Below are 288,358 nucleotides of genomic sequence, written 5' to 3'. Positions count from 1 at the left end.
CATCACCTTTAACTGATCATTCCCATGGTGGGTATCTGCTGCTTAATTTGCAAATGTCTAGTGCTGAGCAATGGAAGTTGCTGAAGACATTTAAGTTATTAAACATTGGCAGAACATTAGGCATTAAGACTCTGTGTAGTACAAAATGGCTTGTTTTTTCATTGAGATTTTAAATTTCAACTGGTACTTTTAAACATCTGTGTATTAGTCCAACTTCACTCATAATTCTATTGCATACTTTGTAAGAAGCATCCATACAATAGAATTACTTTATTACTAGCCTTAATTGTTGGCAGAGACAATATAATTCTGTTATGATGCTTCACAGAAACACTGCAAATATAACACATACATAAATTACTTCTTACTGAGGTAAAAGTCCCTTCCATGTTAAGCACATCTGTGCTGTGAGAATACAGAATGTCACATATTTTCCTGGGAGCAAATAGCAAAACTGCATAGTCTACTGAAAGACCTACTGGCAATTAGTCTGCTGAAGGGTCAAAATTTGAAAGGTAATACTAATTCTCTTATCGATCTTAGAAAATTTCAGTGCTCAGAACCAAAGAAAAGAGCATTCAGTTAGACTTACTTCCCAGTCTACAACTATTTGTTCTTCCATTTAATTTGAGCTAGGAATAGAGAAAAAATGCTTTATCACTGTGTCACCTGCATAAGCTGTTATATTTGTTGATCCCTCCCTCAGGAAGACAAAAAAGAGAACACTATTCTCATCACCTCCATCAGCCATAGAAGAACTCAGCTGTGTAGGCCAAAATTAGACATATCAAAGCACCTTTGATCACTTCATTGTCTGTCAAGTTCTCTCCAAAGCAAGCACTGTCTTCCATAATGGATTGTATTACTTTGAAATGTCATATTTAATGTGTGTTCATTCCTTCAGATCCCTGATACAGTCTAAGGTGCTGACTGAGCAGCACCACACAGAGAGCCTTGCAGGTGGGTCTATTAATTTCAGCGTGTTCCTGCTCCTCAATAGCATGTGGTTTAATTGCAGAATTGGTGAAGCAAGGGCATCGCAAGAATTTATCTCCATTTTTCTGTGTGTGCACAACCACAAAGTCATCCTGCAGTGTGGCTTTGAATGAGTTATGGGACCATAAAAAAGTACTTCAATTCACAAAGCTATCAACTCTTTGTCATGAAACAAAAACACCTGCCAGAAGAGTTTTATTCTTACTTGATAATCACAGCACAACTAGGCATGGGACAAAGCCATCATTTAAAGGGATATTATTATGCAGCAGACATGCTCTGAGGAACCATAGTCTAAATTTAGTTACTAATTAGAAAAACACATTTTACAGATGTCATTAATTAGCCAACAATCTGAGAACTGTCTCTTTCAAAAAGGAAATGTAATGTTCATTAGTAAAGTACCCACCACAGGATTTGACTTTTCTTGCCCAATAGATCCAGCAATGGGTCATTACTCATGTAGGTAACTCTTGTTTTCCACTGATAAAATTAATTCTAAGCTAATTTAGCTAATACTAAAATTATGCCCTTGAGAAGAAACTGAAGAAATACACAACAAGCTATCATTCTTATGTCACTTTCCAGAGTTTTATGAAATTCCTCTTCTGTCTTTCAGTCTGTTTGGACACAATCAGATCATACTTTTGTCTAATAACCTGTGATTCAGAAACTTCATTTTTCATACAGAAGAGCTAAAATACTGAGGAATTCCTGTAGTTCTGGGAGTCAGGTCCCTGAAAAATCATCTGTAGCATCAGTAAAATACCAAAGCTGACATTTAGAAATGATCAAGTAAGTTGAAATAAAACTGCAATATGAGGAACAGGATGAAAGTTGCCAGTGGTGGGAACATGGCTTTCTCTGTCACATGAAAAATCTTGAACTCTCAAAGAAAAGAATGTCTCAAATATTTCAACCAAGAGAAAAAACTGTTGTTAAATGTTACAGCGTTGATTTATGTGAGCTGTGGTTCAATGGCCATATGCACTCGATTTTTTTCTTCTTTGCACTGGGTCATATTTCTCCTAGTGTCTCATTTTGGGAAGGAAAATGGCTCAAGAAACTTGTAAGGAATTCTTTGTCCACAGACACTTTTCAGGAAATGTAAAGTGTACCTAGGTAGCCTGGAAATGGAAAACTATAAGGACATGGGGCATCTGTTCTGCAGTATAACTGAGGCACGCTGCTTATATATACCCTGAAGCACTAGGTACTTGGCCAACTCTTCATTCCAAGATTTCATTCTTAGGGTCTCACTTCTCCAAAGGAAAAATATACTATGTGTGGGAAAGTCTTACCCTTCAGGAAATTAAAGATATTAGTCTCATTTTGAGTTTTGACAGAATGATTTTAGTTAGCCCTGGAAAACCTGAACCCTACCCATCAACAAAATCCGTGTCTCCTTCACTGGTTTTTGTTTGTTTCTGTTTTGCTTGGTTGTTCTTTTGGTTTTGTTTTTGGGTTGGGTTTTGGTTTTTCTTTCCAACATTAGACAAATTTCAAGTAATTTCCAAGTATATTATTGAAAATATTTTAGAAGGAAGTCTCTGAAACAAAGACATGGCAAACACTAAACAAAGCTTTAGGATCTCTTTTGAGAGTCATAGCAATGAGAAATATTTGTAGAGCAAGTCAAGCATGTTTCTTAGTGAAATGAAAATCCAAGGATTTACCTTCTATTGATTCTCAAAAATCTCAGAGACTTTGAATGGCATTGGTTTCCTAAGACACAGACTGAGCTGGTTGTAGAAATTTCTCTTGTAGTTTATGGAGACTGAAAGGTACTTCAAGAAGGAGAGATATCCTACCTTCTGTCTTCCAGCTTCCTGGGTTAAAACCCCAGGTTTAGGAGTAATTCGGGGCCTTTCACTACAGAGGAAATTGAGAAACAGTGAACATTTTTTCTCAGTGTTTTTTTAGGAAACCCTTCTGGATTTCCTTCACTCAAAAAATAATTCAATGCTAATGTTTTGCTCATAGAAAATGATGCATTTCTCCGTTGTCTGATAATCACTGTTCTCTCCTGGGACATTCTGTACAAATGATTTCTGAACAAGTTATCAGTCACAGCCATGTCTGTGTATTCAAATTTTCTTTCATGGGTATTGAACCTACATTTTAACCTCATCTATATAAACACAGCTCTAATTTAAGTAAACAGTGAAATATGTACATGCATTTTTTATTTTAGGAGATACCTATAAGAAGAATTTTTTCCTGTCTGGCCTAATTTTGGTTTTTAAAGTTAAAATTAAGCTGGTGCAATTCTACCTATTTGTTAGTCTTGGGATCCTTTAAAATGAGTTTGCTGAAGGGACTTAAACTTGAGGCATGTAGCTGCACCACTGTGGCTCACCCAGATCCTTCAGCACTGTTTCTGTACCCTAATTTAGAAAAACATCTCAGCAAGTATCATGTGTATGGAAAATACATTTTTTTTTTCAGTATTTTCTTACATAGACAGTCACCTCTGTGAATATTCTGGCTTCTAAAGCCATTTACAAGTACACACTGTGAAAGAAAATCCAAACTCAATTAAAGAGGATTAGCTCTCTCTGTCCCGTGAGGTGGCCTTTCTGCTTGCATCTCTCCTGCAGCTTTCAGTTTCTGAGATTCATGGCTGTTACCCTGGGAGCCAGAGTCATATATATATGTTGTGTTCAAGACACTCAGTGAGAGAACAGAGAATGGATTGCCTGTTAACACAAGCACAGCTCTGTGTGGCAAGTGGCATATAGTAGTTTGTATACAAATTCAGGCTATTGTGCACCAGACAAAATAAGACTTCAAATCAAATGAAAATGAAAAATTTTGTTGCTTTTACCATTTCCTTTTACCTAAAAGTATTTATGCAGCTGCAATACTTTATGATTAGACAAGAAGATAAGAAGAAATAATTTGCACACTTTTGCAGTATACAATTTAATGATGTTTCAAGTCCTTGTATTACTTCAACAGGCATGGGAGGCACTGAAGAATTTCTGGACAGTCATTCATTTCTAAGTAATATCTCCTACCCTCCCACCTTATTTTTCTTTCTTCTTTTTTTTTTTCCCCACATGGATTGTAAGTTTTTTAGATTAAAATATTGTACATAGTTTTACTCTCAGAAATCTTTGCCAGCAGATAATACTAGCTTTCTGGTTGGAACACAGGAAAAAATGCAATGAAAATGCTTCCAATCCCAGGAGAAAAAAAATCTTTCTTGTAATTCTTTTTTATCAGAATAAGCACTTATTTATCAAAATGAGATGGAAGTATTCATTATTCAGAATAAGATGTCTAAAATGCTGTGTACAGTTAAATAAAATCATAAGAGTACCAGAAGCAGTCTAGCTTTTTGCTACTGGATTATATCAGACAAGCTGTCCTAGTTCAGAGTTAGCTTGCTGGTTCAGATTGCTAATATCACTGTGGCACCAGCCCACATCTTACGTCTCGTGTTTGGGGGCAACAGCCTAATGCTCTCTGTTGTGGCAACAGGGAGAATAATCACCAGAAGAGGATCCCAAATAGGTTAGCAGTTCTTGAGGAGGATTGGTGGAAAATGTTTCATCTTCTTCCTAATGGAGCTATGGAGAAGCTCCACTTTTTCCTTTTCCCTCATATCTCCCCCTGTATGTGTCCTTCCAGCTTTGCTATACTTTTTCTGTTAGAGTGGCTGTCACTCTCTTCTGACCCTGTACTAAGTTCTTTCAACTTGAAAATGGTCAGAAAAGCCTTTGGGTGGTGCTTGGTAGTTTTTCCCCTCAAATTAGTTTTTTACTATATCAGTGTGCTGAGCTCACTCAGCATGCAGTCAGAGGAGCACTAGGGCAAATGTAAGGAAAGGAGCAGGTTAAGCAGTCATGGTCAGGGCAAAAAGGAAGAAAGGAGAGGTGTTGTGAACAGCGGGAGAAATGTGACACACTATATGTGATGATTAGCAAATTTTGAAGTTTATTGAAAGTTTACTCATATTTATATTAGTGTTAATGAAGTTTATACATATTGTAAAAGTTGAGTTCATTATTAGTTAAAGCACATTTAGATTAATTACACTTGTTTTTATTCCTTAGCAATTATTTTGTTTCTATGTTTGTATTTTTCTAACTTTTTTACTTAAGATAACTACATTTTCTAGCAAGTGATTTTCTTTCTTGTCTTTTTGTTTCAAAGAAAGTTACTGTGACTTTCGTCAGTAATTGAGCACTGGTTGCTCAATTTTTAACTTGTTTCTCTTATCTTTATTTATTAGTATCACATCAAAATATCTTTTCTCAGCTTACTAATTATCTAAAAAGCTCTCTACAGAGAGGAGAGATGAATGAACTGGACTCCTTTAGGGTCAAGTAACCATCAGGTCAACTCAACTCAGCTGTATTATCAGCCTAACTTCATTATTTATTAATGGAGTTAAAGCTACCTTATCAGCAGTACTATTTCCATCCAAATTGCAAACTATGTTTAGTTATTTAAGTGGAGTGATTTTCATGTTCAAGATCCACTACTTATCATCCAGGAGGTTACTTTTACTTCCTATTGATATCTCCTATCAATATGCTGATGGTGGGACCAGGCATTTTAGTGAGGCATGCTGGATGCTGCAACACTTTATGAGAAAAACCATCCCAAAAGAACTCTCAGGCTGTACAGTTAGGATGTTGCACCTGAACTCTTCCTCTATTTTGTATCCTATTTCTCCTAACAGAGAATCTTTCATGTGCCTTTTGAAGCCATGTTAAAAAGCCAGGCTGGTTTGAGATAGTAGAGAGGAGCTGGTCATTCTTGGGATCCTTCCAATATAAACTGAACAACTGAGTGGGTGTGATGGATTGCAGTGTAACACAGCAAAACTCTCTGCTCTAAAGGGAGCCAGTTCTGACAGGCCTGTCTAGAGGAGTATTCAGAAAGAATAGGCAGAAGACAAGCAACTTTAAGAGATGGGGTTCCTAGGAGGAAAGCTAAACTGAACAAGATCCATCTGCTCCAGAAGGAATCCTTGTTCCACTGTGAGAGGAGGAAATGGGTTGAACAATTAGGCAGAGATGCAGCTCTAAATTTAGTTCCAGAGATTATATAGGCGTGTCTTCTGCTGCTTGTATTCCCAGAGATTTCCCTGAAGCGGTATCAGTCTGAGCAGTGGTTATTATGTTATTCATGGCTTTATGTTCTGTATAAACTATTTAAGAGATATGGGGAAGAAATCTTTTGTACATGGCCTCTAAGGTTCTGGCAAGTTACAACTGACTGTTTCTCCTTTGTTTAAGCCTGTTCGTTAGAGGATGAAGAACAAGAGGAGAAACCTTTTCATTAAGTCATGTATATTTTTTAAAAAACTTTCACCAAAGTTTCAAAAAATACACTCAAGGCAGATGCTTACTGTGTCCTTTGGTCTATAGGGGGGCAGGAAACACCATGATTTGTTTTTCAAGAAACAAAGATGTGTATCAGTCCAAATGCCATCCTGACTGTAATGGGAAAAAGCTCTGATAATGGCTGGACAACATGAAAGGAAACTGCGGAAGGAGCACAGAAGCAGCAGATGCTTGGAGAATACAGAGTGGCAATGCTGGCGGTGCATTAAAAAATCTGAAGGAATAGAGGAGAGAATGAGTTTTAACTTGAACTTAATGGAGACTATTGAAAAATGGAGAACCAGATCAATAGTCACAACTGACTTGATCTAGCACACGCAGCAGTTCTATTGTAAGCAGGGCTTTGAACTCAGTGGCTTCCAGATGTCCCTTTTAATCAACATTTCTGAAAGCTTTTGAATTCTTGCAGTGCCAGGTGAGGACCTGCTGCCATTGTCTGATTTTTCTGCATTCAAAATTACTACTACATTGCACACATTTTCAAAGACATCTCCTGATGGCTTTAGTGCAGGGATCCTTCTCCTCACCTGGAAGGGCAGCCCACAGAGGAATAGGTGGGATGAGGCACATGAAGGTGGGAAGGGAAGTGAGACAGGGGCAGGCTGCAGGGAAAAGAGTGTTGGTCAGTTTTATAATGGGATATGGAATTGCCCATTTCTTGGTAAACGGGTAGAGAACGCTGGTAATTATTATGGTGTGGGGACCATATGGTGTGCTGCAGGTGTGCCTGCCAGGTCAGTTGTAAAAGAAAAGGTTTCCAGACCAGGTACCTGTACTGATAGGGGTTACTGTAAGCTGGCAATATGCTACAAGGCCTTAGAGAGGCTGAAGCTTGGGCAGCTGGGGAAAACTCAGCTCTAGCCTTTATGTTTTCCAGATGAAGGATGGTGCACATCCCACAGGTCACTTAAAGACAGTAGGTATCTGTTAAGCCACAGGGGCATAGTCTTCCTGAATTCCATAGCTGTGTTTTTCTACTGAGAGTAGCCATAGCTGTGTTTTTCTGTTTTTCTGCTGGCCCAGGACAGGAGTCATGGAGCTCACTCAAATCCTATCCAATCTCCTGCTGTTGGGGAGCTGCTCAGCAGGGCTCAGTGTCCCTCCTTAAGGCACAGAGCTTTCACCTCCTGCTCCTGAGAGCCACTGAGAAGCACCCTGGGTCCCCTTTTTTGTTCTCAGGAGCAGGAAAATTTGACAGAAGTGAAAAAACATCTGGCAGAAAGAAATGAGCAAAAAGTGAAGCCTGCCCAGGGCTGGTTTTCATCGTGCATGCAGCTGTGAACAATTACCATCACACCCACATGCCAGAGCACACACATAATCATGCCTTGTAGGCACAGCCCACAGCAGCCACAGGGTGCTTTCAGCTTCTGTGGCAAAAAAACATCCCAGTTACTATCAAATCCACTAGGCCTGCCATGATGGGCACTCACTGATAACCCAAATCAATCATATATGCATGATTTTGGTATCGCAGCATTTCAGGCAGTAAAGAAGGCAAAGGATAATGAATAGAAAAATGCAAATACAGTATCTCCTGTAGAAATCTATGTTTTCTGCACAGGTTTTATACTACCCCTCAGCCTAGGACCTGGGGGCCATATCAAAATTAGGAGCTGCAGTGACCTAACTGCTTACCTTTGTCTGTAATTAATTCAGATGAGCTTCCCAGAGCAGCCTCCCTTGCTATATAAGCTATGAATATAAATAGACATGATAGTTGAAGGCTTCATTTCAAGAGCTGTGGAAGAATTTCCTAACTCCCTAGTTTTATTCATCTGAATCACATCCCAATACAATTTTGGAGCAAGAACTGGGAATATGCTGTCTCTCCAAACCTGCTTTCTGTGCAAATGAAACCAGGGTCCAAAGAGGTGCAAGGAGCAGCATGACCCTGGGGTACAACACAATATATTCACTAGGTAGCCTCTACATAGCCTGATAAGTAGGTCATTAGTTACAGACACTTAATTTAGGCATTATAACTTATTTTCAAATTGACTGAAAGGGCCATCATGGTCTGACAAGAAGCTCTCTAAGGTGCTCATTGCTTTTGTCACAGTTACTTTCAGAAGCCACCAAAATAAGCATTTAACATTGGTGTACTGAAAATAGCCCTGTAATGTCCCAAATACAGGTCTCATCTTCCAAAATTTTGAATGTAGGTCTCACATTTTTAAAGAGAAGCGGTTTTGCACATTTTTAGGCAAACTTTTGGTGGCTTAGGTAGGCTCTAGAATGCTTTTTAGGAGATGGTAGACCTAGATTTAATTTTTGTTTGAGCAGATTCAAATCCACAACTTCTGTCCTAGCACCAGTATGATTTATTTTACCAGGTTTCTGACTTAGCTTCATTCCAGCATTCTCTAAATGTCTCCTTGGGACTGCGTAATTGTGACAAGAAATATTTGTGAATCACTAAGCCAGGTTAAGAGAGAAAGGGTGCAAGAATCACCCTGTAGTTTGGGTGCTTGGATGAAAAGGAGGGTTTCTGCTTTATGTTCTTACTGCTGTCCCTTGGCTTTATTCTAGAAACTTTCTGATACAAAATAAATTTGCATATCTGAGCCAGGGCTTTTGTGGACCTTATTACAGAAAAGAAAGCTGCCAAAGGAAGAGATGGGATAACTTGAGGAGCCCCTAGACCTCTGACTCACAAATAGATGAAAACAGACCAGACCAATCATAGAGAACATGTTCAAAAACTGTGTTGCACTGGAAAACTGTACACACATCTACTTCTGTCTCAGGAACAGTAAAGAGAGTCTTTAACTAAGTTTGTATTCCTGACTTATTGGCATGATGTCCCTCAGAACTAATCAAGAAATCAATGTGCTGTGATGAGGTGAAATTCTGATAAAAAGCACAAGGTTAGAGATTTTGTAGTGTTGAGGCACCATTTAGGAGACGGTTAGGATAAAGAGAGTGAGATGTTCCGGGATTGGCCTTTGGCAAAGTTATTTGGATGCCAGACTAAATATTTATGGTCTACAATAACACTGCTTCACCTAGATCTTGCCTAGGCAACAACTATGTTTCCCAATTTTAGATTGGTGTCTTCCAACAGGAAAACTGGGCCAGCTTGGAACAATAATCACCAGCAGGGTTAGTTGTGCAGGCAGCTAAGAGTTTAGAAAATCACCCAGCTGATGGATTTGAAGGTTGCCAAACCAGAGAACCTTCCCACCTCTGTGTATGAGCTCCCCCCAGCAGAACTGGGGCACGATGGCCACCCTGTGTGGGGCAGTACCATGAACATCATCCAGCATTTCAGTACCCCTGGCAGACAAGAGACGCCTGTGCTGTGCTTTCACCTGGGTTTGAACAAGGTGCCTGGAATGCCAGGATCTGAAAGCAGCTTGCTGGAGTTCCAACGAAAAAGATGGAAGTAAAGGACCTCAGAGGCATTGAATGATTAGCTTGTGTTGGCACTGCCAACCATGGCAGCAGACTGGGTTTCCAATGTTAGTGCCAATGTTTAATGACAATATTGCAGCCTTTAATCTGAAGTAAATGGAGTTGATGTCATTGAACAAGATGAAGGAAAAATAAAAGCACAGGGCTTGACAGCTCCCATTCTAGCCAGCATTGGCATAAAATTCTCCTCCATCCTGTCCAGTGCTCCAGCTCTTTCAAAACAATCTATGAAGTGGTCATGCTGCATTCAGTACATTAGCAGTGACTGAAAATGTGATCACTGGAAGTGATACACAGCTCAACAGGCTGCACAGTTGTTCTATGATTTTTTAAAAGGCCACATATTTTCTGATTTAGTGTTCCCTTTATAAAAAAACTGACTTATTCCTTTTCACACTGAGAAGTTACTCCGACTTACTGAATTCTTTGGAGGAAATATTTCCATCTAAATCTGTCTACAGTCGTCAGATAAATTCTGAATATACACAAGGGAAGATTTTGTTCTTTGATCAACTTAAAATTTGACTGTGTTGACAGCAAGTTATGTCTGATCTCATTTAAATCAGTGCATAACTCAGTTTGCTTCAACTAGAGCTGCTCTGGATTCACACCAGTGTATGTCTAATGAGAGTTTGACCTTGCTTTTCAGTCTTTTACAGATAGTTGTTCAAATAATCTTTCTGCAGGCTACTCAAATTTGTTTCTTCCATGCTGAATGACCACTCACTTCCAGGCAAATCAACTCAGCCCCTCCCAAGCATGAAAGGTCAAAATTTTGTCCAATTTCACCTCACCCACTGCCCAGAATTATAGCTGAGATATTTTCTCTTTTTCTGGGTCCTCCAGTCTCAAGTTGAAGCAGGAATATTTGTTTGAGGACCTCTCATATCCTTGTTTTCTTCCAATTAGTGAATAAAAACACCTTCTGACTTCAGAGCTCCTCATCTACTCCTCAGAAGTTCCAGAATTATGTCTGGGAAATTTTATATATGTAGTCTAATATACGGGAAATTAAGTATGGCCATTGACATATGAATAAATTTGCACTTATAAAACACAACCAGAGAAGGTACTGAAATGCCATCTCATATCTCCTTTCCAACAAGAAGGAGAAAAAGAATCTCACATTTTTACTGCTAAATGGGCAGATATTTAGGTAAACAAAATTACACTTTCTACCTAAACATTTTAGGTAGAAAGTGTAATTTTGAGACATTGCAGTGAAACAAGGCAACAACTGTTTTTGTAGCTGCTTGTACACATACAGGATTAGGGGAAAAAGACCAAGAACAAACCAAACACAAATCCAGTAAAAAATTTCCTAACCTGATATGCTTGGCTTTTATACATGTAATTCTGTCTTTCTGACTGGACAGGGGACCCCCTTATTTTTTTCTGTTCTTGAAAGGTTTTAGTTTTCTGTTGGCAATACTTACCCAAGGTTTGGGCCCATCAGGATAAAACTATGTTGTGTTGGAATGTACGACCACAGCTGTTCTCGCACTGCTTCACAATGATGTCAAATTAGATAATGTTCTGGATTTCAAGTATCTTTGAGAGTGAAGTTATGTTTATCTCTGCATTGGTGCTTTGACCTGTCATATCACCCTGAAATTGCCTGGGGACCAATCTTCTCCAGCTAAAGCTGTCAGTTCCTTTCACTGAGCATCCTACTGCTTGGTCCTTCCTAACCTGTCTGTGGATCTGTCTCACATGGATCAGTCTGGAGTGGATACAAGGAATACACCACTGAATCCCTAATTATGCTGCTGCTTTCCTCAAGAGAAGACGGAATTTCTCTAATTATCCTGTTTTAGCTACTGGTTCTGAAATAAACAGGAGACAGAGTAGAAGAACTCATGGCATCAAAAACAATAGCTAAAACAGGGTAATTAAAGAAATTCCAAAGAACCAGTAGTCTAACTCTTTTGGTGCCAGCCAGCCCACATCCTTGCCAGTCTGTTGCCACTGCAGTTGAGCTCCCTGTGCTCTAGGGAGATTTTGGGGGTTTCGAGACTGCAGCAGTAATTTTGTGGATCACTCTTCTTCCATGTGCCATCAGTTAACTACCTCCACAGTTGTCACTGCCTGGATGCAGAGGGAAAGAACAGACAAACAAAAGTCTGCTTTTGAGACACCAGGTTGCCTGCCCCACCATGGTGATATGTGTCTGGGTGCTCTGACTGCCTCTGTACCAAGTCTCCTGCTGAGCAGAAGATGAGGGCTGCTAAATGCCATTAATAGACCATCCCTAAATGATTTTTCTAAAGTTGAATGCTTTTTCTAAAGTTGTGGCCAGAGCTAATAAAGGCTTCCCAGAAGTGAGCATTCTTACCCCTCAGCTCAGAGGCTGCAGGTTGGTTTGGGCACCTGAAGAGAAAGACAAGAAGAAGGGGAGTAGGGCAGGGGAGGGTGCAGACAAGTTGGAATTCCTGCTCCTGCAGCCAGGAAGCTGGGAGGATGGGGTGGTGACCACCACTCCATTGCTTCACCTGAGAGTAGTAGCCAGCAGCCACACCTTCCCGTAGTGACTCTGAAGAAAGAGCAGCAGCTATTCCAGTTCTCCCATTCTCCATCAATCACAAAGCCAGCAGCCATCACAAGTGTTTTACCTCCCTTCAGCAGGATGCTGCTTTGGGCAGGTGCCTGCTTTGTCTGTTCCCAAAGGAGCTCTGGCTTGGATATGAGGATAAATTTGGCCATGTTTTACTGCTGATGTATTTTTGATGTACTGGTGACCTGTAAAAATCCCTGCCCAACACTAGATGAGTAAATTCTTGTGACAGGCAAAAAAAAGTTGGTCTTTCACGGTAGTTTTATATATCTAGTGCTGGAATTCATTGGAGATTCATGAAGTAATGAGCCCCTATGTATAGTCCTTCCTCTGTACCAAGCCACAGAAGAATGCAGAAGCAAATGGAGCCTCATTGCATAATCTGCCTGCTGAAAATAGGAAATAGGTAAAAAAAAAATTCTTTCACACTTTACAATGAAATTTTCTTGTTCTTTATGGACCAGCTCAAGCAATTCTGTTTCAAACACCACACCCCAATCTCTGCTATAAATCAGGTGAACTCCCTCAAGTCAGTGAGCCTGTGAAAGAAACACCCCCTCAAATCACAAGCTTCTGTTGCAGGGAGTGTGCACCAGACAGCACTCTATTTTCACCTCCCAGGAGCATCCAGGTCAAGTGTTTTGAGTAGAGGAGGTAATAATGCTGCCTAGTTTTAAGCCCCCAGTTTAGGGGCTTATATGGAAGAGTTGCTCTCTCTCAACAGGCAAAGGAGAGAGAGACAGCTTCTTCCAGCCAGAAATCCAGAGTATTTGTCTTATTCTTCTGAAAGAGCTCCTTCACTGCCTATATGGAAAACTTAGGTTGATCTCTAAAACAGGTCAAATGAGTCCTAAAATGTTCTGTCTTTCTACCCAGAGAGCTGTGGGGAGATTAGTCCAATCAAGGCTTCTAAAATAAACTCCTGAATTTGGTGGCTGTAGTTTGGCAGTATGCCTAACACATCTTTACCTGGATATCCCTGTTCCAAGGACATTTTGTATTCTACTGACTACATATAGTAATAGGGGGCCAGCTATAAAGAAAGCTCGGGGAAATCTTGGCAGTGATAGGGTTAATTGGTCACTGTTACACCCTACCAATCACCCTTAATAAAATTCTAGAAATTCTTTTAAGGTCATTCCTGCAAAGGGCACCAAACAGGAAGCCCTTTTTCCCATCCCTCACTGCAAGTAGTGTCATAGGTATGTATAGTTTTGTAGTGTTCCTGTAATGCTAAAGAATCCACTCATTGCCTCTTCACAGCAATCCCTGTCTCAAGGAAAAGGCAGGATATTAATGCTTAATGCAGATGATGAAAAGCTATATAAACTGTTAATTTGCTTACAAGTAGGGGACATTACATTTTGTAAATATTTTTGTCTGTTGGTAACTGTAGTGGTTCTCTGGCTCTTCATTCTCTATATGGGCACAAATGGAGATGAACGAATGGAGATGATCAGTGAATCAAATGATAAAACCCAGAGAAGGTCAAAGCAGTAGCATTTATTGCCATCATCTCTCAGAGAATATATGAGGCATTAAAATTCTGATACTGTACCATATTCCAGTCACAAAGATTTTAACGAGCACAAGTAATGGCATCAAATGAATCTCACCTAATGACATGAGCAATAACGAGAACAAGGAAAGGTGCACACCACAGCCCTTGAGTGTGACCCTAAATAGGTGGTTTACAGTCCATCTCAGAAAGTGGGGGCTGTGGCAGCATATTAAGGAATGCACAACACAGCCAAGCTGTTTAGTCATTACTTATTGCACAACAGCTGCTGTTGATTGCTACTTCTAGATGTCTGAGGCTTTGCCATCCCAGGCTACACCTTTTTTTCCCCACAACAGTCATGAAATTTCTGTTGGCAGATAATGAAAGCTGCCACAAATAATACAAGGGAAGCTAAGTGTAAATCTCTACTGTGAATCCACAATTACTTCAGGAGAACAGAGTAAACAATGCAGCTGACAAGGCTCATATCTATCAGCTCTTCTTTAATATCATTATTTTGCATAATATGTGGTTGCAACTCAGAAACATGCTTGATCCAGGCATATCATCTGTTTGCAGGCATCAAATCAAAGGTGGCATAAATGCTTTTAATTTTATAGAATCTGGAGGATGAAGAGCAGAGTAATTCTATGCAGTGTTGACTGGCAGAAGTTTGGAATTCCTCTTTGCAGGCTCCTTTCCCCAGGACTTCTAGAAAATGTGACAGAGATTAGTAAAGCAAAGACTGAGCTGCAGATTTAATTGCCTGGCTCTGGCACAGACAGCAATAATTGCAAAAGACAGTTAAGAATGTATTAAAGATTCCATCTCCCCACTAAAGATGAATCAAGTTGCATTTTCATCATCAGCAATAATCAAATTGTAGTTTAGTTTACTACAAGCCTGCCCTGACTTGGCTGGGACATTATTTGCCTTCCTGAACAAATAACTTCTTCCAGAAACTACCTGAATAAAACCAAGGGTTTGCAAATCCTAATTTGCTCCTCTTAAAAATCAGGCCAAACTGTCACTTACAGCCCTAGATTATTGTGGTTTAGATTACATTGCACTAAAATTTAGCCCTAGCTGGAAAGCTTTCAGACAGTGTTATTTGCTCTTCTGTCTGCCACACTGGCACCAGGGCCAGCTGGAGACAGAAAAAGACAGTAAGCTGCAGTTTGTACCTACTTGAGGTGCCTTTTTTGTACCTACTTGAGGTGCCTTTTTTGTGTTGTTCTACAGGTTCTACAGTGGCCACCACACAGGGCTTCATTTGGGGATTGTGGCCTATTCAGTGCTTACACTGTGACAGTGTTGTTGCATTTTATTTAGTGTGATCATCCCATATGATCTGCCTAGGCCACCCCTGCTAAACAGGAAATACTCTGACCAAAGCTGGCATGTCAGAACCTTTTTTTGTCTACAGGTTTTCCCAACACATCACTGCATATTATTGGAGCTGTGCAATGATTTTCTATGATATTTAGTATTAGTCTCTCTGCCTATAGATTTGCATAATTTATTATAATTTTCTCTCCACCCTGAGTAATTCTCAGTTTTATGTTTTTTACTCAAAATGTGTCTGTTGTATTAAATTATATATTGCTCCAAGGTGAATCTCCACTTATTTCTAATCATTACTGACTTTTTAAAGTGAAAATGTGGCAGGCAAGCTCATTTATTTCACTTTCTGAGGTCAGTCTCTTATTTTCTCAGTTGTGTCATTAAGACATTCTGCCACATAGAAGCTCTTGAGTTATGATTCTGCCTTCAGTAGTGGTATCTGCTCCATATCCTTGCCTTGTACCTGTAAGAAATTTAAGGCCATGTGTCATGAAGATTCAGCCAGTGAGGAACAAACCTGTGAGCTTTGGGGTTTAATGCATGAGCTCTTATTACTTGCAAAGCTCAGGTAGGTTGGTCAAAACTGAGCCAAATTCATCTTTCTTTGGCCCAAGAAATACCAGACATGTCTGTGAATCAAGGAGAAAAGGTGTCATGAAATCCTTTGAAAAATCAGTGAGGAACCTCCTGGGTTATTGTCAATAAATAACTTTGAAAGTGCAATATGTAACAGCAGCCATTAGAAGTCAGGATTTACCTGCACTTGTGGAATCCGATGGGCAGCACATTTTCTGGAAGGGGAATGTTGGACTATCTCTGTACTAGAGATCAACATTGATTATCTCATGTTCACCAGTTAAAAGCTAGCCCTGAAGGGCCAAATGTTACCTTCAGTACCGATTCTCTTTCAACCAATGGTGACAGTGGTGTCATTCCTATCCTGCTCCCTAGAAGCTGTTGAAATGCTGTCCAGTGATGCCACAGGCACCTTCTGCTGCCAGTCATTGCCAACTTATTATTTCCAAGACGGATGTGATGCTGCAGATGGTGAAGTGAAGGAGCCTTGTCCACCAACACAGATGACTGTTTGCATGCTCACTTTTTGAAGAAAAGTGATCACAGACACTATGGTATGCCATTGTATCCAGCACAAGCAGTATGTTTACTTGTCCTATGGACTTCAGTGCCACCTCTGGCACAGCCAAATCCTCAGAAAAGCTGTGACTGGAAATACACAGAATTGTCTGCTGACATTGCCTGTATATTGTTTGCACGGTGCATGGCAGGACCATGATCACCATTTTGGTAGCAGGATAATGGTGAGTCCTGGCAAAATAAAAGCTGTGTGCATTTGCAGGACCTTTGTGCATGGCTGCACTTGTGCTTAGTTGTTTCCTAACCACAGCCTGTTCTGATGCCAGTGGGAGTGTGTTGCCTAAACCACTGGCTCTCAAACAGCTCAAACAATTTCCATCTTCTTTTTCCCAGACCACCCGTGAAGCCAGAGGGGGTTCATAAGTTTAAAACATTTTTGTGGAACATCAGTTTCACAGACCGACTGATAACCCCTCAGCAGATACCACAGATCGGGAGCCTCTTGCCAAAGCTTTCCCAAGAATGTGCTTTGTAGTGATGTGCCAATATAGGAGGAAGAGAGAAAGGAGATTGGGATACTGCTCAGCTCACACCTCTGATGTAATGATGATACACACACTATACTTCTTTTACTTCACCACCAGAGACTCCCAGGCATCAGCAGGACTGTGCCTGCAAGTGGGCCTTCGCTGACCCTTTGAAGCAATTTGGACAGGGCTCTCTGTTACACACAAAGATTGATTCTATTTTAAAAAATGCTAAAGCTGTGTGGTTATGCAGCCTCTACCAGGGTACAGATAATGATGAGAATAATAGCAACCTTTCAAAGGTGAGGAATTGCCACAGATGAGGTTGGGAGTTTAATGGGTAGATGTAGCTAATTTAATAGTACTCAGGCACTGGGCATTAAAAGCCCAGTTCCCGTGGGTTGCTTTATACTAGACTGCAGGTGTAAAGGGAGCAGAAAGCCACTGAATCATCTTTCTGGAGCAGCAAATTCACCTGATATAGGAGACAGAGGTTGTCATGCGACAAGGTTGTATAATCTCATGAGCAAGGCTGAAGAAATTAGAAAGATGCCAGCTATGTCAGTGTATCCCAAAGATCCTTCTTCCAATTTATGACAGCCCTGAAGATGTTTGAGTGTAGGCCAAGGTTCTCCTATTACTAGCCAGCCAGGGAATTTGAAGGTCAAACCCATTGTAGTGCTTCCATTTGTCATTCCATTTTTTTATGCCTTTAATTTGACTATAGCAAAAGGTTTCGACTCAGGTGTATTTTGCTCTTCTAGCCCAGGGAGTACAGATACATTAAGATTGGACAATATCTGATCAAACTTCTGAGGCAATAAGAACTGCATGTAAAATTCTGAGATTGCACACAACTCTGCCTTGTGCTTTCCTGTGGCTATATTACATACATTTATTGAAATTCAATTTGTAGTTAGGGAACAAGAGGACTTTTTAAAGGCAGTTTATTGCTGCAGGTAATAGAAAAGACATAAATCTGCTAATGCTAAAGTTTCTGGACAGTGATACTCTAAGCAGTTGTTACTGGGGGAGTTTTACCAACCTTGGGAAATCTCAGACAAATACCATAAAACATTTTTTTTCACACATCCTCTGAGTCATTGTGAAAAAAGAAAGAAGTGGTTGAATTGCTATTCTTTTTTCATTTAATTTTTGTCTTTCTCAAGTCTTGGGAAAGTCAAAGAGCGTATATCAGCATACTTTAATTCAAATAACAGAGGTTGGAGAGACATTTTCTAGAACTTTTAGTGGAAAGTTCCTTAGCAGATATTTTCCTGCATGTAGCCCAAAGTGGTAAAAGATAGAATTTCTCTTCTGTAAGAGCTGTCTCTGAACACAGGATATCAGGGCTGTCATTGTATGCTGCAGTACTTTCTAGTCAGCAGACAAAATACTGCTTCCAAAGTAGCCAGCAGTGCTTGTCCTTTATCCATGGGGAGATAGTAAAGGTTTAGTGCTGGTAAATGGGGATGAGACCTCCCACTTCTTTTGTCTCAGTGCATGAGAAGATGCTCCCTGACATGCACTAGTGTGGCCGCATTTCTCTTCACAGAGAAAAGCAAGGCCAGCTTCCCAAGGATATTTTCTGGGAATCACAGCGAGGAACCTCAGAGAAAGAAAAAACAATTCTTATCTCATTGGCTGCTCCTGTATTGTGCAAAAGTAGAAGGCAGTATGGAGATTGTTTACCCAAAGTGATGGTGTTTTGTTTCCTTGACCTATCAGGGCCAAGTGCGTGTGCAGACTGTCGGTCAGCAGACAGTCACAAGATTCTGTTCAGTTGAGTTGAGTGCTTGTGCAGTTTCAGTTCAGATGTAGTGTAATATAGTATAGAATAATATAGTATAATAAAGTAATTAATTAGCCTTCTGATAACATGGAGTCCTCCTTGTCATTTCTCCCTGCCATGGGGGTCACTCTGGATCCTAGACACTAGGCATGGCAGTGCCTTGCTGGTACAGCTGCACTGCTGTCCAAGGCTGAAGAAAGAAGAGTCCTCAGCCTTTCATGGCACTTGGAGTGAGGAGCAGGCATGGATTTCTATAAACAACTACAGCATGACTCCATCCTCAGGGAGAAACGAGTGGCAGCTTTGTGCTCACCGCACTTGTATCAATGGGGAGCCAACCACCCTCAGCTGCCATTTCAGCCCCACTGCACTCACTGATCATGGAGAAGGCGACTTGTGGGGGACACACCAGAGCCCATGGTTTGTGAAATATGCAGTAAGTCCCTCCAGCTGTGCTACTCATATTCTCACCATGGCCCTTTTCCTTACTCCTCCTCTCATCTTCTGTTATGTTCTTTGCCTGCTTGCTGCATCCCGTCCCTAGTTAACTTATCAGTTCTTTAAGATGAGGATAATCTTTCCTAAATATTGTACTTACTCAGCATGACAGAAGCTTGAGAACCTCTGGGCTTTCCTGTAATGAATGTAATATATAATAATAACAAGATGTCATTGAAAAATGAGTCTGGCACTGTGCAGAATAATTGAGAGTAATGTTAGTTTTTAACAGGAACACTTTTTCTGCTCAATGATATATACATTTTGTCAGAAACAAGAATTATCAAAATTTTCAGATTTGCAATTTCCCCCTTCATTTATGACACTACTTCTTTTCTCCTTCATTTTATTATCTGTTAGATTCTTTCCTGCTTTTGACTCTAATATGCAAAAGGAGTAAAACTCAAATTCCAAGATAGAGTTGAGGGTTTAGGCTGCATTAAAAAAAAAAAGAAAAATACTGAAATTCCTCATTTCTGAACATTTATTTTTATATCATTTTTCAACAAAAGTACTATAAGTGAAATATTTGCACCAGTTATAAGAAAATTTATGGTGACTAAATATATCTCTCTTTCCCCTTTCTAGTAGCCATCCATTTTCTCCCTCTCTCTCTTTTCTATTTGCCTGCATCTTTTCACCTCTCTTGCTTTGACCTGTGCATGCAAACACTCACTGGCACAGATACTTTGACGGGTGCTTTGTCTCTGCACAGCAGAGAGGCTAAAGCTGAGCCTGGGTTTTACATCTCTGTGTATTCTCCAATCTCCTGTCTAGCCTTTGAGAGACTCACAGCTACACAAAGCCAATGGGAATATAAACATTCTTTTTCATTTCTTTGGTATGTTCTCCAATAACAACAACAACAACAAATCTTTTCTCTTTTTCTGTTTTTCCAGCAGTAGCGAAGAAGCCATTGTCTTCACGTTTAAACTGGAAAGTTCCAGAGGGAGAGAAAGACAGGGAAAATCCCTACTTACAAAAATAATACTATAAATTATTTTAATTATTACAGTTTGTGATACTGAGCCAATACCTAAGAGGCCCTCCTGAGAGCTAGGGGCCCCTTTGTGTTCTGGGATGATACACACAAGGACTCTGCTCCAAAGAGCTTCTTATTTTCTTTTAAGGAATTTCTGGCGCTGATTGGATGCTGATGAAAAGTGCTGGCTTGGCAGCAATAGAGAGGAAAATCTCTTGTTCATCTGCAGATGGTGCAAGCTTCCCCTTTCCTCTGTCCTGCTGGCCATCAATAGGGCCCTTCGAGCCAGTCATAGTTTTCCTGGTTGCTGGGTGAAGCCCAGCGCAGAGGTTCTGGTGGATTGTGGTACAAAGTTTTCTGCTCTTGGGGGGAGTTAAGGTCACTTGAGCTCATATCCCAGCCTGAGCTCAAAGCAGATACACAGAACACAAACCTGTGTGGATGTGTGGATACATCCCTGTGTGTACGCACAAGGTGTCTTTCCTGACCCCACTGTTCTGTGGCTGTTTTCCCATTGACTCATCCTCTTCATCCTCAGACTTCACCCTCTTCATACTTGCCATATGTGTGTACAAGCTTGCTACCTTTCCAAAATGTTTTTAAAGGATTTGAGATGCTGTGTATCCTCTGCAGTATGTTGGTTTAGTTTGTGTAACTCCAGTGAGGCCAGTGCACCGAGACTGATTGAGAATGAGCTCTTGATTTCCTTATTAAGGGGATACAGCTTTGAGTCCTGAGATACCAGAAGCCACCTTCCTGCAGGTGCAGAGGATGCAACAGGAGGGTGGCAGGAAAAATCACTGAGGAATGGGAGAGGAGACTTCTTCTCTATGGCCTTTAGACACCTTGGCAGGAAGGTGCATTTCCTCCTTCCTTTTCACACACCCATCTCAGGATTCACTCTGGAAGCAGGCTTAAAGAAGCTGGCTCTGACACAGTGTGGGAGATAGAGTGACAATAGCTCTGTCTTGCAGAGGGACTGTACCTTAACCTCAGCATCTTACCCTTAAAGCTAGGATAAAACTTTCATTTACAAGAAACAAAGAATTATCTAGCAGAATTGAGCATAAAATTGTATGAGTAACTTTTTTTTCAATAGCCATTCTTACTCTAAATCTTTCAGTACCCAAGATTTCTGTTTGCATTCCCCTGCTTTGAGTAACCCAAACTATTTAGCTTCTGGTTATATTAAGTGGTTTTTAAATGGAAAATAGGAGCTCAAATTTAGCAGCCATTCATTAAATTCCAAGAAATGCAGTGTGGTTTTTAATATATGCTGTACTTTTTATAACTGGCGCACTTTTAGGAATTCAAAGTGTTAAATAAATTAGACGGTCCAGTGAATCTTTTCCAGCCCAGTGTGTTGCTGGGATTTGGACCTGGTCCACTGCATTTCTTTGAAGCTCTTACTGTTCTATATTTTGTTTTCTAATAGCCTAGTTAAGACAAAGAACATTTCCTTCAGAGCTTCTAGTCAGCTCTGCATTTCACTTGGCTTCTATTTGATTTTTGGACTGTTTCTAATTGATTTCCATTAATAAGGTAAAAACTCTGGTTGGCTTTTTTTCATCCCCTGGTGCAAAAAGAAACAAGTAATATGAAACATAAAGTTTATTTGGATTCTATCCAAACAGTTAACTCCTTTCAGTTTATCCCCAGTAGAAGTTCCTTTGGGGATGCACTATCATTTCATCAGTAGTTTCTCCTCTGCTTCTGTATTTCTTCAATTAAAATTCATTTCACAGAGTAAAATTTGTTGCCTATTTCTGTTAGAGATCCACACTCAAGGGGTATAACACTCCAGGGTTATACTATGATCAGAAATTTTGCTGTATTTGGCATTCTGAGCACATTTTCTCCTTCCTGTAAATCACGCATATTTGTATTTATTTGTAACTTAGTCCATGCTAATTTCCAGCTATTTACATAGCCACAGAATCTTAATTTTGTTCTTGTTACCATATCATCCTTTTTTCTTGACTGACTAGAGGGAGAAAATTACAAAGCAGACATGATCAAAACTGCAAAACTCAATTACAGCAAATGATGAAATATGATGTAATAAAGAAATGATTAAAAATATCGTGTCCTGTTACTTACTGTATATATTTTTAGGTTGCTGTGACTTTTCATGTTTAAAAGGCTATTTTAATAAATATTTCTGACCTAGCACCTTGATTCAGCACCTGCAGTAGAGAGATTTGCTCTAGTATTAATCCTGTTTTCCTCAAGGCCCACTGGACAAGAACCAGGCTTATAAGGAGAAATATATTTAGATAGAATCAATTTTCCCTTCCATGCATGAAATTCCATCTCTGGCTCTGGTAGTATTAGGTTCTACCCATCCCCTGGATTATTCCCACCTTAACCTCTGAATTATGTGAGGCAGGCCGAGCGAACAGAAGAAAATGGTATTTCCATCAGCAAACAAAATATTTTCTCATCTGAGTGTGGGTATTTGGATGCATTCTCACTGCAGGGGTGTACCATATAATTTTTGTTTTGCCGACTGCCCAGGCCAAATCCCCTGCAGTGCTAATGCAGGCGGACTCCATGCCAGAGCTGTGTGGAGTGGCAGAACTCACCAGGCAGGCAGGGACAGCAGGGCTCCACTGCCCATCACTGGGAGGTGAACATGGCCCTGATTGCAGACATATGGACAAATCCTTCCCCACAGCACAGTGCAGTGTCAGTGCCCAGTCTCAGGGTTCTCCTTGAGAAGCCCCAGGTCAGAGGCAGTGACCACCTCTGCTTCAGGCGAACACCTTCACTCCCTTTTCCGACCTTGCCTGTGCTTGTGGAGAAAAATCATTTGGCAGCAGCACAGCACTGTCAGAAGCTCACTTGTGAGTGCCCTCTGTGCCTTTCCTGGGAACAGCAGGAGCTGGGACAGGAACAGATTTCACCCTCACTGGCACAGCATGTCCAACCTGGCAGCTTGCTCTGCCCTGACCTACTTCGACAACAATGGGCACTCAAACTCACCAAGGCTGGGTGCTGCAATACTCTGCTAGCCTAGCAGAAAAGTTGGCTTACTGGTGCAGGCACATGTTAAATTGAGAAAAAATATGAGAATCAGGCAACATCTTTCCTGGTTATGTCCTTGAGGACGCTCCTGGGTGACACAGCTGTCACTTGCACTGATACCCAGCAATTGGTGGAGGATGCCAGGAGCCGTGCCAGCCCTGGTGTGGCTGTAACACGCTTTCCCTCAACATGACTTGGGGCAAAGGCTTTCCCTCTCTCCAGCTTCACCTGCTGCTTGCCTCCTGATCACCAAAAACCCTCCTGCACAGCCCTTGTGCTCCCTGCTGAAGTCCCTCATTGGGAAAATACTAATACTGTGTGTCAGTGGAGGTCCTCACTTCTTCTCTGGTTTATTTTCTAGAGGGTTTGATTTTCTTTTTTACCACTACTGGTAATTTTATGTTTATAGTGTTTTTATGGCCTTCGTGATGTATCATTTCACTGTGACCTCACAGCAAGCCCATGTGTGCTTTTCCCCCACGTGATTAATTATTTTAATAGAGGCAAGAGAAAGAAAATGGGGAGTTTGTGGATAGTGGTTTTCCTTGCTTGGTGTAGGGAAGCATTTCATTGTGGCTCATTAAGATTCGCTGTAGCATAACTCAGTAATAATGTGGAAAAAGAAGTCATGTGCTTGTGGGTTGTGTGAACTGAAATTACAAGCCATGTCCAAACCTCTGAGTCACCTCTGCTGTTTCCCAACACAGTGGAGTCCAGGCAGGAAGCATTGAATGAGCAAATACAGTGCTTAAAACCATCTATCCCAGACCTCTTGCTGGGTGCTTCTTGAAAAACTATCCATAAGCAATTTTAAAAGGATAGATTTAATGAGTGGGCAGAGAAAGGCACATATTACCCTCCCCAACTAGCACTAATTGACACTGGATGCCTGCCTCATATAGCATGGCTAGGGAGTAAATAGTAATAGTAGTGGTAAATAATGCTATCAGTGTGGAAACTGATCTGGTCATTAGCTGTAAAACATAATGCCACAGAATCCACACTCCAGGGGTCCCATCATTTGTATTCACTGTACTTCCTAAAGAAAACTGAAATCTTATAGAACAAAAAACTGGCATTACTCTGGAAAGGAAATGAAGATTTACTTTAAAATAAATTTTAAAACCCCAAACAAAACAGACATCAGATTTGAGATTTGATGCACAATGTTTTTAGGGAATTTATTACTGTCCCTTTTATTTCTGACCTGCAAAGTTTGTATACTTGATATATGGCCAAACTACAGAGCTTTCCTCCAGTTTGGACCCCAGCAACCACTTTTCTGGCCATTTGCACTCTGTCAGTAGCAAGTCTGGTGTCCTCCATGCCTGGACTCATGGTCACAAAACCATCCCACTTTTACTCTCATATGGAGCAGATCTGAGAGTCTATTGTCAGATCTTCAGACTATTTGTTGTTGTGAGCAAATGTATTCTTTCAGTTCTTCTAGTGGACAAGTGTAAGCACCTAAAAAATCTGTGTGGGGTATGGAAGGAAATTTCTTTGCATGCTGCAGTGCACTGGAAGAGTTTACAAACTTCAGGGTTGCAGTTGGAAACAACAGCAAGATTGTGAGTCAGCTGAGTAACAAAGAATGGATGGAAAAAGAATACTCTGGGATAGTGACCTGCAAAGCCAATGCTTTTCGTTTATTCAGAGACCTATGAAGTATCAGGCACAGATCAGGATTAGAGTAAAATGGCAGAGAGGGATGGATGTGGGTGCCTTAGTCTGTGACAGCAAGGAAGCTCCAATGTGCTATCAGAAAACCTGGCTGAAGGGTGGTCCCCTGACACCAAAGAGAGACTGGCTCCTATTTTCAGCTCAGGTTTTATACTACACTGAAGTCCTCCAGAACAGATCTAATTTTAGATCAGTGGAGGCAAGGCTGAATGCACAAAAACATCCTCCTACTAAACAATATCTCTGTTGAGCATTGTCATCTTGGGTATGAAATTCAGCTGCTATATCCATACCAGATCTGTTAAATATCTAGAAATTATTCATCTGTGATAACTAATGAGGAAAATAAGATAATTAATTTCAGTGTTTCTTGCAACAGGGAAGCTGTCTGGCAAAATATGCCAGACAAAACACCCTTACGAAACCATGTCATTAACTTAGATGTTTAGATCATTCACATTCCTAACCATTAATAAAAAGGAGAAATTAAATGACAATCTTTAATTGTCTGTATAATTCTTCTTAATGAGTACATTCTGGAGTACCATAATGGTGGTGTAGGTTTATGAAACAGAGATTTGTCTTCCCTTAATAAGAAAGAAGGAAGCAATAGTGCAGTACTGGTTAATTATTGGATACCCTTTCACTGTGAAGTAAAGGTCTATGCACATGCAAGCTTGGAGAAGTAAAAATATGTAACACTTAAAAGTACGTATGTTTTCAGAAAGCTGAGAAGGTTAGGGGAAAAGGCCAGGAACTGATGGGATAATAAATGAGATTAAAATAATTGAGATAACTGTGGTAACAGTAGATCCATTAAAGAATGTATCATACAAGAGTCACTAAGGTAATGGGATGGTTCACCTGCTTAAAAATAAACATGCAGAAGTGTTTGCTGGCTCAGGACAGAATGCTTAGGTGAGGCAGAGCCAAATCCATGGTCAGTGGAGATGGGAGAACCTCAGTCAGTGCCATCCTTCAACTCTGTATCTAAACAGAGATGAGAATAAGTGTGCTTGGAAGCTGAAAGTTAAAACGTTGTGAGATATCAATGTGAGTTTTTCCTCCAGTTTGTACAGCTGTAGGCCAGCACCTTGCCAAAGCTCTTCAACAGCTGCCTAATTCAGGCATGAGAGAGTTGTATCCAATTCAGGTTTGACTGTCAGCATCTGCATGTTCTCACCTGTGCATGTCTCCACAAAGAACCCAGCCTGTGTTTTCATGCTGCCTCTCGGCTGAGAAGGATTTCTCCCCATGTATCTGCACACTTGCACTTACTGCTCCTTCAGACCCTGCACTGCAGCATCTCAGAGACAGGCTGGGCAGCTGCTGAGGCCATTGCTCATTGCATCCATCTCTAGGGTTGCAATGCATTCATCTCTAGGTTGCATGCATCTCTAGGGACACTGCTTAAGTGTCCTCACCCCTTTGTCTCTTATGGTAAAGTTGGACAGAAGCTCTTCAGGATTAGAGCTCCTTGAGGCTCAGATGCACAAAAAGCAAGCTCTTTGTTAATCTTGAGTCTAGGTGAATCAGTGTGAGATGAATCAGTGAACAATCACGGTTAGTTTGCTCCAAGGTTTGATTGAGGTGATGTTTTAAATTTAAGCATACTTCTTACCTACATATCTTGGACATATGACCTGGGGCACTGGCTCAGTGGTGTGCCCACACCAGCTTTTGCTTAGTTCATGATGGCAAACCCAATGGATTAATTGTGAAGGGCCTTCAGGACAGCCATAATGCTCAAGGGATCAAGGGTGGCATGTCTCCAGTGGGATCTGTGCTGCCCAGTGCATGTCAGTGTCCTTAAAAGTGCTGATAGCTGCATGGTGACACAGTCACATCCTCCTCATCATCGCTGATTTACTGCTCCTTAGGGAGAGTGAGGGCAGTCTCCCTACGGAGTCGTAAATCAGTGGGCAGACATGTGGGCCAGATGTGACCATGCAGGAGGTGGGGAATAAGGGGGAGGCATTCTTGAGAAGACCATCCTGAAGGTCAGCACGCTGTTTAAAGATGGTACTGCAGCTTTGTGATGACACTAAAGCTCACAGCTGGTTTCAGGCTGTGGCACTGAGCCTGGCAGAAGAGATTTTTTTAAACTCAGTCTCTTCCAAGCAATGCAGTGACTGCTCTTGCTTGAGGCATTGCTTGTCAAGCTACCCTTGAACAGATCAAAGCTACTGTTGATAGGTATAATTTGTGTAATTCAAAAATCTGCATCATTTGTAGAAAAAAGTTTTGGGATGCTATTAGGAAAGGAAAAAAAAAAAAAGGCTTTCTTTGTTGTATTGAGCTGCTGGCTCATAATTGCTTCCAGAAGGGCATGATGTTCTTCTGCTTGATTTGGTGAAGCAGCAATATATTTTGTTGAGGTCTGAGCTGACTCCCTGCAGCTTTGGGCCATTACTGAATTAGAGCCAATAAAGAGCATGCCCTCTTTTCTTTGCCTGCAAGTCAAAGCCTAGTGGGGCTCAGTAGGACATTTAAGTAATCCCGGATTAAATTAGATTTCTCTGAGCAGAACGTCCAAAATGTGGTGGATGACACAAACCCACTCTCTGAGCAGTCAAATCCTACTTCCTAGCAAAATCATAGGCAGGCAAGAATGTATTGTCATAGAGACTTGAGGAGCAAAAGGCTGTGTTCTCAATTTTCACTTGTAAATACTTCACCCACACTAGTAACTAGAGGAATGGCTACCAGGAGGCAAGGAGTGCAATCTAACCAGCATGTGCAAAGGCAACCCAAACAAGCCCTGCTTCCTCACCAGCCTCCTTGTGTGCCCTGTACCACAGCAGAACCCAGCCTGCTTGCTGAAGCTTGCTAATGCTCAAAGGAAGAAGTTGATATTGTTTATATTCTACATTCTTCCATTGCTCAATATCCAAATATTTCACAATGTAGATCCAGTTTCAAAAGTTCATTTAAGAGAGAATTCTTGTTCCAAGCCCAGTTTCCTGTTGCAGCCTGAATCCCAGAGCAGGTCATGTGCAGCAGTTGGCTCATGACTTTCTGGAGATGCTGCACCACTGATTTTATAAACAATGTATAGTGGGAAATGGATGAATATGTTTCTTATTTGAATAAATTAAACCTGGCAAATGTAATTCACTCCAACAAGAATGCCTGTTGCTCATGGTTTCCAGAGCATGCTGTGCAGCTTTCCCAGGAGCAACCCAGGGACAAATCTGTCTCTACACAAACAAAACTCCCTTGCACGTCTGTTGGAGCAGCTCCAAGCAGAGAGAAGTGTTTGATCCTGGAGTCTGATTCCCCACAGGCCAGAGAGCGAACTCTGACCTGAATAATGGAAAGCAGCCTTGGCTCCCGGCAGCCAGGCTGCACGCAAGGAGGCTCTGGTGTGGCAGAGATATAAAACTCCAGCACTGACAGGAGCTGCTGCCTGGCTTGTCTGGTATGCGAGAGGGGGGCGAGTGATGCCACACTCACAACAGTTGAGGGGAAGTTTGAGCCCCAGCTCTGTGTGGGAAAACCAAATGTATTCCTGCCAGGGACACTCCCTGGCAGCAGCAGGAGGCACCTAAGGAGCCCCAGTCAGAGCATGGGTTTACTTGTGTTCATACATCCCTGAGCAGCTTTGCTGGACGGGAGCTTCTGCTCAGGGCTGCGCTCAAATGTGGCTCCTGCCAGCAGGGACAGTCTCAAGGGTTCAGAGGGGTAAATCCTCTTGTTGGCCCAAGTGACAAATCAGTTCAAAGGGCTGTATTGAAACCCCTTTTGGGGATGTGAGCACACCAGTCCAAAAGAACTACCTGACACTACCATTTCTCCAGGACCTGATGGAGGCTGTGGAGGTACCCAAGTGCAGCATGAGCCCTTTGATGGTCACATTGTGGAAGAGCATGGTCATTCTTGGCTTTTTCAAAGCTCTTTTGTGTGCTTAAAGTGGAGCAGAGTGTAACTTTTTTGGTTCTTGTCATTATCAGGCTAAAATTAAAATGTATTTATTACTCTGTACTGTAGGCTTCATGCTCCAGTTCTGCTCCTGCCCAGGCTCCCCTTTGCCTACTCTGCTTTTCTTTTTTTTTTTCCCCAGGAGATGAGCAACTTGTTCCCTATCAATGTACCTCATTGCCTGCAGGTCTGAACATTTCCTTAAAGAGCCTCTTAATTCCAACCCCCCTGGCATGGGTGGGGACACCTTCCACTGGACCAGGTTGCTCACAGCCCCATCCAACCTGGCCTGGAACACTTCCAGGAACAGGGTATCTACAACGGCCATGGGCAACCTGTGCCAGTGCCTTGCTGCTCTTACACTAAAGATTTTTTTTCCTAATATCTAATCAATACCTACTCTGTTTGAAGCTATTCCCCCTTCTCCTGTTCTACATGTTCTTGTAAAACACCCTTCTCCAGCCTTGTTGTAGACCTGCTTCAGGTACTGGAAGGTCATAATTAGGTCACACCAAAGCCACCCCTTTCCAAGGCTGAACAAACACAATTCTCTCAGCCTTTTCTCATAGGAAAGGTGTTCCACTCCTCTAACCAACCTGATTGCCCTCCTTTGGGCTTGCTGCAACAGGTATATGTCCTACCTGTGCTGGGGACCCCAGAGCTGGATGCAGAACTCCTGATGTAGACAACGGGGAGATGTACACTTCTTACCAGACTTTTTGTTATGGCCTTTGGAGATTTTCAGTGTGGGAGGGAGCTTGTGATGTTTCCAAGTCTGAATTTTACATAAATTTTTATGAGTGGCTTGTATTAAAATTATTTGTCTGAAACTTGTGTATGAGTGTGCTCTTGGTGCTTGGGCATGGGTTAACCCTGCCCAGCTCTTCTGGGGAGCTTGGATGAATGTGTCATTCCAGTGACCCTGTGAGAGTTTCTCCTGAAACAAATGAGTCTAAAGGAGGTCAAAATGAGGGTGACATCCTACAGCAGCCTTGTGTTCATCAAAGTCCCTTCTGTTGGCAATAGTGCCAGTGCCGCCTCTCCCCCCTGACTTTTCCAGAACTGTTTGTACAATCATGACCTTTCCATTTTCTCTGTGACTTTGTGAGCAGCTTTTTGTGGGCAGAAACCTGGAGCCAGTACTGGGCAGAGTAGCAGGCTGTTTCTTTTGATGGCCCAGTGCTCTAAAAGCAGCTGGATTTTTCATGGGATAGCACCGCAGTCTCAGTAGCTCCTACAGCTTTTTTCCTAATTTTCTATTTTTAAACAACTGATACAGCCTTTTGTGTGTGCACCACCTCTGTGGGGCTGTGTGTGTGGAGGAGAGGCATCCTAGCTGTGTGTTTTGTGCACGCACATACACATTCACTCATACCCTGACCTTAATTATGCCTCAGGTCACAGCTGTTCACCCCCATGAGCCCAGCTTATCTCTTACTCCCATGAACGTGAATCCAAAGCAATTCCACTCATTTACTCTGACTTCAAATAAGCTGCAGAACATTGAACTGGGCAAAACCAGACCAATTGGGTGTTTATTTTTTGAAGATTGAAGTAGAAGAAGTTTTTAATCTTTTAACAACCCAGCTTTTGGCCTTTGAACGCCACAGGCTTTGCAAATGTGCCACCTCCTTTGGGAAATCTAGCTTGCAATAATTTTGCACCATTTCACAATATTATTTGTTCAGGCATTGAATGATATAGACTTAAGGAATGAAAAAAATAGAAGAATACCCCAGTTAGCATGGCCTGTTACCTTTCCAGCCTGGAGAAAGCTTTTGTTTACAGACAATGGTGGCTTGCAGCCAATGTTAACATGGCCTTTTGACTTGCAGGCCTATGGAAATCTTCCTCTGTCTTTCCCAGGAGGTGTCACTATGAGCTATCACTACACTGCCATACAGTTCACAGGCATACAAGGCCTGGCTTATGGATGGAATTGACTGCCAGCGACCTGGCATATAAGTTTTCTTCAGCTTTCTTTCTGAAAGAGGGCATGACCGACAGTCGAGAAGTCCTAAATATTTATGTTGCATCTTGGCTTACATGGATTTTGCAGTTCAGATGGGTTTCTCATATCCACAAGTCTCTCGATGCAGGAGAAGATCTCTGATTATATAAGAGAAAAGGAGAGGACTGCTCAGTATATGAGACAGCATACAAAGTCCCCACAAGCAGTGATGCAAGTGCAGTCCCATACTCCAGCTGCTTTACTGGAATCTCTGGTTCTCTTGCTCATTCCTCCTAGTAACCTGATATTAGACTTCACCTCTCGGCTTCCCCGCTGCCTTCATTTCTCTTAAAACCTGGAGCACTACAAGCTGTTTCTCGCTACCTGCCAGTGAAGAGCAAAACAGGCCCATGACAGTCGCTGAGATCCCAAAAAGCCCAAGTGGTTGCTATCAATAGCACCTTTGTGTCTGCATCTGCAGCACTTAAGAGGAGCAGCACTCAACAAAAGGCACCTTCCTCCAGAGAGAGATCCACGTATCCTTTCCAGTGCTATCCTTTCCAGAACAAGGGACCTTCTATCCTGCACACAAAAGAACAAGGATTTGCCTCTTGACTTCGTTTTTCTTCCTGTAAGCCTACTGCGGGAAAGTTCTGTTTTATTTGAATGCAGCATTGTTTATTTATAATTTTGTACTAGTTGTGTGACAGATTCAGCATGTGTCACCCAGCAGGGGAAGAGTAGTAGGCTGGAGAGTTAACAAATGCACTGCAGTGAAGCCAGATGGCCTGTTTTCATAAGGAGCCTCTGAAAGATGCTCTGCTGCATAGATTTCTTTTTTTTTCCTTCCTTTGGTGCCCAAAATTCACTAGAGCAGTGTTACTGCATATTAACTCACCCACCAGAGCTTCGCAGGTCTGAGCTCCACCTTGTTTCTCATCTAACACCTCCCATGGGCAGAAAAGCACACAACCTGATGTACTGAACCAGCCCATCCCCTCTCTCCAGAAGCAAAGTCAATAAACGAAAGGCTCCTGAGCACCCTCTCAGTTTCAGTGTACCAGGGGCACTGAGGTGTGGATCAGGTGCTCCTGTCCACCAGTGGCCCAGGGCTGCTTTCAGCCTGGCTGGGGCACAATCAGCCCCCTCCCTCTGCAGTCAGAGGTTGCAGAGTCTAGCCCCAGCAGCCTGGAGGGTCCTGCCTGATTCCCCCTGGGAGCTCCCACGCCTGTCAAAACATTCGTGCACATCAAGGGGACTCACTTAGTGCTTAGCTCCTGGGAAGCGGCTGACTTGAAAGCAATCTCAGAGCATGTTCTAGTGAAGAAGATATTTGCTGGAAGAGTATGTAGTTGTGCTTACATTTTCCCCAAAGGACCCTGCCCCCGAGGAGACAGAATTTTCCCTTTCTTTTTCAGGATATCATTAAAGAATGTTTCATCTTCTTCCTTATTTTCTCCTTTGTTTCTCCCTCCAGTTCCCTGTTGGGATGTTTTCCAGTTTCACAGAGCTTGCAAGCACTTTCCTCTGGAAGCCATTAATACCAATTTCAAGCCTTAGTCTTGACTTGAAAGAGATGAGACAGAGTCACTTTTCAGGCTCATGAAAAATGGGGCAAGACATGAGCTGATTAGGTATTTGCAGCATCAGTACACCAGAAAGTCTGATAATACAAAAAAAGAAGATGGGCAAGCTAACTGCTGTTATACATGATATCACAGCATTTGTTACAATCAGCAAAGAAAATCTTGACATTTGAGCAGGAATTACTTTAAAGATGGCACCTTTTTTCCTCTACTCAGCTTTGAATTGCCTGTCTGAATACAAAGGGTTAAGTAAAGGGAGGCTATAAGTGCCTTTCTAAAGAATTAAACTTTTAAAGAGCTAAGGACAAGTGATTTATTATGGAGATAAGGCAGCATTAATCACATGGGTTTGTGGAAGATTTTGTTCTCTTTTTCCCATCTTTGCTCCAGGGGAGAAGCTACCCACCCACCCAGAAGCTATCCTCCCACCCAGCTATCCTCAGTCAGCCTAGAAGGTGTTATTCCTCCCAAGGCTGGAGGAAAAGCTAAAGCTGAAATTACCATGGGAAGGGAGAGTTTTGAGGTGGGTATAGAGGGGCTGCCCTCTATAGGATAGATGTTGGAGAGGCTGTAATATAGGACAGCGAAAGGGCTGCAGGAATGGCTTCAGCATGATGCAGAGACACCAGAGTTAACCTTAAAGGACTCAGTGGACAATACAAGAGGCAGCCTAGAAATGGAAATAGCTATCTGTACCAAAGATTGCCAGTGTGGTGTCAGCCCAGGGCCTTGTAGGGCATCACACTCGGCAGAGCACAGACACTGCACACTCTGTGAGCCACTTCCACTTGTCAGAGGTGAGCTTAGAGAGGCCCAGAGCCCCACATGTGTGAGCAAACTCTGCTACTGATTTAGATCTCACTTCAAATGCTTTGAGGAAAAAACAAGTAATGTGTTGTTTTGAAGACATGGGCTTCTGCATTTCTACAATTTGCTGTCACACATTCTTGAAGGAGAGGTCTTTGAAGACAAGGACTATGTAAATTAGTGATTAATTTTATCCTTTTATGAGTTTAGCAATGGAAGAAACAAACAAACCAACACACATACACACATATATATATTTATATATATTTATATGTATATGTATAAATATATATATCCTTAAGTCTGAAATGCTGAAATGCTGGGCTGAACCAGTTTGAGGAGATGTCTTTGAAAACTGAAACTTCTTATTTGGAATTGGCTTTGGTTTATTTTCAGCTTTTCAAAATAATGAATAAAGAAAAGACTACGTTGAAAAGGAATTTGTCTGTCATGCACAAAACAAGTGAGAAGGTCACAGCAGCTGTCAGTAGTGATGAAGGACAAAAGGCCAGAACTGATCCTTATCATTAAAGTCTTGTGGCATAGTTACACACTGTCCACACTGTTTAGGGCGAGCTCTTTCCATAGCAGATTCCTCTTGGAGAGAGACCAGTAGAGAACCATAAGAAACTCAGGGAGCAAAATAACTATTTAGCATTGTGGATGATCAGGGCTCAGGCTCTTTCTCAGGACTTGTTTCATTTGGCAGTTTAGATGGTTACCCGCTTTAATTTGAAGCTTTATATTTGCTATACTTACCTGGCCTATATTTAAATTATTTTGCTAATTATTTGATTGGATATATCCTAGTTGTTCAGAAAATCCCCTGATCATTATTGTGGGGTGAACCATTCATTCACACATTCTCAGTCTATCCTGTTGAAGCTGCTCCTTTTTTGCATTGTAGAGTTATATACTTATTTGATTGAAAAAGAAAAAAGGGAGGAAACTACACTGTGAACCAATGCATGTGAAGATCTGTCAGTATGGTTACAAAATCACCAGGATGGAAGCTGTCTGGTCCTTTCTTCACCTGGGGGTGATACCATCCATCAGCACTTGTTTCCTGGCAGTTTATCTAGCTGATAGTAAAGTACTCTTTACTGACACCAGCAATGGTGATTCTGCAAGCTATTCCTCTGCTTCAGTCTTCTCTTCTTTAGATTTAACAGTCTGTTTCACCTCAGCAGTCTTTGCTTGTAGCTCTTCTTTTCATTCAGCCTTGAACTTTCCCACTGTTCTCCCCCTGACAGTCCTCTTTCAGATCCCCACCTTCACAGTGTGTGGCACCCAGCGCTGGGCACTGCACAGCTTGACAGGGATAATTCTGGCAGTATCCTGGAGACTGCATTCCTGTTTCCCCATCTTTGTGTGGTGTTTTCCTCCTCTGTGTGACACTGGGGCCTGTGTTCAAAGCTTTCCATAAACTTTTAGAGATAGCACCCATCTCAGAACTTCAAACAGCAAATACTTCAGCTTTGAAAAGCTACTGTGTTTAGGTGGGCTTTGAAGCAGATGCCTCCCTTAAAGTGCACATGTTTATGCTGATCTGAATCATGTAATTGTCAAAAGTTTTGGAAATGTCTTGAGGACATTTGCCAAACTAGGGACCACTTAGGAGGAAATAAAAGGACACAGTCACTACGTTTTTCAACAATCTTACCTCTATTTCTGTCTCTGGTTGGGAGGTAGGGATGCAAGAAAATGTGTGGAAATGACAGAAATAAACCCAAAGAACATTTGGGGTTTTATCACAGGTATGTGAGTTTGGGAACACACTCAAAGGTGTCAGAGCTAGATGATTAATTTCTAGTTTGTCTTAAAGTAGGCAGTGCTAAATTACAATGAAAAGAGAAAACAAAAGATTATTAATAGTTTTTACATTGCTTTCTACAAATATTTATATTTATGTGTCTGCGCAGGCACATACATGCACACATGTTAATGGAAGGGATCTGTGATATTCTGCCATGTGCATTAGTCCATGTAACAGCAACAGCAGGTATTTGGTTTAGTGAAGAGATTTACAGAAACGTTTTCATCTTCAGTGTAGGCAATCACTCAAAAAGTAAATATGTGGCAGGTGTACTCATACTGTAGATCACAAGGGTGTTGTAAGAGTTGCTGTAGCATAGCAGGATGGTGTTTCAGGCATGAAATAATCTTATTCTAATTAATCCGTGTGCTTCCAAGCATAAATGAATAGAAGAGCTCTGAAAAACTGTTTCTGAGATCCAAGGTTTTTCCTGGGAAATACCAAATAAATATTGTTTAGATTGATTACCAGGTTTACAGTTAAATGATTTCTATGGGTCATGCCACAACATTGTAGTCATAAAATTACCTGCAGAAAGATAGGAAGACAGGAGTCTTTGGACAGTAATTTATTTATTTTATCTATTGCTACCTACTTCTGGAGAAAAAGAAAGTGGTTATGATCACTTTTGTTCTGTATTATCTATGTTATTCCATTGGTCCCTTGGGACATGGAAGCTTAACAGTGGCAGCCTTAACTACTGTTTGGTTCCTCCTTGTTTCTCATGTTTTTTAACTCCTGCAAATGAATTGTGAAACAAATAGTCAAGTGGTTTCCTTCCTTCCATTGCCTAATTGTTCAAAGGAGAGAGTCTGCTCAGGATTTGACTGTGTCTAGCTCTAGATTGCAGTGCAAATAGGATCATAAGAAGAAACAAAAGTTTCACTGCTAAGTTAAGAAATGTTTTATCAAAGTAGGCATGTGGGCTGTTCCAGCTTAAACATAGCTTTAGCTGATGTTAAAATGTCCATCAGAGAAGATAGTTTTGCTCTGTCTTGAAAAACTCCTGGAAATGAAAGGTTGAGAAAGACCAGGACAACCATTTCCCTGGTGTGATTGGAGTCACCAGTTTTGCTGCTCCCAAAGACAGCCTGATATCTATCATTAAGCCTGGTTCCCCTGTTTCTGCATGAACATGTTAAGCTGGACTCTTCATCTCTTTGGTTTGGTTTTTTTTGGTTTTTTTTTTTGTTTTTTTTTTTAATCTGCTTTCTTAAAATAATTAGAAAAGAGGCACTCGGAGAGGAGATGACTGCTTCCCTCTTTTGTCTTGTATAATCACTTCTGGGTCAAGTCTAAGGAGAATGTCTAATTAATATTGGACCTTGCTGGTCTTTGGTAAAATTTCACATGCCTGAGGCACACACAGCTGCCCTTTACACCTCTGCAGGACACCAGAGATGTGTAGCTAACAAATAGTCTTGATTATAACTTGGCTAAGACGAACACCAAATCACTTCTTACTGCAGGGGGGACAATCACCAATGTGGGAATTTCCAACCTGGAAATTCTTTAGTCTTGATATGCCTATCTTTGCTTTATTTCTAACTTCCTATCCCTTGGGCCTTGGAAGTATATTATATGTAGCAAAACTTGGATTCCAAGCCTAAATGGCATTGGATACCATAGGGATATTTTGTACCAGCATAGAGCTGTTCCATTTCATTTACTCCCTGCAGGTAGCACAGAATTATCAGGCAGAACCAGCCTCCATCTCAAACAGGAGTCGGGACAGGATTCAATGTCTGCACAGGGTGTTTCAGCAGATGGTGCAAGAAATCTTCACAGCAGAAAACTGGAGAATAATGGATCAGACAGTTTGGTCTCAACCTTCTGTAGCTGGTTTTTGTGCTTACACAGAGATTTCAACTGGTGAAGCTGCAGGTCAACCTGAATGCAACAGTGTTATTTAAAGAGGAAACTCAGACATTAAGGGACAGCTTCCTGCTGTCCCATCTTTTTCCTGTTCTTACATTTAAGCTAATCTGTTTCCACCTACCACAAAATCCCGATAAAATACTGAGCTACTACATAATACTTTGTTTACTAGAATTTGGTGAGAATCCTTGTTTTCAGAATCTCATTTTTGAGAAATGTGTTTTTGGATTATATTTTTTCTAAACTGGAACTTTGTGTGTATTGTTTGAAATTGAGCAGAAATAGGCAGAAATTCTTCAAAAAATAGTCCCTCTTCAGAAACAGCCTTTCCTTTCTGATGTTCATTTTATCATCTCCACCTGAAGCAGTTCCACTTCCTGTAAACAAATAAATAAATAATATTTCCTGAATTAGAAAGCAGCTGTCTCCAGAACCTGGAAGTTGGGGTGCATATATGGGTTGAGGGAAATGTCCCTATAGCAGTGAATATTTAGTTGGTTATACAACGTGAAATAAGTCCAAAACACATCAGGAGTCCCTCTGCAGGCCAGAGAAAAAACAAAACAGGAAAGTATTAATGAGGCACAAAATCTGGTTTTTATATTCCTTGCAATATGGCTGTTCAATAATGGCTTTTGAAGCTCATAGATGCTCATAGTAACAGTGTCTTTGTGCACTTGGAATCTCAAAAGATTTTATTTTAGATGCAATGGCTGCTTTAGAAGTGTGAGTTATGCACATGCAAACAGAATGTACTTCACAGTGCATCCTTTTTTGGATGTTTTCTATTTCCATCTCCTTAGACTGTGAGTTTAAATAAAAGGCAAACATGACTACCTAAGCAGTTTGAAATAATGCAACTTGCTTCAGAACTGTCCATTCTATCACAGTCTTCATATTTATTATCTCTGTTTGAATGCAATCATTGAGATTGCAAGACTGCAGCTTCTGCCAAAAAATTGCAAGACTTCACAGCCCATTGCTGTCTTCAGAGCTGGAGGACGAAGTTAGAGGTGAATCTTGCCTTGCAAAAGTATAGGTGCAAATTCACTGGTACTCAGTGGCAGAGGTTTTACTCTTGATAGAAAGAAAGGGCACATTGTGCTTCCAAAGAAAGGTGTTCCCTCTTAGACTTCCTGCCTACAAAAAGGCTTTCTGCTCAAAATTACATGTTTGGGGGTCTTATGGAGTGCTGTGGCAATCTGGAGTCACAGTATGTTTGGCTGCCAGGTTCAATTTAGGCACATGGTGTTACTACAAGGTTTTTCAAACTATAATGCAGCATGAGGCTGGATTTCTTTCCACTTTTACCTGATTATCCTTAGCAGAGGCTATACAGTGAGCTGTCCTGCACATCTGAGAAACCAGTCCAGAAACCAGAAGGAGCTCTGTCTTGTAGTAGGCTCCATAAACCAAATCACTAACATCTTCAGTTGGCATCCAGAAAAGTTTTCATCCATAAAGCCTGGCAAATGGTACAGTCCTGGTTGCTGTATAACCAAGACACCTAGAACATAAACCCCATAATTCTGAGTGCCTAGATAAGCAATTTCTTGCATTATCAAGAAGAAACAGGTTTCCTCAGGAAGCAAATTCAGAAAAGACTGGCATTCCACACCATCATCCAAAGAATTGTAGTCCAGCCTTCTAGGCTTTGTAGTTAGGTACTTAAAGTTAGGCAGAATGGAAATATTTTCCTCATTGGAAATTAGGCATCACTGTCTGTAAGTAACTGAAGTTCTTCCATAACATATAAATACATAAGCACTGCACAGGCAAACTTAGGCTTGAAAAGTGTCTTCAAGTTAGTGGGATGCCCAGCTCTCTGAAAATGCCTATTTCTCTATATGACATGGAGAAAACACTCAGGTGACTACACAGCTCAGATGCACAACTTTTCCATTGCTAAACTGAAATTAGCTGAATCTCCCTAAAACACAGCTCTGTGACACACTCCAAATTATGTTGGCTGCCAGTTGAATATTCAGGGTAAGATCATGCATGATTCAAATAATCCAAGTGGGATTTTCCATATGGGAATTTCTACCTCCTCACAAATCACTACTGAAGCTTGTGTACCCTTGTATGTTCATCAAGGATATTGTCATGTCTTGGACTTGAAATGATGCAAACATTAGTAGGAGAGGAATACCTTGTCTTTGGAAGAGAAATTACACAATTTTAGGGTCAATGCTTCTTATTGTTTTTTTCAATTATCTGGACAGTGCAGTTGAATGTACATGAAGTTTGCTGAGGAAGAGCTCTGGATTTCCTCGATGACAGAGATCTGGAAACACTGGAGAGAGCTGGACAAACACCAACTGTATGAAACAGAACAAGAGCAAGTGCTGGATTCTCCACCTGGTATAGAGTCATCAAGGTTATATATACAAATGAGGGAGCAAGAGGCTGGACATGAGCCCTACAGAGAGAGATCTGTGGGTTAGGGCTGGTGGGGTGTGTTTAGGTGGTAGGAGAGGGAAGGAAAACAAAAAAAGGGGATCAGGCAAAGGCACAGGCCTCTTGGGTTTTCTTGCAAAGGTGGAATTCATCATACTTCCATAAACAAGGTGCAAGCCGTATCTCCAAAGGACTGTCCCCTGGCGAGCAGAGATTTCAAAATCAAGCAGGGTTATGGAGGGCAAGCAACATGAATCTCTGAAACTAAGGGAACACACAATGAATGCAATCCTTCAGTCCTTCTGGACTGCCTAGTAACCACATGGAAGACAATTTTACCTCTGTATAGAAGCCTTAAGCTATGACTTCATATTTATCCCTGTGCTCCTTCTAACCCGAAAGTTTTCCACATCAATATGCTTAAACAAACCTTTCACTCCACACTCAAGAGCTGTGATAGGGCATGAGTTCCCCTTACCCATGTAATGAGGAATTGCTTGGAGAGTAATCTCTAAGTATCACTAAATTCCTGATAAGCTGCCATACTTACCCCAAGGACAAGAAACTGTCCAGAGATTTGCATATCAAATGTCTACTGATGGTTTTTACAACAGGACTTGGAGCTGGGCAGTTGCAGCATACATTATGAAGCTTACAGCTGTGTTCAGTGATAAGATAAGAGGTTCTTTTGTAGAGACCACTGCAAAAGCTTTGTCAGTGACTGAAATGACACTTCTATCCCATCATGAAAGATGCCTTTTCCAGTAGATGTGTAGCTGGCATGACGTTATCATTTGAATTGTTTTTTGGGTTTTTTTCATGAATATGAGAGGGAAGAATCTTGTGATTTATGAAGTGGTCAGTCCTTTTTTATTATTATTTGTAACATTAAAAGAAAATTGACTGCAGCAGAAGGATTTTATAACCATCTATAAACTTGGTTATCAGCACACAAATATTATTCAAGAAATACATAAAACAAATCACTCCAAGGCTGGAAATGGAATATTTATCATTATGCTGCCACAGGGGAGATGCTCTGGTTATGGCTAAGTAGAAATTCAGCCTATTTTTTATAATTATTTTGATGCTTGCAGTTTTCTGAATCAGAATTTTCCCATGCTTTCTCTGAACTGGAAGATTTTTAATTAGAGTGTTAATCTGTTAAAAGTCTGTGACCTGTTTCTCATTTGCTTAATAAAAAAGAGAAGGAATGAGAAGTCACCCATATTTGTAAATTCATCTATTAGGGAATGATTTTGTGGATTTTGTATACCAATTCATCTATTAGGGAATGATTTTGGGGGCTTTGTGTACCATATACATTTGTTCTCCCCTAGCTTTGATTAGGCATCTAGCTTAAGTCCATTATGTAGCTCTATCACAAATAACTGAGAGAAAACCTAAGACGACAACTCCTTTCACCCATGCTGACATCCACTACTCTTTCACTTCTGAAATCTCAGTGTCAAGACTAGATGAGCTGGTGAATCAATACGTAGTTTCAATTAAATTACTTCACCCAGAATTTGAAGAATGGCTTTGGTTTCAGTTTATAGGGAAAAGGTCCAGGACCTCTGTCTGTGTAGCCTACTGAGGAGAAGGCAGACAGTGACACAATCACAGTTATATGGGTTCTTAGGGCATGTAGCCTTTGGTTATGTTTGCTTCAGTCTGTCAGGCAATCATCTAATGGCTGGAGGGTGGAGCTGAAGTACAGGTTTCAGTTGTGAGTAATTAAGGAATGGAATGACGTACCAAGGGTGGTCATCAGTGCTTTACTGCTGGCATTTTAAAATTGACTCCTAGCTGGTTACTTTTTTTTTTCCTTCTTCTTTTTCTTTAAACCAAACAAGAAACAAGAATTAACTACAGGAAGCCCTTTGGTCTGTTTTTTATACCTTTTGTTCTAGGTTATATCAACCCACCATACCACCCACTTTTGAATTAACAGTCATGTTTATCTCACTCAGCTTTAGCAATTTAGCCTTTGCAGAGTCAGGCAATCTATGGTCAATGGAGTGAAGTAGGTACTTCCATATGTTGTTTTCCAAGACCATGCTCCCTTCATATTATTTGATCATTATTTGATCCATATAATCAAAGAGACAAAACTTGCCTGTGATACTGCAAGGCAAATCATGACAAACTCAATCAAATGCTATTAGTCTAATTTAGAGGAAATTTCTGCTGAAACCCACATGAGAAATGACTAGGGATGCTCAATGTGCAAAGTGTAGTAGATTCCTGATAGACAAATCATAGGTTAGGATTTTTCTTATCCATGTTAATTCATATTCATTGTAGTAAAAAGAACACCTGAAGCCTTTTGTCAGGAATAAGAACAGAGGTGGTAAAAACTGTGTAAGTCTTATTTTCTTTTAAATGTGTTGAAGGTATTATTCACCTACAGATTATTAAATGCACTTTACCTGAGTAAAAATTTAATAGTGCAGGGTATGGAGGTAACTACTGTATAATATGAATGACAAAGTAACAGCGTGCCTCATTATTGCACTCCCACATTCAGTGACAAGATAATTTACCAGTTGTGCTCTTCCTCTGTGGTCCTCACACTGTAATTAATCTATGCATTTGAATACAGAAGAGACCTCTTGCCCTTTAATTTTGAAATCTCAGACTTCTGTTCAGGTAAGTTATACCTCACTGGGCTAGCTACTGAATTTTCACTAATAGTATACAGGAAGAAAAAAATCCATCTTAGCAGCCCATCCAGCAGCATGGCTCTGCAGGGCAAAGATTTGACCTTCTTTACTCTGACAGTGGGGAGAACTATTCTCAAAGAGATGATGTGGATATTACTGAGCCCTAGAGTTCACACTTCAGCTAATGGCTGGTTTTCAGAAAGCCATCTGCAGGAAATTTCAAAACTTCTCCCATTACCTGTGTGAGTACTGCCTTATGTATGCAGTTCAACACAGTGTAACAGTGTGATTTCATGTTTTATCTTTATCTGTTCTCACATGGTCTAAGTCCCACGGCCTTTGCTTCAGCAAAACTCCCAAAAATGGCTGTATAAATTTTGTTAGGACAAGGACAATGATGTTGGCAAGCAATGGCACTGCACAGCAGACACAGATAGTTCTTCAAAAAAATTTGGATTTCCTTTTCCATCACTTCTGACACTTTCTCCCCCTTTTAATTAGGTCAAAAAGCTGAAAGAGAAGAAAGAACTCTGAAAACAGTTCTGAAAACTCTCCAAAGGATTTTTTTTTTTTTTTTGATACATGGAAACAAAAGGTTCTGCTGTTTCCAAATTGAAAGGTCTTATTTAAAATTAAGGTGACATTGAAGTGCATCTACCCAAGGAGCCATGACATGGCATATTACAATTGCAATTGTAATGCCTGACATGCTCGTTCTGCCCTTGGATGAGGCTACTTGGCAGATGATGAGAGCTCTATGTACTCAGATGACACACAGAGCACAGTCAAAAAGAAGATTTACACTGTGTTTTAACCTCAAACTGCTCACATCAAAACATTTCAGGGGATGACAGTGCTTTATTTTGAGCATAATGAATTTTTACCAAATCAAATGTATCTGGGATGTATTTTTCAGAATAAAAATAGAGGCAGAAGGGTGTTGCAAGGAAAGTCAGATTTCCTCAGGAAATTACTTATTTTGCTGAAATAACATTATCTCTCAAAAAAGTGGAAAATTCACAATATTCAGGATGACATAGAATTTTTTCATGCTCCCTTTCCACAAAGAAATGAGATACTAATTCACTCCCAAGAGAACCGGAGGGATTTGTTGTTTGCTTTGTTTTTAAAGGAGGATGTATATTCAGTCCCATTGGAATTAAAAGAACATCTTCAGACCTGAATAAAAATGCTTTCCAAAAGATGTCAAGAGGAAAGTTTTTGCAGAGCCAGCCTCTTCAAGAGCTTGTTACAGCCAGTGATCTCAAGCAAGAGCTTTAATAAGAGCTGAATTTACACACAAACATTTCGAAAGCAAATAAATAAATAAGTGGGGAGAAAGAGAGCTTCACAGCATTCAGTGTAATATTTTGGCATAATACTATGAGCACTGCAGTAGAGAAAACCATGCATCTGTTTTATGGTTGGTTTATATTCTTCTCTTGTGTGTGCATTTTATGCACATAAAAATTAACAACCTTTGACTACCCATTTGTATTTATAACATCTGCAGTACCAATGGGTGCAGTTCTAGTTTTTCTGTCCCAGGCTTGCTAAGCATCCTAATTTGGAAAGAAAATGCCAGATAACTCTCCAGGGGAACATTCACTATGTCAATGTCTCTTGATTCCTAGACATCCTAATCCTAATGTCACCAGTGGGAAGTCTGCAATGGAGGAAATCCCAATGGCAGTGAAGCAGGGTAAAGATAAAAATGCCAGTCTTTGCTTTTTCTGTTTGAACCAGTTGAGGTATAACTAAATGCAGTCTGATGTTGGAGTGGCCTTTCTGCTTTGGGGTCAAGAACATATTTTGACAATGTAAATGAAAAATATCGCTGAACAAGATGAGTTCAGGAAATTATATTCACACTACAACAGCCCCCACAGTGGTCACAATCAGAGCTGTCTGGATTCCCCCTGTTGTTTGTGAGTACCTGGCCAACAAGGACTCTCCAGTGTATTCTCTGAGGACACTGGAGCTCACCACTGCCTTAGAGAAAGAAAACAAAAACCAAACAAAATAATAAACAAACAAATATACAAGAAACAAAAAAAACCCAAAACAAAACAAAACAAAAAAAAAAAAAAAACCAAAAAAAAAAACCCCCCAAAAAAAAACAACAATGAAAAACAACAACAACAACAACAAAAAATCCAACCAAACCAAACCAAAAAACCCCAACCAAACCAAAAACCACAAAACACATCAGAACCCCAGGGCCTCCAAAGAGCCACTGGCACAAACCCCTGAATTCAGCTAGTGGGACTGTTACTGTGATAATTTTAAGAGAGGTTTAAAAAAATTTATAATATTCTCCTCTGCTACAAATTGCTGCAGTGAATATGTTCCAGCTGGTGTGCAGCTGGTTCAATTCAACTATTTCCATTTGCAGATAAATTCTCTAGCTGTGAGGAAGTTGCCAGTTGTTTTGCTGATAAATTCAAGATTTCTTTTGAGCCTGCTGTGCTGTGGGGGAGCAGGGGACTATCTCCAGAGGGAAAATGAAATTTCTGATGAGCTGCATGCAGTAATACACTGAAACTGCATCTTTCTGGGGTTGCCCCCAGGTACTTTTAAAGTCAGCCCTTCCTCAATGAGAACAGACAGGAATGAGTTAGTGAATTATGATGAAAAGCAGTTTTCAGCAAAGTATTGATGTGGAAAAGGCCATGTCACAAACTTCGGGTGAACCTTGAGTCAGTTAAAGTGGGAAATGCCCTTCTCAGTCTGTGGGTACATCTCAAAAGTGTGTTGTACAATAGGACCATTTGATAAGAGTGTCTTTGAGACTGCTGTTGAGACTGGCTGTGTCCAAAGCTCGTGTTTGTACCCAGACACTGGGGAGCACAGTCTGGAACTGTCTGTGGAGCACAGAAGGTCTCAGAGCACTCCATAGGAAAAGCCAGCCCAGGGGCAGATCTTATGAATGAGGAGGAAATAGCCAAGGCCTCCATGGTACAGAGAAATATGCATTTGGACAGAATTTCCTCCATTTTAGTCCTTCTTGTCAGCTGTGAAAACCCTGCAGGTCTGCTTAGTTGCTATTGAAATTTTCCTACACGATACCAATGGCGCCTTTGCAGAATTCACATTAGAGAAACAAGAGCTCTATTTTGGCCTGAAAATGCATTCTGCCAAGCAGGGGTTTCTGGTTGTTTGTTTCAGCAAGATGAATAGCACCCAGCTTAAAAAAAGACATGAGCTTCCTATATTTATGTTGTTCATGTTCCCTGTGCTATGGGATGAGTTTACCTTGGCTAACACATACACACAGGAAATGAAATAAAAAATAGCATGGAGAGGAATATCTCCAAAGTGGGCAGAGCAACAGAGGTTGTTCTTAGCAATCAATGCTGGATGTGTGAACAGTGGAAAGGAACCAGGGCTTGGTGCTGCCATCTTACTTCTTGTCTTGGTCTGACGTGCAGTTAGTAAGTTACAGAAAGAAAAATGTTAAAGTAGAAAAGTAAATTAGAGGCTTTTCTCTCAGGAAGAATGGAAATGGCCTTTTCTGCACAGGTTAAATCTCCCCTATCATTAAAAAGCAAAGAGAAATGGCTTCCAAAGAGACAGAGCTGACAGGCCATGTAAATGGCCAGTAGCTGAAGTCAGAGCCCACATAGCCTTTCCAAGTCTGCTGTGACTAAAATCTGCAGTCTCCAAGCCATTTGTTCTCCTCCACAGCTCCTCATACCAAATTGATCTCATTTTTTTGACTTTCCATATTGCCATGCTAATGTTAAGCTGGAGCAGGTCCTCCTACCCATATGACCCAGGTGATTGCAGGAGTGGAGGAGAGCTGCAGGGCTGGGAAAGAGCAGCAAAGGGCTGGGGAGAGCAAAATATTGCTTTTTTGGGAAATTTGTCTATGGAGGGTGCTGCTCAAATAACCTGAAAAAAATTCCACACTCATTTTTCTGTTGAAGTAACTGAGGTCAGACTGTACCTGGTATGTGCCCACAGAATTCTGGGACTCCCCCCAAAAAAAAACTACACCAAATCTATGGAAGTTCAGCACAGAGTTACACAGGATAACAGCTTTGCTTTTGCCCTTACTGCATTTCTGAAATTGGCTGTTACAGAAGTGCAAGTGTGCATTAACCAGCAAACAAGTTTGGTTGCATGCATGCAGCTTTTTCACTCTTTTTTTCCATCTGTTGTCTCCAAGATATTTTCTCTAGATTCCAAGATGCTGTATTCTGGTCAGAATACATCATAACCCATCCAGACAGCCAAAGTCTGCTTCCAGCCCCAAATTTGAAATGACTGCCCTCTTTCTTTCTAGTCCTTTGGTATCAACTTCAGCTTCCTGACAGCAAATTTGGAAAGACTGAAAGTTGGTCTCCTTCTATCTGACATGTTACAATCATCTGCCCCCATGCTGAGCTGTGTTTTGGGGCTGTAGTCAGCAAAACATGTAAGTGCCTGCAGGGCAATATAGCACTGCTAAAACCTTTCTCTTGACTTTTAGGTGTTTTGGAAATTACTTGCCACTTATATAAAACAGAATATGAAAACCTGATAGCTCTGTTTTGCTCTTTCAGATCCCAATATTTGGACTTTATTTGATTGAACAAATGCTTCAGTAGTCTAAGATGAATACTGAAAGCAATGAATAAAACTTCCTGAAAGCAGAACCCAGCATGTTACTGAAAATAATTACCATTAAACAATCTTCAGAAATTCTATTTTGCAAAATAAGAACTTCTCCTAGGTTTTCCTATACAAACATTCACACTTTTGAAAATTCATGCTGTCAGATTTTCTCACTCCAGTGCAAAAAATTTTCCCAGGCTGCAGTTGGCAATTCCAGCAGTTTTCTCCATCCAGTGAAGCCAGGAAGTGTGAAAGCTGGGGAATTGTTTTTCCTTAAAGTATGTTTTTGATCATTCACATATGTGGTGTTCAAGATTTGGGCAGAAGTCTGCTTTGCTTAGCTGAATATCAGAACTGGGCCTCCTGCCACTATCACATCCTCACAAAGAGGTTTGGCTCAAGTTTTAGCCCAGCTAAAATGGAGGAAAACAAACCTACTTTTTGTGTCTTGTGAATCAATACCTGACCCTCTGTCTTGCCTATACTACCTTAGGGTGAAACTTGTTTGAAGCATAAAGAAAAAGCAATTTAAAAACTTTAACTCTTTCACAGTAATACAATGTGGCAAATTCTTCTTTATTTGGCTGCAGGCAGGAAGTCCAGTGAATGTCTTGAAAAGCAAGATTTTGCCAGTTTTACCACATGCTTCTCACATTTTTGATGACTGTACCATTCATGTGTCAGAAATAACCACAAGGAATGTGAGTACTTCAGGCAGTACAAGTTCTCTAATGGCTCTACTGTAGTTTTTGGAACAGAACCATGCTCCTAGCTACTCCTAGATATATGCCAGCTAGCAAAAATCAGTCCACCCCTCTCCCAAACAAGTGTTCTAATTAAATTGCACTGCAGCAAGTTCAGATGAAGTCTCTGAGAAGGGGCAACTCTCATGCTTTAAATACCAGATGGTAAACTCAGAGGATGAAGCCTCAGTGGAACTTATGCCTGGTGTAGTCTGAGCTCCTGATTTAATACAATTTGTAAGAAACTTTTGCCATGCTGTTTCAAAGCCCTCTGTTCTAGCAGTATGTTGTCACTGCAGGACACAAAATAAAACAACGCAGACACCAGAATCTCCAAGGTAAAAAAGAGGGCAGTTTAGTTTCTGACTCTAACATTTATAGATTTCCAAAAGTGGCAGTGGATTGGAGGGTGACAGTGTCACCTCTCCAATGACACTGGACAAACCAACAGTCCATCAAATTTCTCCTCCTCCATAAAAGAATGCCAAATAATAAGTATTTACAGAAAAGTGCGTGAGAAAGTTTGTTACAAGAATGTAAACATCAGAAGGCTTAGAAGAACTTAAAAAAAACCAGGGCGACAGTAGGTCAGGGAAGGGAGTCTCTTAAAATGCATGTGCAAGTGGGGGCTTATTGTAAAGCTGGATTTGGTGTAAAAAATGGGATTTAAAATATTAGAAGCAAATTGAATCAAATTCCTTTCAATACTAAATTCTAGGGAAGGCCCTTCCATGGAATCCATGTTTATCTGGAGGAACAAAAAATAAGCAAACAGATCCTTTTTAAGTAGAAAAAACTCTTAAAATAGGGGCTGACATGACAGGGTGGGATGTAGGTACCTCAGTGCTTAGGGCTGCTCTTACACTTGCCAGCAGATCCAAAGCTGATCCCCTGCTTCATCCACAGCAGGCCCAAGTAAATTGATTTTTCCTTAACATGATCCAGGGTTTGCCCCTTTATTGCTTGAGTGAAACTTGTCCTTGCTGCAATCGATCCATTCTATTTATTTTCTCTCTTTGAATCCATTTGTCAACATTCTTAGAAGGTTAACCTTCCAAAAATTTTGCAGCCCTTCTCAGCTCATCTATGAAATGTCACAGTCCTGTTTTATAGTCCATGATACAGGTCACCAGTGAAACCTTTGAGAAGATCCTGAGATGTTCATGGCAGAGCCCTGATCATTCTTCCTGACACTGAAGCATTACAAATACTGTCCACAGCTCATCATACATTTTTGCTCTCCACCTGTAGAAGGATTTTCTAGGCAATATGAGCTTGTCTTTTAGAATCTCTGATATTTCTGTCCCATTTTATTTTTTCTGATCTTGTGGCCATGATAAAGCCCTTACCTATACCTTTCTGGCCCATTGTCAGAGAAATGAGGGCAATGCTCTGTTCTCCTGTGCCTCACGGTTGTGCTGCAGGGCTTCATCATCTGAACATGAGATGTTCTGAAAAGAACTTTGGCAGTAAGTGCTCCAAATTGATATGAGTCCTAGTGGAGAGCATTCTTCTATACACGGGGAAAGAACAGGATTCAACTTTCATTTCATATGAAAGCTGAACTGCTTCATTTTATTACTTCAGGCAATACCAGAAAGAAAACAAACAGTAAAGAAATTCTTAAATCAAGGCAATATTAATCCCCTCCCCCCCAGCCACAACTCAGTTCAATTGCTGAGTTTGCAAGAACTCTAAATGCTTTCCTTTGCCTGAAACCACCACTTCTTTATCCATTTTATTGCTCAAAATTTTAAGATACTCCCCGTCAGTCAGCGTGCTTGCTAACACCTTGCACTGGACTCCTCTGCTACCCTCTGACTCTGCTTTTGAGCATAATTTCATGAATGACAAGAGATTGTCTCTCTCTTGCTTCCTATGCAGGCTGCTCTCAGCTGGCTTGTTCAGCTCAGTTCTGGTCTTTATTGCACAGTGCTTTATCTTTACAGCTCTTATCAGACATTTGTACCACTTTCCTCATGTGCTGGCTATTATTGGCAGAGGGTCCATTGTTCAATGTATCAAACATATACTGGAAAATTGCTTCTGGCAATGATTCTAGATATTTTTTTTGGTTCAGCAATCAGGCTGCAGCACACGTGATTTGTGCTGGTTGCTTTGCATGGGCTTGGGACTCAAAGTGCAGAGAGACATCCATGCTTTTAAAGCCAGAATCTGGAATTAATGCTTTGCACTGCAGCCTTAGACTAATATAGCTCAGAATGGGATCGGATATCTGACACACCCCCAAAATGTCTGCTGTGTTGATCACAGTTTTCATACAAATAAGAAAACATTCTTTAAATCCTCAGTGTCTTTTAAATCAAGAATAAAAATCCTGAAATTAGACCTGTTCCTTTAGCACAGCTGTGGCCTGCACCAAAGAAGTTGCTGTCCTGCCTGTTCCTTCCTGCTTCCTTCACCTTATTAGGTTGAAGGGGTCAGGCTGTAACACTACATCACCCTGAGTACCACAGGAAATTTAGTAGAGACTGGACTGTTTCCTCTCAAACACAACTTTTCTCCATGGCACTTAGCCTACCAGAGTGTCGCCCTGCTCTTCTAAAGTTCTTCTAAGCCTTCTGGTGTTTACATTTTTGTAATGGAGTTTCTCACGCACTTTTCATGTAAATAATGATTGTTTTGCATTCCTTTCTAGAGGAAAAAAGAATTGATAGACTGCTGTTTAACCAGTGTAGTTAGAGAAGTAGCAATTTCATCCTCCAATCCATAGTCTCTTTTAGAATTCTATATATATCGAAGTCCAAAATAAACACACCTTTTTTACCTTAAACATTTAAATGTGTGAGTGTTGTTCATTTCGTGTCGTATTACAACACCAGAGCTTTAGATTATGAGGTTGGAGGGAACCTTGTAGGTGATGTAGCTAAAATTTCTGAATAATGCACAGAGTGTGCCTTGCTTCCCCTCCCATGTGAAGTCCACCACAGTCTTACTGAAGCTTGCTTTAGATCAAAACACTCTTGTTGAAGTCAAAGGCAGATGTGCCCCTCTTAGGTTGGCAGTTATTCATCTTTGCTGCTGAAAATGCATGTTTTACTCCTAACTTTCATTTGATTGGAATTAACAGTCTTACATTGTTTTTTATCACATTTTTCTCTGACATGTTAAGAAAAAGAATAAAAACTTGAATATTTTCCCATCCTATTAGAACGTAGGTTGCTTCTTTGTTTTGCATGCAATGAGCAAAAGGATTTCCTTGCATGTCTCATTATAAGGCATCTCTCTATTCCTCAAAAGTTGCTGTCACTATACTCTGCATTGTTTCCAAGATTTCACAACTTTAATGCATGAGCTACTTATACAGATATTTGTTTTTAAGGAGCGTTGTTTGCAGCTCAAGCAACATTTCACATTCACAGTCACCATCATCAGTCACCATCATCCTCATTGACAATATCAACCATTAAGGACCAGATCATAAATTAAAGTAGCTTGGAAACTTCATGGATCTATGCTTTATAGATTGCCTAGAAGCATTAGAAGGGTCAAGGTTGGCCTCCTACAGGTCCCTATCATCTTCTTGTCCCAACAGATCAGGCTCATAGGAAGAAATGAGCCACTGGTACATTTCTTATTACTCTCTGCCCTGTCCTCATGAGGGAAAGAGCTTTGGATCCCTGCTCCACCTGGGAAGGACATTATCTGCCATGCCTAAAGGGTAGAGAGTCATAACCCCCAGTCAGAAAGACCTAAAACCACATAGATCAAGAAATCCCTTAGTTTCTTGAAAATAACACCAGTTTTTCAAATACTGTGCTCTACAAAAGGTGCATTGTATCAGCACAATTTGGCTTCACACATCACAAAAACAGTACATCTAAACAAAAGCCATATATCTTAAACATTCTACTAACTGATGTCTCAAGCTGCTCACTGTTGCTTTTTCCCATCTTTCCCCTTCTCCTTCCATTACTTTACCTACTCTAAAATTCTGGTTACAAAGTCTTTGGAAGAGGTGCTTTTTATATCTTTGCAGAGAAGCTGACACGATAGATCTGTCTGATCTAAACAAGACCTTTGAGTGATAGGCAAGGCTCATGAATAGTGATTATTGCTTCCAACCACTAGAGAACTCAGCACTTTTTCAGAGAAGTTGACCTACTTAAATTGTATATACAGGTAGTGCTTGCAGCCTTGCATTAAATTGCTCCAGCAAACAGTCAGAGAGAGAAATGTGGAGGATACACAGCTATCCTGCAGGTCAAGATGTGCACTCAGAAATGAGAGCCTGCAATTATAGCACAGGTCTTGTACTGAGGCACTTTACTGAGAGCTTGAGATTGTCCTTATGGGAGTTGAGGGATCAAATGCGAATTACTAACACTGTATCTTGTACCTAAGACAATTACTGGTTCAATGGCCTAAAAGAGATTGGAAATTAACTATTCAGAGCAGGTCTACCTTGCCAAACATCATTAATGTAATCCAGATTTAGCATAGACCCACACAGTGCAACAAGGATTTGGCTTTACTTCCATTTTTCTCTGACCCTCTGTCACTCATTCTATGGATTTCAGGCTCTCAGTTCATCTTCAAGGCCCTGAAAGGAGCTCCCAAGATTTTTGGGAAAATTATACACTGGTCCAGGTCTGGGGTTTGAAAATGCTGATAGACAGCAAATCTACTTACAGGTTTTCAGTCTGCTTTCCCCTACTGAATTATAACAGAAGACATGGGGGAAGAAAGTATAAATAACAACAATTAACGAATGAGACATTAAAGAACTTCCTTTCATAACTGAGTAAATTTTCAGAAAGGTAGAGGCAAAAAACAAGCAAGAAAAAGAATAATCAAACACTCTGTGCATACGATACATAAACTCAATGAAAGAAGGAAAAGAGACAGATGTCACACTGAAAAATAAACCACTAGGGTGCTTATTAAAAGTGACAATACTCCTACAGAAAAATATTGCTGCCTTGCTGCAACAGACATTAGACAGTTTTCCATAAGCAAAAATAATTGTCTTGGTATTTAATGTCAACAATTTACCACCTCCTACAGAGATGTCAGCAAATACATACCCAATCCAAAACATTTTACATATGAAAACAAGAAGCCAAGTTAGGAAAATAAGTACTTGGCTTGATTAAATGTAATGGATGAAACACTGTTAGAAAAGAGCTGTTGTTGAAGCAAACTGGGTTAGGGTCTGGGGGTAACTGGGGCTACTGGCAAAAATTACAGTGTCCTACAAGCTCAGCTGCACACCTGAGAGTGTGCTAAGAAAAAAAGCAGACCTACAAGGAATCAGGCCAGGTATTCACAATGATATTTTTGGTTCCCTCACTTCTTTAGTGTCGAATGTTTGATTTTACAGGAGTGGAAATTTTACTGAGTTTTTCCTCATTAGCAAAAAGCTGAGAGATGAAACATGGAGAAATTGTTGCATGTTTCTGGAAATCATACTTCAAAGCTGTAAGTAAGATGCTTCTCTTGTGTATAATAGGGCTCCTGTGTTTCCATAATGTGATAAAATGTCAGACCCATCTTTCTACTTATAATAATTTGGCTGTATTAAATATTTGGAGATATGTCTGAGCATTTTTTGGTCTCATTTTTGTTACAGGAAAAAATGGAAAACCATAATCAACAGCAAGAGATGGAAAATACTAATATCAGCAAGAGTACAAGCTCAGCAGAAGGGGAATTTTCTACCTTGTAAATATGCAGCTAACGTATTAATCACAAGGCTACATGGCCCTTGGCCAGGATCCAAGGATGAAAGATGCATTACTTTTGCCAACAGGGAACTCTTCACCTCCCCCAGCCATGTATGCTACAAAAAGATGATGAGAATGGTTCTAAAGTAGTAAAAGCAACATAGATATAATAGATTTAGCATGTAAATATGAACATACATAGCACATATCAAGCCTTAACAATATAGATTATGGTTTACTTCCAAAAATTGATTAAAGTATTTAATTAGATGCAGAGCATTCTTTCAAAAACCCAAGATTATTAAGTGTTGGGAACATGGTGATCTATTTTGCACACAGGCAAAAAAAGATGTGAAAAATTTCAAATAGCACCATAGCTTGCAGGGGAGTTTGAATTTGCTTTGGCTGCACACAGTTTAAACATGATGCTGGAAGGTCAGGCAGTGCTCTTCTAAATAAATCTATCAGAATAAATGGAATTGCTTTGGATTTGCCCTGGATTCAGTTAAAGCAGGATCTGGTCTATGAAGTTCATTATGGTCATTAATGCAAGCTGAAATGAAACTCCAGGAAGTTCTTTACATTTTCTTCTATTTTATTATGAAATTATGTAAGAATGAAAAAAGATACAGCTAGGTTTCATTAGGGGCTACATATTTTCAGAGAAAGGTTGTTTATCTTTATGTTTTAGAATCTCATGCTCAACTCTAATCAATTGTAATTTAATTGTAATTGCTTTTTAAGTTTCATTAAGCAGTGAAGTAAAAACAACTCTGGTCTAAAAGCTCTCCAGACTTCTCGTGCTCAGGTCGATATCCATTTTCCTACAGAGGCAACAAGGACAGGGGAAGAAAGTCAAACCTGTGCCTCTGCAGTCCTAGAATAACTTGCTGGGAGGGAGGGAGGGAGGGAGGGAGGGAGGGAGGAAGGAAGGAAGGAAGGAAGGAAGGAAGGAAGGAAGGAAGGAAGGAAGGAAGGAAGGAAGGAAGGAAGGAAGGAAGGAAGGAAGGAAGGAAGGAAGGAAGGAAGGAAGGAAGGAAGGAAGGAAGGAAGGAAGGAAGGAAGGAAGGAAGGAAGTTGGCCAGTTGTTTCAGCTGCAAATAATTATTATACATATCTTGTTAAGTGTGCCATATATCCTAGGATCTGTCTACCAGAGCATTATAGTAATTTAGAGTAAAACACACTGATCAGAGCTGGCACTAAAACTCTTTTGAAATGGATCTGGATGGCAGTGTGACATGGCACCATCTGGGTTCTTCTCCTGTTTGGACATAGAGTGGGTGTACGCTTTGGCACTGACAAAATAAGAATGTTATCAGTGCAGTACATGTTGACACTTCCCCGGTGAAGCTGATGCCAAATCTCTCTGAATGAAAACCTGGCCTCCTTGACATCAACAGGAACTTTGCCATGAGCTTCAGCATGGCACACATTTCCCTTCTATCTTGAGGCAGAATAAGATGAAGCCTCATATCTGGAGTAACCTCAGAGGACAGAAGCATTGAGGAATGGACCATGATGCAGATTTTCATGGGGTCCTCTGGCACAGATAAGACTGCAAGGAGCAGTATTCTCCTAAAAATGTACAAATGTAAAGCACTTATTGGAAAGAAGCTTATTGTATAGTCTTACTGCCAAGCAGTTCATTGTGTGTGCACAAGCTTGAAAAGGATTGAAAATAGCCATAACTAGCTGAAATGTAAATGTTTGCATTAAAATCCTTTATAACAGCGGGACTGGTAAGCCTACAAAACAAAAGAAGAAAAGAACAAAATGCCCTCACTCAGCACGACTGCTCTCAGAGTAATCTCAAAAAAAGGCAAAACCAACAAATACTACAGTGTGTTTTACTTCTCCAGTTACATTTTCTATTTACTTTGGCAATAGTCACTTAGCACCACTGAATTTTGACAGAGAAACAGTGATGACTAATGGAGGCAGGTGGTATACATTTGAACTTTACAGACATCAAGCAAAAATCATTCACAGAGAACTGTGGAAAATACGATAAAAATAGAAAATCCAAAAGGTCTGAAGCCCTTATATTAGAAGAAAAACAAAAAAAAACCACCAAAAAAAGAAGATTCATGTGGCTTTCATTCTGGTAATAAAGCTGCAAATGTGGACTCTGAATATGTTGACAGCTAATTAGCTAAACCATGGCAGTGCAAAGTGTGTGCTGCCAAGCAGTGGATGAGAAATCTCTTGCCGTAGCATGGGAGTTGTTAAAAGTATGTGTACCTTGAGAAGGGAACACCAGATTTGTGTTCTTTAGTGACTCCTGTTGTCATCAGGAATGTGCTTTTAGTTTACACACAAAAGCAAGGAGAAAAGGGACTTTAAAATGTCTATAGAGGAGCATCTTCTTGCAACATCAAACCTTAATCAGAGTATTTAGTTGAAATCTTTGCATACCACACGTCATTGTACATATCACTTTTCATGCTGGCAGATGCACAATGCTTTCTGTGTGAGGGTTGCAGCTGCTCAACACCAGCCCAACAAAACTCCTTAAATATGTACAATTCTAATTCAAATAAAATCAGCAAACAGAAGCATAAATTAAAATATGACACCCAAGGAAGGGTGTTCAAAGGACAAACACCTTCTAACAGCAAAGAGTAAACATTAATAGAGACTAATTAGGTACAAGTGAAGGCAGAAGCCCATGTAGAGTCCATGCATCTAGTGGTTAAGAAGGAGCAACTAATTAAAAGGAGGAGCTTGAAGGCAGTCACAATGGTAACTGCCTCAATTTCAACCACTGGAACAGTGAGTGCTTCCTTTCCTGCCTGAGAGCCATGATCAGGTGCTCTGGGAGAAGGAGATGACAAAACAGCAGGAGCTGGAGTAAACCCCCAAATGGTGTCTCAGCACTGGGTAAAATAGGTGTAATACAATGAATAACATAGTGCCAGACCTTCTGTTCCTCCTGCCTCATGATGTAAAGTGAAGGCAGTCGAGGAAAAAAATGAGAAATTAAAATGTGCTCCTTTGCATATCTTAGAAAAGACAGACCAGGGAATTTGCTGAGAGGAGTCCTGAGAGGATCCAGTGTGCTCAGAGAGCAGGAGCAGCCAGAGCAGTCTGAATTAACAGCACCTCAACATTTCTAAGGTGTATTGATGTCATCCTTCAGAACTGAAGCTGATGATGGTTTTTGAGAGACAACTGTAATGAGACTCATGGAAGAAGCCAGTGCTGGTGTGCCTGCTTCAAGCACCTGATGCCATCTGCTGAAGGCACCAAATTGTTTCCATGTCAAAGCCAGGGCCAGAGCCTGACCAGGGGAGGATGATGGTCAGATCCACTGGGATGCCACAAGCACTCAGCACAGCCATAGGATGCCACTGGGCATTATTCATGCTCCACATTGCTCAGGTGATGGGGAGTTCAGGAGAGGATGGCAGGTCATCATTGCTCTTGGACAAGCACATGCCACAGCCTCAATGACCCCCACACAGGGAAATGGAGTTCAGCACACAAAACCCAATGACATGCAGGGCTGTCACAATTTTAGCTGTGTTTTCAAGAAATCCAAGAACATAAAAAGTTAGCCCTAGGCCCATAGGCGAAACTGGACAGAAATATGCACAGTTCCCAAGTCCAAGTAGCCTGGTATGCCCGTGTCCATGCAGGTACACTCTCTTTGCTTTGCTAAGGCTCTCATCCCTGTTTCAGCCCTCCCAATAACAATATCCCTATGAACATGTCAATCACAGGGCTGTGCCTGGGCAAAGACTGGGAGAATGTGGGTTGGCATAAATGAAAACCATGCCAAGGAGCCCACAGGAAAAGGGTACAGGCAAGCACATGTCAGCCCTGGGGACATTGGCCTAGGTTTTTTCATGGGTGCAGAGTTAATCTGATAAACTCAATCAAGCTCTTTTAGAAACATGCACTCCCAAGGAGTACAGATCAGGAATAATTTAATTTCAGCCTAAAGTAAGGAGATAAATTAGAATCAAGCCCTTAAAAAATCCTATTTCTCTTCATTCACATCAAAGAAGATTATCTAAGGTGTAAGCATCTGAGGTGTACTCAGACCCTCACTATTAAGTGACATTATTCCTACTCTGAGGCATCTGATTCTAACTGTATGATTCAAAAGCCTGTAATTGCAGGAGTGGCTGCAATGCTGAGGACTATGGACTGTCTCAGTTTACTTACCAGCAGTTGAAGTTAGGAATGATTATATCCTTCTGCAGCATCCAGCTATAATAAAGATTAGTTAGTGAATGTGCCCAACAATAGTTTTGCTGAGAAAAGAGGTTATTAATCAAGCTGGATACTCCAACCAATTCTCTCTATTGTGTTTCAGCTGTAGGAAAGCACATCAAGCAACAAAAGGCAGGGGAGCTGCAGACATGCCATCAGAAACTCCCAGTAATGTTTACTCTACATGCCATGGCAACCAAGTTATTTTAGCCGTGCCTAGCCCTCCTGTGTGCTCTGTTTCACAGGCTTACTTTGCCACCAGTTTTGGATTGCCAGGTTTCAGGGTCCTGCCTCTAAGGGAAGGCATCCACCCTTTCCAGCCTGACCTCTCCCATCCCATCTTCCTAATGAACCCATCCATCTTTGCCTGGTAACAATTCAAGCATGTCAGTTCTTTGAATGGGAGGAAATATCTTCAAAATATTTAGGAGTTTCAAAGTATTAGGATGTCTTTGCTGAGCTAACAAATACCCAGATGATTTAACAAAAAAAAATCCCAAACCACCCAAAACCCAAAACAAATCACAAAGAAAAGAACCCCCCCTCAAAACAACAATGACAAAAAGCCCGAATCAACAACAAAAAATCTTCCCTCCAAAAAAATCCCAAAAACCACCAACAAACAAAAGAGAGGAAAAGGAAATGCACATATGCAGTGAGTGATGCCTCCAATTTTTTTACATCTTTGAGTAGAAATGAGAATAATTTATATTCTCATTTTAATTCCAATTAAGAATTATTCTAGAATAATTTTTGAAGTGGAAAAAGCAAGGAATCCTCAAAATAAATTTATGGAATATTTCTGTTAGGGGGAGGCAGGAACCCATCCTTGTGTGCCTCTTGCCACATGTCACCCATAAGCATGGGAAAGGTGACAACAGTTGGGAGGAGAGGCAGAGGCATTACATTTTTCAAGTCCTCTGAAAGGTCCAGTTGCTCCAATTTGGGAGGGAGTTCACTCATGACTATTCACAGAATGCTACCACTTGTGCTGTGAGGATTTGCCTGCCATTTCAGAAAAGTGCATCAGTCAGAAAGCAAAGGAGAAACAGGCCTGGTGTAAACTGAATAAATTTTTTTTAATGTCTTCACTGGGGAAAGGCAGAAAAAAGACAGATGGCTGCTTTCAGGTGATACAAGAAGACTTTGCATATAAAGTAATTTGTAAAGGTTTCTTAGCACCACTGGCTAAAGTAGTTAGATAAAAATTATTCAGTGTTTTGTTTTGAGCATGCCACAACTCTCCATGAGATTCAGGTTTTTCAAAAAAAAGGAGTCCTAACTATAGTCACCACAAAATAAATTCATACTTCAGTAGGTTTCTTACACTGCCAATGAAACTTCTGTGCCAAGAATTCCCTTCTGAGGGACTTCTAATACACTGCATTACTAAAAAGAGACATTTTCCTCTGCAGGATGATGTGTTTCAACAAACTGAAAAACATGAATCTAAAATACTTATTTTCATACAAGAGTAACCTGATGGCTCAGAAGAAAAAGTGATTTTTCTGTGTCTTAAAATGCTGTAGGACTCTGTGAAGCTTACTAATATATTTGAAACCATAAAAAAAAAAGACAAAACTCTATTAAATAATGTTCAGGCTAAAAATACCTTTTTATTATCCAGTACTTGTAGAAAGGAGGAACGTAAATGGATAATTTTTTTATCTGCTCATTATTATTGCTGCTGTTGTTTTTATTGCTGTTACTGCTGTATTATTTCAGAGTCTATTTTAAACCCCAGTCAAGGCTGAAGTTTCACTTTAATTTTTATAAGTGATCCATAAAATCTACATAATAGATTACTGTCGCTGCAATACATTAGAGTTTGCATGGAGGGAAAGTCTCTTCACATTGAATGTTTTTTGAAAGGACTGTGGAGGATGTTTAGGAAAAAAGTGTGAGCAAGCCTCCTGCTCCCATGGCACATCTCTGTGGCTGCACAGGCTCCAGCTGGGACAGCTTGTCAGGTAACACTTTCTTCTGAAGTTTTTCAGTCCTTAAAAAGGCTGTGTTTATTGTACAATTGTACTAAGGCAGGGAAATGGGATTTTCTCTGCCCATCTGAACAGACCCCGAGATATTTACAAGGACATGTAGTGATAGGAAAAAGGAGAATGGTTATAAACTGAAAGAGGGTAGCTTTAGACAAGATATTAGGAAGAAATCTTTCACTCTGAAAGTGGTGATACACTGGCAGAGGTTGCTCAGAGAAGTCATTGATTCCCCATCCCTGGAAGTGTTCCAAGGCCAGACTAAATGGGGTTTTGAGCAACCTGGTCTAGTGGAAGGTGGCAGGTGGAAGGTGTCCCTACCCATGGCAGTGGGGTTGGAACTGGATGATGTTTAAGGTCCTTTCCAACCCAAACCATGCCGTGATCCCATATTGGAGCCTGGGACTGCAGTCAGAGCGGGGCCTTCTCAAGGGCTTAACACCCTTTTGCATTGGCTATGGAATTCCTTTTCATCAGTGTATGTCTTTCAATGTGGGCTGCTGCCACACCGAGTCAGCGTGGGCCATTTCTCGTTTGAAGGATTTGTGGTGTGGTAGCAAAATTGCACAGGAGCAGGGAAAAGGGAGAAATGTGCCTGTCCTTGCTGGGCACACAGGGGTCAATACAGAGCTTGGACAGCTATGTGGAGGCAGAAAGCTCTCAGACACTGGGGCATAGGCAGCCACTTCAGTGCATATTATTTACCCAAAAGTGTTACCTTAGAGAACTTAGTCCATGAGTCTGTTTCTCTCTGTGGGAGCCAGATCAGAGCAAAGCAGAACTAAGCAAACCAAACTGCTTGGCTCCTTCCTTGCTGCCAAGCCTTTGATGCCAATGCACTGAATGCTTTGCATTCTCCAATGAGAGGTTACAGAAAACCAAATTACCCTCATTCAGAGATAGGTCAGGGCCATGGCTGTGTTACAGCCCTTCAGTCTCCATGTCAAGAAAAACAAAGAGGGAAAAAGAAAAACTTCATTCCAAAACATCATGGCTCTGATGCCAATATTTCAAGTGGGAGCATACAGCAAGGCCAGTTTTATTTCATGTTCAGCCTTAGGCCACATAAAAACCCTCACCCCTAGGTCTATGAGATGAGCTCAGCTGGTCAGAGCATGGTGCTAATAAGACCAGGGTTGGGGGTTCAATCCCTGTATAAGCCATCTACTTAAGATTTGGACTCAGTGATCCTTGTGGGTCCCTTCCAACTCAGAATATTCTGTGAATCTTTTACATAAAAGCCCAAAATCCCTTTTAATCTTCATGAACACTTCTCTGACACAGGTGACCAACATTTCCTGTTCCTAGGTGGAAAAGCTATAGTATGGAGATTAATCCCTAACCATGCAGACAGAGTGAAGTAAGATTAAAATTGCAGGTATTTTGCCAGCCTACCCATCTCTGAAGTGTAGAATCTCTGGGTTTACCTACTGCCATGAGCCTGAATATTTTCATCTTTGTTTACCTCCTAAGGGTGACAAATACAGACTGTATGATGTGTCTGAATGAGGATTTGTATGCTTTACTTCCAAGCTGATAGAAAGGCCTCCATGGCACTTTCTTCTCTTGCTTGCAACACCCAGATGTCCCTCCTTTTGGTTTGCATCAAAAGCTGCCAGAAACCTTGAGACAGATTGAGAGACCCTTGGTGACTTGGTAAGGCTGGAGATCAGCCTGCTCTGGAGGTGAATCCCACCTGCAGCCACAGAGCCTCCATGGAGACAGGACATGCCCTGCCACAGCCACACAAACCTGGTCTCACCATACTCCAAAGTATGGTGGAGAGTCCCTGGTCCTCATCCAGCACAGACACAGGCATGGCCACTAAAGGAATTGTTACTGCTTTCTTGCCTAACAAGGAATAGAAAAGAAACAAAAACTGAAGTGATAAGAATTGTACATCTGAGGTTTTAAAAACTTGCTCTTGACACAGCTTCAGCAAATTCATGTTGGACACACACGAGTATTCCCTGAAAAACGCAGAAAAAATATTTAGAGCACAGCCCAGTGTTCATCTGGTATATGGAAATGTTTGACAGACAACAGTATCAGATCCTTCTGGTTTTACTGTAAGTCCTTGGCAATGCTGCCATTGTTTGAAATATTGCTTGTGTCCTAATAAAAGAGCCGTAAGTAATGACTGTCCCTACTCCAGCCATTGTTAAAGATGTTTATTTTTCAGTCCCTTGGACACTATCCACAGGACAGACACCAAAAGCTCACTGTTCACAGATACACCTCCAGGCTCTATTCAGGTCCTCAGTTTCTGTGTGTGTCTCCTTCTCATCACCAGGCCTCTTGCATTTTCTTTCCACCCTGGATGTCCAGGCAGTTTCTGACAGCGAAGAAACACCATGTCCAGTCTGATGATGAAACTCTGCTGACCTGGGAGTGTTCACATTAACTGTGACACAGAAAGTACTCATGAAAATGACCATGAATCCATTTCTGGCAATCTGGGTAACACCACAGGCACAGTGTTCACTCTTCATAAAGATGATATGTTGGGTATGACCCTTACAAGACCCAGAGGCAAAGAAAAATGACCAACAATGCTGAAGCAGGGTTACTTAAACATATCAGCTAGGATGGATCAGAGAGACTTATCTCCACTTGGGAACCAGCCACCTGGAACCAGAACTGTATGGACCTGTCTCTTACTCTCCTATTTTTTTTTCTCTCATGTTCACATGGGACAAATAAGTCTATAATGTTGAGCAATAAAGTTTTGCTCTGTTTGAAACCTGGGTAGACCAGAGATGGGATATAGTGACACCTGAATTGCAGTAAATTCTGAGCAAAAACATGTCCAAGAAAGAGTTGACAGTGAGTGAGGGGAAGGGCAAAGAATCCCAGTCCTTGTATTTGCTGGCAGCTGAAAAGGCAGCAGACGTCTTCATAAAACAGCTTTGCCCCTCCTGGGCTGACATGGTGCTGTCAGATTGAAAGGGCACGAATGCCAACTGTGCTGCCTGACATGCTTCAGTGGGGAGAAATGCTGCAGCCTGTGTTTGGCAGCATGATTTGCTGTCAGAGAATTTCGTAGCCTTGGGGTGCAATTACCAAAAGCTCTGGCGCCTGCCGTGTTCAATCTGTGCTTTGGTACCATCGATGGCTGGGTACCCCAGGAGCACCCAGCAAACACAGGAGGATGACAGCATGTGGAAACCATCCCACCCCATGCAGAGCCAGCACTGGGATGTGGACTTGGTGCAGGGAACATGGAGCAGGCCGTGGAAGCAGTGGGCCACGTTTGGCCCAGGTGGCTGCTAAGCCTCACCAGCTGCATGCACAACTGGGACAGAGGGAATGAATAATGAATGTGTGCAACAAGGCCAGCTTGAAGGTAAAAGAGTAATGGGAGGACAGAATGGGGTCTGGCAATCTTCCAAGGGAAGAGGTTTTAATCTGTGGGGTTTGTTTTATTTGAAGGCCTCTGATCCTCAGGCAAGAAACAGATAAAGGGTCTGCAAGGTTTCATATGTGTACTGTGCACAAGGGGCAAGATGTCACCCCATCCATCTGTACTGGTCTTGTCAGGAATAGAGCTAATTTTCTTTTTAGTAGCTGGTGTGGTGCTGAGTTTTGGGTTTTGCATGAAAACAATGTTGGTAGCATGCTGGTATTTTGGTTGCTGCTGAGCAGTGCTCACCCTAAGCCAAGGACATCTCAGTGTCCCATGCTCTGCCATTGGCCAGGTGCACAAGAGGCTGGGAGGGAGCATGGCCAGGACAGGTGATCCAAACTGGCCATAAAGACATTCCATACCTTAGAATGTTGTGCCTAATATACAAACTGGGGGAGCTGTTGGGAAAGGGCTGATTGCTACTCAGGGTCTGACTGGGCATTGGTAGGCAATTTTACTGTACATTACTTGTCTTTTGGAGTTTATTCCTTTCTCTTTCTCTCTCTCCTTCTCATCATCATCATCAACAACCTCAATGTCATTTTTTATACTTTATTTCAATTACTAAACTGTTCTTATCTCAAGCCATGAGTTTTACCTTTTTCCAGTTCTCATCCCCCATCCCACCAGGGTAGGGGCAGAAGAGTGAGCAAGCATCTGGTGGCACTTGGCTAAACCACACAATTCCAGCTGCTGGGCTCACAGATTTGGTTCCTGCTGCCCACCATCAGAGTGAACAAGCTTTGAAGTGAGAATTGTGCTTGCCCTAAACAGGGAAATCACTGAGTTGTAGCTACAACCTGAGGCTTGTCAAAGGATCTCTGCTTTAAGCTGCTCAGATGCAGCTGATCCACTGAGGTCCTATCAGCTAACTTGGCCTTTTTCATGTGCAAGCACTCCCAGGAATACATGAAGAAAATGCTGCAAATGAAACTTTGCTTTCTTTTACATTCTGCAAGGAGGACTCAGGATAAAGCTAATTCCACTCTGTCTCGTGTTCAGGTTCTCAGTTCCATTGTGCACAATTCTAGGGCTGCTTAAAAGCACTCGGTAAATTACATATCAGAATATGTGTCAGATATTTTTTAATCTGAGAGCCTGGGAAATGGATGCAAAACAAAAATAAAAAAAACTCCCAAGCATGTAGTTGAGTTTGCTTACTTATGAAATCTCAGTGGAATATTTTTCTCTGTAGTCTATGAGGAGAAAAAAATATGGGAACTGATGATCTTTTTTTTTTTTAGACTTCTTTTAGTGAAAAAATTCTTCACTGATGAGTGATGTTACTAAATATAAATGCTGATCTCTACAGTGGCCATATTAGCAGATTGCTACATTTTATGAGGCAAATGTGTCTGCACAGAGCTGCAAAGAGCAGAAGATAATGAAAACTTTGGAATCAGATAGAGGTGACCAGCAGGACCATGAGTCAGTATGTGGAGTCAAAGCCAGCACAATCTGGAGGAACCAAAACAAACTCTGCAATAATTTTGGAAGGGGAAGTCTGGCAAGCATAGCTTTACCTGGGCAACATGAAATACAGCAGATGGGAAGATCCTGAGGGGGAGAGAAACTCAAAGGTGGGAAATTAAGCCTCATAGTCCTTGGCAGTCCACCAGGAAGTTGAGAAAACTCAACTGAAACTGTACCACAATGGCAGCAGCTTCCCTCCTGCCCCAAACACACGTTCCAAAAGCGTGCCCTGAGCCAATGAAGCAATGTGTGGAGACACGAGGGACCAGATTCAGTGGACTAGTAGCTGCATGTTTTTCACAGATCTTGCTGGGGGCTGTGGCGTACCGCCAGCCTTCTCCTCTTTGGCACTGGAAAGCTTCTACCCAAGAGGAGACCTGCTCAGACTCAGACTACCCACACAAGTTGCCAGCAGATAGGCAGAATGGTCCTTGCACAGCTGACTGGTTGCTTGCAGGACAAAGCTGTTGGCTGTCCTGGTTTAGGGCAAATTTGGGAGAGAATTTCCAAAGGAGAGCCCCTCCAGAAAGCAAACCCACATGGCCCCTCCCCCCAACCGGTTCGGGAAGAATTCCTCAGAGAGGAATGGAAAGAACCTGTTTATTTAACAGGCACAGCTCCCCCCAGCACACAAAATGAACAATACCGGATGACGCCACTCTTTCACTGCTCTGAAATAGGTGACAAATTCAGAAAGTCTCTCTTGGAGGCGGTTGCTCTGTTCTTAGTCCCTCTGGCGCTGGGGCAGCTGCTGCAGCCACAGGGTGCAAACTCTCGGTGTTCCCAGGTCCCAGTCTGGAGCAGGTTCGAGTAGGTCCAAAAAAAGAAAGGAGAAACAGTCCAGGAAGAAATTTGGACTGTTTAGCTAAACTAGCTAATGAGCAGAAGCAAGACTGAGAGCAAAGCAAAAGCAAAAGCAAAAAAGCAAAAGCAGCACTATGTAATGCCCCGTCTCTGTGTCCTGCCAGCCGTGGGGGAGCGGCTGATAAGAAACCCAAACAAAACTTTCACTGTTCAGAGCCAGTCTTGAAGGCACAGAACATAATATCCAGCATAAACAGAACACATGAATGGGGATACAAGCATCATAACATCACCCTAGGACATTGGTTTGGAGGGGCCATTTTGTCTTACAGCTTCTGGAAGGCGTAAGTGTGAGTGAATGGGTATTTCTACACTTGGTCATTCTCTCAGCTGGCTTCCTCAGTCAGGATAGGCTGAGATCTAAGCTAAAAGCAAAACTTTGTTAAGAATGGGCAGGTAAGAGTTACAGAACTGGGGGAGTCATCACGGTTCAGGGATGAATAAAACATAAATGCATGCAGAACACCACCTGAATGTGTATTGAAAACCAGGGTTCTGGGAAGGGAAGATAGGTAGAACAGTATCCATCCCTGGCAGGCATCCAAAGCATCCAAGATAGTCAGCTTGCTCATTGTGGCTTTGACCAGTGAAAAGGTGGTGAAAGAAAACAGCCACCAGAGTCACCTGCTCCCCTGCATCACCTTGCTTCAGTTTCTTCCCTGTACTGTGAGCTAAGGGCAAGGAACTCAATCAAAGTTACCATGAAAAGAAAATCAAGAAGAGGGTAGAACAAACTGACTGAAGGAAGGAGAGTTATTAACATGCAAATCAATGTAGATAAGTCAGGGGGCAAGGGGAATCTGAGTTTAATTCATTTAACAGCACGGATATGTGCAGACCAGAGCTGACAAGAATTTAAACAAAGATAATGCCCATGTGTTATGTGTGTTCATGTGCTTCGCAATGGCAACAGGGGACAGTGAAAGAATATATATCCCTGTGGGCTGTAACATTTGCTAAAATGACTTTTCTCAACACCTTTGAGTGGCCAATCCTGCACACATAGGCATTCTGCCAGTCCACCCAGAACTCTAGTTCACAGCATCAGAAAAATGCCCAGCAGATTTCTTAGAAGGAAGGTTTATGGTAACTACTTCCAGTTAAGAACACTTAAACTGCATTTATTTGCTAAGTAATGTTGACTTCCTGATTTTTATGTGTAAGAGCTTTTGTTTCAAAGGCAAACCATAAAAGAATATTCCCCAGCCTTTTTTCTCAGCAACCTAAGCAATACAGCACTCTAAATCTGTCATTGGCTGAGGTGGGGATATTTTTTCTGAAACCTGCTGTTAAAATATTGGCAGTACAAGTCTGCTTTAACATTACTGATTCCAAACAAAAGGAGACACAGACATGAGAAGATTAAAAGACTAAAAACAGGAGCATATTTTGATTTCCTGGAGAACACAAGATATGCAAGAGTTCTGTTTGCAGAGGACTGGCAGGATGAGAAATTGCCAAACCAGGAGCAGCTGTCATAGCAACCACATCCAGGAAGAGAAGTGGTGTCAAGCCAGACATCACCTGGAAGGAAATTTCCCTCCTCTGAGGAACATTGTAATAGAAGGAAAACTTTAGAAGCTGTTGGTCAAGGCATGTTCATAAGACCTGGAAGATGCAGGTGAAGACCCCACCAGAAAGCAGCGATGCTTCACGGAAAAGGCAGTTGTTTGATAGAGCCTCGTTCATAGGTCTGTTTCTGCCTTTGGCTTGCACAGGCAGCTCTTGGCAGTATTACATGAGTGCTTCTTTTTCCCTGTCTCTCAAATGGGGAGAGCCACTAGGCACCTTCTCGAAGTCCATTGAGACCTGCCAATGGAAAAATTCTGCATTTGATGACATGAGTGCCAAGAAAGATGCTTGGGCTTCATTAATGACATTTATTCAGTGGGTTCCTCTGCCTCCCTTGTGGGATCCTTTTGCATGGTGCCAGGGTGTACCAATGCTAAGAGCTGCTCAGTGAGGTAGGTTGCCTTGCTGCACATCCTCTGACCCCTGTGTGAAGGCATAGGGCTTTTCTAGAGCCCAGGCAGAGCTGCTTTCAGCATGGACTGCCTGGGCTAGGTGAGACAGAAGGAAAGCCATGGTGAACCAGACCCAGCAGAGTCCCATGCCCTGTAAAGGTGCAGGGCAGGAGCTGGGTGGCTCTGGTGACACATGCAGCAGTGAAAAGGGTGACATCATGTTCTCCAGGTGGGAGACAGCCTCTGGTAGGCACACCTGGCTACCCTGGGACCAAAACCATCCCCAGATCAGCCTGCCTCTCCAGCTCCAGCTGTGCAAGGTCTCACCTTTGTGCACATTTCCCCAACTATGCTAGTAAGGTGTGTGTAGATCCTGATACCCTGGGGCTTCTATCAGTCTCTGCTCACTTTCAGTTTTTCATGCTCTGGAATGCCAAGGCTAGTTTATCTCAGTTCTCAGAGTACACATGCCCAAGGCCATGAGCCACTACTCAGAGGAGACTCAATATTGTTCATTTAGTGATTTTAATTTAGCATAGCTGAATGTATAAGATATATTGATATGATAAATTTGTTGCTTCCCTCTAAGTTCAGCCCTTTTGTGCTGAACTGTAGGATGCTAAGAATAAGTGGGTACTTTGTCAGCAGCAGTAGCACTTCAGAAGACAGTCCAATTTTCTTCTTGCCTCCCTCAGGTTGCTCCTCCATTGCTAAAGCTCCCCTGCATGTCCCTTCATCGTTCAGCTATTTTTAGATGCCCTTCTCCACAGGCAGTTGATCCACAAATCAAAACAAGCTATGGAATTTCCCAGTGTTATGGAGATTTTTGGAGGTTTAGTCCTGAACTGAGATCAGACGACACTCAGGAATTCCTTGATTTTTTTCGTTAGACATGGCTCACAAGACAGAGCCCATGCTGTGCCTATAATCCAAAGCCTCCTTAAGAAACCTCAAGTTCTGTCAGTTCCCAGAAAAGAAACATCCACAGGCTGTAGGAATAATAATGCAATGTGGCCTATCATTCAAAAGCCAGCTCTCATATTCTGTGCAAAAGGCATAGGTTCCTACCAGATTCTAGATTTTATATTGGTAAAGTCAACAGCTACATCCTCGAAGCATTGGAGGAGCATATTTAACATGTTTGTGGCCATTTTCTGTTTAACTTGTACTAATTTTTAACACAGAAGTGTACTAAGAAGCCAAAAGATAACAGGGAACTGACATAGCTGACAATGTGGGAAAGTTGCTTCTATATCCTTCTGCTACTTGAGGTGACATGGTTTCCCTACAAAACAAATGGCTTATCACAGATTCTATTATTCAGGAGACAGTAAACAGTTGCCACAATGCATGCCTCTTAGGCATTAAAAAGGTCTTCAGGACATTTGTCAGCCTTACTTGATTTTTGAAGGGGAGGGCGGGATTTTTTTATACAATTAAGCCTGAGCAACATAGGAGTGTTTCTTTTTGCTAGAGGTAAGTAGGCAGGAAAGAAAATACTGCTAATATGGCAAATGTTTCCACCCTATTGGCAGGATGACATATTTTCATGGTGTCCTGAAGCTCAGCTGGCAGTCAGGGCAGTTAGGGTGGCAGTCAGAGTCCAAGGCTATCACCTTTCCATTCAGCTGTTGTCAGAAATGGTATACAAATTGTGCAGAAAAGTTATCAATCACTTTTTTTATTTGCTCATCTTATACGTTCAGTGGTCTACAGTCACCAGGTGTCAGGTACCCTGGCCTCTCTTTGGGCCCATGATGCAAAGGAGAAAAAGAAGATCTCCAGTTTATCACTGCTCCTGAGATCTCTCCCCAGCCACAGTGTGGTAGCTGCTTAAAGTATCAGCATGAGGGAGCAATACCTGTGCTCCTTAAAACACTGGACAGCTTAAAACCACCTGCCCCAGAAGCTGGGTTGTGAATTGCTGCATAGCTCAAGCAATGTATTTAGGGTCTGTCAGCACCTTCGCTCTGCATTGCCACGAAAGGAAATAAATGTTCAGATTGACTGAAATGGCTCCAAGCAGCTCAGAACATTTTGTAATTGTGCTGAGGCAGCTCTGAATGGTCCTGCTGTCTGAGAGACAATGAAAAAGGAACAGCAGGCTTTGCTCTAAGTACATTTACTTCTTGACTGTTGAAATCATCTGTCTGAACAAGGTTCAGGCAGCAATGTTTCCTAATTATGTAGGCCAGTGAAGTACCCAGCACTGAGTGCTGCATTCACAGGAGTTTTACTCTGGCTCCCAAAGGAAGCTGCATATGAAATAGGTTGCTGAATCTTTTGTAAAAAGCATTTGCCTTTTTAAAAAAAAAGGGTCCTGAAATGTCCAGGTACAGAGTGACAGAATACCACCTAATACAGTGCCTTCCACCAGGAAGATCAATGTATTGTAGGAGTAAAAAATGGAGAGGAAGGAAGAAGGGAGAAGTGCAAGGCTTAATAAGCATTTAATTAGACCTCAATCTTCCTAATATTGGATAAACTGGAAACAAAACCACATCTATTATCTGGAACAGACATTACTGAAAATCCGACTATCAACACTGCTGATGTACATTTGGAATTTCTATACCGTTATTTTCATTCAAGTGTCTAAATTTTCACACCAAAATTGCTTCAAAAAAAGTTTTCAGCTTATATTACTTGCTGACAGATATCATTTTTCTTTTATCTAGTCATCTGTTTTTATCTGTCATCAGCTTTTATCTAGTCATCTGTTAGGTCTCTGATTGCTGGTTTCATAGCTGCAAGTTAAGCATAGCTACAAGCTACAAGCATAGCATACACTGCAAGTCACAGGTCACACAAAATCAGCTCCTGGAAAGGTATGCTTCAGTAATCTTACTCCATTAGCTAAAATATCATTCAGATCCTCCTTGAGAGTCAGGCTGGCCCAGAAATCTGCCCTATAAGTCACATTCCTTGATATTGACAGTATGAGCAGGGGTACCAACAGACTGAGGAGCCATGAAACTGCTCACCAGTACATGACAAACACAGAGTAACTCTTCAGAGAGAGATGAATACCACTGCTACACATAGTCAGCAAATGCAGATTGATTAATATTTCATTGCAGAGCTAAACACTTAATGTTATTCCTCTTTGAAATGTCACTGCGCATCTGGGCATGGCTGCCTTTACTTTCTACGTGCTATTTCTGAAAAGTTAAGTTCTTCCCTCTTACCACAAATGGGTCTGTTCCCCACAGTGTGACTCCTCCTAGTATTGTTGCCCCAGAACTTAAAAAAAAATAGAATAGACATTAGTAATAACAACTATTAGGTCACTGTTGTTCAATGGTCTTCAAGAGAGTGGGGTGTAAGAAATGCTCTGGAAATTAAACACTTAAACTAATGGATTATCCCACAACAAGGTACTCTGAGCAGTTAGTGAGAAACAGCTTGAAACCTTCCAGAAGTGACAGCCATGCCATGCAGCAGCAAGCTGTAGCAGAGGTCTGGGGAGTGTGATGTGGAGAGCAGCAGCAGATAACCCTGCTCACAAAGCATGCCTTTGAGTGGGGGCATTTCCTACAGTGGCTGTCAGGCACAGGGATCTGCTGAAGCCAACAGGAGGGACAGGGGGAAGCAGCTTCCACAAGCTCTGATCTTAGACAGAGAGACAGGTAGGTGTAGTAAGGCACTCTAATGTCTCTTTAATTTCTGTGTGCACCATAATTAGGTATTAATCCCAGAAGTGTAGAAAACAAATGATATGTTGACAGCTACTTGAAAACAAATATCTCACACTGCAATTCTTAATATAGCCACAGAGCTCCAGGCAAGAAGCACTTCATCATTTCAAATATACTATCCTAATTCTAGCTTGGGTTTTAATTGAGATTTCTTTTCCCTACCAAAAGATACCACCACTGAGTGAAAGAAATTCCTTTACTCCTGCTGTACGGTGGAGCTGCTTTACTTTAGGGTAAGACTTGGGCCCTACTGATAAATCAGGATATATTTTTCCTAGGTGCTGGTCAAATAGAAAGCTCACTGACACTGTTGTTGCTATAACATGGAAGACAATAATCCAAATGCTTTAAATGGAGAGTTACTGAGCTACAGTAAGTCACAGTAAGGAGCATCTGCTACCACCCTGTAGTGGGGTAATCAGTAAACCCCCCAGTACAGGGCCATATTTCTACTTTCTATTTGTTATCATTTCCATTTGGCAGTAGAAAGAGTCCCCTTGGACCCACCCAGTCTAGTAATATCAGCAAAGAACTGCAGCCTGACATCAATAGCAGAATTTACCTCATATCTTTTGAAAAGTTCATTATATTTATTAATCCATTTTGCTTTTTCTTGTTCTGGAACAGGCAAGATAAGGATACACAGCTGGCTTCCTTTGCAAAAAAAAGATGCTTTATTATCCAAATACAGCAGTTTGTTTATCTGAATAATAAGTACAAAGCATTATTTTATTAAGAGCTTCTGATATTTGAAAACATAACGCCTAAATAAACACTAATTGCCAATATTACATGTCACATAGATTTTGCTTTTGTAGACTCTTGTTTTAGTTAATTCTCAGATCACAAGAAACATTTAGATAAGTACAAAACCAAGAAGATATAGGGATTTTTTGTTTATAAAATGTGTGTCTGTATGTTTTCCATAGGAAAAAAGATGGATACTTTACCAAAACATAATATAAAGCCAGATAAAGAATAGCTACTGCATTTTTCCTATTGAATCATGCCTGATTTAAGTCAGTGGACTATTTGCCATAGGTTTCTATAATTTTTGGACCAGGGTCATAACGTTTGGCCCACACCTATTGAAATGAATGAAATCCTTAACAGGGAACAAAGTATTCACATTAAGTATTCACATTCACTTTAGCAGGGAAAGCTAAAGCTTTATCCCATGCTGTCATAAGCCCAAAGTTTTGAAAAGTGGTCACAACTGGCAGAGGTTTAGGGAACAAGAGAAAATTCTTGGGCTTAGCAGCAGAGTAATTTGTAGAAAATCACCCACACCTGTGTAGAAATTGGCTGCTCATTACTTGATGAAATGAGGTTCTTTGGTGATGAGCTAGAGCAGAAGTGCTTCACACCATGACTGTTTACAAGCCAAACAAATGCACTTTATTTCTTTATTAAATGTACTTAAATACTGATTCTGCTGGCTGATATGAGGATAACCAAAGCTACCTCTAGCTCCTGGAGAATGAAAAGAGGATGAAGAAATTCATGCATGCGTAGCAGGGCTCCATGCAGTTGGCAAATGCACATGGAGCACACAAAACACCTTGGCTTCAGTTCTGAAGTTGGTACTGGTGCAGAGGTCTCACACAAGGGCTGCTGCAGGAGCTGTGCACAGGGGACTGCCTTTGAGAGGGACAGGCTAGATGGGAGCACTCTTTGTCCTTAATGTGCTCTCTTGGGACCCCACACACTGGCTTCCATGTGTGCCCTGTGAGAAAAATGTCTGTAAAGTTGCCTGAATGGCCACAGACTCAGGGACTCACTCCTTGGGCTGCAGACAGGAGCATTCCATGGTGACAGCAAACTTTCCTCCCATCCCCAAGGCACGAGCAGCTTTCTGACTGTTAACACAGACCTGCCTTTGGCTTTGGCTGAGATGGGGCTTTTCTGTGCCCTAGCATTGCCCCCAAGCCAAACTGATGTATTGCCCCTGGGGAGACAATCAGCCTTGGTGCATGTTTACAGATGATTGTGCATCTGGTGACGGTCAGTATGGGCCACAGCACCCACTGAGGAGCTATTTGAGGGTCATGAGATGTCCCAGTGGGATGGAAGATGCTCAGAGCAGAGTTACCTATAGTTCATTTGCTCTTAGACAGCCAGGAAATCAGGCAGCAATGCTCTGGGCCCTGGTGATGTAGATATATATAAAATGAAGCTGTGCCATATGTTCCTTTCAGAATTCCTATCATTTTCCATTTACCTAATTTAATATGCTTGGCATAACATAGAATATGTACCCAACATACTGACATTCACAGCAGATACTTCTAGCAGACTAAAAGGTCTCAAAATTGTCCACAGAAGGAGTCAGAGCCTGTCTTTACTCAGCTAAAATATCAATTTAAATTTCAATGAACATTCTGTTTCTTGGTGAAGAACACGAAAAAGGCCATCTATTTATATGTTAGCCTAATAACCATCCTTCTGTCACTAAGACAAGTGAGCTTGAAACTGTTTCAAAATTTTCCTTTTTTTTCTCTGATCCATCATTATTTCAAGAATAATAATAAAAACACTTAATACTCAAAAGCATATATTTAAAATCCTGTCTTCTTAAGGGATTACACTTAAATGTCACTTCTAAAAAAAGACATATCTAATTTCACCATTGTCTCTCTGAAAGGTTAAGTATGTAGAGAAAAATTAATGCTTATGTTGATGTACAGATTATCTGTCTTGTCAGTCAGTTTGATATTTTTCACAGACTATTTCAATGAATGACAGATAAATTGCAGTTACAACTGATTTCTGGATTTTCCCTCAAGAAAAAGGAAATAGAGGGGTTAAATTGCCTCAGGAGTTATAATTTCAAAACATTTTTAAGGGCTGGGGATTTTTGTCATAGACATATATTTGTGTTTTGGGGAGAGAGCTAACTCTAAGGCATATAGTAAAAATTTGATGTTAATATTGTTGTCCTGAAAAGCAATTACTTTTTTGATAGGAATAGCTTAATGCTCTCTAAAACTCCAGACAGGCCTTCACATGCCTCATATTTATGCAGACATGACTGACTTAATGCTTGAACGACACAATTTGCATTTTTCTCTCAGGAAATACTGTGTTAGTGCTCAGGACTGGAGTCTGGAGTCTGGCAGTGCACATTAAGATGCATAGGGAAAGTCCCCAGCTCTCTGGGATTTGGGTGGGGGAATGTTCTCCCACAGTCACTCCCAAAGACTAAGCTTATGTAAATAAAGTTGCATCAAGTCCTTCCACCTCCACTTGCCCTACTCCAGCTTCATATATGAAGTGCCTTTCCAGACAGATTATATTTATTCCAAACTAGCCCTTCTGACTCACTGTGATGTATTGACTGGATTTGTGACCAAGGGAAGAGCAGTGGATGTTTGCAAGGATTTTAGCAAGGCTTTTGACACAGGCTCCCATGTTCTTTGCACCAAATTTGGGCTAATATGGTCTGGATGGGGAGGGTAAAGCCTGATTAGATGATGAGGCTCAGAGGGTCGTGTTTCCTGTTTGGACCTGGATGCCTGCAGTGAGTGGGGTATCCGCATGTCTATTCTGGAACCTCTCCTGTCCAATGGCTTTGCCAGTGGAGGAGTGTGTTCTCACCAAGTTTTCACATGACACCAAGCTGGGGGGATCAGGCAATATGTTGAGGTGTAGGGCTGCCAGCCATAGGGCTGAGACAGTCTGCAGGAATGGCACAACAGGAACCTTATGAAATTCAACCAGGAGAAATGCCAAGTCTTGCACAGGTGAAGGAACAGGGCCCTGCAGTGATGTAGGCCAGGACTTATTGAGCCTGGTGAAAGGATGGCTGTGGGGGCACACAATAACCCAAGAGAAGCCACCCACACCCATGGGGAGGTGGCAGGAGATGGAGGTGAGCTCTTCTCAATTATTCTCAGTGGGAGGATGAGAGACAGTCTTCATTAATTGAAAAAAGTGATCAATTATAAGGAAAAGTCATTCCCTCTTGGGACAGTCAGGCAGTGGCACAGGCTGCTCAGAGATGATCTCCATCCTAGGAGGTTTTCAAAATTGGGTGAGATAAACTCCTAGGCAACATATTGTAGCCTTATGACTGACCCTGCCTTGGGTAGGAGGTTGGACCACAGATCTTCTGAGGTTATTTCCTACCTGAATTATCCTGTTGTCCTAAAACAGCTTCTGATAATGAACAGTAGTCTGCAATTATAGGACTTTTTTTCTACATATATATAGCTCCTGTATTAGTTGAGAGTGGCAGAGGAAACTTGAAGTTCCCAGAGTATTTTTTGGAAGTGGACTAAGACCTCTGGGTGGTCTGGAACACAGGAAGTGTATAATCACCCAAAGAATGAAATTTTGCAATAAATTTTGAAATGTGCTTGTTGGGGGGAAACTGCTTAAACAGTTCTAAAATACAGCTTGATAAATTTATGAACAGGATTATGGAATACAATAGCCAGCAATGGCAGGGAAAAAATTCAGTGTCCTAGGACTGTGTGCAAGCTTATCTCTTTTGTTTAGACAAATGCAAGGCCAAGCTCTTCATCTTCAAGAATAAATAAATGGAAAATTAAACATGGTAAATACTGTAAATATTTCATTGACACTCCACACTGAGAAATCGAAAACAATCTTTTGCCAGTTCAGTTATTAGAGTTTGTAGCTGTGAGGCTTGATAACCATGATAATAAATGGTATTTATATTCTAGTGCAAAATGGATATCAGAACCAAAATGCACAAATAGGGACAAACCTAATTAGGCTGTGATTGCTTTATTCATATCACAGCAGCTGAAGGCTATATGATAAACAGCTTCAAAGCAGGTGCAGCATATGTCATGGGCTTGATTATTAAAAATTGACATTTTATTCAAGCCCAAATTTCAAAAAGGAGATTGTATACAAATTCAGTCATGCTATAATGGTATTGCATTGCAACAAAACCCTAATTTTCTTCATGAAGTAATTGTATAGTTCCAGTTTGTCATGACAAATCAAGCCTGAACCCAAGCATAGGAAGAATCTAAAAAAAGTCAAAGTGCTCTTCACAATGCATAATCCAGGATATAACCTTGCAAGAGTCAAATGTGGAATAGTAACACACATATTTATAGCCAGGTCACAGAAACTTTTTATAGCCAAGCACATTTTCAGTGGAAGGAAAGGCATGTTTCCACAGTAACCCACTGTACAAAGGCAGCATTTTTTGATTGAGATACACCTGCCAAAGATCTGACTGCAGTCAGGGGAGCCACAGTCAAAATGGTGTTTATATCTTCTTCAATTTTAATAAAGCAGCAATCCACAACTCTAACAGGTACATTTCATACTTACTGTGAGGACATATGGGGTGCTGCTGACCTGCAGCAGGGTTGGGTATGGTCCTGTGTGCTCATAAGAAGGGATGAGCCTTAAAACCTGGAATCTGGAGGGAAGAGCTCCTGCTTCTGCTGGTGCTGTGGGAAGACCATGTAGGGAGCCAAATCCCCAGAGCATGGTTGGTGTGCTCCTCAGCAGAAGTGCAGTCAGATGAGATGGGGATATTATGGGCTAATCTGGAAGCGTTAAGGTACAATTTTGTTTTCACTGCGCAGCACCATAAAGCAAATAAATAGTGCTTAGCCTATAATAAAACTCAATAAAATTCCATTGAGTGATATTAGGATTGATCACTGTAAGCTGACATTGCTATTTCCACATTCCTCTGAAATTCTGCCCCGTGCAATGTACAAAGCAATGGCATGATGCCAGATTTGTTCAGCTCTAAGTGTTATTAACCACCAGAATTGCAGCTGAAACATAGATGGTAACCTAAATATACTCAACAGAAACATAATACTGGGAAAACGGGATCAGAAAAACAAATTTGAAAGGGAATAACATTATTTTAGTTATGATTAAATAAATTGGTTATGAACTTATAAATTAAGTTCACATTGCTTTAAATAAAGAAAATAAAAGATTGATTTTTTAAGTTTTTTAGGTACAGTGCCAGTGTCCTGTGCAGAGAATGCTGCCTGGTAGGTATTTGATCAGAGCTACTGGTGTTAAGGAAGAAAAGGCTTATTTCAGTTGGCTGAATTGGGATATATAGTTTGTGTGAAATTCTGAGTCTGCAGCAGCCAAGACACAATGGGGAAAGTCTTGCTGAAATCCTTCAGGACACCTGACAGGAGCAGGAAAAAATGTGGAATATGCCAGAATGTCTCCAGTGGCAGTAGATGTCTCTCCTCAGGCAGTGTAACTGAACACTAAATGTGTCTGTGTTTTATGGGGTAAAAGGATACAGCATGGTTATAAAAGTCCTGAGTATTTCTGAGAATTTTTCCGGTGGAGAGTTGGGATAGGAACTGTTTCATCTACTGGCACAACCATACGTTGCAGGTATTGATCAAGGAAAAATTTATTTACAGAGATTTTTTCAAATACAAACATAAAATAGCACATATTATATATATATTTTACAAAAATGAATATTGAAATAATAAACATGGTACAGCACAATACAACATCAATGAGCTAAACATAACAGCAACAGAAATCTATGTCTGGAAGAAGTTTGCTGTTAGTTGTACATAACCAACAGAGCTCTACAGTACCGCGAGTGGAATTTCCAATGGACATGAAAATGTCCATTTACTGCATTTCATAAAAAGTACTATAGTAAGGGTACATATGCCAAGTAATTATTTTGCATTTTGTAATAATGCTGAAAACACAGAGTCTTAATAAAAGTTATATAGGGCTGAATAAGCAGTGGATAAATGTTTGGGGAAGAAAAATGTGTAGAGATTATACAAAATACTGATTAAGTGGCTTATTGGTCCGTTTATTAAGTTTAATGTCTAGATTAAAAAGTGTTGCAACACCAAGTCTTAAACCACCAGAGAGAAGTAAAAAAAAAAAAAAAAAAAAAAAAGGAGAGAAAACAAAAAGGAAAAGAAAGAAGAATCGCACCAAAAAAAAGTTTCCCCCTCTACTTATTTTGTGCCATGGTCAACATCTGTGCGTGCGTGCGTGTGTGCTTTCGGGAGCGCCGCACTGAGGGGCTGCCAGGCGCTACCCCAGCACGTGGGCGCTGCCCCCCCTCACCAGCCTGTCCAGTAATTGGTGCATGCAGAATTTCACCCTTTGCCAAAGCAGAGTTTTACTTGCTTATATTTTTTTGGAGCAGACCCTGAGCAGGCTCAGGTGAGAGAGCCGGTCCCTGCCCAGCCCGGCCGGGTGGCTTCGCACCTCCCTGCCACCCTGGGGCTGCCCGCCGTCCTGCTCCTGAGAGAAAGCACTTGAAAATTCCTTGTCCGTCGCTGTTGTCCAGCAGGCCTGGGCGAGCCTGGCAGGCCCCTGCCCGGGGCTGGCTCAGTAGGGGTATTGCTTCTGCTTCTTGCCCGAGAAGCAGGCGAGCCAGGTGCACACCAGCATGGCGGCCGCCGCGCCCCCGCCCGTGCAGTAGTAGGCCCAGCCGATGTGGCAGGTCCCTGCAAGGCAAACACAGGGACAAGGGTCAGCGTTAGATGGGGGGAAAGTGCCGTCGCCACCACCCTCCCCTTCTGCCTGCCCAGGAAAACACTTTTCTGAGATTTCAGCCCACTTGTGTGCCCATCTCCAACAGGGAATGCAGGACATAATTCAGGCTTTGCCACTGCAGTGCGGGAATTGGAAGCTGGATGTGGCTGAGAACTGCTGGGAGATCCTAACCCAGGGCCAGGGCGACCTGCTCACATCCCCTCACACAGGCATTGACCCTGACCATCCCCAAAGGAGAGCGGCATCAGGGGAAGACCTGTATGGGGGCTGCTGTGGAAATGGAAGCACAAAGCCTAGAAATAAAAAATTGACAAATTTCCCTACCCCTGCTTGAGGTCACAACCCATTACTGAAAAATTCACCCATCTTCTGTCTAATGAGCGTCACAATATGGCTTTCAATCAATTTAACGGCCTCAGCATCTTTATACAGTCAAACTCATCAACAGTAAATGGTGCTGGGGAATCCCATAGTGGACCATAAAGTGATTATTTCCCTTTCAGCACTGTGCCTGCAGTAGGGGAGTAGATCAGGAAAACAGCAGCTGCAGCAGGGAGGAAGCCTCTTTAGACATGTCCAAAAGCAAGGAGATGGCTGTTGCTACTCCTCAGGATTTCACTCCATCTCAGAATCAATTTTCATTTGGGCTGCATCATCTTTGTCCTTTTTGAGTGCTTGGGACTTGTTAGCACTGAGGCTCTTTCTGTGTTGTTGACACCTTGGGTGATATCACCCAGCTTTGAGCAGCGAGTGCTCTCAGTAAGACAAAAGCAGCAATGCAAGACTTCTTTCCCAGCCTTCCCAAAAGCAGCAGAAACCATCCTTCCCTTCAGAGAACAGAAGGTATCAACAGAGTTTCCATCTAGAAATAGGTGTCATGCTGGCATTCTGTCCCAATGGCATCCCTGAGGGCCAGGCTTGAGGTTCAGGCAATTATCAACTCAACTAATCCTGCCTCAGGCACAAGAAACACAAAATATCTGTTCATCTTAACATGTCCAAGGCATTCGCATGCCTCAAGGCAGACAGCACTGCCACTGACTGTTTGCAGGATATTGTCTGGCAGGCTTTGTAAGGAGACATTAGTGGGAGGCAACACTTATGCTCCTGGTCACTTTGAAGATCTCAGGCTGGCACCTCAGCAGGAAGCATAATACTTGTTTAATTTTTTTCTTCATAACCCTCACAAATTTTTATTTTAAAAATGTTCAGTGAAACAAAGATCCTGATGTGATCAAGAGGACTTGAGGACTTGTGGCCTTGGCTTGGGCTCACTATCCTCTCTCCTTAATGTGCTGGAGCAGATAGAGAGATTTACTTGGTTTGTCATCTAGTTGTGCTCTGTAGATAGCACCATTCTTGCCTTCCTTACAGAAGACTGCACAGAGAGTCTGACTTCCTGAAGAAAAGGCCATCAGAAACCCTGGAGAGCTGTCTAGTGCCTGGCAATGTCCCTGATGCTGACATGTGCCCCATCACTCAGCAGTCTGTAGAGAGACCTGTCTCTGGGCCACCTATTGCTTTGTCTGTGTACACACCCTGTCCTTAGCTTCTGCTGGGAATTTCAAAAACTGACTTAAGCCTACACCAGAGGTTTAAACTCACTGGATCACTTTGAAAATTATCATGTTTATACCAGAGTACGGTGTGCTACAGCATTTCTTGTGATGAGATGGACTCCATCTGATAGGTCTTTTTAAATTGTGAAATATTCCAAAAACTACTAGAGAATTTTAAGTGCAGCTTGAAAAAGTAAATTTTTCTCATCATGATGTTTCCAGGTAGAGAAAATGTCAAAATACTACTTTAAAAAGAGCTTGAAGATTAACCTGGTGTCACTGCCCAAAGCTGTAACCTAAGCAGGACAGAATGAAGTAAATTTGACCTTTTTATATGGTGTGATTTCAACTTTTGTACCTCGGCAGTGGGAGAGAGTATGTGTGTACATATTAAGAAGAAAGAACTGTTAAATCTGTGCCAGAGATGTGTTCAACAGATATAACACATACATTCACTCTTGGCTGAAGAGAATAACATTCATTTCTCCAGACCATGATCCATTCCCCAGGGAAAGGACCCAAAGGACCACTGCCCTACTTAATGCTCTGAGGCACAGCAGGCAGGCAGCCTCTTGATCTAACAAATGCAATATGGTTCACAAGTGTGAGTTGGGTCAAGAAGAGCAAATGAAAGAATGGGAGAGCAGGAGAATGGATGAAAGAGCTGGGAGCTTGACCTTACAGCAATAATAACACAGCAATAAACCTGGCCATTATTTCCAGCCCATGTCAAGAGCAATGGGAGGCCTTGGAAAGAACAGCTTGATCTGTACTCGGATGATGCTGAGCAGAACAGAATTTCAAGCTGCTGTGCTGAAAAGGAGCCTGCAGCAGGGCAGGTGTCTGAAGGTATAGGACTTGGCTATACTTTTCATTGCAAGTATAGTTAAGGATAGATACAAGACTAGAGATAATCCATCTCAAAGGTACCCATTGCAATGAATGCCTACATCGCATAGCCACATGTCAAAATAAAACAATGACAGGCATTTTATAACCCTATATTACACAAGGAGGAAAACATTTTGGAGTTGTTTCTGCTTTGGTGTTCTCATTTTACCACATGTACGGCCTATTTTAGTCTACTGCATCCTAAAGAAAGATTGTTGGTTATCAATAATTGGGTTACAGTTTTTGTAAAATGACTTCTGCTTCACATTGATATGAAACACTCATTTTAAAAGTAACAGAAAGCTTTATAAAAAGCAGAGTTGAGAAGCTATTACTGCACTGACACCAGCAGGACTAGTTGTGTTTCAGTGGTAAGCAAATGTTGAAGAGATTTGCAGAAATGAGGCTTAAATTCAACCATCAAATAGAGCAGTTTGCATTCATGGAGCCTGTCATATAAAAGATTAGAAATCCAGTACTGCAGTTTCCCTTTTTTTTTAATGTCAAAGTTCTAAAATGAGAAGCAACACTACCTAAATACTTGATAGAATTAAAGCAGTTGTTGAAAGCATGTCAATTTTCACACACACAGAAAGGCACAAAAGCTCTGTTGTTTCCGTGAAAGATGCATTGGAATACACACACATACACACACAAAAAAAACCCAAAAAAAACCCTATATATATATATACCACACATACACATAGGTAGAGGAGTCCCCATCCATTGAGGGTGTGGAGGTGAGAGCAACAATGTGCACATGTTCTTGCTCCTAAGATGGGCTGATCTGAGTTTGTGCCAAAGTAAATTCCCAGCAGCTGAAGTGCTTTTTTTCATCTAATAGAGATGACAAGCATCACAGCAGCTTGCTTCTCTGCACAGAACTGGTGTTGCTTTAAACAAATCAGTCTACACCTGACAGGTCACTATTGAGGGAGAAGCTGTGGCTTCAGCACTTCAGCACTTTGTTAATACTAGATTTTTTTTTTTTTTTTAAGAGAACATAAATAATTGGAGCTCTTTGTTGTTCAGTGAAGCAGGACTGTCCAAGTTGGCTCAGAGAATTTTGTAGCCAGCCATTAAGAACTTTGTTTTCACCTTTGTTTTACTGGGATTGGCAGCAAGAGAGTGTCAGGATGAGCACTGAAATAACAGAATAATGGAGCTTTCAGCTATAGGCATGGATGGCCATTTTCCAAGCAAATAAAGAAATGAAAGACTGGAAACATTCCACTCTTTCTTAAGAGGACTGAGAAAAATCATGTTTCCTGAGGACAGAGGACAAAAATTACGGAGAGCAAGGACACTATCAAAAGGAGATTTACAGAAAAGAGTCCCATGGAACATAAGACAGTATTTACTAAATCAAAAGAAATCAGTAAATATGGAAAGGTAGTTTTGCAGTGATGAATGGGCTTACTAAAAAGCACTTCCATGTCTTTTCCTGATTTCTAATGTGATCCTTGAGGCCAAGAAATGCATCCCCTTGCTTCCCTCCTCCTCTTGAATATATAGGCAAATAAAGATTAAGACAAATTTGGGAGTAAGTAAAATTTGGCAACAGAAAATATGTAGATACTTGATCTACCATGGAGCTGTGCCAGGATCCAGTTGCCAAAATGTAATTTTACCAGGATTTCTATTCATGATGTCTTATAAATAATTATCACATATAGTTATCAAGGTCTTGGAAATAACATATGGTTTAATCTAAAATAACCAATAATTGCCACTTATGAAAAAATATCCTGAATATGAAAGTATCTTGGATGCAAGCCTGTTAATTGCAAGACTTAGTATCTTAAATATTTGTACCTTTTTTGCTGTTAATTTTAAGACTATCCTGGACTCACAGTCTGGAGTACTTGGCAAACTCTAATCAATTAACCTTAAGTACAGCCTATTTTCCAAGTTGAAGGAGAAAAGGTTTCAGAATTAGCCACACTGTAGAGAACAAATTATATACCTTCAAAAATAAAACCTACAATTTTTACTTCCAAGAAGTTGTGCAGGAATTCTAATTAACAGATTCAAAAGAGAGTACAGTACTACAGAGAATGTGAATTCACATAATCAATCAGGGTGTTGGAAAAGTAGTCAGAAAAAAAAAAAAGAAAAAAGTGTGATGCTAAGGGATATACTGGGATTTGGAAATTTGAAAGACATAAATGAATGTAAAAGATAATCAGCTAATTAATAAGAAGTTAAACCTATTTTGAAACAAAGCCAAGATAAATTAAATAGCTGAAGATCTTTTTCTTGACACAGTAACAATGAAAAACTGTCATGCGAAATCAGATGCAAAAGCAGGAAAAGAAGTTTAAACTTGGAATGCCTCCAGAAAGAATTAAAGTAGTTAAGTGAAACAAAGAAAGAACACTATATAAGGTAAAACTGCAGCTCAGAAAACAGCCTGATACAAAATAATGAATTCAGTGGAGCTGGTTACTTTTTCTGTTGCAGATATGATCTTCTCAACGGATTTAACTTTTAAAAAAATGTATGATTTTTTAATGCGTGTATTTTTTTCAAGCTATTTTGGTAACTTAGAATTGGTCTTTACTAAATGCATAAAATTTCATAAAGTTCTGAAGGGTAAAAAGTGAGGAAAAAAAAAGCCAAATTGAAATTTTTTAGTCTTGCTGTATGTAGACACATATATATGATCAAATACTCCTTTCTTTGGAGGATCACATAATTTTGTTTAATCAAACCTCAAATTTGCTGTAGGTGTGCATTTATCATGGAGCAATGAAGGAGAAACCAATACCCAGTGTCAATTACAAAGCTCAAATTCCCAGGAGCAAATAGCTTATGTGCTGCTAATGAGGAGGTTTCTTAGCCTCCTGCAAGATGTCAGCAGAAAGCTCACCTAGTTCAGAAGTGAAATCAATTTCCTCTCTCTTAGAACACACACAATGCCAAGATTCACACTGGACTAGTACCCCAGACTCCCTTCAGAGACTACGAAGAAGAAAAATCACTTGTGTTGTATTTCCTCTTAAAGTAAACATGTAAAGTACAGCAGATGAACCATGCTCAGGTAGCTCCTATTTTTCTCCCTTTCAACTGGGAAGGGATTCCAAACAACCAGTTCAGTTGCACTTTTTGAATAATAAAGAGTACCAAGTAGTTGCTCCAGGTGGTCTGAGTCCCTCTCTGGATGCTGCTTCCTATGTCCACTGACTGCAGAAGGTTCTTGCATGACCATGTCTAATTCTGCCAACAAAGGTATGAGGCTTATAATAGAATGATAGAATGGACAGGGCTGGAAGGGACCTTAAAGATCATCTACTTCCACCCCTTGGTTGTGGGCAGGTACAACTTTCACTAGACCAGATTGCTTAGATCATCCAACCTGGCCTTGAACACTGCCAGGGATGGGGCATCCACAGCTTCTCTGGGCAACCTATTCCTCACCACCCTCACAGTAAAGAATTTCTTCCTAATATCTAAACCTAGATATTAGGTTTCAGTGTGAAGCGATTCCCCCCTGACCTGCCACTTTGTGCTCTTGTAAATAGTTTCTCCTTATGTTAGACAGAATATATGTGGACCTTGATATAGTCACCAAAAGCTTACAAAGATTTAAGAATGGAAGCTGTTTGGGTAGCACTAAAGAGGAAATGTTTCTTGATGGAATACTTCCTTTACTAGCACATAGTTTACTCAGTCATTTATCTAAGAACTCAGCAGCTGCAGCTCAAGTATGCTTGTAAAGGTTGTGCTCAGCCCCAGTCAAAAAATGAATGTGTGAAATCTCCGTGCTGTTTGCAGAGGATCTGCAAACAAGAAAAATGCCTTTTTCAGATAGATTGCTTATAGAAAAACACCATTGAATGTTTTGCTTTTAATAGGATACTAACAAATTGTCCTCCCTTCTAAATCCTTTTCTTGATATTTTAGCACTCAATGTCAACACTCAACCAGATGCTGAAATGATGCCACCTAAGACAAATTAAATAGTTGACAAAGCCTTTTTTACATCCACACTGCTTTCTGCTTTCTTTTCAAGCTGTTTTAGTAACTTCACTGTTTGCTTGGAAAGTGCTTTAAAGATCATTTAACATTTCCACAGCAAAAGTAATTATCAAGGCAATGGTTTTCTTTAAGATATTTCAAGCCCTCTAAAAGTAGCAAAAGGGAACCTTAATAATAATGATTTTTGAAACAAATATCCATCACAAGAGAAGTTCCTGAGAGCTTTTGAGGCCAATACAGCTGCTTGGTTAGTTCAGGATGGGAGCCAGGCTTTTATGCTTCTCTCTAGATAGTGACTTTGGCCAGGTGTGCCCTTTCACAGCAGTCTATACACAGCAAGCGAAGCTGTGTATTTGGAGCTATCAGCTTTGGTTGCTGCTGCAGCTGACCCCAGGTCAAGGATGTCTCTGACCATGAAGGAAGAGATAGAGCTACTGTATTTTGTCAAAGAAAGAAAAAGTATCTGCCAAGTAGTTCCAAAAAAGTTCAGTTAAAAACAGAGTTTATCTTAAATTTCATGTCTTCACTCTCCCTGGCTAATAAGTACCTAGCATCACTTCATACATCTGGTGGTTGGGAAGTGGCAGCTGGTGGCTCATGATGACATGAATCATCTATGTTTCAATAAGTGAATCTTACTCTAGATAAACATTTTGCTGTTTGGGCTCTTAGGCATTGGTCTTGTAGTGCTGTTTCACCAGATGCCAAATTGAGCCAAGGCTTGATTTTGTGAGTTAAATTGAGCATGCCCTGACCTCTCTGGGACCTCCTGTGCAACTTGGCTGCCTCTGCACTCATCACAACAGAAATCAGCATGTAAAACTGAACAGTTTCCACATGCATATCCAGGGAAATCAATGGACAAAAATGAATTTTCACACTGATTTTTAGACTTTCAAAACCAATACAAATGTGTTCACGTGTACACTCACATTGCCCCTTTAAAACAGGCATGCAAGTTGAGAAGATTTCTTCACACAGCTTAAATATGCACAATGTGGAAGATTTTGCAAATGTCTAGTGCAGTCTTCACTATTGTGCATACTTTAACCTTAATGCAGAGTCCCTCACTTTAATGAATTGCCTGATAAAACACTCCTTTTCCATCTGTTTTCTTATGTATTACATTTAGAAATGAAAATAAAATGGTATTAGTGCCTCTAGCTCAGAAAGATTGAATGTGTCCTATATGATATGCCATAATGACAGTTACTTTTAGGAAATTGCCTGCTAATTCCTTTTGCAGAACCAGGGATTTTGTAGATCTGACTCACTTTTACACCCTTCAGTCAGCAGCTCCATCCTGCTATGCCACGTCACTGCTGCCCTGAATGGGCCCACAGGCAAGTCCAGGGTGTGAATAATGCAACCTAACAGTAACAGTTTGCGTGGTGACAAGAGATCAGGGTGATTTTGATCCATCCTCAGTGAAAGGCAGTCCCTCTGAGCACTGCTCAGTTCCTACTCCAGTCTCCACCTCAGGCACTGTTAGCCTGTTGCCAAATTACAGGACAGACTTTGACTCAGTCAATGAGCAAGCAGCTGTGCTGGCTTAAAACATAAACATTTCTTTTTTTCTTACTTTCATTTATTTGTATTGCCCTATTTCTAGAAGTTAACACCCTAAAACAGTGGTAGAAGATTTCTCATGTTCATAATCTAGTGTTTCAGTGAGAAATCTGCTCCACGTGTGACCTGTGATCCAGATGGGATGCTGCAATAGGGAGCGGGGCTCCAAGACCTTCATAGAGGTCATGCTGACTGCTGCAAAGCTGGGAACTACAAGCAGAGCAACACAGAACAGACCTATCATGGCCTTGGCCTCTCAACAATATTTGCAAGAGGTCATTTGTCAAAGGCCTAATCTATCAGTGGGTTTCTTTTCATGATGGCAAAACCATACTTCTAGAGAAGAGCAGGGAGCAAGCCCCTCTACAGGTACACAAGCCTCCTTATGGAGGTCTTTATGGTGTCTGCTTATGGAGGCTATTCCCCATGCCCCTTTGCAAAACTGCTCAGCTATTGAATGTAATTTAATCAACAAATGGAGTTGTCCTTGGCAGGGTATCTTCATTTGAAGAATAACTCCTCTTTGTCAGAGATGGAGCTTTACAACCATTTTTATTTGATTGAAAAAAATAGCACAATTAAATACGTAAGTGTTTAAGTGAATCCTTTGCACATAGTTTGCTTAATAAAAATCAAATAAATATCAGTTTTTAAAGAGAGCAGTAAACTGCTGGGTATTTTACACTGTCAGCTCAGGTTTTCTAGAAAAGAATACTCAAATCCACTTAAATTAAAGGCATAGTTATTTTTCCTGCAGCCTTTTTAAGTACTACTTTGGAATCTACACAGAAATGTGTGTGTTTGGCAGGGGTGGAGTGAGGGGTCCCTTCATCACCATATGGGCCATCTCAGCACTATTTGGAGTGCCTATTAGTCTAATACCTTTTCAGAGTGCCTGAAGATATGGCATTTCTTATCTAGCACACCCACTAAATATTAGTCTTTTTTTTCCTGGGTTCTTAGCATTGCTATTTATTTATTCTCTCTAGTTATGAGCATGTTATGGGGGCAGGAGTTTGTCATGCTTTCTTTAAGCAAAAGTTTTCATTTAATTATTTATTCTAGTATATTTCTGGTTGACATTACACATCACAGTGCACAATTCAGCTGCTTCTCAAGACAGTTTTTGCAGTCCCTCATCTGTACCTGCCTCTTGTTCTTCTTCATCCTCCTATAATATAGATTGCAGCTCCTGGCTTTTATTTTCTACCTTCAACCTCAACCATTTTTCCCCCTGACTTTTTCTAAGTCCAGAACAAGCATCAGTGCAGAACCCCCACCTTTGCTGGCTCTGTGGTCAAACCTGTTGAGCTTTGATCCTCTCCCAGCTGCTGACACATGTTCCCTGTAGCCCAGGCTGCAGCACTTGCTCTGCCATCCTGGCAGAGAAGGCTGAATGCTGTCTGCTGATCAGCATTCCTGTGAAGACTTCTCCTTTGAGAGCAACCAGGAGCTGAATTATCCTCTCTGTGTCATCCTCACTGGCACCCACAGCAGCAAGGGGTGCAGGACCAGCACTGCATCATCACCTTTTCTCCCATTAACAAACCAGTGCAGGGCTCACAGCAGCTCAGATTTTCTGAGAGCAGATTTTGAATGCAGCATTGTTCTTCAGACAACCCATTTCACAGGCTCAGGAACAAAAACCATATCATTACAGCTTAATCAAATTAAATATTCAAATGAAAGCAATAATTACTTAAATTTGTCTCGAGACTTAGTAAGATTAAGTCTTTGAAACATCATTTTTGGCCTGTAGGCTATAATGAGTATGCCAGTCCCTAATGATTCAGAAGAGACCTAGAGGGTTGGGGTTATCACCAACCAAGAGGTATTTATGGAAGACTAGCAGCATGGTTATTAAATGGCCCTCGGACAGTACCTCTTCTTTACAGATGGTTTTGATAACACACCATCAAACAGACACTGACATTAAGTAAAAAAAAATCATAGCCAAGCATTTAAGTTCACTGCCAACGTACGTGGAAAGATGTTTAGTGGCAGGGCTGCCTAGCAGAAATCACTGCAGCAAATTTCAGCTCTCATTATGATCTGTTAATTAATGTGTTGACATATGATTGCAGCAGATCAGTGAGACCAGCACTGCTGTCAAGTCTAGGCATGTGTCACACAGGGACTGTGTGCTCCAGCTCCAGAAAACACAGAGAGAATTCACAGTTAATGCAAGACTTCTCTTGGTCCTGCGTACCTGGAAGGAGAGCTGCCAGATGACATTTTTTACATTGGTTTCTTCACTGACTTTTAAGGCAGAGTAACTCAATTTTGGCAAATATCTGACTCATGAGTCAAGACTGAGACAGTGAAGGCGGTCTTGGAGACTGCTCAGACTGTGGACATGACAGTGTTTAAGGCTAACAGTTTGTATTTGGGTAACAGCCCAAGTGCTTTGGAGAGCTCACACTGTCACAACACCCACCTTCTGTGACTCTGCAGAGAAACAACCTGGAAGGTAATACTTTTCTGCACCTGGGAACAAACATAGGACACAAGCTGGAGCCCCAGAAGCAGAGCTGCTCACATGCCTGGCATGGAAGAGCAGGAACTGGCGTGCACCAGTGAGGTGCTAGCTGGCCTTTCAAAGGGTGCACTGCTCAATGGGCTGGCCAGGAGCTACTTCAGCCTTCCACACAGGATTGGCCATGGGCAGGGATGAACCTGAATCTTGCCTGCAACATTACCACAGAGTTTTGCCTGGTCTTTCTACTACTTTCTATCCTTTGACACATCTTTCCATGGAGCTGGGAATCTAATTCTGGAACACTTTTTTTCTGCTAGTTAACTACACATTTCTGTTCTTATTGTTCTCTCTCCTCTGTGTTTAAATCTTTCTATTATTAGGTGAATAAAAAATTTGCAGGAACTTTTATACTTTGCTGAAGAGCAAATTTAATATCAACAGCTCAGAAGGAAATTAAGGTTCAGAATAACAAGGTAAGGCTTCTAGAGTACATTAAACATCCCCCGAGCAACACCATAGGTGGTTGCTGATAAGACATCAGCGGCACTGTAGTGATGGGTACTCATACTGGTTATGAGAATTTCTGGTCCCCTGCCAGATCAAATGTACTCAAAACACCACAGGAATTCTGTAGGGGGAGTGGCCTGGAGCATCTGTCCCAAAGCAGTAATTTTTAATCTTTCAACCTCAATTCTATTGCACATCTTGACAAGAACTACCTCTGAGATGGAAACAAATCTCCTTACTCCTGAAATCTGACAGGAGCATGAGTGTAAAATCAAGAGATGATGCAGCAGGTTTGTCTTTAACCCATTAGACCATTTTTATGTACTATTCCTTGCACTGGGATTACTGTCAGGCCCTGTACAAGTCCTGCACGCACACCTATGGAAAGAATTTCTATGCTTAACTAAAGTTTAGCTTTCAAGAGCTGGAAATGGGGAGCTCTGTATGCTTAGGAGCAGAAGCTCCCAAGTCTGTGGGGAGTCAAGGTGCTCAGTCCCTCCTACTCCTTCAGGAGGATGCAGATCCCCCTCTTCCTCAAGAGCATGGGATCAGGGAATACTTATAGAGAAGGGCATCAGCAACTGCATTGATCCTTCCAGCTAAACAAGGACTCAGATGTGCATTCATACAGCAGATCCTGATCATCCACATTGCTTAATCCTTAGGTTGCTGCTGTTGCCTTGTTTGTTTTCTAGAGCCCCTGCAGAGAAAACACAGGTGTGAGCCCCGTGTGGCTGCACCCCTGGCTCTCATTCCAGGCACAGAGCAGTCAGCAGCAGTAAGACAAGTAGCTTGTTTGGGAGAAAGCAAACATAGGGTGCAAGTGTTATTTGCCAGCTTCCCAAGTATGTGAGTGACATACAAATACACTCTAGGCTTGTGTTAGAAGGCCATAAACATCCCAGAATTCAAAGACAGCCAATTGCACTCCTGGAGAATTACCTTGACGTGAGCTGTGATGGGATGCCTCTGTCTACCCTGTCGACCTCCAGGAGTGTTAGCTCCCATATTACAAGACCATTAAATCTGATTTATTTCTTAAAATATGCACACATACATACATAAATACATACATTTCCTTTTATAATGTTCTTCTGGAAAATATTTCCAGAGATCTATCTGAAATCCCCTGCCTCGGCACCATTCCAGAATTATTCAGTATGATTTGCCTACCACACACTGGTAGGTTGCTTCCCCAAGCCTGTGCTTTTAAAATCCTAGTTTGCTTTTGTGGCCAACACATAGAAGAGTCTTAAGTGGCTGAGATGCTCTGGTGATGACTCACCCAATTCAAACTGGTTGGAAAGGTTACCACAGGTTTGTCTGACTTCTTCACTGTCCCAGCCAAGAGGATAGAGGGCACAACCAGAGCCGATCAACAAACCTATGGAGAGAAAAGGAAATAAAAGTTTGTACAAGCAATTGCCATTAGCTTAAACACAGGCTGCCACTTGGGAATCAAAGTGTCAAACTGAAATTTGGGAATCCCAGAGAAAAAGAAGTCTCTTCTTCTCCTAAAAATAGATGAAAACCATTTGGACTGCTGCCTTCTGCTGCAGTGTTTTAGAGTGGTCTGTGGGATGGAGCCAGTCTGAGTAGTTCAGCAACAGAAGCCATGCTCCGCTTCTGAAGCTTTTATCTGAGATCTTTTGGACTCCTCTACTCTCCAGAATGGCTTAATATGCAGTTTGGAATACACAACATGTGGTTAAATAGAAGTGTATTAATGCCAGCATTTACAAGCTGATTGCTTCTGATTAATTAAAACAAGAATCAATCAGGGTCCACCTAGGTTCCATCAGGAAAACTGTCAGTTGTGCTAATCTGTTGCCATTTTCCTTTGTTTTTCACTCTTTCAAAAGCAAGGTTTCATACCACTTGATCAATGCATACCACAGGTACACACTCCACAAAGTTTTCCTGATTCATTCAGTGGAAACAACTGAGGTCTTGAGTCGTTTACATGTTATTATACTTGGTTTAACATTCACAAGACACTTTGCTTTCTCCAGCCCTGGTGCTTCCCCAAACAGACGTGTTTTGGCAAATCCTGTTCCTTCACAAGACATCGCAGGGAATCAGCAATGCTCCTATGCACCATGACTGTTTTGCAGAAGTGGCATTTTTATCATATTGCATTCTCAGCTGTCACTGCAGCAGCTGCCAAAAGGCCGATGTAGCTGGCAAAGCATTTTACACAGACAGCCTAGAGAGGACATTTCAATGTATGTTACAACATTTAAATGCTGCCTCCTTTGCCTCAGATCTTATTGATGAGATTGGAAACAAATCAGTGTGTAGATAATGGGCTAGGAGCACCTGACACTTCACAGGCTGTAAAGCCAAGCAAGCCCTCCCAAGGTTTGCAGGGGTACCTTTTACCTGCGAGGCAGAGCACAAGGTTTCAAGCCCTACAGCTGTCACTTGCTGCCTTTGGGCATACCTCTCAACCTCACATAATCTTGCTCCTCCTCTGCTGATGATAAGGAGCAGTGCTCCCTGGCAAAGCACTTCTGCTGCCGTGCTCTCAGGACAGGAAAGCCCCAGGTGTTGTGACAGAGTCACTATGGACATCACACCCGTCTAACAGGAGTCCTGAGAGGGATGATGGCTCAGAGCCTGGAACTTGCCATTTCTCCTGTTTCCATTCTCAAGATTCCTAAGCTTCTCATATTGCTGATGTTCCTTAAGATATGGAAATAATTTTATTATGCTCTTGATTTGCTCAAAGACACATGTCAACAAGGCCCTGAAGTCCAGAAGTGGTATCTCATCTTTCTTCAAAAGATGTTTAACGCTCTTAGCATCTTGGCTGTTAGCAAAGTAGCTCAGCAGCTTCCCTGCTGCTCCTCCAAGCACACCGGCCCCTGTTTAAGCCCAATATTAGCTTCCTGGATCTTCCTCCACTAAGTTCAAATTTTCTTCTTGCTGCTCAAGCCTATTTCTTCCTTCCCTTGTTGAGCAGTCATTGCCTGCTCCTGTCTCCATATCTACATCAAATAATGAAAAAGAAATCCCTGAGGCAGCCCTCTCTCAGATGGAGCATTCATTCACCCAACAGCTGTGACAGGAGAAAAGCAATTAAGGACATTTGAATGCTAGGTATTTTCAGAACTCTGCCTGATCTGGGTATGGTTGCTTCTAATGTCCTCACTAATATCTTTCACAGTATCATTTCATTTTTTTTCCCCTAGGGCTGTAGAGCTAAGGGCAGCTCGTAGAATCCATGTAAATGAGAGTCACTTCTAATTAAATTCTCAGAAAGGATGTTTCTCATACAAGAGAATTTAGGCCAAAACTGAGTCTACTTTTGTTAAAGACAACCTAAGACTCTCAAAAAAGCCCCTGCTGATTCTCTCTTGAACTGTTAAAGCAAGAGGTGTTGTGAAGCACAGACAGCATGGGTAGTGTGCTAGGAAGGGGCAGGACCCCATAGGGCAAGGAGGAACATCACCACTGATTATGAGAATGGTCGGGGAAAGGAGGAAGAGCACCTGGATGCCAGAGTCAGCTTCACAGACCAGTGGACTGTGGCAGCCCCAGCCAGTGCTGCCGTGGTTCTGACCCCTTCCCACCCTGCTCGTGGTGCCCAGTGCCAGCCCAGGCAGCCACAGCTCAGGAGCTGCTCTGCCCAAAGTGAAGTGCCCTGGCTGGGCTGTTTGCACCCTACCTGTGCACTTGGACAGACTGTCTGGGAGACCTCACAAACGCTCAGAGGGCTCTGCTGCAAGGGCAGGGTGTTTATATATACATCTGTATGTAGGGGGTAGTAGGGCTTGCACCCACCAGCCTTGGACCAGATTAAACTGCGGCCAGCCCTTCCCCACAAACAGGTCCTGGGAAAGCCTTCTGCCCAGTTCTTCCAGGAGAGCACAACAGCAGCACTGCAGGCAAGTGAAAGGACTATTAGCATAACAATGCTGCTCCTCCAAACCCAGAACAGGCTCTTACTCAGCCCTTGCCAATTACTCTCCTCAGGTGGCAAGAGTGTCTAGTGCCCACTGCATTCACAGACTGTTTGTTTTCAGCTCTCTTTAGGTTTTGTTGCAGCAACAGGTTGTTGTTTGGGTTTTTTCCCACGAGTATTGCTCACGGCACTTTCCACTGCCACTCTCCAAACACAGCTCATCCTTTTCCAAACATGAGTACCTGTTTGCTCTTTCTGCCTCTGATGCTACAGTGGATCAGTGATCACAAACCTTGGTGATTTACCTCCTTCCCTATTCAGCCCCCTCTTTTCCCATTTCTGTACAGCCATGTTCAAAGCCCAGTTTCACTGAAAATAAATTCTGGGATTCAGTCAAAAATTCCTTAGCAATGCAATATACTGTAATGTTGAATTGCTCCAAAGGATCTCACACATGGATGCTGGCCCTTAAAGCCATTCCAACACTGTCTAACAACCAGCCCACAGCACCCACCACTGAGCCTCACCATTAGCTGTGCCTCCTATTAAGAGATAAACCAAATAAGGGAAAACTATGTCAGAAAGCTTCCTTATCCCAGTGACAGCTGGCTCTCCAGCTGGGTAGGGGCTTATCAGCACTGAGTTTCACTTGTGAAGTACCAGTCACCGAGCAGTGCAGCTTCTTTTCCTCTCACAGCCTGTGCTGACTGGGATGACGAGATCAAATGGGAACCTGCTGCCTATTGCTGGTGCTGCCACATGACCCCAAAGCATGAGTGCTGCTTTGTAAGCATGCTTATATGCAAAGGACAAGGTATAAAGCCATGGGCAAGCTCACACACTTCTTTGAGTGAACACAACACCTTTCAGAGACCAGCAGAGTGTCAGGAGCTCCCATCTGGCAAAAAGGCTTTTATATATATATATATATATTTGTTTTGTCACAGGTACCCACTGGCCACAAGACTTGAAGCTGTAGCTCTGACATGTCCTTTGATATCACTGGTTTTCAGCCGGTTTTGACTGACCTTCAGACAGTTCCCCTTTGTGGTGCAGATGCACCTGCTGTGGATTTGTGTCTTGACAAAACACTTGTGTCCTCCAGTACCTCTTGCAGGCAAGGTTCAGGCCAGGCTCAGGGATTTGTCATCAGCATAAGATTTCCACAAAGATTTAGAGCTTGCTAGTCAGCAAGAAAAGGTTTCACAAGCTTTGCTTTATGCCCTGAGGTATATTTTTATCTATGAGCATGTGTGTGTCATGTCCCATTGCTTTCAGCAGGATTCTACATGACTTCAACAGGGCTGATGCTGCCTTGGTCTGCATGAGCACTGAAGCTGAGAACTGGCATTTGGGGTCCCTTATTGTATGCACCAAAAATGTGGAGTGTGCCTATGGTGTGAATAGGACTTGGACAAAAGCCCCTCAGTCCCTTCCTTCCCTTCTAATCAACCCATCCCTGTTTGTAAGCAACTGTGTGGATCAGATCCTGCAAAAGCAAAAAGGCATACCATTACCACTAATAATTCATACATGCTCACAGCCAATTTATTTAATCACAGAGGATGTAGATCCTGCTGAACAGCTGCAACATTCAGTGGAAGATCCGAGTTGAATCCAAGGGCTGCAAACCCAGTGGAAATCATTAAGCTAATTTTGCAGCTTCAGTAAAGAGCAGTTACTAGTTTAGCTCAAAAGTCACATTCTGGCCTGCTTTACAGTTATTGCATTTACCCAGCTATGCTACCCAGGATACTAGACCCATCTTTACAGCTGCTTAAAATGCTTAGGATGCCTATAACATTTTTTTAAAAAGGAAGGAAACCAAAACAAACAATCTGCTGTAATTACCATCCTCTGTCATCTTCCATTATCCACTACAGTTGTGAAAAGAAATTGAAAGGGGAAGGAAATGTGCAGATCCCTAAATGGCACCTTCACAAAAGGGGCTGCAGCCTCGAGCTGGGAGGGACCCAGCCAGTGGGATGGGTCAGCAAGTGGAGGTGCTGGTGGCACTTGGCAGCTGTTTTAGATGATGTGCAATGTACCAGTGGAGGTGTTGGCACTGTCACAGACCAGCTTTTCTGGAGAGGTTCCATATTTAGGAATGAAACAGGCTCCTTGCCCTGCTCTGTGAAACACTGCTATTGTGAATGCTGCATCTGGCTCAATTTGCTAGCAAGGCATGGGGACAGACATGACTGAGCACAACCAGCCTTGGCAATCCAAAGCTGGAATTAAGACCTTGGCTCCAGTACTTAAGAGGGTCCCAGACAGCCCCTAGGCTCTTTGTGTGGTCCATGCAGAATGATGGATCTCTTCAAAAAGTGATCTAAAACCAGCCTAAGTGAGGAGCTGCCCAGATCTACAGATTATAATACTGCAAACCAGAGGGTCAGACAGGGGATGCCTTAACATTAAACCATCCAGAGTAATCCTTGTCCCTTCCAGACTGCCTTCCCTGTCTCTCTTGCTGTGAGTATAATGCATGATCATATTTTAGTAACACTTAGCACTTGAAAGATGATCTTGTCTGTCTGGAGTGGTGTTTGTGAGTGAAAATAATTACATAGAATAGGTTCTGCATATGGTGGATGCAGCAGGGAAGGGACAGTAATTACATTAGTGGCTTGGCACAGATCTAGGTCTCATCTTTGAAGTGATAAAGAAATGATTTGTGGCATGCAGCAAACAGCTTACTCCAAGAGGTAAAATATTAAGCACTGTTAATATCTCCAAGAATATCCTGGATATGAGCAAGTCTTGAACAATAAATACAGAAGGATTAACAAACCAAGAGACAATAACCAGATTTTGCTGTGGGCAAAATGACTGCACTCATAAACACCAAGACCTATCAGCAAAAGCCAGTGCACAACATTGGAAACTTGCAAATCCCTGTGGTGGGCTGTCCTCAGATTGCTGCTGTGGCTTCAATGGGAGCCTCCACTCAGGGACCTGATGTGCCTTAAACAATCCATGCAGACATCACATCATAAACTAATTGCAACCATCCTGACCATTCAGAGCTGAAAGTCCTGTTTTACAGCTCTTCCTCTCACTTGTTGAGGGCACAGTGTTCCCTGATTGCTAAATGGCTCATTCTTGGTTATTTTGTCAGTCCATTTGATGATTTCATCCCCCAAAATCTGTTAAATAGAGCCAAACCTTCCATAGTCTCCTTCCTTCTCCCTTGCCTAGGGTGAGTGAATCTAAGCACATGATTCAGCTAAGTCTGATGATGAAAGCCATCAGTTTGATGAATAAAGAGAGGTGGTGATGGCATTGAATGAGGCACTTAGCTTTGGACTCAGCCTCAGAGGCTTGCTGCTACAAAATGCACTTTAAAATGGTAACTGAACCCTTGGTGGCTTTCCTTGATTATGGGCTTGTTAAGAGCTTTTTACATGCACTCATTTTTGTATATCCTCAGCTCCAGACAGTTAAACCCTATGAATGCAGTGAAAGAGACTGCTGGGCACCATAAATGCCTCCTTGCCCAGCAGTTAGAGGGGCCTGCACTGCTGTAACAGGGACCCTGGGAAGCCTCTGAAGAAGGAAAGAGCCCTTCAGTGGGCCCTGTCATTGTAAAATTCCAATTTGTATTTTCACTTAGAAAAATAAAAGGAATGGGCCAGACTTGATACATGTACTGCAAAGAAAAATAAAATCAAAACTGAAGGCTTCTTTTTGTACAATCACTTTTTAGTGAGAAATATCTACCTCAAATTATCTTCTTCATTTCTCTCCCCTCTTATGTACTTTTCCCCCTTTTATTTTCAGATCTCACCAAAAAGAAAACTTGCCTTTTTGTTTTGTTTGTTTTGTAAGGACTTTTTAATGTATACTGTTCATCTGACAGATATTCAGGCCATATGGAGAAGCTGACAGACAATAATTTGAAAGTCATCACTTTCAAGACCATTTTAATGATGATTCTTCCTTTCACATTTTTTTCTCTATTAGCCAGCCTGAATGCTCAAGGATGATAGAAAGTTTTCACATTCCCATCTGTCACTTGAAGGTACAGTAATCTTGACAAGCAAAACAAAACCAATTTTTAGATGCAGCACGGACTTTGACTCTCTGTTTCTTGTGATTTAAAAACTCACCTTGCTGTAATGATTTTAAAGCATTTATCTCCTATAAAAGGGACTCCAGAGTGTGACGGTAAAATGGAGCTGGTGCCTGAAGTTGTCTGTTGCTTTCAGACATACTTTATCCAACAATGTGCTTAAAGAAGAATTGGTTAAAAACTGGGATGTGAAATACTCCAGTAGACACTGAAATACTCCAGTAGCTTCTGAAGTCCCTGTTCAAAGAACCCTCTGGGAGCTGATACCAAGCAGCAATGGAGTGATAGAAGAGGGTCAGAACAGATTGAGACAAACTCCAGAGCCTGGGCAGGACAGCAGAAGCCAACAGAAGAAAGAGAGCAATGCTGTGCCAGCTGCAGGCAGCCTGGCTCCCATGCCCATGGGAGTACAGCCTCAATTCTGTCAGTGTCTTTATACTGGCAGCTCCCAGCACTTCACACTGAACACCCCTTCTTTAGGGTGACACTTCTACCTTCTCTCAGCACCACCACTTTGTTCTTTGGTCTCTCCGTTGCTCTTCTGTTAGAGAAATGTTATCACACCAATCCCTTCCATTGCTGTTAGTATCTGTCCCTCAGGAAACCCAGACATGGAGCTGAAATGGGCTTTTATTAGGATTAAACAGAAGATCAACACTTTGGGCAAAAGTTCTATCTTTAGTTAGTAGTCACTAAACATAGGACATTTGACTAGTTCTTTATTGAGCCTGAGCTTAATGTGCCATTTGAGAGAGGGTACAATCCTGTGAATTCACAAATGTGAATGAATTGATAAGGGACTCCCTCATCCCGGTGTTCAGGCAGTGGGGGCACAAACAGAGAAATAATTCTATGCTTCACCAAATTTCCTCCCATTTCTCCTTCAAGGGTCATGACATGGGAGACAGCAAGTTAGTTCAGGGTTTCACTCAGGTCAAGGTGTTTCTGCCACAGCCTTCCTGTAGCAGGATGTTAGAGGGACTCTTACACACAAAGGAAAATTAAACATAAGGACAACACAAACCAGAAGGAATAAAATGCTACTAACTTCAGCTTGCAGATCTTGCCTCTAATAACACTGCTTAATCTTGAAAGTGATGGAAATAGGGTTTTCCACCAAGGGCAAAACCCCATCACCCTTTCTCTTCTGGTTCTGAGCTCCAGGTTTTAATTTACACCATTTGACTTTACTTAGCCCCCCTTTTCCTGACTGTCAAGCCCCACACCTTTCCTGAGACTTTTTGTGTTCCTTTGGGTTACTCCACACCATGAGCATGCACTGCCTGGCACCTGCTTGGCTCCCAACCTCAGCAAACAGGCACAGTGAGGAAATGCCACCTGCCTACTAGAGCTCTTGGAAAGGGGGGGCAGTGGCAGAGGAAGCCTAAAAATGGTATTACAAATGTGTGTCAGCATCCAGCCAGCAAAGTGCTGTGTCATGGGAGAGTCACAGCCCTCACTTTCACTGTAACAGAGCACGGGGCAATGGAGGGTGCAGATGGGAGTTTTCTGACAGATGAAACATCACTTCACTTTGTTTTTTGTTTGATCAAAGGTGGTGTGCTCCTTGCTATAGAGGTGCTTCAGGCTCAGAGAGGGAAATTTCCCCACCCAGAGACGCTTCCTTTCTAGGTGCTTCAGGTGGCACAGGGCATATCAAACCTGTGCAGATGCCTCTGCAGTGGCAATTGAGTTGAGATCTTTGTCAGTCCAAACGGGGGAGTCCAGAAGACATTTTTTCTCATACTAAAGAATGCATAAACATAGGACTGTGTTTATATGACTAGGACACATCTAAGCTCACATAACTCTTAAGACAGCAAAGACATTCACATGGGACAGGCAGACATGACATAGAGGCAGCAGGGAAAGCCAATGCATCTGGATTAGCAGCTGGAGCTGGAATAGTCAAAGTCATCTCAAATGGCACTAGGCACCTGTAAGTCAGTGACTTGATTTGTGCTCCACTGGCAGTACAAACCCGGAGTGGGATTCAGCCACCCAAATACGTCACCTTCTGCCAGTTTAATTGCTGTTCAGTATCTTGCTCCTTTAGCTGCCTCTCCAGAGCAGTGCAAGGTTCCCCTAAGTCCTCTGTCATACCTGCCAGCACACACAAAGATTTTGCAGACCCTAGGGTATCTCTAACAGTGCAAGGCATCGAGATTTAGCCTAATGAGTTCCACCCAGGATATCTATTGATCTTAATGTGAGCTTAGAAACCTACCTCAAGGGGAAATAGCTGTACTGTAAACACCTTTATAAAGTGTATGAACCCAGACCAAAGTTACTTACACTTTTCTTTATTCCTTACCTTCTATCCTTCTGCCCTCATTCTGTCCTGAAGATGCAAATATTTCAATTCCTGTCATCAATTCTCTTCCTTTATGGGAAATTACTTGAATTTTAAGGGAGAAGGAAAAGATCGAAGGAAAAACTGTGTTCCTCCAGAGTGTAAACCTGTATGCTTGACTTTAAAAGAAAACAATTTGTATTGAAAAAAGTTGCTGCTTCAAAATGGCCTTGGTCTGCCTCAGTTGCTACCAGTCAGAACTAGCTTTGGCAAGTCTCTGTGTCATTTCTCCCAGAGTCTGTCACACAATAAAATGATTGACACCAATTGTTCTGAAAAGGATGTGACATGGTCCAGTTAAAGGCAGAGTGAGTCTGCAGAGTGGAACTGAAACGCTTGAAGAGCTCCAGAAAACACTCTGGAGTTTAACTGTCAGCTCATTTTTGTTTGGCAAGCCATGATCAATGCTTGTACATTATAAGCTTTATGGCAAAAAAAAAAAAAAAGAAAAAAACAAAAAAAACCAAACCCTGAGTGTTATCACATGCCATCAGACTTCTTTATGTGACAACCCATCTGTGTGCTCACCCTGTCGTTTTGTGACTCAGAATCAAATGCTTGACAGTTCAAAGAGTCTAGATCAGCATATGGCATATGGCATAATGTATTTAAATAGAAATCATTCAATTAGAAACACAAGGGTGCCTACTGTAAATAATAAAAGGTAGTTTAATAACTAACTTCCCAAAATGCATAACTCTCCATGTAGTCATAGTAGATAAGGCATATTCCTTTTCATTAATAGGAATTTCAATAGCAAACAGAGACTAGCCAAACAGCTAGACAGAACTTTTCTGAAGCTCCATGCTCGAAGGATTTCCCAGTACATTAACTGATCTCATGACAGACTGTAAGGGGGGAATGAAGGAAATATATCCTGCATCAGTGAAGATGCCTAAGCAGAAAAATGGATAAATGGACAGGCATCCCCATATCTTTTCAACAGAATCCATTTAGACTAAGGACTAAGTCTGCAACACCCTGACTCTTGAGCATTACTCCAGTGATTCCGCTGCTTTCAGAAATATTCAGTCATGGATTAAACCAAATAATTGCTTTTCCATGTCTATTAGTTCACTAATTTATTAAAAAGCAATTGTTTGTAGATGATGAATAAAGCAACAAAAAATGTCCAGCCAATTCCTTCACTTTGGTGGCATATCCCTAAAGTCACAGGGGAACTGGAATGGATGCAAAGCCTGTATCCAGTGGGGGAATTCTGCATACCAGGCTTCTGCCATTTAAAAGTGTTTTTTGGTTGGTTTTATTTTACTTGAGCTGTCCATGGATTAATAGAAGATCAACCACTGCACATCTCAGTAAAACTTCAACTATACTTAAGACTTTAAAGTCATATTTTCAGTACACACTCTGCAGACCCTCTGGCACACCACAGAGTACTTTCCAAGGAAGTTCATACATGCTACTAGGAAATCTATACCTGCAATAAAAACTGAATGGCTCCGCATTTCTACTAGATAGTGTCTAAGACACCTCAAATCAAATGAAATCACTTATCTAGATAGGAAATAGAGTAAGATAAATAATGCTGTAAAAGTCAGTGGCAATCATCAAGCACAGCTGAGAATCACTTTTCATTTTATGCTTTTCTCACTGGTGCTTCACAGGTTTAAGTCTTCTATTCTGCAAAAATGGTCACACCAGCAGCGTAGTTGATACACAGGCCTGCAGCCATCAACTGCATCTCTATCTGTACAGTGTATCCACTGCTGATGGATAATGCTCAGCAAAGTGCTGTAAAATACAAGGGAGCTGGTGGAGAAGAGGTCAGTGTCATTTACTCTTTGCTGCTGTAGCTGCAGCATTTTTTAGCAGCTTTTTAAATACCCTTTGCATTCACAAGGCTACTTGCAGAGCAAGCAGCTAAGCACATGAATTAATCTATGCATGAACAAAGGTGCATTCAGTGCTATTTGCCTTTGCGCTGAATTACAGTGGGAAATCAAAGGAAATGGAGTTAAATCTAAGCAATACTAGACTCCATGTGAAATCAATTGTTCGTATGGCTTCCTCAATTAAACTAAAACCAACTATTGCCCCATTCTCAGCTACTGTGTTTTCAGTAAGAGGAACAGTAAGATTCAACACAGCTCCAGTTGGAACTGTGTGACACTCAAAATACTGTTTCATACTGTTAGACTGTGTTTTGTTGTGCATGATTTTCACATGCTGAAAAGCTTGCATCATGAGACATATCCAAGACAAAAATTATATTTTTATTTTTAAAAACAAATAAAAAACACAGCTTTTCTGTGTTTTCTATCCAAAGGCATTCAAACTCAATAACTGACCCAATTTGCAGAGGGAAAAAGTACTCTATCGAGTCAATTTTCCTCAAATAGATCCCATTTTCAGTTTGTCACAAAATGTGATAAATATGATTTTGGATAGGAGCTGCAGTTTGTTACAAATATATTGCACATCTGCAGCTCAGAAAAAATTGGCACTGTCACTTATCCTCTTCAGAGAGAATCCATATGGACAACCTTACCAACATCTCAAACAAACCTGACTCTTTCTGTTAATGAAAACCAGTGTGTGAGAGGGAAGAACTGAGTAGAAGTGTGTGCTTCTCCCTTCTCATGAGCCCACCTTTGAAATAATTTTGAAATGAGTTCAGTAAAGTTTAGTTAATAAACTAGGGCTGGAAGGGACATGAAGAAGTTATTTAAATCATCTTTCACCCTCAAAGTCAGGATAAGCTCTACTTGTACCTTCCAAAAGATGTGTTTGTGGAGTCTGTTCTTAAGAGGCCCCTCACAATGGAGATCCCACCATCTTTTAAGAGATTCTGTTCTTGTGGCTCTGTGTCTGCTACAGAAGCTTTTCACATTGTCTAACCAGTATCTTCCTGTGGCAATTCCAGTTCACCCCTTAAACCATGGACTCTGCTAAACCCCTACCGGGACTCTGAGAAACCATTTCCTTTTCTTCCCTCTTTGCACCACCTTTCTCTATAACAAGTTAAGCAGGCCCAGTTTATTCCTTTTCTTTCCTGCTAGAACTGGCTATTCCATACGGCCTCTTTCCCCTTCCCAGAGGATTTCTGTGGCTGCTGGCTTCACAGTCCGTTGGAATTTTCCCTTCAAAAAACAAAAAGGCATGCCAGAGTACTATGACAGCAGTTGAAAAATGAATCAAACTGTTGCTTTCAATTGAGAGAACCCAAAAGGAGAGTTAAACGAAATTAAGACCTTGAAGGGTTGATAATACCAACTAGCAAAACCCTAATATGAACTGTGTGACTCTTGGAGCTCATCTTTGTCCCATCTTTCTGAAAACTTTTTAGAAATAATGCTTTATGAGCAGTGGAAGACTCTTCTAGAAACTCTTCACTATAAAGGCTGTCCTTGGTAAAAACCAATCAAAGCTTTGATATCATCGCCAGCACTCAACAGTTCTGCTCCAATTTACAAGATCATTGGCTTAATGGATTAATACTTAGTGAATGGAGCATGCAATTCCTAGAAACAAGACATGAATTTTTATTTGGACCTAGGAGTAGGGAATGCTAAGGAGTAATATCAGCATTGGCTGGACCTCCTACAAGGACTGAGCGAAAATTTAGGAAAAAAATTGAAGCAGAAAATGAATAGGCTATGTGGTGAATGTTAGATGGCTGCAGGAGCCACGAACAATGGTACTTAGGCTATTTATAAAGTCTTCAAGGAGGAAAAGCCCCCTATTTTCAACTCTCCTCATACCCTGGCTTTTGTTTGCATTCTTTTTTCAGAACCAGCTGACTCCTACGACCCATCCAGCTCCTCACTAGCCACTTGTGCCACTGGTTCCTGCTTGAGTCCCCACAATTTATATCTCAGATATCAAATGAGCATCCTATGATTTCTGTGATGCAAATAAAACCCAAAGTGATCCCAGGCCAAAGCTGCTTGACAGAGTTATGTATTCAGCAAACAGCCCCTGACTGAAGCTGGAGAGCAGCTTTTGGTGTGCAGGCTGAGCTCAGCTACTTAGAGAGGCTGCAATCCCTCTGGTGCTCCAGGTCCCAGCAGCTGCCTCCTGCTTTCCACAGTTTTCACACAATGCTGTCCATACAGAACACTGGTCTGCTAAAGCATTTCAAAACATGAGCTTCCTTTATGGCTTGGACAGGGACTGGAGCAACCATGGTCTCATATGGGCTATAGGATATATTTTTAGACTTGTGAAAGTATTACACTTAATATACAAAAGCATGAGTAATTTTCACTGCTGGAAATCATTGAAAACCAAGTATATTTTATCATGAGAGAAACCCTGTCATGCTTTGACTTTCTATTTAAAACTAGAATAATACCCAGCAACTGCTTTAAGGGAAGGGATATTCCCTCCCTCCTGGATCTGACAAGACTTTTCCTTGTCTAACTTGTGTACTCCAGGGGTACCTCTATTGTAACAAAAATTGTATCCAAAAGTATTAGAAGAGCCCTACAACTAAGTCAGAAACATGGAGATCCCTTTGCTCCTGGCTTTTCTAAAACGTAAATATTCATTTTAAAAGGATACAATCAGATCTTCCAGGACCAGTGGTTCATCTTTTTTTTTTCCTCCTGTCTCTTTTACTGCCACAGAATCCTTGTTTTGAATTATCAGAACAATAATTAGATTCCAGGAAGGAGGAGGGGGTGGGGCAAGCATTCTTGTCCCCCTGAGAGGAAGAGATAAAAGTTTCATTTCTGAAAGCTGATGTGCCAATGGCGGATAATGGGGAATTGGGATTCCTGCTTAACTGCATGGGAGACTTCAGTGAAGTTTATTAATAAAACAATTTAGATAAACTCCATTTATGCATTATTTGTACTAGTATCTTGGCAACTGCTTATTTAGCATCTTGAACACATCAGGAATTTTAAAGGGAAATAGTGAAATCTTCCCTCAGACTGTAAAACCTTTAACAGCAGTGGGTCTGGGAAGTAACAAAGAGTTTTCTTTTTCTGCTTCTCCTTATTTTTCTTCCTCCAACCAAAAACAATTTTCTAATATCCTTGGCATAACTACTATAATGAAGCATAATTTATTTGATACTTACACAGCCCCCTTAGGATTACTTCGTGCAGATAGCCAATTATAAACTCTTACATACTTTATAGCCCTCATTACGTCTGACAGAGCCACACTAATAAATAATGCAAAACCCCTTTTGTACCCAGTCTACCTTGAGAGAATACCGGGGTCTGCTGTGGAGGGAAAAAGCACATTGTAATGCATTCCTATTTCCAAATGGACTGAAAAACTTTCTAGCTTCAGCTTGCTTCCTTGGGACACTTTTTTTCTCAGACTGGACTCCTGTGGCTTGATTCATTACTAGATAAAAATCAAGTTCGAATAGAAGTGGAACATGACATATGGAGTGTCACTGCCGTGTCACTTCCTCGTGACATCCTGTCAGCTGCAGACAAGAAAGGGGGTCTGAAGGCAGAACAGCCAGGTTGAATACAAATGAATGAATATTCGGCTGTAGGCTTTTCACTGTAACCAAGCAGAAAGGGTCAAGGCTCAAGGAGCACATGACACCCTGCCTGTGCTGCCTTTCTGGTGCAACTTCCAGACACTGCTTGTGCTCAGGTCAAGGCTCTGGAGGAGAGCAAAACAGCTCTGACCATCTCTCTGCTGTTAGGATTTAAAGAGCAGTGTGAGCAACTCAGCAGAGACATGGGATTGAATATACATAGATAAGGCCCTGGTGGACTACTTTATTTTTGCCTTTAATTGACATGGTACTACTTTTTAAAGAAAAAAGCTGCAACTATAATGACTGAGAAACATTACCAAGATCACTACAGAAACCTGGGGGGTCCCAGAGGTTACAGCCAACTTCTGTCCCTACCAGGGACTTCTGTGCAACCACTGTTACTCATATTGCCTCTTGAAGCCTTCTCTTCCCTACATAAGGAAGACAGGATAAGAGTTCCAAAAGGCAAGGATTTCTTGCCTCTGTGTGTTGCTTTGAGACCTTGAAAGAAGGTATTAAAAAGATTTTAAAATTGCAACAGCAAGCAAATAAACAAACCCAACTTTTTCATGGGTATAGCTCACCACAGTCCTTGCTCACAGAGAAGCTACTTTGACAGACTGTGATATGGGCTGCAGAACCTGAAAGTTCAGCTCCTGGCACCAACACTAAGCAATAGTCATTATATGACACATCTCCTTAGCTAATGTCTTAATGGCCACAGCAAATTAGGCAGTCTGAGATTCCAGCAGGCTTCTAGGTCTGCAGCATCTTCAATATCCCCATGTGGCTCAGCACAAATGGGGAATGACTTAGAATAAAAGTCTGTGTAGTATGAATTCCTTAGTTACGGTTAAGTTAGAGCCCTGCCACTGAGCCCTGCTAGATTATGCAATTAAATCAGCAGCCCTTCATAGCTGGCTGTGAGGATGGCAACGAGCAAGAGAAACAGGGACATTTGCCTTTGCATGCAGCTACAAGGAAATTATCTGCCATTTTAACTACAGGGTTTGACTAATGCACACTGAAGCACTCACCTTCAATTAGCCATTTAACCCAGCAGATCCAGCTGTGATCTGAAGAGGCTGAGATACCGCTAAGTGTTTCTCTCACAGGAGCCATAGGGAATGGCCAGAGGATGTGATAAGCAGGTATAATCCAACTTGCTGACAAATCCTGTGTTTCCAGGAATGAGCAAAATCCACAGTATCTTTTCCATTTTGTGCACCCCTCCACTTATGATAATCTCAGCACCTACACACCTCATTTGGGAAGAACATGCTCCTGAGAAACCCTGCAAAAGTGTCAGTTGAAGATTCAATATTTTAACTCATTATTTATGTTTTGTTTCCTTTTAAAAAATGAAATAAGCATAAATAATACATGAGAAACTTTTTACAGTTTGCAGGCAGGAACAGCAACTAAACTTTAAAGTGTAAATACCTGCTACTTTTGGTTAAGATGATTGTGGAAACAGCCTTTGCATAAAACCTCTTCATGATGAGGTTGGGGTGTCCACAGTCTGGCTATTCCCACCTGAAAAACCTGTTGGCAGTGTCAGGGTAACTTCAACATGATCAACAACAGGAACCAGAATAAGGCCATCTTCCCACCTGGCTGTCACTGAGGCATGGTTTGAAAGGCTTCCCCCTCCCTGTCTGCACCCTTCTGCTCACAACACTCCCATCATCACATCTTCCTCACCTGTCCCAACAGGATATTGCCACAAGCATTTACGTGGCTGCTTTGTAGAAAATAAGCATTTTTTGCTTCCTGAAGACAAGGAACAACATACAGTCAGAAATGAGAGTTTGGAAATGATACTTAATCCAACCTACAATAACAAAAACCAAAGATTGTGCCACTGTACTCTGCAGCAGATGACTGTGTTTCAGGTCTGAGTCTAACATGCAGCAGATTTGCAGAAACTGGAGATGGAAATGTACAATTTGCATCCAGTTCTCTGCTCCCAAGGGGTGGTTCATTCCCTGAGGTAGTCTGCTGTGCTTTGCTCCCTGAAGCACATTGCTTTAATCTGTGCTGAGCACCACGGTGTGTCCAGTCCAATTTCAAAGGTCTCCAAGCAATAAAGGTTTATGGCTTTCCTGGGGCAACTGTTCCACAGCCAAATGGCTTGCTCTGGTGTGATTTCAGGGGCACAGTTAAATGGAGGCTTGTATCTCTGTCTCACCAGGAAAATACATCTGCACTTAAGAGCTCTCATAGAATAATTTTTTTGTATATATATATAGACACTAAAGCAAGGTTTCTTCTCCCCAATACTACATGACATCTTGTGCTCCATCACATTGACCTTTCATTTCCACCGAGGAGAAGAAGACTCAGCTTGCCTCTCGTTCCCCACCACACAAACACCACGCTGTGAGAACAGGCAGCACAGCAAACACCAATGGCATCCCCAGGCACAGCAGCCTCCTCTGGAGCACGACAGCTCACCACTGCCTTCGGGAAGAGCTCAGTGCCACTTGCTGTGGCCACGTGGGGAGCTGAGCAGTCAGGATTCTCTCTCCCTGGGTTGAACTCCAGGTGCTCCAGCTCACCACGTGGAGTGCACCACTAACAGGCACAGCTGGGGACACAAGGGGCACTCAACAGGACTGCTCCTCCTCCTCCCCACAGCAGCCTGCTCCTATACAGGTTAATGGCCACAAAATATGACTTTGGGATAAATTTCGTATCACAGAGGATTTTATGTCGTGCCATTTCTGAAAAGAATAGTTAGACACACTTACACATTCTCAGCTGCATCTTACTCCCTTTCTCCCTTTCTCCCCTTTTCCCCATGCAATTTCAAGCTAACATCAACCAGCTCAGGGAACCACACCAGCCAGAAAAGAATCACAACTTTTTAGAGGGTTATTATTCTGCTGGTATTAACTCTCCAAGTTGGCATACTGATGGATAATGTAAGTGCCATGCCAAGGGCAAAGGGCCACTCCCTCTCAAGTGCCAGTTAATTATCTTAAGCAAATTATCAGACCTTTTTAGAACCCTCCATGCAACCACATAAACAGGTTGGGAGCCTAATGTGGACACATCAAGGGAACAAAGGGTGTCTAAACAGAGCTCTGGCACCTGACCAAGTCCTGGAGAGGTGGGCAGAGCTGAGGGGACCTGCAGTGCTGCCCACAGCTGAGAGTGGAGAAACTGTGGAGAAACACAGTAAGTGGGGCTGAGAAAAAGCCTTGGAGACAACTGCACAGAAATGAGACAAAAGAGGGAACTAAGTGCTGCAAACGAGACATTGAGGGATATTCAGAAACGCACAAAATAGGAGCAGGATGAAAACTGAAAGCTGAAGGAGCACAAACTTTCGAGAAGATGGGAATAGCTTCTATATTCAAGGCAGTTAAAAGGCCAAGGAGGAAAAGATTGTGACAGGAGCCATAAACTTAGATTACTTGCGTCAATAAGGAAGAATAAACTGTTGTGTTATAAGAAGGGGCCCTGCAGTCAAAAGGCAATTGGTGCTGGAAAGGGGTTTCTTAAGAGATAATCCTGTCTCAGTTCCCTGATGTATTGCCCTGCTCCCGTACTTCTCACGTTTGTTGGTTACAATGATCTGCCTAACTGCCTAATAAGCACCATCCCGTCTGTCAGCGCACAAGGAGCTCATGGCTGCAATAAAAAGCTTGGATGCAATTCAGCAATCCCAAACGCCAGGGCTCTAATTTATTCATTCATTTAGTTTTCAGTGATGCAATGACACCGGCCACAATAGTATTACATGAGGCTGGTTTAAGTATCCAGGAGAGCTCAGAGAGTGGAAAATTCAATTCCCATTGCCATGGTGAGCGATGTATGCCACTGAAGAGAGCTTAACTCCCAGGGTAAGAAGGGTGTTCTCCCTGCAATATTCCTTTTGAGCATGGCCACTGTACTCACAAAGAGCATTATCAAAACTCAGAACTCATTTACTCTGACCAGGGGGGAGGGGCGTGACGATTCCTCCAAATCTCATTTTTGTGGAAACTCCTTCCAGCAAGCAGTAGTACTGAAAATATGCTGCTGAAAATAATCAAATAGATCTACTACATCAGGCACTAAAAAGTCCTCTGCAAATTTGGGCGAGGGAAATGTTTCCTAATTCCTTACAAACCGTCCCAAGAGACGCCTTCTGAGGACTCTCTATCATTAGCTGCCACTCAGCTGACACTAATTCAGCTGGTTTGGGGTATTTTCCATAGGCAGAAGGGTGTAAGAACATAAACAACTTCCTTTATTTACCCTGCACATCATAAAAAGGAGTTGGGCAGACAGTTTACAACAGAAAGTCCTTGCAGTAGGTACAGCTCCTTTTTGCTACACAGAGCTGTGGCAAAAGGTGCCTTTGACATCCCCCTTGTAGTGATGCACCCCCCTTGCTCTGATGCAGTACCTTGAAGCAGGGGTGCACAAAACACCAGCAGTGACACACTGCATGCCCAGAGCCTGTGGTGCAGTGAATCAGGGGCAGCTGCTTTGTACCCAGCTTTACATAACTCCTGACAGGCCTATGAGCACAAGTCAAGGGAAATGTTATTCATACAATTGTAAAAAATAACAGTGGTTTGCAAATGTTTACATGTTCAATTATATATAAGCCTTCCCCAGTGAGTACATCTGTCTCTTTTTGCTTTTCTCTGTCAGTCAAAATGCCTCTCAAATGCAGAAGCTGAATGCTGCAAATAAACATCAATGGAATTCTCCTTCCAGCAGGCCCCATGAAAAGTGGGGACAGAGAAATATGTGTTTGTATTCTTTTCTGAAGGGTTCTCTGGGCTGGAATTGCCTCAGTTGGAAACTTGCTAGTTTTAAGAAGCCATTTTGCTTTGGTGAATGCTATGCATGATTTTTTTCCTCCAGCATTTGAAATCAGGGAGAGCCCTTTATCTGCCTAGGTTAATCCCTGCTTAGGTTACAGATCCTGCAGGCACACCTCTTTCCTCTGACAGATGATGATTTTACAGGTAGACCCAGAATATTGATGCTTTTTGATGGGAGGAGAGAAAGGTGGCATGGTATATTACTAAAAGACCACTTTAAATCAGAAGGTAGGAGCAAGCTGCCTGCAGGAACAGTGGGAGAGAGACAAAAGAAGGTCAGGGCAAGTCAAAATGTTTTGTACTTGTGACAGATAAAGTGCCTTCTATGGGGTTACTGCAGCTCAGTTTTCATGGGGCAAATAAAGCTCTTATATTTAACAGCCAATGTTATTTCTACATTTCATAGATATCTCCTTGTCTAGGGACATTGGAGAGGAGCTGACTACATGCAGAACCTGTAGGTTCTTGGAAGACAAGAGGGATTTCTATGTCCCCTTGTACTCACTCAGTTTTCGCTCATCTTTCCCAGCTGTTACAGGGGACATGAGAAACTAGATTGCTATGCCATTCCAAGGTGGAGGTGTCCAGAGGCAGGCTGACTCAGTCCCTGAATGGGGAGGTGGTATCAGCCACAGGTGCTGCTGCTCATCAGCAAGAAATTAAATGCTTAAGACATTCCCTTAGCAGAATCATGAAAACTCTCCTTTCCCCTCAGTAAAAGAAAATCACCACAAAGTTGCTTGCCTTAACCTTTCTTTTTTATTTTAATAAATCTATTTTGCCTCAGTTTCTGTGCAGAAAGATCTTACGTGACGCAGTACAGGTCAGCCAGTGTGACTAATTTAATACAGATGGAAGAAGCTAGAGACAAAGAGTAGCAAAAGTATGACATCATTATAAAGTAAAATTTATTTCAGCTCCTGGGGAGAATATTGCATTCATTGGGGAGCAAATGAAATTATTATGTCTGGAGAGAAAGATTCAAAAAGTTTATTTGTGGGTCTCCTTCCTCACCTTACCAGAAAAAGAAGAGTTAATTCAGCTGCTTGGTATCAACTTTATAGTCAAGGAGATTATCAGAATCCACTTATAGATGTGGAGCGCAGCAGCGCCTTTCCTAAAAGGCAGCAGTCTGTGGGCTGTGCCAGGATGGGATATGCTTGGTGGGCAGCCCTGCTCTCTGCCTTGTGAAACCAAGAGTAGCCATTTGACACTCAGAGAAAAATTAGGTCAAATCACTGCATTAAAGGCAGACCAGAGAAAACCGTGCTGATGAGGAACAATGGCTGTGTGACCAATTACAGCAAATGCTGCGATGTGTGCAGGGGCTGCGTTACATTTTCAGCCAAACTCCTGGGAGAAATGCATTATTTATTGGCATTACTTTGCCAATTATTTTAATGCAATATTTATTACTGCATTAAACAATAAGCCTTAGATCTTTGTAATGGAAGAGGAAGACGCTTGCTTGGTCTCAAAGCAGAACACCAAAGCACAGCCAGGCCCCGCTTGTCCTCCCCCAGAAGTTTATTAATGAATGAACTGCTCCTAACAACCCACTCTCTTTTTCTTCCCTGCCCTCCCCCTTTTCTGTCTTGAACTTACAGCAGAGAATTGGGTCTTTGTTATCACTCAGGCTGTTGGTGAACTTTAACCCCCTGCAGCAGCCTCATGCTGCCCCATGGATGATGTTCCAGTCCAGAGATGGGTGAAAACATTCCCTGTCCACCCTGCCAGCAGGATCAGGACCCAGGGCTGTCCTCTGCCTGTGTCTGGATATGTTTCAGGGTCCTTCAGCACAGAAATGGGCTGGGTATTTGCAGCCATTGAGATGGTATCAGAAGATTTAAAGCATTACAGGGGGAAGAATGGGTTTAATGGTTGTTCTTTCATTTCTAGGCTCTCTCTCCATCATATGCAGCCCGCACGAAGTAATACACTGGCAACAATGATGTGGGAAGAAGTAATACACTGGCAACAATGATGTGGGAAACACTACAGTGTTTCATTAATGGATCTTGGTTTTCTTCCCTTTGAACTTCTTCAGGACATTAAATATTGCATCGTACCATAATTTCCTTTTCTAGACGTGAAAAATGCTGTGAGGGGTTCCTGCTATGCAACTTAATTACACTACTCATACAACTCTAAAGCCTAATCTTCAGGCACATTTTTGGATACATGACAGATGGACCAACATGCAGTTATTAGAGCTATAAGGGGAAATACTGTGAGGCCAATATTTACACTGCAGTGGCTTTAAGGGTTCAGTGGGAATAAGCTGGACTCCAAGGACATTTTAGTGTGCTTTGGATCATGCCTGCATTAAGAAAGAGATCACAATGGTTCTTATCAATGGTTGTGGAAACCAGATGGCAGGGTCTGGTTATTGAGGTTTTATTTCCAGGAAGTATGTAAATCCTCTATTTTATAAACACATCTCCTTTTTATAATATGAATGACAGATGGAGTAAGAGGAAATTGCATAATAAAATGAGTAAAAGCTAATATCAGTTTGAATTTGTTCAGACACTGATGATTATCTCACGCTTTGAATAACAGACATCTGCATGCCTCTCATTAAAGCGGTAGTCTCTGAGCTACCCTGTCACAGCTGCAAGTATTCCTAAGTTTTTCAAATAAAATAACTGGTTTAACCACCAAAACCACCAGGTTGTGGTATCTCAAAAAAATTAAACAGCCTTGACTTTTCAGGACTCACTGGCTCGTTTGCATTAACATCAAAGTTCCACAAAAGGAAAACCCCCTGTGGGATTTATAGCATGTAAACAGTCAAATTAATCCAGAGCTTGGTGAGAGATTGACACAAAAGAGTAGAAAGGTGCAAAGCACAGCTTAATTAGACCATTATATTCCACAATGACCAGCACATGGATTACGGAAATCCAGCTTTATTAAAGTCCTGGATATGCTTATTTTGGTAGAGAGCTGATATTCCAACTTAATATTAAGTTCAGAGAGTAATAATAATAATAATTATTATTATTATTATTATTATTATTATTACACGGACTGGATCCAGTATGACCACCTTACACAGGGAAGCACCCATGTTTTACCTTTTCAGCATTTAAAAACACTGAGTAAAATAATTTAGCTAGAGCAAGAGCTAGTGTTTTGAGACAGGGGAGAGGGAGAAACACACCTGAATTTCGCCAGAGCAATCCAGTCTTAAATCAGATTTGCTTGGACTGGGCACAGGCTTAAGTCATCTTTAGTTATCACAGCTGGGGTTGTGATACTGAGGGACAATGAGCTTCATCTTATTTTTTCCATTTCCTGAGAGTTACAGGCTGCTGGGACTGGTCAGTCAGGCCAGCTCACAAGCTAGGTAGGCTTGCTGGGCAATTTAGGAAGAAAGCTGTTCTTCAGAATAGCCTTAACCAAATATGAAAATTCACAGACAACAGGTACAGTTTGAGGAGGAGTGATAGGGCCAAGAGCCAAAAAGATGCTTGTAAATAGGAATGTTTGTAAACTAGGAAATGTAGGGTTTGTGAGCTGAATAGCAACCCTGACAGAAGTATTTGGCCAATACTCTCTGGCACGTGGAGTGGACTCTTTGGAATGGTGCTGTGCAAGGCCATGAATTGAACTTGATGATCCTTATAGGACCCTTCCAGCTCAGCTTATTCCATGATTCTGTGATTCTGTGAGATGTGAGATAACTGGTGTGAGCTAGCAAAGACAAGACATGATGGAGAGGAGAGTTTGTGAGGGACCTTCCAGTGGGTACACGGGAACAAGAGATGAGAACAAACAAAAGTGTCTATTTAGTAGATTAATGCAGAGTCAAGAAACCCAAAAGAAATTATGGGGACTTTTTTTTCTCAGAAAGTTAAGCAAAACACAGTTGTCCCATAGGAGTATTCACAGGGTTAATCATGCTGTTAAATAAACCCCACATCAGGATGCAGGAGTACTGCATTTTGGATGTCCACACCACCCACCTTTCTGAAGCCTGAAACCTTTCCACATGGGCCATGTTGTTCCCTCTAGCACCAACTCTGCACGGTCCTGGTGGAACCAGCTGTTCAGAAACCTGCTCAACTACTCCTTACAACCCTGTTAATTCAGGAGTACTTTTAACTGATAGTAGAAGACCCATTATGCCTAACTCACTGCTCTTTAACTCCATCAAAATGAAGGAAAATATTTCAAATGCACGCAAAAATTCAAGCCATGAGCTTCTTCAGAGACCCCAACAGCTTACTTGCTATGCATTGCTCTATTATGAGTCATTATGAAATTTATAGGGCTGTTTTTTATCCAGGAACAATCAAAACCTTCATCACAGGACTCCCTTTGTGCAAGATCTCCTGGTGTATTGAGCAGTTGCATATTGCCACACACAAAACAATTCTGAGAATGTTTTTTTCTTCTAAGAGAGTATTAACTGCATTTGTACAATACAGAATTATATTATTTTCAGCATGGTTTTGTTCCCAGCCACACTACCAGGCAGAAAAAAATACTTATCATTTAGAAATGTCAGCTGAGAAAAATAAATCTAAGGCATATTAAATCATACAACAAAAATGCTGTAAGAAAGCCTCTCACTGCTCCATTTGTGCCCTGGAGCTTGCTGATCATTACATATAAAACACACGCTTATTCTCATAAAATGCATTAAGATTTTATGGCACAGTGTCTTGAAATCAGTCAGAAACAACCTAGAAATGTCATTAGTGGGTGACTGTGCTATGTGAATTATAGCTTTTGCCCAGTATATTATTTCATACCCTAAGAAATTTGATCTACTCAAATCATAATTATTTTCGTTTTCATCTGAACATTAGCCCTGCTCCATCTATGGGTGAGTAACTCGCCTGGCTCAAAGTCCATTCCCCTTGGAAAGCAAAGCGTACACCAGCGCATTAGGAAAACAAAGAGCCAGTCTCTGTTTCATGTTAAGCTGAACACATCTGGAAAAACAGGTCTTGTTATATTTGGTGCACACTGCATGGCTGCTCTGAGATAGCAAGGCAAGCACCACTATTTCAGATTTAAAAAAAAGAGTAATAATGTACTGTTTTCTGACTTGGCAAAGAAGATGCTAAATAAATCATGTGAATTATTCAGTGTTGAGAGACAGGTTATATTTTCTTTCTGCTCTTTGCTCAGTCTCACATGACTTTAATACATGCAGAGGTGAGAAAAAAGGCCTTTCTTAATCTCTGAAGTATGGCTTCCTCAGTATTGACTGTAAATTGGGTTTTTCTAGGTGAATGGTCCGAATCTGGGTCTGCTGAAGCGACTGCCAGGAATGACAACACAAGGTTGGACTGGCATCTCCATCCTCCTAAAATTTCTACAGTTGGGCAAGTCTTCTCCATTTTCCTCCTTTTCCTTCCTGCATCTTTCCAAATGGTGTGCTGAGATGAACACTCATGTTGGCAAATCTCTCTGTATCCTCACATCACCCCAGAAGTCCTGCGGGAGAGGATGCCCACCAATGCTATGCACACGTGCTGCCAAATCCTGCTGAAGAGGATTCAGCAGGAACAGCCTGTTCAGCAGGAACAGCCTTCTCCTGGATATTTATGCCTCCCTGCTCAGAGCTCAGGTCTGACAGAAGTTATGATACCTGAAAGTACTCCATCAGAATAGCAATAAACATTCCCTAATGCAACAGAGTGCCTGACTTACATGAAGCCTTTCTTCACAAGCGCTTTAAACAGAGGATTACAGTTCCCTTGACACAGCATAAATCCTGGGTGACATGCTGGATGCCATGAATCAAATCAACACTCCAAGGGCTGCACCAGACAGTGGCTGGCTCCTGTAGGCAAGGGGAGAGGAGAGCCAGAGGAACGCCCCTTCGCTGCTTTGCTGCGCTCATTCTGCACAAGAGCTACAAGGCCATTGAGCTAATCACCACCATAAAAACATTATTTCAATGGCTCCTACATGTGACAGCATTCTTTACTACTCTGCCCTGCTAATTTGTCTCAGCTCTCCCCTTTGGTTTTCCTCACTCTGAGAGATACTCTATCAGTACAGGGCCTTTTGGTAATTAAACCTGCCAGGATGCCTGACTTTTGTCCTGGGACAGGTGTCCATCATCAGCCAAACACTCCCAACAACTCCATTCATGGCTGTCTGCAGATGCACATTTTGATGGACATCACAGGACTGTGAGGCCTTCAAGATTTCACCTTCTCTATGTGACTTTTGCTGTGTCCTTTTGTGATATGCTGGGACATGGATGGATGTGACCATTCTCTGGCTTAAGCCAGGGACATGTGAGGGGAGGGTTTAGATAAGGACCCCACAGGGCATTGCAAACACTGCTGGTCTCTTCATCAGAAAGGCTCATCCCAAGAACTGGAAGAGAGGAAGGGGAGATTTTTATTGTTTCACTGGCCTTCATTGTTCTCTCAAATTTTCCTACCTCATTCATGAATGCATCCAGGCTTACATTTCGGGAAGGGAAAAGACTCAGGTCTCTTTTTAAAGGTAAGGATTTTGCTGTATGTGTTTCAGATAAATTGTTGTTGTTTTAAATCACAAGGTTAGACCAGATGTAAACTTGGAGGAGGGATTACAAGTTCAGCTAAGATGAATGCTTTTCATGTGCTCTCACTACACCTTATTTGGCTTGCCGGATACTACTTCTTTGGCAATTCTTGCAAGGTGGAGTTTTTGTCATTCCATATTACACAAATATAAATCAGTGAAGAAGATCAAATATAAACAGCTGTAATAATGGCAATAGACTGTATTTTGACTGCTTGTCTTTAAAAAAAGGGTGGTTACAGTATCATCCCTATTAATATCTTTTCCTTGAAAGATCTGAATAATGGCTCAAATGTTATGGAATCAGATTTATAGAATCATAGAATAGTTTGGGTTGCAAGTGACCTTTAAAGGTCATCTGATCCAACCCCCTGCAATAAGCAGAGACATCTTCAAATAGATGAGGTTTATCAGAGCTCTATTCCACTCGAGCTTGAATGTACTGTATATTTTTGGTGTGAAACCAGAAAACTGTGGATATTTGTAATGCATTAATTGTCACATCTCATAGGTATATATCCTTCCATGTACATGATGTTACAAAGGCATAAAAAAAAAAGAGTGCCTTGTAATGTAAAAAAAATGAGAGTCTAAAGAGTCTAAGGAACTATGTAAATGGCAGAAATTATACCAAGACATTGAAAGAAATAAGTAGTCTAAACAGAGGTAGTATCACAAACACAAAATATTATTTCAGATCAAAGAGGATACAAGAGACATAAGTGATAGCTGTACAGCTGTGTAGATATAAAGATGTAGAGATATTAAATTCATATTATAATATTCTTTCCACCGAGAAAGTTGCAGTCAACTTAAGGCATATTTCTTTCTTTAGAATAATGCAATTGAAACCCCCAAAAATGTCTCTAAGGAAAATAAGTAGTTCAACATTAGCATCTATGGTGAAAAGTAAATAAGGAAAAAGTTAAAGAAGTGGTGGGGAAGGACAGAAAAGATGCTGGAAGAGCACCCTGTTCAACAATACAAGATTCATATTGATCTGGAAATAAGAAATCCATCATCTAATCCTTCTGTGGTGATGGTACTCATGCTGCTATAATAACCTTGGAACTGAGATGTGGAATGCAATTATAGATGGTGGAATAAAATAGATTGAATTAAATGATTTTATACTGGACTCTGTCATTTGTCAAAGAATAAACTTTCCCCCCTTTCAGTCTAAAACGCTCCTTAGAATGAAGATCAAACCACTGCCCTAAAATGAGAGTGACAGTTCCCCCTCTGCAAGGCCATGCCTCAAGTAAGTTTACAGGACATGAGAATTCCAGGATTTCATAACAAAAGCCTGAATTTTCTTTTCCAGGGGTAAGTGTCCCTTCAGTCAGATTAGCACCTCTTACCTGACTGAGTCCTCTCTTCTTACCATCAATTGATCTTTCTCATGTACAGCACAGAAGTGTCACAACCACCACCCAATGCTCACCTTTCATTTAACCCATGCTCCCTTTTTTTTTTTTTTTGCAAATATGGAGACAAAATCTTATAATTCAAAATATGAGAATATTTTGAATTCTAAGAAATGAAAATAAGGAAACCATGTTGCAAAACAGGATGCTTTCTCCCCTAAAATATTCAACAGAGCAACACATAAGTAAGTCCCTACAGACTAAAGTAAATTTAAACACCTTCTGCATTTTAATCAGACATTTCTTTCTAGGTTTTAAAAAAATATTGCCTAATGTGCCTAGTTTCTCCTTCTGGGCTGACACAGGAGCTAATGTGCTGAAAATCTTGTGGACTCCTCACTAGGTAGAATTAGCTCATTTTTTTCTTTTTACTGAATTAGCTACATAAAAGAAAGATCTTTTACATTCTACAATCTGTGGCCAAATGCAGTGAGACAGCTGCAGTTTTAAAGAGCATCCTGCACTAAATGAAATCCTAACAAATGAAAGTTCAGCGCTTAGAAATGTGTCTTTTCAAACTGTCATGTAAAATCTTTTGCCTTAAACTTGTGTTATATCAAAGTTTCCACTTATATCTAGAGCTACAAACTAGATTGATTGCCAATGTTAGAAATGGATGAGTCCTTTAAAAGCTTCTCCTTTAAAATCATTTTATGCAGTCTTCAAAGCTATAACATCAGAGATATTAACAGCCCCAGAGGCTTTATTTTAAAGACCACATAGAAAAAAGGAAATATTTTAATATTAAAAAGTCTTTTATATAACCCCCTCAGACAGGGGGAGGGGGGAGAACCTCTGCTGAACCTTTTCAAAATATGTGAGCCAGTTTTTGCAGCAGATGCTGGAGTTTCTCAGCCTGGATGTCAAATTGTATTAGGTACCCTTCTGTTGCTCCATCCACAAGGAGGGAAGCTGAGGGTGTTACTGCTGTTGGCATATGGACTGTGACAGCATCAGTATAGGAAGGTGTACCCTGGAAAGTGAAGCAGTCAATATGCAAAATATAAATCGATTACACTTCTTTGTAGCTTTAATAGCTGTTGTCTGTCAGACTGAAGCTGTTCAGACTTGGTTACACATCCCTGATAGCTTCTGGATGATAAAGCAGGACTTGCTTTCAATAGACATTACCTATCTTCTGTCAAATCTTCCTCCTGTCAAATCTTTTAAGCTGTCTGAGAAGCTTCACTTCCAGGAACCACGAGAATGTGAAGGGGCTCTACCTTGCTCCAGGCTAAATTCCATGGAGAAATATTTCTCTATGACCAAACAGTTATGTAGTAACCAATGCAATGTCAACAACTGAGGACAATAAAGATTCTCAGAATGCTCCTTAGACCTCTCTGATGCTTGACAACTCACTGTTGGATGAGGTTTCCATTTTTTTTAGGCTTGTGCATCACAAATGTTCAAGGGCTTCGCATTCTGAATCTGAATTAAGCTTTAATTCAGCCATATTTTTCTTGAGGAATGTGAGTTGTGATGTGCTGGGAGTTGCTTCAGCACTCAAATATTTTTAGGAAAAAGTAGTGAACTAGTAAAAATCAAAGCAAACAGTAGTTTCCATCACCACAAATGGACTGAGAAAAAAAAGGAACATTACAGTGATTTCACAGCCAAATCATACCAATTCCTATTTTTCAGTGGGAAAGACACCCTCAGCAAGCTTTCTGTCTAATACTCATAAATATTATTGTGTAAAAGCAAGTATGCAGTATGAGGTATTGTTAAGAAAACACTTCTCTGAAGAAGTAGATGTCAAGTCATACCCACTCATCTCAGTCTGTGTCCTTACTTGACACAGGTCAAGTCAATTGACCTGCAAAGTCATTGATCTGCAGCAGAACTGAGGACAGAGCCATGCAATGACTGCTTCAACATCCACATTGAAGGGCCTTGTCACAGGCTGAGTGATTACATGCAAACCAGCTCCCTGCTGGTCTGTAGCCCCTCAATCAGGTGTCTCTAACACAGAGCAATGGAACAGGAAGGCACCATTTCACTTTGCTGCAATGCTCCTGTCGTTCTATCCTGTTATTCATGGCTGAAACCACCCATTCTGACTGAAACACGGATTTATTTCTCCCATCCTTATCTATTGTTGGTTCACATTTCTTGAAAAACGGCCACTTCCCTTCTTTGAAAGACATCTGGTGTTTTCTAACATTGGCTAATGGACATTCTTATCAATGGCAGTAATGTATTTGGCATCCCCATAAAGCAGCACACCTTGCTGGACCTCAAGAGGAAACTGCAAGCCTGTAAATATGCCTGTCTCCTTGTCATTCTGCTCTCCAAGGATGACTCTGAGAGACAAGAAGCCTGACAGAGTCTGGACTGTGCTGGGAGGCAGAGCAAGGAGTGAGGAAAACCCACTGTGCTATCTCAGGGGTCTCCTCACCAGAGCTGTCATACAAGCAATCCATAATTCCAAATACACATTCAAGAGAAAAATGTGAAGGCTTAGTTGTGTTCCTTAAGCAAGCCATGTGCCACATGGGTTTGATTTGAAATGGAAGAGAAAAAATAGGGTACTAGACACCTGGGACTTTCCCATTCATGTAGCAATGCACCACCTGGATCTCCCCAACCCATTGTATTTTAATCCTGCTTCAAAATCTGGAAGAAAAGTTACAATAAATTTCTGACAATCCAGCTGCATCAAAGGGGATCACAATTCTACCACCTGATCATCAGGCAGAATTCTAAGAAGCTTTCCATTTCCCTCTGCTTTCCAAGGCTTGTGCTAGAAAATGTCACAAAAGACACACAAATGAGACATGGCAAATAGATTTGTAGAAATGCTCAGCTAAAAAATCTTCTCTAGCAGGTCAACAGGTCTCTGCTGAAGAAAGAAGGAAAGCACTTCTGCCCCACAGTGTTAAACAGATGTGCTAGGAGCAGATGCCTCCAAAATGGTAGGAGTTGTGGCCAGAGTGAGTAAAATTCTTTGTCATGGACACTCCCAAAAAGAGAGAAAATACAGTTCACAATCATCTGACAGAAAACCTGCAGACCTCCACATACTCTTAAAGTTTGTTCTAGATGCATATAGTACTCTCAAATTCATACTCTAAAAAGAAGGTCTTGAAATATAATAAGCTTCTATGAAGCTTTAAACTTAGGATCTACATTTATCACACTTTAAATACAACAGATGGGTCCACATAATTAGCAGCTTATCTGCATATATTTGTAGATAAGAAAAGAAAATGCTTAATGAGCAAGTAAAAAGCCTGTATTTCTCTCAAACTTCCAAGCCTTTGGGCCACAGCTCTATCTTTGCCCCAAATATAATAATTCTACTGGCATCACAAGGAGCCGTGCAAGTGGAGGATTCTCTAATCTTTTAAAAGTGAAGAAGGCTTTCAGATGCCCTGCCTCCCCATCCCCACAATTTCTGCAATTCAAATATGAAAGGACAAGAAAGAATAACTTTAGGAAAGAATTACTTACTTCAAACACTGTTAGACCATCTAGTTTTAACTTTTTTAAGTGTCCACTAATTACACAGAGCTTTACAAAGCTCCTGCTATGAACCTGACATACACTAGGTTTCTGTTGTAGCCAGTAGATTTCAGAAGAGGCAAACCATTTTTGCCAGCATGCCATGATGGATGTGCCAGGCACAAGAAATACCAATGACAGATCATTTTACTTCTTTGCTCAGATATCAAAATTAATCTGATCCAAAAAAAGGAAGAGAAGTCAAGAGATTATGGGGGTTATAAAAAAATGTATGAAGGAGAATTTAACCTTGATTCCTGAACATTCAACTTTCTGTGCTTTAAACCAACCACAATTTCAGCTCTGGTATCACCAATATTCATACACTGACTGAAACAAGCCTATAGTTTGTTGACTTTCATTTATGCTGCCTTGAATTATTTAAGCAACTGAACCAAAAATCACACACCAATGAACAAGCCAGGTGAGAGGTAAGAAAATAAAGCTATCCCTTGCTCAGATGGGAATAATACCCACCTGAATGTCACCATTGCTGAACTGTGGCCCCAAGAGCACTGTGAAACAAGTAAGCATTTAGGAGGAACTAGAGGAGACAAATGCTTGTGGGCTGTTTAGAAAATTCTATGGGTGCGAGAAGTGAAGGAAACACTCCTGATGGCTGGGGAAAGAGGCAGGGACAAATGAGTGGAACCAATTAATAAATGAGGCCAATCACTCTTGCAAATCTTTCTAATTTTGTTCTTCTTGTAATGGCTCTATATAGAGCAAAAAAAGTGAACACTTCATATTTTAACTTGGAAATTGGGCCAGTCTTTTTAATCAACATTTTAGTAAAAAAAAAATTATACTTGAAATTCTGAATGTGATCAGTTCTGACAAACTTTGGAAGGAAAGTCAGACATAAAGTTCAGATTTGAATAATGCAATTACTGAGCAGCAGGTATAAGCAGTTACAGACATAACGTGCTGAAGATGATTAAAGTAAAAAGGACGTGTCCTCAGCTTCAGCATGGCAATTCTTCTACCATTTTTTTTATTTGAACAAAATTAAACTAGACACTGTAGGCCAGCAAGGGAAACTGGAATACTTATGGCTAGAATATCTTTTCTTTTCTTTTCTTTTCTTTTTTTTTCTTTTCTTTTCTTTTCTTTTCTTTTCTTTTCTTTTCTTTTCTTTTCTTTTCTTTTCTTTTCTTTTCTTTTCTCTCTTCCTCCCCCACCTTCCTCCCTCATCCTCTTTTGTTCTCTCCCTCTCTCAAGAATCTCTTTTTTAAGAAATTGTACAAAAAGAGCAAGTGAACAAAAGAACTATCATGTCAAACTATATCAATAACAAGTTCAATAGTTTTTTGTCACTTATTCAGAAGAATTTGAATGAATTAAAAAGACTTTCAATGTATTGAAATTTTATAGGATTAAAAAATCTGAAATTTTGGATTGTTTTATGTCAGTATTTTTCATCCCTGATTTTATTTCAAGAAATAAATGATATAAAGACAATCTTTTGCACATTAAATGGTTTGATTTTGCAGAGAAACTAAACATATTGACAATGATATACTCTTTCTAAAGAAGAGATGAAACTTCAGCTAATCTACCACAAGAACCCACTACAGAACTTAACGGGGTATTAGCCAACACATGACAGTGCAGAGAGCAATGCTTTTGCTGAAATACAATTATGATAATTCTCTCTTTTGAATGAGAACCTTTTGACAAAGCCATGCATGAGGAGTGCAGACTTATTTCAGCCTGAGTTATGCTGCACCTCTCCCTTGGTGCAGGGCAGACTCAGCTGAGTGATGATGATGGGAGATCCCAGAGGCAGCTCCCACTCTGCACCAGTGATTACACACCTGTGTGGCCTTGCCTTTATCTCACTGTGCAGCAACGAGATCTCACATGAACACCCTCTCTCTGTTTGGCACTGGAAATGATGAATGGAGTTGTTTTCTTGTAAGAACACCCTGGAAGAGCTGAAATTACTAAAACAGGATGAGCACTGCAGAGACAGGGTCTGCCTGGAGTGCTGCACCTGGACTTGAGCTCCACACAACTCAGCATCCCTGGCATCTCACAGCAGACAAGGTTATTTATGCTACTGCCTTTGTACTGTTGGATCCACCAAATGGCACCTGAAGTGATTCTTTGCAGAGCCTGAGTACCTTTCTTACCAGGGTCATAACAAACCAGCAGCTCCCAGCACAGCACAGGTGCCTATGCCTGTGCATCAAAGGCTGCTCTCCAAGGCAGCCTTCTGTCTTTAAAAAACTGGGTTTGAAAGGAGCTATAGTGGGTCAGAGAACAGAAAGGACAAAATCATTCACTGTTCTTCTGTACACACGGATACTGGTAACATTACAAGCCATATTTCAAAGTGAGTTGCAGCTAGTGAAAATACTTCATTAGCCACTTCACCCTCTGCTCTAAATTCCTATCAGCTCTTCTTCTCTTTTCACTAACAAAAGGGAAGCACGGGTGATGAAAACTAATATAAAGAAAATAAAGAGAAAATGTCCCTTTTCAGGAAAAAAAAAAGGCAGGGATCAAACTGCTGGGAAAAAAAAAAAACATCTGCTGCTGGGTCTTATGTCTCCCCACAGGAAAAGTTAAACTCATTTCTCCAGGACTCAGTGAGACACAAATAATGGTTAGAGGAAGGCAGAGACTCAGTGTGTTATTTCACTTGGCAGAAACAGTTGTGTGACCCTCCCCAGTGACAGTAGGACACCTGGATGGAGGGAGGCTTGCAGCAGCAAAACAGCCTTAGCTGAGCCAGCCTGCAGCTGTATGAATGGGGTTTTAGGGTCACAGAGGGGGTGGCTTTAGTGGTAATTCCTCAGGATTGGGTTACAGCCTCTGCAACTTCACTCATCCCAGGGGTTCTTAAATCCACAAATGCCATTTTAATGTCAGGCTTGCCAGAGTAGGCAAACACACATTATAAAACCTTGTAAGGTAGCTCATTCTGCTGGCAGATATTCAAGTATTCAAGGTGTCCAGAGCAGACACCTCAAGCCAGGCAGCTGCCACCTCTAAGCCTTGGACCTCAATTTTTCCCTGAAGGTTGCCATTCTCTTAGGCAGATACAAAACATCACTCAGAAGGTAAAATAACCTCCTGTGAACTTCCCAGCTGATGGCTGCTTGCTTCAACTAGGTCTTGTTGTAAGTGTCTAGCTCTTGGCTTCTTGGTCTGCTGCCATGTGAAAGTAAGATGATTATTTGGGGACAGTTTCAGGACAGCTCAGTCCCAACACTGCCAAAGGCTGCAGAGGATAATCTAATCCTCATGAGGGCTATGGACACCTTCAGACGCTGCCAAGTCTCTTAAAGAAGTGGCATAATTAACCAGGCTCAAAATGATTTATAATCAGAGTTCATCCAAAACCATCCCTTTACTTTGCTGAAAACTGTCTGCCTTAACAGTGACTAAGTGACACTACAACATTCACACAAAATCTCCACAGATCATGAAAAATGTACCCAAGAAAAGTTTCCCATTGAAACAGGAAAGCAGTTAGAACCACTTGATATGTCAAGTACAACAGAAATGAACTGCATCTATGAAGGAGAACTCATGGGAGACACAGTAAGCAGTTTCCAGAAATTCTATTTTTCATTCTATTTTCCAGCCTGTCTGAGTCAAGTTCAAGAGGCACAAATGACTTATCAGAAGGGATCAGACATGAAGAAAATCAGTAGTCCAGGACTGGCTGAGAAACAGCTTGTGGAAAATCAGAGTATTTTACTCTGGTCAGTAAAGAACTAGCTAGTGAAATATTGATGTGGGACTCCAAAAAAAAAAAAAAAAAAAAAAGAGTTAAAAAAAACTAATGCATTGGAAAGGTTTTTGGAGACTATAAAAAATATTGCCCAGAATACTTAGCATGTATAAACCCTCAAAATCCAGAGATGCTGACAATGATGTTTGAACGAATACAGAGAAAGTTTTAGCATTCCCTTGCTGACTGATGTATTTTCCTTTCAGCATTCAGTTTCAACACAGACTGGAGAGTCATTAAACGTCAGGAGAGATCCTGTTTTGGAAATGAAGATGTCTGTGTGGGTGTAAGATTAAATGTTCTCCCATCTTTCAAATGACTCAGTGTCTGAAAGACCCAAATGCAATATTTTGGTTGAAATGCTGTTTAATCCAAGCCTAGCCATAATTTTAAGCATTCATAAAGATCTGCAAGAGGACAAAGCCTGCTATCTGTCATTCTACTGACTTAGGTGATTTCACATCCCTTCTGTTCCGTGCTTGGCTCCCTTGGCTGTGTTGTCAAGATTAAGCAAAACAGGACGGACAGCAGGATTTTATAATATCCTTGACATGGCTGCTACCACCTCTAGTTATTGTTGGAAAGCTATTTGTCTGAAGCTTCAATCTGTTCAGCAAATGACAAAAACATGAAGCTGGGAAAAGGAGAGCAGAAGGAAAATTTCTGCAAAGAGCGTGAATTGTGGTTACAGGGTGCTGCTGATGTATTCAGGATTTGAAGTACTGTGTGGGATTACACATGGGCATGGGTCTACAAGACTCTTTATTCAGTTTTAAGGTGCCTTGTATCAGAGAAATAATTGCAGCAGGCACACAGTATAAAGAAGCAGGTAAAAATTCACTACATTTATTCGAATTGGACTAAAATTTGGAAAGCATTACTTTTTACTTGAAGACTTTGTGTCAAAGGACCGAAAGCAACTTCATGCTGGACCACATGTCATCTGTCACCCAACAGCCAGCACAAAGCTTATTGTGCACCTTGGCAAATTCAGTAGGAATATGATCATCCTGTCCTGGATCCCCCTGGTACAGCCAGGTGATTTTGCAGTGCAAAGATCCAGAATTAATGAACATGGAATGGTGGCCTGGTTTCTGTTCCAATAACTAATTGGTGAGGAGCAGAGCTGCTCCCTCAGAGCCTGTCTGGACATGCATGCTGCATCAGGCATCACTAATGAAATGAGGGAGGCTTAACACGCTTCAGCTGAAGCCAGGCCTGGCATTAAGTGCTCAGACTCTGAAATCAGCCTTTCCTGAGGAGATCCCACCAGCTGTGAGGCACCATAATCACTGTTTAGTTTTGAAATTATTGGCCATGGGTTATGACCTCTGGATTTCAGGAAAAACCACCTGTGACTGTGATTTGTGGTGAGCGTCTTTACCCAAACCACTGCAGGCAGTGGAGATTAGAACAGCATGCCTCACAAACTCAGCAATTCCCCCTCGAGGTATTTGATGGATGGAGTGTATTCTTGTGGCTATAATGTGTTGTTAGGTCGAATCCACCAAACTCCAGCAGCTACTAATACCCAGAGTAGCAGAGAAGGGACTACAGGCGTCAGGCCAGAGTGGAGGAAAGCCAATCCCAAACCCCTGATGTTCACAGCTCTGCATGAACTGCTGCAGGCACACAAGGCAATGCTGCTGCCCAAAGAGAGACTGGGGGAGCTGCCACCACCCACTTGTGAACTCGCAGCCCTTCCCCAGGCAGCAGCTCCAGGGCTGAGCTCCTCTTTCCCAGCTGGAGACAGGGGTTGTGCTACAGACCTTCCCCAGGCAGAGCTCAGCCTGCTGTGGGACGGCAGTGGAGAGTGGGAGCTCAGTCCCACAGACTGGGAAGCTAAAACGTCATCGGGCAAGCGCACTCTGGAAACAATTACAGTTTCCTTTCTCCAGGGAACAAGGCTCTCAAATATACTATTACCTTTCTTCCAGCAAACCCCATGATATTTATTTGCTGTTACACAGTGTATACATTATCTACAGGAATCTAGTGCTGAACAGTGTTACAAAATGAAAAAGCAGATGATAGTGTTGTCCAACAGCATTAAGCTATAAAATGAAGGTGGTTTTGTCAAGTAAGTAAAGAACCAAAATTGAAAATGAAACAGTTCTGTAATGAAAGTGCAGCAAAAGAGAAACAATTATTGGGTAATTATTTCTAGCAGGATTATGTGATAATTGGCCCCTGAATCAAAAATGAAAACATCATTGACTAGTTAAAAAATTATAATAAATCAAGTGAAGTAAAAAATATGGTTTGTTGGGGTATTTTTAGTATTTGTCAATAAAACAAAAAAAATCTCAAATTTATTTCTGTGTCAACACTCTGAAAATTATACTATTAACAAAAACGCTCATTTTTTGGCAGATTCACACAAGAGTAGGGCCAATAGCCCATCAGTTCACACATTCAACCAGGGCACCTCAGCAGCAGATTCTGTTCTCTCCTGGCCTCCCCGGCTCTGTGTTGGGGTCAGCCTTCGTGAGTCCCTGGCCTTGGGCTTGCATGGAAGAAATAGTTTTTCAGTGAGACAAAGAGTGAGAGAGACTGCTTGGGAGGGGAAACTCCTATTTTTCCATTTAGTGAAACAACTATTTAAGTACTTCATATTTAATAAAAGTTTCCACAAGTAGGACAGAAACCAGCCCCCCAGGGAATGGTTTAGCTTTCCTAGGGTACAGGAGCTTGCACCCCTGTGGCATTGAGGGTAACACCTGGTTTGGGCTCTCACTATCCCCCCTTGGTGACCCTCATCCTGAAAATATCTTCAGCAATCCCAGGGCAAGCTCCCAAATACTTCAAGGATGATTAAAAGTCATGCTTTTCAACACAGCAACTACTCGGTGGGAGGAAGGGGTAGGAGGGATGCTGCTTGGTGCAGAGGCTTGCACGAACTGGACTGAGTGCTGCATGGGCCTAATTTTGTCATCATCTGGTTCACTGGCTGCTGGGCTTTCATTAATCAACAAGAAACACCATGCTCAAGTAATTTGGAAAAATCAATTTGTTTTGAGCTTTCGCTTGCTTAGAAACAATCCTGGATGAAGAGAACAGCATGGCTAGAGCGAGTCTTAAAAACAGGCTTTCAGCAGCAACCCCTGCTGTCAGGTGTCAGACAGCAGGGGAGTCCCCTGCTAATGCCTTCTACAAGCAAATCCTCTCCCCTCACTGCAATATCTATCTGTAACATTGTTCTTGCTTTCCTGACAATTCCTCTGTCTCTCCGAAGAGATAATTGAAATGTCCTGCTGTTTTCCTGAGTTTGTCCTTTGAAGCCCATTAAATCTTACTCAGCTATGTATACCTTAGAGAAAATAAACTGCTATGCCATGATTAATCATCTCAGGTCCTGGATTATTTGGGAGGTGGAGGTATACTGAGAATGACTGAGGATGTTGAAGGGTATTAAAGCAAATTGAACAAGAAGGAGAAAAATGAAAGGCCCTGTGCACTAACTAGAAGAGGAGGAATAAATAACCAAAAACAAGGATTAGAAAAAAAGGAACCACTTCCCAAACAGAACCTCTTCCTACTACTTGCACAATGATATCACTGAATAGCCCACTGATCTTATGGAGAAGGTGAAAAGGAAAACACATGGAAATGATTAGTCACATGAGGGAAGACACTTGGATAAACAGTGATGAATACTGTGTCAACAAGGGAAGGCAGTCTATAAAGGAAAGCAGAGCTTCTATGTAAAAAAAGGAAAGGAGAAAATTATATTATTAAACTCTTTTACTTAAAATGAAGAGAGAACAATAGGTTAAAGGATTAGAATCCTCTCCTTCAAATAAAAAAAATCCCCAAAATCTGAAAAGGACATTGGTCTAATTGTGCCTTACTTTTAAATATTCTGGGTCCAAGCAACTATCATCCTAATTGACTTTGAAATTCCATTTTCAAGCAAAACCCACTGTTGTAGCAGCTGCTTCTGGAAAATGTATGTGCCTGAAATGGTATATACCTGCTATGCTGTTCCAGTGGCAGTGATCTAGCAGGAAAGCCACTGTGGAGTTAGACCAGATGGCAAGACAGAAATAGGAAGTCTCTGCAATTTCTTTAAATAAAGAACAACTAGGGGAAAAGCAGAGAAAGCTAAGAAAAGCAAAGTGCAGAGAAAAAAAAAAAAAAAAGGAAAAAAAAGAGACCAAAGTAGCAAAGTTTCATGGATAAGGTGGATAATGACAGGAAATGCTACTTGAAATCAATGTGAGACAATCACTCCTTATCTGCACACAATTAACAGATTACATGGATATCAAAGGCAAACTCTGCTTTGTGCAGTTTGCATATACTTGTTAACACAGATTTCTTCATTCAGTAACTTTTCCTCAGTTTGACTTTTCAGATAGCATCCTGTGGGTTTTCTGACAGTTATTGGAAATGAGAAACCACCAAATCCTATTTTTTGTTTGCAAGGTTCCTCTCACCCTGCTTTCCTTGTTAGGCAGTTTTCACACAAAACTTTCAGTCTCACCAGAAGTGCTGCTGCCCAATAATTTAAAAGGTTTCCTATAGGGCCAAGGTCTGAATACCTTATCCCATAAACACTTGTGGTGCCCTGGTGTTGCCACAGAAGGAGATGCAGTCCATGTCAGACCAAAGTATCAAGAAGGAGTTCAAAAGTCCAACATAAACCTCCACTGAGGTGCCGTGACCCTGTCTTCTTAAATCTTCTTGTTTAACCTCTTCTTTATGGAGAGACCACCACAGTCTCTTGTTTTTATAGTTACTTTTTAAACAGTGCCCAGTGGCCCCGAGAAATCCCAGCTCCAACCAAAACCGTGCCTCTGCTGCTTCCAGTGCAGATCAGAGCAGCAAGGGTCACTGTCAGCCCCTGACCGTGCTGTGTCTGGCACAGGGCCAGCACCTTTTGCCTTGTTCTGCTACCTTCACAAAGGGCTGGGGTCAGAAAATAGGATCATATTAACTCAGGACTGGTGCCAAAATGATACATGAACTATTCTGAATCCCTGCAATCAGCTTAAATATTACAAAAGAGCAAGCTGCATCCTAATCTACATACCCTCTCCCACTTCATTTATTTTACATGAAGCAATACATTCCTTAAGTTACTGCGGAAATCCTTTCTCTGAGCACCATAACTAATTAATCCCTCTGCAAATGAATAAAGTTGGTCCAGAGAAAGTGCAAATATGGTGCTTGTCAGTTCAGTTGATAGTGCCTGATATATATGGCAAAACCTCAACTTCTTGGTCACAGTTGCATCAACACTTAGACAAATTAAAGTCCTCTTGGAGTTACAGGGAAAATATGTCCAAGGCCATAAGCAAGCACATAAAAATTATTTTGATTTTATTGATTCCCTGAGCTGGCACTTAGTCCCGTGCCTTTCAGAGATGTGCTGCCATTGCATATTACAAACACCCCTCTTGTTTGGTCCCACCTTCCCCTCAACAGCAGCTGCCTTGGCAGTAAACAGAGGATGTAAAACATGAATCCTATCCTGCAATGAGGACACATCAGAAAAAAGGCATTGTCCCCACCAGCCGTCATGTCACAGCTTCCAAGAAGTCCCAGGAACAACAGCATTTTGAGGCCAAGAATTGCTAAATGATTAAAACTCAACCAGATGCACTGTGCAGCAGAAGCAGCAGCCTCTGTGGAAAATTCACGAAGGTTATCCTTTGAAAATGCTAATCAAAAGAAAAATGATTCGCTTTGGTACCAGCCACTCTTTAAAATAACAAAGAGTGTGCTCATTTGGATTGCAAGACTATTTGTGTAAAGACAGGAAGAACATGGGTTTAGCATAATGATGAGGTCATGTTGTCAGAAGCCAGCCCAGACAAACGTGTCCCCAGGGGCCACCGGTTTAAGGCAACAGAAAGCATCACCACGCTGGACTGCAGGGATTATATTTTTGCTCTGCAAACAGCACGCTCCACTCTGCATCAGTGAAAATTTTTCACCATTCAGCAACACGTGGGCTTTGGCACTGCAAACTCTATGACTTTCTCGAAACACCAATGAATAATAGATGTTGTTGATAGGCATTACAAGAAGCATGTGTTCAGTGTTTCAACCAAATATGGTTGGCCGTGACATCCAGGACTCTAGCTGTGGGCACTTGCCAAAACAGAGAAGACATTATCTTTGTTTTCTCATAGTTCATCATGAAATTCCCAGCTTTCTCCATGCTTGTCATTCTTAAAGCTGCTACCAATGAGTAGAAGAGAAAGAAAACCCTGCTTGCAGATCAGAACTTGACCAGTATTTGGAAACTACTCTTAATACTGAGCTTCTACAGAGAGCATGCATTTCTCAGAATGTGCACAGCCAAAGCCTGACTTCACCAATTGTCCAAGGAGACAAAGCAGGTTTAACTGCAAAACTATTAAAATCTATAACTGTACAAATGAGTATTGCTGGGAGAGTGCAGTCCTCAGAAATACATCTCTGCAGAGGTGAGGCAGTGTCATGCTAAGGGCTGCCCAGAGGTTATGAGATCTCCATTCTTGAAGGTATTTAAAACTCACCTGGACACAACCTGAACAACCTGCAGGAATTGTGTTGAGCAGGGGCTTGGGCTAGAGACCTCCAGAGGTCCCTTCTCATCCCTGCAAGCCCGTGCCTCTCTTAAGCCAGGCAGAACTGAGCACCTGCACCTCTGCAGAAGTATCTGTTTAACAGCAGAAGAAATAGAGAAGAAGAAGGTGCCATTTCAAACAGGAAAACCACTTAAACATTCTGATTCCATATAAGCACAGTGTAAGTGCTAGCTGCATGTTACAATTCAAGGAAGCACATTGCCAAGGGCTGGAGCAAGATATCCAAACCCATACAGTAAATACAATGTATAGTCCTGAATCTCAGGGCTTTTCAGTTGATGACCTTGACCTTAATCCCTTATTCCATGCTATATCAGAAGAATCAGGGATTATCAGAACATGACAGTTAAACAGGCAACGGTTCATATTTTATCTCATTCAAAAGAGTTGTTTGAAGTGATTAACTTAATTCTGCACTGCAATTTCATTCACATACAGTGGAAAGGTGGAGCATTCTATAAAATGGAAGCAATTAGAGCCTGTGCTTTTTTCCAACTAAATCACCCTCATCTCCTTCTAAGGGAATGTAAACCAGAATTAAGATGATTCTAGGCAGAAAAAAACAAAACACCAACACTAAACTATAACAGTAATTCATACTAGTTGGCTCTAGATGAGGTACTGAATTCAGATGATGAAGTCAATTCCTCTATCAAAGGATCTCATTAAACTGGAGTGTGGGAATACCCTTCTGTGATAAAAGCTCATATTAGTCAAGAAATAACTTCCAAGGATGGCTGCTGCCAATGTGAATAAATCAAGAACTGCAATTGATTAACTAATTTAAACACTAAAGACAGCTTTGGTTGCTATGGCAATGAAAGAAAGGTCAAAACCCTGATGACCTTGGAGGCTCATGATCCTCTGGGGATCTCAGAACCTAGTCTGGAAATATATTAAAAGGTATAATGCTAGCCAGATTGCCTTGTAATAGCTTGGCTGTTTTTTCAGCTGGAAGACAGACTTTGCAGCATGTTTCACACCAGTCTCCACAGTGTGCAGCTAGCTTCAACTATCTGATATCTTTTCAGCATCAAAAATCAGCTGGGACATCTGAAAGCCTCAAACATTTCCTTTGTGCTCCATTGTTGGCGTGTACTACTCTCAAATTTCAGTTCCCTTTCTCATTGAGCACTTCATTATCAAGTTCTTATTGCTAAGTTAGCTTCCTGGGTAGCTGCTCCTAAATTCATTGTACTTTTCATCCTCCATTCTACTTAGAGGTCTGATTCAGAGCCTTTTGATGCATAAAAAGCCACTGTAGAAAGCAGAAGAAAAGCAGCACCTGAACATCCCAGAAGAAACCAACACAGGCCACGAGCCTGTGAGCTGAGCTGAGCTCAACGATTTGCTGTATTTGCAGCACCTGAGGATGTGGCCTGTGATACTCAGGAAACCTCCTGGCCAAATGTTACACCTGACTGCTGTTTGACCCCCACTATCTCCAGCAGGACTTTGTTAGGATCCTCCTGCCTTTACCCACCCAACCCAGACAGCAGCAAGGAACTCAGAAACTCTGCCTGTATTGTGTCCAAATTCAGCTATCACTGAATAACAGGTATCTGTGAGAAGCAAGCAAAAATGAAATGACTGTGTGACCACAACAGCCTTACTGTGCAAAGCATTTGCCAAATTTCAATAATTATTTAGACAAGCCTATTAGCCTTCTTTTGGAAAACACGATCTTCGTTTCGGGACATACTAAACAGTCACATGTCTTGTGTTTGAGTACAAACATTGATTTCGCTTGTCAAGATGGTAGACAGTTTTTTCTGAGGACAGAACTACTGCTGTGCAGAAGGGCTCTGTTGTTTCAAAATAAATGCTGTTTCTCTGAGGAATTTGTCAGAACATCAAGATTAGCTGTTATTCCCTACTGCATTTGTAAAGACTCAGATTACATTCCAATCCTTCTTTTTAGAAAATATCAAAGCATGCTTTCCTCAGTTTTTAATTAAGATGTTTATCTGTAATTGGTATTACATTAGTATTGTATTGTATGTTAACCAAGGCAGAATCCACATTTGTTCTGTCTAAAACCACAGCCACCAAAATTGCCAGCTGCAAACTGGCAAAAACCTTCAGACAAATGCATTCTTGATCATTTGTCTTTAGACTAGTCCCTTTAGCTTATTTATTTGTTATTGGGTTTCAAATATTTTAAAAGCTAATCATTAAAGTGTAGGTGTGTTCTTCTTATCTACCACGGGGTTACTACAGATTTTACAAAGAGTATAGAAAAAGTCATATTTGATGGGCATCACAGAGTAAAGCAGGACAAGAGGGAATCAGTCAATTCATTGGCTGGAGGAAGTTGAAAAGACTCATGGTTTGAAGCTTTGTGTTACAATGACACTCTAGACATTGCCTGATTCACCTTCAGCATGCAGGCACAGGGCACCAGAGAGCATCAGTTCAGCGGGAGAAGTTACTTAGTTTGTTGAAAGGAAAGCATCCAGTTGGCTGGCTTTGCTCTTCCTAACAAGAAAACACTCTGGGTCAGCTGCACAGGACATCAGGCTCACTTGAAAATTACGTACTTTAATGGCCACGTATCTTCATCCTCTCTTTTTTCTGCCCTGAATCCATGAAAGCTTTTGTGACAGCTGCACACTATTTATTTATGTGAGAGCAGATTATGGCCCACTTGGGAAAGTCAGTCTTGATGCACAGAGCTCACTCTGCAATGCTCCAGCAAAAGCAGAAGTATTGAGCTTTCCACCATAAAACTGGAGGGTGTTGGGAAGAATTCTCCCATAAAATTTATAGCTATCAACATATCTACAACCTTCGACCTTACTGCACAGTATTCATATGCTATAAACCTCATCTCCATCCACAGGAGAGCTGCTGGCCCTGAGGGAATGAAGTTTTTCCTGATTACCACACTGGTATCCACTTCTTTTTCTTTCTTTCAGAGGAGGGTGCAGTGGTCTGACTCTGGCTGGATGTCAGGCACCCAACAAAGCCACTCTATCTCTCCCTTCCACAAGTGGACTGGGGAAAGAAACTATAACAAAGGTTTGGGCGTTGTTCATGAGAGATCCCTCACCAAATACCATCACAGGTAAAACAGACTCAAAATGGGGATATTAATTGAATTTATAACTTACAAAATCAGAGCAGGATAATGAGAAGTAAAATAAATCTTAGAAACACCCTTCCCCTACTCCTCCTCCATCCCAGCTCTACCTCCCACCCCAGCAGCATAAGGAGAAGGAGAATGGGGGTGGTCAGTTCATCACATGTTGTTCCTGCCAGAGGGGAGAGCCTTGTGCATGTGCCTCCCCACGCACCCTGTGGTGCCCCTTAAGTTTCTAAAGCCTTTGGCCCTCCTCTCTGGTCCTCCTCAGGCTGCAGCACCAGGGTGGGGTTCAGTGTACGATCCTTATGAGTGACAGTGTCTGGGGGTGGCGAGGGTGGGGAACAGAGACAGAGAACATACAAGCTACCTGTGGACTCTATATCCCTAGCTTTCCCTCTTCTCTGACTTCACTTTCCCCCTATGCCCAATTTCCTCCTCTTGCCTTTGCTCCCGTCCCCTGCCAGCAGCAGCAGAGGATATCCCTGCCACCACTGCTGTCCCACATTATTGCTGTCCCATCACAGAAGCAATGCCTGGGCTCCCCCCTCCTCTCTTCCCACCTCTCGGGGTCTCTTGCTGGTCAGTGACCCCGAGATACGTTAGAAAGTCTCTTTTCCCAGCCCGGGGGTCGAAGAAGGAGTCAGAGCTCTTCATTTCCTGGTCTCAAGGTTGTTTATTGTATCTTATCTATAAAATTCTTTCTCCTGACCTGCCGAGGTCTGCTCAGCAAGACAGTCAGAGGCACTCTGCCTGCCTCCAGGGCAGTGTTATCTTTTTATACTAAAAACTACGTGTACAGTATTTACAATTACTGTCCAATACCTATCACCTGTTAGACAGTGAGCTTCTACTCTAAACCAATGTAAAAGTGCCAACATCACAGCAGAGGATGGAGGCCAAGAAGAAGAAGGAGAAAGGCTAGACACGCCCAGATTCCTCCATCTTGCCCCCTGAACCTCCATTCTAAAAACCCCAAAAATCTATTTTTCACCCCATGATAAATTTACTATCATTCTACTTAAACTGCCATGGCTTGTAATTCTTCATATAAGGTTGGTAATTGTTTTTTCCAAGGGCTAAATTAAAGGCACAGGGGTCTTGGGCTCTGTGCCAAGGTCTCTGAGCCCCCTGGGCAGGGGCTCGAGTCCTCCAGGGCAGCCAGAGGAACTTCCTGGGTTCCAACACCCACCCACCCCCAGCTCCGTGGCTCTTGCTCTCGCCGCGGTTCACGCTGGAGGAATGCTAATAGGATAAGCTGGTTGAGCCAGGCAGGAGTTCAGCAGATTTTCCGCTCTGTCCTGCTGGCAGGAGGGACGTGGAGCTCTTGGAACATGGGCTGGTGACTGGGGCTCCTGGACTGCCAGGCAGCCCAAACAAATGCTGCGGGTTTATCACCTCGCCCGGGGACAGCAGGGCAGGGAGCCATTGCTGCCACCACAGGTCACAGGCGCTGTGTGTGTGTGTCACAGGACTCTTCTAGCCAGCCCACGGCTGGGCACTCTGCATCTTGTGGCCATGGAGGTGCTATAACAAGTTTAAACAGCGTGGTTTTACCAAGTAAAGGGTGAGTTTGTGTAACATTTAATAGTCTGATTTTCTTCAGACTTCTTCTTAAAATATATTTGGTCACTATAACTGTTAAGCTGCAGCTCACTGAGTTTCATGAAGAGATTTTGGTTGCCATTAAATAATTTTACCTAATGTCACATTCCAGAGGCGTTCCCTTGGCCAACGCTTGCACCCAGTTCAATGAGCACATGACCAGAGGGTTGAAGCCCACCTGCAATTCCACCTGGCCCAGCATCCCAGCTGTGGTGGCCTCAGTGGGGACAGGCATTCAATGCCACTGCACCCAGGCAGGTGCTTGAAGAAATAAGGAAGTCCAGCCCACATCCCACACACCTTTGTCTGCCTAGGATGGGTTGAGAGCCAACCCACTGCCTCTCACCTCCCCTAAGCTTGAGCCAAACAAGATGCTTTCCACAGAGCCCATGAGGAAAGCTGCAGATGAACTGGAAGCTGCTTCTTGTGGTGAACCGGGAGACAAGGGAAATGACAGGGGATGATGAAGCCAGGTTGCATTTTTAGCTTGGGCACCAACTAATTTTTCTCTAAAGTTTTATATTTTGCAGTGCTCTTTGCCTCTGGTTCTTTTGTATCCAGTATGAAAAAGTTACACATGCTATTTATTACCATGGACCACCCAATCACTTTTATTTGACGAATATGGCCTTCTCAAGAAGTCCCAGCAGGGAGTAATTCTCAGTTTTTCTCAAGTATTTAAAAGAGTTTCTGGTTTGATAAAGGAAATCCCAGAGCTACAAACCTGCTTTTGTCTAGAACGTTGCCTCAGTCCTACCAGCAAAACTGGCTCATGCATATTATCCTTAACTCCATAATTCCTTGACATGATTCAGTAACCCTAAGCAAAGGCAACATGTTACAATCCATTGCTGGACCTTATCCCATCAGCTCCAAATTGTTATAATTTATCACTAACCCCAGGCAGTCCAAGTTTATTCCATTTGATATGCAGACTGGCATTCACAGTCATGGAATATTTGATGGTTTTTGCCAGAGTTTCCCATTTTCAGAATATGTTTGAGCTATACATTCAGCTAGCAAATCATGGTAATAATATTAAGACAAAAGCCATCTTATGCAGTTTGGGCACAGGCCAGTTAATACAGCAGAATCTTATGTGTCTAAGCCTTGACTGATGCTCACAACATAAATTCCCCTTGTAATTAACCTAGACTAATAACTCCCAGCCATGCTTAGGAGACCACCCTCTTGCCCTCCCCAGCTACAGACTCATCATTTAAATGCTTTAGTGGCTGCTCCTGGCAGGCTGGGGAGGAATGAAAGCATAAACATTTCTGAGAGTGAGGGAGAAGGTGGTGAAGAATGAAATCACATATCAGTCAGTCCCTAGTCGATATCTTATTTTTGTAAGAATGGTATGTCTTGTTCATTTTGCCGATGTGAAATAGAAAAGAGGATGTGGGATACGGAGGATGAATTGATGATGGTGAGAATGAAGGAATTCCAAATGACAAGACAAAGCAGCTCTGGAAATCTTCTTGACCAATTTGCCTGCAGCAGTCTAGTAGGCTTAATTCTCTATTATTCTAGAAATTTCATCCTACTCTGACAAAATAAGTGAGCCTTGCTAACCAGTAAGATGCTGCATTTTTAGAAATATGAAAATCCAAGAAGAAAGAAAAATCCCAAAGGTATTTAAAACCAGGAGAAATCACCCTTCTGCTACCTATGTAGGGCTCCCCTCCCTTCTTCCCTCTCTCCCTTTTGCTGTGCCTTCTTAAAAAGCAGACACAAGGAGCAAAGAGAATAAAGGCTGTCATGTTTACGGTCCTCAGGATAAGGAGTGCATCAAGGGCATAATTGGAGTGTGCTGCTCTCCTGTTACTTGTTTTCCAAACCCTGTAGAAAGATAAGCATAAATTAGAGCAGCTCTGAGGTGGCTATCTTTGTATCAGGGGCTGACAGTCCTTGCAATACTCTCTGGAAAACACTGGACCCAAGAATTTCCCATGGCAGCTTATGCTATCTTTACCTTTCCATGCCTTCCCCTAGCACAAACAAAGACAATTAAACCCAGTGCACTTAGCTCACTGTGTATGGCTGTGGATTTGTGATTGGAAGGGAAAGAGACAATAAAGAAAAAAAAGTGCTTTAAAATGCACTCCAAACATACTTTAAAAGCATAAACATTGGATTCTGTTCCTTTGTGCTCACCAGCTTCCCAGGCCACAGCCACAGCAGTGTGCAATCCATATGGTTAAACCAGCAAGCAGCAACGAGCATGTGGAAGAACAGGAAGAATATTTGGAAAGGTTTTGAGATGATCCTCCTACAGCTGGGTCTTTGAAACAGAGGCAGTGGGATAGAAGATCTTCCTGAACTGTAATTACCAAAATTAGGGATTTATTGGGTCACGTCAAAGACCCCCCTAGTTTCCCATCTGTCCATCAGAGAAGAACAGAGCAAGTCTGTTACAGACCCTTCTCCAGATCTTTCCTCCAGGCTTGCAGACTCTGCAGCTCAAGGACTTTCTCAGCCAGAGGCAATGCCCTTATACTCAGCAGCCCTTGGGGGATTTTCCTGCCATGAATTACTCTCATAAAAGAGACATTTCAGCATTTTAAGCAATGCTATGCACGTTTCTCACTACCTGGGTAAAGAAACACCTCCTTTTGTTTGTTTTGAACTCACTGCCTGCTAAAACTTTTTGATGCCCTTCAGTTTTTCTAATGAATAGGAGAGCCTGCTATTCACTTTTCTTTCTTTTACTTTTTTTTAAGTCTTTCACATAACCTTTTCAGTAACCTCTTTTCCAGACTGAAAAGTCCTACCTACTTAGCCTTCTACTTATATAGAAGCTATTCAGTAAATTTTAGCACATATTACAACTTTTATTAAACTCTACCTTTTTTTCTTCTTTTTTTTTTCACATTCTAGGCCATGTTTTTAGGGAAGGAGGGGAAAGAGAACCAACATAAAACACAATATCCACAACCTGTGGAAGCCACAGTCTAAGTGAGAGTCTGTATGCCCTGGCGTCTTTCTCCCGCACAGAATCTGGATTGAGCCATCCCAGCCCCTGCATTGTAATTATGCTTCCAAGACCTGAACAGTCAACCATTTTTAATGAAAAAAACAATATACCAGTTCTTGAAGAGGTTTAAGCCATCTCCCTCTTAGCTCCAAAGAACTTTCTGGTACCCTTCGGTTCTTCCAGTGGCTGTGGTATTCTCAGTAAAGCTCTGAAGGAGCCCCAGGAAGCGTTAATACTTCTTCAGGCTCAGCACCTTCTGGGTTCTCTCTGTGGTACAGTTGGTCTGTCTCTCCTCCAGCCATCAGCCACACAGATCATGCCCCCTCCACGCTTGTCTACCATCCATCCAGTATTATACTATATTATACCTATATTACATTTCAATATGCTTCATAACCAAGCAACATGAAAGCTTCCATGAAATCTTTTCTTTCTCTTCCCAAAAAATCTACTCGGCTACCAAGAGGTTCCCATTGCTGCCCACACCTTGCCCCCCTCTCATCTCCTCTTCTTTCCATGCAGGTGCAATCGCTGAGGCAATCTTCCTTACAAATGAGTGAGTGTCTGCTGCAGGTGTTCCAAAGCATTACGGTGAGCTGGGAATTAACAAAAACAGAAAGTGCAATAAAATAGTATACACAATATATGAAAAATATTGATTGTGTAGCTGACATTAAAATATTTAAAAACTATGCTTTTTCTATGCTTGGAATTGCCTGTTGTTGAATATCTTAGTTCAACTTTCTTTTTGTTGTTTGTGATCAGCTGTGTATGCTTGTGTTTGCCTTAGTGCTGTCTTTCAACAGCACTAAGTCAGATGAAAGTCTGTCAGAGCATTAAGTATCAATTATCACTGTGGCTGTATAAAGAGATTTGAGGGCCCTGGGTCTGTTAGGATTTTTACATTTAATTGTGTTCACCTTGAGAAGGAGAGTTACACAACTACTCCACTTCCATGCAGATAGGATTTCTTGTGAGTAGGGACTAGCACTTTGGGGGTTCATTTGCATAAAGCCTTATTAATAAAAGCAAAATAATTTGATCAGAATACTGACATTCTAATGAAAGAAAGTTTGGATGTTGTAATGAATGTGGATTCCACCTTGACAAATCACCTACGTTCTTTCTTGTTGATTTAGCACTGTAATAAAGGCAATGGTCTGGGGTTTTTTTGTTTTTGTTCTTTTTTTCTTTTTTCCACTGGGTTGCAATAATTTACAACTGATTTTTTATTTCCTTTCACATAGTGCCCTGGAGCTGCCTCCAACCTTTTCCCCAGAAGCAGTAAGAATTTGGATCCTTTGTTACACAGAAATAAATGAAATATTCATCGTCCAGTGGTGTGATTGGTGTGAGGCCATTCACACTCAAGGCAGCCTCTGTATTCCCTCGTCACTCTGAAGATTGGTTTCCTCTCCTGTATCACCAGCAGTTTGCACTGTCCTCTGTGAGATTGGGAATGAAAGCATTACTGCCTCCAAGGGACTGCTCTCTCCTCTGTCACAGAGAAACCAGGCAGTTCTGGGAAGTGTGGAACCTGTAGCAAGATGGGCACAAGCACCTAGAAGACACAAGTCCTCTTCTTTGCAGCAGCTGAAAGGCAACATGTTCCCCAAGGGCCTCTTTGGAGATACAAGGCTAAAAATTACCTCCTGCTGCCATGGATTCACAGCAGTGTGGCTGTATAAAGAGATTTGAGGTAAAGGCCCATGGGTCCAAACCACCAATGTCTTTGGAAGCTGGCTTCTGCAGGACCTCCAGCTGGAAGTCAGATGGTGAGTTCTGACCCCAATGCCTAAAGATTGCAGCGAAGCTCTCCTTGCTCCTTTTCAGCTGCACCTGCCCATACCTCACTTTTAAGAAGTCTCCATGGAATCTCCTTAGGCACTGAACAAAGCAAAGTCTACATCATGACTCCATCCCAGACAAGGCAGAATAATTGATCACTTTAATTTGCATCACTCCTTTGTCCCATCTCTCCATCCTGTCATTGCAGGTAACAAGCCTATCACCATTTAAAGCCAAAGGGTTAACAATATCATGCATTCCAATCCATATTTGACACCCAAATAAATAGACTTCACAGTAGGGGCTAGGATCAGAGGAGATTAAGAAGACTCCACACCTCCAAGTACCAAAAGACTTTGATTTAGGGTTTTATGACATTTATGACATTATGGCAATGTCAGGTTTTGGATTAAAGGTGCCTGAGTCCATAAACTCTGCAGAGGAAATATTCTCACTGGCAAACAAAATAGAGCCAATGGAAGAGAGCAAAGAGAGCATGAACCTACTTCCAAAGTGAAAAGATCTTGCCTCCCCCTATATTTAGGCTTGATACACCATTTTGGTAGTAAATTAAAACTGTAAAATCTAGAAAGTATACTGCTCAGGACAGGAACTTGCATTCTACATGAGGGAAAATGATATTTAGCTCTTAAACGACTGAGTATGGAATTGTTCCCTAACATTGAATTCACAATGTTGAAAACAAGTTAATCTCATAAACAAAAGACAAGGCTAAAGCATCTCATCCCTGTGCTGTTACTAATGATAAATGTATGTGCTCTCAGCCTTGGCAGTACAGTGCACTCTCCCCAGATGAGTAATATGCTCAAACAACCAGCCTTGGAGACAGGAAATGGACAATTTATTTCATCTTTATTTAATGGTCAGCAAACAACACATTACAATTAAACCAGGTCCCATCTTTCATGCCATGCACAAGGACTTTAATCTCATGGGTCTACACTGTAAAGCAAGAGGGAAATTTCTGAGGAAGTTCATTAGTAGAAATGACCTTTTACAAATGAATTAAAATATATGTGCATTGGCTGAGACTACAGCTTGGAACACAAGCTCTTGCAAGGGATTAAGAAACTCCTCTACTCCTATTTTCCTCCTGTAGGTTATGAAGATGCAGAATTAAAGATGTCCCCTCCTTTTACAGATCTTGTAGACAGTCAAGAATGGGAACAGGTGAAGAAGCCTTCAAACCTAATGGCCAGTAACATGAGATTCTTTACTGTTCATTCACAGCATCAGCAAATTGCTTCCCAGGTGCCTAAATATAATAATTACTTTTTCTGGGGGATGCTGCTGAAGGCCATGGATGCATCCTCACAAGACTACAGGTTATGTCCATACAAAGGGTTGAAAAGAGAAGAGAGGCACCAGATCGTGAGACCCTCTGACTACTCACTAACTGCTCCTTTCTGCAGAATTTGCAGATTCATCATTTTTTAAATGTTTCCTACAGGCAAAACTTTAGGAAGGTCCAAGGCACTCTTCATAGGAGTCTCAGATTGGGGGGGGCGGGGAGGGGGGGGAAATTGGGTCATCAGCTCCACTTTCATGGGAAAATTTAGGAAATAAAGATCCTCTTGCACTTCCAGCACAGACAGTAAAAGCATATGGAGAAATGCTAAACATATTCATTTGTTTGTTATGGGTGAAAAATACCCAGGTTTTGTGAAAGTAGAAAAAAGCCAAAACCATATTAAAAAATCCCACACCAGTTAGTTCATTTTATTTCTTTGCGCCAATAGAAACCCGATACTTTCTGAGAGTGATTGTTTTTTGTATTGATATGCATTAAGTCAAACTGAAGCATTTCCAGAGCTGGTGCAGAACAACTGGTCCTTCAAAATCACACAGAAACTAAAAGGGTACCTCGGGTTTATGTCCTTTGATTTCCTGTTCGTTACAAGTTTCCAGTTTTAGTCAGGTACTAATACTGCACAACAACGAAGACTGCCTGCACAAAACAGAGTTAGTGATATTTACAGCAGGAAAGAGCCCAGTAGCAAAATTCCAATCTCCTCTAAGGATTTCAGTTCTTCATTGAAGACTTCAGTGCTGGGCCACAACTACTTACAGAGAAAGCAGACCTCATCCGCTCCAGTGACTGTTTTCATTTAGTTCTTTTGCACAACACTCAACAACACCCAAAAAAAAAAAAGTCTTTGATATCACTCAGACATTCCTCAGTCCAACAGAGTACATGTTTAACTTTCTGATGTCTCCATCTCTCCAAGCCAGTCAGATGCAATCTGGAAGCTATGTAGTCCTATTAGTCTGGCACCGTGCTTGAACTAATTATGTAGAGACACAGCAGTTCTGTGATTTCCAAATACAGATGGAGAATCTTCAGCTGGCTCAAGGCTGCACGTACTGAGCCTTCCGCACATTGGTAAGACACTTAGAAAAAGTGGGAAGTATTGCAACATATACAAATAGCAGACTAGAATTTGAGTTTGAATGGCTCCATATTGTGCAGAAACTTAAAAGCAAATATCTCACCTGGCAAAGGGTTTGCATTCTTTAGTGAAATACTCATAGGAACAGCAGACTGGACCTATTTTCCAGAAGTCTAAAGAACAGGCCAGCAGTTATATTTAGTCTTGGTGCTATTAAACCAGTAATGTCTCCTTCATGTTTTTCCTCTAGTCACACACTGATTTTCTCATTTCCTGAAGTCCAGCTGAATTCAAGTTTTTATTACATATGCTGTGCTGCAACAATCTGATTTTTATGGAAAACTTTTCACACACAGAGAGAAAGGTAGACTACACACACACACACACACACACACACACATATGCTGCAGTTGCTGTACACCAGGAGGGGACTCAGTTCCACATGGATGTGCTCACCTCGTCTTCCTTTGCAGTCAAGTGACAGAAACTTTTTGGCGCACAAACTGGAGTTTCTGCACCAAAGCAAGATGATTAAAATCAGCCAGATGAATTAGAGCCCAGGAGCACCTTCTTCTTCTAGAATGTATCTAGACATGTACTTCAGGCATAATCGAAATGCTGCAAGCATTCAAAGCTAGGATAATGAGGCACCAACCTAATATTTTAGCCTAAGTATCTCTGTAACTTAGACTGTTTCTAGGGCCATGGGTAATCAGTTTGGCATCATCTCATAAATACATGATACATTCCACCTCCCTCTGATATTAAGTATCCTAAGTATAAGAAAGGTAATTTGTGAGAAGGTTTTTGGCATTAGACAACAACACATGGTCAGATTCTAATAAGCCTCTGGTTTGGCAAGAAGGCAAGAAAAGTTGGGATTGAGACTTCTGCATATAGGTAAGGAAAGGGTACCTCTTCTTGGATCCCTTCTCCACTGTGACTCACCACACCTGCAGCCTCCCTGAGGAGGTTCTGCTTGTAGGAAGCACCTGGGGACCAGCAAGTCACAAAGGTGGTGGGAGGTAAGGCTGTAAGTCCTGCTCTCTCTTAGCCACTGAATCAGGGACACAGTTCATCCCTGAAGGCTGCATGACAGCTAGGTTATATCTGGCCTTCCTCATTCAAGAAGAATGTACAACATCAGGGCATCTTATGTGGCTTTTTTGTCCCATCTGAAAATACCATTTCATACAATTTAGAAAGAGTTTCCAAAGCAATCTTTTCAAAGCTGTCAACGCTTGGAAAGGCTTTGTTTAGAAAGACTGAAATAATTTTCAGAAACTGTCACCCACAGACTTTAATTTTTCAATCACATGATATGTCTGTTTGCAACAGCATCTACCATAGTGCTTTCTTAAGAGCTACCAATAAATAATGGATGGCTCACTCATTGCCTTAATTCTCTTTAAATAAGTAAAGAGGCTCTGAGCACACCAAATTACCACATCATTTCTGATGTCCTAATGGAGTCCCCACTTAAATCAGTTTGAGACAGGAAATCAGGAAAGTGCAGTGATCAGACAAGTTTTCCAAGCATTACATTAACGTCAAAAAAAAAAAAAACAAGCCCAGAAGTGAAATTATTTTACCATTTTATGAAAGGCTTTTCCTGAGCCCTCTGAGGCTATTCCAGTCAACCCTTCGCAACTGCTGCATTCTGGGTCTCGAGTAGCACTAACAAGCAGCAGCTTACAGTAACACTAATCTTGACAAACTTTAGTCATCTGAAATTTAGCCACTTAATCTAAGCTACTCATCAAGCCTCCTGCTTCAATCAGTGAAGTGAAATAGATGCCTGGAGTGCACAAAATTTCTCCAGACTATTATAAAGGTTGCTCAACTAGATGCTGACTGCAACAGCAAAAATTGTTTATAAGATTTTTCCATTTCCTCTAAAGTCAATTTTTCACACTTTTGTGGTCCAGTTTGCCACTTCTTAATCCTTTCATTGCAGCTATTTATGGGACCATGCTTTTAATCCTGATTTAAACAACTGATGTGACAAGTGTAAAAAAGAACCTTTTTGTGGAGCAGTCCCTAATCAAGGAATATTTTTACAGTTAATGTTGAAAAGCACTTCTTGAAATTATGTAACCCAAATGCCCTGCTGAATAAGGGCCAGCTAGACCAAGTTGTCCAGGACAGTGTCCAATCAGGTTTTGAATATCTGTCTACAGCCTTGGGCAACCTGCTGCAAAGCATGATATAACCTTAACTGTCATCCAGTGACTATGAAGGATCTGGATCCATGAGTCATTTTGGATCCATGAAAACACACACTACTTCCAACTGGTCTGGCATAACCTCCTCCATGCTCTCTTCTGTGACCACCAGTGCTGTCATTCTGGTGGCTGCACCAACAACAAAATCAAGGTCACAGTGCATCTAAAGAAACGATTATGTTTGGTAGTGCCCATATTCCATTTGATGGTTTCCCTGGCAAGTTCATCATGCAAGTACAGGAACTTTGTGCTGACACAGAGAGAGGATGGAAACAAACTGGACATGTAAGGGAAGACCAGACCATTCTGTCGGAGAGGCAGAGGGAAGATGACCCAGACCTTCACCTTTCAGTGTCAATCAGATATTAAATCAGCTCAGCAGGCTTGCAAAACCACATCCTTAATTTCCACAAGAGTCTCTAGTGAGGTTAAAAATGAAAAAATCCATTCCATTTCCCTCTTCTAGCATGATCCCAGCAACAGGTGTACCAGCATATCCAAAGGGATGGAAATTGCAAATTCGGGAGCAGAATCTATTTAAACCAGGTCTGTCATTGAAGTCAGCATCTTGTCAAATGAAACCTCTAAAGACACCTCTTTAGGAGAAAATTAACTGCCCTTTGGAGGTTCTTTTTTTCTCTCTACAGTGACTGAAGACATAGCCTAGGTAGCTAACTCAGCTTAGGCAGCTAGCATGTAGAAGTTAAAGGCAGCTGAGATTAATGCCCCTCCTGCAGCTGGGGGGCTAAGAAAGCTTGGCCTGCAAATACTCTTGCATTTTGCACTTTTCATAAGGAGAGCTGAAAAACCCTGTCCCTTAGCAACCAACCAGAGGCCATTTATTGAAACTTGCAAAAGCTTTTGAGCAAGCCCCTCTCCAGAGACTTATTAAAAATGAGTAGTCATGGGATGAGAGGTAAAATTTCGTCAAGCATTGGAGAGTGTCTAAGAGACCAAGATCAAAGATAGTAAGCTTGCTTTTACTGTAGTAAAAGATTAAAAGCAGGATGCCTAAAATTTCTGTGCTAGAGATGTTGGTTATTGAATTTATTAATGATACAGAGGCAAGAGCAATAGCTAGCACTGAAGAAATTATTTATGCTAGCCTTTCAGCAACATCCAAGGTATGGGAAGAAAAAGCATGAGATATTTTGTACGACACACACGCTCCCAACTGATAAAGTTTTGAAGTGATCTTCCCTTCAACTCCAATACGAAGCAGCCAGAAGTATTTTCAGATGCACTGATCATTATGGTGAGAGGACATTAGATGAAATTCACTTACAGCATCAGAACAGACTCCTGTGTAATGTTGAAATGGGACAGTACACAAAGACATAAGGCTTTGGCATGGAGAAGACAACAAGAAACACCCCACAGACTCCTATTCTAGCATTTATTGCTTGGTGGAAGACCATTAAATTAAACAACATTGTGAAGTCTCCTGTGAAAGCCAAACTGCTTCACCTTCCGCTGATTTGCCATCTAACCTAGATGATTATCATCCAAGTTTCCCACTAAAGTCAGCACCTTATTTTTCTTTTAGTGTCTCATAAGGTTAATCTGCTTGAATTAAGTGTGGCATGTCATGGTGTTCATTGGCTGAAATGCTCTTTAGGCTCACAATATACCTGTAACATATGACCCAAATAATACAATTTTGACAGAAAAAAATAGCCCATCACAAGGAGAAATTCACATCCAATTCCTGAAGCTGCAGAACCATTACAACACAGCAAAGGCCAGTCTATTGCTAAAGAATGGCAAAGTAATAATGTAGAGAATGTTTCCTCCCTGCTTCATGTGGTTGGACACCTCTAAAACATTCTTTTCAGACACAAAGACAAAAGCTGCAGAGTCACCCATAGGGTATAATTAATCCCACATCATATTAAACCACGGGAAGTAACACAGTTGTCCCAGAACCCAGAACAAAAAATTGCCAGGCTTTTTAAAATACAGTCTGCAGGTGGGTACATGAAAGTTTTGCACTAAAATGATGGGGCTTTGCCATCTGAAATGCATAAACCTATACAAAATCTAACTACCTGCTGTAAATTGAAGCACCATAAAAATAAAATTGAACAATTACCTTTTGTGGGCAGTGTAGATTGAGCTATATATCAGATCTAACATGACTCCAAAGCAGTAAAATTCCACCAAACATAGCTGAAAGAGTTGCAGTCAGCACTTGATTTAAACTTTGGACTGAGGGTACAGAGGAGGTTTAGGAGACAAAATTATCAGAGGGATCATGGCAGTGGCAGGGGGCATGGAAAGCCATTGTGTCACCACATCTATTCAAGAGCTTAAAAGAACTGGAGGAGTTCAAAGTGAGAAAAAAAAAATAACACAACAGAGAAGCCACAAATGATGAGGTACAATTCTGCTGCCAGATACATACACAATATTCCTACAGATTTCAGTGTTCTGAATGAAGGGCAATGAAAGTGCTCATGCTTATAATAGCTTGTCTTTCTTTCACTCCTTCCTTTGATATCTCTCCTTAACTGGGACTGGACAAAATAATTCTTCTCAGGAACAATGGCAGGACTTTATAGAGAGTTCTCTATTCACTAATTCAGAAAGTGCCTCCATTTGTTCTTTATCTTGTTTTTAAATTATGTTGACAATCCTGCTTAAACAGAGACAGTTGTGGCTGGGAGTTTAGAGGGGTTGGATTTCTGGATTTCTGGTTTTGGGCTCTGTGAGGATTCTCTGTGAGACCTCACCTGTCTGAGTAAGAGTATTTTGTCACTGCGGGGGCACAAATCCTCCAAGGCAATGATGTTAGATGCAATCTTATCCCATCTTGCACCACAGAGAGATGTTTAATGGATATCTAACAGACTGGTATGCATATTGCTGAGCTCTTCTACTTGTAGTACGGGCTGAGCAGACTACAGTCTGCTCTGATCTGGAAGCCCTTACAGCCACATCACTGAAGCAATGTCCTTAAGCTCAGTAATGCTGCAGGCCTTTGAGTTAGTTACAAAGAAGGCACGTTAAACTCAAACACAACCTGGCACTAGAGCAGTTTTAAAGGTCCTGAAGCCATGATGCTATTCTGTGTCTGGCCAAAACAGACAGAAAGCACAAGACCTCACCTTAGTCTGCTCTCACCTGCCTGAAAATGTCCTTCCTTGAAATCCAATGAAACAATTAGTCCAAGGAAGGCTTATTTGTGGGAGGAAGGCTTGGCAGAAACAGCCCTTGTGAAGCTGAGCTGGAAGCATCTGTATCACATGCCACTGTGGAATAATTCCCATCTGAGCCCTGACAGCCTCCCTCCAGCTGGGAAAGCCCCTGATCCCCAAAGGACTTTGTCTAGGACAACCACCACAAGATAAACACAAGCTACCACCCATAGGTGCCTGCAGGCAACTTCAGCTTCTGCCCACATGTACACAAATATTTCCATGCCAAAGTATGCAGTAGGGTTTTTTGTTATATCTCCTGCCCAAAGATGATCCTACGGGGAAAACAAAACCTATGTGTGTGTGTTAACACTTATTATCACTTATATCCTTCACTGCACTTAAAATTCCTATCCCTCCCCAAGCTTTTGGCTGCTCAGAGTTATGATCTGGAAACATATTTGCCCATCCTCAAAAATTCCTGGGATTTCAAAACGGTTTCCTCCTTTAGAATTATCTCAGTATTGACTCTTGAAAAATCATGAAATGCCAACACCAAACCTCTAAGAACTCCTTCTCTACAGCAGGCAGCAGACAGGTTGGTTAGAGCTTCTCACTAGGTTTGAAGGTTGCAACTGATGTCCCAAAGTCAAGTGATTCAGATCAAAGACCTGAGCAAAAGCTTCTCACATCTGATTCTGATAAAATGAATTTGCTTCCTCAGAAAGCCCCCAGCCACCATTGCTTGCTATGCCTGTCATATTGGAGGCAGGCAAATGTTTTTACATCTGTTTTACGAGCAAATTAGCTAAAATGCAAGATAAAAGGTTGAACTTCTCTAGGGTCATCTTGAAGATAATGGTCAGGTGTCTCCTCAGCTAGAAAGATGTTAAATGCGACTTAGTGACCCTTTTAGAGACAATTGCTGCTGGTGAGCACTGCAACAGTGACCTCCAGCTGACCTGCCATTGAGCACAGCTTGACCAGACTCCATGAGTGCAGAAGCTCCACTCCAGGCCATTTTAGCAAGCTCAGATCAGGGAATTTATGTTCTAAGAGTCCAATGAAACTGTGCCATCATTGAAGGGCTGCACCCTGAGGCTGGGGTTAGACAGCTTGCAGCAATTGTCATTTAAGCCAAAGGGCAGTTTGTTTCCTCTACCTCCATGATTTGTGTGCCACATAGACGGCAAATGCAGGGAATCCATGGCCTTTATTTTTTTCCTCCTTCCTGGTTTTGGTTTGGTTTTTTTTTTTTTTTTTTGTTTTGGTTTTTTTTTTTTTTTTTTCTTCAGCCAGGCCAGTTCCCTGGCTCAGTTTGCTATGTAGTTTCACAAACAGCAGCACCATCACGAGGCTGGGGCAAGAGCTGTGGATGGGGACTCTCTGAATCCAGTTGAAAAGATTGTGTGAAACAGTTTGGGCTGCAGAGCACTTAGCCCAAAAAGGGCATGTTCAAACCTGATGAGAAAAACTTTCTGTGGCCTGTATTTTCAAAAGTATTTGAGGCACTTAGAGATTCAAGATTGATTATTTCTGAATAACAGGGTAGAGTCTACAATAGAGAAGGCTCTCATATCATGTTTGACTTTGGGAGTTAGCTTAGAAGTTTTTGCCAGTATACTTTCCCAAAAGCTATTAAATCTAGTAAATGGTAGTACAGTCTATGACCTGCCCCTCAAATAATAGGGTACTTAATAGAGATTTTCTGAGGTGCTATCTTGCTTGTTATGTGTTTAGATAGCAATTCAGAGACCTACAAGAAATATATTCTAGTGATTGCATCGTATCACAGTTCCCTTTGAAGATACTTTTAAAAGAATTAGTAGGTTTCAATACAATCATGGCTATTTAAGATTGTGTTTAAATGCCTCAAGGTCAGGTCTGACCTTTTTCTCCCACATAGGAATGTAAGACCTCAATCACACCCCAGTGAGAGAATGCACATTTTTTCCCCTACTTAAAAATCCATAATGCCATTAAAAATGTATATGTTGTTGTTAAATAAATGTATGATGCTAAGATTAACTCTGTTTGCATTTCCTGCCCTCTGTCAATTATTAATATTGCCCATAACAGAAAGACTAATACCTACACAGTGGGGTCTAAACATCCAGAAAATAATATAAGCTTTTCCTTTTGAAAGAGAATTATTTGCTCAGGTTTCAAACCTAACAGGAAGCAATTCTGAAATAAGAAGCCTGGTTTTGCACCTGTCAGCACATGACTGAGCAGAACAAGCTGCTGTTCAAATCTGGTCACAGGAACTGGCAAGGGCACAGTCCAGCAGTGGATAAAACCCATGTGTTTGCATTCAGAGTCAATATGGGAGAAATGTGTATCTGAGGACAAGAACTGGAGTCAGAAACTAACCAATTAACATTGTTTTCATGCCCCTCTGTAATTAACACAGATCAAAGAGGACCTGAAACCATTGATTTCACCAGAAAGACAGCAGAGTAAGCAGCAGGACTAACAACTCCACAGCAGACACAAAAGCACCTATTGCAGCCACAGGCACAGGGCTGCAACACCAACACAAAGCAGCTAGAAAAAAAACTTTGAAATGAAAGAACAGAATTTTAACACTCCAAGGTCTGTCAACATAAGGACAGTGTATGAGAAAAGCTGTTATTTTACAAAGCCAGCAAAAAGGGTTTACACTAATACAACTTGTATTCATTATTCAAGGATGTGATAAGGGAGAAAAGCAAGAAACACCCATGCTATTGGTAAAGACATTAAATAGAAAAGGTATATATTAATAGAGAGAAGAAGGGGGAAAGGAAAATGTGTCATAGTTCTTTTAATTTTGTTTTTACAAGCTGATTTTCCTTGCATGCATCAGCTGCACCAATAGCAGCATTTTCTTTCTGTAAAGAGCATTACATTTAAATCCAGCAGTGAAGAGTTCCGTGCTTGGCACCACTTCGTGAATGTGTTTTGACTTTCCATCTGTTTGCCCGTGAGAAACCAACAAATACATGGTGCTTTGCAATTAAGAAGCATAAAGCTCAGACATTACCTGGAAAAGAAAGAAGGAGACATTGCTTGGAACACAAGTAAGAGGAGAGAAAGAATAACTCAAAACCATGAAGGTGACATGCAACAGCCACAGCTCTTCAAAGTGGAGAAAAAGCACTAGTCCACTGCATTATTCCATTTCCACAATTGTGTTTGTTTGGAAAGTGATGCCTGTGTGAGCTACACTCAAGGGTGATGTTAAGGGTAACAAAAGTGCCACAACTACAAATCAGCAAATCAGTATAGCATGTGTGAAATACAGAAGAGGAGGGAACTACAAAGTAGGAAAAATTTCCAGCAGGAGATAAGGGACAATGAAACAGAAAGTGCTTTTGCCTGTACCTTGTTTTTTGTTGATAGCACTGTCTGGTGTCACTTTTCTGCCCTTTTGATCTGCCAGGTGAAGTGCTCATCTGCTCCATTATATTTTACACTGACTCCACAGAATCATAACCTTTGGTTGGAAGGTATCAAAGATGCAATGACCAAACCTTGTTCTGAGGCAGGATCAAACATATTTTATAATTTGTGCTAATTCCAGGAAACTTTGGATTGGCGAGTAACTTCTAGACTGAACTTTGATTTCATCCTTTAAATTATGGTGGGTCCCATATGTGCTTTTACTTAAGTACAAATAATCATAACAGATGTCAATCCTTACTGGGATCGTTCCATTTCAAAGATTGTTATGATGGTCTACTATTACAAACCTGCATTAGCTGCTGTATACTTCATGCCAATGAAGCAGTGGTTTTTAGTGGTTTATACTGATTCCTGAAGGTCGGCCCTTTGGCTGTACACACCAGATAATGGAGTTTATATTCACTAAAAAATATGTTGTTTGGCACATCCATGGACTTCCACATACAATAAATTAACATCACAGCAGAAAGTGATAAATTGGTCAGATTAATCCTGTGCTTTGCTTGAGCATCTTGCAACAGAAAATATTAATAAACAAGATAAGAAATAAAAAGATGTTTAAAGCCTTTAAAATAATTCCCATTCATCTGGCTTTACAAAGGACCATGATCAGTTACAAACTGAATCTTTTATATTTAGATGCCAATAGCAGTTTACTTTTGATCAGTCTGCCTACAGATGAATTCAGACCCACTGAGAAGCTTTAGTGGTAAAGCTTCTGAAGTTTCCATTGAAGGCTGATACTAAACGTTTGAGTGTATCTGATCAAAAATTACCATGAAATATTTCTGATAAGTGTTTATTAAAAGCTGGAGTATGGCTAATTGCTAACAGTACTAGCTTAAAGCAGTTTAAGCAGAATATGGCTTCTTGTTATGGATATATCTTCACAGCTATTCCAGAAGAAGAGATCTTTATAATCAGAGAACTTCAGAGAATAACTTCTTCACTCCTATCTCCTGCCTGGGCCAAAGACAAATGTGCAGCATCCAGCAAGTGCCTGCCCACACCAATAGCTGTCACTTTAACTATCAAGTACTCAGCCTTTATTTTTCCCATTAAACTGTGCTTCTCTTTCACTCAGAACAATGCTGCCTACTTTTATGAAAAGCATGAAAAAGGCTTCATCAGATAAAGCATAGTGAAGTGCAGCTGGTTCATTCTTGCCTCCTGTGAAAGCAAGCAAAAGAGGCAATTTTAAGGCTGCAGACAAGAGTCACTTTAACCTGGCATAAATCCAGACTGCTTAGAAGAGGTATTCTGGAACTCTCCTGGCTTTTCTTCCCAGCTGTGTCAAGGTTCTGGCTCTAGAATTAATATTGCTGCATGGTGGGGCTCATCATATCAAGTTAGAAAATATTCCTCTTTTTCTTGTTGGGTTTTTTTTTCTGTCCAAGTTAACTTCCAGCTGCAGGATGTACCTAGGATGTCTAGCAATGCAAGTCTATGAAAGCCTATGCTGCCCAACAGAGGTGCCAAGAATGAGCCCACTGAGGCAAAGAAGAACGTGGGCACACCACTCTCAGAGGTAGCAGTGATGTCTCTGGGATGAGAGATCCTTTATGACCACAGTTTCATGTTCAAAAGGCAAAATCCTGTCCTGAATGCAACATTCTCAGTGATGTACTTTCCCAGTTTAAGAAGGCAAACTGCTATCTCAAACTAAATCACCTACCCTTCTAGGTAAAGTTGTGTATAATGTGATGACCTGTGGTTAGAGAAGACTAAATTCAGTAACACAGGAGTTTCATTTCAGTTTTACAGTTTCATTATTGACACTTAACAATACACTGATAGTAGCTTCAGGATTGGTTTTCAATTCTAGTAATGATTGTAACAGCCTCCTGAAGACCAAATATAATTGCAATCCTTTAAGAGAAAGGGGTAGGGTTGGAACTGAAGCTCTGGGCCACTGGTTGTCCCCACTGCTCTATTTTTCACAGCTGTAAAAATAAGCTTTCTCAAAAATTACCCTAGGACCTACTCTAGAGGTCCTAAGTATCACTGATACAACCAAGCAACACCATTTAGCCTGAGGTCCAGGGATTTCGCAGACACAAGAATTTAGAGACAAAAAATCCCTGCCCAAAGAAACTATAGTCTTAGGTCCCCATTATCCAAAGTCATGCCAATGGGTGCATGGAGCCTCTCTGAAACCCTGGGAGCCCTATGGGGGTTCTATAAAGTTTGGTTTGGACCAAAAGTGTCATTAGGAGTTCAGGGAAGGCCAAGGAAATGAATGTCCTTTGGGGATCAACTGGTTTGATCCCAAGAAAGATATTAAGGAAAAAGGAATTAAGAAGTATGGGAAAGAACATATGTGGAAGAACTGCCTAAAGCAAAAAATTAAGAGTTAGGAAAAAAGGGCATAGGATATAAGAATGAAAAAAAGAAAATGCTTAGGGGTAATAAAAAGAAGGATTTGGGCCAAAATGTTTGTCAAGCACTCTGAGGAGAAGCAAGACTTGACATTAGTTTGTAAGAGCATAATGCAGCAATGTGACAGGATGGGTCTGAGAGCAGCAATAAGATTCCCAAAGAGGGTGAGCATCTGTCAGAGTCAGTCTCTGTCCAATTTCGCGCTCCAGGGAGAGTGGGGAAGCTCAGGCCACCTCATTTTCCACCCAACCACATCAGGCTGACACCCTGAGGCACGAAACTTTCCATGTTGTAGGTATTTATTCCTTAAGCTTGTCACCCCATAATGAACAAGGACCACAGCTAGTCATCTGCTTATTTGAGAGGGCGCTGGGATCCTGACAGCCTGCTAAGCAAGCAGCAAAGCTTGGGAGGAGTGGAAAAAGGTGTGGAAAGAAATGTGAGAGATCTCACAGTTAATATGGAGTGGAGGCAGTGATGTAGTTATAGCCCTACTTTTATTTTCACTCGATGGCACAAAAAGGAAGGTGATGAGAATCTTTTAAATGAAACATGGCATTCCCTTATTAAAGTCTGATTTAGACTTCAGCAGTCTTTCTGCTCTGTATGCGTTTCAGTGCTCCCACACCATGGTCAGCCAAACAGAAGAGACTTAATAAAATAAATTTCAATGGTAATTTCCTGAACAATGAGGGCTTGTTTTCTAAGCAAATAGTCCTTTTGGTGTTGTTATCAAAGATGACAGGGCTAGCCATGTTGTAAATATGAAAAGAAGAGACACGGTCTCATTTATAGACTTAAAAGTCCTGCTAGGCATCTTTGTTTCCTGAGCAAACAAATTTCTTGTGGGGCCTGCATGGAAAAAAAATCTCATTATCCAGTTTTGTGGGGGCTGCTGTTGCTGGAAACAATTGCCTTGCTGCTGGTTTGTCAAAAGCATCATTGTCTAGCAGTGGGCTGCTGTGCCCCACCAAGGTCGCAGCATCCTTTGTTGCAGTTTGATGCAAGCAACTTCCACTCACATCAAAAGTGAAGCAGAGCAGAGTCAGCATTCTCTGTCCCATGTTGGAGTGACCATAGGTAACAAATCTGCTGCATTCCTGGCCTGTGATCCTTGGAGTCACAGGCTTTGTTTGGGCCCAGAGACAGAAGTAAGTAACCCCTTCCAATCATTTACAGTAATCTCTCTTATCTGCTATGAAGGACATCCCAAGCAGAGTATTTATATTAAATACATATAGCAGGTGGCCTTACATTTGAGGAAAAACTAGAAAATAACTGAACAACCCTCAGAAACATTATTAATAATGATTCCAGACAAGGAAGTGTGGAAGTGTGGGTTTCTCTATCTCATCAGCCTGCCACTGCAGCCACGGTTTGCCATAATAGGATTCAAAGCTCTTCCTGAGATTATATCTGCCCTCAAGGGTAAATAAAGTCAGAGCTGGAACTTTCTGACACAACTTTGTCACTGCCTTATTAATATTGTCAGGCAGTGACCGGAGAACGGGCGACACCAGCAGCATAGCAATTTTAAGGAAACATTTCCTATAATGAAAGTAGCAGCAGTGGTGGCCAACAATTACACAAAGGCTGTTGGGAGGCTTTTCCTCACTTACTTTTCTATGGAGCCCACCTTTCTCCAATAAGCAGTGGGAGACCTCTTTGTTGTTGCTGAGATCAATGGAAAATGCACAGTTGCCACATAATTCAATATTATAAGCATTTAGGGCTGGACCCAAAGCCAGCTGACATCAATGGCACAACTGCCATTAAAACTAGGAAGGACTGTTGTTTGGGGTCTCACAGAGAATTGTTCCCAAGCATAAAGCTTTACAGAAGATTATCAACTAATATACACTGGAGGGGATGCTGTTTGGAAGGTAACATTAAGTTTTCAGAATTACTCACTCTAAAAACTGTGGTTTGGTTCACATTTGAAAGTCAGTGTCTACCTAAGGAGACTATGAGCATTCATTAATCCTTATAATCCCTTCCAATTCACATGTGTTTATAAGGATGCTATTCTGGTCTTGCCTCAGAGTGATTTTTGGCCCAACTCCCAAAACTGCAAAGTGCTTAAAAAAAACCTCTCAGAGGTCATGAGTTTATGCTTAGGTATTTTTAAACGCTGCAGTTAAAAAAGCCTGATGCTTTCCAGCCTTAGAACATAGCTCAGGGTTTATAATGGCTACCTGGGGTGTAGATTAAATAACAAGGTTCTGTAGCTCCCAAGCCACCTCTCCCACTCTAGCCAGCTCTGCACCTGCTCTTCTCTCCATGGCAATGCCCTGGAGAGCATCAGAGTATCACAGTCCTCAGGGGGCAAAAAAAGGTGCCTGAATGCCATGAGCAGGTACAGAAGTAAACACATGCTGCAGGCTGGGACCAGCTTTTCTTTCTGGCTGACGGGCCATGGAGATGAGCAGGCAGGACAGTACTGTTGTGGAAGTGACTCTGCCCCTGGCTCCTGCTCAGAAGAGCTCTGTCTTTGAAACTACTGGCTCTTGCAGATATGCTATTCTCTTCACAACTGTGCGATAAGGTGTAGGCTACTAAAGGCAAAAGCTAATTCATCCCAGCATCACCCAAAAACTCATAAAAGCTCTTTCACTACTAGAGCCCCTTGCTTCTTAGTTGAGGAAGAAGTAAGTCCCTTCATCCAGTGGGATTAGACCACAATGCCTTCCACCAACTCTACTGCAACAAACAAGCCCTTTTCAGAGCAAATGCTTTGAGACTCAGGAAAGTAAAGAATTCACTATGTTGAGATATGGTAGCTTTTGTACTGGTGCCCTGATAAGAAAATGATTTAATACAGATATGCAGTTGCATCATTTGAATTCCTATACACTCTTCAGGCAACTCATGTCACACAAAAGGCCAGCTCAGCTCGAAGCCTAAATGCAATAAAGACATTGAATGGCTCTTACCTGATGTCTATCTGGGTCTTGGCCATGTGTTTGGAATTTAAGGTGTGTTTGTGGCACTTTAAAGATATGCTGGTTTTGTGCTGGCTTGCATGCTGAATTACTTGCAGTGAGGAACCCTTTCTGAATGTCCAAAATATCAACACTTAGCATGGCTGCTATTGAAAGAAACCAAAGATCTCCTGGAAAATTTCTTTACTAATGCATACATCATCATTGCATAAAAGGGTCATGAAAAGGGTTTCCTTTAGTGACCTTTGTCACAAAATCCTCTGGGTAAAGCAGTTTGCAAAGGGTTGTGCAGGGGATTTTGACTGAACCAGTCATGTAGCAGTGGTCTTCCTTAAAAAGCACAATTCAAACTCCAGTAAGCTTCTCTGTAAGCTCATTCCTCCACTGTACCCACAAGATTTGGGGGCTATAAAGACAGAGACCTTTCCCAGAAAACTTTGCAGGGGAGTTTGCAAAGACACCAATGACAGAGCCACAGACAAAAGATCTCCTGCAGGTTCAGGTGCCCAAGAGCCCCACAAGCTGCATCCCCCCTGAACTGCTGTGTCCTCTTTTAAGAGACCAGGCTGATGTGCTTTCCTGGAGGCACAGGGGAAGGATCTATATGCCCTGCACTGAATGATCTAATGTAATCTGGGGACAAAGCAGCTATTAATCACTTCTATTGATATACAGTATTCTATTGATATACAGTAGCTTTATTAATAGAAAAACTGCCAGCAGTGTCAATTACTCATACACATATGTATGCATATTCAATACAAAGAATGGAAAATGACTTCCGCCTTCTATTGGAACTGTAAGTGGTAGAATAACTTCTGAAATGTGGGATCAGGTTTTAATAATGTTAAGATATTGTTTTGTATCACTTGCATGCCCTAATTTATCTCTGCCAAACAGCAAGGCAGGCCCAGAGCCTTCTGAATGCCGTGATTAACTAGCTTGCTGCCTATTTCTGTATTAACATCAGATCTGTGATCGTTGCCCAGTGCCACACTACATACAGAAGAGGATAAAAATGAGTTGATCATAGGTTATTAAGGGCAGATGGCATATCTGATGGCAAGAGCAAGCTCTTTCCCCACATCCCCCTTGCACAGAAATTAGAGCATGTGGTTTGATTCAGCAATTTAAACTCTTTTCCTCCTCCAGCTGTGAGTGGTTACCATGCTCCAGGGCTCTGCCCCAGACTCCTGCACTACCTGGCAGGGTAAGTGGGCTGGAGAGGGCAGCAGGGATGCATCGGGGTCCCAGTGAGCAGCTGTCCTGCCCCAGAAAGCCCTCTGGAAGCATGCTGAGAGCTTTCCCCTCTTTTGCCATGCTGAGCAACCAGTGCTGCCAAGGAATGCTGGAGGGATGGTAAGAGAACAGGGTCCACTGGGGTCAGTACTGCTGGCACACCATAGGGCTGCTTTTCATGTCAGAGGGCTGGATTTGGTGATCCTGGTGTCCCTTGTCCTTCACATAAGAGATGGATAGTATTTAGGTATGGAAGATGTTCAAGAGCAAAGCCATCTTCTCCAAGAATGCTGAATGCTGTCACTGACTGAGAAGCCTGTCTCACCTGACAAACCTTTGATTTCAAAACACATGAATAAAACTAAAAATCTCCACAATGCAGAGATTTCTGATGAACCAATTACAAGTTTTTCTTTACAAGTTCACCATAGGTATTTTTCCATTAAAGTCAAACCAAGTTTTCCCTGTGTTAACTTACATGCCCCAGAAGCCCAAATTCTGTGGAGGCTTAATTACAGTTTCACACTGCCAACCCCCTTTGGTGCATCTCCTTGTAAGTCGAATTTAACATATGTTATCAGCAAACTTAAGGCCCTGCAGCAACAGCTACAACAACAACTAGGCCCCTGCACAGCTATCCTGCACATCTAGGAGCCTCCAGGAAAGGAATACAAAACATTTTCAGCCAGCTTTCATACCATGCAAGTGATGTAATTTATTTACAAGCCACCTTGCATGCCTGAGCTCCTGTCACAGACAGCAGGCTGCAGACACAGAGGTATCAGCCCAGGAACAAGGTGCTTGCTGCAAGGACTCCTCCCCAGCACGAGGTCACCCATACCTTGGCCATACATCTGCCATGTCATGAGCCATGTGACTCATAAATATTTCTCACCTTTGGATAAAACAAAGGAGAAAGCTGCAGCATGTTGAGACAGAGTTTTTCTACAGGCAATCCTGCCTTCTCAGCATAGAGAGGCAGCTCAGCTGCTCTTTCACAGCCTGAAGCATCCATAACACCTCTACACCCACCAGGACCAGAGAGCTCATCAAAGCTGACACATTAGGGCCCTGTGTGCTCTTGGCAAAGTCATCTCACCTCCTTAAAACTTAGTAAACTGAGCCACAAAATGAGCTGAAAGAAGGTCCTTTATATGTGTGATTTCTAAATTAATCCAAACAAGCTTTCTTATGTAACTTTATTTTTTTCACACAAGATACAGAATAACATAGCCGTGTGGAAAAATCTCTAGACTAAATAGAGGAAACCTTTTTGAGCTGTCCATCCCTTTAGAAGAGACTTGGAAAATCATTTTGATGCTAGATCACACTTCATTTTTGTTATCAAGTCAAAAACTAGAAAAATTTGATGGTTATCATAGAATGTTAAGAAATTGGTCCCAGTCCCCACTGTCATGGGCAGGGACACCTCCCACTAAATCAGGTTGCACAGATAATCGATTTAAAAGTTCCTTTAGAGCAGGTGAAGATGGATCCTGATCAGCTGGAGCACTAATCTTATCCCACATGACCATATGACAACATCCTTATATGATTTTTGACTATTGTTAACATGAATACCTGTCTTAAGTTTTATACAGCAACCATTACGGAGATACGAAAGCAGTATGGCTCAAGGGAAGGGAGTAATTCTGAAGTCTCAACATGCAGTAAGAAGTAAGATTCTTCTCCTCTCTAGAAAGTTAATTTCAGAAATCCTACAGCGAGGTTAACAGAATTAGTTTTCCAGTTGCCACTGACTTTGCAAGCATAATACCAGATGAAGACTGGAGAGAGAGAGGAGGGGGGGAACTGACTCTTCAAAATGCTGTTTAATTGCAAAGTATCTGTATTGCTTAAGATGTGACTTGCTGACAGGGAGAAAAATATATCAAAGCACAGAGGGAATACATCAAAATAGAAAAATTTAGCTGAATAAATCTCAAGGGATGACAGAGGATCCATTGCTTAGAACTCATATAGAGGGATTTCTTGTCCTGCTTGCATCTTGCATTAAGCAGACTTTTCCTTTTTTCCTTTTTCTTTCAAGACCAGACAGAAATTACTCTACACAGATCAGGAGTTTGGGATTTAAAGCTAACTGTTGGTGCAGATATAATATCCATGAAAATCAGTTTGAATGGGAGGTGGCTGCTTGCCTACCCTTGGAGGTGCACTACATTATCCATGTAAATACTATTCTGAAGGCAGATGAACTTCCAACAGATCAGAAGCAGCTGCTTTAAAAATACAAATATGTCACGTAGTTTCACATTCTGATGTGAGGGCTGATCCCCTCCTTTGAATTCCCTGCCCTAGGCTAGGGCGAGGTACCAGTCTCAAGCAAACCTGCTTCAGACACCAAGGCAAAAAGAGGGTGAGACGTTTTCCCTAGGGAATTGCCTGTCCCAAAGAAGCTCACAGCCAAATGCTAGCTAGGAAATTTCCAACGGCCTGAGTAACACTTCCAATTTCCTGAATCAGCTCAATTTCTCCATGCAAAGTTACAGTTCCACCTACTCATTAGCAATCAGCAGAAATCAATACTCTGCATTGGCAACTGGCATCCTCCATCTAAAGGATGAACTGTCATCGCTGTGGTAGCTCAGTGGCATCTGAGGTGAGCACAAAAAAGAAGCTGAAGGCTGAAGAAAAACTTGTTCACCTAAAATTGATGCTAAAAAGCCTCTTTTAAAATAAAGACAAGAGGATTTCTGAACTCAGGCTTTCAGCAAAGGGCATTTGCTGTCTGTCCCCCACCCACTTACCCCCATGTCTGGGTAAGAATCTATCTGAAAGCCATCTTGCCCTCAGGAGGAAGCAATGCAGAAAAAGGCAGCAGTGGAGAGCTACTTCTGTCACGGTGGTGTATCAGAGGAGCTGGTTTTCATCCCAACAGCCTCACTCTGTTCCTGCAGGGCAGTAAACCCCATGTCCCCCCTCGATCTGTACATCATTCTGCTGGCTTCTGCATATTCTGTATCCATGTGGTCCTTCTTCTCCTAAACCTCTCTACCAGAGAACACCTGGGGAGGGTAGTTTGTCACCATCACTTTAGGCTTCCAGTAATCAGAGCCCAAGTGACAATTCAGAGAAAGAGCAGAGCATTCAGATCTACTCTGAGAGACAAAAAATGAGCCACCTGGTGCAATTAATAAAAAATGATGGAACAAGCCTAGGCCATTTGGTTCATCAGAGTTCACTTAGCTTTTCTATTTAACGCTCTATTTCTTCCAAGAAGCAACCTATGATTTACTGATTAACACCAGTGTGTTTCTACCTCGATGGCTTTAGCTTGGAATGCCAGCTGAAAATATGTTTTATTCTGTTTGTATGTGCATAGAGACCTAATTTTGTGGTGCAGACACCCAGTACACACCACCTCTCCTTCCATTCCCTATCTGCTGGGGGCCACTACCACTTTAGGTCATAGAGATTGTTACTTTTAACAATCACACAAGATTTTTCACCACCTTCTAGCCCAACACTACATCCCACCCCAGCAGTCCTCTGGCACCGGAGTAAAGAAGAGGAATGTGCAGGTGTGTTCCAAACTCATCCTCCCCATTACTGCTGAAACTTGGCATGCAGTGTCCCACCCACTTGGAAGAAGTGTCCTGGAGTTACTCCGGAACTTAAATGCCATGATCTGGAAATAACAAGGAGAAAAAAGAAGTTTTCACAGTTTTCCATTTAAAATTGATTCCCCCATGCCCCACATGTCAGTCTCCATCTGACATTCCTCAGTCAAATCCCAAAGAACTTCTTGACCTGCAACTGCCTATTCATATCAAGGAGTGTATGCAGCATCCCCGAAGCTCCCACTGTGTACCAGGGAAATCCACCTGCTCCAGATCTGCCATATTTCCTCATCCCAGTCCCCTGGAGCAGCTGACAGCTTTTAACAAGGAGCTCTTTGTTCGATTAAGTACTACACTGGATATTGCCAGAACCTTTAAAACGGATGCTTTAAAATTCCCCACTGCCTTTGTAATGGGATTTCTCCCAAGGCCTCACAGGGTCCTCTCCCTTTGCCTTAATGGACACAAGCTTCTGCAGCTCTCACCAGAAAAAGGACTAAATTCAGTTTTCTTCAGCTTTGGAAGACTGGCCAGAACAGCTGAAAACTAGGAAATCTGAGGAAATCCAAGGAAATCCGAGCAGGTGCCATATCCTGCTTATCCGCTCCCTGACCATAGCCCATGATGAAAACAATGCTCCTGTACTGAAGAGTAGCCAGATATCTTAGCAATGTCTCAGGTTTTGATTTATTTCCTGGAAACTGATTTCTCAAATGTTCAGCTCTTTTGGTAAACGTTCATGTGTTTCATGTTTTTACCCATCATTTTCTTCATAAATTCCATTTGCTGTGCAGTGACCCAGTTTCACAGCACATCTGACATGCCTTTGATTTTTTTTTTTTTTTTTTTTTGCTGCCTGCTCTTCACTCACAGGTAAGAGCAAACATAAGAAGTCTGCAGCTGGCTTCTTTGTGTGGGTCATTTAGACAGATTAGAAACACTGAAGGAAGCACTAACTCCGCTTCTGGCTTCAATCAATACTTCCTCCGAGTTTGACACAAGTCCTCTCTATTTTTTAGCAATCCTTTGCTATGTGATACACTGCCTGCCTGATCTCTTCATGCTGAATAGCAACCTGGCAAGTGGCACTTCAGTAGGTTGCTGCAGAACCCAAATAACATGTCCTGCCAAGTCCTATCATTACCCAGCCTTCTTTTTTATGTACGTGTGTAAGTGCTTGTTATGGCAGAAGCACTAGAAGAGAGAATAAAGCTAACAGAAGGGAGAGGACATGTCAGCCTTAACCGTGCTTTCCCTGATGGTAACAATTGAACAGCTTCCAGCAAAAATATTTAGTTATGTTCATTGTGTGCAGGCTTCAGTATCTTACTGTCGGAACGCATTTGCTAAGTCACCCCAGTAAGTGGATGCATGTGCATATTTATTCATTTCAGCTGAAATGTTCAGGTGTCTCACGCATTACTGATGACTCTGGGGATGCATAAGTCACTTCCTTCATTTCCTTCCCACTGCCTGGGGAGAGGTAAGAGTCTTGGAGGCAGCAGTGGCGGCATATGACCCAGTGATTCCCCTCTAATCAGCCTTGCAGCAGAGGGAGATCATCCATTTGCTCAGCCACCTGAGGGTAAAGCTGCAGCTGGTTCCAGTTGACACTGGAAACAGAAGGTGCCTTGGTGACGATGGGTCAGCTAACCTCCCCTGTCTGCTTCCCTTGGTGTGGAAGTCCCAGCCTGGAGGTCTCTGCATTCGCCCCTGACGTGGCTGCAGTTCTGTCACCCGTGGGCTGCCCCAGTCAGAGGGGCTGTGCACCAGGGCTGCCTCGTGTGACTTTGCACCACGGCCAGCCCGAGCCCCCTCCACCTCCAGCTCTGCACACTGGCACAGGCAGCATCCACAGAGATGACCCAGGAGACCCAGGAGTCTTGGAGGTCTCTCCTCTTTCTTCTCTAGGAGCAAAGCCATGCTCGTAAGGGTGCTTTACGCTCTCCCCCAGCCCTGTGTGTTTCCAAGCCCCACACAAATTATCTGTCTCTTCAGGTCACTTTTGATCTGCTGGGTTTCTGGAGCGTCTCCTCCTGTGCTTTGCAGATCAGCATTCACTGGAACGTGGATGAGGATCCTACAACACACTGGGATAACAACACACTATAGCAAAAGACAGCCCTGCCTTTCTGAGCATTTCCTCCAGAGCATTTCTCTCCCTGCTTTCAAGATCTCTCATCTCCTAAAAACCCTCAGGCTTTTTTCTTTCATGGCTCTATACTCTTTTAATGTAAGCATGAATCAAATTCTGTTCTTTGTCAGTCCCATCTCTAGACCCAGAGTCGCAGTGGAGATTTACGAAGTTACGCTGGATTTACACCAGGATAATGTGAGAAAAAATTGGCCCTTTGTCTTTATATTTTAACTGCTTCCCATCATATTTTTTATTTGTGGCAGTGTTATTGTTAGATTTACTTTGATGTTGCTGTTTGAAATTCATTAATCTACAGCATGCTTTAGGAAAGCTCTTTGTATTTGCTCTCGACTTGGAATATGAAATTACTTTGCTTTAGAAAGTATGTTATAATATTCTAAATTTATGACATTACTATTATCTGAGGAATCTCCAGCTATTCATGCATATTCCCCCTTTGTTTCAGGCCCTTCAAAGTTAGTACAGCTAATTCTACATTTTCTTCTCTTGGCATCAGTTGCTAATTATACTGAATGCTATTAAATTACAGATCCTCACTCCTTTTCCTGGAAACTTGCTGGCTGGCAGGGTAAGATTAGATCTGGATATTATAAGCAAGGGTTTTTTTAACTTATCTTAGCTTTAAGATGCAGATACTATATGACACTTCAGTGTGATGCCGTCCTTAAAAGCATTAAAAACATTACATTAAGTAAAATGATGTCACTTCTAATCAGAATTTTTATCCCTTTCTTTCCTGATTAGTGCAGCCTTTAGCAGATTTACTAAATATCTCTGCTAGCTCCAACAGCTTCACCTCATGGCATCTTGAGTCAGCATTTCTGGCAGAAAGCACAGCCATCGAGTGAAATTCATAATGTAAATTAGCATTCAGCACTGGAACCAAGGAGGTCATTAGCAAATGCTTCCAAGTGACCTGTGGCAAACCCACTTCCTCACCAGGCCTGCTTTAGGAAAAATCTTAATTATTCCCAGAGAGAAGGGGGAAAAGCCTCCTGATGTTCAGTTGGACAACTTGGCGGGGGTAATGGCAGCAGCTGTGCTGGGCTGTGCTGGGGGTGTCCATGCCAGCATGTCCCACAGAGGGCTATCCATGCCTCCCTCCATGCCCAGTGGTCCCTGTGACAGTAAATAACACAGTCCTGGTGGCACGGAGCCACTCTCCATGGAGAGGACACCTCTCACCCTTGCATCCTTTAGAGGAGAACATCCTGACACTTCCCACTTACTCTCCATCAGGAAAAACTCAGACAACCTCATGTGTCTGTTGACCTTCTCAAAATTAGGTAATTCAATATGTTTAATATAAATAACTCAGGTATACATGTGTGACCTAGTGGATTTGTCAATTATTGGATTTTTGAAAATTTTCTCACCGATTTTACACATGCATGATGGCATTTATCCATGTCAAAGCTTTTATTTGTAACCTAACTGATAAAGCCAATAAAAACCCATCTATAAATTTGCAGGCTACAAATTCATTCTCTCAGAGGTCCCTGTGTAAAGTCCATGCAGTTGCTTTCATAGCTTTATTTCCTTTGGAAGCAAACAGAATTATCTTTTTTTATATACATAATTATAAACAAACAGAATTATTTTTAAAAATACCTTCTGAAATGTTTAATGTCAGCAGTGAGCTCATTAGCTATTATTTGCTTTGCTGGGAAATGCCAGGTGCAGAGCAAATTGCTATCCCTGGCCAAGTCAGGATGGGAAGACCATCCAGCCCAGGAACCCATGAGATGGGCCAAACGAGAATGCTGGCAGAGTAGTGTGACTCCAGACAAAACATCCTGGGATATTTGTGCAGAAAACATAGCTTTATCCTGTAACAAGAGTTTGTAGCTCAGGGATTTCCCAAGTCAGAGAGAGTGTCCACATAAAGGTTTACAGTCACCTTCTGCAGCATCTCCTTTCCCCCACCCCTTGCCCAGGTGCTGTGGCCTCGGGGCACTCCCACGCTGGTCTAACTGCCAAGATAAGCAGGTGCCAGGTAAGGTCAGACCCTGTGTGCCAGAGCAGGTTAGAGAGAAGATAAATGGGATTTCTCCTGGGACAGACCAAGGCAGATCAGACCTCCCTGTGCCACGCCTGTGTCCCATCAAAGCTGCTGACAACTTGGCCCTGCAGTGGTGTCCAGTGCTGAAGGAGATTGTCTCCTGAGATGACATAAAATAAAAAATACTCTTTGCTTGCCACTGGCTGTTTCTCCATGGTGCCTTCACTGAAGGGCTGGGCTAGAAGCAGTGAGTTCCCAAAGGTAGTGATGGTGACAGCAATGGATGGATGGATGGATGGATGGATGGATGGATGGAAGGATGGATGGATGGATGGATGGATGGATGGATGGATGGATGGATGGATGGATGGATGGATGGATGGATGGATGGATGGAGAGACAGATGGGTGGGCTGCTTGCTCATATACCCTTCCACTGCCATCAGTGTGGGAGCTGCTCTCACCAGGGCTTCCTGTGTACTGGTGATGTAGATTTAACTTTCACCCATAGCTGTTGTTTCAAGCCCATGCCAGCCATGGGGGTGGAAGTCATGCAGGGGACAGACAGTAATTAAAGCTGAATTTGAAAGCAGAGGGATTTCTCATCCTCTTTCTCTCACCCTTTCCTCAAGCCTAAGCTCTGGGACAACGTTTCCAGAGGAGATATTCCTTTCCCTGAGGTTATTAAAGAAAATGCAAAGGTGGCAGGACAGGACTGATGGTGTGTCTGAGGTGCCAGGTGACATGGGATGGCTTCTGGACTCCAGCACTCGCTGTCCCCCTGTGCCTCTCCATGAGCAGGACCCCATGCTGGGTACAGCACCGACCCAGAGCCTCTCTCCCACCCAAGAGACATCAGGACTTGGCACCCAGCTACCCACAGAGCACGTGAGAGGCTGCACACCCTCCTGAGCTACCCTCTACCTTACAGCCAGGACACACGACCCAAAAGGTTCTCAGAGTCCCAATTAGATACACAAATCGTATGGAACAACACAAAATGGGTCTATGGCTTTGAAGGACTGAGACAATTTCAGGCAGATGGCGAGATAGGAATTAGCACTTCTCACAGCACCCAGCCAGAACAGATGCAATACATAATGAGGGTGAGGCAGCAGCACACGGCACAATTCCCTTTGCACTCCCAGCAAACACAGAAAGGCAAAGTCACTGTGTCACTACAGATTTTGTTGCTGGAAACACAATGAGTGTCAATTGTCAAGGTAAATTAGTAATGCTGCATAGGCAAGAGCTGGAGGTAGAAAGGGAGCTGTGAAAGAGGCAGCTCTAGAGACACAACACTTCTTAAAGCAGTTTCTCTAAACTCTTCCTTCTCCTGTATGCATATTGCTGTTTGTGAGAGGTGCACAGTTGGTAACTCCCTCTGAAATGGTTGTTTGTTTTAAATTCCTGATGGGAAATATATTGAGTTAATTAAAATTGTTACAAGGGCAGTGATTCATGAGGCATCTGACTGCAGAAGAATAATGTACCTGGCTACCTGTCTTTGGTCCATTTCTTTGTGAATTGCTGTATTTTAACTCTTGAAACAGTAAAACATCAGAGCAAAGCAATGGAAAGTTACTGTGTGCTTAACTGCGCAAGAATTATATTCGGGAAGGAAAAAAGTATAGGCCTAATTTGTCAGCAGGTATAAAAATAGATCTTGAGGCATTATCTGAACTTAGGAAAAATTTTTAATTGGCTGCCTGGGGCCCTCCAATATTTTCATTTTTCTAAATGAATTATGGTACATTCATTATACAATAGGTGACTACCAGTGTGGAAGGGTTTCTGTGCATTGATTCGGTGGTTCATTCACAATCTGAAAAACAAAGCCAACCAGGTGTAATGAGAAATCTCTGTTTAGGTGGTTGGGTTCCTTCTTCTTTGTTCTGCTTTTCTGCTGGTCGTATTTGAAACCCAAATTTGCATAAGTGAAAAATCTTCCTTGGGAAAGCTAACTCACACTTTGGGGTTCCACTGCCTTGCCAAATAATTTAAGCTGCTTAAATGGATTTGCAAGGTAGATGCTCAAATGCAGATTAAAATGTGAATCCACTTCTTAGGAAAATAATGTAATTTACAAACGAGAAATCTTCAGACCTTGAGGTAGCCAGTGATTTGGCTTTTAAAGGAGATTACCTACAAAAGGCTCTGGCTACCATTCTGCTGGAGACTGGATGTGCAACTCTTAAAGCCCCAGAACAAAAGATCAAAGACTTCCTCAGTCAAGCAAAATATTCCAGGGCTGGGTAAATAACTTCTGCTCTGCAAAAGGCATTTTCCCAAGTGCCTTATCACAATTTAAATCTACTGACAGGTGCAAACACAGGCTGGAAGAGTGTGAGAAAACATGTCCTATGACTTGTAAGAATGAATTGGTTACCTGAGCACATTCAGCACCTTTGAAAACTGGGGTACAGGGGCCATAATGCTTATGAGAGTACAGACATAAGCTTAGCACAAGTCAGTGCTAGTCAATGGCAGCACTTTTAAGGCAGAAGCCTTTGAGGTGGAGCTTTCAGCTGCCCAACCACCACACAACCCTAAAGGGGCAGCTCTGCAGACCTGCTTCCCAACTGTACCCCTAAAAACTGCATCTCCCTCTTCTCACCAAGCCCCACACCACTATGTAGGTGGTCATATCTCTGGACACAGGGCAAAGGTGAGGAGGGGCCAGGTAAGGAAGTGCATGGCCACTGGTGGGGACAACCTCACCCTTGAGAGGGGCAAAAAGTACTCAAAAGTCCCTCTATCTGCAAAGGCTATCACAGGGGCTTCGCTCTCTCCTGAATCACCCCACCAGCATAAAGACATCAGGGACCGGATTTCCATCATACCGTCTGTGGTGAATTTTTGCAGTGTAAAATGAGTGCAGGAGGGTTTAAAATGTGAGTGAGGTTTTAAATAGCCCACAAGGCATGAGGGAGACCGCAACATCTGGCTGCTCATCTTCTTCCATCTCAATCAAGTGCCAGATATAATTATGAGGACAGGCAAGAAGCAGACAGGAATAACTTGGGAGAAAGGCAAATATCTTCAAACCTGAACATGAAATCATAGCACCTTCATCCTCCAGAGGTCCAGGCAGTCCAGTAGAAGAGTCACATCTAAGAGGCTTTGAATCTGTGTCACATGTGTTATCAGCCTAGCACAGAGCATCAGCACTCAAATAATTATTTTCCCAGCAATCAGCATCAAATCATAGTAAAAGAGAACTGAAAAATTTCTACAAAAGAACATTAACCAGAGAGCTAAATTATAAACCCCACAATGTTGGCACAGTCTTCTTGCAACTCCCAACAAGCATATTTTGCGTTCCAGCTGAACTCAAGGCATGTCATGGGCAGTGGATAAGAGCACTCAGCATGCCTCAGAGAAGCCTGACTTTGAAACAGCAAGCTCTGGAATACTCACTGGAGAGCTAACACATCTCTCCAGAACAAGGAGCAGAGTGGGGCCTTTCTGCACGGCCCTGCTTTCTGCCTCTTCCACTAGTGCTCACAGCAGGGAAGGAGGGAAAAAAGAGGAATAAGACCTTAGTGCTACAAATGGCAGCCAGCCCTGTAGCATCAAGATTCTGTACAACCATTGCATTTAACCACAACATCATGAGACGTGGCTCAAAGAAAATCCCTTTGGCCCATTGTACCTGCTGGCTTTTGGTATGGTTTGTATCATAAAGACAAAAGAGAGCAAGAATACTTCAAAGCAGCATGGCTTATTGCTGGGTGTACAGGAATGGGTAAAACCATAGTGAAAGATAGTGCAGTGCTGGCACATTTTATAATGATTTTTCACAGGTTTTTTTCTGCTGTCATTTGCAGTGCCTTCCCTAGGGAAATCATTTCCTCACCTCTGTGATGGTGGCATGAATGAAGACTGACCCCTGCCTAGGAAGCCACATTTAATTATGTAAGGTGATTGCATCTATAAAATAAAAGCCATTTTTTGCCAGAATTCCTGTATGTATCACTTTTATTCCCTTTTACAACTTCTCTATTTTTCTCTGCCACTATCCTAGTAAATTACACTGTATTAAATTTACCTTTTATTTAATTGGATGCTTTTACATAAAACTAATTCTCTGATTTTCAGGCTGTATCTTCTCTATCTCTGTGGTTAACAAAATTTTATCTTTATAATAAATAACCTTTGGCCATTACAGGCCAAAAATCTCTTTCCAGTCACTCCTATGCCAAAATAATCCACCAGTAAGCAAAACTTAGCACCTAGACTGGGAAAGTCTGAAAATGCTTCGATGTGAAATAGTTTTCTTGGATGCAGACTGATCCTCAAGTGAGTCTACAGCAGTAGGCTTAAGCAAGATATATACTTTTATATGTGCAATAAATCCCACCAGTGGAGAGACTCTGAGGAGAGTTACCACAGAGCAGAGAGAGCACGGTAAATTTGTGCACGAGCCTTATCTTACCTGGGCAGACAAAAGGTTTTATTATAAACTCCATTCCATCAGTAAGTCTTGCCTATAAATATTAGTCATGCAGCACAGAAGAATCAATTTTTATGATGATGACAAACTAAAGCACAAAATTGAGCACTTATATGCAGGTTGCCTTTGGGCCTTTTGATGATTCACAAATTAGCCCTGACTCTCCTGGATCTAACTCTAGGTATTTCACTTCAAATGTTTCTACTCTTTCAAGTACCCCTTAACATAGCTGGAATTTGATCTGTCTACCACTAGGAAATGATTTGACACAGCCTCTGAGTACAGAAAAAATTATGTTTTCAAGAACAGACTCTTTCAGTTCCTGTATTCAGGGGAGAAAGATTAGTTTTATTTCATTTAACATTGTAGGACCAGACTTCTTCACTTCTATTCAGACTGAGTAGTCCTTTATTTTTCCAAGCAGTTCTGTTAAAATCAAGGTTGTTTGTCTTTACCCTGTCTTAAGCAGAAGCAGACTACATCATCTGAATTATTTTGGTTTCACATAAAGTTGCTCCTTCTAATGGCATTATCTGATTTTTCCCGTTGTACTAAGCCACTTCACTTAGGCCTGTTTATGTTGTGCTGGAGCTCAAGGCATAAAATCTAAAGTTTTATGCTCTTTGTATAGACATGATCTGTCACCCTGGCTTAATTTTAGGATGTTCTGAGTAGAACTTTGGCAGGTACAAAGCCTCTTTGGAAACAGTAACAGCTTGTCTGAGTTTCACAGTTTGGCAAGAAATAGACACATACAGGACATTTCTGTGTCTTTTAGTGGGATGAGATCTCACTTCTTTCTCTTTCCTCCACAATGCTGTGCAAGTGCAAAGATATTTTTATTGTACCTTTGTGAGGAAAAGATTACATGGGAATATTTTGTTTCGGGGTTTTTTTGCTAAAATCTTTGTTTTCAGGGACACAGGCATTTAGGATATACTAGAAAGCTTCTTCCTGCTCAATCTGGTTAGGTATGATAATTTTCAACCTTTGGTTCATGAGTTTATTTCCTAATCAGGGCTACAGCACATGTCAAAGCTGTTCACTTTGAATGAGAGGCTTTTCCAGCCTGAAAACTCAATTTACTCCTGCTAGTGACATTAAGATAAGCAGTCCCCCAAGGGATCCCAGTCCTTATCTGATACACTGTGTTATTTGCAGGCTCTGGCAGACATTAAGTGGAGTTTCATGTACACACACTTGGGACATGTGTACCCTATTGAACAAGCCTGTTCATTTGCACATCAAATGAAGCTTTCCAGTGGCTCAGTTGAGCCCTGTTCACTTGCTGAATATCATCCCTGTTACAAGAGGCTATGACAATGGCACACCCATATATCCTAAAGACAAAGGATTACTGCTCTGCAGGAGGTGGCTAGCAACCCCATGCCCATAGTCTTGTATAATGAATTTCCTGTTACAAAATAATACATTTTATAGCCTTTTTTTTGAAAAATGAGTATCGCCTAGGAAAGCTTCATCAGATATCCTTCACATCCCCCATCACAATGCTGATATCATTTACTGATGTTACCAGCCCCAAGGAAGGGTGCTGTGCAAACCCAGAGTAAGTGTCCATACACAACATGCACATGGTGGTGCATGCTTTACTGGGGTGTGCCTCCCACCATTCCCTTTCTCCCCTGCTATCTAACCTGATCCAGTCTCTCCTTCAACTCCATGCTACAAAGAGGCATGCTGCTAAGTTTGAACAAGGCTTTGTGCAGAATTTTTCTGGGATCAAACATAGGTGAGTCCATATGAGGACAAGATTCCTAATCATGTGAAAGAATTAAGAATATTAATACAAGTATATTAAATTTAACATTGAAATTGAAGTCATTCAACTAAATTAAACATATAAGTAGAAGCTGCCCTTGAGCCTGGAAATAGCCTTCTTTCCACTTAAAGGAGAATTAGCTGTGAAAGCTATCTACCACCAACACACCAAGAGAACCAAGAGTCCAGGGAACTCTACACTTGAAAATGTTTTAGAAGACTAAACAGGGAAATTGTTTAGTCAGAAACAGATTTTTTTTCTGAGCCTTGAACTCAGAAAAAAAAATCCACTGGGGAGCTGGACTAATGAAACCTACAGAGTGTTGCTTCAATTCACCTCCTAAATATATTACCAGAAACATCAGACAACGTAATAGAAAAGAACAATATTTTCCTGGGGATTTTTTAATAATCTCCCTGCACTGAGATTGATGTCAGTCTCATGGCATGATGCAAAATGGTTTGAATTACCTTCAAAAAGGGTATTTCCATTTCTTAAAATAGCTTCCCAGTTTTAGAGATCTTTGTGAATCATAATAGAATTGTAATTTTTGTAGAATCGTATTAGACAGCCTAAGAGTGTTATAACTTCATACCTACTGAAGATTATAAACATCACCAAAAGGAGTCAAGGTCAAATGCTATGTGAAAACTGAGCTTGGCTTTACATAAATATAGTGAGTATTCCTGACAGTGGTGGGGGTCAATGTCCTTTTTGATGGAAGAACTGATTGCTCTAGGACTAGATAATTTGCATTCACTTGGCCATGGGAAGTCTTAGGCTCCCTCTCTAGGTGATTTGTCACCTGGAGCTCAGATTGTGCACTATAGATCATGAATGTTCTCAGTGGAAGAATTTCTAAGTAATAGAAGAAACACAATCAGTTTCCTAGGTAATTAGGAGAAGACATAAGTAGTAAAGGACTGAACCACAGTACAAGCAACAGAGAAAATTAAATACTTGTTCAAAGTGGGCAAGGACTTCACTAGATCAATTTCAGATTATTATATATGCTAGATCAAGCTTTATAACAACTGTGATGCAGACCAGTAACAATCATACCTCAGAGAATTTCAGTGCTTCTTTTCTGGTTTTATTTCAAGTCAGATGCCACAATTTGTTGCTTAGAGTAACAGAATGAAGTATTTCCTTGCTAGAGGAGAAGACTTTGCATCCATCCACAGCATGATCCTGAAGCTGGGAAAGCATACACAGGATCTAGTTTCTCCATGAGATATCCCAGTATACTTAACAAACTGTCTTCAGTTTTTCCCAAAATCAGATAATATCAGTCTTTTCCATAACCTGACAAAGCTCATGAGAAGGGATGTCAGTCTCATGACCCCCAGCTATTGAAGAGGACGCTGAGGTACCAAGCTGTGAAAAGATTTAATCACAAGCATCCAGGAGCTGATTAAAAAATAAAGAAATCCTTTCTCCAACTCTTGGGCTTGTATCCCATGCAACTGGCAAAGGGAAGGCAAGGAAGTCTACAGGAGTTTTTTTAAAGATTTTGCTTGAGCCTGTGTTCTCCTTCTCTGAGCTCACATCTAATTCAGCAAGGTCCAAAAGATGCCCAAAGTGCTACTAAATGGGTTAGCCTATGTGATGGCAGTTAGTTGGTTTTCCACTGAGCAAGAACTAAAGGCTATACTCAGACTGCCTGTAACAAACTTCAAGTTTCTCTCACCTCAGTGAATTCACCCACAGAATCAGGCAGTCAAGTTAATTAGAACTTGAGTCAACTGCCTAAACATAAGCATTTGGTGCCACCCAAATGGCAGGCCTGGCATGAGTGACATGAGGTCTGTGGGAAATCCATGCAGTTCTGGAGTGGCAGCTGGAGGCCAGGTAAGGTTCTTTAGGGCGTCTCAAATGATGCTAAATACCTGTGTTAAGGCAACAGAACGGAGATTTTTACCCCCCAGTTCTCTGTTGCTTGATCCCTTCTGCACTTCTCAGCTTCTCCAGAAACTGCATGGAAAATCCTGCCACTGAGATTCTGAAGAACTTTGTATCCACTTTGCAGAAATATAAATAATTATGCAAGAGAGGAGGGAAATCAAGCCTCTTTTCTCCCCACCTTAGAGAGATATGAGAAATATACTGTGAAGAGTTAAATACTTGAGTCGGATTAAATTTACCATGTCTGCAAAATTTTGTATCAAAAGGTTACCTTTGATATAATGTTTCAGCCTGCAGACTTCTGCTTCCCAGCCATTAAATTCTGTTGTAATAAACTTTTACAATATGCATCATTATAGGAAACTTAAATAGGCTTAGCTCTGGAGAGAGAATCACAAAGACAGTAGAAGAGAGGGAAGAAATACAAGGTGTCTGGCTTTTTGAATATTTAAGAAAAGGTTCTTCTTTATTAAATAATGCATATGAGGAGAGGGATTTGGAATTCTCAATTTTCAAGGTCGTGGTGGAAGGAGGTCTGTCTAGAGAGCCACAAATTCCTGATCTCAGCCCTTGCCATCTTTGCCACACGGCCTTGAGCAGATCAGAGGACTACCTAACCACTGAGCCCCTTAGTTCCAACTGCAACTGAGCCCCTGGGGCAAATGGGTTGGTAACACTCACCCCTCTCAAAGAAGAGTCATGGCAATTGCTCTTTTTATTCTTCACAGTATTGTTCTGATACCCGTGAGGACAGGCTTAGAAAATATAAATGGCTCAGCTTTATAGCAAAATGGTTGCTGAATTTAAAAGTAAAATTCAGAATGACTTTTCAGCTTATAATGAGCATTGCAATGCAGAATGGGCAGAGGCAGAAAGTCCAAATGAGAAACAGGAAGGATCAGCCTCCTTGTTATTATGATGGTTTATGGAGACATTTGGCCTCAGATATATTCTCCTTCCTATTCTGCTGGTAATTCATGTGTTTAAAGTGAAGTATAATTGTCCACAGAGACCATGTTACACTCCTTTTCAAAGCTCTAAGCATGTTGGTTACTTAACAGACCTCCTGTCACACATGGGTGAAATGAAAATTCCCTTCCTGCAGAAGAGTTACATTTCCTCTTAAATTTGTTTTAGAAGGGATTTATATCCTATTTTGTTCTTTGGATACTCTTGGAACATCAGCTATCAGCCTTAGGATCCTAGGGAGCATTCATCAGCCAGCGTTGCATTTCATGGCCTGGTATAAACAGGGAGAAAGATAGCTGATCCTCACCCTGTATAATGTGGACTTAGACAGAGGTTGACTAAGTCCACATTCTTAAAATAACAAATCCTTCATCCTGTCTATACAAGAAATGGAGCAGAGGCAATGCTTCACCTTCAAAGTCTTCTGAGAGGCAGAAGGAGGGAAATATTAAACCAGAAAAACTGTCCTGATATACTCCTTTTCCAATTATTATTCTGCTTCCCTCCCCCCACCATCCTACAGACACTTGCTTTAACAAGCAATGCCTTACACTGATCAAATATTAGATTCCTAGGATTTTCTCTCCTCCTATTGTTCAGCAGATTTCAGCTATTCAGGATTTTGTGGGTTCACACTTGGCTTGGCTGTGTGGGTCACTTTGCATCTCTGGGAGACTTAACTCCTTCTTTGATTAGGTGAGCACACAGAGATCACTGGAGGGGGAAGAGGGGAAGAGAGTAGCCTGAAACATCACTCATGATTTGCATTGCAGGGTCATTTGCAATCAACAAGAGACTCCAGTGCCCTCCATTTAAGATGCTGGATTCCTTCCCACTAGACTCAGTAATACACTTAATTCTTACAACACCCTGACACTTTATTTTATTTCTGGCAGTGCTTGCTCTAAAGGTCAAAGTCCTCACTGACTTTCTCAATTGGCAATACTATTTTAGTTATTTTTTTTTAAACTACAGAAGGCACACCTCTCATCTGCCCTGTGGTATTTTTGCAGACACAGTCCACAGGGCAATCTCTATAAAAGAGTGCCAACAGGCATACCCCCTTTTGTCCTTCAGAAAAAGCCATAGTAATTGAACAGACCTGCTGGTTGAGAAACTCAAAATATGACTCAGATGCAGAGTGACTATCAAAGCAAAGGGTCCCACAAGTTCCCATCCAGGAGGCAGAAATATATAAATGTTTAGTGTGAGTGACATTTATTGGTGCTGGTTCTGATTAAGGGGAACAAAAAAAAAAAAAAAAGAAGGATTTTTCAATAAAGTCTCCACTCTGGCTTTGCAACTTCATCTTAAATCCAAAACACTGCCTGTCAACAGACAGGGAAGGAGACTCATTGAAAGGTGAACTATGCTCTGTCCTTAGATGTATGTTAAGTGCTGCCACACTGAAGCCAACCGAAGCCAGAATCTGGCCTTATAAATCTTGGTAGGTTCTAAGCTGGCATGTAATTTATTATGAAAGGAAAACTCAATTTTCCCCAGCTTTGAGAAAGGAATAAGGGCTGGTGACCACTGCAGATCCTTTTGCCCCTGATAGTGAGATGCAGCAGACTCTGTTGAGGTCTGCAATAAAAGACCTCAATTTTGCTGTCTTCTGACATTGACTCATCTGAGAAAGGTAATAACTATTCAAAGAGTTTGTACCTGATAATAAAATGTAAGCCAGTGAAGTCCCTAATTTATTCACATAGGCAAATTAGAAAGCTTTGGCTTAGTATAATGTGTCAGTTCTTGCAGCATTCCCCCTGCTGCAGTTAATGAAATGTTACCAAGAGTGACACTCTGAAATCTGAGGCTGGGGATGAAACACCCTCAATGCAATGTTAAATACAGAGCCCCTGTGTGGGCAGGCAGTGCTCCCCATCAAGTGACTCTCCATCCCCCTGTTCTCATTTCTTATGAAATTTTTCCAAGATTTTTGTTTCAAAATTATTCATCTGGAGGTGCTGTCCCAGGCAAAGGAAAGTGAAGCTCCTTTTTTAAACACATTGGGGAAAACAGCTCCTCACCCTCAGCTGGGTTTGCAAACCAGTTCAGTATTTACCTTTGGCAAAGGAGGAAGGGAAGAGTGTTTGCAAGCCTCCCTCTTGGCACATTTGCCTTCCTTGCTGCTGGGAGGTGCAGACTTTGTTCTGACTGTGGGCTGAGCAGCAGAGTGCAGGTTTGAAAAATACCTTTCTGATTGGCCAAATCCATTGTTTGGAAGCTGCTGCTGCTGCTGCTGCTGCTGCTGCTCTTATAATTGCTGAGTTTATTGGTGCCCGAAGCAAATGAGTGAGTAGGAGGAAAAGTAGGAGGAACAGAGAGTGCATTAATCTACTTTTTGCTGAGTTTGTGGGGGGAATAAAGGCAAGTATAATTCCTGCAGGCACTCAGTAGGGTGATGAGCACACCAAAAGCAGTCAGATATCACATAATAACATATTAGCAGGATGAAGAAGGCAAAGGAGGTCTCAGATGGTCACAGCCCAGGAAGGCTCTCACCAGGGTGTTCTGTAGCATGGGTCTCACTCAGGGCTGCACTAACTCTGTGCTGCCTGGCAGGTCCTGTGGCAGGACCTGGTCCCATACTTACTTCATCAAGTCAGGATATGGCCTTGCCTCCCTGCAATAAAAAAAAGCTCTCTTCTACAAAGTACAGAGGGTCAGGTCTAAAATATATATTAAATAAAACCAAGACATATGAAGGTATTAACTTATCTGTAAACACCTTTGCTCCAAGACATGTCTGCTCATAAATATATTATTATCTCAAATTATTTTCTTAGACAAGGCTATCTATCAGTACTCTGTACAAGACGGAAAATGCAAAATGTAGATATCTATCTTTTACTCTAAAGGTCATTTAAAATTATATCCAAATGACGCAAACTTCATAAAAATGGGAACTCATTCTGTTATCAAAATAGTTAATGTGTTTTTTAATAAACTATTGATAGCTTTCCTGCTGCACTGGCTATTTCTCAACATAGTTCTGCTATAATAGGGACCATTGAAGGATCTCAAAAAGACAAAGCATTCAGGAAGATACAATATCTTTTGTTAAACCAACGGATTCAGTTGTGAATATAGGCAGGCTTTTTAGTATCCCAGCTTTTCTTCAAGAAATTTCCAAAGAGAAGCAAAATGGTTCGCCCTGCAGTGGAAACACTACATGATAAAAGCTGATTCACTGGATACTGAAAACCTGCACTGATTAATGTAGAAGGAAGCTCACAAGTCCTCTGTAAAGTCCACAAGGGTTGTGAATGCAAAAGACAAGGTGGGGGAGCAGTGGGAACACAAGGCATAATTTTTTGGCTTCAAGGGAAGCAAATTACAGGTAGAACCCTAATACTGCAAGTTTCAGACTCCTAACTCTGTGTAACTTGCAATTACAAGATTTATTAAGGAGTTTTTCATGTTTAAGTTGACAGAAGGAGATAAGCGAGGTCATTGAGACTCTACAGCCACTTCATGCTCTTGAAGCATATTGGGAATTGTGGCACAAGAGTCTGAACAGAGATGAAGGAGCCCTATTTGTTTATGTTGTTGCTGACTGAATCTGCTACTGGCATCACCATTTAAAATTTGAAGTGTATTTAAAGTGGAATTGACTCAACCAAAACATCCAGCAAATCCCCAGAGATACAGATGCAGAACAACAGTGGCAAACTTCCAGCTGCCATAGAGGCATTCAAAATCCTCTGGAAATAAATGACTTAAAGGCTTTAAAAGGATAAGAAAGGACTGCCAAGCCAGACAGATCTCAGGGCCTGTTCCTGAAGGCCCCAGACATGCATGACTTCAACTGATTTTCAATACTGTCATCCTTCCAGGACAGGCAGATGCCTGCCTTTGTTTAGGGGGTTGCCTGCAATTGCTACCTTCTACCCCACTGCTGTGGTTTACATGAGGATGTATTTGGTTCAAACAAAGGGTCTGCCTAGCCCAGTTCTAGCCTCCAGCAGAGCCATAAGCCATATCCATTGCAAATTAATGGGGGAACATTTACAACTTTTCCCCACACACACTATCTCAGTTTCTTATTCTTTTCAACTGAGCAGGTTTTCTAAACCTCATGTGCTTCACCTGCTTAATGATCCTTTGTAAATCTCTCTTTCAAGTACTCCTTTTCAGTCTCTTCTTGAACTTTTGCATTCGTAACACCTTTTGGCAGGGAAATCCATGGGTTCATGGCCTGTTATACAGAGAATCACTGTCTTCTGGTGGTTTTGAACATGTCACCCAAGCAGTCAATCTAAGGGACATTTATCCTTGCCCAGGCTGAACCACTGAACGTTTAGCCCTTATTCACCTTCTCCATATCCAGTATTTTGTAGTTCTTCAGTGTAGCCTAACTATGTAGAGTTTTTCTAGTCCTAGTCCTGAATTCATGCCTATTCCTTGGCCGCACAGCCAGGCAGAGACATCTGCCAGATAGGTACAGGTGAGCCCAAAGCTGGAAGAATGCCTCAACACCAAACTTCTGCAGAGGAGAAGAGGTCAAACCCAGCCCCACGTTCAGAGAAGCCTTGCTAGATGGCACATGCATCACTCCAGCTTGTGGTGATCCCCAGTCACAGGACACAGCACCGTGCACCTCCTGCCTCAAGAGGCAAGGGCTCATCTCTGCAGTTTGACTCAGTGCAGCCCATCTCCACACGCCTGGAGGCCTGCCAGTAACGGGGCACCAGGCAGCAGCAACCTCTAACACAGACAGGAGCGTGCTGAGATGCTGCTGAGATGCTGAATGGCAGGATGGCCCCTTGTCCCACAGACTACTCGGTCTCGAGTGACAAAAAACAATGAGTTGCAGCTTACAAATGAGTGAACGATGGTGGCTATATTTCACCTTACATGATTTATATGTGTGACATAAGTCATATAGAAATATATCCCATACATCCCATATGTCTTTATATTCCAGACCTATTCTAAAAACCTTTGCCTTAGCAGGTGTTTGTGTGTTTGACGCATCCTATGTTTTATTTTCATAATTCTCAAGAAAATTAAACTATTTTCACTGAACAAATCAGCTTCTCACATTTAAAAAGAAGACAAGTATTTTCGATAATGCAAGCTTCCAGAATTATTGTCTGTTGTTTGTGAAATAGCTGTACTTTCATTAGACAAGACAAATTATCTATAGCCCCAGGAAAAATTAATTTCATGGGATGCAAAAGATTGAAGACCTATTGATAGAGTACACTATATGCTTGGCAGATGTCCCTTGCCTAAGGCATGAAATGGCCTGACTATTATCTTGTCTACAGTTCAAAAGTAATTGTACACATTGCACAGAGCACCATCCACCCACAGAGCAAGCACCTAGTGATGATGGATATCACTATTGATACAATTCACACCTTAAAACTAAAAGTGCTGGGAAAAGGATTGTGAATTCTGAAGGGTAGTATGAATTCATTAACTGCAAAGAACACACACAGTTGCATTTAAGGAGTAGAGCTGTGACAGTAATTGCTGAATTGAATATTTTTAAAAAGCCCTTTTGTTCCTATTGGCATCAAAGCTATTGTTGAACTGTGCTGTACTGTCAGCAACGTGAATATTAGGGGTTTAGATCCATGCATGCAAAAGATCAAAAGCAGTGATGAAGGATTCTGTAATTATTGGTAATTGCTTCCCAAGTGGCCATTTTTTTATAGATTCTTCATAACAAAGTGTTCACTAAAGACTATGGGTTGAACTTATATTTTTATAGCAAGTACACGAGCCCATGGAAATTATTTCACACATTATCATCATAACTGGAAACTACCACTAATAAGAAATACATATGCCACATAAAATCTGGGTATCATTGTTATGATTATTGTAATTTTAATGCAGATTGTAATGTTACATTTTCAATTAGAAAAATTTCAACCAAAAAAAGACAGTTAAACTAGTTTTAGATTGAGTAAAGTCTTAATTTCTCTAATTCAGTGTTCAAAATTGCTTCAATCAAGTAAAATATTAATGGTGCATCACTTGTGAGCTGCCATTGACTCATAAATGGTACTTTCTAGGCTCAAGTATCCATCCACTTAAATGGATGTGAATCCTTACACAGACATATAACTACAAGCACAGGTATGAAGAGAATTATAACAAACCCCAAAAAGGGTTTAAAAGCTCTTTCATGCCCTCTTCTCACATACCAGTAGCCATCCTCTTGCCAAATGTGTATCTTTACAGCCTTACTTCATATTTGACCTTAAGGTTTGCCTTGGAGCTGCACTTGCTTATTCCAGGACTGAATTTGTCTTGAATAAATAAAAATTAGAACCATGGCACTGTTAAAAATAATTCATACATGACATAGTAATAGTCCACTAGGTCTCGCTGAAAAACACTGAAAATATTTAAGAACTTGAGTGTTCTGCTGTCCAGATGTGGCATTAGGCAGCTTTCTCCAATCTTATGCTGAGCAACGAGATATTGTCTTTAAGTACACATTCAGCTACACAGCAGCTACACAGCTACACATTCAGCTACACAGCAGCCACATCTCAGTCAAGCCAAGCACCAGGAGGGAACAGCTCCACCATGAGCTGGTGACTCCTGTGTATTTCCTAGAGGGACATTTGGAGTGCCTAACTGCAGGTGTACAGCTCCAGCACTTCTCCCTTCCTGCATGTCAAAGCCCAAATGCAAAGGGTCAATGGACCATAGAGTAAGAAAGATGCTGGCAGGGGAGGAAAAAAGTTTGGGCTTTGTGGGGCAGACACTAGAAGTTTGCAGAACCAGTCCATACCTCTCCTCTACATCTGATTCTAAAATCAAGATGTAATTTTCAGTGCCTGAAATGTCCTGTTAAAATCACTGCTAGGATTAATTACACTCTTATGCTCCTCAGGGCAAAAACCTTACTGTGTCTGTCTGCAAAGTCCTGTTTGGATGCCAAGCAAATTAATAAAGAATAATAACAGTGGTGCCTGCTCAAAAAGCCATCTCATTCTACTGAAACCAATGGGACAACTTATTGCCTTCCACCATCTGCAAAAAGCAATATTCAGTGGCTTGTTTATGACCTCTGAAGAAAAACACATAAAAACCCCTTCAAAATATACTTCCGTGTTGCCAGGTTTTTTGCTTCAGTTAGGTTGCTTTGTTGAATATGTTAAAGCACTCTACTAACATTGTCATATGACTCTATTTCTCATATTATAATCTGCTATACCTCATCACAGAATAGCCTCCTTTACCATGCCAAATAAATTAGCTCTCTTGCAGTTTTCTTTCTGTCATGGTTCAGTCTCCCATCTCACTCATAAGACGTATTAGTACCATAATAGATATATTTGCTCCAGAATAAATACTAATTTATCATAAAGGAAAAGTGTGACTTCTGCCCTGACATATACCAGGCTGTAACAGAAGACTTTAGTCAGTCCAGTAGCTTCATTATTCTCCAACAACTCACTCAATATGAACTCTCAAAATGAAGCCTTTTTTTCACTTTCTTCACTGCAAATCAGGAGTAACATCACTGATGTTACTCTGATGTTTCCCTTCCAGTAAAGAAGAATCAGGACTGGTGTCTCCTATTCACGAGGTAAGTGGGGAAACAAATCATGTCACTGTTTTATTTATGTTTCATTTAATTATTCAAGGCACAGCTTGCATTCATCCTCCTTAGTGCCTGTCTGCTTTCTGCATAGCTTACCCATTCTTTAGTAGGGATTTTGATATCTGTTTAATTCACCATGACTTGTGCCACATTTCTCCCTGCAAGCTGCATATTCTGTGCCAGGGGGAGAGGACAGGGGGAAACCCCAAAGGGGAAGCACTGAGAAAGCCCACCAGGACGCATCCTAGATGACAGGAGACTTGGGGGCCCATTCTCCTTTCAGCACAAGGGAGATTTACACCCATAGCTCCCATTGTCATTAATGCAGTTACACACGTAATTTGTCCCATACACTGAGAGGAAAATAAACTTGAGAGAGGAGAAGTAAAGGGTATTTGAGGGGAAAACTATTTAGTATGTAAAGCTTGTGGCTGCCAGTTGGTAATGAATGTGGCAGACATAATAATGGTAATAATAGGAAAAGACACCTACATATCTGAGTTAGGGTTATTGTAATATGGCATACGAACAGAGAACTGAACCATCAAGGAAACCACTAAATATCATCTTGAGGATACAGAAAGAAAATATACTTAAGACTAAAGAGAAAATTAAAAGGAGCGCAAAAGTAGAACTAGGAACAAGCCAGGAAATGCAGCAGAGAAATATGGGGTGTTTTCACTGAAGGAAACAGCAGCTCTCTAAGAATACCAGCCAGCCTGGGAAGTGGCAGAAATAGATGGGATGCCAACAGTGAGAGGCAGAAAGCACAGAGATATTTCTATCCACCAGAACACAAAAGCAAACACATTCAGAAGAAACTGGAATAAATTAGTTTACAGCATGATAAGTGACTCAGACTGTTCAATATAGGAGTGTTTAGGTAATGAGATTATGGACCAGAAATAATCACAGAGGCTAAAGCTTAGAAATCAGCACTTAAAGGAGGACTCTTAAGTGGTGGAGCTTTGTGATTCAGATACTTCACTCTCTCAGACAGTACAAAACATAGCCAGAGGTGCTGGGATAGTGCTGATGTTGCAGACATAGCATATGAAAGTGTATGTCCTGGTGTACCACCTTCCACTTCTTCCTGGTGCCAAACTCGCTGGCATGGCTCCTTTATATAGGGATAGCAGTATAGACAAGCACTACAGACACAGCAATACAGAAAAGATGCAATTGCAGCTGTGCTAGGAGTTACCAAAAGCCAAATATTGTCAAAGATACTTACACACAAAAAATGCATTTAAAAATTGCTCTATTTTCTCACTGAGAAATAATTCTCAGTGAGGAATCAACACCAAAGTTGAGTGACTTTCAGGCAAGTTTCTGACACTCATGAAAGAGCACCATGAAGCAGAGCACCAAATATCCCAGCATAGACAAATGATAAAGCCTTCATCATCTAGGACAACTATTTAGGGTATAAATAATAGCCTCTGATTGATGGTCTGTTCTCTCCTTTGAGTGTAGAGACAGATCAGGCATGCAGCTATCTTGTCTTGCAGGTGGATGAATGCACCCTGAGAGTCTTGGTCAGGATCAAGAGGAAGTCTCTGGTCTGAGTCCTGGTCTCAGGCATCTCCTCAGCTGCCTTGTTCTGCCTCTGAACTGTTAAAAGACTCTTTCACATGAATGGGGCTACAAGAATTTTAAGTAGGGACTTGACCCATTGTATGCAAAACAGAACATAAATCAGGAATAATTATTCTAGCATAAAATGGAGAACCTGTTTAAAATACTGCTGAATCTTGTTTCTGTAGAAGAAATATTACTGAGTCTAAAGCCTTTAGCTGAGAAAAAGCAAAGTAATCCAGGTTTTGGGAGGTATGAATTATGAGGAAACACTGATCAGATGTTGCTTCTATAAATAACAACAGCTCATTAATTCTCATTTTGTTAATCCACACATTTAAAGAACTCAACAACCCCTTTACCCTCAAGGGTACTACTCATCCCACTTCTCAGCAGAGTTTTAATTTATGTTAGTAACAAGATCTCATATTTCTAGGAATTCATTACTTTTCAAAAACCTATTACACTATTTTATTGGCAGGCTAGAAGATATTATCATAAATAATTGAAACTCGACTACACTTGTTCAGGCATTAACAAACTACACTGGCAAGGCATCACACTTGAGTCCTTTTTTCAAGCATGTTCTTTCATTCATGGCATAATTTTATGCCTATGGAGTGAGACTCAAAGAAAAATCTACTGAATCCAGAACATGGGGCTTACATGCCACACATCTGCTGAATAATTTGTTGTGCAGACACAAGTTTCACAATTAATTGCCAAGCCTTATTAGTGAACAAAGGATGCTGTCACTATCCATGAGAGCAAGTTCACAGTTTCCTGTCATTTAAATGTACAGACACGGGGCTATCCAATGAAGATCTTAAACTGATGTAAGAAAATTAGTAATGTAAGCTTGATGTTAAGTAAGGCACAACCTGTAATGCCAATATTAGCATTCATCAGGCAGAGCTCTCTTATGCAGGGATGATCTGAAGTGTGAAACACAGAAGGATAATCAATCAGGGGAACAGACCTTCCCCATGGACAGCAGGCAACCACCTCCGTCTAGAGTTGTCCTATGGGACATACTCAGTGCAGTGGAGCATAAGAGATGATAAAGCATTATGCCATGGCATCATTGAACTGATTCTTAAATAGATTGCAAGGTGTTTTCATGCGCTATGAAGCCAGCTTGGAGGAGGAAAATCATATCCATGTGTGACATGGGTGTACTCATAGATTATCCCCTGGTCTTGCAAGAGACTGACTGCTACCAAATAAGGTTGTCCAGAGGCAGCAGGATTCATCTCATCAAACTTTAGCTAAAACTGAAGCATCTTATATGAGCTAATTGTCCAGGCTCTCTCTACACTGACCAGAGGCACCTCCAAACTATGTATTCTCTCTTAATATAGATGGGATGTGACACAGGTGGGACCAAGCTCCTACTGGAGAGGCCTATCTCCCTTCACTGCATAGAGCACCCCAACCAATGGCTGAAACCATTCACCTGAAAAACTGAGGGAAGCAAAAATAAAAAACAGGAGCAACAAACTTGTGCAAGATTGTCAAGTACTAACAGAGTGAGACAGACGACTGCAAATCCTGTCTCAAAAGAGGAGGTGAAACTACCCATGATTTTAAACAAAAAAAACCCCAGAAGTAAACAAGGGAAGTTGAATCTGAGCTGAAATTACTGTTTATATAAATACATCAGAGCAGCTTAGACCAGAGGGGGAAAACAGTTGTAAAACCTAAGGTGCAACATAGGCCCAAGAGCAAACAAGTCTGTACTAAGAATATATAAATTCATCCTGAAGATTAGGAGAAGACTTCTAACCACCAAAGGACCAAGGGTCTGGAAAAGCCTTTCAGACTAGTGAGATACTAATTTTGGAATGTCATTGCCTGTAAAGAAGCTGCTCTGCTATGTTTATGGCATGCTTTAAGACATTATCATGAAGTGTTTAAAACTGCTTGTGCAACCCTCATTGAAGTACACAAATATCAAGTAACTATTCTGAAACAGAATATTTCAGAAATACCTGCCCCAGTGTGGGAGACCCTGCATGTTTTAAAAACAACTCCACATTTAATTCTAAGTGTTAGGATCATTTATCACAGAGGTTTAAAACTGGGCTCTTTTTGTTTGACTGCCAAGTTTCAACACCAGCTTTCCTGAATGTCAGGATCTGACTCTGCATTGTTATCACTGTCACTGAGATCATGAAATTCCCCTTGTGCCCCACTGGTTCTATGGAAAAAGCAAGTGATTGTGGGCACCAGCTTCACAATGGGCAGCCATGCAGTAGAGGCTAACTTCAGCAGCCCATTGCAAATTAGAAATGGGAGGAGAAGGCTAAAATAGAGCACACTGAACTTCAGCTGTCATTTTGGTATTGTGGCTTTGATATTTTTATTCTTCTGAAAATTACATAGTTACCTGCCAGTGTCAGACATCAGACTGGACTTCAAGCAAGCAAATATATAGCAGACTAAAGAAGAGATGTGTAAAGAAATAACACTGCAAGGCATTTTAAGAGAGAGAAATCCACTGGGTCTCTGGAAGGGGGTCTTACGTTTGCAGACACATGGAATAGGCACCTTAATTGGCGGTGCTCAATAACATACCTCATGGATTCCATTCACTCTGGGAAACCAGTGCAATTCTTTGTAACTTGGTTAAGATTTGTGGAGCTGCTGACACCTCCTGCTCCATTATTTGCAAACAGAAAGATTCCAGAGGATCAAAGTCCCTGGGAACATAGATACCCCTGCCATTCTTCCTTTTGTAAACAAAAAACGTTAGCAATTGCAATCCACAGTGAACATGTTCTTCGTGGGTTTTACGCCCACAAAGAGAAGATGGTTACATTTAGAAGACCAAGTTTAAAGTACAAGACAACAAATGCAAGGCAGATTAAATAGTGAAGCAACTAACATGGCACAATGGATCGTTTTGGTATAGTATGTTAGGAGGATGCTAACAGCATCATAAAGCAGCCAAGCATAATAACAAAAACACTTCAGCTGATGCGGCTCTGAAAAATGCCTTTTTTATGAGAGTATACTTTGAAGAGAAAAAGCCTCAAATTTTCACAACCTGGCTGCAGGAATTAAGTAACAATCAGCTCTCAGAGAAAAGCGCAGTGATGTATTACGGCATTTGGTGTTGCTGGGGAAGACAAACTGTATCATGATTACATGCAAAATTAATCCTGAAAAACTGCATTAAAAAGATCCATGAAATTTCAGATCTATTTGCTTCCCTCCAGAAACTACTGTTTAAATGTTGGGTACAGGAATCCCACTGAAAAGAACTCCTGAATACAAGGTTCATACAATCCTGGAAAGAAACAATAAAATTGCTTCACCTGTGCTCATTAAATATACAGTGCATAAACTGTGACTTTGGAAATCTCATCAGCAGGAAGCTTCTTTCTTCCTTTCTTTATTTTTGGTTTGTTTTTTTTTTTTTTTACCTACCCCCTGAGGATTACTGAAATCTCTGCATTAACCACTGAATAATGACAATGTTCTGCAGCCTGGAGCTGTGACTAAGGATTTGGTCACAGAGGCTACAGGGTAGGGAACCTAAAAGCTGCCATTGAAAAAAAATATTGTAATAGAAGTTATTTTCTTTCTAAGCAATTAAGCACCTAACCTTGTTTATCACATGTATTTCTCACTTGCAGTGTGTACTTAGGAAAATCTGGCAATGAGAGACAACCCTGCTGTTTCTGTGATGATCATGTAAAAAAAAAAGCCTCAGGTTCAGCAAGGCTCTGTTAAAACTTCTTGCTCTGTAACTCCAACCGCTGCTTCTCAAGTGTTCTGGCAGAAAACATTCACTTTGCACATTCATCATCACCTGCATTTACACATAGGGTTACATACTAGCCCTTTTAGGACTCCACAGATGCTCCAATGAGGGTCACACACCTTAAGGTTCCCAGTGCACAGACAATATTTTGGTGGTGCATGCAGTTCCTGGCATCCTCCTCCTCAGATCTGGGGCTGCTCATTCCCACTCTCACTGCATCCTTTCAATTGTGCCAGCACAAACATTTATGCAGCCATGCTGGGAATCAAACAGGGGAATTGATCCCGCTAAAAATAACTCATTTTTTTTGCAAGCCAGTTTTCAGGCAGAGCAGTTCCTGATGTGGCAGGGTGGTGGAAAGCTGGTGGGCTGCAGGATCAGGATGTGAGGCTGGGAGAGCAGGATGCCCCCTGCATCTGGTTATGCTGGCTCAAGCTGATCAGAACATAAGGTACAAGTTTTGAGGAATTTCCTGTCTGACTACTGAGCTTGCTAATTATTGCACTGGTCTTTCAAGCAATAAATGTCCTGAAAAAGAAAAGAACATGAGAACTAGATGCCCATAATATTTTTCCAAAGTGTACTAGGAAGCACCAAGGGCTTACCTCTTGAAGAAGACACAAAATACTAAAACATACATTATAATCTGAAGCACACAGGTACAAAACCAGCAGCTGACATTGCTGATCAGTGCAAAGAAAGGAACTAAAATTATGTCAAAGAAAAGATGTCTTTAGCCACTTTGGGAAAGACTGAGGAGAAACAGCAGAAGACCCAAAATTCCAGGCTGACCAATATGGTGCCATTGGGGTATCCAGGCTTCAATCACTTTCCAGAAGCTCCCTTCATCTCACAGAATCACAGAATTGGTAATGCTGGAAGGGACCACAGTGGCTCATCTGGTGTATGCTCCAAGGTCAATCAGGATCATCCTTGAGCAAATTTTACTGAATTGTGTCCAGGCAGTTCTTGAATATCTCCAGTGAGGGAGACTCCACAGCCTCTCTGGACAATCTGTTCCAGTGCTCAGATGCCAGCAAACTAAGGAAATTCTTCCTTATATTCAGGTTGAACCTCCTGTTCATTGGTTTCTGCCCGTTGCCTTTTGTCTCAGTGCTTGGCACCACAGAGAAGAGCCTGGTTCCATCCTCATCTTTCCTTCAGATTCTTAAATATAGACGAGGTCCTCTCTCAGCTGTCTCTCGAGGCTGAACAGGCCCAGCTCCCTCAGCCTTTCCTCACAAGAGAGATGCTCCAGTCCATTCATCCTCTTTGTTGCCCTCCACTGGACCTGCTCCAGGAGCTCCCTGCCTCTCTTGTGCCGAGGAGCCCAGAACTGGACACAGCACCCCAAATGTGGCCTCAGCAGGGCTGAGTAGAGCAGCAAGATCACCTCCTTGGAGGTGGCACCTGCTGGCAATGCTCTTCCTAAGGTACCCCAAGATCAAATTGACCTTCTAGGCCGCAAGGAGATGCTGCTCTTGGACAGCTTGTTGCCTTTCTCCAGAGAGCTGCTTTCCAGCAGGTCAGCCCCCAGCCTGTCCTGGTGCATGAGGTTATTCCTCCCCAGGTGTAGGACCCTGCATTTGCCTTTGCTGAACTCCAGACAGTTCATCTCTGCCCATCTCTCCAGTCTGTGGAGGGCCACTGAAGGGCCACTCCTCCTGGCTTTGTGTCAGAACTTTCTGAAAAGGCATCTGTGCATTCACCCAAGTTATTGATGAGTAGGTGAAACAATATTGAACCCCAGAATTTAACATGGGGGGACATCACAAGTGACAGGCCTCCAACTAGATCCTGTGCCTCAGATTATGAGCCTCAGGGACCTGCCATTTAGAATACACCTCACTGTCCAATCATCCAGTCCACACTTCCTGAGTTTGCCTATGAGGATGTTGAATAAAAACACCAGAAAAATGTGACCAAGAAGAAAGGAGCCTTAAAAAAAGCCTTTCAAAAAAAGTTATAATTTCTTGCAAATTATTTTTAAAAAGCAAGTTTTGAAAGCAATTTTTGCTGTCTTTCCCTCTGGGAGCTGCCTTTTTTATTTCACAGTGGGTAGCTGAGTGGCATGATGAGGATTAAGGCAGAGCAGATCCAAGTCACATTAGAAACCATTGAGAAATAAGGCTTATTCATCATTGTTTTAAGGTGAAGTTCAAGAAATTTTTCCAATGTTTGGATCAAAATAAACAGATTTTATCCTACTGTTAAATTAATTACAATGTTTGCTTCTTTAAAGTACAAAATAAATGCACTTTTGGAAATGGATAGTGGCTCAAAGTCACTACAGTAATTTAAAGGACGTTGCTCACAGAAAGAAAGGTATAATAATGAAAAGGAAAGGCAAACTATTACTTTTGTGTACACACAATGCATATATTTTTAGTGATAAAATTGTCAATTAACTTTTAATTAAACTTTTATTTTCATTGACCTTAGCAACTGTAGATCCAAGTCACACCCATGAAGAGTTAAGATACACTCAAGGCTAAAGACAAATCACCCACACTGGTCAAAACCATTCCTTTGTCAAGGGAACTGGGATTGTGCCTATGTGCCCAGAAAACAGGCAGGTGCGTATCTGGATTTTGGTTACATGAGGAGTGAACCTGGAGAAATCCCATGGGAATCAATGACATTGTCCTAGCAATAAACAGGCCTGTAAGAGTGTAATTTTAGCCAACATACACAGACTCCAGTCTCTCCACCACTCTTTACAGGATCAAAAAGGATATATTAAATAAGTAGCATGATAAGGAATATCTTTATTCTGTAACAAACCCTGCCTTAGAGGGGGAGTTGAAAGCACTCTTGAATTTTAAGCAGCAAGAACTTCAGTAGGAGGTTCTCTCTGGCAACAGTTGAAAAGGCTGAAGAAGACATTCAAACAAAAATGTATCAAATTCCAGACATTTGACAAGACGGGGTTATGGAGCTGAACAGGGCTGTTTAAAGCAGCTGGCAACTCTCTAATTTATTTCACCTGTCCTTTTCATACTGCCAGAGAGAGTCTGCCCCACATATGAGAACCAAGTCACATCACTGCATGCCTGATATCATGCCAACTCTCCTGAATAGCAAAAAAAAAGTCTATTCTGTTTAATTGCCAGGTGTCAAGCAGGCTCATTACAGTGTACAGAAAGCTCTCTGTGCAACAGATCAACCTGAAGAGGCTTATCTTTGTGGCTGCTGTCTATACAGTCATAATTAAATAAAAGCAGATGGAGGAGGCACTAAATAATTATGACTGCAAGATAAATAAAACGCTGGGTAAGTAACTTCAGAAGTATAATTTAAGCATCTTACATAAATAAAAAGTATCAGCATCTTCTGTGATATGTTTTCACACTGAGGTAGTTTAGAAAATTAAAATAATCAAGAAAACAATGAAGTGAAGTATTAAACTAAAAATATTAAATACGTGTGACACACGCATAATAGGAAACAGGTACAAAGTCTTTCTGACTCACTCTTCCCACAGGCAAATGCAAATTTTCTGTGTCCTTTGCTAATGCATGTGCCAATTAATCTTGCAATCACATTATCACAAAACTGTGTTGTTTGGCACTTTTTCTTATTTCACAGAATGTAAAAGAGCTTCCCCTGTTCTTTACAGCCACAGCTCCATAGAGATCCAATCACTAGGACATGCCAGAGGGTCACTTTAGCTGTGCTAGATCTTGCCTGGCAGGCCCAGCTACACAGGGTTTCTTGTAGTTTTTGCAGTGAGATGTATCAATGCCTTGGTCCTTCTTCAGCTATCAGATGTAGAATCCAAGTCACCGTGCTGCTCAGTGTATCAAGGTCCCACTCCTACAAATGGTAAATTTTCCATCAGCTTCCAAGCACTGATTTCCCACCAGGTGCCCCAGTACACTACTGGTCTTAAATGTTTCTTCCTTTGTTAATATGATGTTGTGTAGCCTGATGCAATGTATTGTTTGTTCAGTGCCAGGTAATCTGCAGAGCTATTAATTGCTCCTGTGAAAGATCCAGTTAGAAAGTGGGACAAAATACCCAAACAAAGCTTTTGAAAGAATGTATAATCCACATTGCCTTAACCCTCTAAATACGTATCTGCATAACAGAATAAAAGTGCAGATATTGTATATTTTACAGACACATAAGATGACTACTTAATGGCCCTATGGTCTTTGATCCAAAATGTCCTTCCTGATCTGTTTGGCAGATCTATTCCTTGCTTGCATGTTTGCTGGCTTTTCTGGCCAGAAGTTTACAGGACTATTGTTCTTTGTACATAGGGAAAATAAATGTCCTTAAAAAACCTCACACATAACAAAGGAGCTTCAACCTACAAATATATCCATGGAAAATGTTTTATTTTCTAAAATGGTCTCTCAGTGGGAGTGACCCAAGACCACAGAAGGTGTCACAGACTCTTGTTTAATCACCCACAAGAGGTAACTAAGCACAGCAAGCTCAGCCATGCTTTTCAGCAATCTAGGGAGTCAACCAGACAGGAAAAGTTGAAAACCAGTCATCTAAACAAGCACATATAATCTTTGTACATAAAAGAAGCTATGACCTCTTTTGAACCATGGGATAGTATTCATCATTGCAAGAAAAGCAAAAGGAAAGAAAATTAGCTGTGTCTTTTTGTTAGGACATGCCTTCTGCACAGCTGGACTACACAATACATTTAATTATGGCAGCAAGGAGCTCAACGGGGTAAATTGCCTTGAGAAACAGTCTGCATTAGCTTGTGACCAACACTGCAAAGTCACCATCAGCTCGGGCTGCACACAGTATAAATTCCCATCTGCCTCAAAAAAGCCAGGCAGATAATCCTTTAGTCATGAACTACTGTAAGGAAGCAGCACATGACATCTGGGTCAGTGGCTATGCTTGAACCTAAGATTTGGAAGGCCTCCATTCAAAACTTCTGTAAATATAACCTTCAGTAAGTTTCTAGCCTCCTAACTGTAAAAGGGAAGAATATTCCTTGCATCTGTGCTGAGGCACTGTGAAGATAAAGATTTTCCAGAGAGATACTTCTATAACTTACAATACAGAATTCTGTCAATCAGCTTTGCCAGAGATTACATCAAACTGTTTACTCAACTAGTGAAGGGAAAAAATAATTATGCAGTCTTATTCTCTCTCAAATCTTTCCTATTTTTCCATCCTGTTTTGCCCATCTCATCCACCTCACAGACTGATTAGCTTCATTAGAGATGCACCTGTCATCTCAGTTTTACTTGTGAGCACTTGAAGATAGGCTGTAATAAAAAAATCTGATTGCAACTTGTGAATTCACATTCAGAACTGCTGAAACCATGGTCCTGTGGCAACAGCTGCTCCCCATTCTCATTTATCCACTGTTCAAGATCTCTGAAAACCACACTACCAGTCCCTTTGGTTGACAGCAATCCCAGTCTATTTTCAAAGTGGACTCATGATCCCAGTCCAGAAATAGCACGTCTCACCATGTTTGAACGACAGAAGACTCTCCATTGTCCCTGTGTCCTTGTGTCTTCAGAGGTTAAGAAAAATCTCTGATATTTTAAAGAGAATCTAAGTAGTCTGGATTTAAATGGGAACAACCACTACCATACCACCTTCTTATGCCACCACTTCCTTAGTAGCATACTAAGGAATGCTTGCTAGATATGGCATAAAGTACTTCAAAGAGTGTCCTGGGAGGAGAGGGGGAAAATGTGAAGAGGAATCAAAGAGATTTCATGAGAGAGACATGACTGGTTTCCAGATGTTAGATAAAATCCAAGTCACTGTGCCAATGGATCAGTACACAGGTCACCATGTTCTGAGTTCAGAGGTACGTGAAAGTAGTGGAAGATGTTATGCTCTTGCCAAAGCCTAAATTAAGACGATTTTCACAATGAGCAAGCAGAAAAATATAAAAAGTTAGGGCGGAAGGAACTGATTAGGTCCAATCCCTTTTCACCCCAAACTTCATGCCCTCCTGGGTCTTCTCTAGCTTTGGCTTTAGTGTTTGCAGTGGCAGCTGATTCTGTGTAGATTCTCTTTATTATTTACTTTTGCCCTGTTCACTGGGTGTTTTTTTCCAGAACAAAAGTATGGCAAAATATTTGTAGTTTCAAAACTAATTAAACAATTAGCTGAGGGTTCCTATCCACCTAAAAATGATGGCCAGCTTCACAACAGACAGACAGGCTACACCATCCTTCTGTTGGGAAACAGAGACACCCTTCTGCAGACACAGAGTCTGTCATATCTTCCTACAGGTACTTGGTGCTATTAAAGCAAAACTACTGCTAATCCCTCATTTAGGGCTCTATTTCATGGAACAAATAAAAAGCACAATTTCTGAAAAGGCATCCTAGTTGATCTGATGCTTTTCAAACTGGATCCTAACAGGTTTCACTGAGGCTGAATTAACATCTTTTGAAATTTGTAAAGATTATTGCTGACCTATTTAAAACAAGACAAACAAAACTAATAGGGAAAAAAATTCAATCTGCTCTCTTATTTTTACTACAGAGAGTCACACAGCCTAAAATCACAACCAGGTATAAATTTTGACCATTCTCATGAGAGCCAGTGAGATGAAAGTATTTGCTTGCTAAGCTTCATTGGCTGAAAAACACTTGACTGGGTACATTTAAAAATGCTGCTTATCTGAACTGTTTCAAGAGATTAGTTTGCATATTTAATATGTTAATGTTTCACAAGTAAGAAGATTTGCAGTGACTTATTACAGGACATATAACTTGGCAGAGCCCTGAGTCATTTAAGCTGGTACCTTAGTCACTAAATGCCAGCTACACTATTAGACACCACCTCAGAGTCTGTCCATGGCAGTAAGCCAGTTTTGCAGATCCCCTTCCAAAATCCAGTTTAGAGTCTGTCTTTCAGCAGGATATTTCCCAGTGGTTTATATTTTCACTGTCACTAGCATGTCAGTAAGAGTGCATATCTTTTGAGCTCTGATTAATTTTGCCTTGACACCACTGAAATGCCAAGTGTAACTTTAACTCAGGTTACGAAATGTTAATCAGTTTTGAAATATCCACAGATTGCATATATATCAAGGCCTGTAAGTACTCAGAGACATCTGTCAGGATCCACGTGGCATTGGCACTCTTGCTTCTCTCTAGGCCAGCAGGGTTAAGTGATCATGGGCACTGATAACAGAATGCATCATCTTGAAACAAAAGGATGTGGCCTTCTATTAAAGTCCTCTAAGATAAAAATATGAAGATATAACTCTTCTAAGATACGCATTAATTTTCATTCTCAAATAATATTTTTATTATTTACTCTTTCAGAGCTGCCACTGACCACATTGGTAAAAAAAATTCTCTCTAAATACTGGTGTCCAAAAAATAAAAATCACAGAATCACAGAATAACAACCATTTCCTAAGCTGGAAGGGACACACAAGGATCATTGAGTGCCCTCTTAAGTGAATGGCCTATACAGGGATCAAAAATCCTGTGTCTCAGATCTCTGTATAATTAGATCATAATCATAATGTGATTTCTGTGGTTTAAACATCTACCATTATGCTAGGTATAAAATTTATAGGAATCTCCAGACTTCAGGATATAAAATGCTCATTAATTTTGTGGAAGAAGAAGAAACTTCCCCCAGAGAAATTTTATTGCTGAACAGTCTGCTACACTGTATTAGGTCTGCTACTTACACTGGCACATTTCATGCTGGAAACACCAAGATTCTGTACTGCAAGCCCTTATGCTAAGACAAAGAATAATCTGTATTCTTATATTCAGCTTAGTAGGAAAAAAAAGCTCACAGAAACTATGAGCTATGCCTTCATCCATAAACCAGCCAACCAATATACCCAGCCAACCTGGAAAAACCAAAATGAGCTTTCAGTCCATAGCCAGAGGTTCACGCACTGAAAACTGTGCTCTGGAAAGGCCATTCCCAGAAGAACGGGTGAGGCCATCTTTTCCAGCCAGACCCAAGTCAGGGCTGATTTCAATAGCACTGTGACAATTTGCACTAGCTGGGTACCCGGCTCATCGTTCGGAAGTGGCAGCTGGAGCACACAGATCTTGCAGCAGCCACTGCCCTTCAGAGACACAGTGGATGCTTGGAGTCACTGCCACAAAGATGCCCTTGCTTTCTTGGCACAGCCAAGCCTCCTCCTTCTCAGGGAACTCAAGACACTGATTGAGATGTGAACTACAGTCAGCCTATCCACCAAAAAATGTTGTGCCGGTGGGATTGACCAGTCCCATCACATGGGGAACCGCCAAGGAAGGGGGGTACCCTGAGGAAAATTCCCAGCAGATATTCTCCCACCAGAGGTACAGAGCACAAAGGTCTCTCCTGCAAAGAAGGTGGGGAGCTGTCCATAATCTCCAGCTTTCCTGAGGTGTTTAAGAAAAACCTGACTTGTTTCAGGATGCTCAAGACTGTGTACATTTGGAAACCCTTTGCCTACAGGGGCACTGTGGAGACCTTAGGATCTCCAGGAGGAAAGCAAGACATTCCATTAGTAAAACTGAAAGGACAAGAACCAACACCTTCTAAAGGACATAAGGAAAAGCTTCCTCAATTGGAAGTCTCATTCTGAAAATAATTTATGGTTTCCCAAGCTTGGCTGCCCTTGCCTTGGCAGTGAGGTGCAGATCTGTTGGTCTCTGAGTCACCTCAGAATGCAGAGCTCACTTTTAAGAACTTTTAAGCTTCACTTTGAATTAATTTTTAATTAGGTACTTTTTAAAATTTTACTGAGAAACCATAACACATTATTTTTGGAAGTTCAGCTTGGCAGAATGAAAAAGGGCTAGCATTACACTCTGCAAATAAAGGCATTTTAGAGTGCACCTGAAAACCACTTATACTTTGGCAAATCCACTCATAGCTGTAAAAATCTGCCCAGTATCTGTCTGGAGAAAGTGTCACTCTGCATGGGAGACAAGACATGCCAGGCCCATGCTGGGGTGCTTGTCTTGCCTCACCCCACCTACCAAAAACTGAGCATCCAACACTAAAAGGAAAAAAAGCTGCACTTGCTGTCTGTATTCCTGTGCTCACACACACACACACCTTCCTACCATAGCAACCTCTTCATCTGTTTTTGATAAGGAAACTCACACAGACTTGCTAAGCAGTCTGAGTTGCAGGCTTGTCTAACAACCTTGGGTTGTCAATCCAGCAACAGTCCACTAGGTCTGCTTTTAAAATGAAGCTGTGATTAGCTTGAAGGAAATAAAATTTGCCTCTTACAGCAAGCTCTTTAACTGCACTTTTGGCAGTCTTCAATGATACAGAAAGGGAAGGAGCTCATTTTTGCTGTCATATGTGAAAAACACTTGCAAGCTGACCTGGCTTCTCATATATTACTTTTGTACAGAGATTTGCAACAGTGTCTGAATTGTTTTCCCCCACCTGCTCTGCCAAATTATTATGGTACAAGCACTTCAGAAAAAAAAAAGCACAATTGCTTGAAATTACACTAGAGTCAAATGTTGATAAAAAGGTGTCACAGAGGGAATGAAAACTAACTGCTGTGAAATTTAATGAAACCCACTGTGTGCCAAGGGCATAGGCAGCCAAATTGAATTTAAAAAAGTGCCAAGCAGAGAAGCTTGTAATCAGACTAGCCACTATGTTAGATGAGATAAGCAGAATGACTTTTTTCTATCACTAGATCAAAACAGACTGCAATTCTTATGCATGAGATGAAAAGTTACAGTATTTATCTTCCCAGCTTCCTGTGTTCTTAGCACTGGATCTCTGGCTTAGTGGCATGAAATGGAATTTGCCATCTCCAGTATATGGATTGTCCCAGCCCTTGCACGGTTCTTTCCTGACAGTTTTTATTGCAAATTGTTATGGAAAAGAGGAACAAGCTAATCAGAGCTGTTACTGGCTCAGCATAAACTATCTTCAGTCATGGTGTCCCCTTCCACAGCCCGGGCAATGAAGTCAATAGAGGGGAATAGGAAATAGAAGATGATGCCAACAAAGGAGAAGGGCTCTGTTCAACGGTGCTCGCATGAAGAACAGTTGCCAAAGCATCACTCCACTGCAGCCTGTTAAGGAATCATTTTACTTCTTAATTATTGTAACAACATTAATTTGAAATTGTAATAAGAAATGCCTGATCTCCCAAACAGAACTACGTGCATTCATTGTGGGAGTAATCCCTCAAATTCTGGGTTAAGGACACGGGACAAAAAAGCTGTGCAGCCCATTTTTGTTGGAAAAAGTAATAGTGTAGCTTCACTACACTCATTACTTCAGTTGTTCAGGGGCTTATCGGTAGTCTTAGCTCTGGACAACACAAAGAGGCTCAGAGTCTGCACCTTTACCTCACTGATGAATTTTAACATTGCAACCTGCTTGAACTTGTAGCCTGGCCCAATTGGCCAGATTCTCCTTTTAATGGTCTGCTGGTGAAGCTGGAATACATTCTGGAGAGAAAGTTTCTAGCAAGAGAGATTTCCAGTACTGAACAAAGCTCTCCAGAGCCAGCCATTGTGTTTCTTTTAAAAGGATTTCTCATAAAAATGCCATGACTTTTACCATGACCTCTCGATTTTGCAGAATGTGCCTGCAATAGTTTCAGGGCTTGTCTTGGCTGTAAAGAGTTTTATGCCAGTATTTAGTACCATTCATCATGCTTTCACTGCTGTGCCAGAAAAAGAACTTGAAAACTAACAGAATTCCTTGAAATCTAAAACACACTATAGCACAGAAGCCTTAAGTTTCTGATTTTCTTGATCAGAACCCATGCCACATCTGAAATACCCTCTGCAAGTCAGCAGTACCCAAGAATCCATCTGCCTGCAGGTATGGCAAATGGAATTTTACGAGGAGGTGAAGCTTCTCTCCTCTCACAGCCCTCTCCATTCCCACTTCCCCTGCTTCCCTACATGCCCCTGCCTCTGAATGCTCCCTCCTCTGCTCATACCTTTCTGAGGATGCAGTTGAAGTAAAAGAGCTTTTAGGGGAATAAAAGTTATCTGAACCTTACCCCTGAAAGTAATACATTTGTCACTTGTTACTAAGCCAACATTTTGAGGTCTCCCTTTACTTACTCCTCTACAAAGCACACAAGAAATGGGTCAGCATCAGTTCTTATCATATTAAAAATGAAATTAACCCAAATCTCCCTCCATTTCCCCATTTGACTTTGTTTCAGTGAGGACTTTGGAGCAGCAACTGCCTCTGCCTTTTCCCCTATCACAAAGGATTTCAAGAGTTTCATACATTATAACAACAACCATAATAGAAGCAACACGGTACACCTGGGAATGTTTGTACAAATTTGCCAGATAGATTGTACTAATCTCCAAATGACATTCAAAGCTCGTAGTCACATAGGAGCACCTGGGCCAAGTCAGAGCAAATTCTGAAACAAATAAATTTCCTCTCACAGATACACTCAAAAGGTCCCTCAACATCACTCTACCCTGATTTCTATAAATTCCCCAACACAAAGCACTTTTTAGTACATCCTAGTAACCATTCCCAGTGACTGGCATTCAGGTGTATGGTGCCTGACCTGAATGACTTGTGATGCTCTGAATATCAAGTTTGATCTCAATTTTAAAAAATTTAAAAGTATTCATAAATAGGCTTTCATTTGTCTGCAGACTTGGACAAAAAGCTGGACTTCCGAAGAAGTCAGGCAGTGCACTCCTCAGAAGCTGAAAGGCCATTTCTCATACATTGCAATGTTAGCAGGTTTCATATCATTTCACAAGGTGCTGTATTTCAGAAGCAGCTTCTGTTATTCCAGATTGACCATTCATGGCTTTATGTCAATACTTTCTCACTTTGCATTTATTAGAAAACTGTTCTTCTCAAATTAACAGTACAAATTTACATTACAAAGGCATCTTTATTGGGAAACAATGCAAGACAACGGAACTGTCAGCTTACAAAAAAAAGGGTCAAATCTTTACATTACTATAGAAACTATACTATGTTTATCAGAATTCTGTATTTTCTGTATTGGTTTGGCTACAACTTCCTGAAAAACTCACTTGCTTGTCAACCTAGAACATCTGCTTAATTCTCTCTGAAGCTCATCGGATTCTGCTACAAGATAAAATAACAATGATTTCTAATAAGTTATTGTTTAGGTTTTCATTCATTATAATTTTTCTTCATATTCCTACAAACTACTGCCAAGCTTACATAAAAGTCTGCTCTCCTAGTAAAGAACCGTACCTGAAAATCAATTCAAAGTGGTCAGTCCTCATGAAAGATTGGGGCTTATCAGGCTTATGCAAGAAAATGTGGGCTCAGCTCACAGTGCAGCAATCCTCTCAAGAAAGAGTTTTGTGCTAAGGTGTTAGTCCTGATGCAATTAATATTCTGTACCTGGGGAATTAGGTAGAATCTGGTACCCCAGGAAGGTCTCTGCACTGTCACACAGCAGCAACCTCCTCCAAATCCCTCTAGTCACAACAAGTAGCAACGGCGCTGAGCTCCAGATCCTCTCTTCCCCTGGGCTCCATTGTGGAATACTGCTGTTGATTTCAACAGGTCAGGCTCTAAGGAAAAGCCAGTCTGGAGGGGGGAAAAAGTCTGCCTCTGTTCTCAGATGTACCTGTTACATCAGGGGACTGACAGTGGAACAAACAAAAGAGGAGATCTAATCAAGCCTAGCGAATCAGCCTTATCACCAGCATTGTCAGGGTGCAGTGACCATGCCCAGTTTTTCATGCCTGAGAAGATACAGGACAGCTTCTAGAAGGGATCTGTCAAATGCAATATTGCCCCTCTGACCTGTGATGTCTTGTGGTGGCAGAGTCATCCCAAAAAAAAGGAGAGGATCCTTTCTTGGTTCTCTGTGACTTAAGGCCCTCTCCATATGATCTGAATGTCACTTAGGACCTCGCACTTGCGCAGCATAAAAAGTTTAACATCACTGAAGTCAACCAAGGTGCTCCACAGAGCCAAAGGAAATCCTTGAGCAGGAAGCCAGCCAACATGATGGTCACCACAAGCTAAGCAGCCGTGGCTGGAGTTTTGGTTGTACAAATACACCCTGTGTTTATTAATTACACCACATTCCTTCCTAATTGCTCGCTGCATGGAATCAATACATTGGCTGCTCTCGAGTTCTACTCCTCAATTCCTTGAAATGATGGAGTTTGAAAACTGCCTTATTTTACTTTGTGAAGCCAAAGTTAAAGTCCTTAGAAGGCAAAAATGTGTACTGGAGAAATAAAAGGATGTGAGCAGGAAAAGAAAATACAGGTTGAATACTGTGAAAAAAAATTCCATGTGGAATGCATAGTAAGCTGAGTTTCCTAAGAAAAATGACAAAAAAATACAAATTACATAGACAACACGAGACTGGACAAAATCCTGGAAAATACACCATTGGGAACAATTCTGTCCTGTCTGTAGGGCATATGACTTCACTCGCACTGGAAAATATTGAAACATTTTGATGCCTAAATGCAGTTCCCAGCAATATTCAAATATCCATTGAAATATCTCAGGAAGCAAAACAAGCCAGATCTTTCAATGTAGAAACAAAATTGCTAACTCCAACCCAGGTTCTTCTCTAATCAACATCAATGTAAAGGATCTGAAAAGAGGTACATCTGAATTTACTCTGACTCCACACCAGCAAAATAAATTATTTGGTCCCCTGCCTCACATTTTCTGAAGTTTCATTAGGTTATGCAAGCAAAACCTTTTGAAATGAAAAGTGTCACAGAAGTGCTGAGCACCATTGTTTCTTTCTAATAAAAAAAGGGATAAAAAAGCAGGAAGAGTGAACTTCACTCTACAGATAAATAAAACAGCACTCCGGGACTTCTTTAGATCAAAAATTCTGTTCTCAATGCAAAATTCTGCTTAAACGCAACACAGCTGCAGTAATATTCAAAACATCACTTTTATATTCAACATTAATAGGACAACAAGAGAAGTAAAGAGATTCTTCCCAGTATTTTAGCAATATCTTTTTTTTTTTAATACATCAGAATTTCCATTTTAAATGTGGTTCCAAAATACCAAAAATCTTACTTGCAGAATTTGCTTCAGGCTGAAACTCTGCATGGGGCTTTTTCTTCCTCTGTATTTAGTCAAAATTTATATTGGGATTAATGTATTTTTTTTAAAAAATAAAATGAATATGTATTCAAAACAATTCAGTATAAACAAGTTAATTTAGTGAGGTCCCTCTTCAACAAGAAAGTCATCATGAGAACCACACCTGTTTTAGACTAATGTCAAATCCAATAATCCTAGAATAGAAATAGTGATGTAATTTGTACTAAGTGTCACCGACATCAAAGGACACACAAAAATTTGCAGCCTGTAAGGGCCCTGATGCTTTTTTAAGGAACATTTTGAAACACCAGAAGAGTTATCTGAAGTGGCTGAGAACAGAATTAAGAAACTAAGACAGCTAAGTATGAAGGTTACTCTCCACATAATTTGTCTTCTTCAAGTTACATCCCCTCTGTCTCAGCAGCCTTACAGCCCCTTGCCTGCTCTGTACTGCTTGTGACCTTGCTGGCAGGGATGGCCTCCTCAGAGCTACTGATTCTGCACCTTAGGACCAGTAATATCTACTACTGATCCTCCCTTGCTAACCTGTTTTGTTAAAATGGTCAGTGTTAGCTTAAATTGCAAACTCTGCTAACCAGTTTTCCTTCAGTGGGACTTCAGGGAAAATCTCACAAAAACCTGTGCTGTTAGATCTGTCAGGGCAGCAGCCTTTAGCAAGGCAGCAGCAGGAACTTCTGGTTGCATGGTTGCCTTCACCTGACCAAGGTGAAGGCAACCATGCAAAACAGTATAATCTCTTGAAAATATACAGAATCTAAGTCTGCACTTTTCTTTACCTCTTTCAGGTAAGTACCTGCTAGCTGGATTCCCTATCAGTCAGACCTGATGGCCCATGCATTCAGGAAAGATTCAAGTAATGCAAGTCCCTATCTAGTTAAGGGAGTAGGAATCTAAGTAATGTCTTTTATAAACTGTCAGAGAACATACATTGCATTGGTTCATATATTACATTCAGGATTCAATCCTGAATTTGTGTCATATTTTAACTCCTATCTGAACACAGCAGAGAGAGAGCTGGCTTATCTTCAATAAAACATATGCTACAGAATCTTTAAGATAATTTCACTGTCCAAATTCCCTTGTCCTGAACTTCCCTGCCTTACTTATTCGGGACTCCAAATCTAAATCCAAGAATTTGACTCTATGCTGTGCCACAGTATGTGAAGGTACCTTGTAGTGCTGAGAAGCAAGGATTGAACACAGGCACTAACAGCCAGAGGATTCAGTTTAGCAAGTCAAAGTCTAGCTGAAAAGGAATGAAGCTGCAAAACTATACACTTCATTTAATCCTTTGGTGGATTGCAAGAGAAAACTGGAGAAAGAACTAGTGTGAAACACACCAGCTACAAAGCAGCTTCTATACAGGTTGTTCTGGTAAAGAAACCACAACAAAGCACAGCTTAAATGGATTAAAAGCAACCTAAGTGTCGGATCTTAAAAGAAAAAAAAGACATCATATTCCTTGAGAAAGCATAATTTCGCAATGATATATTCTTGGTGCTGCATTTTTAACATTTGCATTAATGATCTGGAAGAAAAGCAGTCAGAGTAATTCACCACTGGAACACTTATGGAGATCAGGCTTTTCTTGAACTTAATTAAATTCAGACCAGAAGTTTTTTTTCTCAGAGATACATTCTAGTTCAAACTGAAATTATATGAAGGCTGTCCTATGACCCATGCTACTGCAGACCTCAGACTAAGCAGTCACAGTGTTCTCTGCTGACTTTATTATTGCTGAATCAATGAGCCTATGACATGACACACAATCACTCACTAGCAACTTTTAACAGTGTCACTTTCATTGTTTTCTCTTCTTCTGTTACCTTGGTGAGGCTTCTTGTCCTTTCATTTGCCTCTCCTGCAGTGTCTGTATGTGCACACATATGCTGGAATCATACCCAGCCTGCAGTTGGTCTTGGTCTAGGATGAGGATTGCCCCATCATGTGTTTACAGGAGCACAGCAAAGCCACTGAAGTTTTGCATCCAACAAAAGGAAGGTGTGACAAAACAGCCCCGAAGAGCTAACTTGTAGGTTAACAAGAGCCTGACAGAAGCAATGACCCTGCCCTGCCTCTCCTCAAAAGTTAGCCTTTCCAAAATATTTTTAGGCTGAAGACAATAAAAGAACAGGACATTTTTGCCTCTTTTTTTTAATGTTTGTTTTATTTCAGGTACAAATTATAGGAAGAGATGGCAAGAGTGTATATATGGGGGAAAGGAGGAAATTGCTTGTGGAAATCACAAAAGAGTCTGGGGTTACTATTTTCTTGATAGAAGTCCCTTGACCATCTCAGATCTTCCCTGTTCCTACAAGGCTTTTCTCAGTTACATTTTCTCCGTATAGGGAGCAAATTATGCTGATCTCAGTCTTCCAGGCAGAAAGCAGAAAGCCTCACTTGAGCTGTCAGACAGAATAATGGTTACTGGTCAGTGCCTTTTCCTCCAGCTACACAAAAACCTTTCCCAGAAGTTTCTGGTTCCTGTAGTCAACTGGAAATACTCTCCCCAGAGCCCCTTTCTTAGCCAGCCTCAGAACCAAGACTGTTTTGTTCCACTTGAACTCCAGAGCTGTCTTTAACTGTCAGCCACTCTTCTTGAAATACAACTTTGTTTCAGTGACTCCATCTCTCCCAAAAGCCTCTTCTTACTGTTTTAACTGTTTCCCCAAGCAAATCCTTTTAGGGAGAGCTTCTCTGCATGACCCCACAAAGCCACAACCTAGTGTTCTTTCCTCCTCATCCCTTACATTTCAGTACCATCTCCCCCACAAAGTCAGATTTGGCCATTAATATGCCATTAAATTGCAGATTGTGTTTGGACCTGTCTCCTTAGAATCTTTAGCCCAAAATCACAAAGGCTTTCTCTAAGATTTCATCACAGACAACACAGAACCAAAGCATCACGCCACACTCTACGTTCTCCTCATCTTGAGGGATCAGTCCATATTTCTCTGCCATCTGCACCCAGCAAACACTTGGCCTGAGCATCTTATGGGGGATGGAAACTATGATGGCCTCTGCTGGCACACAACACTTGGGGAAGGATTCTCCAGCAATTTCATGTACTCCTGAGGGCATTTTTCATAAGTCTATGTTTTATTTTCTGAGACAAAAACAGAAGTTGTTAGGAACTGTGTCCCCTTTTTCTCAAATGAAAAAATGCACCCTTCACCACCCCCTGCTCCAAGAGCTCTCCAGATTTTCTAACCAACAATTTCAAGGACCATAGTTTCAGGAGTTTCAGCACTTCCATGGGACACAAGGGAAACAAGACAGAGAAATAAGGAGAGGAAGAGTAGATGCTGCTAAAAACTTTGTTCATTTAATGAAGGGAGTAGTAAAACTTGTGCTTCATTAGAGTGCAATCAATGAATACTAAAGATGACAGTAAACATGCCAGGTGCTGACAGCCACATAGCTACCCCACAATCATGGAAAGGCTCCACTTCTCACAAGGCACTCAGAATCAGGGTCATAGTGTCAGGTTCAGAAAGGTGTCTCAGACAGCAGATTGTTCCATGCTTTGTTCCCAAAGATCCATACCCTGAGCTTGGTTTAGCTGTTCTACCCAGCAAAAGGGAGTTCTGAGCTAGTGAAGATTTCATTCCCACGTGCTGACCACTTTAATGAAAAGATTCATCTTGCCAGCGTAATGCTCTTTAAATTGACCATCCTTGCAGTACTTGTGCCTTTTGATCCACTGCCTCTCATAAAACTGGCTAACCTTTAAGTTCATTACATTCTTAAAAATATTGCTAAGTTCTTAAAATCATTGCTCTGCATTTAGAGAGCGAAACTATTTGACGGCGGCGAGGGAAGATATGCAATCAATCAATATGATTGGTGAAGCAAGCTTCAGTTTATTTCAAGTACAGCAGTACTTTTATATGTTTTCAATAATTATTCATACTCGTCAATAATTATTCATACTCACCGTTAGTTCATTGGTTTAAAGCAAAAGGTTATTTTTACATACTCCTCCCACTTTGTGGTTTCTAACACAGGGTTATTCCTCATTCTCGTCGCTTTTACTTCTCTATTTTTATATTGCAAAACCTCTTTTCTTCCTTATTTTTGCTGCTGTCCTTGCCCTTTCAACCGTGTCAGAATGAGGCAGCATGCTTTGCAAACTTCTTATCATGGCGTGCAGCCTAGTTATGTCAAGTGAGGCCTACTTATGCTAAGCTAACATGGGGTTTGCTTGTACAACATTTCCAGGGACCCATGGCCCTGTTCATCCAGCCATTCTTCCACAACTATTCACCAAATTAGCATGTCATATCTGAGCTACCTACCTTTAAATTTCTAGTTTCTCCGTTTAAGTGGAATTGACTTGCCACGGCACAATGAAAAGAAGATCAATAATTACAGACTCCAATTTGCGATAGATTTGTTAAACTTCACTCCCTGCTGTCATATCCTCAATAGTTATGGTCAAAGCTACATCCTCACAATCTGTTCTAGCTACATTATATATGCCTCAGCCTTCCAAACACACAAAGAAAACCAGCTGGAAACACTGCACTTAATGTTATCAGTGAAGACTGTATCCATCTACATGACTGTGCCCTCAAGAGGTTACAGACAGCATAACTTCCACCTCAGTTGTCATTTCTTTGAAGCAGTCCAAGAGAGACATCCAGGAAGCATGGTCTGAGAGACCACAGCAGCAGTTTTCCAGCTGTGGACTGACATCCACTGCAGCAAAGGCTGGCCTTGGGGAGTTGGACACTTCTTGTCACCCATCACCAAACTGCCTTAGAAAAAGCTAAATGCATCATTTTTCATGCAAGCAATTGCTGTAATGGCTACAGAGCTGCCATGTGATCATGTATGGGAAAGGAGGCAGCTTCCACAACTACAAATGGGAGGAGAAGTCTACGATGCAATCTTTCTAGCAGGAACAGAAACTCGACATGTTTCATCCCAGAGTCACCTTAAAATACATATATACTCTGTAGCCAGGATCATCTGAAATAGCAAATACAAACTAAGCACATAGGAAAAAGAAATATCCAAAGAGCCCTTCTGACTCTGCCTAGATCTGCAATTTCTTGCAGGTTCTGCCATTCAACTTTTATCAGAAGAGCAGATTTATGGTAAAAGCAGTCATGAATAATTCACTCCCTTGAGCTGCCACATGCAATTTGGGGAAATCCCAGCTATAAAACTTTGGCACCATTTAGCTAGCACAAGCCGCACTACTTTTTTACAGGTGTTATTCCACTGACCTACTTGGAGTTATTCCTCCTTCACAGTGCTAGAAGAAAAGGATCAGGCTGTTTTCCTACCACTTCTGGTAAGCAAACTTCTCTGCCACGTCTTCATAGCAGTAAAAATGCTTCTAGTGTTGGACTAAGTTTTAGCTTTGGCTCACCACAGCTTCAGTGGCTTGTACATCTCCTCTGCTCTTGGGCCTCCATAATAATCCATTATTTGTTGGCTTACCTCCTCCTCAAGTCTGTGTTTTTAAATCATGTTGAGAAACTTACTTGGATCCTAAACAAAAGGAGCACAAGTAAAGCCATAAACTAGCTACATTGAACCTGTCTTTATGCTGGTTTCTAAGTTCAAGAGAAATATGGTTTATTCCAGCACTCATCCTCAGCCACTGGAGCAAGAGCCCCAGCAGGGTATGGGTGCAGATACCTCAAACAAAAAGAAACTGAAACTATTTGGCCACATCCCTGTCCTAACACAGAGGATGAATTAATAGCATCACTCAGTGGCTGCTTATTTTCCTAGGCTTTTCCTTATATAAAGCTAAGTGGGACTTCTACTTCACAATTAAAAAAAAAACCAACCAAACAAACAAAAAAACCAACATTTATAAGGGTTTTATTTGGTTAAATCTCTAAGTGGAGACCAACTAAAATGACAACAACTGCACTGCCACCACCAAGCCCTATTCAAAGCCCACATCATGGTATACAACTACACCTACAACTGCATTACAGGGAACAAAGAGCTGCCATTCTCTGTTTGTAAATAAGGTGAACAGCTCATGGCTATCTTGACATAAAACAAGATAATAATTACAGGGCCTAAGTTAGACATCTGAGTAAATGTAGTCATACTATTTAAACAATTAACCTACACTGATTTATAGCAGCTAAGCATCTGATGAGGGATTAAGAAACTCCTCTTTACCCTTCAGTTTATCCAAATTACTGGCTTTCACCACCTGGCCTCTCCCTCGTGCCCCCACAGGTAGGTTTTAAGCAGGTTAAGAAATGACAGTCCTCACTTTGGTCTTTTCTTACACACTTCCAGCAGTGCTGAATGAAACGCGAGACAACCATAAAAGCCAGTAGAGGGGAAAATTAGACATGCTGTGTAACTAATTTCTGAACTGTAAGCAAAGTTGTTGGCAATTTTCATTTCATATCACAGGTTCACGTTTCTTTGAACTGCCACCTACTGAGAACAAGCACTAGCTGCTCATGCCCTTCCAGGCAGGATGGGATGCTGCCTGGTCAGCTTGGACTAGCTTAAGAGGTTGCCATGGTGTGCTCTGAAGGAACCTCTCACCTCCTTCTCCAAGAGCCACCATCCTGCCTCAGAGAAGGGTGCATGACTTCAGCCCACACCAGTGTCATGGGGAGCAGGGTTCCTCCTGCATCCCCTGGCCACATGCCCACCGCTGGAGCTGCCGTGTTTGCTGGGGTGGCTGTAGGCAAACAGCTGTAAGCTCGCCTGCCAGCCCTGCTCCACAGGCTCACGGGGGAGCGCGTCACGAGAAAGGGGCCAAATGCAAATTAAAACCAGATGAGCCGAGACAGCAGTTGGAAAGAGAGGGTGGTTAAATCCTGTGACGGCTCTAAGTGAAAATAGTCAGACAAAGCGGGCTTGCAGATTGTCACCGAACTGAGAACCTCCTCCACCCCCAACTGCCTGGCTGGAACTATATAATAGAGCAGGTTTCAAAAAACCACAGCTCCCAGCAGAGTTAACTCTCCAGCAGCTGCTGCACTTTCAAATTGTCAGACAGATTAAACACAGGAATGCCTGTGGGTCACAAAGCTGAGGGAAGGGTGAAGTGATAGGGTCAGCTTGCTCTAAAGTGCAGAAACTACTAAAAAATTTGGAGACAAGACTTCCTGTGGCCAGGAGGGAGTTACACTGGTATCGTCTGGCTGAAAGCTTGGCACAGGGCCCTTTCCCAGCCTCAGCTGTCCTCACCAAGCTGGACAGTTAGTGGAGTTTTTGTCTTGTGCTTCCTTATAAGCTGCAGTCACGGTACGTAACCAGACTGCCCTTGCAGGGCAAGAGCCTGTTTGGAGGGGAGAGAAACAGGAGTTTCACTAGAGTCCACTCCTTTGGGGCATGAGCCAGGGAGCCTGGCTGGGACCAGATATGGCAGGGTACCCAAAAAGGCTGGCACCTGCACTGCCTCAGCACCCAAAGCTCAGAGAAACACCTTACCTTATGGGGGCAAGTGCGTGTGTGTGGTGGAGCGCTTGCATCAGGCAAAAGTGAGTGCCACTGATCTGCATGTCACAGATGACAAGAGGGTGATGATTTACTGGGAAAAGTGCCCTGTGAAAAGCATGCTTGTGGATCCTATTTATTGTCTCATACCCTTCAAATACTCTTACAGTTACAAAGACGCCACACAATTACAAGTTGGAAAAAGGAGCGGAGGTAATTCTCCCACACGCTGTCTAGCCCATGGAGCCAACAAACCTGTGGCACCATCAGCAGGCAGCATGGGTCAGCCAGCCCAGCAGGACTCCTCCCAGGAGATGGTGGGCCACCTCCACCATGGATAAACAATCCACACTTCAAACCTGGGCCAAAGCTTGTTGCCAGATACGTGCAGCTGCAGAGAGCAGAGTTGGAGGAAGCTCTGCCAGTAATAGGGGTAAAAAGGAGAAAGAAAGGTTGTTCCCACACAACACAGCCTCTCCTCTGCCAAACCACAATGCTTCATGTGGATCTGTAGCCCACATGCTTCTCCAGGTACCTCCAACTCAGCTATGCTGTGCTGGAGACTACAACCCACAAAACTGCTTAGAAGATGCTGGCCCACAGAAGTCGACTTGCCACACAGCTCTCAAAGGTCACATAATGACCAGACAGGGACTTGAGCACAAGAGAACACAGGCCACTGTGTCTTTGGGCCACATTCAGGCAGCCACACAAGCAGCTCAGTCGTTGAGGGAGCCAAATGGTCTCCCTCCTAGGAGAAAGTTTGAATCACCCCCTCCTCTTCTCAAAGCACCAGAAGAGTCCCCACATGAGCAAACAAACAGCCTGGACATCGCCATCCCCTCACCGCAAGAGCACTTACCCCCCAGGAACTGGATGCCTCCTGCCACCCTGCCCACAGTCCTGGAGATGAGCTCGGACACACAGCAGCCCATGAGCGCTGTCAGGGCCACCAGGAGAAGCAGCCCGCAGCCCAGGCCCGTCACCACCGTGCAGATCCTCCACTCGGCGCTCGGGATGGCCTGAAAGGAGGCATAGCGGCCACACTGCTCCACCATCACGGTCATCTGGCGGCTCTCATCCCGCACCGGGTAGGAACACCTCCGGAAAGTGCCGAAGGAAACGGATTTCTCCAGCTGAGACCCCAAGAGCCAGTAGGGCATGAAGAAGCCAACACAGGAGGCAGCAGCACAGAGGAAGGAGAGGAAGGCCCAGACGATGCCAGCACAGGTGAGGCTGGAGGCCATCTTTCTATCTGCTCCAAGACCCCTCAAGACGGGAAGACACAAAAGTAACTGTATTTCAGAGGAGCTTTATGGATAATCCGGAATCTCTCAGCCTTGACAAATCCTCACACTGGGAGAAGCTTGGATCCTAAGAGCCGCGGGGATATTTCCTCCCATCATGAAGTCAAAGGTCCCTAATTAAATAACAAAACACAAAAAAGGAGAAAAATACAAGTTCAATAATGCTGACATTAGAAAAGAATATTTGTCTGCCAGAATGCTTTTCCTTCCTAGAAGACTTCTGAATAAGACATGTCACTTTTCTGTCCCACCCCTGCAAGGAGACCCTACAATCACTCTCAGTGACACCAGCTTCTGTGGTCAGTGTGACGGTGGTGGCTGGCAGCCCAGCTGGAACAGGCTGCTGTGCACATCCAGGAATGCTCTGCAGCCACCTTCAGGGGTCTCCTGTGTACTTGCCTCACTTTTCTCCACTGTAAGTCCCAATCTTTCCAGTACTGAGAGAAAAAACAGATAAGGTCTGCTTATTCTTAGTTAGCTAGACCTTCTAGCTCTACAATGCCTGGAGAATGTACTTCACTTTATATAGATAGTCCTGCAGCTTCAGTGCAAAACCACCCACAGCAGCTAAGGCCTTTCAAGTTCAGACTCTTGTGACACAGGTAAAACTTATTAACATATCCCCAAAAGAAGTGATATGAGATGACATTTTTCCCAGCACTCCAAGTTTAGCATCCCTGTGCAAAAGGAGCCTTTTATCACTTGATGTCCCAAAGTGCCAGGAACCCGAACTCCAGGTGGTCTTCTGGTAAGTGGAGACATTGCCACATCTTTTGGATTCACCCTACGCAACCTCAAGGAGCACACAGTTAAAACACAGAAGTCTCTCTTAATATTCCTGCTTGCATTCAGCCCAGCTCTTCTTTGCCTCTTCCCAGCTCAAGCCCAGGAGCCATAACCCTTTTGTATCCTTCTCAGACAACTCCCAGCCTCTCAGCTCAGTATCAGTGTGCCCAAGTGCATTTGACTGTCACAGAAACCTACATGCTGTTCCCAGAGGCTGGGGGTGTATTTCTCATTGAATTCATGTTGGATCATTATTCTAACTGCATTTGTAAATTTATGATCATTTCTCACAGTTGCTGCCAAATTAATTCTGATAGCTATTTACAGGGGCTTTTTCTTCTAAGCATGATTAGACGCCAATCAGTGAATCCAATTCATGAAAAGGCAATAAAATGAATACTACTTCAGCACAGGGAGGGAACTTAGAGAAAGTCTGTACATGAAATTAGCCATGTGCATTACACAAAAGTTTTGTTTACTTTTAAAACACTAAGAAAAGGAAGTCTCTTCTGTAATATTAAAAAGGTCTATACTGCTACTAAAGAAGAGTTCACCTATCTACCCAAAGCCTATCCACAGAAATGTCTTTCAACCTGCAAACTGCCAAACCCCGGGATAAAAACTTGCCGGAGAGGCATGGGGGGGGAGGACGGACGGGACAGGACACCATTTCTTCAGAAGCATCATCTAGAGAAGGATGTGTCTGTGCCTTGGCATGACACCAAAAGTCTAAGCCAAAGTGGGTCACAGCACTTAGGGGAGATCATTCCCTGAATCGCAGAGGAGGTACGTCTGGAAATAGGGGACAACATGGAGAGTCCCAAGGTATGACCCGGCGAATCCTGCGGTTCCAGCGGGGCAGCAGCTTAGGCTCCCTGGAGCCTGCCAGCTCACAGCCTGGGCGCTCTCCCGGGAGGCGGGCTCACCCCTCCGGTCCCGAAACCCCGCTCCCCGCCCACCAGGGGTAGGAGGGGGCGGCGGAGAGATACGGCTGCCCCCGAGGGAAGGCGGCGGCCGGGAACCAAAACTCGCCGGGGTGATGCCAGGGAAAAACTGCGGGCGAGCGGGCGCAGCGCCCGCAGAGCCGGCAGGGTGGGGGAGTGCCGGGCAGGGGTGCAGGGGACCTGGGAGGAGCAGGGGATACGAGAGGGGCAGGAGACGCGGGAGGAGAATGGGTTGTGGGGACAGAGGGTCCAAGAGGAGCAGAATGGGAGGGAAAGGAGATGCGGCCGGGGACGGGCTGGAAAGGCAGAGGTGCCGAGAGTGTGGGGAATCCCAGTACCCAAGAGGACGGAGAGCCGGAAAACTGCGGGGCCGGGAAGGGAAAGCGGTCCGGGGTGGCAGGGAGGTACGGGAAAGACGGGGGCCCGGGAGAGGAAGGATTCGGGAAGACAAGAGGATGAGAGGGCTGGGAATCCGAGCAGGGAAGGGAGTCTAGAGGGTCCGGAGCAACGGGCAAGGATGCGGCCAGGCTGAGTGTCAGAGCTGGGAAAGGGAACGTAGGAGGGAAAGAGGGTCCGCGGATGCAGGGGATGTGGCAGTGCAGGGTAGGGAGGGGTCGGGGAGGGAAAGGACGTTCTGAAGGCTGGAGGAGCCGGATTCATGAACGTACGGGAACGAGAGAGGGCAGGGGTTAGAGAAAGGAAGGGGGTGAAGGGGGTCCGGGAGGGGCAGGGGACTCAGCCGCGCATGGAGTGTCTGGAAGGAGCAGAAGGGTCCGGGAGTGCCAGGATGGGGGCAGGCGCGGTGCCGGGGAGCGGAGGGCTACTTACGGACACGCCGGGCGTGGAGGCTCCCGCCGCGGCTGCCGGGAGCACATGGGCGCGGGGCCGGCGGGCGGTGGCCGCCCCGAGCGACTCTACCGCGGTCCCGGCGCGGAGGCGACGCGGGTGCTCCGAGGCGGGCGGGACCGGGAGCGGGACCCTCCCCAGCCCGGCCCGTCCTTTCCTCCGCGCGTTCCTCTCTTCCCCCCGTTTGATTCCTCGGGAGGCAGCGCACTCCGCCGCCTCTCCTCCCCCTTCCCCGCCACCGCCTCCCCGGGCGGGACCCGCCGCGCTCGGCGCAGTTGCGGGGCCGCGGACAGGGCCGGGGGCGAGGGGCCGGGCGGCGGCGGGGAGCGGCGAACGGGAGAGCGGGGGCGCGTCCCCGAGCCCTCACGGGGCGGGGCGGTGGTCCCGGCCCCGCGGGGTCGCTGCAGGGGTGGGTCCCGGCTTCCCGAGCCCGCTCCGGACTGCTACGGGGGGGGCTCGGTCCCGGGGCCGGAGCGGTGGTCCCGGGGCCGGGCTGGTGCGGGGGTGGCGGCGAGCGCTGCGGCGGCGCCGGGCTCGGCGGCTCAGTGCGGGGCGCAAGGGGCGGTGAAGCCGGGAACGGAGAAGAGGAAAGAGCAGGAGAGGAGGGAGGGGGGGAAAGACAGAAGAAGGAGTATTGGAAGGAAAGGGGGAAGGCTGCAGTCCTTACATGGGAAAATATGGGCTAATCTCCTGATGGTGTGCGTGTGATAAGAACTGTGTCTGTCTCTGCATGCGAGCTGCTGATCCAGCATTTTGATCGCAACAGTTCCCGAGTTGGTCTAGAGCGAGAGTAAATGTGATCACAGTACCAAGCAGCTCCTCCCGGATGGGTTAGGTCAAGCGGAGAGACAGGAGCTTCAGCCCTTTCCCAGAGAGTCTTAAGTGGGAAAGTTTTGAGGAAGGGTTGCCTTCTGCACAGCAAGCATCTGCGAGAAGCATTTCCCATTCTGTTTTTTCCTCTACGCCCAGAAACGTGAATCTATTTCTCAGATACAAGACAATTTTATGACGGGTTTAAATTATGTCAGCACCAGACATGCAAAATCTCTTTTGTAATGTTTCTTTTACAGTCCTGGTGTGTAATTTAAACACCATTCATTAATATTATTAATGCTAAATGGAAGTGAGGTTTATTGCACTCAGTCTGCATTTACACCATTTAATAGTAACAGCAGCTATTTTCAGAATTGAATTACAAAGCCACTTTATTGTATTTTTAAAATTAGACTTCCATTTTTTTTCCCGTAATGCAAAGTCTTAAAATCAGAATATTACTGAAAATGCATATATTCTCAAGGGATAAGAAATGGATTGGAAAGTATCTAGCATGATCAAGTTTTCCACCCTAACATTTCAAGTGTATTTAAGGAAACGTGCTTCAAAAAAATCAAAGAAGTGGGTTAAATGTAGGCTGAATGCTGGAATATATGCAATAACATACTCCACAAGGAAGACAATGAAGGCATAACCCCAAAGCAGCCATACCCACAGCTGACTACCCCTAGGCTACATCCACCTACTATACACCTATATTAGCAAGTAATGTGGATCAATCTGGTGTTGGATCTCATCGTGTTGAGGGCCTAAATTATGTTCACACTTTTCCATAGTTTTTTCTTCAGTTTCACTCTAGGTTGGGTCTGTGAACTGAGGGCCCCATGAGAACTCAGAACACATCTGATGCACTCCTGGCACCTGTCTTCTGCTATATTGCTATCTGAATCCACTCTGTGTACTCACCTCTGCTGGGCAAAATAAAACGTGGTAAGTGAGGATGATCTGGAGATTCACTTCAAAAGCACGCCCTTGATCCACACCAAAACATGAAAATGGATGTGCCCACGGGGTGTCTGACAGAAAGGGAGCTGGTATGACTTTCCCAAAGCTGAGAGCTGGAGCCTGCTCCACAGCATACCATTCCAGCATCCTCCCCTCAAATCACCTTTCCACCCGGTGCTGTGCCTCCACCCCCAAGCATGCAGGAGCTCTCAGGTCTCCACTTCTGCAAGGAGCTGTGCACATTTTGGAGAGCATAGACACTCCTTGTTTACTGCTCACCTGCCTTCACTTGGCTCAGTGTGATGTTCTACCCCCTGCTATTCATTTTACCAATGCCTGAAATGACAGGGTTACTAAGCTAATATTATGTCAATGGAAATCTGCTCTCGGTGTAAGGAAGGAGAAGAATTGAGTACTGTTATTAAATAGTTGTTTCATTGCTTAAAGACTGAGGTCTGTCATTCTTTTCTTAGCCAAAGGCCTGGGTTATAGTGAAACTGTGATAAATATGTCTAAATTAGGCATGTGTTGGGATCAGACATGGGTAGAAATTGCCTGGCATTAAAATGACTGTGGAAAAACTTCTGTTTCACACATGGAAACTGTTTCTCAGTTAAAATTGGCATTGGAAGCCTAGGGAGAAGCAAACAAGCATGAATTTATTCATGCAATTTATCTCTTCCATGGTATATGCCAAGGTCCCCAAGTCAGTGTTTGCTTTGCTAATGGCATCTCTACAGCAGTTCATTTATTTGCCTTATATGGCCTGTACATTCACTCCCTGAGCTGCTGCCATTCTCCTTTCCCTCATGGAAACTGTACATTGAATTCTGCATCTCTCCTGAAGCATCTCATTTTGCCAACTGTCTCTGAGTGCCCCCACAAGCTGGCTGCATGGCTTAGTCGCTTGCAGGGAAATAAGCTTTATTTCATAATTCATTTTCTGTCCAGGGAGTTTTGTTTTGATTAAGAACAAATTAAACACATTGTGGATACAAGGTAACATCCAAACTCTCATTCCATTTTCTTCTAATGTTTAAAACTCATCATGCTTCAACTGTATCAACATTTGATTCACCTTTCAGGATCATTGTGCATGGAAGTATTTTACTTGAAAGTTAGCTGAAATATTTCTTTCCCAGTCTAACCTGCTCAAAAAAAAAGGGGAGCTATTACATTGTGCTTTAGGTTTCACAATCTTTCTCGCAACCACAAAAGCAGATACCTCCTCAGAATAAAGCAATAACAAAACACATGGTCCCCATGGTCTTGTCTATACTGAAATAGCAGCTAGTTTTAAAATTGGTCCTGGTGTTTTGAATTTTAAAAGAATCCACTTGTGAGAAATCTCCATAGTTGGTCGAGGGAACCTGAGCTGTGGATTACCCTCTGCTGCAACCATTGAAATCAGACTGAATCAAACACCCATGAATACATTGTCAGAAAACTACCCTAGCAGGGAGATGGAAAAATGCTTATAGATTTTACCATTTTGCTTCTCCTCAATCCATTGACTAAGCTGCTGTTACAGCTGGGGCACTACTGACTTGATGGAGCTAATCAGCATGGCAGAATAAAGACAGAAAATCCTGTCACTGTACCTAAATCAATCCTGGCTAATATACACATCACAGGCTCGACCACAGACTCTTTCACTACAGTATGACTTGTAAGACAACATAATATGCCATAGGGGAATATGCATGTTCCTGAACCCAAAGGAAAATGAAGCAGCTACCAAACCTCCACCTCATTCTTCAGTCTTTGACCAGAAAACAAACCAAAAGAGTTTTATCTTTCAGGTCACCATCTGTTTTCGGTTGTGTGGTCTGCAGAAAAGTGATCACACCAACATGGTTCCGAGCATCTCACAAAACTGGATCTTCAGGTCGTGTCTGTACTCGATTTTAAATCAAAAAGGAAGGTATAGGTACAAAAATAGACTTGAGGCTATGTACTGGGAGCAACAGAAAGTCAACCCAATTATTCAAATGCAGTCACTGAAAACCAAACAGACAAGTACTGTTAGAGAATAACCTGATAATTAGTACATTTGCCTGAAATTATGTCCAATCTTGCAGCAGCAAGGGAAAAAAAAAATCAACTAAACAGACAGGAAAAGAGAACCTCAACTCAAACACCTGAAAATTTTTCAGAAGAAGGTAAGAAAACCAATTCAAGTGACCAGATCCTGTCCATCTATATGGTGTCCTTCCAAGTCAAATAAATTGCATTTTTTCTATGGTGGGTGGAACTAGACACCTGGGGTTTTGAGCTGTCCCATCCAGACCTAAATCTTGGCTAATAAACCTATCTGTAATCAAAAGATCCTCTCTCCATTTATATTTTAATACTATCCTGTCATCAACACTTATTTTTCTGGTGGTTCTAATAGTGATAAATTTTGTGAATTCTCTTACTAACAATTTATAACAAAATTTGCCATATATCTGAAAGACAGGTGTCGTACACAATGCTGTGGTTGCTAACATCAGTCTTTTAATCTCTGGGTGCACATAAAAATAACATGTCAATGCAAAACAAAAGAGGAAAACAATCTTTATTATTTGCCATAAACCCTCCATATGTTGTTTCATCTTTATGAAGTTATTACTTATCATCTATTATATAAAAGCCACCAGGTGCTCTACATTTTGCGAGGCTCTAAAATAGTAGCTACAGCTATTGATTTTCTCTTTTGTGTTCTGTTGCTGACAAGCCTGGTGGTTGTGGAAGAGGCTGAGGAGGTTTATTCTGCACCAGCCCCTCAGCTGAAGGGAGGAATGCCTGTTCTGCCCTTGCAAACACAGCCAAAGTGACTGAGCTCTGAGATTACAGGTCCCAGAACCATCCTCCTTTACCAGGGAATTGTCTTAGCCCTGCACAAACTCACAAAAAACATGGCTAGTTTCAATCCTGAATTCCCACTATTCTTAATTGGACTTTTTAAAATAAGGAACATCTGGATGATGAACAAGTGATTTCCCAGTAAGAAATGCTTATCTACTGGCAGCCTGCTTTCTGTGCATGTAGACCCAATACAAATAATGTAATAGTGTCATCTTACTTACAAGTGGGACACCTGCCTATCTTCTGATGCTGTCAAAGATGCGGGCAAAGTACTAAGAGCGGGTCTCGCCGCGGTGCTTCCTCGCACTAAGCAGCAGGCGCGTTTGGGGACACGGGTTTGTTTAACGACACGTGCAAGAGAAAGAAGATTTTTCTTTCCCCTTTAAAGCCGCAGTCTGGGATCAGCTTTCAGCAGGAGGTCACAGTTTCCGCGCAGGGCCCAGCGATGGTGCCCGGGGCGGCGGGCGCTGCGCTGCGCTGCTCGACAGTGACACTCGGTGGGCGGCGGGGCCGGAGCAGGGCTGGGGGCGGCCGAGCCCGGGGCAGGGGGTCCCGCACCGCCCGGCCCCGCGGGACCGGCGCGGGTTCTGCCCTGGCCCCTCCGCAGCGTTTGGTGCGGCTGCAGACGGGGAAGGGCGTGTGTGTGAAAAGCGGGGGCAGAGAGCAGAGCGTGCTTCTGTTCTCCATAAAAGCTCTGAGATTTGTAACCGCCCCGGGCCACTGTCCTGAGGCTTCTAAGGTGCCTTTGCAGAACCCAAAGGTGACTTAGTGGTTTGGTTAAACTGGGTGTATCTGAGAAAGGGGCTCAAGGCAGCGTCCTGTTCCTCCCCCAGCCTTCTTCCACAGAACTGGAGCAGAGCTGCCTCCCCCTGTGAGTTCCAGCAATCACTTGCATCTAGGTCACCCTATTAGATCACATTCCCAAGGATATGGCTAATGATTTCTGGGGTTTTTAGAAAAGAAAGCTGAAAATCCTCTATTTGGGGACAATGGCCAATTCATTTTCCAAATGGAAGCTCATTTCCTCCCCTCCCCATCACACCCCGAGGGTTGTACAGAACTCTGGGACTCCACAAAGCTGGAACTCCCGAAATCTCACAGAGATTCATCCACAGAAGAATTGTAATGCCAGTTCTTGTCAGCTGAAACCCAAACAGAACTCACTTCCAGGTGTACCAATGTCCAAAGCATGTTCTCAGTGGGGGAAGAAACAAGCTCCTTTTTTTACGACTCTCCAAAAGGCTTGTGCTTAGTAAATCCAGTATGTATATAGCATTCATATACCCACATGGGTATATATGTGCATTTATAAGACAGATATATGGATTATATATACATCTCTATAATACATATATAGGTATAGATGCAGGAGACCAGGTTGGTCAAGTAGGACCTGCCTTTTGTAAATCCGTGTAGGCTGGGCTCGATCCCCTGGTTGTCCTGCATGGCCATGTAATGGCACCCAGGATATCTCTTCCATAACCTTTCCTGGTGCCAAGGTCAGGCCTGAAGTTCCCCAGAGTGTCCTTCCAACCCTTCTTGTAGGTGTGTGTAACATTTGCTAATTTTCAGTCAGCTGGAACTTCCACAGTTAACCAGGACTGCTGGGTGATTGAGAGTGGTTTGGCAAGTCCTTTTCAGGAGTTCCCTCGATACTCTGGGGTGGATCATCAGGGCCCATAGACTCAGGCATGTCTAATTGCCATAGCAGGTCACTAATCATCTCCTCTTGGTTTGTGGGGACTTCACTCATCTCCCATACATGCTCTGGGAAGATCTCTTAACCATCTCTGGGAAGGTTTCGCACCCAGAGTGTTCTCTCAATATTATATTGTAACCAAATAACCTACTCATAGATTGTACTTTTGCAATATAACTACATATTTCAACATTCCTTTTCCTGATGAAAAAGCTAATTAGCAAGGTCGTTACATTTACCACTTATAAGGGGGAAGATAGTAATTCCATTAATGTGCTCACAGGAACTTCATTTATATTACCTCTTAACCTTTACAAGGATATTACAATTTCAATAATTAATTGCTTTTTGCATTTAATTTGCAGTTTACAATTTTCAAGGGAAATTACCCATTAAAAAAAGGACTTTTTTTTTAAGGAAAAAATTCTTTACTCGAGTATATACCATAAGCTGGCCTTAGAGAAACTAGATATTTGCTAAGCCATTTCCATATTTGAGTAGAGAGGACTCAGTGCTAGCTCTGCATATTAAAGAACTGCCCATTGCTTGAGTCTTTAGACATTTCCAGAAAAATGAGGCAGAATAGGGCTGAGGCAGTGACAAAAAGGGAATTAATTCTTATCCTCTTCTTTCAAATTCTCAAAGGCAATGAATCCTTCCTCTCTTATTGATGCAGTAAGAATTTACTTTCTTCTTCCTTTGCAACCATCTTGTTTCTTCAACTGAAGTTAATTTATGCTGCAATACCCATCCATGAGGGCTTCTGTTAACTTCAGTGACTGAAAAAAAATAAAGGAACTTTGGCTCAACCTCATAAAACACAGAAATTCTGTCCATGAATCACCAAGAACTTAGGTATATCCTCAAGACAGTGCCTGACACTTTGGAAAATGGAGCTCAACATATGTATTCCTGCTCACACTCAAGACTCTTGTAAAACAGCTACTCAATGAATCAGACATAAGCCAGTATCCTTGTGGTAGTATGCTGGCATATCTCCACTACTGATAGTAGAAATTGTGTCCGAATCCCATGACAGTAAAAGAAATTTTGATAAATATTGGTATCTGAGATGGTGAATAATGCATTCCAAGTGGGCATGTCTATGACAGAGTGAAACACATACTTCTGAGAGAGGGATTTGCATGGGAAGATGGAGAGAAGGTGACAAATGAAGAGAAGGGGCACAGGAGAAGAGAGAACAGAAGGAGCAGGTATGAACTAGACTGCAGCATTGATTTATGAATGAAAATGTAAACATTTTTTCTGATTCAGGTGCAAAAATTAAATGAACCCTTGGGCAGTTCTACTTTTTCAATTGGCAAGTCCATGAGATGTCATCCAAAATGATAAACATCTGCATGATATGTCACATGCCTACAGGCACCAACTAGATCATTTTACTGTGAAAAGAAGACATTTTATTTTTTAATTGTAACATCAAACCTCCTGGGTTTTTTACCCCTTTCCCCATGAGTATAAGGAGAACCTGGGGTTACACCAGGATTCAAACACAGTATTTCATTTCCACAGTACTGAAGCTGGGTCATACTCTTAGAATTATTTGCAGAGAAGTCAAGAGTCACTGTCAGACAAATAGGGGTAAAAAAAATTGTCTACTCAACAGTCCAGTGCACAAGTTTTCTATGCAGATGAGAAGACTGGGTAGGAATCTGAGGATGAATTTCATTCTGAGAGTGTCTTTCTTTCCATGCTCTGGTAGATGGTTAGCTATGGGGTCTACCTCTGACTTTTAGGTGTTAGAAGATTGTTGAGATATATTGCTCTAAAAGTTCTTAATTTTGTCTGCAAGTGTTCGGATATTCAAGTTGAAGAGAGCAAGAAGAGATTCAGGCCACTTAATATTAAGAGCTCCCTATATCAGCAACGGATCAGCAATTACACCACAGCAAAATCATCTGCTTTTTGACCATTAAAAGGAAAGTCTAGCTCCAGGCCACCACAGGCACTTCTTGTCATAACCTTTCTTCAGTGAGGCACAGATATGTTCATTTTGCCAGTTAGCACTGCAATCTGGTTAAAGCACTTGATGCTTTTCTTTGAGATATTACCTTGCCTATATTATTAGTACTCTAGACTTTATCACATAAAAGGACATGTATGGGACAAAAGCAGAAAGAAGCCTCTAATCATCAAAATTAACATAAAAATATCCTTTCAAAACCTCTAGACTGGCAGTTCACTCAACATGACATTTGCTTTTTGACAGGCATGTGCTCTGCATGCACAACAATATTTTAAGATGGCATTATTTAAAGAAAGTTGACAGTGATGAGTGATGTACATTCAGACTGATGATACTCTGAAGAGAGCTTTACCTGCATGGACAAGAAAGTTGTTGCTAGTTTGCATGCAAAAGGGAGCTTGGGGTCTATTCTGGGGAACTTGATGATCTCTTGTAATTAGTACTGTAATTGGAGGTTGCTGGAAATGCTCCTTGAGCTTCTGCCAGGGAATGTGAATGCTTACAAAGCTGTTGACACCATTCTGTACACCCAGCCTCACCAACCAAGTCAGCTGCAGTAGATGCCAACACAGAAACTCTCATCTAAGCAGCAAACACAAAATGCTTTTTCCTTCCAGTGTAGCCACAGAGCGACACCAGAACTACCCAGCCCATCACCACGCTCCCCCCGATGTCCTGCAGCCCACTGGTGATCCCAGGACACACTAAGCCCCCATCAGGCTGCCAGTTTTTGGCAAAGACTCACTCCATCCCCACTATTTCAGATTTTAAATGGATAGATATGAGCCACATTTACCAAAGTTTAGAAACAACACTTGCCTGCCCTTATGGACACAATTACTTCTTTACAGTGCATCAGTCATGGGGATGCTAGTTCTGTAATAATGCCATGAAGGCAGAAATGACCACCAGAAAGGGATGCCAGGTCATTTTAGCAAGAAACTGAAGGTTTAAATGTATTTCATCTGGAGGTGAGCAGATCTTTGCATAGAAATTGTTTGCAATTCGCAGCCAACAGCGGTGACTGCAACCAGTGTCAGGCATTAAGTAATAAGTTATTTTTATACACAGCAGCTCTCCAGCATCTCTGAGGGTGATGGCATCTCGCCAAGGCTTTGGAAGGGCTCTATGAGCTGACACACAAAGATGAATGGTTGAGGCAAGCTCAGATGACACTTCTGAGTCAACTTAACCGAAAGAATCAAATCCAAATGCACCAGGTAGCTCCACACTGGAGTTGCTGAGAAGCTGTTTGGCTAGGCTCCTGACAGATGTCTGAGAGTGCGGCTTCTGGCATTTTGGAAACTTATTTCTCCTGAAGTAGCAATAAAGTTCCATTAAAGTCACCCAAACAGAATTGTTATGAGCACCAGGAAAATCTATTTATGACACCCATATCTGTAAAATTAGGTTGATGTTGTATTACTGCTATGAAAATTGCTGTGATCATCAATGTGCTTTTTGCAACTTTTACTAGCAACATCCCTCAAGTGCTCTTTCACAAGACAATGGCTTTTGTGGTGAAGCTGTACAATTTCTGCCTCATGCCCTACTACGGCTTTTACCCTTGAGAGCTCCTTCTGTGCTCAGGGCTCCAGATACACTTTTGCCTGACAAAATTGTTAGCTGTCATTTAAAAGGGAGTTTCTACATGCCAGATGTCCCTGATCATATAATCTTGTCTCTTCAATGCCACTACAACATTTTTGCAGGATTTTCTGGGCTAGCAAGCTGAGGATTCTATCATCTTATGCAGCTACATCCTAATGAACAGCTACCAGATCCAGCAGAGCAGTTACTAAGGACTGTAAGGACAGAGCAGACACTAAGGACTGTACTTTGGATACTGACTATGGTAAAGAAATTGCCAGGAGCTGAGAGAAGAGTGTCATACTACCCTGCCTGCGTGGAAGAAGTATGTGTGTGTAGGTGCAAAAAGGGCAAGAGGGCAGAAGCTGAATAGCAGGAGTTTAAAAGGAGCTTTGGAAAATTCAAATCGGCTTCAAAACACAGACCAGCCAGTCAATGTAATAAAAAAAGGGGAAAAAAAGGGCTGCAAAAATGCATTTCATTCTACATTTATGCATCTCTTGTCCTGCCAAGTGGAGTTATACTATCTTGGAGTCCTATATGAATCCTGAATGACAGAAATATATGCTACATTTATCACACACCTTCAGTAACTTGAACTCCGAAAACAAAGTGACTGTAGTGATTGGGTTCTGGGAATAACAAAAATGCTGGGGGGGGGGGGGGGGGCTTAAGGCAATGCCTTAAGCTATTGTTTGGCTAGGCTCCTGACCTAGACAACGGTCTTCACAACAAGAGCCTGTTCACAAGAAACATACCAGAAAAGTCAAAGGAGGAAAACACTAAGAGATTTGACAGAGATCCATAAGACACAGATGTTTGACTCACAGGTCTGGATTAAAATACAGCAGTTGGAGTCAAAGTTTGCAGCAGTCTTTGTCAATACTTGTGTGGTTGATGTACTGACTCCAAAGGTATTTTTCTAATGCAGTCATTCTTGCAATGTTTTAGGTCTACCTTTGGCTTGTCATGAGCCACATCATGACTCTGTCATGATCTCATAGAGAGCCTTTTGGTGATCCGAGCTGATCCGAGGGCACTGCCCAGTAATTTATGTTTCATTCTCTAGAATGTCTTTGCTAGACATTGATTTCAGCTGAGATCAGGACATAATGAAGGATACTCTTTTTTTGTCTGATGGTGAATAGTTGTAATTTTTGTTCAGTTGTTTGGGTTATTTTTATTTCACCTATAAAACAGAACACATTCCAGAGACTTTTTGCCAGCAGACAGTCATTGCTTGAAGAGGTAGGTCAGCAGGGCTGGCACACATCATTATAATTAGTCATGTGTCCTGCTTGTATTTTCTTTTTGCAAAAATATTCTTTTTTTTGCTATATTGTTATTGTCATGGTAAGCATACTAGTGAGCATATGCAAAGGAAGATAAGCTTTATATTCAGGCACAGAGATGTGGTGTCACTAAGATGATGCAGTTCATCAGCCACAAGCAGATATTTGTTCTCATGGCTCCATGATCTAAACCATGTGTTTATTTTTTTTTTCTTAGGTGAAATTTGGGCCCTCACTGAAGTGAGTGGCAGTGCCATGACAAATGTAATTGACCTTGCCAGGGATGTGGTAGTTTAACTACCATCTGCTTAGAAAGGTCCTTTATTCTGCAGTGTTCTAGAATCAAATAAATTTAGACTAAATCCTATTAGTTTTGCTGATACAGTGCTTCCCTTGAAATCAATGGTTGAGTTTTTTTAGCAAGAGATGAACAGGAAGATTTCATGGGTTTGGTATGTATTAAAGTGCACACTGTACTGCTAGTGTTATCTTTTCAATGAGTTATAACAAACAGAAGTTTTATAGCTCCTCAGCCAGGTGGCTGATTCAGCATCACATATATTAGAGCCACTACTGCTGAGTGTGAGGCACGACAATAAATCCTCAAGCGAGATAGCATGAGCTAACCTAAACTTCAGAACTGTACATTCTCCTGGACCTTCAAGGGACACAGACTGCATGACTACATGTTGCTGTCAGGGTGACCTTTGGCCAAATCATTCACAGAGTCATATTTCCAATTTCCAGATGATGTCAGTATTGTCTGAGTTTTTTGAAAAAAGGTTAGCTCAGGAAATTGATTGATTTGGTCTAGTGAAAATATTCTACAATATTAACCTCTAAGAAAATAAATCATTAAAAAACCCAGCTGTAATTGACTTAAAGACACAGAAGATTTTCATGTGCTCCTACCTATTGGCTGGATTTTCTAGTCCAACCTTAGCACAAAAAGACATCAAAATACTAGAGAAGGCCAAGGAATAATTTCATGGCAGAGAACTAGTGAAGATTATAAGGCAGTGGTGGATTTCTTTTGGAGTATGCTGTGTGCAGTGGAGAGCCTGGCAGAGCCAAGTTCCATTCACCTCATCATCTACAGGGATGTAAGCATAAAGGGCTGAAAATATTTTCAAAGGGCTGACATAGTTGAGCAACAATATATCATGGCCAGCTTCCTTCAGATATTCTTCTTCACTGCAGGACCTGTAAATTGTATGCAAAATAGCATGGTCAAATTCTTTTTATTTATTATACTGTAAGAAAAATCCAACTAATTATGGGCATTTTTTTATATGACCTTTAACATCCCTGACTTCATAATGCTTCCCGTTCCTATGTGCTCTGTGCATCGTACTGACGCAAGTTCTGCATTAGCCCTTCCTTCCTTCCTTCCTTCCTTCCTTCCTTCCTTCCTTCCTTCCTTCCTTCCTTCCTTCCTTCCTTCCTTCCTTCCTTCCTTCCTTCCTTCCTTCCTTCCTTCCTTCCTTCCTTCCTTCCTTCCTTCCTTCCTTCCTTCCTTCCTTCCTTCCTTCCTTCCTTCCTTCCTTCCTTCCTTCCTTCTTTTAATTTATACATTTTCTTTTTCCTTCATCACAGAAATTTTCCTTTCTCACTCTCATTTGCCTATGACAACACTCATAACAAGAGCTATTCCTTCTTCTTTGTGTTTAAGAAAATATTTTCTTTAAGTCCTGCTCTGTCACTCCTCTTTTGTCACAGGGTAGGGAAATACATCCAGCCATGTCTTTGACCCCAGTTAACCTATTCATCCACTGAGGTTTTCTTACTACTTAGCCTTTTGTGGAACAAATTCAGATTGCCACTACAAACCTTTTTTTCTCTTTGTCTTCAGAAAGTACATGTACTCCCAAGCATTTGAAAGTACAGCAGCACTTACTAGCTTTGGCTAGGTAGACAGCAGGTGGCATTCCTGACCACACCTTGTTCTGCAGGCTGAACTGTGCTCCTGTCTGTGCACCAAACGAGTGGTTTGTGAGCACTTTCACCAGCTGCATAGCAGTAACAGCTGTCAAACAGTTTTGCTGTCTGAGAGGGAAAGCCCACAAAACCAGAAACCACCACAGTAAGGAACTAAGCAAATTAAGAGAAAACACCCTGTACCAGGCCTTTCTTTACTGACACCTGTAGTTCTGCTGCTTTGTCAAGCTTTGGTAAGGGAACTTGCAGTGGTGTAAATTACACACACTACACAATCTGCCTGCAATTGACACACAGAAACTGATCACTGAAATCAAAGTACCTTCTGGGAGTTACAGATCACAAAATCCAAGCATTTTATCGCACAATGTACACCCAATTGATTTAGCAGGATGTTTGCTGGTGAGCAAGCAGACTGGTAAGGATGTTGTGCCAAACCCACTTTTGTGATGAATACAAGACGTGGCAAACCAGCTGAGTTCTAGATGGTGACTTCATTGCAGTCACATTTACATTTCTGTTTAAAAAATCTGTTCTGAGGAAAAATCTATCCTGCAAAAATTATTCTTATCAGAAAAAGAAAGGATTTCTTTTTATCGCTGCGTCTAATATTCCTAAAAGTTGAACAAGATATAAGCACTGGTATCCTCATACAAACAGCTTTTAGACTTGTGAGAGGTAAAAAAGTGCTCCCTTGATTATTTCTTCTCATTTTTTCAAAAGAACACATGCATAGATAAACACATGCTGTTTCAAAACTCCATTGGCTCCTGTCAGCCCGATGTTTTACATTAGCTAGAAGCATTCTGGCTCATGAAACACATTCTTGAAGAAATGCACACCCATGAAGAAGCATCTGAAAACAGAACTGGTTGCTTCAAAAGAAAATGCATGTACCAACTAATAGAGGGAATTCTTTCTGGCTCCTTGTATGTTTGTGGTATAACTTGTTGGACAAGACTTGGCAATGGTTGTGACTTATCTGACACTTGCATTTCAGATGTTGGAGCCTTTCTGACTTCAAGGTGTGCCTTCACTCTGTCAACTCATCCATCAGGTTAACAACATTTGAAGCGTTGTTCAAACAGCTAACAACATCCAGCTTATAGGTGGGAGGGGATCTTTCTAATAATAGGATTTTCTTGACATGTTTAAATATTAATTGCTTACACCTGTGATGACTGCAGGCTATTTTATCTCTTCTGACATGGAGAAGGGAGATCCTGGCTCCTGGAAGCTTAGTCAGAAGTAAAGGACATCTAGAAGGAGATAACATCAGTGTAATAGGGTGGATGAGGAACAAAAACTAAGGAAAACAACATGTCTGAAAATGCTTGAAATCCTTCTTGCTGACTAGCCAAGAATAGAAACAAGGCACTACACAGGCTGTTCAGAAAAGCTGGCCCTTTAAGTAGAGGATCCATGTGAGGAAGCAAACAAACAAAAAAAATAACAAAATATCACTGTCTCCATCACAGTAAGATTTCAAGGGCTCTGGTCATACAGTTTTTCCTTGAGGTAAATGACTCAAACTAAAAGAACAAATAATTAATGAATAAAACCATTCAGAAGCTCAGTGCTCCACCTTGGGCATAAAGGCAATGTCTACCTGCTTGCAGGTATTTTCAGAAAGGGTCTTCGGAAGAGCAATGCAAAATCCCCAAACTCCTGAAGAATTAAACTACTGCTTGAATCTTTCGGTTTTGACCACAGACAAATGGAAAGGTAATGTTGTTTTCACAGCTAATACCATGGTGGAACCCATGTCTTCTTATATGTGAAAAACGCCAATCACTTGTTTTTAGAATTTTAAAAGTTTAATAGTAATAAAATGGTAATAAAAATTTGGACAATTAGGATTTAGGACAATAAGAGACAATAGAAACAAAGAGTTACCGACAGGGTACCTCTTTCTCAGACAAAATAAGCCCGAAAAAGGACACACATTAACAGAGGATTAACCCTTAAAAGCAATAGCCTGTTGCATATTCATACACCTCATACATGATGCATAAATTCCATTCAAACAAAGGATTCTGTCTGGTCAGTGTCAGCTTCTTCCTCTGAATCCTAACGGCGTCTTCAGGGCTGAGCAGGGCAGGAAGAACTCGATAAGAGAGCAATAAATTCTTTTTCTCTGAAAGATTTAGGTGTCCTGTGGCTGCTATCTTGCTGAGAGTCCTCTCTTTAAAAAAAGTATCTTACATAGCATAGTTTCTACTTTAACATTATATTATAACCTAAAACTATATTTAACACACTACTTTAGAAAATTAATACAGCATAAGTTTCTAACATAACACATAATATTCATTTAAATGGTTGTGAAAAGCCAATTATAAAATACGGATTTTTCACATTATATAATAGCTGTGCACTGTTAGTCATTCTCTCTCCATGGCATCTTACCTTAATCTATATATCTGCTTTCTGTCCTTTGGAAAAGCCCACAGAAATCCCTCTGCTGCACCTCAGCATTTCAGATGGGACAAGTGAGGTCACAGTCTGAAGCTGCACCAGGGGAGTTTAGGTTAGACCTTAGGAGGAATTTCTTTGCAGAGAGGGTCACTGGGCATTGGAATGGGCTGCCCAGGGAGGTGGTGGAGTCACCATCCCTGGAGGTGCTTAATGAAAGACTGGCTGCGGCACTCAGTGCCATGGTCTGGCTGACATGGTGCTGTCAGGCCATAGGTTGGGCTCGATGATCTCAGAGATCTTCTTCAACTTCATTGACTCTGTGATTTTGTGCTCTGGAGCTGTGAGGAGGCCTTGGGATGTCACCTCTGTGTCAGTAAATGCACAGCAGAAACAAGACAGCATCTTCATTTTGACACATATACAGCCACTGCTGTCAGCTTATACAACAGAGATCTCATTTGTTGTTTTCTTTCTAGCTGTGCTCATAATTGAAGCACTTGTTTTGTGAAATAAATACAGCTATCTGCTCTCGTGAAGTGAACCCTCTATCATCCACTCGAAATCCTTTATTTAGTGAGTAAATTATTTTTAATTATTAATATTTTCATTATTTTATCTTTTTATTTTATCAGTAAAAACAAACAACCAGAAAAACCCCGAGTGCCACCTTGCACCAGGCGAGGCCGGGCCCTACAGCCGGCCTGCGTTAGGCCGGAACCAAATGCTCGGAGCGCGTTTCCGCCGGAGCCCCGCCGTGTGGCGCCGCTGTGGCCGGGGAGGGCCGCAGCCATGGCCGACACCGCCGCGCCGCCGCCGCCGCCCGCCGCCCCCGCCCCGGGGCTCCCGGCAGCTCCCGGCACCAACCCGCTGTCCCGCAAGCTCAACAAGATCCTGGAGACCCGCCTGGACAATGACAAGGTGGGTTGGGCGGCGGCGGCGGGACGGGGTGGGGGCCGGATGAGCCGTCAGGGGCCGCGGGCCCCGACAGGCTTCGCGGCGGGGAGGCGAGTCCTGCCGTAGCCTCAGTTCCGCTGCGGAGCTGCGGGCGGTCCTTTGCAGCATTAATTGCGAATAAAATTACTTTTCGCTTCTCCAGCAACATGCCACGCTCCTATTTTATCCCTTCAGATCGTAGGGAGGTTTGTATTACTTGCCTCGGAAGGGCACTTCTCAAGCTTTTTTGTAATTTAAATGTTTTCTCGCTGTGGATAGGTCATTCATTTACAGAAAAATTGTCTTATTGGTTAAAGCTACTGCAAAATTGTGGACAGAGTTTTCTGTTAGAAGAAGAAAAGTTCAGCAATGATTTTAGTGGTTTTCCAGCTGATGTGGAGTGTGTTAAGGTGTTTTTTCCTCTAAAACCATTTATTAGGTTTGCTTTATTTTTAATAAGTCCATGAGCTTGGGGTGGGTACAGACTATTTAACCTGCTTCTTTGTAACTGCATGCAAACGTTCGTCGTTTCTCTATTTTCTAGGAAATGCTGGAAGCACTCAAGGCTCTCTCGACCTTTTTTGTGGAAAACAGTTTGCGCACCCGGAGGAACCTGCGTGGAGACATTGAACGAAGAAGCTTGGCCATCAATGAAGAATTTGTGCACATATTCAAGCAAGTTAAGGAGGTAATGTTTTTGCAGCATGACTTGCTATTTTACAAATGACTTAAAGTTTAAAAAAAGAAAAAAGTATGAAAAGAGATTTTAACTTTCCAGGACAGATATATTTTTACAGTAATATTGTTTCATTTGTTGGAAGTGTTGCATTGGATGTTTCAAACACATCCAAGTCCTGAGTGTTACTTCATATTTAGGGGTGCGTTACTCTGCACTGACTAACAGGGAGCCTTGAGCAACAATGTACCTTGAAACGGGGGCATCTAATTGTGGTGGGAAGCTGGGCCTGGACACAGCATTTCTGATTAAAACCAGTTTCTGTTATTTGAACTTACTTAGGAACTTGAGAGTATAAATGAAGATGTGCAAGCAATGAGCAGCTGCTGTGAAGACATGTCCAGTCGTTTGAAGGTATTACATAAATGGAAGTGCTTTGAATATTTTTCCTTTTGAGGTGTGACTACGTCCTTTTAAAAGGACAAAGAGTTATTTTTGAGGATTAAGAGCAGCAGCAAAATGTTTCCATGGTATGCATGTTATGTTACTTTAGGATATTATTATGCTGCTTCTTACTTGTTTAGACAAATGTATCAAGGAAGTAATTTTAATTTCTTCCAAGCTGCAGTTCAAAATGCAGCCATATACTTATTTTGATAACAGCAATGTGAAATCCATGTGTGCGTCAGTGGAGAGAAAATATTTTATTAGATTGGATGTGAGATTTAAGGGTTAATTTGTGTATTTCTATTTAAAATGGCTTTTGTATTGACTGTGTTTCTTGAGTTATGTGTTTATGCAAATACCTCAAGTATATTCATAGGAAAGTATCTGGTAATTCAAAGAGGGAGGCAGATCTGGTGTGCATCTTCAGTGTATTGGTTTTGTTTCTTAATGTTGTTTCAGAATGCCAATATGCAACAAAACCAATTCTGTTTCATCTTAATCCTGAGTGCGTAATATTCGTGGTGGAGCTGGGGAGTGTAGGAAATTTGTGTTTTATGGTGCATTACTAAGTCTGGCTTGGTTTTAGGTTACAAGTTCAAAATTCAGTGCAGTGATGCATATAAATGGCTTATGGATCCTGAAGTGTAGATGTATTGCCAAACCAAGCCTGTTCCCAATACAGCACATAAGTTATAGTATGTGAATAAGACTCCTTCACCAAAAAAATCCTGTAAAAACAGTTGTTTTCCTCTCCATATGTATGTGTGTGTGGATATTAGATATCCCCCTACTTAGATAAATAGGTTTCACAGTTATTGTTCAAATGCTTGTGACTTGATGAACTTGTACCAAAAGATGTGAGAGTACAGCATAGCCAACTGCAGTACTTAATTTTGGAAGGAACTGGGTAATGCGCCTCAGAGGTCTCAGATCTCTTTGAACATTGTTAATGTGGGTATATTCCCAGTGCAGTTCAGGAACTATTGGACTAAGCTCTTAGATGTGGAAATGAGTCGAGTGTCCATGCAGATTTTTGCTCTTTTCTGTCTTTAGATCATGAAGTGTAACTGTTGTCTGTGATTTTTTTTTTCTTTTCCCAGAGTAGAGCCACCCTGCAGAGATTTCTTTTACTGTTAAAGTCAGTAGGTAGTTTTGTTCTGTGACCCACAGGAGGTTTCCTCTAGAGCCCTGTAGAACTCATAACTTGTCTTCATTCAATCCATTTTTTCTTTGTATGAATGTAAAGTTAATAAGCTTGTGAACTAGCTCTCAGTTGTGAAATACTCTGGTACTTTATCTGTAGTATGATAGGAGGACTTGCAGGCATATGCTCAAGCTGAATAAGGAGACAAAAATGAGCTAAATAGAGCAAATAGAAAAAGGAGGATTTGGGGCATATAATGCAGAAAAATGTGCAAAGAGACCAGTATATTAAGAAAGCAGAACAAATGCAGAACATGAAAGGGAATATATTTGGATAAACCAAAAAGCTTTTTAGCTTTGTTATCTTGTAAGGTTGTAGTACCATCTGATCCAAATAACCATATATTGTCACATCTGATTTTAGGACAGTGACTTGAGAAATAGAGTGGCTGAAAGGGAGAGAAGGAGCAAGTGCTAAAATGGAATTCAGTGGGGTTGAAGAACAATGAAATTGTTAACTAATATACTGAGGTGGGGAGGAAGAGAAAAATATTTCTGTTTTGGATATAGAAGAAACATCAAATACCAACTTTCTGATTTCTCTAACATGTCTGACAGTTACCTGGTTAGGTTAGATGTAAACTCTTATATTTCATACATAAAATATTGACAATATCTGGTGTGTATTTGAATACACTTATGTAAGCACTGGCCTCCTGGTATATCCAGCTAGATTCAGAAAAAATGCTTTTTCTTCTTTTCTGATGTCCTACTATTGGCAATGTTCATGGTAATCAGTACTTCTGCCCAGAAAGTACTGGAAAGAAAGCAAATTTCCTCTTCTTTGTTTATTGAAATTTGCAATTAAGTTGGACATGAATTGTTACGGTCCTACTTTCACCTTTCAAAGCATTCCTGTACCTTTACTGCATTTCTGTTATAACTAATGTAGTGGCAGATAAAAAGGCTGAAATGAATCAGTCTGTATAGATACTTTTGTTAAACCTCTCAGGGGTCTCAAGACTGGCATCTTCAATTTGGCAAGCTGTAATATGTCTGTAATACAGCATTGAAGTTATTCACAGAATGTCTTTATTGCCTTTTCCACCTCTTCACTTGCAGTATTTTTCTATACTGAATGAATTTTGATTTTATGATTTTTTTTTTGGTTAAATTGTCTCAGTTTTTCTGCATAAGGGTTCACTGGTGGCATCCAGTTTGAAGCCAAAAAATCCAGCTGTCTTTTAGCTTTTCACAGAGCAATAAGTTTCAGAACTCTTCAGTTGCAGCAATCCTTTCAGTTATGCGGTTGCTGTCTGATGCAGAATTGTTTCTGCATGGATTCCCTTGCACTGCCATCACTCAATATTTAGGGCTGTGTTGAGTTTCCCGAGTTAGAATGGTAGAGTCATTTAGATTGGGAAGGACTTCTGAGATCATTGAGTCCAACCCAGCATTGCCAAGTTCCACCACCTTCCCCCGTCCCTCAGTATTACACCTGCACATCTTTTAAATACCTCCAGGGATTGTGACTCAGCCACCTCCCTGAGCAGCCTGTTCCAATGCCTGACCATCTTTTCAGTAAAGATATAAAGTTATTTTTCCTAATTATTGTCTTTGGTCCATGCAGCTCTGTAAGCTGTTGGACTGTAGAGCTAGGCTTGCTTAGACTAGCAGAGCTGTGTTCATCATCTTTTCTAAAAAGTCTGAGTGGACACTAGTACTGGGCTGTTTAGCATCCAGAGGTATTTGTTTCATTTTTTTATTTTGTGACAGTAAATGATGTACAGTTGACAGGCAAGCAAAATAGTCAGAACTATTTCACCATAATTTATAGCGTTTCTCTATTAAATATAAATTAAAAATAAACTGTGTGAATATATATGTATATAAACATGAAAATATATATGGATAAGGATAAAAATTTATTTATTTTACTGCCTGGACATAGGGAGAGTTAATGAATACTTGTTTCAAGAAGGCCTTTTATTTCAAAGAATATACTCATTTAAATTGCTTATACTCAGAAAGCTTCAAAAGTATTACCTATTTTAAAGATTGTTTAATACAGTTGACATGTTTGTGTTTTTCACTTGCTTAACAATTCTAATTGTATTCTAGGCAGCAAAGGAACAAACCCAGGACTTGATTGTAAAAACCACAAAACTCCAGGCAGAAAAGTATGTATACTACTTTATTTATTTGATAGAATTTTCTTTTATATGTGACTCTGACACTTTGATTATGACTTCATATTTTTTTCAATACTATATGTGTTTTTTAGCTCAGTTGCACTCTTAGCTTATTGCTAAATGATCCAATACGGTAAGAATATGTGTTAGTGTTTGTTTCAATAAAAATTGGCTTTTTAGAGAAAACAATAATTTACAGTGGTAACACATGCTAAATATGGATCTGCATGAAGTCTGTTGGTAACGTAAGTTATATTGTGTCATAACAGATATGGACCAACTCAATTTCCCATCAGTTTGACAGTCTTCTTGTTATTAATGTTTTGTATCCAGTGGAAATCTCTCTCTTTTTCAGGGGCTGTATGAGGGAGTGCAAAGTTGGATTCTAACCTACTCTGCTATATTTAAAGGCGACTGTAAAATACAGGAGTGCTGTTAAATGAGCCAAGCACAGACCACTTTTTCCATTGGTTCTCCAGCCTCCTGTGGAAGAAAAGATTTGTATTTTTCGCTTTTCAGTATTTTTTATTCCTGAGAAGGGGATAATAACCAATGACTGATTCAAGCAGTCTATTGTTTTTTGGCTAGGATGTATGGTTTTATAGCTTCAGGTTTTCTCAGTGTAGAAGAATGAGTCCCCTTGCTTTATGATCTTTCTCCAGAAAATTATATACAGTTCACTGGAGGTCAGAAATAATTATTTTGCAGCACTAAGTTTCTAGTGGAAATTATGGTTTTGGATTGCTCTCTGTGAGCTTTCAAAATCAGTAGGTTTATGATAGGAGCTTCAGTAGAAAATCTGTACATATTTTAAACATTGAATGCAGAACTACTGCATAAAATGCAATGCTGTTTCATATAAAGTGAAGGATTTGGTAAAGACACTTAAAGTAAGTTAGCAGAAGTCTTAAAAAATACATCATTTTGAATATGAATACGTGAAGTAGTAGAACACAGAAGTGGTCATATATTTTGTAGTTTCAAGACAAGGAAAGCTGCTTTGGTTCCTTGTTCTGAAGCAGAATGGGAGATACTAAGACCAGTCCCAAGAGGTGTATGTCTAATTGGCCTTAAATTCAATTAAAGGAGATTATGCAGACTGTACATCAGTACCTCTGCAATATAGTCCTTACTTGCACTATAGTTTACTTAAAAGGCTTTCTGCTAATTCCTTTAAAAGACAGAACATCCCCCTGGTGTGAAGAGGAAAAATGTTTAGGAAATAATCTGTCCTTCTAAGCATCTATGTGACCTTGGAATGCACATGTAGGAAAAAGCTTAGAAGTTTATTTTTTAAGTATACCATGAAATACCCATGAGCAGAAGCCAGAAAGTACTTGTGACTTTTACAGTCTTATAATTCATAATACCATTAGAATAAGATTCATAATACCATTATATTAGCAAAGTTGAATTTTTCCCTCCCTAAATGTATGAAAAATTGTGAAGACTGTTTGGTTCCATTTGGGACATTTTAGTCATTTGTTCTTTTAACTTGTTAAAGGACTGTTTGTTCTGATGCATTCCTTTGTTTTACATTTATGTAAACCTCTTCATTCCTTTATGAAGAGGCATCTGCTGCCAGATGTTAGGGGATTCTTGAACACCTGAAATCTGGCCTCTGAAAAAGTACAGGTCTTAAATTGCTGATGCCTTCAACTTAATGTGACCTTTTTTAGCCAATAAATAAGTGGTGAAACTAGAAGGACATGGCTTCTCTGTCCTCTGAGGGTTGTCCTGAAATGCTGTCTAGTTGAAATGCAGAGATGAAAACTGGACCTGTTCTATTATGTTTTTCTATTAGGCTTAGCATTTATGTGATTTACTTTAGCTGACCATGTTTTTGTAGCTGGAAAAAGTGTTAGGATTTTATTCAGTGATCTGAAACTGAAGGGAGAGTGTAAACTTCCAGATGCATTTCATATATTAGTGTTAACTAGGGATTTAGATTATTTTCCTTTTTTTGCTGTACTTAAAAAGGAATGGCTGTCTCAGTGGCTCTGTGTGGATACTAGGTTTCTATAATAAGTTTTGTCATTGTGTTATCATCTATATAATTAGTTGTAGTTCAAGATGGTTTTTGATTTTCAAAGCTTCTTACCTGAACTCTTGTTGGTTATCCTGGTCTCTCAGGTTTGTGTTTTGAAGGGGCTCACTTAAAGTTTCCTGTGGGTATTCCTGATGAGCGCTTTGGGACTTCCTATATTCGTGGAATGTGTGAATTTAAGATATCTGGGTAAATATTTGGGACAGAAAATTGGATTTTTGTCTCAGATTTAGGTTAAAACTTATGCATTCTTGGGTTTTTGCTTTGCAGCATTTTTTTTCTTGTTACTTGGTTTGTGAGCTTTAGACCTGCTTTGGCACATATGCTAAATGTAGGGTCTTATTTAGATAACAAATTTTGAAAGTAATTAATGCAATTACATTTTTATATTTGTGAATATGTAATTTCTTTGGTCAGTTAGGTTGCTTATTCTGAATTTATTTCTTCTATGAAGTCTAGTTAAAACTACTGTACATTGGAAACAGTTTTCCTTCACACTATTTAAATTATGGTATCTGCTTGGCATAGGAAATGAGATTTTTTTTCCTTTTTCCTTTAAAACTGAGACTTACCATAACTTAATAGAACCATGTAGTGTGAAATAAGGTAGTCTAGACATCCAACCATCTACCTTTTCATAACAAAAGGTTAAGTTATTGCTTCTCAGTAACATAGAGTCTTGACTGGAGTGTTCAATTTAATAACAAATTTCTATAATAAAGAAAAACTGAGTTAATTCAGGCAATTTCTAGTAATTGTTAAAAATCCACTTCCATTTTAGTTATCTTCAGTAGATTTTTATACTTCTACTTGAGCATGCTAATATTGCTTTCAGATTGCATTAGGTTTTTTATGTATAATGAGGAGATTACTTTGTTTTCAAACAACAATCATCTGTTGTGCTTTAAAAGATGTGGGTTTGTTTAATTGTTATTACTAGTTGGCTGACAGAAAAAGGATCTTGCTTGCTCCTTGAAGTGAGATTTTAATAATAGCTTCCTCTGACTTGTTGGTTCTCTGGTTCTCTTGTTATACTTGACTCCAGTTTTGTTGGAGTTTTTTGTTTATTTTTGCTGTTGGGGTTTGTTTGGTTTGGTTTGGGTTTTGTTTTTGGTATGAGGCTAAAATCTTACTTGCAATACTGAACTACTTCACCTTGCACAGGGAACAAGCGTCCCAGAGTTCAGTAATTCCCACACCAGAGAAATAACTTGTTTAGTTCCAAATACTCTATGCCAAAAGCCTGGCTTCTTAGTAATTCTACCAGCCACTTAATAATAAGATGTTGTGCAAGATGTTGTGCTGTTTTTGAGGTTAGCCACGAGTTAGAGTCATCAATGTAACAATGGAGAAGAGAGACTAGAAGGTAATACTTGCGATATTAATACTTATAAAATTAGGTAAGAGCAATTATGTAAGTGTGTGTATATGCTCAGGGTGTGTATATGCTTCACTGAAAATAAGTGTGCAGAAATATAAAAGTTTTTGAGGGCTAGAACTAGTGTTCTAAAAGTAAAAACCACAATGCTCTGAAAACTGTTAGGAAAGAATGGAAATGGCTGAGAGATATTTCTTGAGTCAAGCTACTGGTTCAGAGCTTTTGTGGAGATTATGCACTTGAACACCTCTACAAGTGATCTTATTTTGCTACGCCCTCTTAATTGTGTTCTTAAAGAGAGTGAAATTTGTATTTTGGTCTCAGAATCATTGTTAGTTATATCAATTACAAAAAAAGCCATTTACATAGCCCTGGGATTGTTTTACTTTTTAAAAGAAAATTAAGTATGATTCCCAGACAGGAATGTAAGTGTGTACTTCAGTTTGATTTAATTGAATTGCATTACATTCAGGTTTGGTCTTTTTTAAAAAATAAACACCATTCTTGGAATTAGTCAATTATTTGACTGTCACCTCTGTGCTCAATACAAGCTTAGAAGTCTTAAGAAAAATGTTTACAAGTGAGTCTGCTTCAGTATGCTGCACTACTGATCTCTCATCCTTGCCTCTTGGTGGTGCCTTTTTCCCTTCTAACAAATATCTTTTATTGTCAGAATTAATTTGGAACTTAAGCAGAAAGCTCAGTACTATTTGGGGCAGATTAGAGAGGTTTGCTTTTATCAGCCTGTGCTAAGAAAAGTGGTGATCTGGTGGTTTGCATTGATGAGATATATTTCATGTGTTGACCTTTTGAAACTTGTATTTACATTTATTCCCACGAATGTGCTTCATGAGAAAAAGCAGTGATTGCCTAAACTGAATTATAATTCCATGTGGAAGAGGGTGAAGACTTAAAGTTCTAAGGCTCATTTTCTATCCTGATTTGTAGCAAAGTAAAGCATAGGTGACAGGGTGTAGCAGAGGAATAAAACCAGCTAAAATAGATCTGAAAGAAAAAAAACAAAACTAACTTGTCACATTCTAGCCATGAGCAGCAGAGAACACGCAAAGCCTTATTTTCTTGCCAGCTTTTCTTCCTGACAACTCTGTTGAGACATGAAGTACTCTTGGTCAGTATGAAATGAAGCGCGGTTTTACAGTCGAGAAACATTCACCGCAAGTGCAGAATCAGTTACATGGTACCATTTCTGACTGATGTTTGTCTGATCGGCTCTGGGAGGAAAAGCCCAGGAACAGGACCAGAGAGCTTGTGGTCTTCACTGGAAATTGATTTTGGTTTTATTGCTTTCCTACTATCTGATTTAGTTCTCCTTTTGCTGCAGCTTAAGTTCATTTGTTTTGATTTTATTCCAGGTGGATATAGAGAACAGTGTGTAATTTCCATGCCTTTGGCAACGTTGTTGAATTTGATGGCAGATTTGAAGCTAGACTAAGCAGGCCCCTTTCAAGTGACTTTACATCAGATTTTTAAAAGATAAACTGAAGATACCAGTCTGTTTGATATGGAAATATCAAATAGCTCATCTCTACAAGATGGAAAAGAATGTGTTCATTGGAAACACACTCCTTTTAAACTTAATCTATGTGCTCAACTTAGAAACCATAGATCATGGATCTTAACCAGTGCCAAACAGTGATTTACTCTGTGTTTTCACATATCTTTATCTGTATATATCACATGATTTCTACAAAGCTCTGCATATTAAAATTTTGTCCAAAATATTCTGTAGATGCATACCCATGATATTTAGAGCAAGCTTTACCAGTATAAAGGTAGAAAATTATTGAATTTCTTGAATTTATTTACAACATGTCAACTTTTTTATTCTAGTGTTTGGTAATCTGTTTGGTAAGATTTTAATAATTTCAGTGGAGATTTGTTGCTTTACTTTTGATTCAGCCTTTTCAATTTTTCCCCATTTAATTTTATCACAGACTGTGTGAGATGGCAGGGCTGCAGCATTGCAGGCTGTCTTCAGATAGGTGTTACAGATGGGAGAAACCTTCTGAATTCAAGTCCACTCTCCCACTGCCACCTATTCTTTGCATGATGACTTTGGTAAACTCATCAACTATTCAACACATAACTAGTGCAGTATTTTTGCATGTTGTGTGTTTTACTATTCATGGAACACTTAGCCAAAAGCTCATTCTTTCCAGTAAAAGCATTTCCCGGATTTCCAACCTAATTATTGGATATAAATTGACTGTTTTCTCATCTTGTGCTTTGTCTTATGAGCTGCCTTCATCTCCTGTGATAAATTAGTTTTTCCATTTCCATGATGATCCTGCTAGCTGTGGTCTAATGGGAATCCATTGTTCTTGCACACAGATGATCAGGATTGTGATCTGTTTTCCAGATGAGGTCACTAATGCCTTCTTTACTATTACTGCTATTTTCTTGTATCCTGGAAACATTAGACAATTCACTGGTTTTTTTATGTCTTCCTATATTTTAAGAAAGGAGAATATTTCATAATAATTCATAATGATGGAATGGGTCACTGGATACCTCCTCACAGTATTTCAGTTCTGCTTCAGTAAGAGATGTGTTTGACAGATAAAATGCAGAGCAAAACATTTGTTCTCAGCATTTGCAAATGCACTTTTGCCCCTCTCCTTACTCTTAAGAATGGTTTTCTAGTGCTTGTGTGTAACTGTTTTGTTACATAATCTTGTATTTTTGCTTTTCACATGACAGAAAAATAATTTTGCAGCTTTATAGAGTCTGTTAAAGATGATTGTTACTTAGTTATACTTAGTTATATAGAAATACTCCACTGTCCTGAGGCTTTAAAAATGTGTTGAATCCTCAGTACCACAAATTGAAAGTAATTTCAGAATGACTGCTCTGATTCATCCTAAGTATAAGAAACTAGCAGATTTTTATGCTGTATGTGGTGGCAAGATAAAATTAAGCTTTGGAAAAGTCTGCTTCTTCTCCACCTCATTTTTGAGCTGTCTAGGTGATAATCCTAACAAACAGTGCACATTTGTATTTGGTTAAAGGGAAAAGTGCATGAAGTGCATAGTTTTCCCAGCCTTTTGAGTTCTCTTGCAAAAGAATTCTGTCTCCCTGGTAACGATTAAAACTGGGGAAATTGCTCTTTGTAGGAATCCTGTCCTTTGCCCAAGTTCTAAATTCTACCAACACTTGGCACTTCTCCTTTTGCATCAATGCAGGGTTCCCATAAGCTGTTAGTTTCATTCATTTATGCAGGATTAACTGTGTTAAAAGAAAAAAAAAAATTGGGACATGGTATGGCCTTTCCTCAGCTGTACTGAACTGCTTAGAATTTAGAAATTATTATATCTACAGAAAGGCAGTGGGTCTTAAAATGTCCTGTTGTCTGCACAGAGGTACTGACTGCTGTGGGTTATATGTAAGACAGACTTACACTGGCTTTTGTTGTTACCGGCATTATGTTTTTGTTAGGCACTTATGGTATTTGTTACTGTAGTGAAATGATTGAGCAACCTTGAGTGGTATTTTAATCTATTGCCCTGCCTTAGTAAAATAGATTAAATTCCAGTTAAATATCTGTTAGCTTGTATGTGAGGAAATAAATAAATACATATGGAAAAAAATTGAATGCAAATCTGAGTGCGTTGGTCTCAGTAATACTGTACACTGCCAGGCAAAACTCAAAGGTATGAACAATTTACATATTTTGTTCCTAATCCATCATCTAGGCTATAGAGTCTCTTTCTTGTGCAGATTGATAATAAAGGCAACTTTCACAGTCATCTCAAGCAGAACTGGCTAACCTGGGTTCTGAAACAGAGTAGCTCTTTGAAATCCTGTGTGCTTTGTAAAGAGCCCAACAGAGACAGCTTTATCAAAATTCAGGCACATGCTGTTGTTTAGGAGAGATGCTTGTCACCACTTCCCAATCACGATCTTGAGAAAAGTGAATGAAACATTGCTGCCACCTTGAGGTTGTTATTTTCTGAGTACATTGTGAAGCTTAGCTTGCCCAGTGTACTTGAGTTTAATGTATTGACTCTATATTATAAAAGTTAATTATTAGGAGTGCATGAAGTCCATCAGTGTGCAGTTATGCCAGGCCTTAGCCCAAGACACAGCCAGGGATGGGAATGGCTTTAAAGTACAGTGTTTGATCAAACCTTGTTCTCCATAGCAGCAACAATGGAGGGAGGATTGTGAAGAGTGAGGACTTGCAGAAAGAGAGATATTGATTAGCAAGATTGTTCTTTTTTCATAAAGAAGGAGTAAAACCGGGCATAGAGTTCCAGGACTGACTCACGAGCATGCTGTTTAGACAGTTCCTGACTCTGTTCCTTGTTCTACCACAACCCTACTTCGACCTGAAAATGGAGAAAACCATTATGCCCAGTATACTACACTTCTTAAAATCAGACTTCCTCCCACCCACAGTTTGATGGAAGTATAGATTCAAAAAATCTGAAGAACAGAAAATGATAATAAATGGAAAACTTCTGTAAGACCACCTTTAAAGTTTTTGCACTCAGGAGATACACAGGCTCAAAGAACAGAAAAGTTTCTCAGCATCCTATCTGCTCCTCTCTTTGTGGGAGATTTATTTCAGTTGAACCCAAAGAAGGTGTTGCATTTGCCTTCTCTCATCTATTTGCTAAAGGGATCATCTCTTACCTAAAGGGAGGGGTAGTCCAGTCTATTTTCAGCTTTGTGGATTTATACTAAATTGAGACTTCCATCCCAAGAGGAGACACTCAGGGCAACTATTGAAGTTAATTCACTAATTTACATTTTCTGTTGTTTAAATGAAATACAGTGGTGGTGATGTTGAGGCATTAGACTTGCTCAGCAAAAAGTGTGAAACAGGAATGCTTTGTTGAAAGCAGCATCATTGTGTTAAATTTTAAGTGTCCTTGGCTGATTTTCAATTTGAGTAGCCATCTTGATGCCTCTAGGGTTTTCTTGAGTCATAATAATAATAATTTTGATTATCATTAGTAGCTGTAACTGACAATTGAAATGAGCTCTTCTTATGCTTCAGAGGAGTTCTGAAGTGTAGTTTTTGTGAGAGTTTTGTAGCAGCAGTGAGGACAGTGCCTCTTGCCTGTGACAGCTCCTGGTGCTGGCACACCCCAGTCCCTTAGCACAGGCTGTGGTAAACTGAATTAGAAAATACATGTAATCTCCACCCTCAAGAAGTAAGAACTTCTGGATTTTTTCCTGCCAGATTTGCTCCCTGATCTAATTCACTACATGATGCTGTAAACAATTGTTCTGGCACAGTGGGAAGGCCAGTACAGGTCAGGGATGAGCAGGGATGGCTGAGGCAGCCTGAGTAGCATGGCTTACACATCGTTGCAGTGAGTATATTAGTGCAGAGCAGACCTGCCCCATCTTTGATCTGTACTGTGAGGATTTCATAGTTACCCTTTAGAATATCTTTCACAGACTGATTTTAAAATACTCTTTTGTTAATATCTTCTTGTCTCTTTGTTGTACGTTTTGTAGACCACTTGTCTTTTTGCTTCTTACAGAATGACTTGCTCTCTTCAGATTTCACCACATAAATCCTCTGGCTGAAAATTTACTGAATTTGTTCCAAATGGTCTTGTTCCATTCCCCTTTCACTGTGTTGGAAAGCACCAGGGCTTTTCATGGATGCATCTGTCTGTAGAGTTAGTTAAAATGATCCTCCATCACTCTTGTACCTTCCCTGAGAAACATTTGGCTTCATGAAGACTCAAAATTTGGAATTGTAGAGTTTACTTAGAGAAAATTAAATAGTTTTATTTTAAGCATTGCAAAACTGTCAATGTAAAGATAAAATCATTATATTTGCCTAGGACCCCAGTGAAACCTGAATTATCAATTCAAGACGTGATATTAAACCATATGAGTTTTTGGTTTTCCTTTTTGATTAGGTCTCTGTTGTGTAACTTAGAAGTATTGGCTTACTTTCCTCTTTGATCTGCATAGATTTTACTGCTAAAGTACTGTTGGATTTTATATTACTTTCCCTCTCATTGTTCAGTGTGCTAGAGCATTGACAATTGCAAAAATTTAATCTGATCTCTAGAAGATTTTGTGGAACTGCAGGGTGGGAAAGTCGTCCATGTCTACAGAAGGGAAGCCAGTTTTCCATAATTAGTAGCTGAATGAAGTTCAGACACTAGTTGGATAGTAGAGAAGGGGTAAATAAGTGAAAGCTTTCTTTTCAAGCTTTGACCTTGCAAGGAAATTTAATTATACAGTATATAAAAGTATACTTGCCTGTCTTACCACCCTGTAATAACAATGTATTTGTCTTGTAGTAATTATATCACACTGAAAGATGAAATGATCCTAAAGGAATTGAGCTTTATTCTTCTGCAAATAACTAATTGATGCCTTCTCAATGTCTTGAAAAAGTAGTCTTTATTTCCAGGAATACTGTGTGCTCAGATCACAGTTCGAGCAAATTTTCTGTTGCCACAGGAATCCCAGTCCATTCCATTTGGGTCCTCCTGTGGTTGTAAGGCATGTGACAAAACATGTGCAGGAAAATGCTGCCCATGAGATGGTGTTTGCATATTGCATCCTGGCTGTGTTTATTTCAGGAACAAGAGAATTAGCCATTGCATTTTGATTGCTTGTCACATTAGTAAATTGATATACCAACTGCATGGTGTTACAAAGAAATGGATCTGGTCTGCAGAAAAGTAGGTTAATGTAAGGTTAATTTTGTGATTTTGTATGCTATAGGTTTTTCCTTTCCTTAGTGAATTTGAAAGGTAACAACTGCAAGCATTGCAAAAGTGCAAGCACAAAGTATCTGGATTAGATAACTTATGATACAAATGCTGAAGGAATATAATTTTGAAGAATTTAGTAAATTTCAAATGTGTTAAAATACCTCTATATTGTCTTTAGTGAATGTGTTACCTTAATAGAAAGTCTTATGTGAAAAAGCAGCTCAAGTGTTTGATGGCAAGAATGAGCTATTATAATTTAATAATACAAAATTTCTGATACTGGTTGTATTTCCAAAGGTATAAATATGAAAAGTCAGTATTTGAGATAAGCATAAAAAGCTAATATCCTCTTCACTTTGTTTTATTACAGTCAGAGATTAGAAATGAAAGCACAAGTTGCAGATGCATTCATAGCAAAATTCCAGCTGACACCGGATGAAATGAATCTGCTCCGAGGCACAAAAGATGAGCCAATTACTGAGGTAGCTCAATGAACATTAAAATCTTCACCCTGAACTAAAATGTAGAAATGCCCTAACTGAATTGTACATGAGATATTATTTTCAGTTTGCAATTTAATTTTTTATGGAGGAATGTACCTTTTAAGAGAATGGTGAATTTCTGATGAGTTTGAAATGTGTGATGAAAGATTCAAGTAAAGAGACAGAAAACCAACATTAACTTCTAGTTTGCGTAATGATGTAATGAGTTTGAGGCAAATGAGCTCTCATGTAATCAGTTTGAGGCAAAGTAGTTCTCAGATGGTTCTGCACTTCAAAAAGACCTTTATGAAGTCTGAATTTTCAGTGAAGACATTTTAAAACTTCATGACACTCAAAGCAAATGAGAAGCTTGCAGCTCTCTAGTACTGCCACTGTGCATGTGCGTGTACATTTTGCATATTCATGTATATAGGTACTCAGTGACTTGAGACAATATGAGCTGAGACTTTCCCTCAATGTTATTTGGTTGCTAAAGATACTAGGTGCTGATTCACTTCAGCCACCGTCCAAAACGAGTTTTGGAATATGATATGGTTGGAATAAGAACACACAGTAAAAGGAAATTTGTTCTACAGTAAAAGGAAACTGAATAATGAAAGAATTGAGTGTACCAAATAGACATTTTATCATTGTAGTCGCATGGAAAGCTTCACGTAGTGTATCAGCAGGTAGTCCAGATTTATCTCATTTTCACAGGCATCCTGTTTGCATTAAAAGCACTATTAAGAACATGGAACTGATAACCATAAACAGTGCTAATGAAAGCATAAATAGAATGTGCTAAATAATTGTGCACTTGAGTAATTGCTGTATGCTTTTGTACCACTCCTGCCATGAAAGAGCATTCAAGTTTCTAGAAAGTGCCTATTGCAGGGAGCAATGACAGCAATGCTGTGCCAGTTACTGCGTGATTGGTTTGCAGCCAGTGAGGGCTGGTCTTGAAACGTCATCTAAAAAATGTGCAGAAGTAACTGAGATAAAATACTTCTTCTGCTTTAGTTGGTAGACTTCATTAACATCCTGTGTGTGCATTTCCCCTAGGATAGAGTCAACCAATGTGCTTGAAACATCTTTAGTCAGATTTGTGGTTTGGAAATTTTCTTTTATCCCAAAGGAAGAGTGCTTTGGGTTTTTGTAATCATGGTCTTTAACACAGTTGATGCAAGGCAGTAGATTAAATTGCTGGCCTCTTTTACTTAGAATATGTCTATTTTTATGTGACTTGAACCAGAATGAACTTTCCTGAGCAAACTGTGTTCAAATCACAAAAGATGTAAGAATTGTAACTGAAATAGCTGGTCTCCTCCAAGGCATTTGAAATATGTCTTCATAGGAAGGCCTGTTTAATAATGCTACTGGCTTTCCATTTCCTCTCTGAAACTAACAAAGTAACCTTTTTAGCCATATGTACTTGTCTTCTAGGCTTTGGCTATTTTGGTTTTTTTCACCGCTGCTGTTGAGTTACTCCACAGAGAAAGGTTTTTCTGGAAAACCTTCGTCTGGTCAATTGCAAATGGTTTTTTAAAATTTTTTTTTAAAGACATAGTTATCCCATTTCATGAGTACAAAAAATATCAACCTATAATCATTGTACTTTACAATGTTTCATTTTGCTCTGTAGTTTTTAACAGTAATGGCAGTAATGGGAGACAGTGATGTAATGCATAGCAGTGTCCTCAAAATCTCCCTAGGGTTACCCAGTGGATATGAAACACACATACTTCACAAGACAGGTTAAAAACACATGTTAAGTGCCTTTTTTTTTTTTTTTTTTGAAAGAGGGGTATAGAGTGCTAGAGCTTTGAATAGAAATTACTGCTTTTACACACTGCTTGTATTTTGTTTTTAAATTTATTTAGGATTTTTTCAAGGCTCTGGGACGAGTAAAACAAATTCATGATGATGTCAAGATTCTCCTCCGAACAAATCAGCAAAGGGCAGGGTGAGTAGTACTTAAATGAGTGCAAGAGAACCATTTACAGTTAAAAGCAGAAGTTAAAGCAAGGTCTCATCCTTTGCTTCATATGACAGATTATATGCAGAAATATACAGAATATTTCACCAAAAAATTTTAAAATACTCAAAATTTTAATAATGGTATGTTTAATTTTACTTGAAGGGCCTTTGCTAGTACTTTCTAAAATAGAATTTGTAAATAAACTTTTTATTTGTCTTGTAGCTTGGAAATTATGGAACAGATGGCATTACTGCAAGAGACATCTTATGAACGACTTTACAGATGGACTCAAAGTAGGACTAAGAATGTTTTTATGTTTATGATTATTATAATGCTGATGATTCCTATAATTCCTTCATGTGGATTGAACTTAGCACAAATCCCTTCCAAGATATATTAACATTTTGGTTTCCTTCTTATGGAGCCAAACTGTTAATTGGCAATTCTCTAGGTTTTTGGGTCAATTTCATTATTATAAAAGTGGATTATTTATTTATGGTTTTAGTAGATGGTTTTGCACAAAGAACAACTACTACAGTGTGGTAGTCCAAACAAAATTTTAATTGTATTGAATTTCCTTTCCTTGTGAGTTAGAGGGACGTTGTTGGTTTTAATGATTTGATAGTAAGATCTAGTTTAGTGGGAGGGCTGGTGGATTACTTTTAGAAAAGAAAAAATCCTTTTGTCAGGATGCTCTTTTGAATGATAGTAGGCTTTGTTTTTTTGCATATGTACTCTGGATGTAGTCATCCAACACCTTGATAGCCTCAAATACATCAAATATACTTGCTCTTCTCCAAAGCAAAAGACTGTCTCACTGACAGTGAGATTAATGAGGGAAAAAATGGTGTAATGTGATTTCTATATTCATTAGCTGTTCTTCAGTGGATGCTGAAACCTCAAATAATAGTTGTGGTTACACCCTTACAAAAAGTCGTAATTTTTCTGTCAATGTTTGATCTAGTTTATATGATTTCTACATTCTTGCCTGGAATATAAAATATTATATAATTATTTTGATGAAAGAAAAAATAAGAGAACCAAATGGCAAGACAAACAGCTTGCTTAACTAGTTGTTCCATTTTTTCTTAATAGTTTACCTGAAGTGTGGTAAACAGTTACAAAGGAGCCCAATACAATTTTGAAGGTTGAATGAGTCAACATTTAATTTTGGGCATGAACAAATAGTAAGCTTCCTTTAGTCATTTTTATTGTTGAAAGTGGTGATGGACATGCATTTTACAGTACTGCTTGCAGGGGAATTTAATTGTATTAACACTAACTATTGTATTAACACTAACTAGCCCAGGTAGCATATTCTGAAGTCTTCAAAGTGAAAAACCTTTGAGTTTTTAACTTATTTTCTTGTTTGACAGCTTGTATAAAATGTGTTACAGGGTAAAGAATGTGCTTTTGTGTTGGTATTTTATAGATGAATGCAGGACATTGACACAAGAATCATGTGACATTTCTCCAGTTCTTGCTCAAGCCATGGAAGCCTTACAAGATAGACCTGTCCTGTACAAGTAAGTGTTTGCTATTATCTCTTAACAGAAGCTAGTATTTTGAGCTTATAAAACTTAAAGATGAGCATGAATTACAGTGCCAAGACTGGTGGCAATTTGGTCCTGTGCCAAATTCAAAACTACCCAGAAACTTAAGTTATAAAACATGCTATTTTGACTGTTTTAAATTTCAGAAATCTTTTTGACGTAATTATGATACAGGAAATGTCATTGGACTTTTCTAACTTAAAAGTTTCTAATTCAAGTAAAATGTCAGACTGTTTTAATTTAAATTAATTGTGAATTCCTGCTCTCATTCTTGGATTTTTCTGAAGTAAAAAAATCCTGTTCAAAACATGTGATTGTGTCTTTTGAGTCCCCAAAGTAAAAAGTTGGTAAAGACTAATTAGCTCTTACTGAAGTGCCTGTGGTAGTAAAAATGTCTTCCATTATGAGTTATACAGTAATCTATTAAAAAGCCCTACATATGGACCTCTAAAGTGTAGAGATATATTTATATCTATATCTGTGTAAAATACTCCTGTTCTTATTCTGAATTTGCTGGTGTTGAAGTAAATGAAATGGTACTTAGGAGAGTGAACCACCAGGTGGCACTGTAAGAACTGTTCATTGGGGTAACCATCTCTGGAGAGGTTATTTACACTTCTTAGGGGTTTGGGCTTTTGGTTTTCGTTGGGCTGTTTTTTTTTTTTTTTTAATGCATTAATCATATTGCAACCATTGAAAATTGCTTTCAGCCACAGGTATCTAGGGCAGCCTTTCATAGGCCTAGCCCTGTCTTCAGGCGTGTCACTGTGAAGGTGTAGGTACATGATGCTGCAAAGCTCCTTGGAGCCCTTCACAGGAGAAGTGCATGGGGCATGTGGACCTGAAAAGTGCTGTCAGTGTGAGAGAAAGCTCAGATCTGGACATGCTCAGTCAGCTCTGCTGGTTGATGTGAGGGAGAAGTGGTGTCACTTGACCTCCCCAGCTGTTGGATGGTGTGTTGCAGTACTTCAGGCCATAGCTGGGAATTGCAGTCCCTTCTCTTCCCTACACCCTCTTTTACAGCTGCAAAAGATCAGTCACTATGCTGTTCACAACATTTTATAGGATTCTTTTTAGATACAGTTTTATTTTCTGTAATAAATACTTTGTTGAATTATGATACTTTGAAACTTCATAAAATCATTGTTTTGCTTTCTTAGTTCAAGGGAAGAAAACCCCATCTTGTGCATAAATCCACTGCTGGCCAGTTTAAAATGAATCTGCAAAAGATAATTTTTTTTTCTAACGCTTCTGTCATAAACAGCAGTAATAGTATTAACAAAGATAGAATTTGATTGGTAAGACCTTTCCTCTGCCAAAAGGGCAAAAAACCCCTATTACTGTAGATGATGCAGACACGTGTCTCTCATCTTAGATTATCAAGCTTAATTACTTGTTACAGCATATTATCAAAATTGTAGTACTGATGCTTTACATTTTAAATCTCAAGATTTAATTTATTCCCTTACAAAAATTTTTGCATACCTTTAACAAATTGCTGAGTTCATAATGTAGAAAGTAAGTAACGGGAGAAAATAATTCTAAATAGTTTTTTTGTGTATTAGCACTCTTGTGTGAACTGAACACTTTCCCTCCAAATCACTGCCCTTGCATCTGATAAAGATTGTGATTCAGTTGGGTGGAAGTGAATAAGATAGGGAAGGCGAGAGTTTAGAACCAAATCTACAAATTCTTGTTTCTTTATATTGACTTACCAACTAAAAGGGTCAGAAGGACTGCACTATGAATGGACTTTTTGGGACTGCAGTCAGTAGGGGATGTAAAAGAAACATTTCAGATTGGTTTTCACTTCCTGGGCCTAACAGAAAAATTTGGAACTGTTTCCTAGAAAATGCACGGAGACACAGCTGAAAGCAGTGCTCCTCTTCCATCATCCACTCAGGTTTACAAAGGTTTTTTTCTTCCTCTTTCCCCAGTGATCATTACTGTATATTTTAAACACTAAAGCTGGGTTGAAAAATATCCAAATGTTTTCTTCTCTGAACATGAGTATGTGTAATGACATAGTAGTAAATACTGTGTTCTAGTGTAAATAATAGTTATTGCTGATTTTTTTAACATGCAGGATTTTATAATGGTTATACCCTGTTCTACTGAGAGCAAAAGGAAAATTAGTACTTTCCTTTTTAAAACAAAATTATCATTATTGAATGCTGTTTTCAGAACTAATAATGATCATATGATCTGTTTCACGGCTGTATATTTAATGATCTATTGTATAGCTGCTTGGTAGAGAGGAAAAAAAAGGCTAACTGGTTTCTACAGATGCTTGAGATTTTTCACTCCAATACTGCTCCTTCTAGACAGTGGGCAGTTGTCATATGCTAGATCTCTTCCACTTGCATTATTTTTGTAAATAGTAATTTATTAGAATTTTTTGTTAGACTTCTATCAATTGCAGATATTAACTCTCCAATTTAACAAGTGTATGAGGAAAAACGCTTCAAAAGAAATTTCCAGATTGTTCAGTGTGCTCTTTCCTCACCTCTTTAATATAAGAATTAGGATTAAAAAGAGCAAAACTGAAGGTTCCCTGTGACTTTTTATAGCAGAGTAGAAATCTAATTGAATTTAATGTCAAACATCTTTGAAACCATATATTATTTTCTTTTAAATTTTGTTCTCTACATCTATTAAATGTGAATGCTCTGCTTATTAAATGCAGACTTATGTAAGTCAGTGAATAACATTCTTTTTATTAATATTATTTTATATATATATATTCCTCTGCTGTGGTCATTGGTAAAGGACACCATGCTCCCTCATTGGCAATTTTCAGTTACATTGGAAAAAAAAATTGTAATGTGTATTTTCTTTTTCTCCTTTTTAGTTTGAATGTTGTTCAGAGTACTTAAATTAGTTTAAAAAAATAGAAGTGTTCTGTGGCTTGCAAATATAACTGGGATGTTACCAGTGTTCATTTCCCATCCTTCACACACTTTCATGCTTCAATGCCAACAGAAAGGTAGCCTGCTGAAGAAAAGAGCCGTGTGTAAGTTATTGGCACCTCCTCTACCACCAGCAAGCCATTTGAGATAATACATTCTGGGCTGTAATTGTTCATCCAGCTAAGATTGCTTTGATTAAAATCACTGAACAACTGTCAAATGAATATAAGTCAGTTCCTATGAGTCATGTGGTAGCCTAGAAGGAAGAAGCCTTGTGTTGCAGTGCACTAAATTGCTGCGTCTGTCAGTCAGCTGGATCTTACACAAACAGGAGTCCCAAACCTGTCAAAGATGCTTATGTATACAAAAATTGAAAAGCTGAGTTTTCATGTATTTAATTCTGGGGGGTAAGGGAATGGGAGGGTCAAGGAAGAGTTCTCTTTAGTGTCCGTTCAGAGGAGTGAAGAAGATCACGGAGTATGCTGAGTTGGAAGAGACTCACAAGGATCATGAAGTCCACCTCCTGGCCCTGCAAAGCACCATCCCCAAGAATGACACTGTGTGCCTGAGAGCATTGTCCAAACACTTCCTGAACTCTGTCAGGCTTGATGCTGTGATCAGTTCTGCTGGGGAACCTCTTCCAGTGCCCAGCCACGCTCTGGGTGAACAACTTTTTCTTTAATATCCATCCGAAACCTCACCTGACACAACCTCAGGTCCTGTTACTGGTCACCACAGAGAAGAGATCCGTGCCTGCCTTTCTCTTCCCCTCATGAGGAGGCTGTAACTGCAGTGAGGTCTCCCCTCAGTCTCCTCCAGGCTGAACAGACCAAGTGACCTCAGCCACTCTTCATGTGGCTTCTCCTCAAGGCCCTTCATCATCCTCGTGGCTCTCCTTCGAACACTTTCTAATATCTTAATGTCTTCTTTATATTGTGGCACCCAAAACTGCCCCTAGCACTTGAGGTGACGCTGACCCAGTGCTGAGCAGAGTGGGACAATCCCCTCCCTTTCCTGGCTGGCAATGCTGTGCCTGATGCCCTGCAGGACACTGCAGAAGCAGTCACTTAATTTTCTTCTCTCACCCCCTTTTCTTTCTTCAGTAATATTAACCTGATCCTGCTAAGACTATGGCCTCTGCCAATGCTCCTGTGTAGAAAACACAATGCCAAGTACTTCTTTCAGTCTATTTTGCAATGGTATCAAAGGAGGTACACTGGGAAAAAATTTTCAAATTCAGTAGAAAAACCCCACAAATAATAATCTGACGGGTAATTAATTTAGTCTGGAAACTAAGAGCTCTCCAATCAAGAAAGAAGAAAAGGAAAGTGTATATGCGCGTGTGTGTGTATATATATATATATATATATATATATATATATATATATAAGACTATATATTGCACCACCTGTCTGCAATATCAGAAGTCTTGTCTCATCCTACACATTTGCTCTAGAGCAGACAGGCAGGTGACAGCATAAAATTTGTCTTCTTTTCTCCTGTTTGTCAGATGTACCATAGAGCAGGATGATAGGAATTCTGACATCATCAGATGGTTTTCAATGCTTTATAGTAGAAGCATTGATGCAAGATTTCTAGAACTATAAAAATGTTTACTTGTATTAGCTGTGAGGCTGAACTAATCAACTGTGGTGAGGCAGACTGGGTTTTTTTAACCTGTTTTCATGTTTCGATAACAGATACACGTTGGATGAGTTTGGAACAGCTAGAAGGAGTGCTGTGGTCCGTGGCTTTATAGATGCTCTTACTAGAGGAGGTCTGGGAGGTACTCCCCGCCCTATTGAAATGCACTCTCACGATCCTCTGAGGTACAGTACAACAAGAATGTATATGAAATAACCCTTATTTTGTTGGCTTTTTGAATTCCTGACACCATAAACCACTAATTTACACAGAAATTTCTGGTTTTGTGTAGGTATGTAGGAGACATGCTGGCCTGGTTGCATCAAGCTACAGCTTCCGAAAAAGAACACTTAGAAGCTATGTTAAAGCTTGTGACTATTCAAGGTAGTACTGGTTTTAAAACATAAATTGTGAAGTGATAGTAAGTCTGTAATAAAGAAGTGTGACTAATTTCTTAGGCTGGGCTTCAGTTATAAGTCTGAGTTTAAATTTTCCTAAAAATAATCTCAGAATAGCTGGTGGTTGCATTCTACCAAAAGAGGGCCTGTAACAAAAGAATAGTGTTTCAAAATGCACTAATTTTATTTTACTGTACTTATAATAGATTTACGTCAAATTTACAAAGGGACATTTCAGAGTGTAGTTCAGAGTTCAGAAATTGTTTGTAATTTATATGAATACATGTCTCTTTGAAAACATTACATATTATGTTGAGGATTTCCATTATGTCTTTGCTCTTTTGTTTAGTAATTTTTTAAAAATACAATTCCTTTTTTCTGTAAGTCTCTTTGTTCTACAAGGAAAATGGAATTTTTATCTGTCACTTAACATCATTCCAGGTTTATGGAGGCTGACGTAGGCCACTCACAAATAGGTGAAGCTTTTTAATATCAGAACTCTCCTTCAAATCAGAACTGGAGAGTCTCATGCTTAGTCTTCAATCTCTTTGCTTTGTTTTTAGTAGACTGAACCTATACATTAAAGACGTTTATCCTGTAGAAGATTTAGTATGATTTGCCACCATAGTTACAGAAAAATATATTTTTTATAAATGAAGCATGTGTACTCAATTGTAACAAACTCATTTTAGGAACTAACATGTGATCAATATCTGGTGAGCTCTTCAGATTATATGTCTCAATCCTACTCTGGGTTTTAAAATGAATGTGTATTCTGATTTGCCTTACTACTGTAAGTATTAATTGTCTTTCCTTATTAATGGTATGTGAGGAAAGGAGGCTGTTTAGGAACTGTTGTAAATCAAATTGGAAGAATGCTGATTTTTAAGTACAGTTATAGTGTACAGTGGAATTGAATTGAATACTGTTTGCTGACAGTATTTCAGGGAGACAGGAAAGCAGACCTCATGATGGTTTTATGGTAGAGAAAAAGTCATGGCAGTTCTTTGTAGATGACTGACAGATGCTTCTGCTATAACTGGGGAGCCCTTCAGGAAAAACTTCATTTACATGGAGCATGTAAATGTGTCTGGTTCTGCTGTGGGCTGGACTTCTGCTGCTGTGCTTTGTTCTGAAATTCTCACACTTCTTTGTGTAGTGCTTTGCTTAACTATGAAGTTCTTTGGCCTCCTGACAGGATGTTGGGCTGAGGTGATATGACCATGGAATGAGATATAATTAGAGCATTCCAGCCACAGAGCAAGATACTTGATAAAATAGAGAATATAAATATTTGGGGGAGAGATTTTCAACAAAAAATCACCAGGACAAAACCTTTTCCTGGAAAGACTGGTGTAAACAAGGCATTCAGTATTTCAGTCTGAAGGAAAAATATGTTTTCTGAAGCTCTCCAGGAGTGGGTCTGCTATCACTGTTGAACAGTTTTCAAGAAATATAAAGAGGAATTCTTCCTTCCATACTGGGAGCAACAAACTGGGAGCTTAGGAGGTGCTGTCTGTAACTATTTCTCTGTATCTTGGGGGAAATTTTTTTGATGACAAGCACAGTGATGTGGTAAGGTCTGTAAGACAAAACAGTACTTAATAGGATACCACTGGATTTAACAAGAAACAGTTATGGGCAGTGCAACCCCAAAGTACCCTGACATTATCTATTCTTTATAAATTCAGGTCCTGAGTTGGTAGTTAGGACAGCATCTATGGTACTGAAAAACTCAAGCTGAATTTTCTGTGCTGTCGTGCAATCTTTAGGTGTCTGGCTGCGCAGGCTAGAATAAAACTTGAGTTAATTTCGTGTACCTATGTAACAACTGGACATCTTGTTTATTTGCAGTTAGAGATAAGGACAGAGATTTGCGTCTTCAGAATGCAGTGCTTCCTAACAAAATTTGAGATCTAATGTAAGGATTTCTGGAGACTTTCATCACAAACTGGGATTTTTTTCCATTCCCCTATAGAGGGAGCCCAAGCAACTGCCATAGATAAAACACCTACCTGGCTGTCTGAAGTTAGGTCAGTCAGATGTTTCTTCAATTTCAGATTCACTTCAATTTCAGCTTGAGTAGTTTTTTGCAGATGGAACCACTTCTATTATTTTCCTTCAGGTGTCTCTGTACTGAGTTCAGATTTCTGTTTAAATTCTCCTATAAGCTCTATGTACTTTCAGGACTGTGGAGAGTGTGGTAAATCACAGCTATAGAAAAATTTTCATTCTCAAAAAACAGCCAAAGAAAAAGCCACTTGTATACCTGTTGGTGCATATGGTCCCACTGGATGAAAAATTGTATGTGTGGAACTTCTTTTTTTTGAGAAATGTTTCCATCCCAGTTTTTACTTCAAAGTGACCAGACTATGTAGCCCATAAGCAGAGAGTGCAAGGATGGTTTTTAAAAAGTTTTAAAATGTTAAGCTTGCAAAAATTAGCATTTCAGATTAATCTGACCAAAAATGCTGTTAAAATTTTAAGTGCTGAAAACACATTCAGAAAGGTTTAACTCTTTTGCTGGACAAGCATAAAGGATCTCGTTTTCCTCTTCAGAGTTTAGGTATTCTATAGCTAGCAGGAGCCTCCCAGTCATAAAGAAATCTTCTCTTGCAAGGAATTGAGAATTGCAGGCATTTTAAGAGATGCAGTAGAAACCCATTTTTTGTGGAGTTACAGGAACCCAGATGGAGAACAGAAGCTAAACAAAGTCCAAAAAAGATCTCTCCTTTTATAGAAGGATAGTCAGAGAAAAATTATATATGATGTTGCAAGGAGTTGGAAGTGTATCTTCAGTTATGAGCTGTATTCTAAAAGTTATTTTGGACCTTTGAGAATTGTTTATTCTGTAATTCTTTTATGTCAAACTTGCACCACTTATATAACCCATTCTGCTGGAAGATTTCACTGCTTTTGGAATCCAGATATTCTAATTGGACATGAAAATACATGCGAAGGCACAAGCATGTGGTATCTCAAAATTTTTATTCTGTGTCCTTTGGTATTCGAGCTTGTATATTTTTTGAGCTAAAATTTTCATACCAAACAACTTGTTTTTAAGTCAATCTGGTCTAGATATACTATTGCAAATATGTGCTAGGTACTTGTTACATTGATGAGCAGTACAAGTGTGACTGTTCCTACTAAAAAATGTGTAAATTGCTAAGGTCTGTCTGGGAGCTAGCCATTACGTAAAAGAGCATGCACGCTGTGGTTTGTAATCTTGCTTTTTGCCTTGATATCAGTACTCAAGTATATAAGTGTATTTTTATTACCTTACCAATTCAGTATGTTGAAATTCTTACAGCCACCACACCGAATTCAGTTGTTGCTTATATGGCTTTTCATGTAACTTGGTGTAAAGAGGCGTTGGCACAGATCTCTGATCTTTCATTATTTTTACTCTCTGAGTTAATCTGTCTCACTCTGAAATAAGCAAAATATAGCTTCGGGTCACCTGATTTCTGTCACATGTCACAGTCAGTTTGTTTACTTTCATCGCATGGGTCCCATCTGAAGATGAACTCCTGTTGACAAGTTTTAAATTAGAATTAAAGTATTGCTTTCTCCATAAATCTCTTCTGAGTTGTTACAGAAGTGAGAGCTTGAAGATCTGTTGCTTTCAGCTTGATTGATTTATGACAGCACTGGTTGCCATGCAACAATTCATTTGTGTTTCGTGCTAAGATAGGGCAATATTCTCCTTTGTACATCGCTCTGTGAAAGATGAGTTTCAATTGCTGCTGGGGAGGAAGCGTTTGCCAGCGCTGCAGCACGCAGTAGTGTGGAGGTACACATGTCACTTCATTAGTAGCAGCACCACGAGCTCGTCAGTAAGCAGCGCTGACAGACACGTGTGTTTGCCAGTCAGGCCTTTCAAACAGGCTGTGCTGCTGCTCCTTGAGCGTCTCACCAGCCTGGTGGGGTTTTAGGTGTTTTTCTAGTTTAATTTCATGAAGTGCTAATATTGAGCCTTACTGAGATAGCTTCTTGCTAAATCATTTATTCTTCCCCTTGCTACTTCTACCTTAGATTCCCACGCACTGTGTTGCCCTAGGAAGCAATTGCATAGCAAAAGGTAATGACTCTGGGACTGTTTTGCCATGCAGCTATTTCTTAATGGTTAGATTGGAGGTACAGTGGAGGTGTGAACTAGTTGCGTGGAGAAAAGAACACACAGTTCATACTGCTTTTTATGGAGGAGTACCTCCTACATTTGTTTATTTGTTTTATAATCTTGAAGAAAAGGGAATTACATTTGCATAATCTTAGCATGTGTTTGCATTAACTATAGGTGTGGAAGAAAATATTCAAGAAGTAGTTGGGCACATCACAGAAGGTGTCTGCAGGCCTCTAAAGGTGAAGTATTTTGTTTTCCTTAGCACTCTAAATACAAAAGCTGTTCTGTCATGTTTTTTCAGAACTTGTGCTCCCATCTCTTCCGTGTATTTGGTTGCCCTTGGTATTTGGTATTGCCCTTGGTTAAGAATTAGATTTTTGACTTCTGAAGGATTTTTTCTCAAATTAAAGATTCCTTTGTTCATAGATGTCTGGTTTACAATAGTCATATAATGAGGGATACTAGGATGCTAAATTTGACTCTTGATTTTTGGTTTACTTTTCCTATGTTGAGGAGTGCTGATGTATAAAATTACAGCTTTGTGATAAGTGTATAGGAATATCTCAGTGGTGGTAGTAGTCAAATGAAAAATCCATGTAATTTACTAACACGTTTTTCATAGTGATCATTATGCTTAGGGAAAAGTGTACAGGTTATGCAGTTGTGTCATACATCTGTTAGGATAGTTTCCTTGCCTGTTTGTGAATATACTAAGGACTTACTGAGCCATAACTTCTTTGTATATAATAGATTTCAGTAGATGTTTTCTTGCATGAACATGTCAAATTGATATAAACTGTTGATATTCACAACATATCCTTCATGAGAGAAGTGAATGTTTCAGTTCTTGTGTGAAAAGCCAGTTCCTTTTGTGGTTTATGGGGGTTTTTTGGTTTGTTTTAATAACTCCTGCTCTTGTATTTTAAAGACACCATGAAAAGTTGTTTCCTAATTACCAGCTTTATGCTACCTCAGTTTTTCATATTTGCCACATCTTTCTATACTTGTCTTTTTTTCAAACTACAGCCTTAGTAAGTTTAGGGGACACGTGTGATAGAAATCATTAATGATGATCCATCAAATGATTGCCTGACTTGTCTATTGTATGTGCTTCACATAAGCACTGAAGCCATCAAAGTAATAAAGCTGATACCAATTATTGCCTGACTGTACAGTGCATAAATCCAGGTGGTTTTAAAGCAAAATCTACTGTGCCTCAATATGATTATAATAAATTTCCCTTAGGATTCTGTAGCTATAACAACCGTATCCAGTTGACAAATGCTCAGTCTCAAATGTGAACAGCTAGTTTTTAGGTACGACACATAAGTTTCTGATGAGAAAAGGATAAGGTTTGGAGAGAGGTAAAATTCAAAAAGGTGCCATTTAGAAAGTCACAGAATTATAGAAGAATTGAGATTAGAAAGGGCATCTGGAGGTCACTTGGTCCAAACTCCCAGCTCAGGCTGAGCCACCTAGAGCTGGTTGCCCAGGACTGTGTCCCAGTGACTTTTAAATACTTCCAAGGATGGAGGCTCCACAGCCTCACTGGGCAACAAATGCCAGTGCTCAGCGAGCCACCTACCTGCACAGTAAAATAAAAGTGTTCCCAGATGTTCAGACAGAAGCTCTTGTATTTCAGTTTTGTGCATGTTACCACAGAATTATGATCATCCTTCACAACCTTTTGTTTTTGATCTGTTGGAAGACGCCTGTCCTAATAGACGCACAATCACCACAGCTTTGGTTTTTTTTGGAAGATATTTCCAAACTTTCTGCATTCTTGAATCAGTTCTGTTTATACTGAATGCTGATGTTTGAGTTCAGTATTTCTGTGCATTCCAACAAAGTGATTAGGAATGAAATCAAACTCCTGTGTAAGTCAGAGGAAGTTTTGGTCTTGATGTGCTTGTGATTTTTATAGTTAAGTACACAGTAACTTTTTATAGTTAAGTACACAGTAACTTTAATTTTAATTGCCAAACTCTTTACACTTACATTCTGCTAGTGTCTTTAGAAATAATCCCCTGAAATATTGTTGTTAGTTACTGTGCTAGTAAAAAAAAAAAAATCTTAAAAGAACAAGTAAAGACTTCCCATTGTATTCTGTATTTTAATAGAATGCAACTTACATTAATTCACTGACAGTCTAGACTTTCCAGTAAAAAGTATGAAACACTTATTGTTTCCTGAGGGGAAAGAAAAAAAAAGGTAGAAAAAATCCCCCCTGAGAAGCCCCCAAGCAGAAGAGCCTTGAGACAATGCATAATAGGTAATAAGATAATTACAAGCCACCATGTTCAGAGGAACAACAGTAACTGATTCAGTTTGGAGGAGTCTTTTCTACAACATATTATAGAATGGTTATGCTTACATGCAGTCTAAATTGCCCACATTTCTTACTGATAGTTGGTTTGTGGTTTAGGCATTTAAGTAACTCTTGAACACTCCCTAGTGGTAGATCTTAGCACAGGCCTCTCATTTCAGTTGGAGGTAGGAGAATCCTAAAAAACATTAAAATTAAACTCCTCATCTGTTCCATGACATTTAAGATGAGCTCAAAGCAAAATGTCTTTGATGCCCTATGTGTACTGCAGGTAGTCTTTTATGGTCAGCTAGCAACAGGATGTACAGGACTAAAAAATAGCAAGAGCTCTAAGTCCAAAGGCTCCCCAAACAGGTTAGGTTGTGTCGCTTGCAAATTTTGGTTCTCCAGTGCAATGAAGACTTCTGTATGGGAAGCAGCAGTTCTCCTTTTCCCACTTTGTCTTTTTAATTTTTATTTTTCTCTTGTGATCCTAAAATCTTATTTTTTTCCCTCTTCTGCCTGTTCTCTTGTTCACTTTTTAATTATTTTATTTACTTTCAGTTATTTCTTTTTTTTTTTTTTTGTTAATGTATTGTTTTCCCTCTTTTTCCCCTGCCTGCCATATTCTCTTTTGCTGTACAACTAGAATGTACTCAGTATTCATGCCCACAGGACCTTTTAGGTAACACTGGAGACATATATTTGTATATAGACCTCTGTATATACAAACACATTGAAGAGCAAAGTTCACCTTTGTGTTGAAATAAACTTCGTGCATTAAGTATTGTGAGTAAGAGTTAAAAAGTAAAATTTGCTGTTGGGCTGTGAATTAGATGCAAACTGAAAGGATTGAGAGAACATAATCTTGGTTGGTTCTCCCTACAGCTGGCTCTAAGAAGGGACTGCAGCACATTGTGTTCTATTGAACATCAAATAACTTGGGAGAGTGGATGGTGGCTGCTGATTTGCGTGTAGCCCTTTCACACTCAGGCACGTGGGAGAGCAGTGCAGGGATAAGTCACTGTCTACTCTGCTTCATAAGTGCACAAAGATTGACCCTGGAGCAGCTTTTTATGAGTGGATTGAGATTGTGTGTACCAAGGAGACAAAGGAGACAAGACATCAGCTGTCCAGCTGTAAAGATGCTCAGCACCATTCTGTTGTGTAGCCAGCAAATCCTGGTTGAGATAAACAATCAACATAGATGGTTATTAGTTATAAATATTTCTGACTAAATACTGGTAGGAGATACTTATGCTCTCCTTTCAGGGAAGAATTTATTCATCCAGGTAAAATTTGTTTCTTAGGCAAAATACCTAATATTTTGGTGTTCTGAATTTGTGCATGATGGTAGGAATCTACTGCTGTGGTTTAATGATTCTGCAGCATTGCAGCTGTTCTTGCTATTCAGTGCTGGGGAAGACTCCACAGTATGTATTGGTATTAATCCATAAAATTATCTCAGTATTTTTAAATTTCCAATAACATCAGTCCCATCTGTAGAGACTGTAGGATTTTTGGAAGGGGTTTTTGATTTGTAGTTTTTCTTTTTTTAAGTGTGCATATACCTTTGTGTTTTCTGCCCAGATGCTTGGCAGCCCACAAGCACTTCGGTGCAAGCCAAACATTAAAGTTAACTGGACATTCTCTTTTAAAATTTATTTCTAATTGAATTTATTTTTCAAAAATCAGAGATATATTGCCTATAAAGTCATAGAAGGCTGGCTTTCAGAATTTATGACCTGAAGGATGTTTGTATTTATTCATGCTACAGGTTAGAATTGAGCAGGTGATTGTTGCCGAGCCAGGAGCAGTTTTACTGTACAAGATCTCTAATTTGCTCAAGTTCTACCACCATACAATCAGGTATGCAAAATTACAAAATATGTTAAAAATGCCTTTTTTCCCTAATTGTATATATAAGAACAAATCTGCTAGGAAGAGTACTTTTGTTGCTTAGTTGTTGCTCTGCACTATGACATCAAGTAGAAACATATGGGATAATAAGCAGAAACCATTTACCCATTGCCATTCCTCAGTTCATATCAAAACTGCTTTGGAATACAGCATAAATTTGGCACAATAACTGTTTCTTTGTTGTTCTGTGTAGATTCAAATAGTTTACAAAAAACTCTCCACAGCATTTCATATGACAAAGTCAAGTCCCCTTTGAGAAAATGTTACTAAATAAAATTGCTTCAGATTTTTGGGATTTTTTGGGTTTGGTTGTTTTTTTGTTGTTGTTTTTGTTTTGTTTTGTTTTGTTTTTAATAACTTTTTCTTAACTTTTTGATAACTTTTTTCCCTAATTATGCACTCCCTTATCTCAGTGTTGAAGATGCACTGATCACCTTCCAACCTGTTAGAGGCCACCAGGAATACAGGAACTGGAGATGAGCCAGAGCTGCTAATTTATATATCATTTATATGTTGTGGCATATACTGTAGTTCATGTTGGTTAAAAAGAGAAGTAGGAGAAAAATCTCCCTCCACAGCCCTGGACTGAACTGCTGAGAATTTGAAGCATTAATATCACTAGTTGAGCTTCTCTATCTGAGAATACTTCAGATGGTGGGCAGACTGGGATAAGTGGTTCTCGGGCACCTCCTAGCTTATTTAAATTCCTCAATTGTGATGGCAGGACTATTGTAGAACACATGTAAGGCCTATTCTTAATTTTATTGTACAAAAATCCTGGAATATGTTGGTCTTGTTTTTCTGTCTCCAAAATTAGAATTTCCCCATGGTTATGAAGCTTGGTGCAATTGAAAATGTGATGTTAAAATGGAAGATCTTAGTCAGTCTTATCTGTTGGTTTCTGCCTTGTTAACAGCACAATGTTTAAAAACCACTGAAGTACCTTCTACTAGCTGAATAATTTCCTCTGCATAGGGAAGGTGCACCTTACTAATAAAAGGAAAAATCAGTTTGAAAAATGATCTATTAAACACAAGATTACAATCTGAAAATTGAGATAGAGGCTTAGTCCTATTATGACCCAATGAATTTTCACTGACAGTTTGTGGCTCAAAAGTGCAATTCCTATAGCCAGAGGGAGGGTACATCTGTGAGAGGAGCATAGTCCTGTAGTGCCATTTAAGGGTTATGTGGTATCTGTGCTAAGTGTGATAGTTTAACACTCAGAATAGCAAGGCATGAATTCTTACAGTTTTGGAGTTGCCCAGCATCTCAGTGCAGAAATGAGAGAGGTAATGCTATCCCTAACAGGCAGTATGATAGAATATTGTTAACCCTTTTTGTTATGTAATTTGTTTTTGATAACAGAAGTAGATTTATTGCATAAGAAAGCAAAAATCTGGTAAATTTTAGTACTCTAGAAAAAAGTTTGTGCAAGTTTGATAGCCTGTGTTTAATATTTGCTGAATGACATACTCGATGATGCTTGTTCTTACAGTCAGCTTATCTCTTAGCCACTATGGAGAATTGTTCCCTGTAATTATTTTTTCTAAATTTTAAACTTTGAAAATAATATTTTAATGATATTTAAGTATCTGACTATCATGTTGTTTCTCCTTTAGATCCATTAAATAGTTTTAATTTTTTTTCAGTGGTATTGTAGGAAACAGTGCAGCCACACTGTTGACAACAATTGAAGAAATGCATATGTTGAGCAAGAAAATATTCTTTAATAGCCTGAGTCTTCATGCAAGTAAACTAATGGACAAGGTTTGTTTCAAAATCGTACATCTTTCATGTTTCAAAACATGCTTGCATTTCCCTTTCGTCTAGTAAGATTACTAGGTAAATAGCTGGTTTATATGTCAGCTTTTCCTAAAGTTGAATTCTTGTATTTTCAATATTTTAGTCATAGAACTACATTACAAACTCGCTGTTTATATTTTAATTCTAATAATGGTGGAGATTTTGTAGATATGTGTCTAAAATCCTGTGGTTAACAACATTCTTTGGCAGAACAGTTTACATATTTTTAAAATCTGCAAGAAGAAACAAAAGTAGGAAATTTTCTTAAGTGCAATAGACCAAAGTCAGGCAATTGAGCTGTGTCATTTGTATTAGTGCATCATTCCTTTTTTGAAGTTTCAAGGTATATCCCAAAATGCTAAGCTAAGTAAAAAAAAAATTTGGGCTTTTCTGTCTATTATAAAAGTAGTTTTACCACATGAAGATTGCTGTAACATTTGTAAATGCATTTCTAAATTATTTAACCTACAAAAAATGGAAAAAAAAAATACTTCATTTTCCAGAAACTATTCTTTATGCAGACTTGTAATTTGCTGGCCACTCAGTTAGGTTTTCTGAGTTTTGTCAGTATTGTTCTGTGATTCCAAATGAGTTTTCTCATTCAGCACAGTCTGTCTGGTCCTAATTTCCTGTCTTACTGCAGGAGGTGGGGAATGACTTCTCAAAGAAGCAGTTGTTTCTCCTCTTCTCTCCCAGATACCCCAGTGACCCCTTTCAGTGGTTTGATTTGTTCATTGGGTTACTCCTTAGCTGCTACCACCCACAGTCCATACTGCTAAAGTCCTCTTAATGCATTGTTGCTGTTGGGTATTTCCTTTTGAATGCAGGATCTTATAGTTCCTTTGCTATTAATGCTTCTTCAGGGATCAGCTAAAGCTGTTCCTAAAGCATGCAATGGACAAGGACAACATGAATTTACCAAAAAACGTTTTTTTATTTCCTAATATGTAAGCTAGAATAAAGTTGTGTAAATTTTCCATATATGAAAAGAAATCAGTTATGGACCATAGCAAAAATGTATAACTGCTCTTTGCTTACAAAGTGATTAAGAAAAAAAATTCTTGGCTTGAAAACATCTCTTTATTCATCCCTTTTTTATTTATTTATCCTGTTGAGTATTACATCTATACTTAATTAAGATCCAGCATGATTTTCTTACTTGCATAACTCACAGTCTGTGAGGTGTTGTTTTGGGTGATACACTGTTTTCAGCTTGGAAATGTGTAGAAATCAGAAGAAGAATGATAAAGGAATTATGATCCCCTAGTCAATAGTATGTGTTCTTTCTGTTGTCACTGTGAGAAGGTTGTGTATTCCTCTTTGCCCTTCTAGTTCCCCTTCCCTCAGCCCCCAGTCTGGATGTAACTGGTTCTAGATGCTGTCACTGTTTTATAAAGTAGTCAAATTTGCTTTTACTGGCCCTAAATGAAGGCAGTGATTGCCCTGCCACCTTCAGTGGTGTTTTATTACAAGTAATGAATGACATACCGAGCCTACCATGTAATGGGAAAAGATCATAATATTGCTCTTTCTCAGAAACACATTTATAAATCAAATCTGAAATGTCGACAATATTACATTGCCTATGTGCCCTATGAAGATCTTTCCTCAGAATATAATTGAGGTCAAAAGCTTTTAAAGAGATTTAGAGGACTGTTAGATATATGGGTAACAAAGGCTTCCACAATTATTTATTAATTTGTTAATAAATGTGAGGTAAGAAGAAATCTTGTCTGAGAAGAAATCTTCCTGTTCTAATGTGTAGTTCTTGTAACTCAATTTTTGATAGTCCTCTGTAGCACCTTATATTATTACCCTTTGTGAGTGGATTACTGAATTGATAGAATGATGTCTTATCTCTTCATGACTGAAATTAGTATTTCTTCATAAAAAATACAAAATTTATAGGCTGATTACACTTAGAGAAACATTATTTTCCATGTGATAAAGATGTTTCTTTTATCATAAATTTAATTCTCTTGTTACTTAGTTTTTTGTGTTAGTGTACAGATAAGCAGGTTTTATGCCTTTTCATTTGTCTTTGTAAATGTAGTAGTGAATGTCACAATGCCTTTACATTTTGAGGAAACTGAAGGTTGCTTTTTACCATGCTTTCTTTAATGCGTGTTCAGACCAAAATTGTGTATATGTACTAGTAGGATTTTTTTCACATCCCAGCCTTTTTCCAGCTTCTTGCCAGTTATGAATGTAATGCAATTGTTTCCAGATTTTTTTTTTCATATTTAGAGAAGATTACCCCCTGGAAGATAGACCTTTTGTGCTTACATAGCCAGTTACAAAAGCTTCATTGCTGTTCATGGTGTGCAGCTAGAGAATATTCGCTGGGAAAATTAGTAAATTATTTTTCACTCGAACAGTCTGGGAATTGTAGTTTCTTACTTCAATTTAGATTATGCATCTTAAGGCATTGATAAGCCTGTTTCAAAGAATAGCAATTGTCCAATACTTTGATTAAAATATGATCCTTAAGATAATTTGAATAATTTTGGAAATACATTAAAATGCAAATGGGATGTTCTGAAGTAAAAATACTTCTATTTCTACATGTTTAAGTGCCTCTTCTGTTTAGATTATTGGAAAGTGGTGAATGGCCTGTCAAGGAGACAATTTTAACAATAATATTTCCTCAATGTCATCTATTGTTGCTGATAATTCTCTTTTTTAATATCTACATTGTATCTAGTAGTTGAGAGACCAGAATATGATTTAAGCAAATCTTTCACTTAAGTTGGGAATATTTTTTAGACAAAGCAGGTTTCATTAAATATGCTAACTCCTCAAGATCCCAGCCTTAGGATGCGGACAGATGACAGGGTGGTAATTGGATGTCCTCATCGCCACAGACAATTTAATTCCCGAGATTATTGATTATCCTGAGTTGAGCATTGTCTTCAATCTGCCTGGGATTTAATTTCTAAAGCACAGTGGGAAACTGAGACTTCAGGCTGTTCTTTCTAGGACAAGAAAATAGCTTCCTCTTCACATCTATTTTTGAGAAGAGTCCCATATTACATAAGGAGTGTCACTAGTGTGGAGGTGTATGGAAGCTTTTAGGCAGTCTTAGATCAGGATTTTCTCTCTTGGTTGTCAAGCCATCGGTGTAAATGATAGAGGGAAATCCCTGGTTACTTCAGAATACTTACTGGTTTGCCCAGAAGCACTTTGCTATGAACTTTTTTTTCATTACATAAGAAGATCTCAAGCATCCTGGTTGGAATCTGAAAATAAAATACTCAGCAGCTCTAAACTTCAAACTGTTTGTTCTGAGAAAGCTTTTTTTATGGTGTTCTCATTCTGGCTTCTCAGGTAGCTCTGTTTGAGCTGAAATCCCTGTGACAGAAATATTCAGCAGACTGCTGGAAAGCAGATCCATTGTTATCAAAGAAATGCAGTACACAAGGGAGTCTCTTTGGTTCGGACACTTCTTGAAACCTGTCACGAAGATTGGTAACAGTTGTTGCAAAGCCACTTTTTTTTTAGGATTTAAAATGCCATTCATGGCTTTGAGATTCTCAGGCTGCTGTAGAGCTCATTGTTGACATCCTACAGAAGCTGAGCATCACCAGCCTCCTCCTGTGTCGCTGAAAGTTTGGTGCATCAGCTCACTGCAGATGCTGTCTCTCTTTTGCCTTAGTGGCTCTTACCCTTCAGAGCCAGTGTTGGGCATTCTTGCCAATACTTTCTAGTTCTGGTAGCAATTGATTTGTTCTGGTTCTTGGTTGAACTAGAATGGTTTTTGCACCAGTATTGGTGTCCTTATGCTGAAAAAAATTGGGTCTGTATTAGTTGTTTTTTAGCTTTTTTGGACCCAGCCATGGGTCTACCAAGAGTGCTAGTAAAGTGGATTAGAATTATCATTAAAGTCCTTATGTTTCCTTTTCCATGTTTCTTATCACTCTGTGCTTATAAATCAAATGTATAGGAATTCAGGATTCTGCTTGTGTTACTCGTTGTCTGATTCTAAGAACAGCCCATTACAGATGACCTCTTTACAGAAGATTATAAATCCAGGAGAAAACAGTGAATGAAAATAATCATCAGAATGACAGAAACTGTTCCAATGAAACTAGAAGTAAAGTTCAGAGTACCTAATGGAGTGGAGTGGATGGACTGCTTTTGCAGTCCCCTCAGTATGGGAGTTATTTAATATCATGAATCCATTGGTGAGGCATTTTAACAAGTGTGTTAGACCAACTGATGTCAGCATGTTTTATTGGACCACCTGTTAAATTAGGAGAATGGGAATTTTCAAGCCCACATGTCCTTCCTCTGGTTTCACTACTGTTCCAGAACAATTATTAAAGGAAAGAATAATTGCAAACATTTAATAAAATGGAATGAGAATTATCATAAGGGCACTAATGAAGATTGTGCCAAACTCCAGTCATCTGCTGTCTGAGCTGTTAGAAGACTATTAGTAGAGTATCCCAAATTAAGTTTTGGGATTGTTATTCCTTAATGCTGTTCTTTTTAGAGTAGATGTATGCTAATTAAATGCTGTGATTGCATTATCTTTTAAGTTTGTCAGTGAGAGAGATATTAAAACGTTGCATGGGAATAATTGTAAACTTGTCCTTCATAATTTGATTCCTGCCAGAATGAAACCTATTAGGTTTCTGGGAAATCAGATGTGGGGCAGATTGAATAAGACTGATTATTATTGTTGTGTTCTGAATGCTATTGTGCTTTTAAATGGATCCATGAGAACAAAGCAAAACCTAGTTATCTTTTTTTCCAAGACCAGCTTGATAGCTGAAAAGAAAAGCATGCCATTAGGCATTCTACTTTGTTGACCTCGGTAGGATCCTAATAGGACCAGAAAATCTTAAAACAGCTTCTCTGATAAGACGTGCGCTCAGGTTTCTTGGAGTGCTGGTGAATATTGTCTCAGCTGAGGAGAATGGACTCTGCAGTTGATGCTGCTCAGTGTTAACTGACAGCATGAAAAATTCATAACATTTTTACAAGGTTCTCCTCTGTAGTACTTTGGATCCAGCCAATGGGGTTTTTTTTAAAAGGCTGTATTTAAAGCTGATTAGGCTCTTACAAAAGCCACTGACCTTCCATTTGAGACTTGTAAGTAGGGCTTTCTCTGTGGAGTTCTGTGTTTTAAATTACCATTTTGTTTTATTTGGTAGTAGTATCACAGAAATAAAGAATGGATGAGTTCAGCAGGAAACTAGAAACCGTCTCGTCCGGCCATCTTGCTCATGACACAGACTGTCAGCTAGAGCAGGTTCCCCAGGACTTGCTCTAGCTGAAGTTTTAATATCACAAAGGATAGACTCTAAAACCTCACTGTGCACCTGTCTCCAGTGCTTGACTAACCTCGCAGTAAAAAATTGTTTTCCTGTGTCTTAATGTGTGCCCATTACCTCTTGACCTGTTACTGGACTCCACTGAGAAGCGTCTGGCTCCATCTTGATCCCTCACTTCACATATTTATACACATTTACAACATCCCCCGTGAGCCTTCTCTTCTCCAGGCAGAACACAGCCTCTTCTTGTGTGGGAGGTATTCCATTCCCTTCCTGAGCATTGTAACTGTTAACTTTATAATGTTAAAGTACTGCAGTATAGAAAGTTCTGATCAACTGTGCAGTATTTTCAGAAGAAAATTTGCCCTCTTTTAAAATGTAACCTTTAATGTGAATGAGAAAGGGAAACAACATTCATGCACACTTCTCAATTGTTGATGCTGCCTTTTCTTTTTTCTGTATTTTTCTTTGCTGTTTGTAAAATTCTATAAGACATCCTTTGAGCTACTTGCTCTTCTAGACAGAGGAACCTGCTCTGTTATATGTTTGGAGGAAGATTAGTGGCTTTGTATCTGTTCCCCACTGATGAATATGCAGAAAAGAAGATAAAATTTTTTGAGTAAAGCTTATATACAACTTTCAGTACCCATTTCAGAATTCATTTCAGTTTTGTATGTTAGATTTTAAAAATGGACAATTTCTTCAGTTTTTTGAAAGGCTGACGAGCTATTTGGCATAATTTCTGTATGACTGAACTGATAGTCAAAACAAATTAGAGACTTAATACTGTGTTAGAGTATGTTTTAATGCAGTTGAACTTGCTTCTGCAGAACTTCCCTAATCATGTTTTAGTTAGCTGCTGTCTAGCTTGCATCTGAAAGAGGTACTTCAAAAGTAGAACTCAGCACGTATTTGAAACCTATTTTTCTGGAAATGGGATAAATTATAATGATCTCTTAGTGCCTGTAAAACATTCAGGGCATCAATTATTTTTTTATTAGAATAGTGATTAGTGCTCATGAGTTGGAGTCCGTAGGTTCCTGTATAAATTTGAAGTGTCAGTTTTTAAACCTTCTTTTTTGATTTAAAAAAAAAAGCCCTCATTTTGTATTCATCTGTCAAAAGTTAGAATTTTCAAAATTAATATAGCACTACTTTGATTCTTTTTCCACTTACTGATAATATTGTCTCTATTGCAGTAGTCAGGAATTTCAGGGTAACCCAAATAAAATTTAGTAATCTAAAATAAATCTTTTTTCCTTGCCATATTTTCTTCTTCCATGTTGTTGTTCCTTGCTCTTGCCTAGAAGACAGTGGACAGTAAAGCAACAGCCAAGTGAAAGATGAAGCTAATTTAAGACCTTCTGCGCACTAGCTACCTCAGGAGACAAAAATTCTGTGCAAAGCAGCCTGGAATTATAATTGCCATGATCTGTGTGTGTGTTGGAAGTGAAAACTCCATCAAACTAGTATATGGTTATACTAGTCTCAAAGTAATGCCAAAATATCGCTGAACACAGCTCAGTTCAAGTCTGAGAATGGTGTGTTCAGGACACAATCAATAGCCCTAATAATAACAAGAAGAAAGAAAAAGTCATTCAGTGCTGTAAATTTCAGTAAACTTTACTGTGATCAACATTAAGTGCCTCTTTTTGAAGTGCCTTTTTCTGTTACTTTATTGCTAGAATATTTGTTTCATGCTTTCAAGACTGCTTGGACTGAACAACTGTTCTCCGAACCTATTAGTTTTAGTTTTCCATTAGTTCTTTGAGTTCAGTATACTCTCTTTTGGAAAGTGAGAATAGAGGAACATTTTCTATTCAGAAGGATGAAAGAAGTTTTCATTAAATCTGTCTTGGTAACAGTGTTGGGACATGTATGTTATCTCAAATGTTTCAGAGCACAAGTGTGAAAGTTTGGCCTGGTTTCAAAGAGAGATATGGTTTTTTTTCTTTCTTTGCTGGCATGTTCATCAGGTATAGATTCATTTCCAGAAGACTCTGTTATGTTCTGCTCTAAAGATATTTGCTGTGCTCTCCTTGGTTTCTTTGGCCATCTGCCTCTACCCCTTGGATTTATTTTTTTTTTTAAACTTTAAGACTCAAGCATCCATATTACTATGCCATTTATCAGTATTTCTCATCTGGGAAGGTATGGAACGTGTTGCCCAGGACTTGGAGCCATCCAAAGCTGCTGCCTTTTCTTTAGAGCTGGAGCCTTATGAGCACTGCAGAAGTGCATGCTGCATTGTTCTGCTGTGGCCAGATACCCAGACTGATTCACATGGGCCAGTCCCATCCAAACTTACTTCTCCCTACCTCCTTCTGGAGAGATAATGCCTTTAAGTCTTAACTTACTCTGTATTGCTGAGGGTCTCCTTACTCCCTCATGATCCAGCCACATCTGTTTGCCCTTGCACAGGCAGAACAGAAGAAGGTGGAAGTAGATTGTTGGGAGAAGGAAATGAGGTTAGTAAGGGATTGGAGGCAGCAGGAAGCCAGTTTGAGGCAGCATTGGAGACAAAAAGATGCAGCTATGTTTGGAGTAGAACCTAAGAAATGAGTGTTGGGGAAAAGAGGTGCTAGATCTTCTACAAATGTTTTGTTAAGGGTTTACTGAGTATTTGCTGGTTTCAAAGAAAGGGCTAAAGTATATGAGCCTGGGTTAAAAGTATAGAGTTTCAGTCCATTTCAGGGGGTCCAATTTTCATAATTTGACTTGGAAAGTATATTTTTTTTTCCTATTATGCACAAACTTTGTTTCTTTATTTTTTTAAACATCTGCATTACCTGCTTCTTACCTTTGCATAAGCCAGCATGTCAGTTTGTGTAGTCTCTTTGCTGTTCATGTAGGTGTACATGAGTTAGCCTGTGTGCAGTTCATTTGTGTACTGGCAGTAGACAAGGTATGAGCTTGCTGGGGATTGAGACTGTTACATCTGTGACTGCAGCTCTCATACTCTGTATCACAGGAGCTGTGCAGTCTTGTCAAGAACTGCTGCAGCGTGGCTCTCATCTCCCAGAGCTCTGCCTGCACTACATTCTGAAGTGTTTGCAGGAGGTCCTGCTTAAATTGAACTCAGTGGTGCCAACAAGATGGCTACTCTTTGGCACCTAATCTAGTAAATGTATTTTTTTTTCACTGCCTAAACCAGTAGAGTTTGGGTTTCTCCAAATGGTAAAGTAGGTATAGTCTGAATGAAATGAGAAATTCAGTGTTGCTTGTTTGGCACTGAATTATATGTTCTACTGAAAGCTGCTGGCAGTTATTGTCTGAAATGTGCTAGACTTTGTCCAGTGTCAAATTAAAGTTCTTCTCTATATTCCTATATGTAACTTTGTTATTAGCTCATTGCATTTGTCCTGACAGACTGGATGGTATTTGCTGTAAATGAGATTAATAAAAGTCCCCACAAACAAATAATCTTGTTCTTCAGGTTGAGCTCCCACCTCCTGATCTTGGCCCAAGCTCTGCTCTAAATCAGACACTTAACTTGCTACGGGAGGTTCTGGCATCTCATGACTCATCTGTTATTCCACTGGATGCCCGTCAGGCTGACTTTGTACAGGTACAAGAATGTTTGACTGCTTTGTGTGTGTGAAGAGGAGGGAGAGGGGCAAAAAAAGAATGTGTAAGTTAGCTTCAGTACACAAAGGTAGATGGAACATTAATCTTTTTGTCTGGTCCCATTTTGGAGCTCTCTGTCAAACCAGAGTTTGTAATGTGCATAACAGGGTGACTAACAATATGGATAATTACAGCTGAGTATGGAGTGCTACTCTTAACACAGTATCTAAATTCAGTTATCCAATTACTACTCCATTAAGTAAATACACCCTCAAGATTGCACAATTACCAATTATCTAATCTGGGTTATTCTTCCTCCTGCTAGGCTGGAATCTGTTCTTGTCAGGTTTTTATACTTTTCCCATCACTGTGGTAGGTGATCACCTGCTGACAAATCCAGTAGAAAACTGCTTTCACAGTTGGAAACTCTCATTCCTCTTTATTCTACTTTGGGGAATAAATATGTGATAGAGACAGAATGAGGTTAGAAGCCTCGTGTGACATGATTTCCTCCCTCCCCTCCCTCTTTTCTGTGTGTTTGCTGTTTTAGGTTCTGTCTTGTGTGCTAGATCCATTGTTACAGATGTGTACTATGTCTGCTAGTAATTTGGGCACAGCTGATATGGCAACCTACATGGTAAATTCACTTTACATGATGAAGACTACTCTGGCTCTCTTTGAATTCACTGACAAACGTCTAGAGATGTTGCAGTTTCAGGTAAGCTTTAGCACCCCCAAAAGAAAAGTAATTTATTACTGATTTTTGCACACTGTAAGTTGTGCTGTGAATATATTTATATTAAAATCAGCCCAAAGCCAACATTATCAAAATCAGGGAAATGGGCTAAGAGGGCTTCTTATCAGAGACCACAAGCAGATAGCATGTTTCATTTTAAACAAGACAAAAAATTAGTACAAGATTTGGGTTTGTTTGGTTTAGTTGCAGATAAATCCAGACCAGTGAACATTTTCATTATCATAATTATTCTAATATTTATCTGCAAACTGTGTGAGAAGAAGCAAATGGAAATTGTAATCACAGCCAAATGGCTGACTATATTCCATCATGCAGTTAGTTCATCATCTACTGTAAGATCATAATGTATTTTGTACTAGAATATTGTGTAGCTGAAGTTACTGCTTCAGTCCTGCTTTCTGCCTCTCTTTTCTCATTTGTTTGATTTCCCCTCACATCCTGGGATAGTAGTTCATACATGGTGCTGTTTTGAAATGGAAGTCAAAATTTAGAAACTGTTGACTTAAAAAAACTTGGCCACTGCCCATTTATATTTTGCTACATGAATATGTCTGCAGTTTATCTCAGGACAGCCTTGGGAGCTGGGGGGCTTGAAAAAAGTCACAAATTCTTATTTGAAGGGATCAGCAAGGATTGGCTGAGAGCCATTTTTCACTTTCTAATCCTAATCAGAATTTCTAGCACCTTTTAGCTCTGAAACAAGCAAACAGACAACCTCACCAAACTGGCTGGTTATTTCTAATTTCTTTTATCAGAGTTCCTTTCACAGTAAATGTTGCAATTGATTTATTCTTCAGAAAAGCAGTAGAGCTGAAGCTTACACATTTAATACCATTTACTTTCTTCAAACATTTTACAAATACAGGAACAGATTGAAAAAAATCTTTAAGATTATACATAAGTAGTTTATTCAAGTGGAGTTAGAATGGCATATTTAATAGGAGAAACGTTTTTCATAGAAAAATAACTCACTAAGACAGTTAAAAACTACAAATTGAAATATTAAGATTTCCCTTCTGATTTAAAAAGGAATGTGTATTCTTCTAAACAATTTTAGGAAGTAAAAAGGTGAACTCTTTAAGTATCAGACAAAAGAATCTTACCTTTTACTAGACTTTAATATATTATAATATTTTTCTTTTCTTTAGGATTGGAAGAAAAGTTTGTGGGGTAGTTATCTGTAAAAATGAAGTAATAATGTATATATAACCAAATGTCTTTCTGAGACTGCTCAAACTGAAAAATGATTGCTGCTGCTGGGACTGGATTTAGGCATTAGGTTTTCCTGCAAAGTAAAGGTTATATTGTATGTAAAATACTCTAACAAGTTTTTTCATATGAAGATAATTAAAACAAAGCAGATAACTGTAATATCATTGTCTATTGCTCTTTCAGTTGACTTTTTTTCAAATACATGTTTATCAGTATTGAATTTAAAATCAATTCTGAGTATGATTTAGTTTCAGTTTTATTTTCCTTATGAAAGACTGTTTATTGTTTATTGTAAAACTGCCATGTTATTGTCAGTATTTTCAGTAAGAATGGAATGGTTTTTAAAACATACTTTCAAAGAATTATAGCAAAATAAAATTATATAGGAATTTTTAAGATCAAGGCTACAGTCTTCATTTTTGGGGGTGTTGTATTTACAAATACAAAAAAATAGGTTCTTTTATTAGTCAGACATGAAAGAATTCTCTGCATTTTTATTATTGGTTGCTTAATATATGAAAGATGTTAAATGGATCAAATAATTATGCTGTATGTATTTGTAGTATTTCCTTGTTTGTTGATCACTCTCCTTATTTGTATATTTTTTTTCTTCTTATTTGTGTTTCTAGACATTTTAACCCCAGAACTTGCTACATTTAATATTCTCACACACTCTTTATAAATACCTTATGCTTAACATTTCAGATTGAAGCTCATTTAGATACACTCATAAATGAGCAAGCTTCCTACGTGCTAACAAGAGCTGGTCTGAGTTACATTTATAACGCTCTGCAGCAGCACAAACCAGAGCAGGTGAGCTTACAGAATTTACATGTTAAAGGGGGTACCACACTCTTGCCAACTAGTAGAATTTTGGCATTAATGTTTTTGCAAATTAACCTTCATCTGAAAGCAGAGGTTCAGTAGTGTTGGTTTTTCACATGGGACCAGGACTATCAGACACAGGCACCTTGCAGCTACAGCTTTTTTACTGTGTGTTCAGGAGGCCTGGCAGGGTTGGTGTGCAACAGTCCTGTCTTGTACACTCTGAGTCTGAATACCAACACTCCCATAGCCCCTAGGACATGTTAGACTTGCTGTGTATGTACGCAGCATTCAGCTTCTTCATTGCTTCCACGCATGGAGTCCATAGATAGCTGCATGCCTTTGGTAACTGCTACTTGTTTTCTTCTGTGGAAAACTGACAGATGAGTTTAGTAGTAGTTTGAAATAGTTTCTTCTTTCGCCCTTATTTGTTGCTGTAGCTATTCTAGTACCAAGACAGTGAGATTCTCAAAGTGAAAACTTGAGATTTCTTAGAGGAGCTGAAAACTGGAATTCAGAGCTCACGCTCTCCCTTTCTTGTGAAGCACAGTTGCAGTGTGGTAGGTGTTAATACAGCCCTTCTTCCCTTCAGCTGTGCTTATGTCCTTTTGTGATCTTTTGTAGAATTAAAAAATAGTGTTTCTGGAGAAAGCAGAACTCTGTTGGAAAGCTTTATGTTGTTTCTTCAGCTAATAATTTTGCATAAAGTGCCTAAACTCAACAGATTTTTATGTATAAAGATGAATAAATAAATGTGTAAATAATCTGATTAATAACTCAACTTGATTTTCTATTCACAAGCCTAGCTCCTGTTTTAAAACCAATTTCAAGTTGACTAGAGCAGGTTGTTAATGGGATGTAGCAATTTTCATTTCTCTCTGTACAGCTGCCTGGTTGCAGAGGTGGTGATGTCACAGAATTTGCTAGGGGGGTAAGCAGCATTTGTGCATTGTACTGCCATACCAGCACAGAAGGTTTACTGGGAAGCAGGTCTGAATTCTTCATGGTCCAAGAACAGATAGATAGAGCAAGGTTGTTGTCTCTTAAGTCCAGATTGCCAAGGGGATGTAGCCAGTTTGCAATTCAGTTTTAACTCTGGACCTTGTGGAAGGCTATTTTTGGCTTTATTTAATGCTGAAGAAGGAAGAAAAGGTTTTGAAAGGACGTATTGAGAATTCCATATTCTCAGCTTTTAATTTAAGGGAATGGTAGAATACAAATGAGCTGTTAACAGCATTTCAGTACTGAAATGGTGATAGTTTCCAAACATTTAAGATCCTGTAGCAGGACCAAATAAAAATTAACTACTGAACCAATTGTAGACTTTATTATTTATCTTTTTCTATATTTTAGTATGACCTTTTTTTATCCCCTTGTTTGCTTATGGATTCTTAGGGTCCTCTTTCAAATTTGTCAAGTATGGATTCCGTGTCCCTGAAGGTTGCAATGGTAAGCGTTTATAACTTTCATATTATGGTGGTGATGGCTGTAGGTAAAGATGGTAAAGAATACTGTTAATTATGTGATTAGAAGATATTCATCTGTAGTAGAAGATATTCATCTAATCAGTCCTAGTCTTTAGGAATAGATGAATTGCATGTCTGGGAATACTTTCTTCATTTGTAGTAATTTGACCACTTGAAGTAATAAATACATAAATTATTTCTGAAGAGGTAGTAGTAGAATATTATTTTCTAAGCCTTGAGAAGCAGATCTTTAGTTAGAAGAATGCTGTCCCATGAGTCATCTTAAATTGCTAAAAGCAAATACTTAGCTCTAATTAGTTTTAATCACCAAAGTTTCTTTTTTTGACTCTATGCTTTGAAATATAGGTTCTGCTATCATTTATAATCTTAGTCCTAAGGCTTTGATTTTATGCAAATAGTTCAGCTTTACTCAGAAGTTAGATTCTGGGTATATGTCACAGTTATGGGGTTTTTTTAAGTTGAAAGCTACAATATATTTTAAAGCAAATTATCAGTTGATATTTTTTCTTAGAGTGTGTGAAGGCTCTTTTGCATAGAGATAGCAATACCACAGTTCAGTAGGCAATAATGTATAATCTCTCACTCTTCCTCCTCAGCCAAATTTACCTTTATTGTAAAAGTTTAACAGTAAAGACCTCATACAGCAGTGTATGTACACACCCATGGAAACAAAAGAGATTTTAAAAGATTTTTTAAAAAACTTGTATGTTGAATGCATCCCAACTATGATAGTGTAACCCATTTTTTTCTGTTCAGGATTTAAACCAGTAATTCCCAAGCTGATTGGATGAACAGGGCTCTGGCACAGAGCACTCAGTAGTTTACTCATATCAGCATGCATTCTTATTAAAACTTAGGAATTTTGCATTTAAAATATCTTCTATTTATCGTGGTCTTGTAGACTAACAAATTTAAAGACTGCAGCCTGGGGACCTTTTATTTTTTTCATTCCTTAACATCATCTTCTGTGAAGACACTTTTACCAGAATGGAACCAAGTATGCTGAAATCAAACCCACATAAATCCCATCTATCAGCCAAATCTATTGGCTTCTCAGAATTTAAACTAGGGGGGAGTACTGCAGGCAGATTCACTGTCTCCCTTTTATGCTTGAAAGTTTTCCAGGTTCCAGCCTTTTAAGTTGTTCATGCATGCTTGCAAATGGGGTGCTTGTAAAGTTCACACCCCTCTCAGCAAACAAGGACAGAAACAAGCTTTCCAAACAAGGACAGAAAACCCCAAAAAATTAATTTGTAAGAACTGTGACTTCATTACTCATTTTTGTCCATGTTTTAAATGATGGATCGATGGGGATTTTAGTATTTACCAGCTTGAGAATATTCATTCAGTGAATGAATGAACAGGAAGGTTGCCATCATTAGATAAACTTACTTAGGGCCTTGTCTTAGTGACTAATTCCAAGGATTTTATACAGGTTTTTTTGGATAATCTGTTCAATATTTGATGACATTTCTGATAAGAATTTTTCCTCTCACTATCTAATTAAAATGCTTCTTAGTGTAATATGTGTTCAGTATTCCTTGTGGTTTCACCTGTAAGAAGACCTGGTTTCATCTTCTCAGTAGTCACCCATTTGACCACACAGTCACAGAATGGTTTGGGTTGGAACGGACCTTAAGGACCATCTTCTTCCAACATTCCTGACATGGGCCAGGAGTATTTTCCACTAGACTAGGTTGCTCAAAATCCCATCCAGCCTGGCCATGAACACTGCCAGAAATGGGGCAGCCACACCACAGTTTTTCTGATTGACTTTTGAAGATGGGAGTAATGTTTTTTTCTTAGAATCAAATCACTGCTCTTATCACTATATTCTGTGAGAAAGAAAAGTAGGCTTAGAAGCAATTCAAGAAGCCTGAAGTGAAGGATTTGCTTTTTATTTTTCCCAGCATAAGCAATGACTCCCTGCCAAAAAGTAAAAAGAAACATGCAAAAAGAATCAAGCAACATGTCTAATTTGGACAGAATAGATAGAAGATAGCTCTGAAGCCGTCTTGTATTCCCTCTGCATCGAATAGACTCGGTGTGATCTTCAGTGATGTATAAGTACCTGCACCAGATGCATAGGAAGCTTAGATGGATAATTATAGAAGCTGGATTCTCATTATTTGACCTCCACTCATATGCCTCTGAGTCAGAAACAAAATTTTGGTGGCAGAAGCACTGAAGTCAATAATTTGTTTTGAACAATTAAGTCATGTCTTTTAATGTAATCAGTGATGTTTTCAGAAATTGTGGTTTTACCTATTTTTGTGTAATAGCAAGGTGTTGATCCCATAGCAGTGTTGATCCCGCATTCTCCTCTCGCAGGCTCAGTTCGATCGCTATCTGTCTGCTCCAGATAGTCTGTTAATGTCCCAGCTGAATTTCCTTCTGAGTGCCACTGTGAAGTAAGTATCTTGCCTCTGAATTTCTGTTATGCCTGAATAATGATCACAATCACAAAGATTAATTTGATTAGGTTTTAGTGAATCATGATGAGAATTCAAGTTATCAGTGGTGATGATATTTGCATTGTCCTTCAGGTCACAATTCAGTTGTGTTCTAACTCTCCTCTTTTTGAACAAGCAATGAAGAGTATCTAATTCTGTAACTTTCTGAAGTAGTTACCTTTGATTTAAGAGACACCATCAAGATGAATTACATTTTGAACATATTCTGCTGTGTCAGCAGTTTTTTGTCAACTTAGTTGTAAATTGGTTTAGAGCAATTTTGTAAGTTTACCAAAGACAGGTGAAATATGTAATTCTCCAAGTTTTCTTTTATCCCCACTACTTTGTCAGTTCTAGAATTTTCACCTTTGTTGTCTTCTGCTGTAGAATATCGGCATTCTGTCTCATTGAATATTTTGCTGAGATTATTTTACTTTTCACCTAATGTATTATTTTCAGGGATTTCTTCTTTGAAGTATGGAAGTAAGAACTTTATTATTTATCTCTTACCTTGTTTTTTGACTATAACTGAACCCTAAGGCTAGGGAAAGTGCCACGAATTTCTTTCCAATTAAATGTGAACCACATGAAAACTTTCTGTAGTACTTAAACTCAGAGAATTATATGTTGCACTGATCAAAAACTTTCCTTGACATTATTTTTCACACTTTGTGAAGAATGTAGATAACTGAATATACTAGAAACTGAGACAAGTACATCACATTTTACATAATGCAACAGTATTTGGAGTTTCATTACTAGTGCTTGTCCTCAGTGGGGTTGTATTACAGCATCTTGCAATTAAAAAGTGATGTGTGAAGGGAAAAATAATTATTGTTGGGAATTGAATAGAACAGCCTGGAAGAGACCTACAATGATTGGCTAGTCCAGCTGCCAGGCTGTTGTGCAGCATTGCTCAGGTTCTCCTCATCCAAAGACTTCCAGTGTCACACCATACATGTGGAGCATGTTTGGCCACAGGGAATGCTGGTGTTTTTCAGCTGGCATTGAGTCTCTGCCAGATTTACCATTCCCACAGCTCAGCTGGCAGAGCTGACCCTGTTGAGGGAGAGCTCTACTCTCTGTACAGATCAAACAGGGTAGCTTGACCAGTAATGTCATTGAAACATCACAATTTCTGCTTCTCAGTGTCAGGGCATTAAACCTGTATTTTAGCTCTTGATATATTTTCTTAAATGTAGGTCTATTTAAAAATTGTAATGACAGTAAATGTCTTTTTGAAAGCCTCAACTTTTCATTGGTAACACAGAGGCAGTTTAAGAGGTAGACTCTATGCTACCATAATGACTCTGGTACAGTGAAATTACTTGAACTTAATCAATCCTTCTGTCAGAGGAACCAAGATAAAGTGGTTATGTAGGAACTCTTAGCCTATTCCATTGATAAGCTTTTTAAACCTCTCAGCACATGTTAAACTGAATTCATAGCATCTTGCAGCAAGGGACAGTTGAGAGGTAAGAGGGAAGCCTTGTGTGAGGGTGATTGCTATAGCTGCTTCAAATTAGCTAACATGCAGAAGTTTATTAACCTGCTCTAATCAGTGCTATAGGTTAAATTCTGCTCAGAATGAAAACAAAATAAATCAGTTAGCCCATTAGCCTTCAAACAACTAGCTTTAAACACAAGCAATCCTTCTGAAATTAAAATACCCATTTCCAGAGATGCTTGTAGAATCAGTGTTGATAGTCAATATTTTTGATAATAAATAAGCCTTGAAAATTCTGAATTTTCTCAAAATTCAAACAAAACATTTAACCAGTGCTATAATTTTAATCCCTCGCTATAGTAGTTGAAATTTTCAATTCTGAAGACATTTTTCATGAGATCAGATAATGGAGATCTGTAACCTATGAGGGCTTTGGTTCTCAGAATCAGACCACATGATTTTATGAGGGACCAGTGTATTATATACTCATGGGCAATATCATTTAAGCTTTGCAACTGTGAAGAACATTCCTTCAAACATTACCAGTGCATGCTCTTGTCTTTTAAATTCCTTCACTCATTCAAAAAGCCTTAAGCTATGTATTCATATGGTTGTTGGTCTTGAAAAGCTCTTTTCATTCGTGTTGGATCACAGAAACTGAATGCTGGAATTACTATTTTTAGCAAGTGCTGCCATTTGTGTTAGTAATAAATGTATCACGTTGTTATGGCAACTGAAATCCTAATGTACTGATTAATGACACTGACATTATTTGATTGAACAACACATGTGATTCTGTTCTGTTCTCTGAATATTTTAACAAACTTTTTTATTTTTTTCATTTTGTGCATTAGTTCTACACAAATTCAGTGTGCAGTGCTTTCATAAAAGATTGTCATGGTATAGTGCCTTAGTGATCCCAAGCTGAGGTCAGAGACAGTTGTCTTACCTGAACACCCTGAATATATTTCCCTTATAATAGTGGGTTTGAATTTGCTATTATAAGGACAGTCTATTTTTCAGGCATTCTAATGACCTAGTAGTACTGGTAGTTGAGGCAGTATATAAAAAAAATGGATACTGTGTGTCAGAATAAAATGCAGGTTTGGTCTTCTAATCTGCTTTCTCATAGCTTCTGTTCCTTAATGTTTCCTGTAAAGACTAAGATTTTTGTACTTGATCTTTGAAATTTCTTTAACTTGTCAATTCCCAACAGTCTGTGAATTCAGCCCTGATTTTAGTGGATGCAGTTTTGTTGTCTTTGTTTCTCTGCTCCATGTTACAGCAGGGCTGAATCTGTGGTTACCTTGGTTTCTTCAGCTTCTGCTGGAGTTCCTGTTGCATGGGTTTGGCTGTAGAATAGTTGCAACTGCTGTTCCTAATAGATAAAAATTCATCTGCTACTGTAAGCACCATCACCATGATGATTAAAATAAACTGATTCAATGGGCAATGTAAAATAAAATTATTAGGTTGTCTTTAAAAAATATTAAACTTCCCATTTAAATTTAGCATTCAGTCTCTGTGTTCTTACTCGTTTATCTCAAGAGAAAATAATAGGACACAGATTTCATAGCATTGTTGGTAAAAGGTTGTGTTTTAAATCTCTGACCACTATCACTTGTTTTTGTCTGATTATGGAATCATAATGGAATCTTGCTATCAAGATAAAGCAAATAGAATATATTTGCTAGTAGATGAAAAAGAAGTGTGTATTTACAAACACAGTGAGAAGCCACTGGAGGTAGAAGATAGATCACTAAGTTTATCAGTTTTTAAAGGATACAGGTGAGTGCAGGTGGGAAACTGATGTATGCAAATTAAATCCTTCTATTAGCTTTTGCTTGACTGTAGAAATAAAGAAACTCCTGTCTTGGTTGTCTGGTCATAGATGTGAGTTTATCTGTGTATGATGCAATGAGAGAAAGAGCCCTCTTTTTTTTAATTCTTAATGCTTATTTTTAATGTAATTTTTAATGTATATCTTTAATTCCTTATTTGTACTACAGTTATATTCCCTACAAGTTGCAAATTATGTTGTGTTGTTTTGGTTTTTAGAGAGCAGATAATAAAGCAGTCAACAGAACTCGTCTGCAGGGCTTACAGTGAGTTATATGCAGCTGTGATGGATCCTTCAAATGAATACAAGGATCCAGAGACCATCCTACACAGATCTCCTCATCAAGTTCAGGCACTCCTTTCATAGTCTTGCGTCTCCCAGATTAATCAGAATCCATAATTCTGTATTTCTTGAGTATTTGCATTGAATTATTTTTCTGCTTTGAATTTGGATGTGTAACTGTATAGTTAAAATATGTAGGAATGCAGTTTTCTTTAATCTGCTTGGCAGAAGTCTAGTCTTTCCTGTGTCTTTGAATACTTTCAATAGGCCAGAAAATAGAATATAGATTGAAAATTATTTTATTGTATTTCTCTGATGGAAGTGGACCTTGAAAATGTGCAATCTCTTTGAAAAAGGAGAAAAGCTTTTTTCCTTGCTGTACATAATCCTTTCAACTACAGGTTTAACCAGTGTCTGTTATGACCTCACAAATATTTTTATTTGCTCTATTGTCTGTTCTCTCACTCTTTTTCTCAGTCTGCCATCAGTAAAGACCGATAACTGAAATTTTAATACAACTGATACACTTTGACTCATGCATCACTTTGCAGCTCATAAATCATTTCAGAGTACTTGATGCTCTTTTGCAAATCCTATTGATAAAATCTTTGAGGCAAAATTTGTGTGGTTTTGCAATATATTATCTGGTGTTTTCTGTAAGGAAAAGAAATGTTTGAACTACACGCTTGTATATAACCTGGAAGTTAATGCTTTAAATTATTTTTATAATTCTGGTTTACTGGAAGGGTTTTGGTTTAGTGCAATTGTTTTCAGTAAGAATCCTTGTATCAGTTGAAACATGCTGATCCCCTAAGTCTGGGACCAGTAACAACGTAGGTTAGGAAAGTGGTTTGTACAGCAGTATGGCCATTCCTCCCTCACGTGTACATGATTTTTGTTTTCTTTGTTTGTATGTATGGAAAAATCCATCTGCTCTAGTACAAGTATTTACTCAGTTCATAATCCACAAGAGATTTTCATGGTTTACATGACTTGGGATTTTGTGGTAGAGCTGGGGAGTGTAGATGTCCCAGTCTGATGCATAGAAAACCATAAGTGAAGCTTTCATTTCCTTCCTGCTTTGGTACAAGCTGAAGCTTGCCTGTGTAGAAGCTCTGATATTACAGAGTTATGATTTAGGGGACTTCTGCTTCCAGGAAAAGAGGAAAATAAGTAGGATATTTGTTCTCCTTTGGGTCTTGTGATAATTATGTGCCAATTCCTTAAACATAGTTATTTTTTAGGAAAATATTGTTAAAGAGAAACCTTCAGGAAACAAAAAGTTAGTAAAATGGATTTGTGACTAGGTTTTTTGTTTCATTTAAAGGATAATTTAAGCAAACTGTTTTGTTGGAAGCATTTTGCTTTTTCTTCTCTTTGTTACTGTAGGAGTGCCACAGAGTTATTACAGTTGCCTGAGTTTAGTCTCACATTATATGTGGCTTCTTTTATGTACATCAAGAGGGAGAGGAGCAGTCATTCATATTGAATAACTTGTTTTACTTTTATTAGTAGTAATAGTCCACATATAAAATACATACTTAGTGGCAGCCAAGTCTGCAGCTTAGTGTATGCTTGCAAAAGTGCAAGACATAGAGCAGCAGCAATACATTTTAGCCTCTTGGAAGACTCATTGCACAAAATGCATTCAGTGCACTCAGAAAGCAGCTTCTGTGGTAATGCCACAATAAAGCAATAGCTCCTTTTCCAAATGGGAGTAATTTGTTGCTATAGAAAGTGTAAGTGTCCCTGGAGTTCTTGGGCCAGCCATTTCTGTAAATATGAATGTTAGATTTATTCTGTTTAAAATCTCTAGACCTGTAAGACAAAAAATTCCAGAAGCTTAGAAAAGCTCTAATGGAAAATTACCAGGTAAGTCTCTTTATATTACTGAGATTTTGCATTGCCATATTATACCTTCAGGCGGCTGTTCATTGTTGTTTAATAATGTTAATATTGCTTAATATGCCTGTAATTATTATCTAATATATGAAAATTACATCAGTTGTGAAAGGACTATAAATTAGCTTGAGAACCTACTCATAAGAGTGAATTTTCTCCTGAAATAATGCTCGACCTCAGCCTCCAATAACATGTAGCTTGCATGAGGATTAGTAACAAGTTGCTTCCTATCTTTGATTCCATGTAGAGACTTACTCATTATTTTGTCTTCTCTTGGTAAAAATGCAAAAGCTATAGAAGTTGTAGTTTATGAAAATTAAAGTCAATCGCTAATTTTGGTCTGTGCAATTAAAATTAATGACCAATGGTCACAAATAAGAAAGGACATAAATAAAAATATTTGACTTACTGACTCTGTCTTCCATGTTTTTACTTTCTCTTGCTTGCCTTCCTATGAGTAGGAAGGAAAATGTGATTAGATTTTGACCTGCCTTTTCCATCTTGGCATTTCTGACCCTTTTATTTTACAAATTCCTAGGATTTCCACATGAGGAACCTTGAAACTGCAGTCCCCTGATCAGCTAGAGGATCCATTGCAGTAAATGAAATCTATCTGGGTGTTTCTACCTGGCCTGTTTTCAGACCAGTTACTGCAGCTCTGACTTGAGCTTCCCATGCCTGAAGAGATGCTTCTGTGGCTGGGCTGAGCCAGTCAGTCCTTCTGCTGTTGGTCCTTGTCACTTTTCCTGGAGGGACATGGCTTTTCCTGGAGAGAGCAACTCCCCACTCTGCTGGGCCATGATGGGGGAAGGTGGGAAAAGAGAGGGGTTTGCACACTGCCCACAGCAGGCAGCACTCCCTGCCTGTGGCACCCTGACAGCCCCGCTCTGAGAACAGATGTGTTGTCTGGTACAAAGAGCACTTTCCTGGGAAGTGGGAGAGCTGGGTTCTGGGCCAAAGGAGTTTGGAATCAACATATCCCATCTTCCTGGCGAGCACCCAGCCCTCTGACTGTTGTGTAGTATGAGATGGGGCAGGTCTGTTTCTTCTCTTTTGAGTTTAGCAGCTGTGCATAAATCAGCACAAAATATGGGAGGCAGGAGATGGAATAAGCAAGGAGGAGTGTGGCCCTGTGGCACGTACATCAGGGGTCTCTGAGACCTCCAAGGTCTGCATCTTCCTCCATTTGTTACATCAGGACCTTATCTTTGATTCCAATATATGAGCCCCTGAAACAGAATCAGGTTCCCAAGGACTTTATGACCCACAGAGTATCCAGTGAGCATCAAGATAAAGAGTTTTGGGCTTGGGTTGGACCCAAAGTGATTGGTTGGTGCTGGTGGCAATTCCTATGTGTTCACTCCTACGTGTACAAATTCCTCCTTCCTGCTTTATAAATGTGCACACCACTGAGGAAATACAATATTAAAGTTGTTTTACTTACAGCAAGCAAGCAGCAGCCCAGCCATGGTGATTTTTTATTTTTTATTACAGGAAAAGAGAAGTTTGCAGAGGTTTGGAAAGGCGATAATCTATTTGTTTTGCGGCATTTCAGAGAGCTCCTCCCTGTTCTCTAAAATTTATTACTCTAGCCCTGCATTTTGTCTGTTAGACTCAGCTGTAATTATTTTTATTAATGTTTTGAAATATGTGTTGAGGGAAAATACTTTCAGAACTGCTAAACTTTTCCATTCGCTTAAAAAAATGTAACTGTTCTTTGATCCCTTTGCTTGGCTTGCTGAATCACTTTGTGGGCAACCCAGGGGGTGGGACACTTATAAAATTTTGAAAATTAAACAGAGAGGTTAGACATATTTCCATGAACAAAACACACCCTCCAGAAAGGAACACAGACATGGGTGTGGGTTTATTTGAAATTTACTGCCACCTGCTTCTGAGGGAGAATGTGGGAAAAGAGACATTTGCTTATGATGAGAACACCCATCCAAAATGGCCCAGCTAGGGTTAGATGCTGCAAATGGATGTTAAATTGATGTTATATTTGAGAAGTTCAGAGGATTTTCAAAAATTGTATATTCAACTCACATATTGAATTTACTTGTTAAAGATTTCCAGAACTGCTACATCTTTTCCCCACCAGTCTTAAGAACTTTACAAACTTTATTTCAAGCCAATGCAGCAACTGCTAACCCTTGAATATTTAGAGTAAAATGAGATGCTTTGAGTCAGCCAGTGCATACAAAGCAGTAGTTGAACTCAGAACAAATGTGTTTCTTGAAAGAATTTCAAGAAATGGGAAATTAATATAATTTGAACTTGGATATTTGTCCTGAGGGGTAGGAGAGGCAATGCCATTCATGTGGCAGGGCAGATCTCTCTGGTGGGCCACTACACAATAGGAAATCAGCCTCAGCTTTTCAGAATCAAACTCCTTGGAAGTTTTTAAAGGTGCTGGTGTGTTGCTGTGCTGTGCTCAGCTGTTGGTTGCCCAGCGAGGTGGCTGAGCTGTGATCCAGTGGGGACGTCCCTTCCTGGTGTACATTGTCACCAAAGGCTCAAAAGGTGGGTGAACCTCTTGGCACACAAAGATCCTTTTCCAATATCCAAACTATCTCCATCCTTTAGTGAAGAGGCACTTTGTGCAGTGCTAATGCAGGTCTGAAGTAAACACAGAACATTGCTCCTGGCTTGGTCCTCCACCACCGGTTTATCCACCCCAAGATGGTGCCGGTAGATCTCCAGCAATCTGCAGAATCCTCTGGTGCAAAGCTAAGGAAAGGCAAAGCCCAGAGGAGCCCTTTACATCTGAAAATGCACACTTTTGTACATTATGTACATATCTTTGTGCATTAAGGCCTAAATGAGGGTACGACCCCCTCATCCTACAGTTATCACAGTGACTTTGCATGCAATGGAAAGATGAACCACAAAGGCTTTGCTCTTAGCAAAAGGAGTTAGTTTTGACTTCCTTGCTTAAGTAATAAGGAAACCTTGATGGAGCAAGATATGGCTGAAAGGTGTTTGATAGATTACTGCAGAGGAACTGGCAGAAAAGAAAGAGACTGTTGCATGTTTCATATTCAGACAATGAAGCTTTTACTTGCTGCTTGGTTCACAGATGGGGCATTGTCAAATTGCAGGAAAATGCCTGGCAGACTGTATCATTGACTATTTTAGGGAGGAAAAAAAATCAGAACACACTATTTATAGAAGCCACACAAATAAGTACTGAGTTCTTATCAGCCAAAGATAGCATTAGTTGTGATTTATCAAAGTAATCTTTATTTTATGGAAAATGGATAATAGGGTGTAATTTAATCCTCGGTGAATGTAATGTATATTTCAAAGGGTTCTTTTTTGTCAATAAAACCATTTGTTGTACTTGTTAAACTAATTAGTCTGGTTGCTGTTGCTTAGGACAGG

At 40.7% G+C, this 288,358-nt stretch overlaps 2 protein-coding genes across 3 annotated transcripts; one reads left to right on the top strand and one right to left on the bottom strand.

Annotated features, from left to right (window-relative positions):
• Window positions 1-76,814: 76,814 nt before the first annotated feature.
• On the bottom strand, window positions 76,815-214,302 carry LHFPL6 (LHFPL tetraspan subfamily member 6). Its single transcript, XM_054655080.2, has 4 exons — window positions 213,706-214,302; window positions 210,703-211,260; window positions 90,228-90,326; window positions 76,815-77,907 (listed from the first exon to the last, which is right to left on the bottom strand). Exons 2-4 carry the CDS (start codon window positions 211,085-211,087, stop codon window positions 77,789-77,791), a joined length of 603 nt encoding a protein of 200 aa, XP_054511055.1. The 5' UTR covers window positions 211,088-211,260; window positions 213,706-214,302; the 3' UTR covers window positions 76,815-77,788.
• A 15,714-nt stretch (window positions 214,303-230,016) lies between these two features.
• On the top strand, window positions 230,017-285,386 carry COG6 (component of oligomeric golgi complex 6). Of its 2 annotated transcripts, none has more exons than XM_054654162.2 (19): window positions 230,017-230,194; window positions 230,754-230,897; window positions 231,228-231,299; window positions 234,597-234,655; window positions 245,176-245,287; window positions 247,168-247,250; window positions 247,488-247,558; window positions 248,698-248,791; window positions 253,428-253,556; window positions 253,664-253,755; window positions 258,067-258,131; window positions 261,975-262,066; window positions 263,770-263,887; window positions 272,639-272,770; window positions 273,320-273,487; window positions 275,444-275,551; window positions 276,959-277,012; window positions 279,382-279,461; window positions 283,009-285,386. In XM_054654162.2, the coding sequence occupies exons 1-19, from the start codon at window positions 230,066-230,068 to the stop codon at window positions 283,154-283,156; spliced, it is 1,950 nt and encodes a 649-aa protein (XP_054510137.2). In that variant the 5' UTR covers window positions 230,017-230,065; the 3' UTR covers window positions 283,157-285,386. The 2 variants fall into 2 exon arrangements, with proteins under 2 accessions (XP_054510137.2, XP_054510142.2); XM_054654167.2 differs by lacking the exon at window positions 230,017-230,194 and adding an exon at window positions 230,266-230,415.
• The last annotated feature ends 2,972 nt before the right edge of the window (window positions 285,387-288,358 follow it).

Source organism: Agelaius phoeniceus, chromosome 2, assembly GCF_051311805.1.
Source record: "Agelaius phoeniceus isolate bAgePho1 chromosome 2, bAgePho1.hap1, whole genome shotgun sequence".
Lineage (NCBI taxonomy): Eukaryota > Metazoa > Chordata > Aves > Passeriformes > Icteridae > Agelaius > Agelaius phoeniceus.
Note: the sequence above shows the minus strand (reverse complement) of the source record. Positions and strands in the feature narration are given on the sequence as shown.

Coding starts and splice junctions, on each gene's coding strand:
- LHFPL6 (XM_054655080.2), bottom strand. CDS start 211,087: ATGGCCTCCAGCCTCACCTGTGCTGGCATCGTCTGGGCCTTCCTCTCC. Junction 90,327..210,702: donor AGGCATCCAGTTCCTGGGGG/GTAAGTGCTCTT, acceptor TTCTCTCCATAG/GTTTGTTGATCGGCTCTGGT. Junction 77,908..90,227: donor TTCCAACCAGTTTGAATTGG/GTGAGTCATCAC, acceptor TTTGCCTTGCAG/GGACCTGCCACATCGGCTGG.
- COG6 (XM_054654162.2), top strand. CDS start 230,066: ATGGCCGACACCGCCGCGCCGCCGCCGCCGCCCGCCGCCCCCGCCCCG. Junction 230,195..230,753: donor CCCGCCTGGACAATGACAAG/GTGGGTTGGGCG, acceptor TCTATTTTCTAG/GAAATGCTGGAAGCACTCAA. Junction 277,013..279,381: donor TGTCCCTGAAGGTTGCAATG/GTAAGCGTTTAT, acceptor CTCCTCTCGCAG/GCTCAGTTCGATCGCTATCT.